We start from the raw sequence: 288,358 nt of genomic DNA, 5'->3' as shown, positions 1-288,358 counted from the left end.
GTAAACCAAATTCAGCAGCTTATTAAAAGGATTACACACCATTTCCAAGTGGGAGTTATAGTTGGAATGTAGAAATAGTTCAACATATGAAAAGAAATCAACGTATTACACTACATTAATGGAATGAAGGAAAAAAAAAATCATCATCTCAACTGATGCAGAAAAAGCATTTGACAAAACCCAACACCGTTTCATGATAGAAACACTCAACAAACTAGGAATAGAAGGAAACTAACTCAACAAAATAAAAGCCATATATAAAAAAGCTACAGCAAACATCATACTCAATGGTGAAAGACTGAAAGCTTTCCAAGATGAGGAACAAGGCAAGGATGTCCACATTCACCACTTTTTTTTTTTTTGGAGTATAATTGCTTTACAATGTTGTGTTAGTTTCTGGTGCACAACATAGTGAATCAGCTATATGTATACATATATCCCCTCCCCCTTGGACCTCCCTCCCACTCCACCCCCATCCCACTCATCCAGGTCATCACAGAGCATGGAGCTGAGCTCCCTGTGCTATACAGCAGGTTCCCACTAGCTATCTATTTTACACATGGTAGTGTATATATGTCAATCCTAATCTCCCGATTCGTCCCACCCTGCCCTTCCCCCCACCATGTCCACATGTCCATTCTCTACATCTGCATCTCTATTTCTGCCCTGGAAATAGGTTCATTTGTACCATTTTTCTGGATTCCACATATATGAGTTAATATACGATATTTGTTTTTCTCTTTCTGACTTACTTCACTCTGTATGACAGACTCTAGGTCCATCCACATCTCCAAAAATGACCCAATTTCGTTCCTTTTTATGGCTGAGTAATATTCCATTGTATATAAGTACTACATCTTCTATATCCATTCATCTGTCATTGGACACTTAGGTTGTTTCCATGTCCTGGCTATTGTAGATAGTGCTGCAATGAACATTGGAGTACATGTGTCATTTTGAATTATGGTTTTCTCAGGGTATATGCCCAGTAGTGGGATTGCTGGATCATATGGTAGTCCTATATTTACTTTTTTAAGGCACCTCCATACTGTTCTCCATAGTGGCTGTATCAATTTACGTTCTCACCAACAGTGCAAGAGGGTTCCCTTTTCTCCACACCCTCTCCAGCATTTACTGTTTGTAGATTTTTTGATGATGGCCATTCTGACTGGTGTGAGATGATACCTCATTGTAGTTTTGATTTGCATTTCTCTAATAATTTAGTGATGTTGACCATCTTTTCATGTGCCTCTTGGCCATCTGTAAGTCTCCTTTGGAGAAATGTCTATTTAGGTCTTCTGCCCAATTTTTGATTGGGTTGTTTGTTTTTTTGATATTGAGCTCCATGAGCTGTTTGTATATTTCAGAGATTAATCCTTTGTCTGTTGCTTCGTTTGCAAATATTTTTTCCCATTCTGAGGGTTGTCTTTTCGTCTTGTTTATGGTTTCCTTTGCTGTGCAAAAGCTTTTTAAGTTTAATTACGTCCCATTTGTTTATTTTTGTTTTTATTTTCATTACTCTAGGACATGGGTCAAAAAAGATCTTGCTGTGGTTTATGTCAGAGTGTTTTTCCTATGTTTTCCTCTAAGAGTTTTATAGTGTCTGGTCTATTTAGGTCTTTAATCCATTTTGAAAACTTCAGTGTATGGCATTAGGTATGGTGTTCTAATTTCATTCTTTTACATATAGCTGTCCAGTTTTCCCAGCACCAATTACTGAAGAGTCTGTCTTTTCTCCATTGTATATTCTTCCCTCCTCTGTCATAGATTAGGTGACCATAGGTGCACGGGTTTATCTCTGGGCTTTCTATCCTGTACCATTGATCTATAGTTCTGTTTTTGTGCCACTACCATACTGTCTTGATTACTGTAGCTTTGTAGTATAGTCCGAAGTCAGAGAGCCTGATTCCTCCAGCTCTGTTTTTCTTTGTCAAGATTGCTTTGGCTATTCAGGGTCTTTTGTGTTTCCATACAAATTGTAAAATTTTTTGATCTAATTCTGTGAAGAAGGCCATTGGTAATCTGATAGGGATTGCACTGAATCTGTAGATTGCTTTGGGTAGTACAGTCATTTTCACAATATTGATTATTCCAGTCCAAGAACATAGTATATTTCTCCATCTCTTTGTGTCATCTTTGATTTCTTTCTTCAGTTTTATAGTTTTCTGTGTAAAAGTCTTTTTATTCCATGTAGAATTGGAAGTTCTCACCAAGCAATTAAGCAAGAAATAGAAATAAAAGGCATCCAAATTGGAAAGGAAGAAGTAAAATTACGTCTACGTGCAGATGATATGATTTTATATGCAGAAAACCCTAAAGAATACACACATACACATACACACAGAAAACTGTTAGAATAAATGAATTCAGCAAAGTAGCAGGATACAAAAATCAACATATAAAAATCAGTGCATTTCTACACACTAACAATGAATAACCCAAAAAGGAAATTAACAACTCCATTTATAACAGCATAAAAATGAATAAAAACGGGAGTAAACTTAACCAAGGAGGTGAAAGCCTTGTACAATGAAAACTACAAAACATTGCTCAAAAAATTAAACAGACATAAATAAATGGGAATATATCCTATGTTCATGGATCATAAGACTTATTAAGACATCAATACTAACTAAAGCAATCTACAGATTCAGTGTAATCCCCATCAAAATCCCAATGACATTTTTTGCAGAAATAGAGAACCCATCCTAAAGAACATAGGGAATCTCAAGGGACCCTGAATAGCCAATACAATCTTGAAAAAGAAGAAAGAAGCTGGAGGAGTCACACTTCCTGATTTTAAAGCTCACTGCAAAGCTACAAAAATCAAAACATAGTGGTACTGGCATACAGACCAATGGAGGAGAATAAAGAGCCCAGATATAATTCCTCACATTTATTGTCAAATGATTTTCAACAAGAGTGCCAAAAATCCTTCAAAGGGGAATGGTCAGTCTCTTCCTCTTCTGGAAAAACTGTAAAAAGAATGAAGTTGGACCCTTACTTAAGACCATACACAAAAATTAACTCAAAATGGATCAAAGATCTAAATGTAAGAGCCAAAACTATAAAACTCTTAGAAGAAAACGTAGGGTAAAAGCTTCACAATCCTGGATTTGGCAATGATTTCGTGGATATGACACCAAAGGCACAGGCAACAAAAGTAAAAATAGACAAATTGGACTTCACAAAAATTTAAAACTTCTGTGCATCAAAACATATTGTCAACAGAGTGAACAGGCAATCCATGGAATGGGAGAAAATATTTGCAAATCATTTGTGATAAGGGATTAACATCCAGAATATAGAGAGAATTCCTGAAACTCAACAACAAAAATTCTGATTAAAAAATGGGCAAGGAAAAAAAAAAAAAAAATGGGCAAGGAACTTGAACTTATCTAAAGAATATATAAAAATGCCCATAAACACATGAAAAGATTTCAATATCACTACCCATTAGGTAAATGCAAATCAAAACTACAATGAGATACCACCTCATACCCATTAGGATGGCTACTATCAAAAACACAGATAGTGAGGATGTTGGTGAGTACGTGGAGAAATTGAAACCCTTGTGCACTGTTGGTAGGAATGTCAAATGGTACAGCTGCTGTGAAAAACAGCATGGTGGTTCTTCAAAAAACTAACTGTAGAATTGCCCTTATGATTCAGCAATTCTACTTCTGGGTATAGTCAAAAGAATTGAAAGCAGGGTCTTGAAGAGATATTTGTACATCCATGTTCATAGCAGCACTATTCACAATAGCTAAAGTGTGGAAGTAACCCAAGTTCAACCAAGAGATGAATGGATAAGCAAAATATGGTATATCCATGCAATGGAATATTATTCAGCCTTAAACAGGAAGGAAATGTTCACATACGCTACAACATGGATGAACTTTAAGGACATTAGCTAATCACAAAAAAACAAATGCTGTATGATTCCACTTATACAGAAAGTAGAATGGTGGTTGCCTGGGTCTTGGGGGGATGGTGAGTTATTGTTTAACGAGTGTAACGTTTCAGCTTTACAAGATGAAAAGAGTTCTGTGTGCGTCTATAGATAGAGCTAGGATACTTATATCTACCTGTCTACTGAAAGGCCTCAAACAGAGACTGACTCAGTATCCCTAGAATACAGATTATGATCTTGAAATGCTATTTCCTTCTTTAAAAAAACAGAGTTTCTTGAAGAAATGATGATTTCAGATTTGGGACAGAATTAATTTAAGATATCAGACAACAAGGAAGCTATTAAAGACTAGTAAGGTCATATCAAAAGGATAGGCTTGAATAGGCTCCCCCCAGCCGAAGATGAGACCACATGAGCTTTGATAATAATGATAATTGCAATGAACTGAAACACATAAAATGTTTAAATTCATGACCTCATACTGATATTAGATTTTTAAAAAGAATTGTCTTCAGAAGATAAAAAACCGATTCACTTTCCCCAAAATTGGTAAATAAATGGAAAGAATGAAACATTTATGCTGCCTTTCCTAAAGGAATTGTACTGCTGCATATTCAAATGATAGATAAGGGACTAATATTCCAACTAATAAGTAAAAAAGCCATGATAGAATTAGAATACCACTATTTTGCAACCTTCAATGAACAGATATAGGCATCAAGTATCAACAGGTGCTGAAAACACAAAGAGAAACAATGAGACATTCCGCACCTCCTATGGTCTTGGCAAACACCACCTAGAGAATTACCAAAGGGATTGAATCTGAGTCTGATCCAGTCTTGGATCCAGCTACCAATATACGGGAATTACCCGGGGCAGAGGAACATAATTAACTGTACATGAGTGTGCAATCTGCAAAATCCAGACTGTAGGATATACAGGTCAAATGACCCAAGTTCTTTATCAGATTAATTGTAAGGAAAAGAAAGGAATAGGGAGAAAACCTACAGATTAAAAGAGATTTTTTTTAAATTTAATGAACAAGACTACATTATAGTGAAGAATACAGATTTATGAAAAAACTTTTCTTAACACAAGGAAGCAATTACTATAAAAGTCAGAAGAATGGCTACTAATGGGAGTACACAAGTAGTTGTAATTGGGATGGAGCAAAGTCTTCACACAGCTAGCATGGTTCTTCACCCTGACCTAGGTGGTATCGTCTTTTAGTAATTCATTAAGCTACACATCTTTATGTATGTTCTTTCCTGTTTGACTTCATAATAAAAATTCATTTTTTAATTCAAAGATTTTGTTAAATAACAATAAAAGCAAAAGGAAAGGAAATACTAACTAAAAGGCTGGTACAGCCAGAATGCCTAGGTTCGAATCACGGATTCTGCCGTGCAACCAAGAAAGTACTAATCTCTCTGTGCCTCAATTTCCTTATCATAAAATGAATACAATAAAAGTACTTAGCTCATAGGTTCTTGTGAAGATTAGGAAAGTTAATATAGAAAGGACAAATAGAACAGTGCCTGGCACACAGGACAAAAGTGGTGATCAGAGTTGGTGACCAGCTATCTGTGTTATCTTAAAAAGTTATTTAACCACTCTGGGCTTCAGTTTCCTTAACTGAGTTTAAAATATCTGATAGGAGGGACTTCCCTGGCAGTCCAGTGGTTAAGACTCTGAACTTCCAATGCAGGGGCATGGGTTCGATCCCTGGTTGGGGAACTAAGATTCCCACATGCTGTGGTGGGGTGTAGCCAAAAAAAAAAAATTAAAATATCTGACAGGATTATGAGGAGGTCAAAAGGAAATATATGTATAGTATTCCACAATTAGTGGATCCTTTCCACAGTCTCTCAACATCCAGAGAGAGTTATCTGCCACATTAGACATACCTCAGTCATGGCACAATCCTCTTGTACTTTTCACCTGGTCATTCAAGTTGATCTCAATGAAATGATCACTCAGTGACTCTCATATCTGAAACTGGATCTTCATCTAAGTTTCAAAAAGATAAAGAAACCCAAATCTTAAAAAGTTCATCTCCTAGTAAGAATGGTCACGTGTTATTCCCAGAACAGGCATCCGTCGTACTGGTGGTAACCACTAAACAGAAGCTGGAACAACTGAATTAGCTAATGGCCTCCGATGCTCACCACCACGTGCCTTCACCCTTGTCTTCTTTCCCCTTATCTTTCCTGTCCCCGCTCTGTTGAAACATTCAGCTGGGAGTCCAATTCTATCATCATCTAGCATCAATTCTGATTCTGGCTTCAAAGGTAGAATAATTCTCATTGGCAGGGGTACTCTCAGATAGACAATACCACTGAACACAAAAAGCAAAGGCAGGGAGAACAACTTTCACAATTTCACCTGTGACCAAGCCCTCCTTTTCAGAAGTCCGTACTGTGAAATTAATGTGCCAATAGTTTGCAGCTGCCTTTACCCCACTACAAGCTGTAACAGGACATAGGTCTGGAACTCTGAGTCAGAAGAGACCCAATGCTTCCCAAAGCCAAAGCAGAAGGTGCAGCTTGCTTTAATCAGTGTCATAACACACCTAAAGTAAGACTGTGAGAATAGGAGTTGCAGGGTTGGAGTTCATTTGTATACGGCATAGAAAGCCAAGCGCAGAGAAGCAAAACACATTTCTATCACCTTGCACTGTCCAGGTCTCCCAAGAGTCCTTTGGTAACTTGCCCTTTATAGGTCTGAAGCCCCTGTAACATGCACCATAAATTAAAATGTAATTATTTTTCACTACAAGTGAGTCACATCAAAATGTGCAATTAGCTTTCTCAAAAGTACATATTTCACTTTTACTGCAATAAATGGAACATCCAATGCTTTCAAAGTCTCTATTGTCTATTAAGTGCAAAAGCTCTATTCCAAAAATATGCCAACATGCTGTTTAACGTTCCTAAAAAGAACTGAATCTACCGCAAATAAGGAAACGGAATTAACACTGGATCTCATCTCAACCAAATCATTCCGCCCCGCGAGAGGTTACATAAAGGGTCAGAACACGCCTCCAAGCAGAAGCTGCGGGCAAAACCCTTGTCAGCCACCTCTTCCCCAAAGTGGGGCGGGGAAGGCCCGGGTCTACTTGGCAATACCAAAAGTAAAACAACACAACACAACACAACAAAACCTCATACAGAGGACTGAAACCAACAGAGGTAATGCGTGCCCAGTGTTTTAACATTATTACGGTTAGAAAATAAAGTGGTACAAAAACCTGTTTGGTCTGCGTGATACGGGTCTCTTAGCCTTGCAATATTTTCACCTCATTGATTTTCTTAATAAAATCAAATTAGGCTCCGCATAAAAAGGCCCCTCCGATTCTGAAATGGGCCTAATAAACCGGAGAAGGAGATACCTACTCTACCCGTCAGCGTATCCCCCATCTTTTGCTACGAGCCTTCACTAGTCAAGCGACCTTCTCAGACACCTTGACAACTGCAAAGTGGAGCGGGTCGGCCCTAGTGGACGCTTGGGAATGGAGTAACTACAACCTATGCAGAATCCAGGCTGCGCCGGCAATCATTCCACGCTTCACACTTACTACCTCATTTAACCTTCAACCACCATGTAAGGCAAGAATTACCAGCTGTGTCCTACAAATGAAGAAACTGAGGCGCTGAGACGTTAAACGGGAAGCCAAAGATCACAAAGGGCGGGAAGCCAGACTTGAACCAGGTTTCTCAGGTCACCCCGCTCCCCCCGGCCTTTATACTGGGATTTTCATTGCTCCTCTCTGGGAACCCCAGCAAGGGTCAGTCTGACCACTCGCAGGGCGCAGGTGTGGTCAGTTCCCGGGGTTCCTCAGGCAGGGCCTCCAGCGGCCGCTTCTGTAGACCCCGAGAGCCGCTCACCTTACTCAACCGCCGCCGCCCTCCAGCAGCGCGCCCAATCCCGCCGGCTCAGCGGCCTCCGGCCCCGCCTCTGCGACCTTTACCACGCCGTGGGAGGCCGGCCAATCGAGCCCGAGCGCGTCGAGGGACCTGCCTATGCTCTGGCTTAAACGCCGGAGCGATTTTCTCGGACAGCCCGGGGAGGCTGGGCCTGCCCCGCGCCCTCTGGTTGGCTCCGCTTCTGGGGGCGGGGCCTACCTTTGACTTCGACCTGTGTGTACGGGGCTGGCTTTGTCGTCTGCGCCTGCGCACTTCCATTGCAGCTGAAAATAGGCTCTGGCTGAAGTTGTCTCACTTACCTGGATCCTCATTTGCCTGGAAGATTTAAGAAATTTACGTTTGAGGCTGTCGGTGAAAGTGAGGCCCGGGCCACGTGGCCGCTGCAGACTGCCCTCCATACACACACACACGCACACACGTCGTGTCTGCTAGCTCTTGCTGCGGGTCTCGTCAGCGTGTTCTCTATGTTCCAGACCTGGCTGAGCGGTGCAGCGCCTGGCATTTGGAGGACGCAGATAAGTGTTTGTTGATGACGTTTTACCCTCCCATTAAACATTTTCCAAATCAACACGAAGTGTCAGGCCATACATCGAGCTCCAAAAATGCAAAAGTGTCTGGCTGGAGATGTTCAAAATCTAGTTAGGGAGATAGGTATACACCCTGAAATTAAGGTGCAGTGTGATAGGCATGATCAGAGAAAGGTGTCTAGGGCACAGAGGGGAAAGAAAAGGATTTACCTCGGTCCCCGAGTGGGTCTCAACCCTGGCTGCACATTAGAATCACCTGGGGAGCTTTGAAAACAATGTTCAGACCCCAAGTTAAGTATATCAGAATCTGCTGGGTAGGACCCAGGCATTGGTAGTTTGTAAAGCTCCCCAGGTGATTCCAATGTGCAGCCAAGGTAGAGAACTACAAACCTAGAGTGATGCATAAGAAGAATGATTCTGAATGAAGAGTTCCCCAGCAATACAGATAGGAAAGGTATTGAAATCGCAGAAATGCGTGGAGGGAGAGGGGGTTCAAGGACCTCCTGTTCTTTATGTCTCAGCACAGAAAGAATTCATTGAGAGGCAAAGTGATAGATCAGAAGTGATTTATTAGAGTAGGACGCTTGTGAGGCTTACAAGCCGGTGGGCAAGGGAATGCCGCTCCGAGAACTTAGTGGGCTAGTTTCATAATCAAAGGAAAAGAAGACCACCTTCTTCCTCATTCTTGAGTAAATATCAAACTTCCATCATCAGTTCCACTTCCACATCAGGCGGAGGAGTTTTCTTGTCCCCACATGGTCGAACTGGGACTGTCATGGCGCAATGGAAATGAGCAAAAAGGCAGTAACATACTAAAATATGATAAATCATCTCGGGTTTCAGTATAATGTCACCTTTTCCTTATATTTTTGTTTTTAGTGTGCACAGAGAAGCATGTCCTAGGAATCATTAATTTACTGACCTCACTGGGCAGGATGTGTGTCTCATGCGGCCACTGTTTTTGGGGGGCAAGTCATGCTTCTGTTGCATGGTTTTGTTGCTAAGCAAGCCTGCTTTCTTTTTTTTAAGTTTTATTTATCTATTTTTGGCTGTGTTGGGTCCTTGTTGCTGCACGTGGGCTTTCTCTAGTTGCGGCGAGCGGGGGCTACTCTTCGTTGCGGTACGCGTGCTTCTCATTGCGGTGGCTTCTCTTTTCGGGGAGCACGGGCTCTAGGCACGCAGGCTTCAGTAGTTGCGGCACACGGGCTCAGTAGTTGTGGCTCGCGGGCTCTAGAGCGCAGGCTCAGTAGTTGTGGCACACGGGCTTAGTTGCTCCGCGGCATGTGGGATCTTCCTGGACCAGGGCTCGAACCCGTGTCACCTGCGTTGGCAGGCGGACTCCTAACCACTGTGCCACCGGGGAAGTCCCAAGCCTGCTTTCTTGAGTGATCATTAACTTACAGGGGTCTCCCATACTTTTTCCTTACAATCCCCTAGTGGAATTAACTATTTAATCACCTACTTTGGCCGTTTACTCTGTCCCTATCAGTATTTAGAGAAAACTTCATGTGCAAATTAAGATAATAACTCCAAAGCACGTTATTATAATGCCTAGTTCACAAGTGCTCAGTAAACCTTACTTTTTTTCTCTCTCTCTAATTAAACCTGGACTCCTTTGGTACAGCTCATATCTGCCCTCCCCAAAAACCTAACTCCCAAAGCACTGGCCAATACAATGGGCTTCCTGAAGAAGCTGAGGCGTATGTTGCATCATTGGAGAATCAGAGGAGGAAGGCCTTTAGCAGGCGTGCTAAGGAGCTGGGACTTTGTCCTGGAGGTGATGGGGAAACATAGATGAGTTTTCAAAAGGAGTATAAAATGAAAAGGCTTTTGTCTGGGTTTTTTCAAGCCTAACTTTCTTGCATCCTGATATATAAGTAAAAACTGTAAAAAAAAAAAAAAAAAGGAGGGGGGGAGGGCTCCACAGTGTACAAATATGATCAGTGTTCTTTTTCTCCACAAAAGGAAATCATCTCAATCCCCTCTGTAGCACTTTAATAAATTCAGAATCTACAAATAGGGCCCCTGCCCACCTTTTTCAAAAACTCACAGCAGGTTAAGCGATCCAAAAATTACCAAAGGAAAATCCAGCTGTGACACACCCGAAGGGAAGGCCTGGTGGCCTCTGTCATTGCATCTTATAGCCACACGATGTCACTGTTGACAACCTGTACTTTCCAATTGGTCAAAGGATGCAAGTCTGTAGCAAGCAGGTCCCACAATGGCCAACAGGGATCTTCCACGGAGGGCATGGTGTCTCTCACAAGGAGGTCTCAGGGTCACAGCTTTTAGGGTTCAACTTTCAGGCCCATACTCAGCCTTCTTCCAGGCAGCTGGAGCCACTGTGAGTTTGATCTCTGTGTCTGTCTGCCCCATGCAAACATGTCCTCACCCCACCGCCACCCCGTGCCCTTTCCATACTGAGCTATTCACACTAGTCTGGTTGGCAGATTTTCATTTTCAACACTTGGAACACAAAGAGTCTCACTGCTTGACTTTTCCAGGGTAATAGGGTGACTTACCCACTTTTCTGAGTGTAGCTGCCCTAATTATAGCTAGGAGGCCAAACATCATTGGTCAATTAGGATTATTTGGCCTGCAAATAGAATAGAAAATCTGACTCAAACTGTCTTCTTAAGCAATAAGGAAATTGATTATCTCACATAACAGGAAGTCCAGGGGCAAGATAGACTTTGGACTTGGTTGATGCAGTGGTTCAACAAGTTACCAAGGATAAGTTATTGGAAAGTACAGGATATCAAGTTTATCAAGTTACCAAGGAAAAGTTTACCCTCTGGGGTGGGTGCTCCTTGAGTCACATGGATTACAAGAAGGAAGCATGGCTACTTGGGTAAAATTGGAGTTCTGTAAGGATCAAGAGGAAAATGGACGCTAGATGGATGATCACCAGTATCCCTCACAATCTTCAAAGCAAAAAAGGCTGTTTATTCTCTAATTCCTAACAATAGAACCTCTCTCCCATCACTCCTGGATTTTGTATGTAGCAAGTGGAGGGGAGGAAGCTCTAGAGCACTGTCCTCCAAAGGAATTCCTTCTTCTGAACCCCTAAGGCTTTTCTAGCACCTCTCTGCTAGAAAAGGAAAGGGCCCTGCACACAAGTTCAGTCTTTAGGTCAGCATCCTGCTGCACTGGTCTCAAGAGTCTTCTATGGACCTCATCTACCCACCAGGATTCTAATGGTTCTAACACTCATTTAACATTCGTTAATTTACAAAAACTTATTAAGCACCTGTTAGGTACCACGGATTGAACTAGATACTTTCTACGGTGGTGAGTAAACTAGATGTGGTTCCTGCCCTTATGGACCTTACAGTATAGTTGGGAAGAGCAATATGGAACAAATACAAATAAGCATATAATTATAATAATTGCTATGAAGGAAGAGAATAGGGTTACATACAGGAGACCTCCCTGAGGAAGTGACATTTAAGCTGAGATCCAAAGCCTGTCTTCATTTCGTCGTACTGCTTTCCTCTGTGCTGACTTCCCAGTATAATTTTTTTAAGGTTTTATGTATGTATGTATTTAACATGGCTGCATTGGGTCTTAGTTGCAACACGTGGGATCTTTGATGCCATGTGCATGATCTTTGTTGCAGCATGCGGGATATTTTAGTTGTGGCTTGCGAACTCTTAGTTGAGGCATGTGGGATCTAGTTCCCTGACCAGGGATCAAACCCGGGCTCCCTGATTGGGAGCGCAGAGTCTTAGCCACTGGACCGTCAGGGAAGTCCCCTGCAGTGTAATTTATAGCCTACATTAGCAATTAAAACAGATCTATTTTCTAAATTTCTAAACTGATTCTCAAATTTTCTCCTGAGTATAGAACTATCAGGTGTCTCCCCACAATAAAAAGTATACCAAATATGAATGGCATTTGGTGAGGAATTCTTGCAGATTCTTTAACTCACAAGTCTTTTAGACTTAGAATCCTTTATTACACTAATACATTTGCTCTACCTCCCCTGGGGAGGAATGATCCATGGGGACATGGATCACACCTAATCTTTTTCCAGCACCTAGCTTAGTCCCTGACACATAGTAGGTGCTCAATACAGTGTGGAATTATATTGTTAAATCTGAGTCAGATTTATACAGCGGCATTCACCTTCAGTAGCCATTTTCCAGTATGAAAGACAATAAGCAAACAGCTCAGGCAAATATATTAATAACAAAGCTTAAGAATCCATACAGCATAACAATAGTTAAATGAATTGAGCCCTTAAAATGTGTCAGGCTCTGGGCTAAGCACTTTCATTTTCTAACTTGTTAATGCTTCACAACTTTAATGTAAGTACCGTTACTATCTTTGTTTTACAAATGATCAAATTAGAAAATAGAAGTTTAGAGAAATGACTTGCTAAGGTCACACTGCTAGTATGTGGCTGAGCCAGGATCCAGGATCTGAAACCAGCATTCAGGCTCCATGAACCACTTCATTAACCACTTGATCATACCACTTCTCCCAACGGGCATCTGCTCTACCGTAGGATTGGTGTAGGCACTTATTCCAACTTGCAATTATTTCATCTGTCTCTGTATTAGTTATCTATTGATGCAAAACAAATTACCCCTACTCATAGCAGCTTAAACCAAACACTTATTATCTGGAAGTTTCTGTGGGTCAGGAATACAGGAGTAGGCTAACTGTATGGTCTGGACAGACTCCTTCGTGATGGTGCACTCAACGGGTTGGCCGGGGCTAGAGTCATCTCAAGGTTCAAGTGGACTGAAGGATCCATTTCCAAGCTCATTCATGTGGTTGCTGGCTAGCCTCAGTTCATTCCTTGTCAAGTGAACCTCTCCACAGGCTGCCTGAGTGTCCACATACATAGCAGCTTCCCACAGAGGAAGTGATGAAGAGGATGTGTGAGCACCTAAGACAGAAGCTGAAGTCTTTTTTATAACCTGATTTGGATGTGATATAGCATCACTTCTGCTGTATGCTACTGATCGCACAAACCAACCTTGCTAACACTTGGACAAGGGCTATACAAGGATGTGGATACTAGGAAGTAGGGAGCTCCGGGAGCCATCGTGGAGGCAACCTACCTCAGTCCGTTTGCTAATTTTTGTGACTGTCTTCTCCACTAGAATGTAAACTTCAAGAGTGGGGAAAAGCCATCAGTGCTTCTCGTTGTCATATCCCCTTACACGCTGCCTGCCATATAACAGACTGTCAATAAATAGTGAATAAATGTAATGATGATGGTGATACTGTTACTGAATTAAGTTGTATGGACACTACTCAGGCCATAGCCCGGCCAAGGCTCTCTGCTTTGTCAGGGAGGGTTCTTTTTCCTTTTGGGTTTGAGTGAATAATGAAACCAAAGCTGAGATGAACACAGCACAGGCTTTATTCAGTGGCCAAAGAATAGAGAAGGGGGGAACTAAGTTCACAGATCATCTTCTCACCCACCTGGCAAGAGGGACTTAATGTTAAAGAGTACTGTAAAGACAAAGGGAGGAGGAGTGAGGCTAATGATAGGGAGGCATGTGCGTTACTCTACCAGGGAAGGGGCAGGGCTTTTTCCAAGGGAGTGGCGTGCCACCCCATTTTTATCCTTTTTGTTCTATAATGTTCAGTCATGGTGGCTGGTAGGGTGTGTCATTTAATATGCTAAGGTAGTTAAATCAACGTATAATGAGACTCAGGGTCTGTTGTAGGTCAGATTCATCACCATCTTGGTCCCAGCTGGTTCCATCTGGTTTTTCTTTGTTTATAGATTCCTTTCTTATCTCTGGACCCTTTAACTTAAAGATTTAGGTTAACTCGTGCTAAAGGTGTCGGGGTTGAAGGGTCGTGAGCAGAGACCAGGAGCAGCTCTGGCAACAATAGGAATTCCAAAGGGTGGCTTCCTATAATCCCATCCTGCTCTCACACAAATTCCCAGTTGCCACTTATGGTACCATGTAAATAATTTTTAAAAGCAGAACTATATCATGCCCTAAAACATGTACTCGTGTATATAATTTCTATATAACTATAGAACGTGGACTTGGAAGCAAACACACCAAATTCATGAGAATGCTGGCCTTTGGGGAGGAGAAGAAAGTAATGGTGCTGGGGATGAAAGTCAGATATGGCTTTATCTTCTACTGGGATTTTTTTTATTGAGCCAACATTTAATGATGGTCAATTCTGGGTGGTGGAAATATGCGTATTTTTCTCTGTACTTTTCCATATTTTTAAAATTTCTCAAAATGAACTAGATACAGATTTTTAGTCTTAACCAATTGGAACATGTGCCTTGGAATGCTCCTTAGGCACTTAAAAAGTGCCTTCCTTTGGCTCTTTGCTCTAATTAAGGGGGTATCTACAAACCCCACTCTCCAGATGACTCAGACCAAAACCTATTTTCTCCTGAAATTGTCAAACTTTTCTGGGTTGAAGTTCTACAAAATCACCTTGGTTTGCTGCTTCTCCACTTTCTGTGTTTTGTGTAGATGGAGCCAGAGCCTCCGTGGGCCGAAGGAGAGAGACCCAAGCAGCAGCGGCAGCCTGGCTGGCAACAGGAGGCTGTGGTTACTGGCACTGGTGCTGACATACAATCCTCTGAGGCCAGAGTCCTGGGCCCTGGGCTCGTTTGAAAAGCACTGGTGCCTCTTCCTTTAACACACAGCCAACAGTCACGCTGGACCAACACTGGAAGGGCACGTGGAAAGTTTTAAACCTGTAGGTATCAGATTATGCAACTTTTCCCTTTTATTTTGATGTCCATTCATGCTGTTTAAGTAGTAAGTTCAGAAAATCAGTCAATCCATTAACAATTTCCTTTTCCAGTGGAGGCCCGATGAAAACATGGACTATTGTGAATGAAGGCAGTTTTAGCTGCTCTCTTAAGATAAATCACTGACGTCCATGGGCAGGTTGGTGAGAGGCAGCTTAAGAGGTTAAAGCAACATTTAGGTACTTCTTGGGAAACGAGAAGACACTCTGAGAGTGGAAATAAAGTCAAAAGCAGGATCAGCCACATAAGTACGTTTCACACTCAGTTCAATACCTTTCACAGTATTTTGTTCAGACTTTCTTTCCAGGACAATCCTGTTTGATACCAAGCGACTATTCCTATCTCCAGTGTCCTGGGCCCAGGGAATGAGTAGGTAGAAAATACAGCCCAAACTGGTATGTTCCTTAATTCCAGGTATCCCAGAACCTATACCCAAGGAGGAAACAGTGGCACAGAAGAAGCCAGCGGAGAAATCAGACTGCCTCGCCTATTCTGGGGACAGACTTGGGTACACTTCATGAGTGGGCTGACCCCCACTACGTTCTGGGGCCCCTGGGCAGAGGGGTTCCCCAGGCCTCTAAGACAGGACCTATATTTCTGTTCATGCACAATTAATACTTTTCTAATAACAGGCCTTGTTAATATGAACTTTTCAAATCCCACAGGCCTGTCTCTACAACTTCTGAAGGGCTTTGGGTCTCTCTGCAAAATGGGTCTAAGTATAATCACTGGACTGTTGTGAGAACTACAGGCAATGATACACAAGGCACAAAGCAAGCATTCGATAAATTACACATCATTGGTCTTGTAAAAGATATTCTGATTCTCAAAGTTTTATAAGAAAATATGACTCTTCATTAAACAATATTTTTGAGCTGCTGCCCAACCAGGGTTTCCTGGTCCTAGCCCAACAACTCACAGCTGTTTCTCAGAAGAACTAAGGATTGGGAGAAAGGAATTAGGGAGGTATCTTCAGCTAGCCTTGTCTCATCTCTGGAAATCACCACTCTGAGGCCTTTTACCTTTGTCCCCTAATTCATTCTTTTAACAATCATTTATTGAAAACTCTCTTTTCAGGACACTAGTGCAGAAAAAAATACAAATATGAAAAGTCTTTGTCTTCAGGGAGCTTTCCATACAGGGTGGCAAACAAGAAATCAGTGCTCTCTGAGATTCAGTCTACTACTTTGCAGACAGGTTGACCTAATCAATAGATTGTTCTTTATTGTTTCTTAACTCCCCTTCTCTCACACACTTGCTTGGCATCCTCACTACCAATCCCAGAGGTGAAAGAATCCTTTTTAACGTTAACATCAAGCTGCAGGAAGAAATTACACTATGGGGCCTAGATGTCCCTGTACCTCCAAATCTTCAGAGCCCCAGGACCCCCGGAGAATCCCTTCACATGTCTCCATTTTGTTGCTGGGGCCCACTCTCCACAGGGACCACTCACTGCTCTTCTCAGATGGCCCACTCACCCACCGTCCTCCCTCCCTGCAGTGATGCTGTCTCTTCCTTAAAGTGAAAAAAATCGAGGCCACCTAAAACATTACTCAGGCCTGTTCTTCATTCATTCATTTAACAAACATTTATCAGAGCCTTGCACTGTGCAGACGTGGGAGATGCTACAGTGAGAACCGACAGCCACGGTCCCCGCCTTCTCGGACCTCGGTGTACAATTACACTGCACATTCAGCAAAGATTACAAAGAATACTTGCACACCCTGAATGGAGCTGAGGAGAATTCCAGGTGTTGCAAGCCTTAGGGGCCAGCGTAGTTTTCCTTAAGAAATGATATTTGAAGAACACTCTCAACAGCAAAATGGAGGTTAACTAAGGGAAGAGGCAGGGAGGAGCGTCCAGGCCGAGGGAAGAGCACCTGCAGAGGCCCTGGGTGAGAAGGACCTTGCAACATTTGAGGATCTAAATGAAGCCAGAGGAGGCAGGGGCAACATCAAACACAGGGCCTCGCGCCAACCCTAAGGAGTTTTGATCTTTAAAGAAATAGCCAGCAGCCTTACAGGGTTTCAAGGAGCGAATGCCACGATCGGATTTACCTGCCCCGCGGCTACAGAGCAGGTAGGGTTTGGCCCACCTGGTTTTCCCCAGCGTCCGACCAGCGCCGGCTATCCGCTGGTTCTTACCGAGGCGTCTAGGGAGGGGGCGAGAACGCAAAGCCGGCGGCTGGAGCGGCGGGCGGGGTTGGGTCGCCGCGCGGGGAGGCGGACGGCGGCCTGCGCGGGGCACCCCCCGGGGACCTGAAGCGCGACAGAGAGTCGGCGCGCTCGGGACTCGCGCCTGCCGAGCTCTCGCTTCCGCGGAGGCTGTGTCTGGTTCTCGGCGAAGGGACGAGGCCACGCGGCCTAAGTGGCCGAGTCGGCGGAACCCACCGGTCGCTGGGCCCAGAGCCCCACCGCGGCCCACAGCGCCCAGGTGAGCCCCGCGCTCCAGGTGGGGCGGCCCGGCCGGCCCGGAAGCCCCTGCCCGCAGCCCCAGGCGACCCCGCCGCGGTGCTGGCGGCCGCCATCTCCGGGCGGCGGCGGCGGCGGCTGCGGCGGCGGTGGGCGCGCCGAGCGGTGGGCGGTGTCTCCGCGGCCTGGCGACCCTGCGGTGAGGCCCGGGCCCGCACGGGGGGCGGGGAGGGGGCTCCTGGTGTCTCCCGGCGGCCGGGCCGGGGCAGGGACCGGGGCGGGCGGCGGGGCGCCCCTACCCGACCAGGCCCCGTGACCCGCGGCTCCGGCCTCTCCCCGAGTATAAATTCATACTTGTCGCCGTCGGAAAAGTGGAGCAGAAAAGCACGAGCAAGGAAGCGCAGGAGCCGAACCCCCGCTCCCGGGAGACACTCGGGTTAACATTAAGGTGTATTTCCTTCCAGTCCCCTTTTCCCTGCAAGCATGAGCGGGCTGTATTTTTGCAGAACCTGGATCATAAAGTGCCGCAGCTCGGCTTCTTTGTCTTGCTAATACATCCCACGCGTCTGCGCGCGGCTTTCGGTGTTTTTCTCCATCCTTTTCATTGGCCGCGCTAGGCTGTGTTGGGGCCGGGTTGACCGCGCCAGGCCGGGGCTTGACGCTCGCTGAGTGACAGGACTGTGATTTACTTAATGGATTATCTCTCTGATGGTGAACGTACAGGTGGTTTTCAGTTCTTAGCTATTACAAAAAGCAATTCGTTGAGCACTGTTCCGTCTGGTTTTTTGAGCACGATTATTTGTTTAGAGAGAATCCCTCGTAAGGCTTGTGGTATACGTTGCAAAAATGCACCTCGGAAAAGTTATTTACGTTTTTGTGCCTCGCATTTGGGAACACCTGGCTTAGGGAGCTTTCTGACAGACTTTGCTGGAGATCCCAGTGCTTCACAAGGGATCGGGCGGACGGTGTCAACACCTCTTTAAGTTTGACCTGCCTTGTAGCTGGCCTTACCTAGAGCTTTGCTGAAAAGGAACTGTGAGTACCTTAGTAATTTTTAAAACTGACTTAGGTTTAGCTTGGATAAACCATTACAGTCTCCAATACGACTAAACCTAAGTTAAAGCAAAATTCAAGCTGGGGTTAAATGAACAGTGGAAACTGTTTTATATTTAAGTCATACTCTCTGATACGTGGATGCTGGGTTGCTAGGGAAGGGATTTTAAAGGATTATGCTGATGGGTATATCACCAGATACTCAGAAAGCTTCCTTTGAAGACATGTAAAATTTCAAGTGAGTGAGTGACATTGTCCTTATCAGTGAAAATAAATGGAATTTGTTTTTCCATCCTTTTTATTTACATTCTTAAAACTTTGTGCTGAAATACAGGGGATTTTTCTTTGTAATGATCATTTTCCAGTTTGGTCACATGGTCGTGATAATTAAATGTATGTATGGTGGATGAATTTAGAATATGACATGTGTTTATTAAGTCCAATTTGTAGCTTAGAGATGTGTGTGAGACAGATATTTCTCATTATTCATATGAGTAAGGTAGAAATCGGGGACATGGACAGCTGTGATCATCTCTTGGTTATAGGTGTAATCATATTCCAAGAAACACTACTGGCAGGGCACCTGGGGTTTTTTTTTTAAACAGTTTTGTTGAGATATAATTCATATAGCATACACTTCACCCATTTAAAGGGTATAATTCAACGGGTTTTTTGTATATTACAGTATTAATTTTTTAAGTTGTGGTAAAATATATATGACATAAAATTTGCTGTTTTAAAATGTACAGTTCTGTGGCATAAAGTACATTCATGATGTCGTGCAACCGTCACCACTATTTCCAAAACTTCTTCAACACCTTAAACTGATACTCTGTAAATAAATGTTGAATGTATAAATGAACGTTGATAGTTGAGGGAAAAAATTTTTTTCTGTGATCTTGATTTCTAACCTTTCTAATTTGCTGTGTTGTCTTTTATACTTTATATAAAATATAATTATAATTAATATGGTACCATGCCTTATCTTAGTGTGATAATATTTGAAGTTCCTTATAATGGAAAATTGGGCAGTTCTTTCAAGTTTGCTGAATTACTGAACTTTCTAGAGTCTCTAAAAGTTGTAGAGCAAATTTTGAATGATATCCCAAAGTCTACTCTGATTTACAAAGGATGCTGATTTAAGTTTATATTATGCTGTTGGCTTACTCTATTACTATGTATTCTCTTTGCTTTGATAGTTGCAGGATACCCTCCACTTTCATAGGAGATATCCTAAGAAATTTTCATTTTAAGATTTTTTTTGATGTGGACCATTTTTGAAGTCTTTATTGAATTTGTTACAGTATTGCTTCTGTTTCATGTTTTGGTTTTTCGGCCATGAGGCATGCGGGATCTTAGCTCCCTGACCAAGGATGGATCCCGCACCCCCTGCATTGGAAGGCAAAGCCTTAACCACTGGACCACCAGGGAAGTCCCCCTAAGAAATACTTTTAAGACTAGAAAAATCCACAAATATATAAGGTGCTAAAAAAAAGAGGGATTTATTTTAGGTACAATATGTTTTGAATCTTTAGCTTTCATTCCAAAATGCTTAGCTTTTCTTTGCCTGTTGGATCGCTTTTATGGGTGCTAAGGTCTTCTTTAATATCTTTAAAATTTTTAAATTAATTATTTATTTATTTTTGGCTGTGTTGGATCTTCGTTGCTGCGCGCGGGCTTTCTCTAGATGCGGGGAGCAGGGGCTACTCTTCGTTGCGGTGAGCGGGCTTCTCATTGCGGTGGCTTCTCTTGTTGCGGAGCACGGGCTCTAGGCGCACGGGCTTCAGTAGTTGCAGCACTTGGGCTCAGTAGTTGTGGCTCACGGGCTCTAGAGCGCAGGCTCAGTAGTTGTGGCGTACGGGCTTAGTTGCTCCGCGGCATGTGGGATCTTCCCAGACCAGGGCTCGAACCTGTGTCCCCTGCGTTGGCAGGCGGATTCTTAACCACTGCGCCACCAGGGAAGCCCTTAATATCTTTTTAAAAACAATTTGTGGCTTCTGGCTGTTTCCAGACCAAAAAGATTGTCAATCTCCCGTTTTTTTACAAGGAGTGAGCACCCTTGGACATCTATACAGAAAAGGCTAGACTAGAGTAGATCTTGGGAGCAAAAAAATAGTTGAAATTATTTTTCAATAGGTTTGGCAGGGGTACAACTGTTAATCCCAAATCTTCAAATGTGGGGGGTTTCCTATGCGTGTGAGTATTATGTGTGCTTCTGATTTTAGCATTACAGCCCAGATACTGTTTAGTTAATTACACAGGAGTTCTGGACTTTAGTTTTGGCTTGGGCTCTTCTAGTGACCTGAGCAAACTACGTAACTTTTATGGATTCATTATTGGCACTAGTAAATTAAGTGGGCTTGAGTAAGTGGGCAAATTAAGTTTGCTCTTAGAAAGCAAACTGGCATATCCCTGGATGCTTCTTGCAAGCTTAACACATATACCATACATTTCACCCATTTAAAGGGTATAATTCAATAGGTTTTTTGTATATTACAGTATTAATTTTTTAAGTTGTGATAAAATATATATGACATAAAATTTGCCGTTTTAAAATATACAGTTCAGGGGGCTTCCCTGGCTTCCCTAGTTCAGTGGCATAAACTAGAGTTTATTCTCTGGTTTTAGGAAATTATAAATCCATAACAGGTAAAAATATGATTGGCTAATTTGCGTGATTTAACTTCTTTCCCTGAAAATTAGATATTGCAATTCTATTGTATGTAAACGCTGTTTCATCAGAAACTGCATGCAGTTTAAGAAATGGATTGCAGAGTTAGAAAAACTCTTTGCAAATGTCATCTTTGTTGCTCTCAGTCTTTCTTTGCTGCAATTCTCCTTTTCTCTTTCCTGGCTGCTAATTGGATTAAAGACTGTTTTGCCAACCATGGCATCTGGAGATGACAGTCCTATCTTTGAAGATGACGAAAGGTAAATGTCTTGCATTGCAATAAAACTAGCTTATGAAACTTTCAAGATGGTTTTAATCATTCAGGAGAGTTATTTATCCAGGCTACTTTTTAAAGGACACATTTTGTAATATTGCAGAACACATAGTTTTGCTTTTCTGTGATTTCGAGAAAGGGCGGTAAACACCTGGCATAGAGGTGGCCAGCGCTAATGTGGCATCCTTTTCCATAGGACCTGGATGTAAGGTCTCCAAATCCGTCTCAGCACAAAATTCTTGGCAGTCACTTCAAAATGATATAAAATCCATTTACTGTCTCTGATTTAGAGCCTACAAAGGAGATTAGAGTGAATGAAGAGCAGGATGTAGTTAAGAGAACAGACTCTGGAGCCAGAGTCCTACTAAGTTTACATCCCATCTGCCACTTACTGTCATTGTGACCTTAAACAAGCCCTTAGCCTCTCTGAGCCTCAGTTTCCTCATCTATAAATAGAGATAATGATAGTACCCACCTCATGGTGAGGATTCTTTGAGTTAATATATATAAAGCTCTTAGCACAGTGATTGACACACAGTAAGTACTAAATAACTGCTAGCTATGATCATTATTGCTGTAATAAATATTACTTCTCTCAAAGCTAAAGATCTATATCAGTATCAAAATAGTACTTACATGTTACATACGCATTATACATAACAGGTTATTCACATAGGACACACATATAATATATATTTTATATTAAAAAATTAATATAAACTATGTGTTTAAATTGTGCCAGAAACTTGACAAAACAGAATCTTTTATATTTTTAATAAGATTTCCTGTAATAATGACAAGATTACTATCTTCCATAACATTTTTATATCTATTATAGAACATTTCTTCCATGACTTCTTTTTTCCTCAGTCTTAGTATTATAAATTAGAACCTTTTTTGTTAAAATTAATCCCTGGTTATTGGTTTAAGTATAAAATGTTTTGAGAATTCTTGCTTTAGAGTGATTGGATCTGAAAAAGTAAAACCAAAATTAAATACTGTGCTTTTTAAGTGACGGGAGGGAGAAGTAGAAACTTTTTACTGACCTTTCCAAGCATTATTCTGTGGCCTAGCTTAGAATACTGTCGTGGATAAACTGACTGATTCTTAATCCTATTATATTAAGGTGACTTTGGAATTATCTGTCTATATACCCATATATAGTAATTTCATCTTAAAAGAAGAATGCATAAGAGGGAGAAGATAGTTACATGTGCTGTAAGTAGGCTTTCTTAGCTAATATCACTTTAATATTTTATAATTTCAGGGCTTTTTAAAATCTGATATTTTCACCTTGGAAGGATTAATTGGTTTTTCTATTACTGTTTTGGCCTATTATAATTGCTTAATTTTATTCCCTTAGCCCTCCTTACAGCCTGGAAAAAATGACAGATCTCGTAGCTGTTTGGGATGTTGCTTTAAGTGATGGAGTCCATAAGATTGAATTCGAACATGGGACCACATCAGGCAAACGAGTGGTATATGTAGATGGAAAGGTAGGAAAAAATGTTACTTCGTAAAATATGTGTACATACTGTGTACAGGGAAGCTTGTACAGGGAAGCTGGGTTTTGCTAATGTAGATTCTTCATATGTGAATGCAAGGCTTTTCTCTTACAGTGGTTATCTTTATATATTGGCCTGTATCATTTTGCCATACAAAGCAAACTAATAATAGTTGTGCAATTCATAGACTATAACATCTAATATTTAAACTTAAAATGACTTTATTTTCTAAAACCTTTGTATCGTGAAAATATTAAATTTTCTTCCATTTATGTGTTTTCAACTTTTATATTTTATTACTTAGGAAGAGATAAGAAAAGAATGGATGTTCAAATTAGTGGGCAAAGAAACCTTCTGTGTTGGAGCTGCAAAGATGAAAGCAACCATAAATATAGATGCTGTCAGTGGTTTTGCTTATGAATATACTCTGGAAATTAATGGGAAAAGTCTCAAGAAGTATATGGAGAACAGATCAAAAACCACCAATACTTGGGTATTACATTTGGATGGTGAGGACTTTAGAGTTGTGCTGGGTAAGTGAGAGCCGTTTCTGCAGAATTTATTGGCTTTTTATGGTGGCCATTTAATTAGTTCCTCTAACTGTCCAGACCTTTTATGGGAGCTTTGAATAGGACAGAATGTTAAGTGCAGTTGTATTTCTCATGTGTCCTGTGGAAATGAAGTATTCATTGAATCGACTGATTTATATGGAGAAATGAGAGCCAGATTTTATAGTGATGGATTCGAGGATTATAAACTTGGGTTTAAAAAAAGAAATATTGACGTAGACATTTGTTATTATTTGATATTTCTCTTTAAAAGCATGTCTAAAGGCAGTTGGAAATTAAAGATACATCAGTAAAAAGGGAATTTTTCTCTAGGTAGCAATAGGTTTAGGACTGCAGCAGATCAAAATCATCAGTCCAGATAAAGTAGATTAAAAAATAAAAAGTAAGCCATTGCTCTTTAAGCTAAGTTCTGCTATTACAGATTGCCATCTGTGTTCTCAGTTTCTGTTGGGCCTACAAAACTTGCAAGACAAATATTTACTACCTTTTCACTCTTCTGGTTACTCTTAGTATTTCCTGCTTCTCATATCACTAAGTTAAGACTATGTAGATCATCTCATTAATTCATTGATTCATTTATTTAGGTAATATTGAGAACCTCTTAAATGGCAGTTTGTGTACCAGACCTTGAGGATACATAAATGAAGAGACTTTGTCTGTGTCTTTTAAGAGTATATAGTCTAGGGCTTCCCTGGTGGCGCAGTGGTTAAGAATCTGCCTGCCAAGGCAGGGGACACGGGTTTGAGCCCTGGTCTGGGAAGATCCCACATGCCGCGGAGCAACTAAGCCTGTGCGCCACAACTACTGAGCCTGTGCTCTAGCGCCCGCGAGCCACAACTACTGAGCCCATGTGCCACAACTACTGAAGCCCTTGCGCCTAGAGCCCATGCTCCTCAACAAGAGAAGCCACCGCAATGAGAAGCCCACGCACCACAATAAAGAGTAGCCCCTGCTCGCCGCAGCTAGAGAAAGCCCGCATGCAGCAACAAAGACCTAACACAGCCAAAAATAAATAAATTTATTAAAAAAAAAAAAGAGTATATAGTCTAGTTGAATGCTAGAAAGTACCTTAAAATTTTTTTTTAAGAATGAAAAATGTTTATCAGGTAATAAATGCACATAGTTGGAAAAAAAGGAAACCAAAAAACTCCTGTATGGTTTATTTATTAAAGAAATTGGGTCAATTTTTCTTGAGGAGGATAGGAAACCACCAAATTGTCTTCCAAAGTGGCTGTACCATTTTGTGTTCCTCCCAGCAATGAGTGAGAGTTCCTATTACTACACATCTTTGCCAGCAGTGTTGCCAGTGTTTTGGATTTTGGTCATTCTATTAAGTGTGTAATGATATCTCAGTTTTAATTTGCAAGTCCCTAATAATATGTGGTGTTGAGCATCTTTTCATATGCTTATTTGCCATCTGTGTATCTTCTTTGGTGAGCTGTTTCTATAGAGCTTTTGCCCATTTTTCAATTGGGTGGTTTGTTTTCTTACTGTTGAGTTTTAAGAGTTCTTAGTATATTTTAGATAACGAGTTTAAAAAAATTGGAACCATAATCTTTAGTGCATTATGAGATTTGTTTTACGTATCATGAGAAAAAAGCAGATTAATTTTTTCAACCATTTTGGCTTCAGTTATATTTAAAAGACTGTGTCTAGGTTGCCATTTAAATACTTCCTGTCAATCAGTAATTCTAAAAATGTAACAAAGATATTTAGATACACATTCTTTATCGGATACGTTTTGCAGTTATTTTCTTCCAGCCTGTGACTTGTACTGTCATCTTTATTTCTTTTTGATTTAAAAAATTTTCCTCCTCTTCATTTTCTGTTTCTATTAAGGAATTATTATGTTTGTTTTGTGTTCCTTTTAGTTTAGTCCTCATTTCTGAAATTATTTTTATTTCTAATTCTTACTGAGTTCTATACTTCATTTCTCAGAGTTTTTCTAATCATTGTTTAGTCATTCTTTCATATCTTGTATGATTTTCTTAATTTCTTTCAGCTCATTTTGAAATAGTATTTTACAGCTTTACCTTTCACGTAAGCATGTCTTTCTGATGCTTCTATTTTCTGTAATGATGGTAGTCTGTTCTTTTTTCTTACAATTTTGTATGGATCTAGAGCTCAATACCTTTCTTTGATAATTCTTATATGATCTTAGTTTTTCTGAATTTTTAGAAGGGAGTGTGGTTTTGTGTAGCTTTTTAAATTTCAGGTTCTTGAGTTCCCTTTTCTGTCGTTTTTGGATGATGTTAAAATCATTGGGGCACACTTTCTGAGATGGCTGCTGTTTCCTTACCCCATTTTTTCTAGATTTTCTCTTTCTTTAACTCTCGTGTCCCTGGGTGCTCAGGTTGGATTGTCTTCCCACAGGTTTCTTCTCAGTGTGGGGTTTGTACTGGAAGGGAGCTTCGGCGGGTTGGTTTGAGGGTTCCTGGGGCCCAGACTGCTGTAGCCCTTTCAGACCCCTCCCGCTGCTGCCACACCCCATCCACTGTCAGAATGTAAAACCCCTTCTAGTTCAGCTGCTCTTCACACATCGCCCCTCCGAACACTCCAGTTAGAACCGGGACTGCCGTCTGGGGATTCTTAGGTCCACCAGAGGCTCTGCTGCTTCCCTCTGCTTCCTTCTGCGTGGTTGCCAATACTACAGCTACGGTCTCGTAGTTGCCCGTGGTTCCCCCACCTATTGGTATTGTAGAGTTTGTGGCGTAGATACTGTCCATGGGGTCTTTGGTTCTGTTCTGTTGCCCTGTCTGTTTTAGCAGGGGAAATTTGGAGACAGTAAAAAACTCATGCCTCTGCTGCCACTACCACCATCTTCATCATCAGCTTTCAAATTTACTTCATCCCCGGTTGAGTAAGGTGAGGCTGTGAACATATAGTTCCCCCGCCGCTCCTCTCCCACCTTCACCACCTTCAACTTCTGTCTTCTCTACCTTTTCTTTGACATCATCAGAGTAGTTAATATTTGTATTCTGTTCTGTAGCCATAACTGTGTTCTCCTGTATTTTTTCTATAGGTTGATTCTAAAATTAAAAACCAATAAATAACATTTATATTATTGTGATTTTGTAAATATTTTTGGAGTGGGCCATGGTTACATTCTTTCTCTGTATTATTGTCACACCCCCTGTGCCACTCAAAGGAAGCTGTTTTTAGTGTCAAGGTCAAGTGCGTTTTCTGTTCTATAATCTACCAGTTTCTCAAAATTATACCTCATTTTTTGTTTTCTTCACAACTGGACCTTAATTTTTTTTTTTTTAGTCTTTTGTTTTTCTGGGCTCTTCTGGTGGCTTTTCTCTTTTCTTGTTGGAAATGGAAATATATCTTCTTTGCTAATGTTCCTAATGTCTGTCTGCATTTTTTACTCGTATTATCTATTGCTTCGAAATCTTCTCATTCTTTTTTTTTTTTTTTTCTTTTAAAACTGGTGCTTAGAAACTCTATTTCACCAGAACACCATTTTAATTTTATTTATTTATTTATTTATTTATGGCTGTGTTGGGTCTTCGCCTCTGTGCGAGGGCCTTCTCCAGTTGCGGCAAGCGGGGGGCCACTCTTCACCGCGGTGCGCGGGCCTCTCACGGTCGCGGCCTCTCTTGTTGCGGAGCACAGGCTCCAGACGCGCAGGCTCAGTAGTTGTGGCTCACGGGCCCAGTTGCCCCGCGGCATGTGGGATCCTCCCAGACCAGGGCTCGAACCCGTGTCCCCTGCATTGGCAGGCAGATTCTCAAGCACCGCGCCACCAGGGAAGCCCTTCTCATCCTTAATGACAGTATTCTTGGGCGTCTGTTGACTTCCTGTTCACAACTAGATAGTTGCTTCCCAGGCCTGCTGCCCAGTGGCCGTCCTGGGCTTGCTTTCATGGAACCCTGGCTTTAGTTCCATCAGTTATTGAATCCCACAACTGCCAGTTTCACCGTTGTTTACTGGAACATATCCTTAAGTGATTTCCTAATAAAGGGTGTCTAGGAGCTAAATATTATGTGACCCTTAAACGAAGTTGATACTTTTGCTGAGTATAGAGTTCTGGCTTTAACATGTGGTGTTTTTTTTTTTTCCCCCTGAGAAATTTTGAAAGCCTTGTTCCAGTGTCTTCTATTCTCCATTGTTTTGAATGAGAAGTTCTATGCCAGTCTGAATCTCATTAGTTTCTTCTTTCTGGAAGCTTTTGGGGGCTCATCTTTATCTTCCAGAATTTTACAGTGTTGTGTTTAGAAATGTAGTGGCTCACCAGCTACTTTACTTTTAGGTGAAAGATGGTATTCCAGTATGTTTTTTATTTGCCTTTTTCAAAATTGGGTGAGGTTGAGCCTCTTTTCATGCGTTTAAGGTCCTTTTGTGTTTCTTTTCTGATAATGCCAGTATGTGTCCTTTGACTTGTTTTCTCTTGGGTTGTTGGTCTTTTTCTCCTTGATTGCTAGGAGTCCTTATATTACTAAAATTAGCTCTTTGTATTGTGAGCTTCAAGTATTTTTCCCAGTCTGTCATTTATTATACGACTTTGCTTATACGTATGCATGTATTTTTTTAATCATGAAGAAATCTTTTTTACTTTCATGTAGTCAGATTTACTTACCCCTTTTCTTTTATGGCTTCTGGATTAGCAATGTTCTTCAGAGGCATGTTAATAACTGCTATTATAGAAAATCTGAGTACACGTACACGTTCAGTTGTCCCACTAAATAAAATTCCGATTGTCACCACTGTCGTGGTTTATTTGAGCACCGTATGCTCTGATCCAGGTGGCTGAGCTGGGTTTGCCCATAACTGTGGCCGTAGATGCTTCCCACTCAGGCTGCCATTGGGCTTCCCCTCCCATACCTCCTGGGCGCCTCTGCCCTTCTCTCTCTCCCTCTAGCCCAGCTCAAAGTCCTTTCTCCACTCTCTAAGTGAGGCTCGCATCTCGAGGTGCAGGGAGAAGAGACCGTGTTCCTGGAGTAGACGGCTTGTCAGTGTCAAGGCATCTCAGCCTTGACACCCAGGCAGGTTTTTTTTTTTTTTTTAAATGTGAATAGTACTTGTTAATGATTTGAAATTTAAATGCAAACAATTACCAGAAGAAAGCATGTAATTTTTTTTTGAATTGAATTTTTAAATTTAATTTTATTTATTTTTTATACAGCAGGTTCTCATTAGTTATCTATTTTATACATATTAGTGTATATATGTCAATCCCAATCTCCCAGTTCATCCCACCACCACCCCTCCTTTCTCCCCTTAGTGTCCATATGTGTGTTCTCTACATCTGTGTCTCTATTTCTGCCTTGCAAACTGGTTCATCTGTACCATTTTTCTAGATTCCACATATATGTGTTAATATACAATACTTGTTTTTCTCTTTCTGACTTACTTCACTCTGTATGACAGTCTTTAGGTTCATCCACGTCTCTACAAATGACCCAATTTCGTTCCTTTTTATGGCTGAGTAATATTCCATTGTATATATGTACCACATCTTCTTTATCCATTCATCTGTTGATGGGCATTTAGGTTGCTTCCATGACCTGGCTATTATAAATAGCTAATAATTTATTATAATTTATTATAAATTATAAATGCTGCAGTGAACATTGGGGCCCAGGCAGGTTTTGACCCCTGGGCTCCATGTGCACACACAGGTCCCGCTTCTCTCTAGTCTTCGTAATAACACCTGAAGCTCATCTTCTGGCTGCTTAATGAGTGCAGTCCTCCCTCTTGCCACTCCCTGGGACACTGACATTCACAAGTGGCTCTAGGGATCCTCCCCCAAAATGCACATGCGTTTGTGACACGCGCACACATGTACACACCTCCCTGGAGTGAGCTGCGGCCGCTTAGCTAATGCCCAAGTGTATTGTGGCAACATTTTGCTCTACTGTGTCAGCACTGTACTCTGAACAGTCCATCAAGTACCATACCTATATTTTTTTTCTTATGATCCAGTAATTTTCCCCAAAGTGAAACCATAACAAAATGAATAGAGATTATTGTGCTATCCAATATGAAATTTAAGGCTAAATTGCTATCTGTCCTGTATGAACAGCAAGGTAGCCTTTTCTGGTGGTCTCTTTGTGCCATCATCCAGTTGGGTTAGTGAGAGGCAGGAGGAATCATCTAGTCACTGATGTTAAAGGACGTTCTGGGAGGGGTAAATAAGGAGTCTGGGATTAGCAAATACACACTACTATATATGAAATAGATAAATGACAAGGTCCTACTGTATAGCACAGGGAACTCTACTCGATATTCTGTAATAACCTATAAGGGAAAAGAATCTGAAAAAGAGTATGTGTGTGTGTGTGTGTGTGTGTGTGTGTGTGTGTGTGTAACTGAATCACTGTGCTGTACACCTGAAACTAACACAACATTGTAAATCAACTATACTCCAATAAAAAAAAGAAAGAAAAGCAATACTTGCTATAATCCAAAAAATAAAAATATAAAAGGGATAAGGTCAAATATTACATTACTTGAAGTACATAGGTTTTTAAAAAGCCAAAAGCACTCTTTAATTTGCTAAAATATATTGGTATCCTAAATGGAAACACATTGTGATCCTGGGAGTGTGTAAACCCTTCTTTGATTCACAACCAGACCTTAAAATTTTATTAAAACATTTCAGATGATATGAAAAAAAAGACATTCTGTGTGGAAAGGTCCCTCTTCGCATTCATTTGTCTGCATCCTCCTTTAAAGATTTTCTTTAACAAGTCTTCATTAATTTGTATTGGGATCATGATTTTCTCTTAAAAGATTGCTTTCATTTTTATTTTGTCTGTGAACAAAAGATAAACACAGTTTCTTCAAATTTGGAAGAATTTCAAAGCCATGAATGGAATTAATGGAGTTTTCAAAATCCAGTTTAACAAACTCTTCTTAAAATAATAAAGTGTTAACTTTAAATCACAGATTATAATTTTTTTTTTCATCTGTTACTTTTACAGAAAAAGACACTATGGATGTATGGTGCAATGGTAAAAAAATGGAGACAGCAGTAAGTTGACCTTTTGATTACTCTCACCATGTGCGTGAGTGACCATTGAAACGTTGCTGTGTTTCCTAACTATGGAGATTTTATAAGTAACGAAGGTCCTGTTGGTTAAAAACAAAAAAGAGATGAAGTAATCCTGACTCCAAAATCTGAAGACCTTTCCTGGGCAGTGCCTGGGGCAGTGAGAGTTTGGTAACAACTTATGTCCGGCACCAACCTCATACTCTACCTTTCCTCTCCTGGACCAGCCTCTACCCTGAAAAGAGTTCCGGCATTTACAAAATCCTCCCCGGGGAGGCGCAGCGCAATCTGCCGCGCTTCGGGACCGGGGTCCGGTGCTGAGAGCCCTTCGTCCTGGGTCACGGGCGCGGCTGGAGAGGTGGCCGCCCCCTCGCCCATCACGCCCGTTTCGTGGGGACCCTGGTGCTAAACCGTTCGTAGACGATCTGCTTCTGGGTCCGGGTTTCGTACCTAGCAGAGCAGCTCCCTTGCTGCAAACTATTATTGAAAGTCAGCCCTCGACACAAGGGTTTGTAAAAAAAAAAAAAAAAAAAAGTCCTCCCCAAAGGTTGCGTCCTCCTGTATTTATCCAGGTTAAAGGGGTGCTTTATACCACTGCTTCTCAAACTTACATGCATAGAATCAGTTGGGATCTTGTTAAAATGCATATTCTAACATGTCCTCAGGTGTTGCCAGAGCTGCTGGTCCACAGGTCACACTCTGAATAGGAAGGCTTTACACCATACACTCAAAGCAGATAGTACGTTTCTAAAAGCAAAGGTTGTGAAAAAGGAATGATGCACAGAATGTCAGGTGACACAAAGGCAGGTAGCTGTCTAAAGGCACTGTCACGAACCCCAGAAGACAAGTGGAATTTGTAGAGTAGCAGTGCTAAGAGGCTACCCCACCCATTGAAGCCGAGCACAATGAAATCCCCATCCAAACCCCAGTGTGTTGGGCTTTTGCTGCTTGCACTGTTAGGGCTGTGGTGGGATGAATATAGGAGTGCATCTCAAGTGGGAAGGAAATAATAGTGGTATGTACAGCAGGGGAGGAAGTGAAGCAGGGGAGGCGGTCCTGGACAGCTGGGAGTGTGGGAGCAGGAGCTGAAATCTTTGGGTGGAAATTCCCATGTGTTCTGGGGTCAGCTGGCAAGCAGGCGGTATACCAGCCCTGGTGTCCCCTTTCATGGCTTCAGACATGAACACCAGGGCTAGAGATCATGAGAAGCTCTCTTCCCCTGGCACAGTTTAGCTAGCTGCAAGTTGTGGTTGCTGCTGTTACCTCCCTTCTCTATTGTAGGTCTGGGAAGGTGAGGAGATGTGCTTGGAGGGGAGGTCTGGGATGAATTTATTCAGCAGACTAGCTGGGTCTTATAGCCAATCTGCTTCTAAGGAAGTGCCCAAGCCAGAAATCAAAAGTTACAAAGATTAATGCTTTTCTCTTTCTTAATCCTAGTTTTAATTCTTGAAGGGAAGTGTAACCAGGGCTCACTCAAAATTGATCCTCCAGAGTTTGACCCACCCTCTGGGTTAAACCTACCCATCGAGACTTTTATGCAGAGAGGCTTGGAGAGCTCTTCAGTATTTTATGTCTCCTTTTGGACCAGCTTAAGTTTCCATGCCTACTGTGTGCCCGACGCCACATCTGCTAGTCCTTCCTATTCTTTCTTTCCTACCCTGGAATTCTCTAGATGGAGAGTCTGCAGTTTGGGATCACATTCCTTCCACCCTCCAGGAATTCTCCAGTGTAAATGTAAAGAGAGATTTAAAAATGTGGTTGTAAATAAGTAGGAAGTTGAAAATAATGTCCAACCACAATGTCTTTGTTCCTCAGTAATTGACAAGAAGCCACAAGTGTTTGGACAATAGCTCTGTCTCACCCAATTGCCTCCTCATTGTAACTACAACCTAGTTTGCCGGGCAGTTTTGGCAGCTCCACATCCGGGCAGTCTTCCCCAGCACTATGTACACCTGCTCTTGCTGCCTGTGAGTTACAGCTTATTTTCTCCATTTCCTTTTCATCTCAAAGCATCGTGACCAAGACTATGTATCTGTCATATTACCAAGAAGCTACTTACAAGGATTGTATTATTCAACCCTTCCTCTGCCCTCTAAATTGATTTTTACAGAAGTATGACCTGAAGGATTTTTTCAAAGCTCAATGTGAAAAGGGGTAAAAAGAACACACTAGACTCCAGGACCAGCACCCCCAGTCCTTGTGGTCAGTACACCTCCGTGTTGGCCAGATTCTTCCCAGAGCTAAGAAAAAGCTTCCCTCTCTGATGCCTCCTGTGCTTTCTTTGGTTAGATAATGTTAGCTACGGGGCCTTGCTCTGTCTGCTTTGGCTGCCAGGAAGCTCATAGCCAGGTTGTGAGTCTGATGGTGCTTCCTTGCATAATTCATTTTTATCCTCTAAGCCTCCTGTTCTTCCTTCCTTCTCTGTACTACTTGGCCCCTATCTTTTTACTCTAGATCAGTGCTGTTCAATAGAAATATGAGCCACAGATATGAGCTTCATATATAACTTTTCTAGTAGCCAGATTTCAAAAGTTTTACAGTGAAATTCATCTTAATAAAAATTTGATTTAGATCAGTATATCAAAAATATCATTTAACATGTAATAAATATAAAAAGTTTCTACTGAGTTATTTTACATTCTTTGTTTCATACTAAGTCTTCCAAATCCAGTGTATATTTTACCCTTAACAGAGTATCTCATTTTAGACCCACCTCATTACATGCTCAGTTGCCACATGTGGCCAGTGGCTACTGTACTGGACAGAGCAAGTCTAGACTCAGTAGTGTTTGGTTTTATGTTATTTTTTATGTTATGTATTTATTGTAAGCCACCTTATACACTGGGGAATCAGATTTTCAGAGTGGTTAAGAACACTCCATCCCTTACTGACTGGGGCCTTCAGCAAGTAATTTAACCACTCTGTGCCTCAGTTTCCTCACATATCAAATGTGGATAGTAATCGTACTCCAATCAGGTTATTGTGAGGATGCAATAAAATAATGCATGTAAACCATTCTTTGTATAGAATAAATCACTAATAAATGTTTGCTATCAGGTTTATTATTTTTACTTTTGAAAATAGTCTACATTGTCTACATAGTATATGTTATAGACACATAGCCATTAGATACACTTTTTTTTTTCTCTGAAACTTAAGATTCTTAAAGATTGTAGGGGGTACAAATAAGAAACCTTCATAACAGAGACGTAAAAGCATCTAAATACAAGCTTCTAACTTTAATCTTGCAAAGTTTAACATTGAACTAATATGTACTTCATTATACCTCCCTTTTTAGGTGATGTTAATGCTCTAGACAAAGATAAATGTTTCTGGAACACTAATTCCTCCTTCTTTTGTTTGCCCAGGGTGAGTTTGTAGATGACGGGACTGAAACTCACTTCAGTATTGGGAACCATGACTGTTACATAAAGGCTGTCAGTAGTGGGAAGCGGAAAGAAGGGATTATTCATACTCTCATTGTGGATAATAGAGAAATCCCGGAGATTCCTGAATGACTTCGTGTTAATGAATTTTAATCTTAAGAAGTAAAGATCAGGACTTTTAAATTACTGTGGTGATTAAATATGTTCAGTATGTACTTTTCAGTACATCTAGTCGCCATGTTTTTATTTTTTAGTTACTTGAAACTGTAATGTTCCAAAGGTCAGGAAGAAAAAATTATGTATCATAAATATTGCAATTTATTTTGTAAATAATGTAAAATGTTTTAACGTCAAATGGAAAATAAGATATGGACCAAAAATCACTAGTGTTTTACAAGAGCAACTTTTACTATAATAAATGCTATAAAGTAAAATTGGTGCTGCTTGATTTGTGTTTCTTAAAATGGATGTCTTTGTATGTTTTTAACCTGTGCAGATAGTCTAGTTTAAAGCAGTTGGTATACAATGGTATTATTAGTTTAACTGAAATGAGAAACATTTTCTCTCTGTAAACAATGTTAAGGAGAGTCATGTAAGAATTTAATTAAAAATAGGTTTCTGAAAATGCAATTGTTTAATCAGCATGATAAGGACAAAAAAAAAAAAAAAAAAGGAAGAAGCAAACTTCTTTACACCAGACAGCATCAGTTGCATCGTCAGGCAGTGTTTAGAAAGTCAGAGTTGCACACCTGTGTGGAGGTGTTAGCGCTTTGTGACTGAAGCAGACCCACCCAGGCAGATTCACAGAGATGCCGCCTCAGTACAGGAAGTGGTCCAGATTGTGTCAGTACTCGTTTCTGAAGGTCTTTCAGGGCAGGACATGGTTTAATAGTAGAGTCTTTTAGCGGGGTATTTCATGTCCATTATCACATGGGGATCCTCCATAAGAGGGAGAATTCTCCATTTTCTAGACTTGCTCGGTCCACTACGGTAGCCATTAGTCATGTAGCTATTTAAGTTAAATTAATTAACTAAAATGAAACAAAAATTCCTCTATCACACTAGCCACACTTCAGGTCCTCAGCAGTCACATGGGGCTAGCAGCCACCACATTGGACAGTGCAGATACAGAACATTTCCATCATCATACCAAGTCTGATTGGACGGCACTGGCCTAGAGACATTGTCTCGAGCTTAGTGAGCTGTTCCGTACTGGAACAGGCAGGATTTAGACCCAGGTTTTTCTGACGCTAAAACCCATACGCTGTACTACCATCTCCCTGCCGCTCACGTATTTCTAAGACATTTGGGGCAGAACAGAGGCACAACCACGCTCTAACATCAGGCACGAGGAACTGAGGGGCAGGACAGCAGCGAGGGAACGTGGCTCAGACAGGCGGGGCCGCGGCAGGCAACATGCGTGGTGGCAGAGCATATTAAAATTAGCCTGTGACTTACCTACTCTGACATTTGTTTTATTTGAAGTCTTACGACTGGAAGGTTAGCATACCACATGTATAGGAATCATCCCCCTGCTCTCCCCATGCCACCCCCCAGCCTTCCTTCACTGCCACGGGAAGATTAGGAGATGAATGAACTAAGAGGGACTCTCCTGAGGCTTATTAAATTTATTTTTGGGTTTGCTTTCAAGTGTTTGGGTGTGGTCGTTTTCATTTCCCTTGAATAAAGGGCGTTATTTATTTATTATTTATTTATTTATTTATTTAATGGCTGTGTTGGGTCTTCGCTTCTGTGCGTGGGCTTTCTCTAGTTGCGGCGAGCAGGGGCTACTCTTCGTTGCGGTGCGCAGGCTTCTCATGGCGGTGGCTTCTCTTGTTGCAGAGCAGGGCTCTAGGCGCGCGGTCGTCAGTAGTTGAGGCACACGGGCTCAGGAGTTGTGGCTCGCAGGCTCTAGAGCACAGGCTCAGTAGTTGTGGCGCACGGGCTTAGTTGCTCCGCGGCATTTGGGATCTTCCCGCACCAGGGCTCGAACCCATGTCTTCTGCATTGGCAGGCGGATCCTTAACCGCTGCACCACCAGGGAAGCCCCTAAAGGGCGACTTTTAATGGCCATATTTTATCTGGTACAAAAAATGTTTTGTGCCATGTCCAAAAGCAAAGCAATTATTTTTAGGCACTTTATTTTGAACTCTAGCTATTAGCAGTCAGAACTGTACTTTGCAGTGTGTTATTAAGTACCTCAGCAAACACGTGGGGATACAGTTTGATTCAGTCTTTTGGAGACCAAACCTTGAGAATGTAGTTTGCCTTTGACTTGGTGAACCCATGTTTTTTGTTTTGTTAATTTAAAGCAGCTTGGGGAAATTCCCTGGCAGTCCAGTGGTTAAGACTCAGTGCTTTCACTGCGGAGGGCCCGGGTTCAATCCCTGGTCGGGGAATTAAGATACCACAAGCATTGCGGTGCAGCCAAACAAACAAAACAACCCGGCAGGGTCACGAGGAAGGTGTACAGCCTGGGTTTGAAGTTCGGCACCAAAGGTTAAGTTCTTGAGCCTCCGTTTCTCCAACCTAAAAAATAAGGCTATTTGGTTTGTTGTTTTGCTTAATGAGATATTTTAAATGTACAAAAAATAGAAAATAATATAACAAACACTTGTATTATTTAACTGGGTTTACCTATCATCCAGTTTAATAAGTAAAGCATTAAAATACAACTGAAGAGCCATATACCCTTGCTATTCCCATACCCCTCCCTTGCCAAAGTAATCACTATCGTGAACTTGATGTTTACCATTCCCATGCAAATCTGTATTCTTTAACTGTGTAGGTATATATCCCTAAAAAAATACAGTATTACTTAAAATTTTAAATGTTATAGTCTATGGATCCTTCCTGCAACTTGCTTTTTTTCCATTCAATATTGATTTTGAGATTGATCTAGGTTGGTACATGTAACTCCAGTTCCTTTTAACTCTTGCATTCAACCATACGAATTTAGCCATCCACTCGCCTCAGTAGTTTTCAGATGATCATTATACCATCAAAGCTCTAATGAACATCTTTCTGTCTCTGTGTGTGTCCCTTGAGAATATGCTCCAGTTTCTCTTGGCCTTTGCTATTTAAAGTGTGTCCCTGGACCAGCAGCAGTGACATCACTTAGGAGTTTGTTAGAAATTAAGAATCTCAGATCTTTCCAGCCTACCGAATCAGAATCTGTGTTTTAATAAGATCCCATGGTGAGTTGTATGTACATCAAGGACTGAGAAGCACTGCTTTAGGTATGCTAAGAAGTAGAACTGCTGAATGAAATAGTGCAAATCATATTAAAGATTTGCCAAATTGCTCTCAAAGATGGTTGTACCATTATAAACTTTGACCAGCAGAATTCTTTACCTCGAATCTTCAAAGCTTGATACAGTCAGGATTTCAGAGTTTTGCCAATCCAATCATTTTTTTAAAATGGTATGTCATGGGAATTCCCTGGTGGTCCAGTGGTTAGGACTCCACGCTTTCACTGCCGAGGGTGTGGGTTCAATCCCTGGTCAGGGAACTAAGATCCCGAAAGCTGTGGGGTGCGGCCTGAATAAATAAATAAATAAAATGGTATAGTGGGGTGCAGCCTAAATAAATAAATAAATAAAATGGTATATCTTTTGAATTTTCTCTGATTACTAGTTGAGTGTCTTACATGTTTATTGGCCATTCAGGCTTCCTTTTCCAAGAATTACCTTTTCATTTCTTTTGCCTATTTTTCTGTTGAGTTGTCTTCATTTTCTAATAGATATGTAGTCCTTTGACTGTAGTCTTTCCCTCGAGGCAGTACAAAATGTGCAGTAGATCAGCAAGTCTCCCAGTCATCCCTTCCATTTCACGCAATATATCCTCTAAAAAGCTCTGAGGGCAGGGACAGCATACTGCTGTATCCCCCAGGACCTAACACGCCCCTCACAGATGGCGGGCAGTGAGATTTGTATTACTGCAGCTCAGAGGAGAGGTCTGGGATGGAGATATACCTGTGAGCATCATTAACATATACAGGAGATTTCATGCAATGGAAATGAATAACATCAACTAGGAAGGTTGTAGAGAGAAAAAAAAAGGAAGGGATGGTTAAACCCTGAAGGGCTACAGCTTTTAGGCAAGGGAGATCTTCATTAAGTAAGGAAATCCTGAAGCTATCAAACAACAACCTATTTGATTATCTAGAAGTTTAAAAGTTGTATGGTAAAAGATACCATAAGCAAAGTCAATAAACAAACAATAGATATGGGGAAGACACTTATAATGTAGATGACAAGGTCCAACATATATATAAAGAGCCTTTAAAAATTGATAAGAAAAGTCAGGCTAATTGTAAAATGGATAAAGGATGTTAATAGCCTATTTACAGAAAAGGAAATCCAAATAGCCAACAAATATATCTTTTAAATGCTCAAATTAATTTATAGCTAGGGGTATTATTTTAACAATGAAAACATCAAAAAATATTTAAAAGAGCAATGACATATTACTGACTGAGATATGGAAGAAAGGGTACCCCTTCACACTTTGGTGATGAAAATAAGTAAGTTCTTAGGAAAGCAATCTGACATTTATTAAATTAAAAATTCCATTTATATAAAGCTCAAAAACAGGCAGAAACTAATATATAGTCTTAGAAGTCCATCTAATGCTCACTTTAGGGGGTAGTTAGTAACTAGGAGCATGAGAGAAATTTCTGGGATGAAGGTAATTTTCTATTTTTGATGTGTATGCCATTTACAAAGATGTATTCACTTTGTGAAAATTAATGAAGCTATATACCAATATGATTTTTACCTTTCTGTCTGTATGTTATGTTCTGTATGAATGCTTAAATTTCAGTAAAGATTTTAAAGCGTACTTATAAAGTTTTTTAAAACACAACACACACACACACACACACACACACACACACACACACCTCTCACACACCCTTCTCTTTGGGAATCTATGCCATAAAAACAAAGCCTTCGGTGTCAGCATAAGGATATTTTTACAAGGATGTTTACTGCAGCATTGTGCATAGTGGGGGGGAAAAACTGGAAATTGTGAATGCTTATCTACAGAGAAATGATTGAATAAATTATTATACACCATTAACTACAATTCACCCATTTAGAAGAATGAACTGGAGAGATTTCCATAAAGTATTTTTCAATAAAAATATTTAAAGTAAAAAAAAAAAAAAAAAAAAGCAAGTTGCAGAAAAGTGGGCATAATATAGTCCAATTGTGTAAAAAAAAAGAAAAATAGACACCTTGTATAATGTGTGTGTGTGTATATATATCTTTTTCTGTATATGATTATACAAGCATGGAGAGAAATATGAAAGGTTAGAAACAGGTGACATGAGCTACCTAATGGGGATAGAGAATGAGGCTGACAGCGGGGTGGGGATAACTAAACAAAATCCAAGAAAAAAAATAAGATTTCAACTTTAAAAAAGAAAGCTTTTATGATCACATTTATGCATTTGTTAAAAAATTTTTGTAAGAAATGTACAAAGGAAAAACAGATTGTATAGAAGAGAAAGTGTTAGAAAAACAGACTGAGGAGTGTTTTGAGACAGTGGAAAATCCTAAGGTGTACAAAGTATTACAAAACAGGAATAGTTAACTATGTCAAATTGCTGTTGAGAAGATGAGAAGCATGAGAACTGAAAAGTGTCCATTTGATTTGGCAACATCAAGGATGCTGGTGAAAAAATTAATAAAATCGGTCTCAGTGAAACGAGGAAGAAGCCATATGAAAGTGGTTGAAGAGTTAGTAGAGAAAGGAGTAAAGGTGGACAAGGTAATGCTGACAAATCTCTTACCAACAACTGAAAAATTGGTCAAAATATAAAACATATCTTCTTGAAGGCACCAGAAAGCAAAAAAGGCAGTGATGAATTTCTATGCCAAGGTGTGCAGGAGGAAACAGAAACCAGAGTAGTAATCCAGGCATTTGGATTACTAGCAATCCTGGGACTGTTTACTGATTCCGCAACAGGAGGTCAGGCATCTAAACAGCACTTTGGACAGACTTGCAAGGCTAGGGAGATGAACGTGGGGTCCAGGAATGCCAACGTTGGGAGGCTCTAGCAAAACTCCCACATTCTGGGCTGGGACCCCAAAGACCATAACTTAAGAAATAAGAGGAACTTCACTGGGGGTCCTGTGGTTAAGAATCCACCTTCCAGTGTGGGGGACATGGGTTTGATCCCTGGTCGGGAACTGAGATCCCACATGCCGTGGGGCAACTAAGCCCATGCGCTGCAACTACTGAGCACACGGGCCACAACTAGAGAGCCCGCATGCCGCAGCGGAGGATCCTACATGCTGCAACAAAGATCCCAATGAAGATCTCGTGTGCTGCAACTAAGACCTGATGCAGCCAAAAATAAATAAATAAATAAATATTTAAAAAAAAGAATAAACAGTTGATCTGTTCTTGAAATAAGAGTTACCTTGGATGTGAGTATACAGCATAAATAAATAAATGAGCAAACAAGGCAGGACAACATGAATGGGCATCAACAGAAATAACCAACAATAGAAAAAGGCCCACAGGGTCTGCAGATTAAGAATTCATTAGATGTAAAGCTTAACATAATTATGTTTAAAATGTTCAGGGTAATAAAAAGACAACTCTGAGAATTTCACAGAGAACAGAAAAATATAAAAAGACACAGCAGAATTTAAAAAGAACCAAATAGAAACTGTAGAACTGAAAAACACAATAATGAAATTAATAACTCAAAATCAGAGAAATAATAAACTGGGAAATAGGTGAAAAGAAAATATCTAGGAGAAAAATACAAAGAGATTATAGAGAAGGGAGTAATTAAAATATAGACTACATAATTAAAGGTCAAATATGTGTAAATGGAGTTCCAAAAGGACAGAGAATTATGCAAAAGCAGATTTGAAGAGAATTTTCCAAATGATGAAAGGTAGCAAGCTATAGATTCAAGATCTGCAGACACCAAGCAGGAAGAATAGAAAGAAAACCAGCCCTCAGTATATCATAGGAAAACTGCTAAAAACAAAAGACAAACAAAATCTTTAAAAGTGGCTAGTAGAAAAACAATACACATTAAAATACTGTTAACTTTTTAAAAGAAATGATATAAACAAGAGGACAATGGAAAAATCCCTTCAACATGCTGAAATAAGCAACTTCCAACCTAAATTTCTGTGCCCAGGCAAACAAAAGTTGAAGGAATTAACCAAGAGTAGAACAACTTAAAGAAATATGAAAGGGTATTCCTTGGTCTAAGAAACAAATGATCCCAAATGAAAGCTTGAAAATGCAGGAAAAAAGATAAAAAGCAATGATAAGAGTAAAAATGTATATACAGTTGACCCTTGAACAACATGGGTTGGAACTGCACAGGTCCACTTATAATAAACTTTTTTCCCAATAAATAAGTACTAAACAATTCACAGTTGACTGAATCCGTGGATATGGAACCACATATAGGGAGGGGTGACTGTAAAGTTATATTCAGATTTCTGACTGTGCAGGAGGTTGGCCCCCTCAACCCCCATGTTGTTCAAGGGTAAACTGTATATTTAAGGACAGTGACTGTATAAAACAATACTTTCTTGTGGGATTTAACACTGATATATCATTAAAATCCAACAACGATAGCATATAGGTTGGGTGAGAAATAAACAGATTTAAAGAGTTCTAAGGTTCTTGCATTGTCTGGGAAGGTGATAAAAGTACCAATAAACATTAGACTCAGATAAGTCTAATACGCAAGTTATCATCTAGTGTAATCAATAAAAGAATGGTAAAAGAGTGTATGATTTCCAAATTAATGGGAAAAGTTATTTCAGCATTCCATTAAAATGGGAAAGAAAATAACTCAAAAAAGAACACAAAGAAAGAAAATCTAGGAAAAATAAAACTACAGAGTAAGATGGTTCACTTAACCCCAAATACACAGGCAATTACATTAAATGTAAATAGACTAAATCTTTCAATTCACAGGTAAAGATTGTCAGAGTGGATTAAAATAAAACAAAACAAAACAACATCCTATTTACAAGAGAGACATTTATAATATAAGGATTCCAAAAGGTTGCAAGAAAAGAACACACCATGCAAACACTAACCAAATGAAATCTAATATAACTCTATTGATATCAGTTAAGCAGACATTAAGGCAAAACACATTATCAGAAACGGTTTAACACTTTAAAATAATTTTTTAAAATGGTTCAATTCACCAGGGATATAAATCATCTCTAAATTTGGATGCACCTAATTATATTGCTTCAAACTCTATAAGATAAAAATTGACATAACTAGAATAAGCAAATCCAAAATCATAGTGGGGTATTTTAACTTATCGCTTTCATAAATGCTAGGCAAAAATTCAGTAAAAATATATAAATTTAAACAACATAGCAGAATTGATCCAATGAACATATGTAAAACAGCTGATCAAAAGCTGCAAAATATGGATTTTTTCATGTGCACACTGAACATTTATAAAACTTGACGATACTGTGAGTCATAAAAAAAATAAGTCCCACAAATTTGAAAGAATTTAACTCATAGATAAGTTCTGTGAATGCCATCCAATCTAGAAATCAATTTAAAAAATGAGAAAATCCATCTGTATTTGGAAATTAATAAATATTTTGAAGTAACCAGCACGTCACAAAGAAACCAAAATGATAATCAGAAAATATTTTCTATTGAATGGTGATGAAAAGACTTCATATCAAAACTTATGGGATGCAGATAAAGATTGTTATTATAAAAGCTAAACTTGATCAGCTAAGCAACCATTTTATAAAGTTGTAGGAGAGGAATAACAGCAAAATAAACACAAATAAAGTAGAAGGAAGGAAATAATAAGGGTAAAAGCAGAGTAGAAAACGAACATACAACAGAGGATCAAAAAGGCCAAAAGCTTATTTTTGTAAAGACCAATACAATTGAAAAACCTCTAGTGAGACTAAAAACAGAGAAGGCACTAACCAAAACCAAGAATGAAAAGAGGACATCACTATCAATCCTGCAATGTTAATGAACTCTTAACACATGGATTACTTTATAAAAATAAATTTGAAAAGGTATATGAAATGGACACATACCTAGAAAATCACAACTCTTCAAAACAAACACAGTAAGATATAAAAATCTGAATATTCCTCTATTAAAGAAATTAAATGCATACCTCAAAGAAACATCAGGCATAAAGTCACTAGCAAAATTCTATCAAACTTTTAAGTAAGAAATAATGCCAATCTTACCTGTGTTATAAGGTCACCAAAACCTTGATAACAAAACCTGAAACAGACCTTAAAAGAAATTTATGGACCAATCCCACTGATGAAAACAGATACAAAAATCCCAAATGAATTACTGGCGAATCAAATCCAGCAATATATTTTTAAAAAGATAATACATCACAATCAAGTTGGGCTCATTCAGGAATGTAAATATTTGGGTAAATATTTGAACATCAATCAATATAACTCACCAAATGAGTAAAACCATATGATCATCTTCGTAAAATGCAGAAAATAACTTGATAAAATTCAGCATCACTTCATGATTTTTGAAACAAATCCAGTGGGAATTGAAACATGCTTCCTTAACCTAGTAAAAGATCCAGATTCCAGAGCAAACACTATACCTAATATGGAAGACTTTCCCTTTGAGATCAGCAAAAGGTAGAATACTGCTTCTATTCAACCTTTTCTTGGAATTCCTAACCAGTGCAGAAGGTCAAGAAAAAGAAATAAAATGTTGAAGGGAATGGAAAGAAAGCAAGCAAGCTACTAATCATTTGTAGATGATACATGCAAAATCAAAATAATTTCTATAAATTGTTAGGATTAATTAGAATGTTTGGTATGTCTGAGAAATAGAAATATTATTTGTGTATCTATTGATTGCTCTGAAACTTTAGTTAAAACTATTAAAATACAGGTTGCTCTATTCCATCTCCCAAGTTTCTGATTTAGTAGCTCTGGGGTGGGGGTCGAGAATTTGCATTCTAATCAGTTCCCAGGTGATGCTAATACTCCTAAGTCAGGGGACCACACTTTGAGAACAATTGCTATCTAACAGATCAACAAGAAGGAAACTTAAAATCACTTACCCAGGCAGGACAGGAACAAAGACGCAGATGTAGAGAATGGACTTGAGGACACAGGGAGGGGGAAGGGTAAACTGGGAAGAAGTGAGAGAGTGGCATGGACATATATACACTACCAAATGTAAAATAGATAGCTAGTGGGAAGCAGCCATATAGCACAGGGAGATCAGCTTGGTGCTTTGTGACCACCTACAGGGGTGGGATAGGGAGGGTGGGAGGGAGACGCAAGAGGGAGGAGATATGGGGATATATGTTTACGTATAGCTGATTCACTTTGTTATACAGCAGAAACTAACACACCATTGTAAAGCAATTATACTCCAATAAAGATGTTAAAAAAAAAAAATCACTTACCCAGGAATCTAACAAAATATAGACAAGGCTCTCCATAGAAAACTATAAATCACGGTGGATATAAACTGAAGAGGATCTAAATAAAAGATACTCCATTGTCATGGATTGTTAAGAGTCAATATTCTTAAAATGTCAATTTGACTCAACCTAATCTACAAATTAGTGCAAGTCCATTTAAAATTTCCATATTTTGGGCATCTCGACAAGCAGATTCTGAAATGTATACTGAGGCATCATTGATAACTGTGAATAAAGAGCATGGACACTTAAGACAGACTCCCTGAGTTTGAATACTGGCTCCTACTTTGTGGACAAAGTGCCTCCATTTTCTCATTTGCCAAGTGGGAAAGAACAACTGTACCTATCTCACAACACTGTTAAAAGGATTAAATATATATAGTTTAGATGCATGCCTAGCACACAATATGTACTATGCATGAGTTTAATAATTAAGTAAAATAAAATAAAATAGGGAGATGAAATCTACTGGATATCTTCTAGAGTCCAGAAGCAGACTCATGCATATATGGACAGATGGTTTATGACCAAGGGGGATATAGAACAGTGGGGAAAGAAGGATTATCTTTCCAAATAAAAGATACTAGGAAAAAACACTTCACACTATACATAAAAAGCAATTCCAGGTAGACTACAGATCTAAATGGATTAGGAAAAAAATGAAGCTTTCAGAAGGTAATCCAGGAGAATATCTTCATGACCTTGGGATAGGGAAAGATTTCTTAAATACCACATAAGGGATATTAACCACAAAGGAAAATAATAATAAATTTGACATTAAAATTAAGATCTTGTGTTATTAGAAGAAAGATAAGGCTTGTAGACAAAATATATACAGAATTTCACATAACAAAAACCAAAAAGCAAAATTAAAAAATCCTTCCTTAAAACAAAAAACCAAAATGACAGGTAACCAAATTAATAAATGGATAAAGGACTTAAGAAGGCATTTCACAGAGCAGAAAATCCAAATGGCGAAAACAAGTATGAAAAAGCAATTCAATGTCATTACTAATCAGGGAAATGCAAATTAGCTCACTATAAACACCAGAATAGCTAAAAATTTTTAAATGTTGGTTAACCGGGTGTTGGTGAGAGTGTGGAGCAACAAGAATTAAGTACCAGGAAAAAATAAATTGGTACAACTACTCATTTTAGCATTACTTGGTAAAAAAAAAGATTACATAATTCTATGACCCATCAATTTTAATCTTAAGTATATACATCCAAAGAAATATGTACATACGTGAAACAGGAGATAAATTATAATTATCACAGCAGCAGCATCTGTATGATTCTCTAGAATCAACCTGTATGTGTCCCAACAGTAGAAAGGATAGGTAAATTGTAGGGTATCCATAACATGGAATACTATACAGTGATGATAAAGAATGAACTGGAGATACATGCAACTAAATGGCTGAATCTTAAAAACATGATGTTGAGGGGAAGAATCCTGATGATTGCCATAAAAGAAGAGGTGGTGATTACCTTGGCAGAGAGGGAGTCTTCACCAGTAAGGGGAATTTGTAGGGTTCTGAGGTGCTGTCAATGTTCTTTCTTGACCTGTGTGGTGGTTACCTGAAATGGTTGCTCTATAATATGCTAATATTATTTATATGTTATTGTTTTATGTACTTTTCTGTGTGTGCCTTTTTCCACAGTAAAAAAAAAAAGGTAGAAGAGAAGAAGGTGGAGAAGATCTGAAAGGCCAGACCTCTAAGTGTTAAACCTGGGCTTTGCTAAAAGTAGAAAGGTATCAAAAATCTATTAGTTATACAGTTTCATGTAGGAATAACCCAGAAAGTGTTGTCAGACAGTTTTTCCATCACTGGAAAAGGGGACAAAACTGCTACTGCTACTGAAAGAGGAAGAAGCTCCAGGATGACATGACTGGTGTTTAGATCCTACCTGGGAAGAGATGCAGCATTCTGGTGTGGAGGAAGGGGAAGAGGCGGGTGGAAATAAGCAACTGCTGATCCTGTTAATGCCCATGAATCATGCTTTATATATGCTGTACCTTCCTGCCTAATATGCTCTTCCCATTACCTCTTCACCTAGCTCCTATCTGTCCTTGAAGACTCAGCTCAGAGGCCCACTTCTCCAGGAAACCACAGCCCCTGCTTCCTCCCTCCTAAGAGCTGTTTGTCCCCTATAGTCAGGGTCCCATGGCATGGTACCTCTCTGCTTTCCACGTCATGGACCAATCTTTCACCTTCTGCAGACAGGTGAATCCTGCATTACAGGCTGCCTGGCTAAGATCTGGCGCTGACAGTCAGGGATATGGGCTGCACAAGGCAGAACTGAGAATGCACTGGAAGACAGGAGACAAGCATAGAGCTCTGGAAGGAGTTTCCCTTCCCTGAGATTCCTCCCTTCAGGAGGGGGAAGCAGGGAAAGAAATGAGATTGCCTCTGAGTTGGGACTCAGCACACGTTCCAATCACAGTCTTAAACTAGCTTCTCCCACAGAAGTGAGTAGGGCAGTTATTACCAATCCCACTTTACAAATAGGAAGCTCAGACCCTGAGAAAGAAAATAAATACCTTACTCCAAGGTCAGGGAGGCAGAGGTGGATTGCAAATACTAGCTTCTGCAGCCCAGGGTCTTGAATATAGACATGAGGAGAATACTCAGGAATTACTTGTTCAACAAAGTCATCTTTTGCCTTCCCAGTCCAGGGTAGACACAGATGCTGTCCTCAAGTATGGAAATGTATAGAGCTCCCAAAATCTTGTTTTGGGAAATAACCAAAAGACAGGGAGCCAAGGCATTGGGTAACCAGCCCCCAGGCAAGGAACTATTCCTGCACCCCAGACCCCTAACCTGCTCTGTTGGTTGGCTATCCTCTGCCTTCCACCTCCATCTCTCTGGCTCAGGCGGAGCCCCTGAGAATCAGGGACACGCAAGTCAGCAAGTGTGTAGGGAGCACCTGGTAGGAGTGCTCAGCAGCTACTGAGGGCTATCATGCTATCTATGGGGGGTCTACAGCAGAGGTGGTTAAGAGCCATGCTGGCCTCAGGTCCAGCACTGTCTGGGCAGGTTCGTTTCCCTTTCTTACTCTTAAAGACATTCACATTCACCGATTTAGCATATATTTACCAAGGAACCTATGGGTGAGGAGACCCCTCTGGAAACAATGGTGCCCACTTCTGCCTGGCAATGCTCACCACTCTCCAAACCCCTGACCCGTAACCTGGTACATGTAATGGTGGACTGCTATCAGACAAAGATCCCTGAACAAACCTGTCCTCCTACAGTCCTATTTCTGCAACTCTCACCAAGTCTAGAGCAGCCCTGGGAATGGTCAGTTCAGAGTTCAATCCCCACCATCAGCTGAGTTATTTCCAAGAAACTGTGCTCTGAGCACCTGCCCAATGGAAGAGAGCTACAAAGTGGCTAGTCTGGCCTTGGGTACCGAGTAACTGAAGGGACATTCTTCCAGACCTCAGGATACCTCCCAAAGGCATGGAAACTCAGTGAAGACACCCTCTTGCCTCAGGCTCCCAACTAAAGTCCAAAAGGCCTCCCATACTGCTTGATGGGGTTGGGAAACAAGGAGAGAAGTCACGGAAGAGACCATGAGCCTTAGCTTACCCCTGAGGTTGGTTTGTCTATTGACTTGACCATTTCTTAAAGAGTCCCAGTGCCAAGGTCCTGTGCTGCCCATAAAGAAGAGGCCCACACATCCCAAGAGCAGCCAAAACCAGCTCACCCATTTATTTGACTGAGAACATTAAGGAAGACAACAAAATTAAACAATCTTTAATAAAATCCCTATAGAAAACTCAGTCGCAGGGCAAATACTCAGTTCTCTTTCCCATGTCATTGAGGATTGAGAGCTCCCAATAGTCTTTGGAGAATAAGCAGTAGTTTTGCTGGATGTTGCCAGTGCTCAGAAAGAGCCTCCATTTACACATTCAAACCAGTAGTTCCTATTGCACATATTAACATTTTCTGCCATCTAGCACCCTAAATATATGGTACCTCAACAAATAAATTAAAGAATTCCATGTGGCATGAAACATTTCAATTTGAACTAATATCCTTGAAAAATCACATTATTACAAGTTTTAATAAATACAGTAAGAACAGCTGGCATTTTACTAAAATACTGAATTTTAGGCCTGGAGTTTATTCCATAAATAGTTTCCTTTTCATTTGCTTTCTGTCTTGGATACATTTGCTCAAGTATTATGCTCTATGAAGTGAACTCTTTCATAGATACCATGTAAAAACTGTATTAATATGTGCCTCATTATAGAAGCAGCTGGAAGAACTGGATCACATAGTTAACTAAAAAGTAACTTAGGAAAAAGCTCTGCTTTTGTAAAACTTTAAAACACAGGCTGAAGAAAATCAAAATAACATCATTTTTATATAGAACTCCCACTAGAAATTTTATAAATATATATGCAGCATAAATTATATTTGCCTCACCAAGTAGATTTTCATCAAGTCTGGCTGGGATGATGCTATCACAGTAGATAAGTATCAACAATAGAATTAATGTTTCCACAGGTTTAAAAGATTTCTTTTGAAAAATAATCATAATTTCAAATTATATTATAATTTGTAGTTTACACAATTTAAAAAGGGAAGAAAGAAAGCTTTCTTTTAAGCCTCATTTGGAAAGTAAGAACAGCTACTAGTCCCCAGGTGTGGATAAGTTGGCTGAGTGATAACACTTGGTCACAATATGAAAAAGAAGTATTTACACCTTTCCAGAAAAGTACCAAATACTTAAAAAAAACAAAAACAAAAAACAGAAAGACAAAAAACAATCTCTAGTAGCATTCCTTGGCGTGCAAAGTCAGCAGGAAATGATTATCCATAATGTTGACAGTTTGCATGATGAATCTTGGAAGCATTCAAAAGCAGAGGGTGGTCATCAGGGATTGTTCAGATTAGGTTTCTGTGGGATGCCATTGTTTTTAATTTAACTCTGGGTTCCAGGATTTCATTCCCTTTATAACATCTCTGGCAGGGTCACGTTCAATTTAGTGCAAGTGCAAAATGAAAACTAAACGAAACCAACAAATACATTAGGAGCAAAGGCTGATCGTTAAGATCTGTAGTCTTTCCGAACTGTGTGGGCCATCCAGTTCACTTTAGTAGTCCAGCTTTCCCTGAGTGCCTCATCAAATTTTTGCTTAAATTGCTTGAGTGCTTCTTCTTCACTCTTCCCTAAGGCAAGAGAGTCCTGAAAATGAAGGAAAAAAATCTGATTTTATATATTCTCTGTAGTGAGGTGCAAATCTCAAAGTCTGCAGGAGGCTGACTTGGCCACACAGCATACCCCATGTCCTTATTCAAATACCATTTATGGGAGAGAGAATGAACACCAAGGTATGGTGATAATATGACCTCTGCCAGAGGGTTTTTGAAGATGAAATGAATTTATGATTACTGCAAGACAACTACTTAGCTGCTTGTCACTACCACTCCTGGGTAAAACTGTCTCACAGGAAATGACTTTGTTCCATTCCCTTTGAACATCTGAATGAAATAGGTAGGTACGGCTGAGCTCTATGCTCACAAAGTCCAATTTACAAAGAAAAGAGGTTTATACCTTAAGATACTGTATATCCTTGACTGATGTGAGCTCAGGAAGCCCTGCAGTCAACATCAGTGCAAAGAGAGTGATGAAGAGATTCCCATGCCGTCGTAAAATCAGATATGCATCCTCACAACACTGGCGGAACCTTTAGTTGATGCAGCAAATCACAAGAGTATGATGTTAGAACGGAAATAGAAAATTTCATAAAGGAAAATTACAGATATAGCTAGACTTTCTATAAGAGCTGGAAAATTTCTACTGAACTAAAAGTTCGTTCCTGAGTTTTACTCTTTTGAAAATTGTCCCAGGACTAAAATTTACATAAAATAAATCAAGCTCTCTAAAACCACACATATCTTTTTCAAAAACAAAATTAAATAGAAATTATATGATAAAAGGCAATTTAACACTTAATCTAGGCTTTTTAATTCTATGTGTCACAAAAATTAATTATAAAAATGTGGTGATTATAATCCATAAGGATTTCTAACCATACTTCTAGATTCTAGATTTGTGGTCTGACTCCAGAGACTTAATTTCTTTAATGTCCCCCAAATCAGTGTCAATGAATTTGCATTGTACCTTCCTGTCATCTTGCCTTCCCTCTCTCTCCTCTTCAAGTTGGTCATTCAAGATGACCACCCAATCCTATCTCCCTAATTTTGCCAAAGAGGAAAATGGATCCAGAGTTATATTCTGCAGAAACCCATGCGGAACTGGAAATGATAATAGCAATCATTTGGTAAGCATATGGATGAGTTGATCACATCATGTAACATATCTCTCATTATCAAAATATCCCTGAAATATAATTATTTTTGTCCCCATTTAAAATGAAGAAGTAAAGACGACATGACAAGTAGTGTGCTTGGAAACCTACAAATAGCAAGGAATAGATCAGAGATTACAAAGTCTTTTCCTGAACCCTGACTCTCTTACTGCACTTCATATAGAATGACAGCAAAATGCCAGTCCCTCTCAGCGTCTCACTATCAAATGTCTTAACAGTTTCAGAGAATTTTCTAATACAGGTAAAAGGTGGTATACTATTGGAATAAAACAATAATTTATTTCAAATTTCTAGCATTTTTTTCTCTTCTTTGAACCAGAACAGGATCTGACAGGCAAGTTCCCCCAAAGCCTCCTGTTAGCAGATTGACTATCTCCCCAATCTAAATATACCTCTCAGCTAAATGCTAGTCTAGCTGGTCAGTTGAGAAAACATTAGATGCATTTACGCTGACACGAGGACAATACTCACCGGCCAAACTTCTCCGTGTTTCCTGTTTTTCCTTGTTGAATCACATGAATGAAATCATAGGTAAGAATAAAAGGCACTCTCTCCCTTTTAATGCCAAATTTAGACTTGAAATTTCCAAGAATATGTCCAAAGTCAATGTGGAAGAGCTGGAAAAGAAATGGGATTTAATTTCCCCTTTTTTTCTGGTGGGTTCCAAATAAAAACGCAAGGCCTCAGCAGTCCTAGACCCCCACGCACTACATCAAATGGAGTAGTAGTAGAGACACTACACAGCCTCCTGCATCATTTGGGAAAAGAGTGCTCTGACATTCGAAGGTCTTTTATATTAAATAATAACCCTGATATTAAACTGCATATACCCAGTGGGAAAGATGAATCTTTAAAAAGAAAAATACATCCAAATAATAAACATGTTTGATTTTAAAAAATCAAATAGTTTTACACACAGAAACAAAACAAAAAGAGAGTACATCCTTGCCCCACCAGTTCCCTCACCACTTTAAGTACTACTACTTAGAGGTAACTTCTCCCCACCCTTCCACGTGTTTTTCCTGATATATGTCTTCATTTTTCTAAATAGTATGTTTATAATTATTTTTTACTTCCTAATTTTGGATTATTATGGAAGGTAAAGATTTAGTACTCCTGTGCTGATGTCATGCCTCATAATGCAACACATTATATCATAATTTCTGGTTAAATCAATATCCAGTGTTTATATTGTTCAAACTACATAAGCCATGTGGTAATAGTATACTATGATTACACTTCCTTTTTTTGCTCATCTTTTTTCTTGACAAAACTATTTTTTGTCTTAGTGTTCTATGATCTGGTCATTAATTCTTCACAAAATCTTAAAAATCTAAAAATCATTTCACAATGGTTTTCCACATGGTCAGGTAATCTGTTAGCTCTTGTCTGGGCTGGCTGTTCTCTAAGCCTGCCAAAGAACCACCACCCCGTGCTCAACCTTCACTCTCCTCCCATTTGCAGTCCCTGTTTCCTGGGTTCCACATCATTTTCTCTTTTGGTGTAGACCAGGCTTTCTCACTTTTGGCATTACTGACATTTAGGCCCTATAATTCTTTGTTGCGAGGTTCTATCTTACATACACTATAAGATGTTTGGCAGCACCCCTAGCCTCTACCCACAGATGCCTGTAGAATACCCCCTCCCCCATCCTGACAACCAGAACTGTCTTCAGGCATTGACAAATGTCCCCCAAGGGCAAAAGCACCCCAGTCGAGACCCTTATTTTTCATGGATGCCCTTATTCTGGCATCCTCCTGAAAAAAGATGCAGAAGAGATACAGCTTTTGAAACCTTATGTTTGAAAATGTCTTTGTTCTACATTCATACTGAAAGTCTAGTATAGAATTCTAGGTTAGAAATCATTTTCACTCAAAATCATGAAGGCTAATTCCCACTGTCTTAATAGTTTCCAACGTTGCTATTTAGAAGTCAAGTCTTTCTGACTCCTGAACCCTGGTAAGTAGCTTGCTGTATCTCTTGGAAGGTTTTAAGACCATCACTTTATGCCTGATGCACTGAAATGTCACGGTGAATGGCCTTAGTAAGGGTTTTTTTCATCTACTGTAAGGGAACTTTCGTGCCCTTTTGACTGGATAGTCACAAACATCAGCTTTGGGAAATGTTTTTGTATTATTTTTGGGTAAGTTCCTTCCCTTCCTCTTGTGCGCTACTTCTGTAACTTTTATTAGGCTAGATGGCGAACCTCCCTGGACTGATCTTCTATCATTTCTGGATCTTCTCTCTTCTACTTATCAGATATCTTGGTCCTTTTGGGGATATTAAAGGGCAATGTATAGCCTGGTGCCTAAAAAACAGAATCTGGGCCAAACTGCCAGGATTTAAATCCTGGTATGTCCACTCTCTGTTGTGTCAATCTTCTCACCTTTAAATGGGGTAACACTACCACTTACTCTGTACAGTTATCATAAGGATTGAAGGAGTTAACGTATATAAAGAACTTAAAGAACTGTGCTTTCCACAAGTTAAAGAGTTCAAGAAATGTTAGTTGATCTTTAGTTTATACTTCTTCTATTTAAATTTTATTTGTTCCTCTTTTTAATTTCTAAGAATTCTATTTTCTAATTTTTAAAAATAGAATCTTACTACTTCATAGATGCAATATCTTTTCTGTTTTTACTTCTTAAATCATCCTCTGTTTACTGTAGGTACTGTTTTCCCAGAGTTCTTCTTTCCCCCTCCCCCCATTTTGCTTGATTTGGTCTCTTTCATGGTGGAGGCTTTTCCACAAATGTCTGATAATCTTTGGCTGACCATTCATATTGAACAATGAGTCACTAAAAAGATGAATGAAAAATCTATGGACATGGTAGGATTGTTGATCAGTGGGCTTCCTTGCAGAGTATCTGGGGAGAGACCTCAAAAGTCAGCATCTGTAACCCTTTTCACTGGAACTGCTCAGTTTCTCTTGAGAAGAACTATCTAGTCTATTGAGAGAGTGGGAATATACACCTGGTTGCTACTGTTCTTGGAGCAAAGCAAGCAGAAATGGCTGGGAATCATACCATTTATCATGCCAACTTTCACTCCATTCCTATTTTTAATATGGCACCTTACCCTTAGCTTCCATAGAACCTGTTTGTCCTTGAGTCAGAAGAATTGGTTTCTTCAGAGGATAAATCCTCTAGCCCTTCTTGGAGTTGGGAAGGAGATATAAGCACCTAATTGCTCCATATATAAACTGCCAATCAATCCTGTTTTCAGCCTCTCCCCCTTTCCCCATCTTCAGCAGCATCTAGTGCCCCTGATTCCAGAGCTTTCCTCAGACTGACACACCCTTCCACAAGTAGCCATTTTCTCAGCTATGCCGAGTCACTGCTATTTTTCCATTTTGCTTTTGCTCATCCCCAAATCTGTTGATGTCTTTCACCCACTGTTGGCCTCTTTTCCTATTACCTTTGACTTCTTGGATTTACATATTTCTTATTCCTCAATATATTAGAAGGGCATCAAGAAAGAATGGAGAAAAACCTGTGTTTCAACCTGATTAACCAGAAGTCGGAGGGAATCCTTTTAAGTGTGAACACAAGGTTCAACTCTCAAAAGCTCAAGCCAGAACTACCCAGATCTCCAAGGAGGTGTAAAACTCTGGGTCCCACCTAGAGCCAGAGTTCACAGAGTGACTCAGAGTCTTTACTCTGGAATGCCTCTAGTGTCAGGGAATTCTAAGGGTGGCTAAACTGAAAAAGTCTCAAATTATTTCATCTGTCTTTGCTTAATATTAAAGAATTTACAGACAAAAGTCACTCTGAAGAATGAGAAAATTTTCACTTCAAAACTAAGAGCTTCTTTATATTAAATAACCTGGTCTAGTTCCCTAGCTACCCCAAAATGATATTAGTCATACTCCGTATCGCCTTACTCCCACAGATGATTATATTTGATATTCTAAAAGAAAAAATGCCTCAAGTGGGGTTTGTCTCAACTTTTTCTTTTTTTAACACTTACCTTCTTTAAAGTTAATACGTCCTGCACATTATCTGCTCCTTCTACTCTTAGGTACATATGTGTCCCAAATACAATTTCTTATATTGAAGGAATAGGTCACTTGTAAATAACCTAAATAATTTTTTAAACATTTAAATAAATGCTTATCACCTAACTTCAAGCAAACAAACCAATATATGAAGCAGATGGCATATGAAACAAGGGGTGGGAAATAAAAGGAAAGACAAAGGCATGACTGAGACTCATAAAGAATCTGAGTTTCACAAGAGATTGTGCTGCACATAAGTAACAGCATCACTGAGGCCCTTGGCACTCTGGGAAGTTGCTTACCTGGCCAGTTTTTTTGACCATGATGTTATCACTATGTCTGTCACCAATCCCAAGGACATAAGAAGCTACACAGTAGCCGGCACAGGACAGGGTAAACTCCTCAATGGCTCGGTCCAGGTCATCCCTGAATAAGAGAAAAAATAGGAGCAAGGAAGGTTTTCAGCCTCCAAATTTGTGGGACGGGGCCAATCCACACTTCTGTTTCCTTTTTAATGTGAGAACAACTGCAACACAGAGCTGCCAAAACCATATAAGGAGAAGATGCTGGATCAGCCAAGAGTGAGGATGATGACCAGAGGAGCAGGGCAGGGAGGAGTCAGCAGGCTTGCTCACAGACATCAGATAACTGGACATCAACTATTCAAACTGCTGTGTCCTGGGGCTCACATTTCCGTGGGGGTAGGTTCATATGCACAGTAATGAGAGGAGACCATCAGCTTGGCTGAATGATGCTGGGCTTTGGAACATTTTTGTAGTTTTGACTGAAGACTAGAATTCCATATTTTAAGAGTTAAGTATTGCAGTTCCAACCATTAAAGTCACTGGCTTAAATCAGAAGTAACTAATATAGACCCTTTAGGGACAAGGCCCTAAAATCAAAATTTGAAAACTAATTCTCACATACAAGTTCTTGGATTTTTTTTTATTATTATTTATTCATTTATTTATTTATTTTTGGCTGCATTGGGTCTTCACTGCTGCATGCAGGCTCTCTCTAGTTGCGGCGAGCGGGGGCTACTCTTCGTTGCGGTGCACGGGCTTCTCATTGCGGTGGCTTCTCTAATTGTGGAGCACGGGCTCTAGGAGCGTGGGCTTCAGTAGTTGCAGCACGTGAGCTCAGTAGTTGTGGCACACGGGCTTAGTTGCTCCACAGCATGTGGGATCTTCCTAGACCAGGGCTCGAACCCAAGTCCCCTGAATTGGCAGGCGGATTCTTAACCACTGCGCCACCAGGGAAGTCCAAGTTCTTGGATTTTGCCAATGATAACATTTAAGTCTGATTTCAAAATCTTCAGCCAAAAACACTTGCAGTGTTTTCCCCTCACTGTGAAATTCCTTAATTTCCTATGTATTAGGGCTTTTCCAACACAATAATTGTAAATAACACAATTACTAGCACTGTATTTTTTAGTTTGGAGAGATCAGTCTACAAACTCATTTACTTCTATTTTAAAAACCTATTGAAAATTTACTTAGGTTCATACATTCACATAATTACGGAAGTCCATGCACTTAAAAAGTTATATGTTATTTGTTAAACACTTAAATTCTTAGATTTTTAAACTACTGCCCAGCTCTGAAATTTGATCTAGATGAAGCAGAATTCAATGCTAATCTTCTGTAAGATTTTAGGAAGGCCTATTTGTCATTTTGATCTAACCTGAAATGAAGCAATAAATAACACTAATATTTCCTCTAGGACACTGATGATTCTAACTGCGAGAACAGTTATTTGTTTGGCGGTTTGTTCAGAAGAATGATAATCAAACAAAGTACACTAACCCAGAATTGTATTCTTTAAGCCAGTTCAGAAGGGCATCTTTGTTGAAGGCTGCTGCTGCAGCCACATTGCTACTGTTCAGCTGAATGTCAGCAATTGTTTCAGAGGTGCTCACAACTTCAATGAGGCCAGAGTGGTCTCCTGTTGCTAAACAGCCATAAGGCAGCATCCTGAAAAGAAAAAAAAGGGGCATAAAGAGTCACATGTGTATGTTATCCATAAAATGAAACACTGACAGAGTATGTTTTTTCTTTGATTTTTAAAAAAGTTTTATTACTATTGATACCCTTGCCATTACTGTTTCAGTCATATAGAAAAATATTAGTTCCACTTTCTATTAGAGTGTAAATATCTTGGTGAAGAGATGGAGTAATTTACTAAACTCCAGTGTGCCAGCTAAATGTATAATTTGTTATCTAATTATTCTGGTAAAATATTCTATTTGTTTGTGTAGGTGGACACAAGCACATCAGATAAAGGAAAAGTCTTTCATTTTTACCCTAAATTTTGGGGAAGGGAACCACCCTTTATGGAGCATCTAGTAGGTGCCACACAGCAGGCTAAGCACTCTACACATCACCTTGGTTAACAACAACTCCATCCTTCCAGTTGTTCAAGCCCAAGACCTTAACGTAATCTTTCACTTTTCCTCTCATGCCTAATATTTACGTACCTTGAAAATGCACAGAGTCTAAGTAGTTCTCTGTCTCCACCTTTCCTTAAGCTACCACCCTAGTCCAGGTCACCATCAACCCCTATTCAAAATTCAAGTTTCCTAATTAGTCTACCTGCTTCCACAGCATAGTCTGTTCTAAATGCAACAGCAACATAATCCATTTAAAATATACTCATATTATGTCATTCCCCTGATTGAAATTTCAGCCATGACTTCCCACCTAAGTGAAAGCCAACCCGCTTGTTGTAGCTCACAAGGCCTTCAATCTCGCCCCCCTTCACCTCTCTTCACCTCTCTTAGTATTTTCCCCTTGCTCACTTGTTCTTACTATACTGGCTCCATTGCTATTCCCCAAACATATCAGGTACAATATCCCCTCATTCCTTTATCTGTGTTATTTTCTCTGCTTGGAATATTCTTCCCCAAGACATCTACATGGTTTACTCCCTTACCACTTTGAAATCTTTGCTGAAATGTCACCGTCTCAGTAAGGGATTCCTGAATCATCCTATTTAAAATAGCAACACAGTGACATACTACCTGCTATCTCTTCCCTGCTTTATTTTCCTCTATAGCCCTCAACACTATCCAACATCCTGTACATTTTATTTATGTGTTTGTTTATTGTCTGTCTCTACCATTAGGATGTAAATTCCATCAGCCAGGAATAATTTGTTCATTGTGTATCCTCAGTACCTGAGAATGTGTTTGGGCACAAAGCAGGCACTCAATAAGTATTTCTGAATGAATTAAACAAATAATAACAAAATCCCTATAAATAGGTAAATTCCCAATTTTACAAATGAGACATAAAATTAATTTGCAAAAAAGTCATACATTTAACCAAGTGGAAGATCTAAGACTTAAAACTAGGTCTGAGTGGCTCTAAAACTATCTTTTTAACCTAACACAGTCTACAGAGTCACTGTGTAAGAGGTCTCTCAGGCTGCTTCTTGTGCCAAATAATTTTTGCTAAATCTATAGGTAGGATTTTGCTTTGCTTTGCATTTATATGATCCCTAGTGAAAATAAGCATTTTCTCAGGTCTCTTTTAGCAATTTTATGTAGAATTTCTTTTGTGAATTAGCTAATCACATACTTGGTCTATTTATTAGAGTTTTAAACATTTTCCTTAGAGATTTATATGAGTTCTTCATATATTAATATTATCCTTTTCTCATTTTGGTTGTCAACATTTTCTTCAGTTTTCTAAAAATGGTATTATCACTAGAGCAAATACAAAATGGAATAAAATACCTTGCAAAGTTCAAATAAAAGTCAGGTGACTACAGAAAATGCAATGGATGGAATTCATGGGTTCTATACAATATATGAGTGCAGCTATGTGCCAAGCATTGTGTTAGCTGCTGGTGACACAGAAATGAGCCAAAAATGCAGTCCCTGCTCTCACAGATCAAACCACAAATGCACAATGTGCATGTGATCAATGGATAAATGAGAAGTGCCAGTAGAACGTGTCAATAGTCAAGAAAGATCTCTGTGAGGAGGAAGGACATGAGGGACAGAGGAAAGTACAGGCGGAGCACAAAAGCCAGGTGAGGAGAAGAAAGAGTCAGTGTTGGAAAGATCATGCGGACATCTATCTGCCACATAAGGACTTTACCAAAGAGAAAAAATGTGTGTGTGTGTGTGTGTGTGTGTGTGCGCATGTGTGTTGGGGGAATGAATGAGTGTGGTAGTGTGTGTAATAATCAGATAAAAGAGGAGAGTTTCATTTAATAGTTCCTAAATTTCCTTCCAACCAACAATTCAATTTTATGTCTCTTTAAGCACTTCCCTAGTTCTAGCAAAATACGGTTGGAAGCAAAATTGTGAAACTTCATGCTGACAGCCTGATATACCAATAGCCTGCTTTACATCTGCATTATTAATTTATTTCTCTTTTTTAAAGTTTACGCTTCACTAGAAAAGGTAGCTATGGAGCATGAAAGTTTTTACCAATACCCCTATTCTTATCATGACACAACACATGTGAAGTAAACACGTCTGGTTAAAGTGCACTTTGGCTCACTTTCCTACATCTCCTCCTACCCTACTTGCAGCCAAACTGGGCAAAAGTCCAACAATTTCCTCTTCAAAAGCAGACAATGATGAAAGCATTTAGTGTCTTGAGGATGGAATGCTCACAATGGGAAGGAAAAAACATCCTTGTCATAGAGACAGTTTGACAGAAGTCAAGCTGGGGACAAACTCTTGGAGCCCTGACCACCTTATGGGGGCACCCTTTGCACTCAACTTCTTATAAAGGCCATGACAACGCTTAGTAATGTTTATCTTCCTTTCTCAGACTCTCTGTCCCAAGGAGCAATTTGTTATCTTTCCATTAAAGCAAGAATTGTAAAATGAGATTAATTCTACAGCAGTGGGGATGGCAGCCCCATCACCCTACTCTGAATGAGTATGTAGAAAGTTTTCTCTGGCCTTGACTCCAAGTCTCAGTGGTACCTTAGCCCATTGCTTCAAAAGGAGGCAAGTATAATTCTTTTACCTAAGGCTTGCATTGCTTCCATCTTCTTCCTTCATCCTTCTAACTACTGAAACCAGTGTCATTAGAACTGCTGTGTAGCTCTCTTAAAAGGGAAGTAAACCCCATTAGTGCAACTCAAATATAAAGTCACAGTGAAGACAACTCTCCAAAATTCAATGTCATCTGTATGGGGGGGTGGGGGGGGTGGCGGGGCATGAGACGGGACTGTCAAATCTACCAAAAAGCCAGATAGATTTACATGCAACCTATCAGACTTGACAGAAAAGTCTAATTACCTATTTGTTGACCAAAGGTCAGAGTGTTCTAACATACTGATGGCTTACAAATGTTCTAATTTGGCATGGAAGATATCAAAAGAATATTTTGAGACATCAGAGAAAAATGAAAATGAGAAATATGCACTTTCATTCATGCTAACATGGCACTTTTGCAGGTGCTAAAATATTCTGATCAAAATAGTAATGTGTAGAAGGTATTTGAAGATTTGACATTGAACTTAAAAGAGTGTGTGCTACATGAACAGGTTTAACCTGAACAGCTGGCCAAGAGAAAAACACATACAACAGGAACACTGGGGCATGTATATTTATAGAAACAGTAAAAAATGTTTGGTGGGGAAAAAAAAAGCTATTGGTTTGAAAATGAACTCAAAAGAATTGAAGTCCTGCATATTTTTTTAAACATGGGGTCAGAGTACAAAAAGTCAGCAAAGATCTCACTGAACAGACAAGTTCCTTTTTCTTGTTAGACACACATTGCTTCCCCTCAGACAGATACCAGGTTTATTTCTAGCACTCCCACATGTGGCTGCCTCCCTTTGCCTGAGGTCACAATGAACTTTATTTGATGCTAAATGTGCTTTACAGTTAAATAGAATGGGTAAAACAAAAAACTAAGAGAAAAGAACTTAGTTGAGGCTTTCAATTAGTCTGACTGAACTGAGGACAAAGTCTTTAGCTCAGCCTTTCGTAATTAACAAGACTCATATGGCCAGAATCTGCTCTTAGCAAAGGAGACCACTATGTAGCTTACGTGCTGACCTTGGAAAGAACCAACAAGTTACGAGCCTATGCTTGAAAAGTTTTCCCCATTTTTTATGGACAAATCAAGTAAAATCATTTTCATTGGGGTTTACTTTATAAGAAGGGTCAATAAACTTTTACTGGACTGAACCAGATAGTAAATATTTTAGGTGCTGTAGACTATAAGGTAACTAACTCAATTTTGCAGTTATAGCATAAAAGCAGCCATAGACAATATGTAAACAAACGGGTTGTGGCTGTGTGCCACTAAAACTAAAAGAAAAAAGAAAAAAGGTAAGCCAGACCCCTCTGGGTTTGTGTTCCCCAGGGAGAGTTTCTTACAATCACCCATTCTCCTCTTATCTACATAGTGTTTCTTATGAGTAAGTGACTGACCAAAAATTTTGCTACCTATTCAAAACTACCTATTCTATTTTTACACAGCTGTATTAGAAATTACTGCTAACTTAAAAGCAAAACTCTTTGTCATTTATGGTACTCAAAGGTCCTTTATATATGAACTATAATCTCACTTCTGTATTCCAATACTTCTGTATTCGGTATTCCTACAAGTCCCATCCAAGGAACAAAACCCACAGCAAATTGTTCTTTCTACCTCAATAGCACTAGAAAAGTTTATGCTGGAAAAAAATCTAAAGACTAAAAACCTCTTAAAAAAAAAAATCAATGGACAATTACATATTTGGGGCACCAGAATACTTTGATAAACAAATAGTTACTAGATAGGTCTTACCACAATTTTTCTCACTTACACTACCAAAATAACAAAACAACTGAAATCAAGTTTAGTGTCTGACAGACCCCAATTTGAATCTAGCTCCACCACTTATTATTTTTGTAACCTTTGACAAACTGTTTAAAGTCCCTTAAGTTTAAATTTCTCATCTAGTAAAAAGGAATAACACAACTTCATAAAGTTATAAATTACATGTCATTACACATGTGAAGAACCTAATACAAAACCTGGTTCAGTCAATAAATATCAACTGTTTTAAGTTTTTAATAAATTAAACTTAAAATGAAATCAAGAAATATTTATCATCTTACAGGGATAAAGTCAATCACAAGTGTAACTGTTTCTAGCAACCTTGTAGACAAAGTTGCTGTAGATACTAAAACACATTTAAAAATAACAGATAAAGTAAAAAAGTTTTTTAAAAGTTATGATTAATAAAGAAAAAAAGGAGACTTCTGTATCTCAGAAATATAGATTATTCATAGTAGTGGCTCAGGAAGTTACTGACTTGGTTAACATTTTAATGCCCATGAGAAAAGAGACATGGTCTTGAGTCCATGAGAGGCAGGATCTGGACTTGGCAGGAGCTGGGGCTCTAAAAGGGCTGTCAAATGTATGAAGGGAACTAGAAAAGGTCTGCTCATTGATGAGACGATATACCATGAAAGTCTGCCATCTAACCTGGGCCCTGGGTGGGCAATAAAAATGGGGGGAGGTGTTCATGAAAGTGCAAAAAAACCCCAAGCCTTCCCATATTCTTATGAGATTCAAATATAATATAAATACTTATGAAGTATGAGAGCCTGAAGGCAAAGAATTAACATAAAAACTGATTGATCGTGCATAAAGAGCTTGGGCAAAAGCACAAACTAGACCAAAATTCATTTTGGGGGGCAAATTTTCACACCCTAGGGAGGAAAGGACCCTTACAGAACACACAAAACTCACCAATAATGAATTCAAAACCAAGTATTATTAACTACACAAGGAAATGAATAAGATTAAGCAGATAAATGAAAAGGTGACACCCTAAGAGATAAAACAGAACAACAATACGAAAGAGATGCTAAAATGATGAAAGACATGAAGAGGAATAGAAAGCATAAGGAGAGTATAGTATTAAAAAAAGAACAGGTATACAAAACAAAATCAATACAACTCCTAAATAAAAAGTCATTGAAATAAACATACTACACTGATACACAAGAGATCAGACAATACTGAAGAGATAATTAGTGAAATGGAAGACAGAATAAAAGAAACTACAAAAAAATGTTGCATAAAGAAGGAGAGAAATAGGAAAGAGGTTAAGAGAAATGCAAGACAGAACAAGAAAAACCAATATACATCTATTAAAGTTGCAGGAGAAGACTGTGAGAGTGAGAGAACTGCAATGCTGAAGAATATGGATACATTCTGTAGAAACTAAAAGAGGTGATTTTCTTTGATTGAAAAGATACAATGAGAATGGGGAAGTAAAAATAAATAAAAAGAAATCCATACACAGACAAATTACAATAAAACTGCAGAAATGAAAGGCAAAGAGAAATTTTTTTCTGCAATGTCAGTTTAGACTGACAGCAGACTTTTAAAAATAATAACAGAGGTCAGAATACCATGGAATAACATCTTCAAGGTTTCTATGGAAAGCAGCTGTATAACCAGGTAATGTCAGCAAAAACAGGGAGTTAAAGGACATTTGAAAATCCACTCTTCCATAAAAACAAGAACACTGGCAAAAAATTGTCAAGAATCAACTATTTCAGTAATATGGAAATACAAAAATGGGTTGCAACAATCTGGGGAGTGTTTCTTGAAGAAAATGGTTGAGTCTCAGTTGAGTTTTACCATTACTTATTCTAATCTTGCCTACTTCCCAGTTCTGCAGTAGACCTGGCAACAAATGGCGCATAATCATTGTGACTACAGCAATCTGGTAGCCACTAGAGAGGGCAAAAATGGGGTTGGAGCTCCTTCAAAGCCTCATTTCTATGTAACTGTTATTCTTTGAACTCTCTAGTAGTTTCCAGGAAGATCCCACTCACACTGTTTCTTTGACCTGACTCAGACCTTGCCTACTGTGAACTGCCTTTTAGCTAGCGGTGTTTCTCAAAAATAATCTGAATCAATTGTTTAACACTGCAGCTGTCTTAGGGGTAAAAGTAGTTGAGGCAAACAATAAGCTAACTAAAAAACTTAAAGAATAAACTGTGGAATGAGATGTTCACAGGGGACAGTGAAAGACTACAACATGCCCATTAGGAATCTAGAAGCCATGTGCATGGCAATGGTTGTATGCATTCCTGGGGCTGTGCAAATGGACAGGAAAGAAGCTAGAAGGCCCTAGCTCTCACCTCTTACTAACTCTGAGGCTTACACAAGTTAAGGCTAAGGCACAGCTCTGAACTACCTGGCTGACTCCTGACGGAATGCCCCATCATGCACACAGAAACCCTCAGTAAAGACTGAAAGACTTAAGAATTCCAGGCATTTAAGGAAATTTGTGGTTAATCAGCTGACCAATAAACTAACCAGGCAGAGAAATCAGTGACCACACATGACAAAGAACAAAAACCTTACATAATTAGCTGAGAAGTCACGAAACAAACAACAAACAGCAACAACAAAAAATCCTGAACAAGGGAGAGAATCTGATTTGCAGGGTTGTGAAATTTAAAACCCCTATTTTAAGTATGTTCAAAGAAGTAAAAGGAACCATGTCTAAAGAACAAAAGAGAAGTACAAGAATGATGAATTACCAGAGACTATAAATAGATATCATTTAAATGAACCAAATACCATGACATTTTTCATAGAACTAGAACAAATAATCCTAAAATTTATATGGAACCACGAAAGACCCCAAATAGCAAAAGCAATCTTGAGGAAAAAAAGAACAAAGCTGGAGGTATCACACTCCTAGACTTCAGACTATACTACAATGCTACAGTAATCAAAACAACATGGTACTGGCACAAAAACAGACACATAGATCAATGGTGCAGAATAGAGAGCCCAGAAGTAAACCCATGCATGTATGGTCAATGAGCCTACGACAAAGGAAGCAGGAAAATATAATGGAGAAAAGACGGTCTCTTCAATAAGCGGTGCTGGGAAAACTGGAAGGCTACATATAAAAGAATGAAAACAGAACATTTTCTCACACCATATATAAAAACAAACTTAAAACGGATTAAAGACCTAAATATAAGACCTGAAACCATAGAACTTCTATAAGAGAATGTAGGCAGACAATTCTCAATTTCAAAACTTACTACAAAGTAATCAAGACTGTGCACAGAGATAGACATGTAGGTCAATGAAACAGAATTTAGACTCCAGGAAAAAACCCTCACATTTACAGTCAATCCATGTTTGACACAAGTGCCAAGATAATTCAATGAAGAAAGAACAGTCTTTTAAACAATGGTGCTGAGACAACTGGATACCAATACAAAAAAATGAAATTGGACTCCTACCACATACCATATAAAAATTAACTAAAAATGGATTAATGACCTCCTAGATAAGGGCTAAACTAAAATTTTCAGAAGAAAGGACAGGCATAAATCTTCATGACACTGGATTAGACAATGGTTTCTTAGACCTGACACCAAAAACACATGCAGCTAAAGAAAAAAATAGATAAATTGGACTTCATCAAAGTAAAAAATTTTGTGTATCAAAGGACACTATCAAGAAAGTGAACAGGGGTTTCCCTGGTGGCGCAGTGGTTGAGAATCTGCCTGCAAATTCAGGGGACATGGGTTCAAGCCCTGGTCTGGGAAGATTCCACATGCCACGGAGCAACTAGGCCCGTGAGCCACAACTACTGCGCCTGCGCGTCTGGAGCCTCTGCTCCCCAACAAGAGAGGCCACGATAGTGAAGAGGCCTGTGCACCGCGATGAAGAGTGGCCCCCGCTTGCCGCAACTAGAGGAAGCCCTGGCACAGAAACGAAGACCCAACATAGCCAAAAATAAATAAATTAATTAATAAATTAAAACAACAAAACAAAACAGATAGCTGTTGCATGTTGGAAAGATCTTTATTTAATATAAATAAACGCAGATTAAAAAATAATAATAATTTAAACTAGTTCAGGAGATGAAGAAATACAAATGGAAATAAAACATTTAGAACTGAATTCCATATAGTGTGATGTATTATGAAAATGCATAAATAAGTACATTTTAAAACTTACGGGATGCAGCTAAGGCAGTAGTTAGAGGAAACATGGTTTTAATTTGTATATATGAAAAAAATGGAAATTAATGTTCTACATGTTCATCTCAAAAAATCAGAACAACAGAATTAACACAAATAAAAGGAAGGAAACTATAAAGATGTAATCAATGATAAAACAGAAAATGGGGACTTCCCTGGTGGCGCAGTGGTTAACAATCCGCCAGCCAATGCAGGCGACATGGGTTTGAGCCCTGGTCCAGGAAGATCCCACATGCCACGGAGTAACTAAGCCCGTGCGCCACAACTACTGAGCCTGCACTCTAGAGCCCACGAGCCACAACTACTGAGCCCGTGTGCCACAACTACTGAAGCCTGTGTGCCTAGAGCCCGTGCTCTGCAACAAGAGAAGCCACCGCAATGAGAAGCCCACGCACGGCAATGAAGAGTAGCCCCTGCTTGCTGCAACTAGAGAAAGCCCGCGCACAGCAACGAAGACCCAACGCAGCCAAAAATAAATAAATTAATTAAAAAAAAAAAAAAAACAGAAAATGAAAACATAAAACTAGAAGGCCACTCTTTTAAAATACTAAGATGGAAACCTCTAATAAGGCTAATAAGGAAAAAATATTGCATACAAAATAATTTTACAAATGCAAAAGGAGAAAAAAGTTAAACATAGCAGAGGTTTTTAAATTACAAGAGGATGTTATAAAAAAAAGTATGGTAATAAATTCAAAAACAATGATGAACTGGACAATTCTTAGCCTCAAAGTGACTCAAGAGGGAAAACAACCCAAAGAGTCCAATAACCATTAAGGAAAATCAGTAGTCAAAAAAACCTAGATCCCAAAAAATCAACACCAGGACCAAACTTTTGCAGAGACAGAAGAGAAGAAAGCATATCAAGTTTAAAATTTGGAAAATAAAATATAAGACAGCATCTTTAAGATAACTGTACAGGGAAGGATTTTTTAAAAATAATGTAACAAAAAGCATAAACCTTGAAGTAACCTAGGTAACTTATAGCAGAGAGAAAACACAGTACTTATAAACACTGAAAAATTACTCAACCAAACAAATGCAAATTAAAATTCTATGCGATACTGTGTTATATCCATTAGATTTGCAAAAAATTAACAAGTCTGATTGGCAAGGAGATATTTCTGGGTAGAAACATAACACTGGTACAACCATTCTGGAAGCCAGTTGGGCAATGGTGGTAAGGTTGAAAATATGCACGCCTTATGACCCGGCAATTCCACTTCTGGCTATATAAGCTAAAGAACTCTTCCAAACGTAAGAAAAGTGTGTAAACTTTAGGTTTAAAAAATAAATAAAAAACAAAAACAAATAGCTTCTAATAGAGGAATGGATAAATTTTTGTATTTACTCAAAACATTAATAGAAAAGTGAAAACAACAAATTAGAACTTCACATATTAATCTTGATATATCTCAAAAAATGTAATAAAAAAAGTAAACTTCAAAAAGTTACATGTGCTAGGACAGTATTTACTGGAAGTTCAAAACATTCAATGGATACATAATATATAGTTAAAGCACAAAAACATACATATTACAGTTTAGAATAATGGTAAATCCTGAGTTGTGAGAAAGTGGAAGAGGATAAGAATGCATTAATTTTATCTGCATATTTAATTCCTTTTTTAAAGAAGTAAATATGGAAACATGTTAACATCTGTCATTTAATAGCTAAATGTATACTCAAGTCTGGGTTTAAGAACACAAAAATGTTGTCAATTATCATCTATATTTCATGTTTGAAATATTCCACAATTAAAAAAAGAATTAGGTAAAAGATGAAGTTATTCATTAATAACTAGCATAGAAAAAAATTTTTTAATTGTATGGCCCTGTATTGTATCATGAAATATGTTTAATGTTTTTTCCCCCTTGATTAAAAAAGGAGTACACCATAGAAAACTAGATAAACAGGTATACCAAAAGGGGGGACAGGGAGGAGAGATTGTATCACCTTTAATCCTACCACCCAGAAGTAATGTCTACTATACATTTTACTTTCTGTCAACATTTTAGTGTGTCATTTTTCAGGAATTTTTAACATGGTTGAAATCATTCTATAAAAATATTTTTTTGCATCTCACTTATCTCATTTGACATTTGAAGATAGTACTTTCTCCAAATTGTTAGCAATTCTCCATAAACAATACTTTTAAATACCTGAGATGTTTGGTCATATGTCATCTTTTAAACTGTTATCCTATTGAGCAAATGTTCAAAAGGTGGCCCAATGTTTCTTTTACTGTAAATAAGTCAAGGATGAATATCTCTGTGCATAAGTCTCTGTTCACATTTCTAATTTTAAATTAAATTCTGGAAATACTGGATATAGGGAATAAATAAACTTGATTCAGAGAGGTTTATATTCATCTAAAATGGTATATGACAATATTTGTGTTTTTGTTACTTCAACAGTGTTCCAGACTACATTTCACTTAACAGAATTTTTGCAAGGAAATCAAAGCTATCTAATTGTTCTTTTAATTCATACTTCTACATTAGAACTGACAGTCTTCGCATAATTATTAGTTTATTTATTTTATAACTTGAATGGCCTTTTCATATCTTCTCCCCATATATTTATTTCTATGAACTCTTTAAATATTTAGAATTATTATCCCCCTGTCCTGTTCATTATGAATATAATGCCCAGAGGCTTGACTTTTGTTTGTTGACATTCAAATCTTATATTTTTATGTGGTCTTGTTTGCAATTACCTTCATCTGCTCTTTATCTTAAAAGATTTTATAATAATTAAACTTTAAAATCCATTATGTTTCCTCTTTCTCTGTCGCCATAAATCTGTTCTGCTCATTGTCTACCCCTAACAATGGTGGCCAGCAAAAAACCCTGAAAGCCCACCTAAACACTTCCCTTTCGGGACGATTAGAAGAATCAATGTTACTAAGCTAAGTAAGAAGAGGGGCAGGCCCTTCTCTGGCTTATCACTCCCATGACCACCAGTCATCCTTCCTGAGACCACCTTCAAAACCACAGATTGGGATATGACTCTTGCTGTCACATGTATAGTTTTACACTTGATGAGGTTTCAATAAGATAATGTATTTGAGAGCACATTGTAAACTATAAAGCGTTATATAAATATAATTATGAACGACCAATAATAATAGCAGGAAGAAATCAAGAAGGTTTTATAATTTTAAAATTCTACTGTAGAAGGACTACAACATGAGATAAAAATAAATTCACTAGAAATCTCACCTAAGATCCAGACCAGCTTCTTTCCAGAGTAAATCCATTAAGCGCAGCATTTGGAGTGTCAACATATCCTGCCGTAAATCTAAGGGGAAAGAACCCTGCTATGTTATAAGTGCTTTCCACTTTATGCTTAATAACATTTATTCAAGATTAGCTAATTCAACCAGAATTAACTGGCTGGGGAAAAACACTGACAAATAATGGCTCTGTTAATTTTTCTCCAGAATTTTAATGCTGACCATATTCATTATGTTAAATACTAGGTTTGTTGGTTAGCATGTTCCTGTAACTACTTCAGAAATTAAGTTTAAAAATATTTTTAGTTGTTTACCATGTGCAAGCTATTATATTAACTGTACGGGTGCTGTAATACTGCTATAATACAGTATTGCTGTGTTACAGCATCCATACAATTCACATTGCTAATTTTTTTTCTTCTTGTTTGTCTTTAGGGATGCAGAAGAAATTCTTAAGAATCACATAAGTTAACTGTATGATGGGTTCACAAAACTGTTATCGTTGATTTTATTTATTACCATGTCCAAGGGTAATTTTTAGGTAAGAGGTAGTGAAAGTACAGACTTCCACATAGTGACATTTATACTATCAAGTGGGGTTAAATGTCTAGGAAATACTAAAACTTCTTTTAAAAATAGTTGCAAGCAAGAGGAATGGATAAAGAAGATGTGGTAATATATACCATGGAATATTACTCAGCCATAAAAAGGGACGAAATAGTGCCATTTGCAGCGATGTGGATGGACCTAGAGACTGTTGTACAGAATGAAGTCAGAAAGAGAAAAACAAACATCGTATAATATTGCTTATATGTGGAATCTAGAAAAATGGTAAACATGAACTTATCTGCAAAGCAGAAATAGAGTCACAGATGTAGAGAACAAACTTATGGTTACCAAGGGGGGAAGGTGGGGTGGGATGAACTGGGAGACTGGGATTGACATATATACACTACTATGTATAAAACAGATAACTAATGAGAACCTACTGTATACCACAGGGAACTCTACTCAGTGATGTGTGGTGACCTAACTGGGAAAGAATCTAAAAAAGAATGGATATGTGTATACGTATAACTGATTCACTTTGCTGTATACCAGAAACTAACACAGCACTACAAAGCAACTATATTCCAAAACACAAAAAACAAAAAAAAAGTGGTAAGCACATACTAAGCTAAGCACATATACTTAATGTTATCTCACTTAATTCCATTTAATAAACCCAACACAGAGATGCTATAATCCTCATGGACAAGAAGATCCTGAAGCTCAATGAATTTTATGATTTGCCTGCAATCACAAAACTAACAAGTGGTAGCAGTCATGACTGCCTTCTGGTTGGTGTGATTACTTCACAGGCATTTCCTTTATGAAGTATGGGTAAGATATTTTAATTAAAACACAAAACTATGGCAGCAATATTAAAATTGCTATCATTGAAACAGGATGTATGAATATATTATTGAAAATATTCTCTTGCATTTCAGAAGCTTTTTACCAAAGGAGTAGACAGCTTTGTATTTTGTAGGAAAAAAGGAAGGTTTATTAGAACAATGTATGTAAGTAAGCTGTAGAAATCATTCTCCAAAGCGAAAATAAAAAGGGGATTTATGACATGCCAAATTCAAATTTATGACCACTGATAGCTACCTCTTGGCTGCCATCTGTTTGTTATACATTTACACATCACCTTTCAGATAAAGCAAATGGACAGCAAATGAAAAATACTAAGGAATTTGGCACTGTAAAAACCTCCGTACATACCATCACCATTTTTAAAAATCACTCCAACTGAATCCTCACCAAACACCTTGTTGTTGTACACCAGCCACAAAGGCTTCATTTTGGAATCCATGTATTTACACTTCTCAATACTGAAAGGAAGAAAGGGGAAAATTAGCCCACTTCAATTTAAAGATACGGCAAGACTGTAACGTTGCCATGATATACTAGGCTTGGGAAAACCCCTCACCTGTTCCAGGTATACAGAAGTCAGAAAGAGAACATTTCCTCTTGTCAGAAAAGCAACCGCAATGCTAGCCTTGGCTGGCATGTAGTGACGCCAGGTGAGCTGGACTGAAAACCCAGATTTGCCCTTCTTATGGCTACATTTAAAATTCCTCCTTTTCTTCCCTTATTCTTTCTTAACTTTATGTTATTATACATAGACAATAAAAATCAGAATGTAACACTGGATTGTAAGTCCATTCTTGATTTCTTAAAGAGGGATCAATTTTGCATACTGATATACTGAACATAATTATCACTTTCCCATTATTACTTTTGTAGGAAAAGTAAAAATGAGAAATAATTTTCTAAATTCATTCAAAAATCTCATTTTGAAATAGGAAAGTTTAATTAGTAAATAATCTATGATGGCTGCCAACATTTTGCTTACATAGGATTTTCAACTCTTAGAAACCAGTAATATAGAAAACAAATTTAATTACATACAATTGAAAGGAAATGAACTTGCATTAACTTTCACTAATCCCACAGGCAAATTTAGCTAGAAGGCATACATCCTATTAACACAAGAATAACTTGAGAACTTTAACATTTTCCTTTTTTAATTATATTCCACTTACTGAGGCTAACAGCTGTCCCTACTGCTCCCCTAAGGCAGTCACTCAGAAATCCCTTCTGCATTGCTATTTAATGGGAGATTCACTAAGCACAGTACAGAAGGTCACTTACTAGAGTTCTGAGAGGATAACACATGGGTTCAGAGGTGATTGCAGGTCAGAGAGGGCTTCCCGATAAGCATTCTGTTTTAAACAAGTGTGCATTGCTTCTTTCCCTTTGGTTCTATTTAGCTTCATTGCATTCAGTTTGATTAAACTATTTAAAGTTTTTAATTTATTGAGTGCGTCAACCTGAAAAATAAGTTTCCCCACCACCAAAATTCATTTATGTTAAAAATAATATCATGTGATAATATTAATCAATACCATTCCCTCACCACCCTCCTCCCCACAATACACACGCAGGACAACCAGCTAAAGTAAAAACAGTGCTTGGTTTATGACAAAAATATTATATACAACGAAATAAATTAATTGTTACCACTTGTTACTTAAAGCACCATTTTTCAAATGTTCTTGAACCCTTTTCTTAAATAAAATCTTATAAATTAGAGAAAAGAGACATAGATTATAGGTAAGAAGATAAGCATGAAACTTTACTCAGAACTCTGCAACTGAGTAATAGAATTTGAAACACAATTAATCTGAACCACTCTAATTGGGCAACTCCATAGTACGAAAGGAAAATCTATGTACAAGTAACCCTGGGGTTGACATTCAACCTTACTATCTTTGTCATCACTCTTGTGTAACATCTTCTCAGTGTATTCTCTTTCCACTAAGAGTATAAAGTAAATTTTTGTGCAATAAAATAGATATGAATATAGACAACAGTAGCTATTGTTCAAGTCTAAATTAAGTGGTTTTTATAATGAGGTAACTCTGGCTATCAAAACTTACGCAAAAAAAAAAAAAATCATGCAAGTAGTACAAGGGGAATCAACAATGGCCAACTGAATCAAAACCATGTGTTTGGGACTTCCCTGGTGGCGCAGTGGTTAAGAATCCGCCTGCCAATGCAGGGCACACGAGTTCGAGCCCTGGTCTGGGAGGATCCCAGATGACACAGAGCAACTAAGTCCGTGCGCCACAACTACTGAGCCCGCGCTCTAGAGCCCGCAAGCCACAACTACTGAAGCCCGTGCACCCAGAGCCCCGTGCTGCACAACAAGAGAAGCCACCGCAATGAGAAGCCCGCGCACCACAACGAAGAGTAGCCCCCGCTTGCCGCAACTAGAGAAAGCCCATATGCAGCAACGAAGACCTAGTGTAACCATAAATAAATAAATAAAACCATGTGTTTAAAAGTCAACTTTACTGGGCTTCCCTAGTGGTGCAGTGGTTAAGAATCCACCTGCCAATGCAAGGGACACGGGTTCGAGCCCTAGTCCGGGAAGATCCCACATGCCGCGGAGCAACTAAGCTCGTGCGCCACAACTACTGAGCCTGCGCTCTAGAGCCTGTGAGTCACAACTACTGAGCCCATGTGCCACAACTACTGAAGCCCGCACGCCTAGAGCCCGTGCTCTGCAACAAGAAGCCACTGCAATGAGAAGCCCGCACACCGCAACAAAGAGTAGCCCCCGCTCGCCTCAACTAGAGAAAGCCCGCACACATCAACGAAGACCTGACACAGCCAAAAATAATAAATAAAATAAATAAATTTATAAAAAAAAAAGAAGGAAAGAAAAGTCAACTTTATTGTTTAGTAACTCAAGGTCTTTCCATGTAATATTATGTCAAATTCTGTAAGACCCAGCCTCAGCCAGCTATAAAACATAAAAAGGAATATTTTATTTTATCATTATGTCATTAAAACTGGAAACAACAAATGATAAAAACAGAATACATATATCAACATGTGAATTGTGTATAACAAGCATATAAAATATGTAGGCAACAAACATTATGAACACCATGGCTTGCATTTTGATGAACAGGAGATTTATTTTACACCATGTTTTCATTTTTGAACTTTGCTTCTATGCAAGGAAACCACTAAGACTCTGTAGGGAGGTGAATTCGGCATGCAGTTTCTACAGACAGGCTGAGGGCTTGCTCACAGGAAACTGGGAAGGTTCTTTGTAGCCTGATGATAAAATTGAGATTGCTGAAGCTTGCCAAGTTAGCCATCTGTCAAAACCACAGACACCCCATTTCTCAACAATTTCAGGAGCTGTACAAACACTGGTGAAAAAAAAGGGAACTCGCTGAAAAATGGGCTATGCAAACAGGAACTTTTTGAAGTATTTCAAATTTGAATTTCTTCCATGTTTGTACAGTTGTGAATTTTCAGGGCCTAACCCTAATTATGTTGATATCCATTTCCTGGAACAGCGTTCTGAATACCCACATGGCCATAAGTCAAATACTTTAAGTGTTTCAACACCTTGTCACACTATAGGTTTACAGTGATAACAAGAACTGCCATGTAAAGGGTACAATCTTCCCCTGGCTGTTCATCTGTCAAGAAAAGAGTGAGAATAATATGATCAGATATATGTCATATGTTTGCTGGTATAAAAGTCAAACTGAGGTTCCCAGAGAACCAAAAAAACGTCCAGTGTTGTCTGCTCATATGAATGAGGCCAAAGAAGTAGGGACCTCATCAAGTGGGGTCTTAATAGACTTTGTTAAAATTTGGATTTTATTCTCTATGCAATGAAAATTACTGCAGGGATTTTAAAAAGGGAATACATCTACATTTTAAAAAGATCATTTTATCTGCTGGGTAGAGAATGAAGGTACGTGTGTGTGTGTGTGTCTCTGTGTGTGTGTGCACATGTGCGTGCGTGCAGAAGAATGGAAACAAGGGGCACAATTTAGGAGGTTAATGAAGACATCCAGGTGAGAAAGGATCGTGGGTTGGACAAGGATGGTAGCCATGAACACAAGAGAAATTGATAGGTATGAGATATCTTTAAAAGGACTATAAAATTAAGGGGACTAATAGTATCTATCTCATATTCTTGTGAAGAATAAATGGCCCATAATAAGTGGTGAATAAATGTTAGCTATTATTACCATCATTAAAGGGCTTTCCAAAAAGGAGGGATCAGATACAGTTATTTTAACATGAATAAAAAACCGTAAATATTAAAATCATCTATGAAAACCTACGGTAGTTCCTCTGGCAATGCAAATGAGTTAAAAAAGTGTAGTGGAACTGGAAATTATAATACTACAGAGAGCTGATATAAAAATAGGGTGTGATACCACAGAGGTATAGGAATGAACAGAAGGTTAGGAGTGGGGAAACAAATGGCCTTCAAATGAGATAGAGAAGTTAGAAAAGGTAAAAAGGTAGGGGAGTCTTTGCCACAATTAAAAAACAATGTAGTATCAAAAAGTAAAGTCTGGGAGAGAAGATTTAATACTATAGAAAATTTCAGTTAGGTGGATTGAATATACTGATTTCAGTTTATATCAGCTAGATGAAACTACCCTGCTAATACTTACAGCTTACATACTGTAATACTTACAGTCACATACAGCTTATGGTCTATGTTTACACCATGACAATAATAAACACCTCATTTCTCTAACATGTACTCATAGGCTTAGACACACTAAAAAGTTAATAAATCCCCCAATACTTTCATCAACGCTGAATGACGCCTGTGAACTCTCCTATATCAACCATACTGAAACTGACTTTCCCCTGGCTTCCCCAAAGGGACCCATGGCCTTTTACCATAGCAAATGCACACTGGGGGAAAGGAAATAATCAGAACTTTCAGGGACTTCTGGACACTGGTTCTAAATTGACACTAATTCGAAGAGACCCAAAACATCACTGAGGTCCACCAAAGTAGGGGCTTATGGAGGCCAAGTTAACAATGGAGTTTTAGCACAAATCTGTCTCATGGTGGGCCCAGTGGGTCCCAAACCCATCTTGTGGTTATTTCTCTAGTTCTGGAATGCATAACTGAAATAGATATACTCAGGAGCTGACAGAATCCCTATGTTGTTTCCCTGACCCGTGGAGTGAGGGTTATTATGATGGGAAAGGCCAGGTGGAAGTTATTACAACTGTCCCTTCCCAAGAAAACGGTAAAAACATTCCTGGAGTAACTGTACAGATTAGTGTTATCATCGAGGACTTGAAAGATGCAAGGTGGTGATTCCCATCACATCCTCATTCATCTTGCCTATTTGGCCTGTGCAAAAGATAGATGACTCTTAGAGAATTACAGTGGATTGTTACAGCATTAACCAGGTGGTATACCAGATGTAGTTTCATTGCATAAACACACCCCCTGATACGTGGTATGCAACTACTGATCTGACAAGTGCTTTTTTTCTCCGTATGTGTCAGTATGGACCCCCATAAGCAATTTGCTTAAGTTAGCAAGGCCAACAATACACTTTCATTGTCCTAACTCAGGGGTACATCAATTCTCCAGCTCTATGTAATAGTTTAGTTTGCCGGAATCTTGATCGACTTTCCCTTCAATAAGATATCATGCTGATCCATTACAGTGATAACATTATGCTGATTGAACCTAGTGAGTAACATGTAGCAACTACTCTAGACTTAAAGAAATTTGTATGTTAGAAGGTGGGAAATAAATCCGACAAAAATTTGAGGCCTTCAATCTCAGTGAAACTTCTAGGGTTCAAGTGGTGTGGAGCATGTCAAGATATCCCTTCTAAGGTGAAGAATAATTTATTTGCTTACAACCAAAAATAAGGCACAACACCTAGTGGGCCTCTTTGGATTTTGGAGGCAACATATTCCTCATGCACTTTGGCCTATTTACTGAGTGACCCAGCACCTCAAAAGGTGCCGGTTTTGAGTGAGGCCCAGAACAAGAGAACGCTCTGCAGCAGGCCCAAACTGCCATGCACATTGTGGCCACGTGATCCAGCAGACCTAATGGTGCTTGATCTGTCAGTGACATATAGGGATGCTATTTGGAGCCTTTGGCAGGCTCCTATAGGTGAATCACAGCACAGGTCCTTAGGATTTTGGGGAAAAACAAACAAAATCTACCATGCCCTGCTGATAACTACTCTCCTTTTGAGAAACAGCTCTTAGCTTGCTTCTGGGTTTTAGTAGAGACTGAACGCTTAACCACTGGCCACGAAGTAACCATGCAACCCGAGCTGCCTGTCATGAACCAGGTGTTATCTGACCCACCACACATAAAGATGGGCAAGCACAGCAGCACTCCATCATCAAGTGAAAGTGGTTATATACGAGACTGGGCCTAATCGGGTCCTGAAGGCACAAGTGACATGAAGAAGTGGCCCAAATGTCTGTGGTTTCTCACTCCTGTTATACTACCTTCTCTTTCCTAGCCTGCAGCATGGCCTCATGGGGAGTTCCTTATGATCAGTTGACAAAGGAAGAGAAGACTTAACCATGGTTTACAGATGACTGGATTATAATATGTAGGCACCATACAAAAGTGGACAACTGTGGTACTAGAGCCCCCTTCTGGAACATTCCTGAAGGACAGTGGTGAAGGGAAATACTCCCAGTGTGAAGAACTTCGGAAAGTGCACCTGGTTGTTCACTTTGCTTGGAAGGAGAAATGGCCATATGTGCAATTATATACCACTTCACGAGCTGTGACCAACACTTAGCTGATGGTCAGAGACTTAGAAGGAACATAATTGGAAAACTAGTGACAAGGAAATTTAAGGAAGAGGTATGTGATAGACCTCTCTGAATGGACAAAAAAATAAAAGATATTTTTGTCCCACTGTATGCTCACCAAAGTTTAACCTTGGAAGATTTGTATAATTAAGTGGCTAGGATGACCCATTCCATGTATGCCAGCCAGCCTTTCCTCAGCCAACCCGGTCATCATCCAACGGAGAACAGTGGCAGGGATGGAGGTTATGTATGTGCTCAGCAACATGAACCTCCACTCACCAAAGCCCACCTGCTACGGCCACTGCTGAGTGCCTGATGTGCCAGCACCAGAGACCAACACTGAGCGCCCGATATGGCACCACTTCCTGGCGATGATCAGCCAGCTATGGAATGACAGGTTGATTACATGGGACTGCTTCCCTTTTGGAAAGGGCAGTATTTTATGCTTACTGGAACAAACACTCTGGATATGAATTTGCCTACAAACAATGTTTCTGCCAAAACTACCATCCATGGACTTATAAAACACCTTAGCCACCATCATGGCATTCCACATAGCATTGCTTCTGATCAAGGAACCCATTCCACAGCAAATAAAGTACAGCAATGGGCTCATGCTCATAAAATTCAGTAGTCTTATCATGTTCCCTACCATTTTGAAGTAGCTGCCTTGATAAAACAGTGGAATGGCCTTTTGAAGACAATTACAGTGCTGGCTAGATGTGAATACCTTGCAGGGCTGGGGCAAGGTTCTGTAGAAGGCTGTATATGCTCTGAATCAGAATCCAATAAATGATGCTGTTTCTCCAATAGCCAGGATTCACAGGTCCATGAAGGTGTGAAAATGTAAGTAGTACCCACTCACTATTACCCCTAATGACCCACTAACAAAATTTTTGCTTCCTGTTCCTGAGATCTTATGCTCTGTTGGCACAGAGGTCTTAGTTACAGAGAGAAGAATGATTCTACTGGGAGACACAACAATTCCATTGAACTGGATGGTAAGACTCCTGCCCAGCCATTTTGGGTTCCTCATGCTTCTGGATCAACAGGCAAAGAAGTACATTATGGTGCTGGCTAGAATGATTGATCCTGACTACAAAGCAGAAATTAGGGAAGAGTATGTCTAGAATATAGGTGATCTCTTAGTATTACCATGTCCTGTGATTAAGATCAATGGGAAATTAAAGTCAATCCAGGTAGGACTACTCATGGCCTAGACTCTTCAAGAATGAAGGTTTAGGTCATCCCAGCATGTAAAAACACAACCAACTGAGGTGCTTGCCGAAGACAAAGGGAATACAGGATGGGTTAGAAGATGGTAGTGATAAATACCAGATATAACCACGTGATCAGTTACAGAAAAGAGAACTGTCATGAATATCTTATTTTGTTATGAATATGGGTGTATACACACATATATACACACATATATAACAAATGTCTTTGTTTCCTTCTCACTCTTATTCCCTTAACATGTAACATAAGATACATTAACTTTATATCATTACTTAAATCTTAATATTTAAGTATTATTAATTTTACAACATACTATTTAATTTACAGGGAATTAAGGAGAAGAACAAACGCCACTCAAGGATATTATCTCCTCCTCTGAGAAAGAAGTTAATGAGTAATTGGTGGTACTCAGGGTTGCTGTATCATGTTAGGTGGAATTTTGACCTTGTTATTGGCTTTATTTAGAGATTAAGTAAGGGTTTAAGGAGCTACATATGGATGCCAAGTTGACCTGTGATGGCTAATTTTACGTATCAACTTGACTGGGCCACGGAGTGTTCAGGTATTTGGGCCAACATTATTCTAGGTGTTTCTGGATGAGATTAACAATTGATTAGGTAGACTGAATACAGCTGATTGCCGTCCCTTATGTGGGTGGGCCTCATCCAAATATTTGAATAGAACAAAAGGCAGACCCTCCTGCAAGAAAGAAGGAATTCCACCTGCCTGACTGCCTTGAGCTGGGACATTGTTCTTTTCCTGTCTTCAGACTTGAACTGAAACAATGGCTCTTCTTCGGTGTCAAGTCTGTCTGCTTTCAGACTGGTACTCATATACTATTGGCGCTCCAGGTTCTCAGGCCTTCAGACTCAGGCTGGAACTACACCACCAGCTCTCCTGGATTTCCAGCTTGCTTGACTGCAGATCTTGGGACTTCTTGGCCTCCATAATCACATGAGCCAATTCTTTATAATAAATCTCAATCTCACCCACCTGCTCCCTTCACTCTTTCTCTATATAGACACAAACACAATTGTCTCTCTGTAGAGCACTGACTACCACACTCTCCAACTAGCTAACTAGATCATCAAAACCCACAAGTGTCACCTGCACTGTGACCTCTTGCCTAATGCCCTAAGCTAGAATATGTGCCTCTTTTTTGTGCTACCATACATAATACTCCCATTAATAACACTGCCATCATAATATCACTAATTTGTATACCTACTCTGTGGAATATAAAATCCTTGATGACAGCAACATAGCTAATATGACTTCACATCACCAATAGCAACACAAACCCTAGCATATAGCAAGTTCTGAGTAAATATGTATTAAATCATTTTTAAAAATCTTCTTGTGTTATGTTAGATAATACTCAATTTAGGAAAAACTATTGCTAGAGAACAAGAGCATATCGTTGCTATCTGTCAATGAAGGATTCCAGCATGAAGAAGCTAATACAGGGCTGCTTTACCTGATGGCAGAAATGCTCTCATCTCATCCTTCAGGGGACCAAGAAGCCACCAACAAATCAAGCTTGGGCCAAGGTTATGTTTCTCATTTGCAAGAAAGCTCTTTAAAAACCATTACTATTTGTAATTACTTAGTGGTATAAGTCAGGATTATGTCCAAAATAAAATACACAAATAACTGGATACTGAGACAACTGTCAACAATAACGCCTGATGAAATTCTGTGTTCAATAAAACAGCATCATGATTCTGTTTAATGGCTTATGTTTTATTTTAGCTTCAAAGATACATTTATACTGATAAAATGACATTGTTGTCTATTTTGTAAAATGGATCTATCTTTCAGTTTTGATTTTAAAAAGAGAGGTTTTGCTAAAAAGGTTTGAAAACTCCCGGTATAATAAAAAGAGATTTAGTTTTATAGTTGGACAGAGCTAAGTCTGAAACTTACTCTTTTACTTAATAGTTGTGGGTTTTTAGGCAAGTTACTTAATCTCTTGGAGAGATTGTTTTTTCACCTTGTCAAATCCAGACAGTAACAGTAAATACTGTGGCACATTATTAGGAGAGTAAAATAGCATACTTTAAACACTTAGTATACTTCCTGGCATACAGTAAGCATTTAATATCTGACCTATTAGTATCACTAATAACTCATCACCTGAAATGATTAGAAAATGAAGGCCTAGGAAGAAAATGAGGGAATGTGGGAGAGCATCACAATTTCAGGCATGTATATATAGTTTGAAAAAGCAGCTTGAGGATTCTGAATTCTAGAAGCTGTAACACCTACAAACTTAGGTGTCAAAATATCTCAGTTTAAAACAAATGGCAGAGCATATGAATCATAAATACTATACTAACTGGAAAGAATAACTCAGGGGTATGGAAAAACAGCGTCTAAAGATTTCATAATCTTTGTTACCATTAAATCCATTGTTAAGCATGTCTAAATAGGTATTTCCTACTAAAATTTAAGGCATGGTGTTAATACTATGAGGAATCCTAATTTTTCAGATAGCATTCAATTAATAATATTCTGCTAAATTTGTTGAAACTTCATTTCTTGGCTTACATTTTGATTAAAAAATGTATTAACTGGGTTCAGTTATTGAAACTTCTATGAAATACTGTGATAGGAGAACTAGCATATGACACAATTTATCAAATACCATGTGACAAAGTGAACATGAAGATTAAAATAAGCTGATACCTGCTTGGAAAGCGCTTTCATGTGACCTACGCTTCCCCGGCAGTAAGCTTCAAGGATGACACCAAATTGTACTGAAACAGCAGGAATGTGCACTTCTGACCTGCGGAAAGTTAATATTATGAAGATTTATCAAACACTTCAGGTCACCAAATAAAAATACTGACTTCTTTATTCTATTATGAAATTAACTTATGATGCTAATCAAAGAAAGGGAGAATACATCATCTTGTACACAATCACAGATGGGATGCTCAACTTTTAATTCTTTAAACACTATAGTTCAAAAAGATATGTAATTTTATCATTAGTTAATTGTTTACTCCAAGAAATCCAAAGTTATCATGTCTTATTTGTTTTTTGGAGTGAAATGGTAATATTACCAATTTACAGACAACTCAGATGAAACACAGATCTGACTCAGATCACACAACTGACTAATCCCTCAATTAGCTTCTATGTGATTTTTTTTTTAACTTAAAGAATGGTGTACACATTTGAAAAAGGAAGGAATACCTTATTTTGTTATTCCTTGAGGGATTTAAAAATAAGAAGATTGAAATGGATGAGAAAAGAAGACAAGTTAAAAACAAGAAAGGAAAAACTATGAATAATAAAGAAATCAAGATTCAGAAATATAACTCCTAAAATTAACATCAAAATACTATACAGCTTATTTTCCTTAAGAAGCTTAGCCAAAAAGGAGAAAAGTTATTTTTTTCTGTTAATGATTAGCTTCAGTACTCTGAAGTCCAGATGGAAAAAAATCACAAATGTCCAAGTATAGAGTCAGAAATGAGGAACTGACAATCTTCCTAGGAAACAAAAGAACTTTAGTTCTCTTTCCCGATTTTACTCCTATATTAACTTGGTTTAATAAGATTCATGTATTTCTGAAAATGACCTAGTTAATAAAGAAGCTAAAAATAAAGTTGCTGTTGTTATAGGAAAACTTTAAAATCTTTATTCATGCAATAGTAGCAATGATGATACCATTACCCAATAAGTACGTTTTTAGTCCAAAAATATTAACACAATAAGTATACTTTACTGGAAAATAGCAATACATTATAATAATTATTATTAATTATAATTATCATAATAAAAATTATTAATTTCAGTTATAAATCAAGGAGGCATAAAGGGACACTTATCTCACTTACTTTGCCAAATCATGAAAATTGAGAGTCTGGGTATCAAGAAATAGGAGTAGATACCAAGAAAGCATAAATGTTATGGATGGCTCATAAACAACTAAAGCAGCTAGACTGTTTTACTACATGCCCTGTATTATGCTGGTTAATATTTACAAAAGCACGTGGTGGACTTGATTTGAAATATAAAAGACTTACCTAAGGTGCCAAAATAAAAACTGCCCTATCCTCCGATTAGCAAGTGCTCTTTCTAGTAGGAATCTAGAGAGGGCACAATCAAGAAAAGGCTCATATTTTAAAACTTGCACCAACTGTAAAAGATATTGAGAGAGTTCTTCATCACTGAAAGAAACAAAAGACAGAGTAAGTCACTCAACAATCGGTGCTGGAAAAAGACCCCTTCCTATCAAACTTATCAAATACTAACTTACTGAAACACAATGGTTCTTTTGGGTCAAGCTTGGGGAACACTTACATTCACTGTTTCACTGTTACAATAACATAAGAAAAGCTGAGAATTTCTGATGGGCAGAAGAGTGAAAAGGAGCAAAGAGCAGATATATGGGGCATTTTTATTAAGTTAACTAGGTTTATACAACTGATGATTGTATTTACAATCAGCCGAGAGTTACAATAAAATTAGGTAATAGTTTTCTGATCATGCTGAAAAAGTTACGTACTCAGTCAACCAACCAGCTTTTTAAAATACAAATTCCATCAGTACTTCAACTTATTTTCCTTTCATATCATTGGGATTAAGTAATTTTTGCTCCCAGAAAATGAATGAACAATTAAAATCTTCAAATAGTTTGAAGGATAAAGAGTGTATTTGTAAGTGAGAATGGATTCATTGAATTGACATAATATTGTAATTAAATGAGCTGAATTAATGTTCGGGCTCTCTATTTTGTATCCATCTCCAAACTATTCACATGTAAACACACTCCCACCAAAGGCAATTCCAGTAGTCAGGTAAGATATGTATCCCAAGTCCTCTACTTGGTGACTATAGTCCTGGACAATAAATGGTTAAGCAGTAGTCTAAAGCAGACCTGGGAATGAAACCTAGGATACTGACCTGGGACTGAAACCTAGGACACTATACACTAGAAAAAAACCTCATACCAGAAAATTTAACATAGGAAGACACATTAGAATTACCTATATGGAACATGGGGATCACAGCAATCTCCTCCTAGGGGTCAATATATTTAAGAAAAACACTTAGCTCAGTCCAAGGGGGGCCAGGTAGCCCCTCCCCTTCAGGTCTCCAATGCAAACAGAGAGACTGAGGAACAACTGGGAGCCTCATTTTTTAAAACTATCTATAAAACCATCTTAAGTTTATTGTAAAATCCATGCCCACTATAAAATCTATAAATAGTGTAAAAGATAGAAGTATAGAAAAGAAGAGGCTTCCTCTTTCCTTACACTTCTTATTTCACTCCCCCAAAATAACCACTGTTGAAGAGCTTGTATAATTTGTTTTGGAGATCACACAATTTAAAATATAAATGATTTATTTTAAAAAGAAGAAAAGGAAAAAAAAAAGTATCACAGTATCCTTAATTTTCTGAGAACTTTTGTTTTTCAAATAACCATACAGTATAACCCCTCATTTTGAGGCTAGTAAGAAAATGGATAAACCTGAAAATGCCCATTGTCTAAGACTGTCTCAATAATGACATTTCATCCAATAAATCCTATAGATTCTCACACATGTACTACCCTAAAGAGACTGTACAAGCATGTTCACTGTAGCATTGTTTGTTAAGAGGGGAATTTTGAGAAAATTTAAAATGTTCCTCAATAGAGAAATGGAGTAAATACGATACATCTCTATGAAAGAATATTACACAGTAGTGAAAGGAATAAACTACACTTATATGGAACAGGAGAGACTGACCTCAAAAACCTAATGTTGAATAAAAGAAAAAAACTATGTAAAACAATATATATATGGGGCTTCCCTGGTGGCACAGTGGTTGAGAGTCTGCCTGCTAATGCAGGGGACACGGGTTCGGGCCCTGGTCTGGGAGGATCCCACATGCCGCGGAGCAACTAGGCCCGTGAGCCACAACTACTGAGCCTGCGCGTCTGGAGCCTGTGCTCCGCAACAAGAGAGGCCGCAATAGTGAGAGGCCCGCGCATCACGATGAAGAGTGGTCCCCGCTTGCCGCAACTAGAGAAAGCCCTCACGCAGAAACGAAGACCCAACACAGCCAAAAATAAATAAATAAAAATAAATTTTAAAAAAACAACAACAAAAAACACAGTTCGAGTACTTCTAAAACAAAAAACAAACAAAAAACAATATATATGGCAAGACACAGTTGTGTGATTTTTAAATGTACAATATTATCCCATATCTGTATTTTATAGATATATAAATGTGGTAAAAACAGAAAATTATGGTATAGAAGAATATACACCAAATTCGTGATAACAGTTGCCTCTGGGAAGTGAAAGTAATCAGGATTGAGTAAGGAAACTATGAGGACTTTAACTGTAACGTTAATTGCTTTAAAATACAAACTTAGGGCTTCCCTGGTGGCGCAGTGGTTAAGAATCCGTCTGCCAATGCGGCGGACACAGGTTTGAGCCCTGGTCCGGGAAGATCGCACGTGCCGCGGAGCAACTAAGCCAGTGGGCAACAACTACTGAGCCTGTGCTCTAGAGCCCACGAGCCACAGCTACTGAGCCTGCATGCCACAACTACTGAAGCCTGCGTGCCTAGAGCCCGTGCTCTGCAACAAGAGAAGCCACTGTAATGAGAAGCCCGCGCACCGCAACTAGAGAAAGCCTGCGTGCAGCAACGAAGACCCAACGCAGCCAAAGAATAAAAAAAACTTTTTTTTAAAGTTTAAAAAAATAAATAAAATACAAACTTAAAAAAAGTCAAAAATATTAACATTTAAAAAAAGAAAAAATATTAACATTTCTTAATTGTGGGTAGTGGACAGAAAAGAGTTAAAAGAGGCGCAAGCCTGACTGCTATCCTTTGATAAAGCATGCTTACAAGGTTAGCCCTTGACTGGCATCTCGGAATGTAGATTTCGGAAGGCTTCCCACCACCCTAACAGATAAGAGTGGCTTACTGTGCCTAAACTGTTTTTGCAAACAGTATGTTTTATGCTCAACACCCATTTTTGTTCCGGGAGTCTATAATTTGGGAATATGCTAGGCAGAGGGTGCTTATGTGACTAGCACTGCCCTCTCTGCAAAAAAAAACCCTGGCCACCAAGTCTCTAACAAGCTTCCCTGGTAGACAGTATTCAGGGGTGCGGTCACAACTTGTTGCTGGGGGAATTAAGTGTATTCAGTGTGACTCCACTGGGAAAGAACTCTTAGAAGCATCTCCCTGGTTTCCTCCAGACTTTGTCCCATGAATTTTTTTCCTTTGCCAGTTCTGCTCTGTATACTTTTTCTGTAATAAATCTTAGCCAAGAGTGACTATATGCTGAGTCCTGTGAGTCCTCCTAGTGAGTCATGGAACCTGAGGGTGTTCTTGGGGACCACCCGATGCAGTTTTTGTTTGTTCTGTTTTATCATATAGAGTGGGGACTTGCCCCGTGGCCCAGTGGTCAGGACTCTGCGCTTTCACTGCAGGGGCGCGGGCTCGGTCCCTGGTCGGGAACTGAGATCCTGCGTGCCAGGCAGCCAGGCCAAAAAAAAAAATAGAGAGAGAGCGAGAGGGGGGGAGGATCGGAGGATATGGGGCGGGGGGTGGCGGGTGAGAAAACAGGAGAGGCTGAGAGTGGGAGAGAGTGGGAGGGAGGAGGGAACAAATGCTTTGAACTCAATCATTCCTATCCTTTTCCTTTCTTACAAGACATTCAAGCAGACATCAACTTCTCTTCCCACCCACAAGTTATTCCTTGACCCAAAAAAGCCTCCTGCAGGAGATACCTCATCTGTTGCAGACAGCCCACAGCATATTCTCGCACGTACTGATCTGGATAGTTGAAATCTAGAAGCTCCAGTGCCTCCCGGGGGGGCAGTTTAGGCCAAATCTGAAGTAGTGCCTGAAGCTGTTTAAAAATTGAAACTGGTTCAGAAATTATAGGAAAGAAAAGTAATCTATTTTTCCTTGGTACACAGGAGCAGAGATGGGTCAAAAGAAAGGAGAAGCATACTTGCAGTTACTAAGGCCTCAAAAATCCATTGCTGTTAATACAGATTAATAAAGATTGTCTCTGTTGAAAGATTCTATTGGTAAGCAAGTAAAAAAGCTATTATGTACTTACCTGGAAGTAGAATGATACACTGAATATATGAATTCTACAATCATTAGCCATTAAATAATTTTTTAAAGGAAAAACAGGTGGGGGCAGAAGGTGGGGGGGAAGGTGAGAGGAAGGGGAGAGGGGAAACAGCAGAGGGATATAATCAAGAAATACTTAAAGGTCAAATTCAAAGTACAAATATAAGCTGCAAGGTTCAAACTAATGAAAGGCAATTTACATATAAAAAGTACATTAATAACAACAGAAAATTATCTTGAGGAAGTTTACTTTTAGTTCTTAATATTTTTAAGAGTATCACTTTACAAAACTTTATTGACTATAACATGTTTAAATCTGTTAAATCACAGTACCTAGTTATTTTATATACACAAGATAAATACAGCCAGTTTCCCATTTACAGATGCCACTTAGAAATGACCTAGATATAGGATAAAAAAGAATCCCATGGGGGGATGAGCTGGGAGTACTGGTGAAGGGTGGGTTCAGGTGGACATGGTCACATCTTTGGAAACCCTAGTTCCAGAAAACCCAAATCTCTAGAAAGTATTCTCACCTGCCTCCCATCAGAACACAGTGAGACTCATCAGGTTGATTTTTTTTTTTAAGGGTCGATTTTGGAAAGAGTCCCTTCCTCCTCATGGTTTTGATATGTTTATAGCTTACATTCTTATCAGGGATGGTAAGTGGGAAGAAAAGTGGTTATGGAGGAAAGCGAAACATTTTTTGATAATTATGATTTGTGGCCCTCCAAAGCTCAACCCTATCAGACAAAATCTTATTCCTTAATATCTGATTTATATTGTTGGGTTTTCTTGGGTATCACTTATGTAGCACTGACATCAAGTCCAAGGAAGAAACACAAAATGTATGCAAGATGAGAGCTACAAGAATATGGCAAATAGATGGCAATGGTTGGAGGCTTTTCTCTCAATTGCCTGCTCAAAGTCATGTTGCAAGAGATGGCCTGCAGTACCTGCTGCCTGCCTTGTCGTTTGTCACTTGAGCATCTGTGAGAGACTTGGGCTTTGAAAATTACATAAAAATAATTTATTTTATTATTTTAATTCTCCAAATTATTCAACCTCTCATTAACTTGTCAAGTGCTCAAAAAAAGTCAATATCTAAATGAGTATCTAGCAGCTAAGTTAAAAGGTATCTTCTCATATGAAGCAAATTTAAAAGTTCTCTAATGATAATTTTTTAAAAATTAATTTTCAATTATTTTACATTAGCAGAAAAAAATAACCCTTTTGAATAATTTTTAAAAGTTGACTGCATTGCCTTTTTAGTATACATTTACATAAATTACTAACATGGATATGAAATGTGATACATTACAATTTACATAATGAATTACATCAGTTATTCAACAAATACACTGAAATGTTAGTTTTCACATTTTAACTTTTACCTTAAATTTTGGTTCAATTATTCTTAAACTTGTACTGAATAAAAAGATTGTCTTATACTTGCTCTTTTAACATATAAAGTACATATATGCATACACTACATAGGCAGACATACACTTACCTGTGGTATCAAAATCCCATGGGGATGGGGCTATTAGGGGAAAATATGTAAAAAGGGTCCTAAGGAGTGTAATAATGAACAAAAGTTTGAGCAATACTGCTTTAAAGATATGAAACACCTACATCACCCCACGTTTTATCACTGATGGGGCTCCCTGCCCACTTTCCCCAGGGCCCTAATGGACTAGCAGTCCTCCTTATGGATAAAGGGGACTGTTTCTTGAGGGTCTGAAAAGATAGTTTAAAAAAACCTCCTAGCATCCCCAGTTAACACGTGGAATACACTGCTCCACAAAGACAATACTGTAAAGGACAGATAATGTTATGTAATACCAGAGGTTCAACTATGGTATAGGTTTAAAAACAGACCTACTATTGAAAAGTTATAACTTTTTCTAGATTATTTATAATTATTAAATCAATAATATAAACATAAAATTAAATAAATTACCAAAACTCATCACTTCAGTTTGGGGAAAGCTATGGAAGCAAATAGGGAAGGGAAATCTGACTCAGCCATATAAATAGTGAAAGCAGTGCTGACTAATTAATTACCTGTCTGCTGCAGAGACTATTGAAACCCCTTCTGCAGTATGCCAACAGAATGTTTTCCTGTGGATTAATGGGAGGCTACCCTTCTATAGAATTTTCACCCGTGGCATATGCCTGCAGAATATGTGCACCAGGCTCTGACTCTCCACTTCTCTTAGGTAGTCAATTCATTGAAAATACAGTTTATATTCTCTTGTACCAGTTCAGTGTAACTGGCAATGGGATAGGGTTGGGGAAGAAGCCAAAACACATTACTTTTTATTCCGCTGATTTTCTTTTCTAGACTACTAAAAGGGGGGATTAGGATTGTGAAATTCATGCCCTCCTATACTTCCTTACACACATTTAGGTTTTTCTATAAGAATACTAAGTTACACTACAGACTTTCTTCTACCACAATGGAGGAAGTTAAGTTATATCTGAAAACAATGCTTTAGATTTACTCATGGAAATGAGACAAATATACTAAACTAAACTCCTCAGTGTAAAAATTTCTGCCCCTGGGGTTCGAATAAAGAAATATTAAGCCTGAATTGTCTCATTCCATTTTCTGACAGTTGACATACAAAACCTCCCTCTCAGATATCTTAAGAGTACAGCAAGAAACTTTTTTCTATTCTAATTATATGCAAAATAATAATATGATGCATTTCTTGGATAGGCACTTAGAACTGAATGCTATTCATTGAGAAGTAGGCAAATGTGCCAGTTAAAAAATGCTTATATTCAACCATTAGGGGGGTTCATAGAAAACTAACCTTGAATTTAAATAAATAAATGGTTAGAAGACAACTGTGTCAGAACAATTAAAATCTATCTAGATGACAAAAATAGTTCCTTTTCAGAGTAAGTAATTTTCATGTGGTCTGTGTAACCAGTTTAACCAAGGCACATCATATAATTTTGTAACATGATTCCAAAAAAATTGTTAGACCCTAGGAATAAACTCAAAAGAAATCCTTTCTAAACTTAATTTACGAAGTAAAACAATAAAATCAAAGATTTAAAAAAATATACCTGATTAAAAGAAATATACATTTCTTGACTAAATTTTTAAAGTCATTATAGATTTAATAAGACAAGAAAAAATTTTAAAAGATCAGTTGAATTCAAGTAAGGTGAATATCGTTATTTTAATATGCCAAATGTATTCATTCTGATTAAAAAATAATTCCAAGAATCTTTCTGTAGAGCACTGATGATCAAGTGAATTTAATAATGCCAGTGCTTTTCAAGTAGCTAAAATCTGGTGGTTTTTTTTGGATCAAACATTTTTTTCCCCTTTTTCTTTTCTGCTTAAAGGCAAATATTCATCAACACTGACCAACTTTAAATAAACAGTAAAATTGATCTAAATGGCTTATGATCTAAAACGTTAACTTTTACAAAAGAGGTAATTTTCAAACAATACATATTCATTTTAGGACACTCACTGCAAAGCGTCTTAAGATTAAAACCTTGGAGTTCATTGATGAAACTGTTAGAAGTAGCCCAGAACCTACCACATGCTGGTAGTAATTACAGATGATTACACCAAGACCTAAGTCTTAATTATCTTTAGTAAAAGATATAGAAAACCTACCCAGAATCTGGGATTTTGAAATCTTAAAACTTTCTGGTTTACCATTTAGACCAGAATATGTAAGAGTTTAAAACCTCAAAATTTCTCCTGCAGAAAATTAACCAACCTATGGAAACGTACCTATGTAGGAAAGGACAATTTACATGAAATCAACAAAGTAACATATACTGCTGAATGGAGTTACAGAAATGATCTTTTGTTACCTGAGCAACATCCTCAAGTTTATTCCACTTGATTGACAGCAGTAATTTTGGCAATGACTGTGGGAAATTCTCTCTGCAGTCTTGTCGCAACGTCCAAATAAGATCCATTTCATTCTCACACAGTTGAGACAAGGGATCCCTGTCCAAGATTTCTTTCAGTACAGCAAGAAACTTCTTTCCACCTCGACTCTAAGAAAGTAAAATTACTCATTACAACAGAACTGAACTGTGTAAACATCACAGGCAAACCTTGAACACAGGGGTTAGAGGCACCAACCCCCAAGCAGCAGAAAATCCCTAAATTCGTAGATCCAACCAACCACGGTTCACGTAGTACTGCAGTACGTGTTTATTGAAAAAAATCCACTTGTAAGTGGATCTGCACAGTTCAAACCCGTGTTGTTCAAGGGTTAACTACGCAATGAATTTTTCAACAATTTATGAGCTTTAAAATTTCAGATATTAACAATCTAATTCCGTAAAAAGTTGGATACCCCTTTAAAAGTTTTTCTTAAGCTGAATATTAAATTTGTAAGCTAAGGATGAAGGAAAATATTATTCTCAAACAGTTTTTTAAAAGGAAGAAAAAAGAATACTGATAAAAAATCCGTATGCAAACACTAGGTGGCAGAATTGTAATTTGGATTAAAAAGAAGTCATTATTTGAACTGAGTTTCTCATCATTTTTAATTTTTAATTTCTATAAAGAAAAAAACAAAATCAAAGATGAACCAAATTTATAAAGTTTTAAAAAAAATTAATAGGTGCCTTCTTGGCTCTGAGGCATTAAAACATTTAGAGTAAGGACTGAAACTTGGCTAAAAGTAAACATAAAAAAATACAGTTATCCCATTTTCTTTCCCAATCCTTATAAGAATATATTAAAATAAAGAAAATGGACCATACTATTTTTTGAATCCAGACTCTGAATTATACTAACATTAAAAGAAAAAGGGGGGCTTCCCTGGTGGTGCAGTGGTTAAGAATCCGCCTACCAATCCAGGTTCGAACCCTGGTCTGGGAAGATCCCACATGCCATGGAGCAACTAAACCCGTGTGCCACAACTACTGAGCCTGTGTGCCACAACTAGTGAAGCCTGCGTGCCTAGAGCCTGTGCTCCACAACAAGAGAAGCCACTGCAATGAGAAGCCTGTGCACCGCAATGAAGAGAAGCCCCTGCTTGCTGCAACTAGAGAAAGCCCGTGCGCAGCAATGAAGACCCAACGCAGCCAAAAATAAATAAATAAAATAAATTTATTAAATAAAGAAAATAAAAAGAAAAAGGTACATTTCCCCATATTTAAAGAAAAACTAAACCATTTAGGCGAAAGTATATCCTTTCCTTACCCCCCACCCCCCCAAAAAAATCTCCAGAATTATCTGACAAGATTCTGTAAGGATTTATATTCCATTAGCATATTATTTTGTACTTGAAATTATTTTAACTGGGATTTCATATAAACATTAAAATAAATAAAAGTCATATCACTAATTTTCTAAAGTAGTGAGATTCAAAATAGTATATGCATATGTTAAAATAATTAGGATGACATGATTGTCTATGTAGAAAATCTGAAAGAATCAACAAAAACACCATTGGAACTAATAAGCAATTACAGCAATTGTGGGATACAAGGTCAATATATAAAAGTAAATCCTTTTCTTATGTATTAGCAATAAATAAGTGGAATTTGAAATTTAAAACGCAATAACATTTACATTAGCACCCCAAAATAAGGAAAAAGGTATGAAATTAACAACATACGTACAAGATCTATATGAGAAAACTACAGAACTCTTATGAAAGTAATCAAGGAATTAAACAAATGGAGATATATTCCATGTTCACGGATAAGAATATTGTCAATATTCTTATCCATGAACTGACAATCACAATATTGTCAGTTCTTCCCAACTTAATATCAACAGATTCAATTCAAACCCAATTTAAATCCCAGTAAGTTATTATGTGGATATCAACAAACTGATTCTAAAATTATATGGAAAGGCAAAAGACCCAGAATAGTCAACACAGTATGGAAGAAGAAAGAACAAGGTTGAGGGACTTCCCTGGTGGCGGTTTCACATTTCCTTATTTTAAAACTTACTACAGGGACTTCCCTGGTGGTGCAGTGGTTAAGAATTCACCTGTCAATGCAGGGGACATGGGTTCGAGCCCTGGTCTGGGAAGATCTCACATGCCACGGAGCAACTAAGCCTGTGCGCCACAACTACTGAGCCTGCATCCTGGAGCCCGTGAGCCACAACTACTGAGCCCATGTGCCACAACTACTGATGCCCACACGCCTAGAGCCCATGCTCTGCAACAAGAGAAGCCACCGCAATGAGAAGCCTGTGCACTGCAAGGATGAGTAGCCCCCACTCGCCGCAACTGGAGAAAGCCCACGCACAGCAACGAAGACCCAACACAGCCAAGAATAAATAAATAAAATTTATTCTAAAAAAAACAAGGTTGAAGGACCGACACTACCTGACTTAGATAAAAATAAATGTGAAAAGCAAAACTATAAAACTCCTAGAAGAACACAGGAGAAAATCTAGATGACTTTGGGTTTAGCAATAACTTTTAACATGTAACACCAAATGCATGATCCGTCATTGAAAGAACTGATACCTTGGACTTCATTAAATCTAAAATTATCTGCTCTGCAAAAGACATTGTCAAGAGAATGAAAAGATAAGGCACAGACTGGGAGAAAATATTTGCAAAAAGACATATCTGATAAAGGACTGTTATCCAAAATATACAAAGAACTCTTACAACTCAACAACAAGAAAACCACCAGACAAAAAAATATGGATCAAAGACCTGAACAGACACCTCATCAAATAAGATATACAGTTGGCAAAAAAATATATATAAAAAGATGCTTAATATCATGTCAGCAGGGAAATGCAAATTAAAACAAAAATGAAATATGACTGCATACCTATTAGAATGGCCCAAATCCAGAACACTGACAACATCAAATGCTGCTAAGGATGTGGAGCAACTCCTATTCATTGCTAGTGGAAATGCAAAATACTACAATCCCTTAGGAAGACAATTTGGCGATTTCTTACAAAACTAAATATACTCTTACCATACGATCCAGTAATCATGCCCCTTGGCTATTTACCAAAAGGAATTGAAAACTTATGCCCACAAAAAAACTTGTAAACGGATGTTTATTTGGCTTTATTCAAAACTGCCAAAACTTGGAAGCAACCAAGATGTCCTTCAGTATGTGAATGGATAAACTGTAATACCTACAGACAATGGAATATTATTTAGCACTAAAAGAAATGAGCTATCATCCCGCAAAAAGACATGGAGGAACCTTAAATGCATATGACTAAGTGAAAGAAGCCAATCTGAAAAGCCTACATGTAAAATGATGCTGACTACAACATTCTGGAAAAAGGCTAAACTATGGAGACAATAAAAAGATCAGTGGTTGCCAGGGATAGAAGGTAGGGTGAGGGAATGAACAGGCAGAGCACAGATTTGCAAGGCAGAGAAATTACTTGGTATGATATTATAATGATGGATATATGTCATTATACATGTGCCCAAACCCACAGGATGCACAACAGCAAGAATGAAACCTAAGGTAAACTATGGACATTTGAGTGATTATGATGTATTAATGTAGATTCATCCTTAGTAATAAATGTACCATTCTGGTGAGTGATGTTGATAATGAGGGAGGCTATACATGTGCAGGGGCACGGATATATGGCAAATCTTTGTACGGTCCTCCCAATTTTGTTGTGAGTCTAAAATGCTCTTTGCAAAAATTAAGTCTTACACACACACACACTCTCTCTCTCTCTCTCTCTCTATGTATGATTACAGTTTTATACTTAGAGCCTCAATCTAAAAAGGGTATGCTGGGCTTCCCTGGTGGCACAGTGGTTGAGAATCCGCCTGCCAATGCAGGGGACACGGGTTCGAGCCCTGGTCTGGGAAGATCCCACATGCCGCGGAGCAACTGGGCCCGTGAGCCACAACTACTGAGCCTGCGCTCCGCAACAAGAAAAAGGCCGCGATAGTGAGAGGCCCGCGCACCGCGATGAAGAGTGGCCCCCGCTCACCACAACTAGAGAAAGCCCTCACACAGAAACGAAGACCCAACACAGCCAAAAATAAATAAATAAATAAATAAATAAAAATTAAAAAAAAAAAAAGAAAGAAAGAAAGAAAAGTAAGAGCTGGGGGGATAAACCCATGTAAATTAAAAAAAAAATAAAAATAAAAAAAATAAATAAAAAGGGTATGCTTTATTTTACAAACTTGACTGAGTTTCTTTTTTCTTTGCAAAATGATCAGAAGAAGTTATCAAAATTTGAAAATGTAACTCCTACATTTACATATAAAAGTGAAACCTGTTACTGCAAACAACAAAAAGTATAAATTGCTCATGCCTGAGAAAGGCAGACTGCTGTTAAGTTAAATAGCGCAAAACCTAGCAGACTACTGTAATTTCATGGATCAAAATTAGACGCTACAGACCTACTGTAAGTAAATATCCTGAAGACCTAGGAATAAATGAAGAGGGAAGAGCAGGGGGTTAGCTGTATAATTGTAGTGTGATTGTTTACTGAGCTATGAAAAGCACAGCACTGGATAAAGCCAAGGTAAAAACAAACAACTACCAGAAATGTGGCAGTAAGCCAAAAAAAACCACAGAATCTTACATCCTTTTACAAAACTCAGAACAATCAGCAATGAAAAATTACACTGTAGTGCAATTGATGAACTTACACACATGTTAAAATGCTTGCATTAAAATAATGGTAGAAAGCAATGAAAGTTAACACCTATATTCTCTGCTTTGTTTTTATGTTTAGATTTTTCATAATTATATACACATTATAATAGTGATTACTGACCAAAATAAAACACAACATATATATCTTGCCATAATCAAATGAAAAAAAGACTGTGGCTCTTTCCCGTTCCTTACTGGGGTGGTGGGGCTGGAAAACTCATCTGTCATATTCAGAGGGGCTAGAAACTCAAAACAGCGTGTTAGCCGTGTGCTTGTCAAGGATGGAATTAACTATGTGTTGGCCAGACTGACCAACACACAACCGGAGGATGAGACAGCCCATGTAGTCAGGGCTGGTGGGAAAGAGACTGAGAAGATGTTTATATGATTGGGAGACTGATTACAGAGGATTGAGCAAATAAGTAAATATGTTAAGGTTCATAGGAATCCAGATTTCTCACTGTCAGAAAAGGTAATTTAAAATATGTTAAGGCAAAAGGCTAGAAAAAAATCCTGTGGTGGTGAATCCAAATTGGAGACATTGATAAGAACTTATAGTTTTTAACAGACAAAGAAATATATCTCTGTGCTTATATATGCTCAAATATTATGCAGTCAAACACATACTACCTAGTTCTGTTTCATGAAAAGGCCTAGATGCAATTGCATGCCAAGGATAATGAGCATACCCAGTGCTCAGAACTTGGATTCTAAATACTTTTAACAAGTAAAAGGAATCAGGTCTCCTGGGAGAAATGACTGAATCCAAAGCTAGGGTAGAGAAAATACCAGATGAGCCTTGGAACACTTTGTTGCACCAGAAAGAAGGAAACGCTCAAAGAATCGTCTATAAAGACATGTCAAAAAGACTCAAGACGGAACTTGAATGGGTTGCCACTGGCCAAATCTAGGTAAAATCTGAACATCAAAATTAATGACAGTTACTAATTATAAGTCATTAAATAAAACAGAAATCACAAATCCAATAATTTTTTTTAAAGTAAGTAAATAAATGGGGGAGAAGAAAAACCTCGACCCCATGGTATAAGTCAACTAACAAATCCAAAAGGAAAATAAATTTGAAAATCAGCATATGGCAAACCATTGTAATAATACTGGTTCAGGCAAGATATATTAATAAATATTAAAACAAGTGGGTGAAAGTTAGATGTGAAACAGTATGTTTACTTAGTCTCAAAATATGCCCACAAACTACTTACTTATTAACTTTACAGTAGAAAAACCTAGTAGACACTATACTAACCAAGTGATAATAATTAACGTCAACAGTAATGGGACAGGTTGACATTGTTTGCCTTTGAGTAAAATGCAGTAAGAACAAACTACCACTTCAATCTATTTATGCTAAAAATGCGTAGCTGGAATCTGATCATGACAAAACATTAGGCAAATTCAAACTGAGTGACATTCTACAAAGTAACCGGCTTGTATTCTTAAAAAACATCAGAGTCGTTAAAGATAAGGAAAGACTGAGGAACTATTCTAGAATGAAGAAAACTAAAGACACATGTTAAAGAAATGCAACAAGTAATCCTGGGTTGGATCCTGGACCTATAAAGGACATTATTGAGACAATTGGCTAAATATGAATGGAATGTGTGAATTAGACAACAGAACTGTATCAATATTATTTTCCTGATTTTTATGAATTGATTCTGGTTAGTTATGAGAATATCCTTGTTTTTAGGAAATATACACTGAAGAATTAAAGGATAAAATGTCATGATGTATGCCACCTCATCTCAAATGATTCAGAAAGAATTGAATACACACACTCAAAATGATAAAACAAATGTGGTAAAATGTTAACCGTTAGGGAAGCTGGATGAAAGTTGTATGGGAATTCTTTGTACTCTTCTCCCAAGTTTTCAGTGAGTTTGAAATTTTTAAAAACATGTTTGCTCTTTCCTTCCCTAAAATTGAAGGCTGTAAAGACCCCAAATCATTCTACTAAGAAAACATTCTAGGTAGATCTCCAGAACCTCTGAACTAAAGGCTGAGTCATCATCTTCATTCACAAAAGCCAGCCATTAAGATTTTGTGTCTGGGTTTCTGCAATAAGAAAATAAGACAAACTTGACAACACACATTTTAAATTAGAGCAGGGTTTCTCAACCCCCATGCTATCTTGTTGTAGGAGGATGGTCCTGTACATGGTAGACAGTTTAGCAGCCCCTGAACTCTACTCACTATGTGCCAGAAACAACCTCCCATGACTTGAGATAACTAAGAAAATTTTGAGACAATGCCAAATGCCCCACTGAAGGCAAAATAGCCTCAGGTTGAGAACCACTGGATAGGAAGATCAAAAGCTGCCAATTCAATAATCATAATTCACAAAGACCACATTTTTTTCTATTCTACTGACCCATGATCCTTGACAACCACCTGCTTTAAAAAATGCCAACACTGGGACTTCCCTGCTGGTCCAGTGGTAAAGAATCCACCTTACAATGCAGGGGATGCAGGTTCAATCCCTGGTCAGGGAACTAAGATCCAACATGCCACGGGGCAACTAAAGCCCATGAGCCTCAACTAGAGGGCCTGCGTGCCGCAAACTACAGAGCCCATGTGCTCTGGAACCCTCACGCCACAACTACAGAGCCCACGTGCCCTGGAGCCTCCGTGTCACAACTAGAGAGAAGCTCGTGCACAGCAACAAAGATCCCATGTGCCGCAACTAAGACCTGATGCAGACAAAAAAAAACAAAAAAAAATTGCCAACACCTATTAGGCTTAACACCATCAAAAGAACAGAAGCGCTGGGAAGGATATGGAAAAACTGGAATCCTTTTGCAGTTGGTGGGAATGTGAAATGGTACAGCCACTGTGGAAAACACTGGCAGTTCCTCAAAAAATGAAAAATTGAATTACCATATGATCCAGCAATTCTACTTCTGGGTATATACCCAAAAGAATTGAAAGCAACATCTCAAAAATATATTGTACACTCATGTTCATAGCAGCGTTATTCACAATAGCTAAAATGTGGACGCGAACCAAGGGTCCATTGACGAATGAATGGATAAACAAAATCTGGTACATACACGCAATGGAATATTATTCAGCCTTAAAAAGGAAGGAAATTTTGACATGCTATAACATGGATGAACCTTAAAGACATTACACTAAGTGAAATAAGCCAGTCACAGGAAGATAAAATACTGTATGATTCCATTTATATGAGGTTTCTAGAATGGTCAAATTCATAGAGACAGAAAATAGAACAGTGGATGTCACGGTCTGAGGGGAAGGGAAAATGGGGAGTTGTTTAATGGATACAGAATTTCAATTTTGCAAGATTAAAAAGTTCTGGATATCAATTGCATAACAATGTTTTAAGTATATTGTGAATATACTTAACACTTGTGAACTGTACACTTGAAAATGATTAAGACGGTAAATTTTATGTGTACTTTACTACAATTAAAAAAATTTTTTTTAATTCCAAGAGCAGGCTTAAGTTCCTTTGTAAGGTGTTGGTAAATTCAAAAATAAATTGTATGTGTGTACATATTATACATATACATGTTTAATATATATCTATATACCTATAAATGTACACACTCACACAATTCAACAAGTCAACTTACCATGATCTTATTAAGGAATGTAACATGCTCTTGGCATACACATGAAGAGTGGATTAAACAGTGGAATGAGAACTTAGTTCTCTTCATTCCTTTCATTCAAAAGACCATGAAGTGCCTTAAGTATTTAAAAATACTAATCAGTGGGACTTCCCTGGTGGTCCAGTGGTTAAGAATCCACCTTCCAATGCAGGGGACGCGGGTTCGATCTCTGGTCGGGGAACTAAGATCCCACATGCCGCGGGGCAACTAAGCCTGCATGCTGCAACTACTGAGCCCACACACCACAACTAAAGAGAAGTCCACACCACAACAAGAGATCTCACATGCTGCAACAAAGATTCGCGGGCTGCAACTAAGACCTAACGCAGCCAAATAAATAAATAAAAATATAAATATAAATCAGTAACAGTTCTAGGATACAAGGGAAAATGCGTAACATAGGAATCCTTTAATGAGAGAAAGTAGATAGGATCAGGGATCAGATCTGCTGAGATTCAAGCGGTAGTGAAACACACAGTTCCAGGAGGCATTCCAGCTCAGAATCAGAGGATACAAGGGATGAGAGGAGGCCAGGGGGAATCGTCAGGGGAGTTATCACAGGATCTGCACATGGAGCAGCTGCTTTGGTCAGGCATGCCCCTTGCTCTGTTTATGCTGAGCTGAAACAGCAATGGGATCAGCCCTAGACTGAGGTGAGGAGCATGGGTACTGAGTCATAAGGAGCCACCTGATCTCAGAAGGTATGGAAATCTTCATACAGGAGACCCATTGTCAGCACAGTCTACCCTAAATCTTACAGATATTGAACACAGATTACAGTGAATAAGCAAACAACCAGGGAGTCACAAGTACAAAAGAGCTAAACTAAGAATCACCAAATATTGAGAAAAACCCATATGAAGATAGACAGATGTCAAAAGCAGAAGCAAGACCACTTCAAAAACAAGATTATTTAATTCCTCAGAGAGAACTAAGGTGACATTATAGCCATGAAAAAGGAATTAACAGAAATCTTTTAAAAGATAAATAAAATTTTAAAAAGAAAAAAGAAACAAACTCCAACCTGACTAATAATAAAAGAATGCAAGTTAAAATAATGACACCATTTTTATGTTCACAGTGTGGGTGTGTTGTAAATTTTAACTCTTTTAGGGTATGCAATTTGGCAGAATTCTTATTAAAAAGGGACATACCTTTCAATCTATAATTTCATTTCTAGGAATCCATCGTACAAAATACAAACATGTATATAAAGATGTACAAAGTATTCATTGCAACACAGCTTCAGTGGAAAATAATTAGAAATAAGCAAAACATCCATCAGTAGAGGTATGAATATTTAATAACTAATGGCTACCAATAATTAATGCCATGAAATGTAAACAAGGCTTTATAAAGAGAGCAGGGGAGCTCTTCATACAGACATGACAAGATCCATAAAATGCATTACATGAAAAAGGAAGAAACTATATATATAAAGATCTCATATATTTTAAAAATATATAGATATTTACACACAAAGCTAAACTGTTTATATAGTTATCTCTGAGCGAGAAAGGTAAGTGGCAGTTATTTTAAAAACTTTCATTTTTGGTTTCACACAATCTATTAATGTACCCACCAAAAAAGAAAAAAAAGTACATCAAACCTGGGCAAGAGGGACTTCCCTGGTGGTCCAGTGGCTAAGACTCCACACTCCCAATGCAGGGGGACCGGGTTTGATCCCTGCTCAGGGAACCAGATCCCACATGCCGCAACTAAGAGTTTGCATGCCACAACTAAAGATCCCGCATGCTGCAGCTAAAAAAGATCCCGCATTACCATAAAGAAGATCTTGCACGTGGGATTATTTAAAAAAAAAAAAAAAATCCGGGCAAGAATATTGCATCGTCAGTAAGGAGGGAACTCTCTGATTTAGGTAAGGCAGCAGTAGATCACAGCAGAAATAATAAAAATTAATTTATGCTTCTGATGTTCAAGGAGCAATATTAAGACTAATAAAAGGTAACTAAAAATAGGCATGAGAATGAAGATAGGCCTACATAACTGTTATTTCTTAAACTGTAATTATATGTTTCAGTAATTGCCAGACAAGCTGGTAAGTGTATACTTATAATAAACTTATTTCATTATAGAGAGCTACACTTGACCCTTGAACAATATGGGGATTAGGGATGCAGACCACCTGCACAGTCGAAAATCCATGTATAATTTTACAGTTGATACTCTGTACCCAAGGTTCTGCATCCATGAATTCAATCAAACTGCAGATCATGTGGTACTGTAGTACCTATTTAATGAAAAAAAATCTGCGTGTAAGAGGACCCACACAGTTCAAACCTGTGTTGTTCAAGGGTCAACTGTACTCTTAAAGTATCTGTAGTAGCAAATAACTTGCACTGAAAGGCTACTGAAATTTTTGAGAACTCTAATGGTAAAGCAGAAGACAGCCTGCGGAATAGCCAAAACAATCTTGAGAAAGAAGAATGGAACTGGAGCAATCACGCTCCCTGACTTCAGACTATGCTATAAAGCTACATTTGATTACTCAAAACAGTATGGTACTGGCACAAAAACAGACACATAGATCAATGGAACCGAACAGAAAGCTCAGGAATAAATCCGCACATTTATGGTCAATTAATCTACAACAAAGAAGGCAAGAATATACAATGGAGAAAAGACAGTCTCTTCAATAAGCTGCACTGGGGAAACTGGACAGCTACATGTAAAAGAATGAAATCAGAACATTCTCTAACACCACATACAAAAATAAACTCAAAATGGTACTATAAGATTCCTAGTGGAAAACATAGGCAAAACACTCTGACATGAATCAGAGCAATATTTTTTTGGATCTGTCCCCTAGAGTAACTGAAACAAAAGCAAAAATAAACAAATGGGACACAGTTAAACTTAAAAGCTTTTACACAAAGGAAATCGTAAACAAAATGAAAAGACAACCTACAGAATGGGAGAAAACATTTTCAAACGATGCAAGCAACAAGGGATTAATTTCCAAAATATACAAACAGCTTATACAGCTCAATATCAAAAACAAACAAACAACCCAATAGAAAGATGGGCAGAACACCTAAATAGACATTTCTCCAAAGAAGACGTACAGATGGAAACAGGCACAAGAAAAGATGATCGACATCTCTAATTATTAGAGAAATGCAAATCAAAACAACAATGAGGTACTACCTCACACCAGTCAGAATGGCCATCAACAAAAAGTCTACAATTAATAAATACTGGAAAGGGTGTAGAGAAAAGGGAACCTTACTACACTGTTGGTGGGAATGTAAACTGGTGCAGCCACACAATGGAAAACAGTGTGGAGTTTCCTTAAAAAACTAAAAATAGAGTGGCCATATGATCCAACCATTCCACTCCTGAGCATATACCCGGAAAAGATGAAAACTCTGATTTGAAAATATCCATGCACACCGATGTTCATAGCAGCACTATTTACAATAGCTGAAACATGGAAGCAAACTAAATGTCCAATGATAGACGAACGGATAAAGAAGATGTGGTATTTGCATGTACACACACACATGCCACAATGGAATATTAGTCATAAAAGAATGAAATAATTCCTATTGCATAGCACAGGGAACTACATTCAATATCCTGTGATAAACCATAATGGAAAAGAATATGTGTATATATATGTATAATTGAATCAGTTTGCTGTACAGTAGATATTAACACAACATTGTAAATCAACTATACTTCAATAAAATAAATTTTTTAAAAAATGAAATAATGCCATTTGCAGCAACATGGATGAACCTAGAGATTACCATACTAAGTGAACATACAAATGAACTTATCTACAAAACAGAAATAGAAGAGACACAGAAAACAAACATACAGTTACCAAAGGGGTAAGGTGGAAGGGATAAACTAGGAGTTTGGGATTACAGATACACACTACTATATATCAAATAGATAATCAACTTTATTCAAACTACTGAATATAGTTTCCTGTGTATAGCACAGGAAACTATATTCAATATCTTGTAATAATCTATAATGGAAAAGAATGTGAAAAAATATATATAAATATATATGAAACCGAATCAGTTTGCTGTACACCTGAAACACTGTAGATCAACTATACTTCAATTAAAAAAGAAAAAAAGAAAAGAAAAAACAGGGAAACAAACAAAAATAGAAGACAGCCTGGGCCAGATGCTTCTCCAACTAACCAACATTAAATAGTGCTTTCATTCTGTGCAAATGACAAAAGCATATACATTATCTCCATTTGTCTCCTGGCTTCTATCTAATTACCATTCTATATAGAATGGCATTACTAAAGTCACTTGAAAGTTATAAACTGGTGACATGAAAAGAAAAAAACAGATTAAAACTCAGCAAAGTCTTAAAGTGAAAGTCAAAAAATTAAATTAAAAAATACAGATGGTAGAAATATTATATATATTGTAAACTAAATAAACAAAGTAATCTATTTTGTAGTCTTTGGGCAGAAACTATGGGAATGGTGTATGTAGCAGAGACTGCTATTTGTTTCTTAATATGCATTCTCCCCTTCTTACTTTATTAACTACAATCTCTTACTCTTAGCCAAGCACACGACTGCCCAGCTAACAACTACATTTACAAGCCTCACTTATAGTTAGGTATGGCCATATGACTAAGTTATGGCTAATGAGACGTGAGCAGAAATGAAGCATATTAATGATATCCTCAAAAAGAATGGGTGCAGCCTCTAGTCTTGCTTTTCCTGTTCCTGTGGGCTGGAAAGTAGTAATGTAGGAAGCTGAAGCACCAATATTACATGAGACAAAAACTACATATTAACATGAAAGAGCACCAAGATGCAAGAAACCTGGGTCCCCAGCATTGCGAAACTTGCCTTGAATATATCTGCTCTGTTATATCAAAGAAATAAAGAAAATTACAGCCTCCTCATTCAACTGAATAATATTTAAAAAGATGGTATTGTTAATCTATGAAGTGTCATAGCATCCCTTACAGACTACCTGCTCAACCTGTGCTTGTATCAGAAAAGGGCTTACCAGCTGAACACAGACCAACCACAAACAGCTGCCATTTAACAAAATATTAGCATGTACATACTCACACACACTCAGACTGTTCTTGCATATGAGCATGGTCTCCTGTATGACATGAAGGTAACTAATAATGAACACAACTTTGTAATAAGGGCTATTTTAAAACCTTGATACTTACTGATACATTAGCACTATCACTGCTTGCAATCTCAGCTGCCTTTTCAATAATCTGTTTAAAAAAATTAAGAAAATTACAATTTGGCTCTTGTATTTGTAAAATTTTAAGTGTAAATTACTACACTTGTACATAGACTATAAGGAGCTACATATGATCTGGCATTTCTGTGGTTTATAACATAAGCATGAATTTTAAATGCAAAATGGTATTATGCAGTGATTCCCAGTCTTCAAACTCTTGACAACCAGGAAGCAATGGTATTACTATAAAGGACTGTTAACTCCCAGGGATTGTCTATAGATAAAATAAGCAGTGGCTTGTAATATGTGAACAAAATTTTAATATAGGTAAATATTTTCTGGTTAAGAAAATGCAGTTATGTAAGAGTTACGAAACAAAGAATAAGTTTCTGTCATTTGTCATGTTTTCTTCTGAATTAACAGATATCAAAAGTAGAAGTAATATCAAGGGAGAACCTAAAAATATTTTTTAAATTCATTAAGTTCAAAAGAGGCTCTGATTCTTGAAAAGATGGGAAACCCACTAGTCTATTGGGAAGGCTCAGCAGGTAAAAAAATCTGAAGATCCATGTCCAGTTACTGAGTTGACTAATTCTCCACAAATAATTTAATTGAATCCTTATGTGTAAAATGTACTGGTAATTTCCATCCTATTTCATAAGGTTGTTATGTGATAAAATGAGATTATATTTAATAAAATTAAGTAATAACCATAAAAGTTGATTTGAAAAGCAAAATGTATACAAGTACAGCAAAAAACATTAAATAAAAATACAAGGAACTTTCACTTTTTATATCTGCATTATATTTTTTAATGATCATATATAAAATTGTACAATTACAAGAAAACCAATAAATATATTATACATATTTAAAGACTAAAATCTCCATCCCAAGTAGATCTTCAAAGACAGACTCTCCAAGGGATCAGAAAGGCAAAAGGAAAGTTTAGTGGCCAGTTGTAGACGACTCTGTTGACAACAATGCTGAAACAGAACATTTTAAAGACACTGGACTTATCCTGAAATATTAGATTAAAAATACTTAAATTTTCCCAAGATATTATATTTGTAAAAACACTTCAAAAAGCAACTCATTTGATCCAAAAGAAACTATAAATGACTGTTGAACACATACCATAATTGAACACAAAAAAAGTCAGAGCTTGGACTTTTAACTGTATCACAAGTAGCTATAGTTTATGGATAAATTCCTATTCTAAGGAATAAAGCCATAGCAGAAATGTAATGGATGCATCAAAATGTACCTTCTTCTACTCAGTGTAACACTAAGGTATATGGTTCTTGACATGTGAGATTTCTACTGTTGTAATAATCACAAATTTTAATTTTGTTGTATATTACTGATCAGAAGAACATTTAAAAAAAAATGAAATGAAAAATTACTTCTAACGTGGATAAAATTCAACTAAATTGAAAATAAAGAAACATTTGAGTTACATTAATTTAATTTACACACTATATTTAAAATCTACTCTGTATAGGTCTGATAGTGCTGAATGTTAAATACAATTAAGTGTATAGGTAGATTAGTTGAAATTTTAGTATAATACCAATTTTTAAAGGCAGCTTGGTCTCACATGCATTAAGTAAATCAAATAAAATTCCTGTTTATTATGTGAGAATTTGCTCAAAGATTTCCTCACGAAAATCAGCATCAATCATACCTGAAACAAAGAGGCCAAACCTGAAGGTACAACATATGACAGCTCAGCTCTCTTAGCACGTAAATGATCATAGCCCAGTTTTCAACCCCCACCAGACACTCTCGATATCCCCAAAACATGCAGCCTATAGACTAAGGAAATGTGTTGAGAAATAGAAGCCCTTGCTATAGATTCTACAAAAATAACAGCACCTTAGGAAGTCCTACTATATTAATATTCAACATAAATAATCTGTTCTTTGAATACCAACTCTAACACAGTAGTGATTGTCTTTAATCTGAACCAACATGCTGGGCACGTTTCACTGCACGTTTCACATGTTTATTAGATTTACATATGAATGCATTTATAGCCCTTGTAATTGAAAAGGACCTCAGAGAACAATTATGATTTCCTCATTTTATAAATGAGGAATCTGAACTCCAGAGGGGCCATGTCTCACTCGGTCAGTGATAAAGCCAGTACTAAATACAGTTGGCTTCCTGCTAAGTGGTCTTTCCACTGAACCAAGATGTAAATGTATATGACGTCTTGAAAGAGAAAGATATATATCGCTTAAATGATAAACATATAGAGCCGAGAACTAATAATCCAATTATTTCATACACAGTGGCCCTTTAAATAATTAGCTTACCTTATCAAAGGGAGGATAGTAATAAGGTTGTTTTTTATTCTCTGGGAATCTGATGTGCAAAGCTGTTGCATTTTCAGTATATGGATTTGTTTGAACAGTTCCCATTGGATTCAACATTTCTTCAAGCTCATCTAAAACATGCAAATAATTTTGATTCTTAGGAAAATGTTTTTGAAACTAAAACAAAACTTTAATGGATTTCAATCCATTACTTTAAAAGTGTGTCACCTAAGGAAGTTTGGCAGACAGTATCAGTAAGCCTCTAATTTTCTTAATGCTTGGCACAAAATTTGAATATGAGTTTATATACATCTTTAAAATGAAAAACTTAACAGAAATTAATAGCTACCTCACCTCTTTCTTCAAATGTGTTCAAGTATTCTAAATCTACAAAAAAAAAAAAATTGGAACTGCTCTCGTCCCATCAAAATTAGGTGGCCCATAGGAATTTTTATTATTTCATCACTATATGTTAATTTCTTAGTCACATATGTTCTGATTTCCAGGGTCATCACAGTACCCAAACTGATATTTTGAGAGTCATTAATAACATTCCTTTTGACAAACCTAATGTTGGTAATGTTCCTCTATAATCTCATAACTGCTGATGTAGTTAAACACCTTCTCTGGTAGTTTCTCAAACATTCCATCCAAGTGGTACTTCTTTAACCTCACCAACTGTGACATTCTTCAAGGCACTCCTTCCTCATCTCTACCACCCTAAATATGTTCTATTCACAGATTGGGCATGGGAATCAGAATTTCAATGTTATCTTAAACCCTAGAGCTCATATAACTTTCTCATTTCACAGAGAAGTAAACTGTTGAAGAGACATTAAACCCTGAGAAAACAAGAGTTAGCAGTACAAACTAAAGTCTCCTCTCTGCAAACTAATTTCTCTTTTCTTATAACTGATTTTTTGCACAGTTGTTCTTTTGTACTTCCTAAGGAAATAAAAGATAAAAGTACATTCTGTCCAGGCTTAATGTCCAGGTAGTATGCACACTGAGAATTATCTCCCAAAGCTAGAAAATCTTGAAAAAGTATTGGGTGGTCCAAAAGGTTCGTTCAGTTTTTTCCGTAAGATGGCTCTAATAGCACTTAGCTGTCTTTAACTTCATTTGAAACAATTTTGTTAGATTGTGTGTGACAGCTGTCATATCAGCGTGCATTTAAAAAAAGACTTATCAAAATTGGTGAATTTCTGTGTAGACATTTTAATATTGAAGATGGAAGAAAAAAAGCAACATTTTCGGCATATTATGCTTTATTGTTTCAAGAAAGGTAAAAATGCAACTGAAACACAAAAAGATTTGTGCAGTGTATGGAGAAGGTGCTATGACTGTTCGAACGTGTCAAAAGCGGTTTGCAAAGTTTTGTGTCGGAGATTTCTTGCTGGACGATGCTCCGCGGTTGGGTGGAACAGTTGAAGTTGATAGCGATCAAATCGAGACATCAATTGAGAGCAATCAACGTTATACCACACGGGAGACAGACGACATACTCAAAATATCCAAATCAAGTGCTGAAAATTATTTGCACCAGTTTAGTTATGTGAATTGCTTTGATGTTTGGGTTCCACATAAGTTAAGCAAAAAAAAACCTTCTTAACCATATTTCCACATGCAATTCTCTACTGAAACGTAATGAAAGCATTCCGTTTTTAAAACAAATTGTGACGGGAGATGAAAAGTGGATGCTGTACAACAATGTGGAATGGGAGAAATCGCGGGGCAAGCGAAATGAACCACCACCAACCACACCAAAGGCCGGTCTTCATCCAAAGAAGGTGATGTTGTGCATATGGTGGGATTGGAAGGGAGTCATCCATTATGAGCTCCTTCCGGAAAACAAAACAATTAATTCCAACAAGTACTGCTCCCAATTAGACCAAGTGAAAGCGGCACTCGACAAAAACCGTCTGGAATTAGTCAACAGACTAATCTAAAACGTATAATCTTCCATTAGGATAATACAAGACTGCATGTTTCTTTGATGACCAGGCAAAAACTGTTACAGCTTGGCTGGAAAGTTCTGATTCATCCGGCTGTATTCCCCAGACATTGCACCTTCGGATTTCCACTGATTTTGGTCTTTACAAAATTCTCTTAGTGGAAAAAATTTCAATTCCCTGGAAGACTGTGCACCTGGAACAGTTCTTTTCTCAAAAAGATAAAAAGTTTTGGGAAGATGGAATTATGAAGTTGTCTGAAAAATGGCAGAAGGTGGTGGAACAAAAAGGTGAATATGTTGTTCAATAAAGTTCTTGGTGAAAATGAAAAATGTGTCTTTTATTTTTACTTAAAAAAACCGAAGGCACTTTTTTGACCCATCCAATATTTACAAGTTTCAGCTCCTTAATCAACCCTTTGCTTATCTTGTTTAATACTCTCACATCTCACAGATTCCATTTTGACCTGGACTGAAGGAATTCTCATAATTTATACACTTCTGAAGCTGATTTCTCAGCAAATTAATATCCTATATTTGTGCTATCTAGTAGCGTTATATTTATTAGTCCTATCAAATGCAACCTATCTAAAGTCAAGTGTAGCAATTTAGTATCATCTGCCCCAAACATATGGAGAACAGAACACTGCACAGAATATGCTATTTTATTTAAGAATAGGGAGAAAAGTAGAAATTTATATTTGTATTTTCTGCTATATACATGAAGAATTCTGGAAATACAAAAGCAACCAATAAATGTGATTATAAACCTTCTAATGATGACCTAGGTACTCTAGAAATTAGAGTATTTGTAGTTCCTGTGTTTCCGGCTTGCTCCTACTAGGATAAATGTGAATTCTAGAACCAAACATGCAGAACAAACATCTCTAACATTTTGTTAGAGATAAATTCAGGTCCATGATATACCAAGTTAATTGCAAAAAATTGTCAATTTTTCTAAAAATATCAGTTAAGTTGCTTACTGATTTTGGAGAACATGTGTGAGTCTAAATTAAGATTTGCAAAAAAGTTTACTGCTGAAATGAATAATTTTTACTCTAACTGTGAAACTACAGTTCCTCTTAAGAAGAGCACACTGCTCTCCTATATTGGGGGAATAATGTGATTAGTGAAAATTATTGGAGGTATATGCAGGAAAGGGTAGGAATAAAAGAATATATACAAATAAAATGCTAGGATGTGAGCAGTTTATAAATATGTTCATGGATAACTGATTATCCAAAAACAATTTCTCAGGTAGCAACTACTAAAATAGAACATTTTTAAATGTGTCACCCACAAAATAATTTTTAAATGCAAATAAGTGCACAATTTTACTATATATATTAACCAACTATGAAGACCAAAAAAAACCCCTCACTATTATAATGCAAAGATAACACTGAAAATTTCCCACATTTGGGAAAGCAGTAGGAACAATGGAAAGAGTCAAGCAATCTTTTGGACAAATCCTAGGTTTGAAGAACCAATTATGTAAGACTGGCTTATGGCTGAACTTCACTTTTCTCATCTATAAAATGGGACAAAGCCATCTACCTCACAGGGATACTCTGAGTAGTATTTGAGAAATACAGGCTTGTGGAAGGTGTTCCTCTTAGCTCAAATTTCAAGATAACACCAACTAAAGAGGAAGGAAGGGTCTTTACTATCCTTCCCATGTTAGTTAATGTTCCTTCTAGTGCAGAAGCAGAAATTTAGTACAACTAGGAACCACAGAGATTGTTATAAAGAAGACATTGTTCCTTAGGAGAATGTCTCAAAAACCTGTAACAATAAAACATTTAAAGTGAGAAAATCGTCATCAAAATAAATATATTCAGATACAAATCACTTTTAAGTATATTAAAATAATCTTGGGAAATCTGTTTTAGAATAAACAATAAAAATATGAAAAGATGGTTTCTTTACTGGACTGAAAAAAGAGTGAGTCATAAAAAAATGTTAACTACTCCACATGCCAAAAATTATTCTTTAACACTAAGGATTAGGATGTAAATCTTACCAGGAAATGAAGACCAGCTGTGCAATATTATATCTCCAGATCTCAACTGTCCTTTAAAGTCAAAAACCATCGTATTTACCCAGGCTACAGGATAATCCTGTTGAAAAAGATACCATTCCATAAATATGCTAAGAATAAACTTTAAGGTGTGAACACGCACATACCCTTTGCTTCAATAATGTTAGTTCTAGAAGTTTCTAGCTTTCTAGATGATTTCCCCCAAAACCATCCAATATAAAAACAAGATGTACATGGAAAGATGTTCAACATCTTTATAATGGTTAAAGAAAATCCTAAAAGCCAATTAATGTCTCAGAATAAAATACAGTATCCAAAAAGTAGAATATTTATTGTGCAGCCATTGGAAATGATGAGGAATTTTTAATGATTCAAGAAAATATGTGTGATATGTTAGATTATATGTTTTAAGATCTTTCAGTCTATATAAATCTTAATTTAGCAGAAGGCAATGTCTCTAGGTATTGTAGAATTTATTTATATTTCTAAAAAGGAAGCACCAAGCTAATAGGACTTTTATGTAGACACTCAGACTAATTAATCTGGTCACAGTCTATGAAAAAACTATAAATACTTGAACACTCTGAGTAAAATTCTCTATCGGTGGAGGAAAAAAACTAAGGAAATAACTCTTATGTGACTTTTTAGACAATAAAATTCATTTTTTAAAACACTATATGATAATAACCAGAGGAAAGGCTTATATTCTCATGTTAAGAATAAAAGGATACAAATTCATGTAGATAAATATAGTCACCAGACTTTTTAAAATGTATAAAATTCATGTCTCCATCCTCCAAAAAAAAACTTTCCATAAAGTAAGAAGAAAATTAAAAAGACTTGAATAAAAATATGAAATGGAAGATGAGAACATAAGAACATGTTCACCATCTTTTATCCACAATTTCAAAGTCCAAGATACTCTGACAACTAAAGGTTTGTTCATAACTCATATAACAGTAAAACATGACCAGAAATAACATGAAGCTAAATGACAGCCTTCATTTGTCTCATTTAGTGTGAATATTCATATATTTCACTGCTAGAAACTGATGTGTTTGATTACAGAGTTGTGTCCCAGACCCTACAAGGTGTGTTGAGTGATCTATGAGCTTTCTAAAATGCATAAAATTTTGAATTCTCAAACATATCTGGCACCTGAAACTTCAGTTAAAGGACTGTGGACCTGTAATATTTTAAATCTCTTCATTCTTTTTAAACTATTTTCTAAAAAGGATTACATTTATAATAGAACACTTACAGTATGACATACACTAAAAGTTGCCAAAAGAAAAATGAAAAGGACATAAAATGGAGACTTACTGTCTTTTTTAGAAATCAGTTCTTAGGGACAAAAGTTATATGACATAATTTCATTTATATTACTCTATTATTTCAAAGTTTTTAAATTATTCCATTATGTTATTATTAGTCCATTATAAAAAATTTTCAGAAGTTAGTATATAATTACCACTTTTCCAGATTTCCTGATGGTCTGATATTTAGAGGGATTAATAGCTTTAGTTGATTTCTTCGTTTTCACTTTATCCAAAACTGCATAAACAGCGAAACATAATCGAGCCATTCGTGGCAGGTCACAAGTATTGATATCAAATTCCAGTGGTTCATTCCAAATATGATCATTTTTCCCCGATATCTCTGAGCTTACAACGGTTTTACACAGGAGTTCGGTACCATGAAAAAGGCCAGCCCTGACATGAACCTGTAATGATGGAGACAAAAACAAATACAGAATCATGAATACTGCACCACTAAAACACCTTTATTTGGGAGAATGAAGAAACACATACTGGCAGAAGCAGACAAACTCTAGGAAAGCCTATTCGTCCACAGAACCATTAGACTATAATTCATCAGCATATAATTCACCACACTGTTAGTATAACCTATTTTTCACTTACTAAGCAGACCAGCTAAAAAATGCCAAAGGTCTCAATGGTATAAATGGGTCTAAAGAAACCAAGACCATAAATATAAAAACTACTATCATATGCTTACTTCCACTCACTTCATTTACTTGGGGCCTTGTCTTAGTTATCTGTATAGTTGGGAAAGAAGGGGTGGATAAAATGTCTCCAAGGTCTCCTTCTACTTCCAAATAATTTATGAATTGGTCAGTATAAAAGTCAACTTAAAGTTATCTAACCATATTTATGATTATCCTACACACTACTGTCTTTCATTTTTCTCCTAAAGACTCAGGTCCAGAGTGATGCAGGAAACAGGTAAAATGTCCCAGAAAATTTTGTTCAGTCATTTATATAGTTTTTTTAAAACAACACATGATTATCTCTGATTTAAAACTGAGTGGTAAAAGTAGAACTAAAAACAGTACTAAAACACAGAGACTGGGAATTCCTTGATGGTCCAGTGGTTAGGGCTCCATGCTTCCACTGCAGGGAGCATGGGTTCGATCCCTGGTCAGGGAAAGAAGATCCTGCAAGCTGTAAGGCACAGCCAAAAGAAAAAAAAACAAAAAACAAAATGAAATACTTTAAGATGAAACTTTTTTTAATCAATTAATTCAGATGTGACATCAGCACACAGTAGTACTCAATAAATATTTACGGATGAAATAAATGCATATGTGGAATTATTTAGGTTTGTCTTTCATTAGTTTAAAAAAGCTTATCAGACTTCCCTGGTGGCACAGTGGTTAAGACTCCGCCTGCCAATGCAGGGGACACAGGTTCAAGCCCTGGTCCGGGAAGATCCCACATGCTGTGGAGCAACTAAGCCCGTTCGCCACAACTACTGAGCCTGCGCTCTAGAGCCCGCGAGCCACAACTACTGAGCCCTCGTGCCACAACTACTGAAGCCCGCAAGCCTAGAGCCCATGCTCTGCAACAAGAGAAGCCACTGTAATGAGAAGCCTGCGCATCGCAACGAAGAGTAGCCCCCACTTGCCGCAACTAGAGAAAGCCCGCATGCAGCAACAAAGACCCAACGCGGCCAAACATAAATAAAATAAAATAAATAAATTTATTTTTTTAAAAAGCTTATCAATAAGAATTTTGACTTGTTAAAAGAGTTACTGTCATAATTTTGAAAAGGTAGATACCAAAAAATGTCTAGATATTAAAACATATTCTATAGTAACATAAAATTTTAAATGTTGATAATACCTTTAATTTTTAAAATTATTACAAATATTTATAATATATTACAAGTATGAGTTTTAACCTATAAAATAATTAAAATGATGCTGTACTGGCATAAATAAAACTATAGGTTAGTAGACTACACTCTTCATAATGTGACAAGGAAAGGACAGCTTACTTTAATAAATAGTACTCATTTATCTAACTCCTGCAAAATAAAGAGATGGATTAATGGTTAAATATTTTAAAATCACAGAAAAGCAAATTAAAAAGAAAAATCTTTAAAAAGCTATCAGAATAATCATTGAAGCTGGGTGATTAGTTCATGGAAGTCGATTACACTCTTCTATTTTTGTGTATGTTTGAATTTTCCTTTAAAAACATTTTTAAACTAAAGGAAGAAAACTGAAGGACTTCCCTAGTGGTCCAGGGGTTAAGACTCCGAGCTCCCAATGCAGGGGGCCCGGATTCGATCTCTGGTCAGGGAATTAAATCCTGCATGCCGCAACTAAGAGCCCGCAAGCCGCAACTAAAAGATCCTGGATGCAGAAACTAAAAAGATCCCACATGCCGCAAGGAAGATTCCCATGTGCCGCAACTAAGACCTGGTGCAGCCAAATAAATAAATAAATATTAAAACAAAAAGAAGAAAAAGAAGAAAATTGATTATTTACTCCAAATACAGATAGATTTAAAGATTAAAGTATAGGAGTTACAAAGGATTACTACAAACACTTTCAGTAAACTCTCAGGCCACCAGGAATTTTTATCTGAATACACAGCTGATTCCCCTCAACTTCACAGGAAAAGGGGTATTCCTTCTGCTCAAGGCCCCTGGTTCCATCTTGCTCCAACTTCCCAAGTACTTAGACCTTTCTCCTTTGCTCCTCTACATTGAAAAATAATCTTCCTCCCCAGGAGGCAATGAACCTATGTAAGTCTCTCCCATATCAAACTCAAAAAAACAAAGAAACAAAAACAAAAAACTTCCCTAGAACCTAACTAATCTTAATGAGAATAGCATCAACAGCTTAGACACTCTATGTCTCCTACATTCAATCCATCATGAAGCCTACACTGTATACAAGGAGGAAATGATTTATGATATAATCTTAAATGAAAAATAAAATAATAAATACTATATATACTCATTAAAAGCATATTCACATTTTGACAGTGTGCAGAGAAGAATACAAATAAAAGTAGTTTATAGTAGGATACCAAGAATATTGGTGTTTTGTCATTCTCTTAAGTGATCTTGGATTATATTTCATAATTTCATCTTTCTTTTTTCTTGGTGACTGAATGTATGGCACAGGATTTTTTTTTAATAGATCTTTACTGGAGTATAATTGCTTCACAATATTGTGTTGGTTTCTGTTGTACAACAAAGTGAATCAGCCATATGCATACATATATCCCCATATCCCCTCCCTCTTGAGCCTCCCTCCCACCCTCTTCAGGTCATCGCAAAGCACCGAGCTGATCTCCCTGTGCTATGCTGCTGCTTCCCACTAGCTATCTATTTTACATTCGGTAGTGTATTGCAGCACTATTTACAATAGCCAGGACATGGAACCAACCTAAATGTCCACTGACAGATGAACAGATAAAGAAGATGTGGCACATATATACAATGGAATATTACTCAGCCATAAAAAGAAACGAAATTGAGTTATTTGTAGTGAGGTGGATGGACCTAGAGTCTGTCATACAGAGTGAAGTAAGTCAGAAAGAAAAACAAATACCATATGCTAACACATATATATGGAATCTAAAAAAAAAAATCGTACTGATGAACTTAGTGGCAAGGCAGGAATAAAGACGTAGATGTAGAGAATGGACTTGAGGACACAGGTGGGGAGGGGGAAGCTGGGGTGAAGTGAGAGTAGCATTGACATATATACAGTATCTTTTTTTTAATTGAAATACAGTTGATTTACAATGTCATGTTAGTTTCAGGTGTACAACACAGTGATTCAGTTATATATAACTGAATATATATATTATATATGTTATAATATATATAATTCTTTTTCAGATTCTTTTCCCTTATAGGTTATTACAAAATATTGAGTACAGTTCCCTGTGCTATACAGTCCTTGCCGTTTATCTACTTTATATACAGTAGTGTGTATGTGTTAATCCCAGCCTCCTAATTTACACCCCCCTTTCCCCTAGTAACCATAAGTTTGTTTCCTATGCCTGTAAGACTCTTTCTGTTTTGTAAATAAGTTCATTTGTATCTTGGACAACCTAAATGTCCATGGACAAATGAATGGATAAAAAAGATGTGGTACATACATACACAATGGAATATTACTCAGCCATAAAGAAGAACCAAATAATGTCATTTGCAACATGGATGGACCTAGAGATTATCATACTAAGTGAAGCACGCCAGAAAGAGGAAGACAAATATGATATCACTTATATATGGAATCTATAATTTTATCTTTAAAATATTTTAAGATTAATATTCTAGAAAGTATCACATAAAATAGACAGATGCTCTAAATTTAAGATCCTAAACACCAATGTAACACCAAATGCACATGATCAATCCAAAACTCATTAAATTTAATGAAGGTATGCATGAAAATGGAAATGATTTTTTTTGGTATTACTTTTTTAAAACAACCATTCAGATTTCTCTCCTTGTTTTTAAACCACTAGTTTCAAGATTTAGTAGCCGTAGCCTTAACCAACCTTCGTTTAAGTCCATGGCTCTATACTACCTTAAATAATATTTCGTGTATCCTGAAATTAGGCAAAGAAGTCTGGGGGCTTTCATTTTTAGTTTGTGAAAAACAAAATATGGATAATTACAAAGAAGGATTTACGTAACAGTACTTTTAGGAAACCTTTGTGTCTATCTTTATGCTATCCTCAAAGTATCTAAACTATGAGAACCTGAAAAGACTACTATTTTTAACAGCCAAGACAGAATAGGAATAAGCAAAAGCACACTGAAACACAATTTCTCATTTTCATAATTACTTTATTCTGTAAAGAAAATTTTAGTTGCCTGTAAGAACTATAAAACAATGCTTTCTCCTAAGCAATTAAGAAATGGTCCCATCATGAAATGCTCAATAAATGGCATTTAGTGTTAGTAAAATTATATGAAAGGTAGGAAGAGAGAGTGCACCAAACCTGGATTTCTAAGTTTTCTATTCCTTTCTAATATACCTCAGGAAGACAGGCAATGGATGGGAGGTCTTAATTTATCAGGAGGTTAAGAAAGGTTCCACCACTGTTGTACCAAACATTATATCAAAAGGAGTTCAACAGGCAGAGAAAAAAAACGGAGAAACCTACTGTCTGTGCAAAGACAAACTCCCCTGGCATGCCTGAAGAACCAAAAAACAGCCTAGTACAGCTAGATGCACATGAGGACCGTGGCAGGTGCCCGAGTTGGAGAGGCTAGCAGCAAAGTCCGTGCCACTTAAGACCACCAAGCAGAATACAACTTAAACAGTTAAAGGACTACTTTGTCTTCAGGGGGTAGAGATGCTTGGGCATAAGGAAAGGTGTGAAAATAGAGGCAAGGAGAGCAGTGAGGAGGCTGTTGTTGTAATTCAGGGAGAGACAGTAAAGGCCTGGCTATGAAAAGGTCTGGAAGGAAAAGAGGAAGAAATACATAGTAAAGAATATTAACGAAGTAGGATCAACACTATGTGATCAATTGATTATCGATGGTAGGTAAGGGGGAAGGGCAACTCTAGCTGCCTTACCAAATATAAGAGGAACGGCAGTCTCGGGGGGAAGAGAATGAGATGGGGAAGTTAAACATAAGTTGGCTTTAAAAATGTGTATGTACCATGTGAAAACAGAGAATGGAACTGAATAGATATCTGGGCTGGAAGCAAAGGCTTGAGAACCATAAGCAAAGGTAGTATAGTTTTTTCAATTTTCTTACAAAGAAGATATTAGTTATTGTTTTCCAAGATCTGAAGAATATCAGCAAGAGGTAAACCACTAAGAGGTATTGAGGCAGGGTCCACATGCCTGAAGCAAACAATCCATCTGACCTCTAAGGACCTTGCCATCAAAATCTCCACAGTACTTTCTCTCACTCCCTTCAGCCACACAATCCACGATCACACCCTGAATTTGACTTTACCACACCCTAGCACCTCCAAATCAATAATTCCTACATCTTACTCTCCAACTATCTCACCTTCCAACTCACTCCAACACTCCCAAAGGAACACTTCCCTGCCCTCACTAAGGCCTCCATTTCAATAATCAACACCTCCCCATTTCTCCATTAGCTTTGTTTGCCTTCACCCTCACCAAAACCCTCTGCCAGTGCCTGTCTCTCCTTTGGCATACTCATCTGAGGCCCATGTCCTGGATAAACTTGATTACCTGCCTCTCCTCCATGCCAAATATTATTGGGCAGACCAGCACCATGACCGACCAAAGCCAAACGTAAAATTATTCTTTCATCACTACAAGAACTATTTCTTGCCTTTCCTTCACTGCTGAGAACTTCCACAGAGTTACTCTCCTCTGAAAGCCCTATTTAAGCTACTTGTTTTGTCAGGTTGTCTATTACTTGAAGATGACATGTTCTGAAGGATATGTCCTATCTGTCAATCTACTCTATTTAGAAGTTATGAAAAATTAGGGCAATAAAATACTAAACAACTATTATTTATAAGGAAAACAAGTAATGAGGAAGACCAAATTATGTACCGACTATAAAAATCAGAATCCAATACTTACCAACTACAGATAGATCATTGTTACTAAATTCTGAAGTCATGTGGGTGGGGCAGATTGAGGATAGGGTGTATGTTACATGAAGTAGAAGGCTTAAAGTGTATTTTCTTCCTGAAAAATGCAGGTTAATTCATAGACACCTGACACTCCACAGATCTCCATGTAAAGGTGTACGGCTGATGGGATGGGGTTGTCATCTATTCATATGTAAACCTCACGTAAGAACTTCATGTCTATAAGACTACTTTAATTCCACTCTAGGCTTTGATCTTATATACATATATCAATAATCAATATCAGATATATATATATATATATATATATATATATATATATATCTGAGCTTAAATGGCCACAACAAAGTCTCTACTGCCTAATCTTTATCCAAAACCCATTTTTGAGTAAAAATACATATACGGAACTTCCATAAAGTCATGCAATATATTTATTTCTTCGGAAAGTCCAAATATTACCATTCAACTAAATACTCACATGGTTGAGTACGGTACTTAGACTGAATTACACAGAATGACTTTGGTATCACACAGAATGATTTTTTCTGAATTGCACTGTCAATATTATATTTTAAGTCTACCCAGTGAAAGATATTATAAGAGACAGATATGTGAAACATTATTTTACCCACTCTAATGATGTTGGCAGGGATTTTGGTGCGCACTTTATCACCCACTGTGTCTCCTTCATAAGGAACTGCTAAACATCTCTCCATTTCCAACATAAGGATGAACTACAACCATATGAATAACTAGATTATTTTTATCTCAAGAGATTCTAAATATTATAACTGATCATGTTTCCTTTGCTTTGGCTACTACCTATATTGCCAGCAGAGAGTGAAATCGGTAGTCCACATCAAGCAGTTATACAGGATCCTATTATATAACTACCTACTGCAAATCTTGCTCTTGGCTTTTTCAACTATTAAATATCCTCGATTATTTTTTAAAAAGTCACACTTTGTATATTTTTTTGTGTATATATGAGAGACTGGGTGTGTGTGTGGGGGGGGACACGCAAGCGAGCTTACCTCAAACCATTTTGTGAAATGAGAGTAGATAAATCATAAATAAAACAAAACATACATAAAACTTTCGTATGATAGGATGGAAGATAGGCATTTCAGAATAAAAATGATATTCAATTCTTACTCTCAGTGACATTAAAGACTTATGAATTTATCACCTTTTGTATACAGAATATATAGTTTATCCAGAAAAATCACAAGTTTAAAAATAAATATTTTTCCACGTTTTTGTGATAAAAACAAGCTACTTAAAATAAATTGCTGAGCTTAAAAACGTTTGCGTCTCTTGGTTTTTGAGTTTTTGAGAAATAAAAACAAATGAGCCCACTACATTATAAGTACTCAATAAATGTTAATACTTAAAAAACCAAAACAAAAAATGCTGGTTATAGTTCTATCAACCAACTTCTGGCAAAATTCAGATATATGGAACACAGTAAAATTATGGATCAGTTGGATACAAAGCTCAAAAAAGCACTCAAGTATAATGACCTAGCAAAGTCCTATACTAGCTGTAAACAGCAACAGCCAAGGGTGTGGTGTGGAAAAGAATAACAATAAAGAATGAATCTAACTTGGGTGTGGTAACAATAAACAAAAATGACCCTGCACATTCTGAAGAAAACTGTTGAAATATCAATCATTCTCTAATAGTCAAAGTGTGATATACTTAAGACCAAGTCATTAGGACTATGTCTGATTGAGAAATCTCCTGGTAATTCACTAAAATAATTGAAGTTCATACATGGTTAAAAACAAACAAGAGAAGAAAAAATTATCTACATTTAAAATAAAGTGAAAAAATTTGTGTTTTCTGAGCTTAGAATTTCCCATAGTAGAAGACATTAAAAAAGGTTTTTGTTTTCAGAAAAAGCAGTAAGAAAAACCATTCTCTAAATTTATATCATGTGAAATTTTGTCAAAATTGTCACATTTCCTGATGCTTTGTCTGAATCACCTTCAGGCTCTGAAAAGTTGAGAATTTTAAAGGACCATCAAGTTTAATTACAGTCACATGTTTCACTGTCCAACTTCAGTAAGCTTCCAAAGAGACACTTTTTCACAAGTCCCAGAATACTTGGAGACGGAGAGAAGGCAGGCTTTGTTATGTAAAGGACGTTCCACAGTGCTACAGCAAGGGTGTGCCAAGCCTGCAGAGACCGCATTCCTGAACTCACCAATTAAAAATGTTGTGTTGGCCAAGATATGAAACTTTTTCCCAACATCAACACCTAATTTCCTTCTTGTTCGACGATATGGCCAAAATCCACTACATTTACCCTTCTGATATTAGAACCCAAAAAAAGATCAGTAACATGAATAGGCTGAAATTCCCAGGGTTTCATGAAGTATATCACAATAAAAAGGCAGGTTTGTTCTGGCTTAGTGGGAGGAGTCCTGTGCTACCTTTAACTAAGGATATAAAGATGTTAGAGACAGTTACATTAAAATGTATTCATTCATTGCACAAATATTTATTGAGTGTTCTAGGTACTGAAATAAGAAGACAAAAAGATTAAGATAGTTTTTTCTTTCCTGAGGTTATATCTATTTTAACAGGTTAGGAGTGGTGAGAGCCATGTAACTAGGCTTATGAGGCGTTATGATTTTTAACTAGGAAGAGCCAAGTTATGATTTTTGATATGGAATATATCTGAGCTTGGAATTCTCTGGGTTTATCATGCTTAGGGTTCGTTGGGCTTCTTAAACATGTTATATTTATGTCTTTTGCCAACTTTGGAAAGCTCCCAGTGATGATTTCTTTAGTTTAGTTTTTCTCAGCTTCATTCCTTCCCTTTTCCTTTTGAGATGCAGATTACACACGTGTTAGACCTTCTGATATTGTCATACAGGTATCTGAGACTCTGTGAAGTTTTTTCTCCTCCAACCATTTTTTTCTCCTCCAACCATTTTTCTCTCCGTTCAAACTAGAAAATTTTATTGATTAATCTTCAAGTTCACTACTCTTTCCTTTCACACTACTTCCATTATTGAGTCCATTGAGGGTTTTTTTTCCCCCAGAGTTTTTTAATTAGCTGGCCCTCCTTATCCACAGGTTCTGCAACCACAGATTAAACCAACCACTGATCAAAAATATTTCGGAAAAAAACTTCCAGAAAGTGATAAAAAGAAAAACTTGAATTTGCTGCACTCCAGTAACTATTTACGTAGCATTTACATTGTATTGGGTATTACAAGTAATCTACAGATGATTTAAAGTACAGGATGTGGGGCTTCCCTGGTGGCTCAGTGATTGGGAATCTGCCTGCCAATGCAGGGGACATGGGTTCAAGCCCTGGCCTCGGAGGATCCCACATGACGCGGAGCAACTGAGCCTGTGCGCCACAACTATTGAGCCTGTGCTCTAGAGCCCATGTGCCACAACTACTGAAGCCCGCACACCTAGAGCCCGTGTTCCGCAACAAGAAAAGCCACCTCAATGAGAAGCACACGCACCGCAACGAAGAGTAGCCCCCGCTCACCACAACTAGAGAAAGCCCACGTGCAGCAATGAAGACCCAATGCAGCCAAAAATAAAATAAGTTAATTAATTTTAAAAATAATAATAATATGGGGCTTCCCTGGTGGCACAGTGGCTGAGAATCTGCCTGCCAATGCAGGGGACACGGGTTCGAGCCCTGGTCTGGGAAGATCCCACATGCCACAGAGCAACTAGGCCCGTGAGCCACAATTTACTGAGCCTGCGCGTCTGGAGCCTGTGCTCCGCAACAAGAGAGGCCGCGATAGTGAGAGGCCCACGCACCGCGATGAAGAGTGGCCCCCGCCTGCCGCAACTAGAGAAAGCCCTCGCACAGAAATGAAGACCCAACACAGCCACAAATAAATAAATAAATAAATAAATAAATAAACCCAAAAGTTAAAAAAAAAATAATAATAATAATAATAAAGTACAGGATGTGCATAGGTTGTATAAGAATACTATGCCATTTTATATAAGGAACTTACTTGAACTTCTGTGGCTTTTGGTGTCCTCTGGGGGTCCTGGAACCAAACCCCTGCAGATACTGATGGACAACTGTATATCTTGGTTGAGACTTTCTATTTTTCCATTCCTTTTCATTGTTTGTGTTTTGCCCTTAGTTGTTAGAGCATTTGTATAATAACTACTTTAACAACTTTCTGAATAATTCCAACATCTATGTCATCTCAGCACTGATGCCTGTTGATTCTCATGGTCCATACAACTTGAGGTTTTCCTGGTTCTTTACATGCCAATTAATTTTGAAATATATCCTACACATTTTGACTATTATGTTATAAGACTCTCGGTTTTGTTTATATTCTACAGAGAATGTTGATGTTTGTTTTAGGAGACAATGGTTAGGTTCTGGCTGCAAGTTCCAACAAACCTTCTGTGAGTTGTGGTTCCAATACCAGTTCAGTTTTCAAATCCTTTGCAGGGCTATCTGGATCTGTCCTGCATGTGCACCATACACTGACTAGTCTGAGACTTGGGTGGTGGTTTAGGCCACAGTTCAGTTCTCAAAGTATATAGGCAGTTATGACGCTGATCCATATATGTACAGCTCAGGAATAAACCTAGAAGTTTCCTGAGCTCGTCCCACTCTGAAATCATCCAAGTATTTTTTTTTAATTAATTAATTTACTTATTTTATTTTTGGCTGTGTTGGGTCTTCGTTTCTGTGCAAGGGCTTTCTCCAGTTGCGGCGAGCGGGGGCCACTCTTCATCGCGGTGCGCGGGCCTCTCACTGTCGCGGCCTCTCGTTGCGGAGCACAGGCTCCAGACGCGCAGGCTCAGTAATTGTGGCTTACAGGCCCAGCTGCTCCGCGGCAAGTGGGATCTTCCCGGACCAGGGCTCAAACCCGTGTCCCCTGCATCGGCAGGCAGATTCTCAACCACTGCGCCACCAGGGAAGCCCCATCCAAGTATTTTTTGGTTGCCTGGGGCTCCCCTCCTCTTGTCACCTAGCCAGAAAACTGAGGCTTTATTCATCCACATTTCCTACAACTACTCCAAAAAGAGAAGGACAGAAAGGGAAAGGAGGGAGGCCAATCAGGATATGTCCCATTCTCTTAGGGCTACAACTCCTCTAGTCAAAGAGGAAGGTTCAACTCTGCATTTTAGGCCTGTCCCCAATACTGTTGCTTCTGCCACTGCTGCTCTGTTACTGCCGCCACAGGACTTCTTGGGAGACTAGGGCAAATGAGAACAGAGAAAAGAACAGAAAACAAAAAAGAGAGGGAAAAAATGGGGAGATCCCCACTCTCTCTGAGAGTTAGAAGAACCCATTCCAACTAGTGCTATAATTAGAGGGCTTTCTGAGTTCTCTATATCTGCACTAATACCATCTTCTAGATTTTGAGCAGCACTGATTTAAGGCTTCTCCTGAATATTAAGATGCAGACCTGAAAAGGGAAATGCCACGAGGCGGGGAAAAGATCAACCAGGAAGCTGTATACTACAGAATTCTAAGCATTTTAACAGTGAAAGACATTCAAATGCCAGCCAGGCACAGTAGTGAATCTTCACTGAACACCTAGGATTTCATTACAGACTCCAGAGAATCATGTGCCCAGTAAGACTGCCATTACAGTGGATTTCACTACAGTCCCAGTCTCTGGGACTGCCATTACAATGGATTTCACTACTGTGATTACGTTTTACTATATGACATAGGGTCCTTTAAGGAAGGGAGGGATTTCCCTGGCAGTCCAGCGGTTAAGACTCTATGCTTCCACTGCAGGGAGCGCCAGTTTGATCCCTGGTCTGGGAACTAAGTTCCCACATGCTGAGCAGCATGGCCAAAACAAAACAAAAGAAAGGGAGATTATCCTTCCTGGGCCTGACCCACTGGTGAGCCCTTAAAAGGGACCAGGATCTTCTGGCAAGAGATTCAAAGCAAAAAAAGGATTTAATGCTTAAGAAGTTCTCTGTTTCTAGAGTTGAAAATAGAGAGAGCCACAGAGCTAGGACCTGAGAGGTGCTTCTAGTGACTGAGAGCAATCCCTAGCCAAAAGCCATCAAGCAAAGGAGAACCTCAGGCCTACAACTGCAAGGAACTGAATGTGGCCAATAACTTGAATCATCCTGGACGCAGATTCTTCCCTAGAGCTTCAGGAAGGAATGTAGCCCAACTAACACCTGGATTTCAACCCTGTAAGACCATAAGCAGAAAACCCAGCCACACCATGCCTAGACTTCTGAACAACAGAAATATGAGCTAATAGATAGGTGTTGTTTTAAGCTGCTAGGTTTGTGGTAATTTGTTACACAGCAACATAAAACTAATTTGAGGGGTTATTATGAACTTAATGCCAATAAATTTATCAACTTAAACCAAATTCTTCCAAAGACAAAAATTATCAAAGCTGACACAAAAGAAACAGAAAATATGACTATCTATGTATCTATTAAAGAAATTAAATTTCTAATTAAAAACCTTCCCATAAAAAAAACTCCAGGCTCAGGTGGCTTGGAGTAAATCCTACCAAATATTTAAGGAAGAAATAATACCAATCCTACGTAAACTTGTTCAGAAAATTGAGGAGGGGAAGGTTTCTCAACTCAATTTATAAGGTCAACATTTTCCTGATTCCAAAACCAGAGGAAGACATTACACAAAAAGAAAAGTGCAGACCAATATTCCCCGTGAACACAGACATAAAAATTCATAACAAAATATTAATAAATCAAATCCAGCAATATATAAAAGGGCTACTACATCTTCAATGTGTGGTGCCTATTTCAGAAATGCAAGGTTGGTCTTAACTTTTGAAAATCAATCAAATTAACTGACCAAAATATAAAAACTACACAATCACCTCAATAAATACAGAAAAAACAGTGGACAAAGTGCAACTTTTTCTATCCCTTTCACGATAAAATCTCTTGGCTAAGTAGAAACAGAAGAGAATTTCTTGAATAAAAGGCATGTACAAAAAACCTACAGGTAATATTATACTTAAAGTTGAAAGACTAAATGCTTTTCTTTAAGAACAAAACAAAAATGTCTACTGTGATGGTTAATTTCGTTTGCCCGTTTGACTGGGCCTTGGGGCATCTAGATATTCTAGGTGTTTCTGTGAGAGTGATTCCCCCCCCCCCCCCCCCGCTAAGATTAACATTTAAATGGTAGACTGACTAAAGCAGATTACCCTCCTTAGAGTAGGTGGTGGTAATCCAATCAGTGAAAGAAATGAATAGAACAAAAACACTGGTCCTACTTAGAGTAAGAAAGAATTTTTGCCTGACTATCTAACATCAGCTCTTCCTGGGTCTTGAGCATACAGAACTTCAACAGGAACTTCATGATAGGTGCCTCCTGGTTCTCAGGCCTTCAGACTAAGACTAGAACTAAACTATTGGCTCCTCTGGATTTCTAGTTTGCCAACTAATTATGTGAGCCAATTCCTTAAATAAATCTGTGTGTGTATGTGTGTGTGTGTGTGTGTGAACACAAACATGCACGCACACACACACCCTATTATTTTTTTCCCCCCTTTGGAGAATCCTGACTAATACATCTACTCTCAGCAGTTCTATTCAACATCATACTGAAAGTCCTAGCCAGTACATTAAGAAAAGGATAAAGTTTGGAAAGAAAGAAAGAAAGTTCCCTGCTCCGCATCTACCCCTCACCTTTTTTTTTCCCCCACATTTCTCTTCAACATTGTAATGGAACTCCTAACCTGTGTAGCAATTAAAAAGAATGAGGTGTACCTACAAGAAAGTCATGCCATAATTGCATTGATTTACTTAAATTCAACTATGTAACCCCACTGGAAAGAGAAAAAGGTGGAGGAGGGGGAACTAGAGAATTAGATGGACTGGGGGGGAGGGTACTTTTAATTAAGCCCATTATTCCTATGAATATATGACCACAAACAATAGAATCAATCCACCTTGAAATAGCTGATGGAAGTTGTTAAAACCTATGGAAATAAAATGTCACTAACAAATAATCTGTCAATGACAAAAATAAAGCATAATGCTCAAGAAAAATAAAGCATGTAGTGAATGCTTCTTTGGTCTTCTTCAGGAAGAAACTAAGTAACAACAAAAGGCTGTAGAGAAATAATAACTACAAAAGCATTAAATAAGTAATAAATACAATAACCTAAAAAATGGGAAGAACAAGTAGGAATTCCCATTTTTAGAATGCAAATTATACATGTATACATACAAACTACTAAGCAAAATCATACATATATGTTTAAAAAAAACACTCCATATGACTTGAGGGTGTATTTGCCTATACGTGATTTCTGCCTTTAGAAATATAATACCCGAGGGAGGAACCAAGATGGCGGAATAGAAGGATGTGCTCTCACTCCCTCTTGTGAGAACACCAGAATCACAACTGTCTGCTGGACAATCATTGACAGGAAGACACTGGAACACACCAAAAAACATACCCCACATCCAAAGACAAAGGAGAAGCCACAATGAGACGGTAGGAGGGGCGCAATCAGACTAAAATCAAATCCCATAACTGCTGGGTGGGTGACTCACAGACTAGAGAACACTTATACCACAGAAGTCCACCCACTGGAGTGAAGTTTCTGAGCCCTACGTCAGGCTTCCCAACCTGGGGGTCTGGCAACGGGAGGAGGAATTCCTAGAGAATCAGACTTTGAAGCCTAGTGGGAATTGATTGCAGGACTTCGACAGGACTGGGGGAAACAGAGACTCCACTCTTGGAGGGCAGACACAAAGTAGTGTGCACATCGGGACCCAGGGGAAGGAGCAGTGACCCCAGGGGAGACTGAACCAGACCTACCTGCCAGTGTTGGATGGTCTCCTGCAGAGGTGGTGGGGTAGGCCTGTGGCTCACCGTGGGAACAAGGACACTGACAGCAGAAGTTCTGGGAAGTACTCCTTGGCGTAAGCCCTCCCAGAGTCTGTCATTAGCCCCTCCAAAGAGCCCAGATAGACTCCAGTGTTGGGTTGCCTCAGGCCAAACAACCAACAGGGAGGGAACCCAGCCCCACCCATCAGCAGTCAAGTGGTTTAAAGTTTTACTGAGCTCTTCCCACCAGAGCAACAGTCAGTTCTACCCACCACCAGTCCCTCCCATCAAGCCTCTTAGATAGCATCATCCACCAGAGGGCAGAGAGCAGAAGCAAGAAGAACTACAATCCTGCAGCCTGTGGAACAAAAACCACATTCACAGAAAGATAGACAAGATGAAAAGGCAGAGGGCTCTGTACCAGATGAAGGAACAAGATAAAACCCCAGAAAAACAACTAAATGAAGTGGAAATAAGCAACCTTCCAGAAAAAGAATTCAGAATAATGATAGTGAAGATGATCCAGGACCTCAGAAAAAGAATGGAGGCAAAGATTGAGAAGATGTAAGAAATGTTTAACAAAGACCTAGAAGAATTAAAGAACAAACAAACAGAGATGAACAATACAATAACTGAAATGAAAACTACACTAGAAGGAATCAATAGCAGAATAACTGAGGCAGAAGAACAGATAAGTGACCTGGAAGACAAAATGGTAGAATTCACTGCTGCGGAACAGAATAAAGAAAAAAGAATGAAAAGAAGTGAAGAGAGCCTAGGAGACCTCTGGGACAACATTAAACGCAACAACATTCGCATTATAGGGATCCCAGAAGGAGAAGAGAGAGAGAGAAAGGACCAGAGAAAATATTTGAAGAGATTATAGTTGAGAACTTCCCTAACATGGGAAAGGAAATAGCCACCCAAGTCCAGGAAGCACAGAGAGTCCCATACAGGATAAACCCAAGGAGAAATACGCCGAGACACATAGTAATCAAATTGGCAAAAATTAAAGACAAAGAAAATTTATTGAAAGCAGCAAGGGGAAAAAAAAAAATAACATACAAGGGAACTCCCATGTGGTTAACAGCTGATTTCTCAGCAGAAACTCTACAAGCCAGAAGTGAGTGGCATGATATACTTAAAGTGATGACAGGGAAGAACCTACAACCAAGATTACTCTACCTGGCAAGGATCTCATTCAGATTCGATGGAGAAATCAAAAGCTTTACAGATAAGCAAAAGCTAAGAGAATTCAGCACCACCAAACCAGCTCTACAACAAATGCTAAAGGAACTTCTCTAAGTGGGAAATACAAAAGAAGAAAAGGATCTACAAAAACAAACCCAAAACGATTAAGAAAATGGTCATAGGAACATACATATCGATAATTACCTTAAACGTGAATGGATTAAATGCTCCCACCAAAAGATACAGACTGGCTGAATGGATACAAAAACAAGACCCGTATATATGCTGTCTACAAGAGACCCACTTTAGACCTAGGGACACAGACAGACTGAAAGTGAGGGGATGGAAAAAGATATTCCATGCAAATGGAAATCAAAAGAAAGCTGGAGTAGCTATACTCATATCAGATAAAATAGACTTTAATATAAAGAATATTATAAGAGACAAGGAAGGACACTACATAATGATCAAGGGATCAATCCAAAAAGAAGATATAACAAGTATAAATATATATGCACCCAACAAAGGAGCACCTCAATACATAAGGAAACTGCTAACAGCTATAAAAGAGGAAATTGATAGTGACACAATAACAGTGGGGGACTTTAACAGCTCACTTACACCAATGGACAGATCATCCAAAATGAAAATAAATAAGGAAACAGCAGCTTTAAATGACACAATAGACCAGAGAGATCTAATTGATATTTATAGGACATTCCATCCAAAAACAGCAGATTACACTTTCCTCTCAAGTGCGCACGGAACATTCTCCAGGATAGATTACATCTTGGATCACAAATCAAGCCTCGGTAAACTTAAGAAAATTGAAATCATATCAAGCATCTTTTCTGACCACAATGCTATGAGATTAGAAATGAATTACAGGGGAAAAAACGTAAAAAACACAAACACATGGAGGCTAAACAATACGTTACTAAATAAACAAGAGATCACTGAAGAAATCAAAGAGGAAATCAAAAAATACCTAGAGACAAATGACAATGAAAACACGACAATCCAAAACCTATGGGATGCAGCAAAAGCAGTTCTAAGAGGGAAGTTTATAGCAGTACAAGCCTACCTCAAGAAACAAGAAAAATCTCAAATAAACAATCTAACCTTACACCTAAAGGAACTAGAGAAAGAAGAACAAACAAAACCCAAAGTTAGCAGAAGGAAAGAAATCATAAAGATCAGAGTAGAAACAAATGAAATAGAAACAAAGAAAACAATAGCAAAGATCAATAAAACTAAAAGCTGGTTCTTGGAGAAGATAAACAAAATTGATAAACATTTAGCCAGACTCATCGAGAAAAAGAGGGAGAGGACTCAAATCAATAAAATTAGAAATGAAAAAGGAGACGTTACAACAGACACCACAGAAATACAAAGCATCCTAAGAGACTACTACAAGCAACTCTATGCCAATAAAATAGACAACCTGGAAGAAATGGACAAATTCTTAGAAAGGTATAACCTTCCAAGACTGAACCAGGAAGAAACAGAAAATATGAATAGACCAATCACAAGTAATGAAATTGAAACTGTGATTAAAAATCTTCCAACGAAGAGAAGTCCAGGACCAGATGGCTTCACAGGTGAATTCTATCAAACATTTAGAGAAGAGCTAACACCCGTCCTTCTCAAACTCTTCCAAAAAATTGCAGAGGAAGGAACACTCCCAAACTCATTCTATGAGGCCACCATCACCCTGGTACCCAAACCACACAAAGATACTACAAAAAAGAAAATTACAGACCAATATCACTGATGAATATAGATGCAAAAATCCTCAACAAAATACTAGCAAACAGAATCCAGCAACACATTAAAAGGATCATAAACCATGATCAAGTGGGATTTATCCCAGGGATGTAAGGATTCTTCAATATATGCAAATCAATCAATGTGATACATCATATTAACAAATTGATGAATACAAACCATATGATCATCTCAATAGATGCAGAAAAAGCTTTTGACAAAATTCAACACACATTTATGATAAAAACTCTCCAAAAAGTGGGCATAGAGGGAACCTACCTCAACATAATAAAGGCCATATACGACAAACCCACAGCAAACATCATTCTCAATGGTGAAAAACTGAAAGCATTTCCTCTAAGATTAGGAACGAGACAAGGATGTCCACTCCCACCACTATTATTCAACATAGTTTTGGAAGTCCTAGCCACGGCAATCAGAGAAGAAAAAGAAATAAAAGGAATACAAACTGGAAAAGAAGAAGTAAAACTGTCACTGTTTGCAGATGACATGATACTATACATAGAGAATCCTAAAGATGCCACCAGCAAACTCCTAGAGCTAACCAATGAATTTGGTAAAGTTGCAGGATACAAAATTAATGCACAGAAATCTCTTGCATTCCTATATACTAATGATGAAAAATCTGAAAGAGAAATTATGGGAACACTCCCATTTACCATTGCAACAAAAAGAATAAAATACCTAGGAATAAACCTACCTAGGGAACCAAAGGACCTGTATGCAGAAAACTATAAGACACTGATGAAAGAAATTAAAGATGATACCAACAGATGGAGAGATATACCATATTCTTGGATTGGAAGAATCAATATTGTGAAAATGACTATACTACCCAAAGCAATCTACAGATTCAATGCAATCCCTATCAAATTACCAGTGGCATTTTTTATGGAACTAGAACAAATCAACTTAAAATCTGTATGGAGACACAAAAGACCCTGAATAGCCAAAGCAGTCTTGAGGGAAAAAAACAGAGCTGGAGGAATCAGACTCCCTGACTTCAGACTATACTACAAAGCTACAGTAATCAAGACAATATGGTACTGGCACAAAAACAGAAACACAGATCAATGGAACAAGATAGAAAGCCCAGAGATAAACCCACGCACCTATGGTCAACTCATCTATGACAAAGGAGGCAAAGATATACAATGGAGAAAAGACAGTCTCTTCAATAAGTGGTGCTGGGAAAACTGGACAGCTGCATGGAAAAGAATGAAATTAGAACACTCCCTAACACCATACACAAAAATTAACTCCAAATGGATTAAAGACCTAAATGTAAGACCAGACACTATCAAACTCTTAGAGGAAAACATAGGAAGAACACTCTTTGACATAAATCACAGCAAGATCTTTTTTGATCCACCTCCTAGAGTAATGGAAATAAAAACAAAAATAAACAAATGGGTCCTAATGAAACTTCAAAGCTTTTGCACAGCAAAGGAAACCATAAACAGATGAAAAGACAACCCTCAGAATGGGAGAAAATATTTGCAAACGAATCAACGGACAAAGGATTACTCTCCAAAATATATAAACAGCTCATGCAGCTCAATATTAAAGAAACAAACAACCCACTCCAAAAATGGGCAGAAGACCTAAACAGACATTTCTCCAAAGAAGACATACAGATGGCCAAGAAGCACATGAAAAGCTGCTCAACATCACTAATTATTAGAGAAAGCAAATCAAAAGTACAATGAGGTATCACCTCACACCAGTTAGAATGGGCATCATCAGAAAATATACAAACAACAAATGCTGGAGAGGGTGTGGAGAAAAGGGAACCCTCTTGCACTGTTGGTGGGAATGTAAATGTCTACAACCACTATGGAGAACAGTATGGAGGTTCCTTAAAAAACTAAAAATAGAATTACCATATGATCCAGCAATCCCACTACTGGGCATAACCCAGAGAAAACCATAATTCAAAAAGACACATGCACCCCAATGTTCATTGCAGCACTACTTACAATAGCCAGGTCATGGAAGCAACCTAAATGCCCATTGACAGACGAATGGACAAAGAAGTTGTGGTACATATACACAATGGAATATTACTCAGCCATAAAAAGGAACGAAATTGAGTCATTTGTTGAGACGTGGATGGATCTAGAGACTGTCATACAGAATGAAGTAAGTCAGAAAGAGAAAAACAAATATCGTATATTAACGCAGATATTTGGAACCTAGAAAAATGTTACAGATGAACTGGTTTGCAGGGCAGAAGTTGAGACACAGATGTAGAGAACAAACGTATGGACACCAAGGGGGGAAAACCGTGGTGGGGTGGGGATGGTGGTGTGCTGAATTGGACGATTGGGATAGACATGTATACACTGATGTGTATAAAACTGATGACTAATAAGAACCTGCAGTATAAAAAAACAAACAAACAAATAAACAACTAATATTAAACTTTGGTTTATTTGTATGGAAATACGTTAATATAAATGTTTCAGACATTACATGAAATTTCTAAAAATCTTATATGTTCTGGTATAATGTTATAAGTCATAATTCTAGTTATTACTTTAAAATGTATATCTCAGAAATAACTAAATTTCTTTGTCAATTGCATTATTATGAACTTTCATCAAATCTTTAACCATGGTCATTTTTAAGTCTTTTGTCAATTACAGACAGTTCTGGGTGTACTCTGATGCTTTTGCAAAAATGTTCCTATAAAAGGGTTTCATCTTCAAGGAATTCATGGAAAAGACTCTTGACAAGTACAGGTTTCTGGTAACTGACTATACTGCTGAACTGAATGAATACGCATTTTCAGAACTCTAATGGAAAACTGATGAATTCATAAAAGTGCTAACAAAAGATCAAGATAAAAAAAAAATTAATTCCATGGGACTGAGTGAACTGATGAGGATGACTATAATATTGTGACTTTGTTTGAATTAAAAAAAAAAAAAATCCCACAAGGACTCAGAGGCAAAAAATATACAAATCAATTTTCACTGCAAAGTAAAGGAGCTGTTACAGTGGAGGATTACTGGACTGAATGTCAATGTTATGACATAGTATGAGTGTGTTTCGTGTTTGGTAATTGCAATCATTGTTGCTTTTGTTGTGGTCATCCATTTACAATGCTTGGTGTCAGTTTATCTCTTGTAAAAATAAAATACAGTGTGTGTGCGTGAAAAAAATAAAATAAAATAAAATAAAAAGTCAAAAAAAAAAAAAAGAAATATAATTCCCGAGGAACTCTACTAAATATTTAATAATCCAGAGGACCATCCAAGATACAAAGTGAAGAAATCAAATTATAGAATAATATATATAACATCATCCCTTTTCTTTAAGAAACCGACCAATCAACAAAATAAACACAACAATATGTTTATATATATTTGTATAAACCATATGTGAATATATATTTGTATAAACATGGAGGTCACTCAAGGCCTGTTGACCTTGAATCCCGTATGATGGTAAAGAGATGGGGAGGAGAGATCAGCAACTTTTTTCTTAAATCATGTTTGGACTTTTTTTGCCTGTTGCAACAATCATGTTATACTTTTGCCATTGGAAAAAATTAATAAAGAAAATTTAAATTAAAGGGAAAAATTAAATTACCACTAAAATAGAAAACAAAGGCTAATTGGCCATAAGCATACTCATTAAAAATTAAAATCTAGGACTTCCCTAGTGGCGAAGTGGTTAAGAATCCGCCTGCCAATGCAGGGGACACAGGTTCGATCCCTGGTCCAGGAAGATCCCACATGCCGTGGAGCAACTAAGTCCGTGCACCACAACTACTGAGCCTGTGCTCTAGCACAGCCACAACTACAGAGCCCGCATGCCACAACTGAAGCCCGTGCGCCTAGAGCCCGTGCTCCACACCACAACGAAGAGTAGCCCCCGCTCACCGCAACTAGAGAAACTCCGCGTGCAGCAATGAAGACCCAATGCAACCAATAAATAAATAAATAAATAAAATTTAAAAAAAAATTAAAATCTAGCTAAGAATATAAGTGAAAAAAATCCCTTATTTTAATGACAGCTACCCAAAGAATCTTTAATGTCCATTTATAAAAGCAAGCCACTGGTAATCTTTGGCAAGGTGCTCCTGAATATATCCTCATGCCAGCAAACATCTCAAACTAACTGACTCTCTTTCTTGGATCACAAAACTATTCACTTAATTTCCTGCCAAGCAAAATAGAGGGAAATGTATGCTTTACACTTTCAGACAAAATGCCTTGTTAAGTCTTAACTGTAGGGGTAGTGCAATAAATCCTCATGTGTTAACAAGTTGTGGTCTACAATAGAGTCATCTATTTTATTTCAGGAAATAATATTACATTTTCTGAAAGTTTAAATGGAAAAAAAAGGGGGAGGGGGTAAGAGAGGCTATTGTGCAGCTCTAAGCAAAGCTGAGAAAGGAGAGTAAGCCTGCACAGAAACATGTGACCTATAGGTTTGGCTTAAATTTTACTTGCTGAATTCTTGATCTAAACCAATTTCTTTTCCATTATATACACTGGGAAAATGTCAATCTATCCAGTACATCTCAAACTATTCAAAGAATATTTTAAAACAAAAATTCTTAATTGTCCTATATACCATACTCTATCTCCTGTAGTTAACCAATATGGGTAAAATTCATCTCCAATGTGACTTTGACTGAGCATATCAGTGACTTATTCAAATAATGGAGCAGAAGATAAATTCAAATCTTAACAAGTACTCACTTTTACAGTTTCTTCTGTGTTAAGTTTATTTCCCTTAACCAAGACAATTTGGAAAGGGTTGTTATTTTCCCAAACATGCTGTAAAAAAATGAAATAAAGACAGAGTATTTTAATGAACGAAATGAATATTCTATGCTAGCAATGAAATAGCCTTATCAGTTCTCATTTCCATTGGTAAAATAATGAAAATACACCTCTGAACTAACAACTGAAAATCACATATATTAAATTAACCATCACAACCACTAGCACTTAGTTCTCAAGGCAAAACAGGCAGCATTCCAGTATTGCTAAGAAATTCACTAAACACCATTAAAAAATAGTATTAAAAGTTTTGCATAAATTAAGAATTGACCAATAAATTAATATAACGATAATAACTTAATCATCAAGGAATGGTTAAACATGCAATTTCTTAAGACTGAAGAACTATTTTAAAACTGTTGTGTTCTAATGAATACAAACTTAAGATTTGCTTTATACAAATATATTACATTCTAGAAAAAAATGATGCCTTTGTTACATTTAAAGTCTAAAAGTATTCAATCAGAAAGAAAGAAAACAGACAAATTATACCAAAACACTATTATAGATAAACTGACAGAAATGAGATATACCAGAAAATCAACTATCTCAGCACATCTAACTTTTCTACTAGAATGCTCAACTTGCTCTTTGAAGTCCCACATTTAGCTCTAATCTCAAAATATCTCAAATTTGAGGGCATTTATCTTTAGCATTAGCACCAAAAGATAATTGAAAACATAAATGGCCTGTTTACAATCATATGTAGCCTGAGTAAGGAAAAAGAAGGGTAGCTAAAAAGATAATTACTAATAAATGGTGATGGATCTTTGGCAAATATGCATTAATATTCTGTGGAACATTAATATTAATTCATATTAATATTAATATTCTGTGGAAAAGATGCATTTTCCACAGAAGGAGAACTAAGCAAAGAATATACGTGTGAGGCTTAAGCATACAACCTAACCAAAAAAATCACGTGCCTTTTGGGGTTACCAAAGGTTCACACGTGAAACTTACAGAAATAATTCGAGTTTTCTTTGGTGGTAAAGGAAGAGGAAGGTTAGATGAATTTCGATTTATGGCAGCCTCTATGGCAATCATTTCCTGTTCATACAGCTTCTTGATCTTGCAACATTCCACAAGTATAAAATGGGGCAAGGCTCTATTCATTACACAGTTCCGGATATACTACAGTGGCAAGAAAGAATAAGGTAAGGATTTTCAAGCAAAACTTAAATCAACGAAGAATAAAATTAAGCTGAACAACACTAGAACAAATGCACTGTGAAAGTGTATCTTAAACAACAACTCAATGTCAAGGATATGAGAAATAAAAATCACAACATAAAACTGCTACAATTAATTGAACATCTACGTACCTGAGAACTGAACTAGATACTTCTTGTACGTTAGAGCTAATCTTCATAACTCTAAAAGACAGATTTTCCCCTTTTAATAGATTAAAGAACTGAAAATCAGAAGGCTAAGTTACACAGCTAGTATCTTTAACACCTGGATTTAAATCCACCTGTCTGACTTCTTTTCTGTTTGCTAAACCTTGGAGAAATATGTGCCACAGTATAGATGTTTTGTTTTCTCTTCTCTGCACTTAATACATGACAGTATGACCAACTGGCCCACCTTTCCAGGGGCAGGACTTGATCGTCATAGACTGTGATGCCACACTGCAAGCTCTGACCAGTAAGTCAGGAAAGGTGAATACGTAGTACACCTGTGGCCATTGTTTCTAAGTCCTGAGGTGGCCACACTTCCACGGATCTCTGAGGCAGACCTGGTACCTTTGCAGCACAGGGCTCCAGGCATCCATTACTGCCTTTCCATCAAAAACTTACTGGCCATCCGAGCTTGATGCTCAGTTTCATTTCCATGAAACCAGGATGATTCTCCAGAGGCATATAAGAAGAGGGGTGGTTATTCACATTACCAAAGATTCCTAACATAATGAATAGAAATCCAATGTACTCCTCACTATAATAAATTTCCTATACAGATATAAAGTGTGACTCAGTATATTGTATTCAATTCAGAACCACTGAAAATACACTTTTGGGAAAAAACAAAAAAAAAATTCCAGACTGGCGTACAAGTGGGAGTTAACATGACAGTATGATAAATATATTCATTCAAAAACTTTTCACTATGAAAGATGTATCATTTCATTTCCTTCAGGTTCCTTCACCTTCATTGTATATTTTCTTTCTCACATGACCTTGTACAAAAAACACACACGTCTTTAGTTTTCTTTGTAATAACAAATTCCAGTTTGAGCAAAACAATATACTTTCCCCTTATTAAGGTTTAAAAAAAAGTGTTAAAGAAGCAGGAGGCTACTTAAAAGATGGCAGAACATGAAGGGAAGAAGTCAGTACTTAGATGTTACCACCAAGCACTTTTCATCTTCCTTCTTCCTCTCACAGGCTAGAGTTCAAGCACTTACTGTCAGAATGCCACAGATCCCAAAGCTGTGCACAGAGGTTATAACTGCTGCTAGACCTTCTACCTACTAAACCAAGGATTAAGGGCTACACTAAAAATTTGAAAAAAAAAAGAAGGGGAGGATACAAAATCCCCTGTTACCTGGTAATAAATCAGAGTTCCTTCTGAAACAGACATCACTTAATAACTGGCATGCCTGTATCCCTCTTGCTTAAAACAAACAACAAAAATCACAAATAAGAGTAACCACAGGTTTCCATGGTGGCAGAGTGGTTAAGAATCCGCCTGCCAATGCAGGGGACACAGGTTCAAGCCCTGGTCAGGAAAGATCCCACATGCCGCAGAGCAACTAGGCCCGCGCGCCACAACTACTGAAGTCCGTGAGCCTAGAGCCCACGAGCCACAACTACTGAGCCTGCGTGCCACAACTACTGAAGCCCTTGCGCCTAGAGCCTGTGCTCCACAACAAGAGAAGCCACGGCAATGAGAAGCCCGCACACCACAACAAAGAGTAGCCCCCGCTCGCCGCAACTAGAGAAAACCTGAGCGCAGCAATGAAGACCCAATGCAGCCAAAAATAAATAAATAAATAAAATAAATTTTTAAAGAAAGAGTAATCACATATTTTCCTAAAATTCTGTTACTATTTACCTCTAACTTGGCACTTAACCCAGCATTCTTTATGTAACGACCATTTTTTAGTCTCCAAATGTAATTTCAACAAAAATATCCTCAAGTTCCTTGAAGGCAAAGCTTCTTTAAATAGCATAACTTATGCTGGGGGAAGGGGTGTCGCAATGCACATATCTTATTTAAACTCCACTATACTCCAAAAATAACCTGAGGCACATCAATTCCCAGCATAAAACATCTACTCAAAGAATTCATGACTAAATGTAAATAAATGGTAAATTGATAGTTAAAACACATACCTGGAACTGAATTAGTGGGTGATCACCAAACACATATTCTACTCTCCCACTGACTTGCAACACATAGTCATAGGGGCTAACTTCATCTTCTTTCCCATGAATAGTCAAACGTTTTTGGATTGCCAATTCATTTATTTTGATAGGATTCATATTAGGAGATACTTGAAAGCTAAACACATCCTAAAAAGGGGGGTAGAAAAGAGAAGCAATTTTGTATTTACAATGGAAAAAAAAATCACTCTTTACATTTGTACTTATTATTAAGTACTACACTGTATACAACTATACATAATGTTTACACATGTACATCCTTTACATTTAATTTCCAGTAAATTTTCTTTCCCCCTACCAATCCTGGAAAATCATTTTTTAACCTAAATGAATACCTTGTTACAGTTCATCTCATTTTTAGTTTAGTGTTCCCACATGCTGCTTCCCAATGCTGGTTATCAGCAGTGATGGTGAAATGGCCAAATGAGAATTTTATAGAATTTGAGGGGGGGTGGGCAGGGAGATGCATGTATGATGGAGTAGGTTGCCAAACATCCTTTATTCTGAGATTCTGTCATTCCTATTTTTTGATGGTAAAATGTTTATTCACTTATGAAATAGTGTTGGCAATAAATTATGGTATGGGGTTTGGTTTTTTTTTAAAGCAATAATAGCCTAAATAAAAATCTATAAACTCGGGCTTCTTTGGTGGAGCAGTGGTTAAGAATCTGCCTGCCAATGCAGGGGACACAGGTTCGAGCCCTGGTCCAGAAAGATCCCACATGCTGCGGAGCAACTAAGCCCGTGCGCCACAACTACTGAGCCTGAGCTCTAGAGCCCGCGAGCCACAACTACTGAGCCCACGTGCCACAACTACTGAAGCCCGCGTGCCTAGAGCCCGTGATCCGCAACAAGAGAAGCCACCGCAATGAGAAGCCCGTGCACCACACCGGAGAGTAGCCCCCGCTCACCGCAACTAGAGAAAGCCTGCGCCCAGCAACGAAGACCCAACACAGCCAAAAATAAATAAATAAAATAAATAAATTTATTTTTTAAAAAAATCTATAAACTCTATGTGACTTCCTAAAATTATTTCATAACTTAAAAATTTACTATTCTGTATGATCAAAAACTCTACGAATTTTTGGTTTAATCCCTGGGAAGTATCTAGCCAGAAGAAAAGGAGACTAAGGAGACATGTGATAGCTATATTCCAATTATCTGAATATCTGGCATGTAGAATAAAGAGAGATTGAATGGATACTTATTAAATAGGAAAGTATAACCAGACGAGCAGAAGTCACAGAAAGACCATTTGAATTTAATTTTTTAAATTCAAAATTTAAATGTGTGCTTGCTCACAGTGAAAACATGCTACTTCAGTAGGCAGAGGGCTCCCATAGCAACTGGATGTATTTGGTTAGAGACACAGGATATAAAGGATGGTGAAAAGAATTATTATGTTATATAAAGAGTCTGCCTAGATGATGTCTAAACTCCTTTCACCATTAAGTTCTATGACTGCTTGAATCCAGTAAGATTTTACATCTGTATTTCTCTTCTAACTTCAAAACACTTCTTTTCACATATACTTTGTTACAATGATGTTAACATTAAAATCTGTATATCCAGTAGAGGTTTGACCCATATGTGATGAAATTCAAACTGACCTAGATGGACAAATTGCCCGGAGCAGGTATTTTCAAGTTGAATTCTAATCACCTTTTAACAGTAAAATTCCCTATTTCAGCTCTTTCAACAATGCAGAATTCCCTAAACAGTATTTTAAATTTGATCTTTACACTTTATGATATCCAATTCTTGGCTTAAATTGAACTTGAGTCTCAACATATCTCAGTATAGAGTGGCAAATTGTTTTCTTTTTTTTTTCTCTAGACAAACTTCCCTTGCAAAATGCCTGAATGTAGGATCCTTTTTTTACATCTGACCTAACAAATACTTAATAACGTGTTTTTGGAAAGGAGGCCAACTTGATAAAATGAGAAACACCTGGAAAAAATCCTGGCTCTACCACTGACCAGCTATGAAGCAGGGCACAAAAGAACTCAAACTTCTCTCCCTTTCAGTTTCTTCACTATAAAATGGGGATAAAATAACAACACTTTATTGGGTTGTTGTGAGAAGTAGAGAATATATTTCAAAAATACCTTTCATAATTCCTGGCATAGTAAAGTGCTCAATATAGAATGGCTACTGATAAAGGTTTCGTTAATTGAAGAACAAAACAAAATATCCTTGTACTCCTACCCTAATTCCAAGGCCAGAGACTAGATGATAAAATGAGCACACTTCATATAAAGGCAGTAGCATAATCTAGTTTGTAAAATTGCTATGAACATTCAGATACAGATTAACTATATATACACTCTATTATAATGCCCAATTCCGTATCGGCACTTAGTTCACATATTCACAGAACGCAAATGTAAGAAAATGGAAAAAAAGAGCTCTTTGATCAACCTTTCATTTTATAGAGAAGAGAAAAATCACATGAGAAAATAAAATTATATCTACATTAAACAACATTATCGGGGCTTCCCTGGTGGCGCAATGGTTGAGAATGTGCCTGCCAATGCAGGGGACACGGGTTCGAGCCCTGATATGGGAAGATCCCACATGCCACGGAGCAACTAGGCCCGTGAGCCACAACGACTGAGGCTGCGCGTCTGGAACCCGTGCTCCGCCACAAGAGAGGCCGCGATAGTGAGAGGCCCGCACACCGCGATGAAGAGTGGCCCCTGCTCGCCGCAACTAGGGAAAGCCCTCGCACAGAAACGAAGACCCAACACACCCAAAAATAAATAAAAATAAATAAATTTTTTTTAAAATGTTTAAAAAAAAAAAAAAACCTTTAAAAAAAAAAAAAAACATTATCTATACCAGGGGTTGGCAAACTTTTTCTCTAAAGAACTAGGCTTTGCTAACAACATATGAGTATCTGTCGCATATTCTTCTTTCTTTTCTTTTTAACATCCTTCAAAATTCTTTGAGTTTTTTACATCCCTTTAAAAATATAAAAACCAGGGGCTTCCCTGGTGGCGCAGTGGTTGAGAATCTGCCTGCCAATGCAGGGGACACGGGTTCGAGCCCTGGTCTGGGAAGATCCCACATGCCACGGAGCAACTGGGCCCGTGAGCCACAATGACTGAGGCTGCGTGTCTGGAGCCTGTGCTCCGCAACAAGAGAGGCCGCGATGGTGAGAGGCCCGCGCACTGCAATGAAGAGTGGTCCCCGCTTGCCGCAGCTAGAGAAAGCCCTCACACAGAAACGAAGACTCAACACAGTCATAAATAAATAAATAAAAAAAGAACGTGAATTTCTTTAAAAAAAAATATATATATATAAAAACCATTCAAAACCACTGCAGTTTGCGGACCCCGATCTAGACAAAAATGCATCAAAAAACCATATATGTGCAAAGGATGTGTCACTTTAGGTTGTCAGATATAATCCTAAATATATTTCCATCTTAAATCTAAAAATGCTCTTTGTCAGTGTTTACTAGGTGAGCAACAGCCTCCTCTAACATTGGTGCTGCATTCTGGTAAAATTCACAAATTTATTATAAAGTATTTCTTAAAATAATATAATACTACCTGACAATTTTCAAAATGAACAGCCACAATGAGCTTTCCTCCGTAAAGTTTATCTTCTAAATTTTCAGGAATGGATGGTTCATGCTCTGGTGGATAGGTGTGCTTTAGCCAATCCATCCAAGACAATCCCACAAGCGACTGAATCTTTTCCTCACTGAATCTGCGCATTTTTATTCGGAATTCATTCACCTCAGGATCTTTCAAGGCATCAAATTCATGCAGACCTAAACAAAAATTTTAAACGTGTCATTTTGAGCAGCTAAGAGAATACAAAATATACTCAAAAAAAGATAATTTGGATGCTTGGTTTTTATGAAGCCAACAAAACTGAGCAGGAAAATATTATGAAAGATAAAGAGAATATTATGAAAGATAAAAAGAATATTCAAGATAAAATAACGAACTTCATGTATAGAAGATGAACACACAATTAGATTTCTAAAGAATATAAACTTGAAACCTCTTAAAGAAATATAGTTGGTTACCAATTTTAAAAAGATAATCACTGAAATTCACAGTACTATTTTAAAACCACATATGAAAGAGCCACAGTTTTTCTTTACAAATCAAGTAAATCACATTTAAAATATTTAAGAAAGGCTAAGAATCTGAAAACTTTACAAATAAGCCTAAAACTCAAGTTATTACTTAACTTAAAACTCAGTAAACTTAAAATTTTATAAACTTTCAGTTTACTGTGATTTTTCAACAATGGTTATAGTATATCAATTAGTCAAAAATCTCATAAACATAAAACTATTTTTTGTTGTACTGAATTATGAACCACTTCTGCCATGAAGATAACTATATAACAGCCTGTTCATAAGCTTATAATTATTCTAATAAATAATTCTAGATATCTAAAATAATAAAAGAACATGTATAAATTTTTATATGTGCATTAGTTTTTACCTGTCAGATTGGCAAACATTTTAAAGTTGGACAAAACCTTAAGCTGGAAGGGATAGAAGAGAAATAGGCATATTTAATATTTATTAGAACTCACACTCACACACATACACACGTTTTGACCTTGGTATTCCACCAACAGGAACTGCAACCTGAGAGAATCAGGACCAACCAGTGAAAGTCAAATATGTTCCCCAAACCAACCACGTAAGATGCCCAGCTTCTCGTGAGCCCACCTTGAGCTTCCTTCCTCCTGCCAGCAACTTCCATCAGGCATACATGAAAGCCATCCACTTTCTCTACCGTAAAACTTTATCACTCCCCTGCCTGACTTTGAGTCACTGCCAAACACAAAATTCCTTTATTATAGCAAGCTCTGAGTAAAAAGTCTGTTCTCATTTGCATGATTGTTTATTTCCACAAATCTATGGAAATAATTGTACAGATAACATGATATCAGTACAAGCATGTTCACTGTAGCTTTGTTTATAATAAATAAAAAACTGGAAATAACCTAAAGATAATCATTAAGACCTGGTTAAAAAAATTAAGATACATCCATATACCATGATAGAGTGGTACAAGTGCTAAAATGAATGAAATAGATCTGTGTTGTTAGGATAAAAGTCCCAGATATATTAAATATATAAAGCAGGGACACAATGGGTCTCTCAAGATTCCTTTTATGCAAATTCAAAACAAAGAATATAGAATGCATATAAATTTTTGCCTTGAAAATTGAGATAATATTAACAGCATTTCATAGTGTTGGAGAGGGAAGCACAGTGGGGCAAGCTGTTACTTTTCATTCTGTAGGGCCAAATCAATACCATATCATTTGAATATATGCACATCAATGAGTGTTATCTTCATAGTGGACTTACCTGCATTGTCTGTTTACATCTATTAAAACAGTCATTATTTCTAAAATAAATATTAGCATCGATTTGAGGTATTAAATATAGAAAAATTAAAATGTTTAAGTTCCATAACACAACAAAGGTAAAATCTTGAGGGTAAAATATGATTTCTTGGATAGTTTTAGATCTGGAATAAAATATATTACTCTAAATCAGCTATATGAATGAACTGTAATTTAAGCAAACTACCTTAAGTATCTTAGAGCTTCTTCCTTTGCACTGTTCAAACTAATTCTATTCACAGATCATCGGTACTACAGATAAGGAAATGGAACTGAATACCTAATAATAGATACATCTAACAAAAATCAAACTCTTTATCTCCCTTTATCTACCAAAAGTCATGTCTAATCCACTTTCTAAATGTCTCTCAACTCTGTCCAGTTCTCTTAGGTCCTATAGCCATTACCTTAATCCTAGCTACCACCATCTCTCCCATGGATTAATTATTACATCAGTTTTTCATTAATTTCTCTACTCACAATCTTAATCCCTCCAATGCACTTCCATTCCCCAACCTAAATAATTTTTCTAAAATGAAAATCTGATGATGTTACTCCCCTACTAAAATCCCTTCAACAGCTTCCCAACTGCTCTTATGAATTAAATCTCTACTTTTTACATGGCCTGGATGGCTGTGCATGATCTGAAGCCAGTTGCCTCTCTGGACTTCCTGCTTATCCTAGCTGTCCCCTTAAGCAAATCATAGTCAATTTCCTTTATTCCTTGAATAGGCCATCCTTCCTATATGCCATTCCCATTTGCTTTTCCTTCTTCCATCTCCTTTCACCTACTCAACTCCTAATGAGCGCTTAAGTCGCAGTTTAGCTGTTTGTCTGCAAAGAGGAAGTCCGTGACTCACCCAGTTGATTTAAGTGATCCTCCTTGACTTATAGCAGCTTATACATTGTATTGTAACTGTCTGTTTACTGATCCATTATTTCCCACTGGATTGTGAGCTCCAAGCAGACAAAGACCATATCACCCAAGTTCAGTGCTGTGGTTCTCAAGCATAAATACTCAATATAAACTGTTGAATTGCAATTGCTATTGTTTTGGTAATTTTTTTCAATATAATATAAATAAGGGACTCTTTTCACGTAACTATGAGAGTCAGCTGAAAAGTACAGATTTCTTTCATACATCCCAGACTCACTAAATCCCAATCTCTGACAATCTGCTTTTTAAGAAACTGATGAATGGTTATCTAATCTATAACAAAGGAGGCAAGTGGACTTCCCTAGTGGTCCAGTGGCTAAGACTCCGCGCTCCCAATGCAGGGAGCCCAGGATGTGATTCCTGGTCGGGGAACTAGTTCCTGCATGCATGCCACAACTAACAGTCTGCATGCTGCAACTAAGAAGCCCGCATGCCACAACTAAGAAGTCTGCATGCCACAACTAAAGATCCCGCATGCCACAACAAATATCCCGTGTGCCACAACTAAGACACAGCACAGCCAAAATAAATAAATATTTTAAACAACAACAACAACAAAACAAAGGAGGCAAGAATATACAATGTAGACAAGACAGTCTCTTCAATAAGTGGTGCTGGGAAAACTGGACAGTTACATGTAAAAGAATGAAATTAGAACACTCCCTAACACCATACACAAAAATAAACTCAAAATGGGTTAAAGACCTAAATGTAAGGGCAGATACTGTAAAACTCTTAGAGGAAAACAGAGGCGGAACACTCTGACATAAATCAAAGCAAGATCTTTTCTGATCCACCTCCTAAAGTAATGAAGATAAAAACAAAAATAAACAAATGGGATCTAATTAAACTTAAAAGCTTTTGCACAGCAAAGGAAACCATAAACAAAAGAAAAAGATAACCCTCAGAATGGGAGAAAATATTTGCAAACAAAGCAATCAACAAGGGATTAATGTCCAAAGTATACAAACGGCTCAAGTAGCTCAAACAAAAAAACAAACAACCCAATCAAAAAATGAGAAGAAGACCTAAACAGACATTTCTCGAAAGAAGACATACAGATGGCCAAAAAGTACATGAAAAGATGCTCAACATCACTAATTATTAGAGAAATGCAATTAAAACTACAATGACATTATCACCTCACACCGGTCAGAATGGCCACCATCAAAAAATCTACAAACAATAAATGCTGGAGAGGGTGTGGAGAAAAGGGAACCATCCCACACTGTTGGTGGGAATGTAAACTGGTACAGCCACTATAAAGAACAGTATGGGGGTTCCTAAAAAAAACTAAAAATAGAACTACCATATGACCCAGCAATCCCACTACTGGGCATATATCCAGAGAAAACCATAATTTGAAAAGATACATGCACCCCAATGTTCATTGTAGCACTATTTACAATAGCCAAGACATGGAAGCAACCTAAATATCCATCGACAGAGGGACTGATAAAGAAGATGTGGAATATATGTACATTGAAATATTACTCAGCCATAAAAAAGAACGAAATAATGCCATTTGCAGCAACATGGATGGACCTAGAGATTGTCATACTGACTGAAGTAAGTCAGACACAGAAAGACAAATATCATATGATACTGTTTATATGTGGAATCTTAAAAAAAAAAAAAGGGTACAAATTACCTTATTTACAAAACAGAAGTAGAGTCACAGATGTAGAAAACTTATGGTTATCAGGGGATATGACTGGGGGAGGGATAAATTGGGAGATTAGGATTGACATATACACACTACTATATATAAAATAGATAACTAATAAGAACCTGCTGTATAGCACAGGGAACTCTACTCAATACTCAGAAATGGCCTATATGGGAAAAGAATCTAAAAAAAAAAAAAAGAGTGGATATATGTGTATGCATAACTGATTCACTCTGCTGTACACCTGAAACTAATACAACATTGTAAATCAACTATACTCCAATATAAATTAAAACAAAGAAAGGAAGGAAGGAAGGAAGGAAGAAAGAAAAAAGAAAGAAAGAAAGAAAAAGGAAGAAACGGATAAAGCCTGAATTGGGGAACTACTATAAACATCTCTTAAAAATAGAAACTTTGCCAAAAATAAAAAGTTAGGCTAAGGAATTTAATTTTAAGCCTAGTTAATTGCCTATATGTCTTGTGGTATGAAAATTTGATAGCAAAGCTTAAATTTTAAGATAAGAGTACTGTATAGTTTACAGTCAAATATAAATTTTTGATATTAAAAAAGTACTGAATGAATTATTTCTTCATATTAAAGATACTGTTAAAATCCTACAGACTATGTATTTCCTTCACTTTAAGGTATGCCACAGCTTTAGATAGGTGAGGAGAAAAAGGAAGTGTTCAAATATTTTTTTCAGGATGCTGACAAAATCCTCTGATCAAGATTTACTACTGGGTATTTGGAGAAATTAATGCAGGAGTAACAAGTACCTTCACTACAGAGAATAATCAGAACCTCAACAGTAGCTCTATAAATAATTATTGAGGATAAACAGAAAATGAAATAATTAGGCATATCGTCTTTCAGGAAAAGGTATTTTTAGACCCGTCAGGGCAGTTATGTCTGTAAAGGTTCTATTGTTTTCGCTGGGGAGGAGGAGGCAGCAAACTTGTTCCTGAAGTTAAATTGAAATAATTGTTCATTGTTTTCCCAGGAGGCATGACCTCACAGAGTCCCGGTTGTAGTCATCACATACAAATCAGCAACTGCAAAAAATGACTTGTTAGGTATTTAAAGTAAAATTTCATTCTAAAACATCAAAACAGACTTACTCAACTTCCTAAATGAATGTTAACATTTGAATTTGTGTATATGATCATAAGGCCAGCTTTCCTAAACTGCTGAGGATCTAAAGTACAATTTATAAATTTTAAGAGCTTATCAACTGTTTAATTCAATGCAATAAAAACACTCGTGGCATTTTCTTAGTCATTCAAATTGCAGGGCACATTGCATAAAAAATTTTTTGTACAATAAGCTTTATACACTAAATGAAATATGAAATATGGTACATTGTTTATATAAAGAGAAATTCAATTTCAATATACATTAGATCTCTGTGCTGTTAGTAGGGTAAAGTTAGAGTTGTCAAATTTGAAAAAAAACAAAAACAAAAAAAACCCACCGTATGTCCATTCTATTTGAATTTTAGATAAATAGTGAATGACTTTTTGGCATTAAGAGTATCCCATGGATCTACTGTATTTTTATTTGGTAAATCTGACAAGCTTAGGTACAGATAATGGTGGCTAATGATTCCATATGCTTTGGAGATCAAGACCCAAAGAGAGCACAGTGATCTAAGTTTTGAAAAGATGGTAAATCTCAAAAAGACACCTATATTCTCATAAAAGTTAACTCTCTCTGTGATGCTAACCTTTTGAACTGTCAAATATTTCAGCTTCCCTAAATATCAGCAGAAAAATACAGAAAAACAATATTTTCACAAACACGCACACAAAACTGCTTAAAAAGAACTATATCAAAATATTATCAGTGGATATTCTTGTCTTGGATAAGACTATAAGTGATTTTTTTATTCTTTCTACTTTTACATACACTATTTAATTCAAAGGAAAAATTTTTACTAATGGAGAATAATTAAAAGTTTAAAAAAATCTTTGGAGCTCTAAAAAATAGAAAGGAATGCTTTCTATTGAAGCTATTAATATATTTGTGAAAAATCTGTATGGTATACAATTACAAGCCTATTTAATGGGGGAAAAAGTCATTGCCAAACCAAACTAGCTATCATCTGAAATAATCAAACATTTTTAAATACCAGGGTGTCATTCAGTAAATAAACAAGCTGCTGTTCTAAGTACTCAAAGGGAAGAGTTTAGTCCCACTGTGTAATCATTAGCTAGCCTGAATTAACTATAGGTCAAGATCAAAGAATAGTATCTTAAAGGTACTTACTATCTTAAAGGGGATGGTACTATATTATCCTATAAGAGTGAATGTGATCAATACAGGTAGCCAATCCAGATCCAACACTCTACAGATTTTTTTGGTTTTGTACTTAAACTTAAAAGCCTCCTCCTCAGTAATCCCCTGCAGTATGCAATTCAAGTTAATACCTTGTCTTAAGGCAGGATACCATTGGCCCTTTAGACATCTAAGATTACTATAGCAAGAGAGACTGCTCCGTGTTTATTGTGTTACAATTCTCCCTGAAATTAATATGCAAAGAATAATGTGGGCATGATATAGCTTGACTTGCTATAAAAGTAACTTCTACTTAAAAGATAATTTTAGGGCTTCCCTGGTGGCACAGTGGTTAACAATCCGCCTGCCAATGCAGGGGACACGGGTTCGAGCCCTGGTCCGGGAAGATCCCACATGCCACGGAGCAACTAAGCCCGTGCGCCACAGCTACTGAGCCTGCGCTCTAGAGCCCACGCTCCCAACAAGAGAAGCCACTGCAATGAGAAGCCCACGCACCTCAACGAAGAGTAGCCCCCGCTCGCCGCAACTAGAGAAAGCCCACGCGCAGCAAGGAAGACCCAACACAGCCAAAAATAAATAAATTAATTAATTAATAATTTTTAAAAAAAGATAATTTTACTTATGGAGTAAAATTTATGGAAACATCAATCAGCTTAAAGTCTCGGTTAGCATAGAGAGTTGTGCATAAATTACGTTCATACTACAGGGGTAGTTCACAAGAAACTGAGGATGCATCTCTAAAAAAGGGCTTCTCAAAGTACCTGAGGCAAAGGAACAACTTTTTAATTTCAAATTTGCAAAAAACCAATACTTTTATAAAATAAAAATAATTCACTAGACATATAGATTGCCAACAAGCACATGAAAAGATGCTCAACATCACTATTAGAGAAATGCCAATCAAAACTACAATGAAATATCACCTCACACTGGTCAGAATGGCCATCATTAAAAAGTCTACAAATAGATGCTGGAGAGGGTGTGGAGAAAAGGGAACCCTCCTACACTGTTGGTGGGAATGTAACTTGGTTCAGCCACCGTGAAAAACAATATAGGAGGTTCCTCAGAACACTAAATATAGAGTTGCCACATGATACAGCAATCCCACTCCTGGGCATATATCCAAACAAAACTATAATTCAAAAAGATACATGAACCCCTATGTTCATAGCTGCACTATTCACAATAGCCAAGACGTGGAAACAGCCTAAATGTCCGTCGACAGATGAATGGATAAAGAAAATGTGGTATATATACACAGTGGAATACTACTCAGCCATAAAAAAATGTAATAATGCCATTTGCAGCAACATGGATGGACCAAGAGATTATCATACTAAGTGAAGTAAGTCACAAAGAGAAAGACAAACACCATATGATATCACTTATATGTGGAATCTAAAATATGACACAAATAAACTTATCTACAAAACAGAAACAGACTCACAGACATACAGAACAGACTTGTGGTTTTCAAGGGGGAGGGGAGGGGGATGGATGGAGTGGGAGTTTGGGATTAGCAGATGCAAAGTATTATATATAGGATGGATAAACAACAAGTCCTACTGTATAGTGCAGGGAACTATATATAATATCCTGTGATAAACCATAATGGAAAAGAATATGGAAAAGAATGTATATTTATGCATAATTGAATCACTTCTTTATACAGCAGAAATTAACACAACATTGTAAATCAACTATACTTCAATAAAAAAAATTAAAAAAAAATAAGTCACTGGAAAAGAAAAAGATAAAAAATACACACACCCTTGGATGTTGTGGCAATATCACATCGCTAGAGAAGTTTATTCTTGATTTCTATACTTACTTTATCTCAGACTGGTAACAATGTACAGACCAGCATTGGTCCATGGACCACACCTTGCAAAGCAACGTCTCAGATCATACTGACTACATGTCTATACAGATAGCAACAAACATGTTAAAAATTCATAATAAGAATTTTTTAAATTACCTCTTCCTATAAGGACTCCAATTTTTGAGTCTAATTTTTCCCCTGGGTCACAACTTCTTGTCACTAATTTGAGAACTGGAAGAAAAGGTCTGACGTCACAGAGTCTTCTTGTTTCATCTTCAAGCTCCTCATATACAGCAGTTTGATTCACACATGCAAACATATAGGAGTCAATTTCCATAAGGAGGTTAAACATTGGGTAATTATGAACTTGTTTCCATAACATCTGCAGGAAAAAGTAATAAGACATCTTCTGAAATGGAAATACTTGCTCAAGTGTACAAAGATATATCTACAAGGATGCTCACTGCAGCACTCTTTGGAAAACTCAAAAACTGAGGACAAGCAAAATGCTTAGCAATAAGGGATCAGTTAAGTGAATTACGGAATATTACAGAACTGTGAAAATTAAACAGAAAAACACGGTAACATGGAAAGCTATACGAGATATATTAAGGTTGGTTTCTTTTAAAAATAGCAAATTGTAAGAGACTATGAAAGGTATTTAACCCACTTTTGTAAAGTAATATAATGGTATAATGCAAAAAAATGCATTTATATAAACAAAAGTATTAAACATGAAAATCTATGAAGAATAAGAATCACTGAAGACTTCCACATTTAGCATTCTTGTGAACATAAATAATTTCTAATTAAAAAAAAGAACATTTAAAGTATGTATCATCTATCACCTCTATACAAAATTTACATTATTTTTGTCCTGAATTCTTTTCTATTCACCAGAGTTATCTCCATTAACTAGCACTGTCCTGTCAGGATGAGCAGAATCAATTTCTCATGATCTCCCCTGAAGTCTCCTGGATGAGATCATATAAAAGGTCATCACACAAACACAAGGTGGATTACATATTTTAACTGCAACCAGGACAAAAGCCAACAGCTGAGGGATAAAAATCGTGGCCAATCCTCAGATTCAGTTACATAAAACAAACAAGAGAAATTGATGCTAGGCAAAAAAAAATAACAAAAAATAGGTAAACTGGACTTCATCAAAATTAGAAACTTTTCTGTATCAAAGGACACTATCATGAAAGTGAAAAGGCAACTCACAGGAGAAATTATTCTCAAATTATATGTTTGATAAGAGATTACCATCCAGAATACATTAAAGAACTCCCATGACTCAAAAACAAAAAACAATTGAATTAAAAAAATAGGCAATGGTCTTGAACAGACAATTCTACAAATGGTCCATAAGAACATGAAAAGATGCTTGAAATCATTAGCAGTTAGGGAAATGCAAATAAAAACTAAAATGAGATACCACTTCACAGTCATAAGAATGGTTATTACTTAAAAAAAAAAAAAAGGAAAACAAGTGTTGGCTAGCATTTTGAGAAACTGGAACCCTTTTGCATTGCTGGTGGGAAAGTAAAATGGTACAGTCATTGTAAAAAAAAAAGTTTAGCAGTTTCTTAAAAAGTTAAAACAGAATTACCATATGATCCAACATATGGAGAGCAGGGATTCATACAGATACTTGTGCACCAATGTTCAGAGCAGCATTATTCACAAAAGACAAAAGATGATTATAACCAAACTGTCTATCAAAAGATGAATGAATAAACAAAATGTGGTATATTCATACAATGGAATAATATTCAGTCTTAAAAAGGAATGAAATTTAGATACCTGTAACAACATGAATGAACTTTTAAAATATTATGCTAATTGAGAAAACCAGACACAAAAGGTTGACTACGGTGTGATTCCACTTACATGAGGTAGCTCGAATAAACAAATTCATATAGACAGAAACTAGAACAGAGATTACCAGGGACTAGGAGAGGGGAAGTTTATTATTTACTAAGTACAGAGTCTGTGTTTAGGATGATGAAAAGTGCTGGAAATGGATAGTGGTGATGGATTGGGCAACACTGTAAATATACTTAATACCAAGAAACTGTGTGCCTAAAAATGACTCTTATGGTAAATTTTATGTTATACATATTTTACAACAATAAGTTTTTTTTAAAGGAGCAAGGTTTCAATGGTTAATTCAGCTTCAGCTATAGCCACAGGCATCCATACCTGTCACTTGTGACTATAAAAATAAGTGTACTATCTGCCCCTGTAGGGTGCCCAAAACAATTAAAAAGTGATCCTTTTCACTTAAGGGATTATGCAGTTCTAGAATTCTTATGTCTCCCTGATGAAGAAGCTTGGAAAAGAGTTAAAAGGCTGTCCAAAGTCAAGCGCTTTAAAAAGGTTTGTCATAAATACTTTTTCTTAAATATATCATAAACCCCAATTTCCATATTGGGTTCAGCTATTTGAAAAACATTAAAGAGAAAGTTTAGGAAAATAATTTTACTTATAAGTCATAATCTTCACAAATCAATAGTACTCACCAATTCGCTTGAAAAAAATCATCCAACAAAACATGCAAGCCTTGTTATGTGAAACAATTTGCTTTCAAATGAGGACACAGCATTCATTACTGGGGGAAAAAAATCTACTGAACAGCAGAAAACCTTTCTTTCCCCCAGAGTGACCATGAAAAATAGTGGGGATGGGGACAGAAAATGGGGATTAGAATGGGAAGGAAAAGGAGAGAAGAGACAACCAACGAAAAATCACTTGAGGAAAAACAAACGTGATAAGCTCAAAGACAATTAGTACAAAGATCTTACCTCAAAATAAAACTTTCTAGAACAATGTCAAATTCCTTTTGATAACCTGAAACAAACCTTTCAAACTAGCTAATATAAGCTAATTTGTCTTCATTCAGGTATCACACGTGGATTTTTTAAAAAATTAAAAGTGAAAAAAAAAAAATTAGAAGTGAGTGGGAGTGAGAATGAGAATGTTTTATATAGCCAATAAACAAGATCCAAGACACAGTATGGATCAAAATCTTTAACATGTAATGACTTATAAACTTCTCTCAAATTTACCATATGATTTACATTAATAACATTCTAAAATGGAGGAACATTTTCCCCTAAGTGATATAGTAAGTAAGCTATGTTTATAGAAATTCAGCCTGATAACATACCTGTTTAATATAGGAAATGGTAGCTTCCCGAGGTACCTCCAACTGGATATAAATCCCAGTGGGCAAAAGGAAATCCACGGGTATGGAGCCATCAGATGCTATCTGTGAATCCACTGCCCAGATGTCAAGGATGTCTGCCATAGCAGGAGGCATTATGAAGCGGAAGCACATTCATAACCATGGGGCTCTAGAAATCAGTAAGTAAAACTTAGTGAATTAATTAGCCAAATTTTATAGTAAAACATGATAAAGCTCACCAATCCATAATTAGTCCTTGGATTTCAATATAGCCAACAATGTAACAGGAGGCCAATTAAGTTAAGCAAGAGTAAGCCACTGTAACTTAAAAATATTTTTCGTTATCACTACATAAATTATGTATATATACCATACTGATTCAAATTCAACATAATAAGTATATGACATGTGAAAGATGAAAGGTTTAAGGAGTACAGGCTCCTGAGAAATCCAGTTAAGAACCACTCAACAGGGGATTCTCTCCAGACTTTACTTAGAGAATTGATATCTGCTTCTTCAACCAAATTTTTCTTGGCAAACTCCATGAAAAATGGCAATGAAGAGAGCCTTCCTTCAAAAATAATTTTCTATCAAGCTCACAAGAGAAACAAAATGTCATGAACTTAGTCCCATGACCCACCACCAAAGTATTAAAAAGACCAAATCCCCCAAACCAGCTGGCAAGGCCCTTTACGCTATGACTCTGGCCTGTTTCTCTTTGCTTCTCTGACTACTCCACAATCTAGGCTCTTGTGCCACAAGTGCCTTTTGCCTCCTGCTGCTAGACCTATGTTCACAGATATGTTGACACTGCCCGTACCAAACCACTATTCCAACAAATGCACCCTTCAACTGGGTCATTTAAGTCTCATCTATTCCTTAAGGGCTTCAGTCAAGAAAGCACAATGATAATCCTGGGAAGAACATGGGCACTGAAGTTAAAAAAAACAAAAAAACAAAACAAGGTTCAAATCGCATTTATTCAAAACATTCAAGTATCGTGTCAAAAGAGACAGGCGCCAACTTGAAGCATTTTGGGGCATCAAAAACAATAATGACCTCCATGGATTGAAACACATCAAATACAAATATGAGACAATAATGATAGAGAAAAACCCTTTATTGGTCAACTTCGGAGACTGATTTGAAACAACCTGGGAAAGTTAAATATGGATTAAATATCAGATAATTTTAAGGAAACTGTTCATTTTGTGAAGTATAATAATGGAATGTTATGTTTCTAAAAACCAGTCTTTATCAGTCAGAGACACATAATGAAGTATATATAGGGATAAAATGACACTATGCTTGGCATTTGCTTTAAATTATTCCATTTTTTAAAATGTGAATGGGCAGCTGATTTCAACAAAGATGTAAAGGTAATTCGATGAGAAAAAAGAAAGTCTTTTCAACAAATGGTGTTGGAATTAGTAGACATCCATATGCTAAGAAAATGAAGCTCAAGCCATATCTCACGTCAAAAATTATAAACTCAAAATGGATTGTAGGCCTAAATGTAAACACTAAAACTGTAAATCCTCTAGAAGAAAACATAGGAGAAAATCTTGTGATCTTGGATTAGGCAAAGAATTCTTAGATACAACACCATAAGCACAATTCATAAAATAAAAAATTGATATAATGAACATCACCAAAACTAAAAACTTCTGCTCTTAAGGAAGACACTGCCCATAATATAAAAAGACAAGCCACAGACAGGAGAAAATGCTTACAAATCATATAAAGAACTTGTATCCAGAATACATAAAGAACTCTCAACATACAATAATAAGAAAACAGCTCAGGGCTTCCCTGGTGGCACAGTGGCCAAGAGTCGGCCAGCCAATGCAGGGGACACGGGTTCAAGCCCTGGTCCGGGAAGATCCCACATGCCGTGGAGCAACTAAGCCCGTGCGCCACAACTACTGAGCCTGCGTGCCGCAACTACTAAAGCCCACGTGCCTAGAGCCCATGCTCTGCAACGAGAAGCCACCGCAATGAGAAGCCCACGCACCGCAACAAAGAGTAGCCCCCGCTCGCTGCAACTAGAGAAAAGCCCACGCACAGCAATGAAGATGCAACACAGCCGAAAATAAATAAATAAATAAACAAATAAAAATTAAAAAAAAAAGAACATCCTGAATTCCTAAATTTGTTTAAAAAAAAAAGAAAAACAGCTCAGTTTTTTTAAATTGGCAAAAGATTTGAACAGAGGCTATCAAAGGAGATAGATGGATAACAAAAGGGCTCAATATCATTAGTCATATAAATTAAAACAACAGTAAGACACCACTACACACCTCTTACATGGCTAAAATTAAAAAGACCAACAATACCAAGTGTAGACAAGGAAGAAGAGGAAATGGAACTCTCATACACTGCTGGTGGGAATGTTAAACAATAGAGCTACTTTGGAAAACAGTCTGGCAGTTTCTTAACATACACTTAGCATATGATCAAGTCATCCCACTTCTAAATATATACCCAAATGAAATGAAGGCATATATCCATGTAAAAACTTGTACATAATTGTTCATAGCAGCTTTATTTATAGTAGCCAAAAATTGGGAAAAATTCAAATGTCCATCAACAAGTGAATGAATTTTTTAAAAAGTGGTACACTCATACAATGGAATACACTCAAAAAAGCAAAAACAAACAAACAAAAATCCACTACAGACACATTCAACAATGTGGATGAATCTCAAAATAATTATGCTGAGTGAAAGAAGCCTGACAAAAAGAGTACATACTGTATGACTCCATTTATATAAAAGTCTAGAAAACGTAAACTCGTGTATAGTGACAGATCAGTGGTTGCCTTGTGTGGGAGAGGGCAGGGAAGCAGGAAGAGGTAAGAAGGAGGGATTACAAAGGGACACAAGGAAACTCTTGGGAGTGGTGGATATGTTTATTTACCTTGATTATGGTGATGATGGTTTCAGGGGTGTGTACATACGTCAAAATATATCAAATTATACACTTTAAATATGTGCAGTTTACTTTAAGTCAATTATCCCTCAATAAAACTGTTTTTAAAAGTGACAGAAATAGATGAAATGAGAGGCAAAATGTTGGTATTTACTGAAGCTGGGTGATGAGGAGTACACTGTATTACTCCTCTGCTTTTGTATATGTTTGCTATTTTCGTAAAAAAGGTTTTGTTAAATTCCATCTAAGAACATTCCTGGTGGCGCAGCGGTTAAGAATATGCCTGCCAATGCAGGGGACACAGGTTTGAGCCCTGGTCCGGGAAGATCCCACATGCCACGGAGCAAGTAAGCCCACGTGCCACAACTACCGAGCCTGCACTCTAGAGCCTGTGAGCCACAACTACTGAGCCCGCGAGCCACAACTACTGAAGCCCATGTGCCACAACTACAGAAGCCCACGCGCCTAGAGCCCATGCTCCGCAACAAGAGAAGCCACTGCAATGATAAGCCCACGCACTGCAACAAAGATCCAACGCAGCCCAAAATAAATAACTAAAATAAATAAATTTTTTAAAAAAAAGATTAAAAAAAAAGTCCCCTCTATACCATTTACCAGCTATGTGAATTTTGGTAAGTCACTTAAACTTCCTGAGCCTCCATTAACTAAAAAAGGGATTCATAATAAAATGCTCCTCCTGGGAACACTGTGACAAATGAAGGAGCTAATATGTGAGAGCCTGACACATTGCGAGTTCTGCTAAATGACAGCTTTCTCCCTTTACTGAACATCCTGGCCGTTACTGATTCCTCCTCCTAACTCTTACACCACATAGCCTAGATCCACCACACTGACACTGTCATAAACAAGCCTTGTTTCTGTAGGCAGAACAGAACAACGATTAAAGATTGTGTTCTCAGAGTCTAACAGCTTAGTTGTAAAACCTGGCTCCATCACTCCGCTAGCAGAGAGATCTTGGGCAAATCACATGTCTTCTTCCTACTTAAATTCCTTTATCTGTGAAATGGTGAAAACAACAGTAACTACCTCATAGCATACTTATTAACACTGAGTAAAGAATGCCTGGAATATAATAAGCCCAATGTTTGTTGCTACTTATTAATTTTTTTAATTCAAAAACTGTTAGTTCTTTTGAGCTGTGAACCACATATATTCAACTACTTTTGTTTCCCCAAAAGTGATTAGCAGATAGTAGCCATCTGTAATTGTTTAATGAACTTAAGACCAAACACTATTATCCCTACTCCAACAATTAAAAAAAAGGAAAAAAAAAAAAAAAGCTCACAGGATAATTGAATTTATAACACCTAAAGGTAAGTATTTACTATGTGTCAGCATTCTACTAAAGTCTTACATGCATTACTACATTTTATCCTTACTACTACCCTGTGGTAATACTACTACTCCTCAAGAAGCACCTGAGACTTAGAAAATCTGAGATCTCATTGATAAAAAACAGCAGTCCTCGGATTTGAAGTTGGGTCTAACTCTACAGGGTGAGCCCAACACCACACTCTACATAATAACTACTAAAGCACCATAAAAAGAGTCTGAGACATTTAACCATAATAAACCACATTACGTTGACTGTAATCTCCTTGAGGTCTTGTGCCATGCTTCTTAAAATTCTGTCTCTCACCAAAGTGTACAGAGAAATCATTATACGTAGAAATTCTAAACTGATAAACTTTCACAGACAAGAACAAAACTACACAAAGTGGGCTTCCCTGGTGGTGCAGTGGTTGAGAGTCTGCCTGCCAGTGCAGGGGACACGGGTTCGAGCCCTGGTCTGGGAAGATCCCACATACCGCGGAGCAGCTGGGCCCGTGGGCCACAACTGCTGAGCCTGCTCATCTGGAGCCTGTGCTCCGCAGCAAGGGAGGCCACGATGGTGAGAGGCCCGCGCACCGCGATGAAGAGTGGCCCCCACTTGCTGCAGCTAGAGGAAGCCCTCGCACAGAAACGAAGACCCAACACAGCCAAAAGTTAATAATAATAATAATTAATAAATTAATTAATTAAAAAAAAAAACTACACAAAGTTACTACAGATGTCATTAACTGTCGCTGATCCTAGAAAGGCTTTAGGTAAATCACTGCAGAACAGCCTTTAGAGACTGTCTTCAGTGGAGCAGCTTCTCAACTTTCCAAGTATTAGGCATTCAAGAAACATTTGAGGAATGAAAACATGCTACATCAAATTTTAAAGACCATGCTTTGCTTACCTTCAAATACCACCATGCAAAGACAAACAGGGGAAAGCCATCTCCTGAACACCAAGTATTACATATGAGTTAGGAGTTGTCAACAAAAGCTGACAGGACAAACTAAAGTTAGCACTTAAAACTGAGATGAGTTTATGAAACATCAGCCAACTGTCACAGAATTACAATCAAGATAAACCTGTATACTCCCCTGGTTTCTTCAGCATAGATTTTTGGCAAGATTCTCACAACTGAAGCCAAATCACCTGATGAATACCCATAGTAATACAGGAGCACGAAACTATAAAAACAAAAACTCTGAGACCTCACCCTTACCAGACAACTGGAAATGATGAGACTTCCTGAGCCTCGGGAGCCCAGAGCAGCAACCTTTTCAAGGAGACATACTGCACCTCACTACCCAACAGCATCAACTCCCCAGATTCAAATTCTAAACTTCGCGGGTATTAGAGGCAAAACCACTATGGCAGATTTAAGAATTTCCTGATGAAGTAGTCATACCTAAAATGAATTACAAGAATGAATTCATGGGCCCCTGCCTTCCTTACTTTCTAGATCTGTCATTCAACATTCCCACACATACTATCTTTAATCTGGCCTTGCTGAACTGCTGATACTTGCCAGCATTTCCCATACTCTCTCCTGCCTCCTACCTTAAACCTATCATCCCTCTCCCTAGGTTGTCCTCAGCTACATATGTCCTGACCAACTCTTAGTCTTCTAGACTCTTGGAATCCACCCCTAATACTCCTCTGTGCACCCAAGCACCAGGGCATAGCTGTGTCAAAGCAGGAGCACACTATATTGAAGCTTGTTGCTTAGTGAGAACTTCCCAACCTCCTACTATTTCTGGCTCAATAAATATTTACTTCTGGCTGAATGAATTCGAATTCTACAGAAATCGCTAGAACAATTATATTAGATCATTAAAAAAGTGATTTTTTTTTTTTTTGTTCTTTTGGCCGCGCTGCGCAGCATGCGGGATCTTAGTTCCCGACCAGGGATCGAACCCGCACCCCCTGCAGTGGAAGCACAGAGCATTAACCACTGGACCGCCAGGGAAGTCCCCCTTAAAAATGTGATTTAGGGACTTTCCAAGTGGTCCAGTGGTTAAGAATCCGCCTTCCAATGCAGGGGATGCGGGTTCGATCCCTGGTCGGAGAACTAAGATCCCACGTGCCACAACTACAGAGCCCACCACACGCTCTGGAGCCCACGTGCCACAACTAGAGAGACACCCGCAGGCTGCAACAAAGACCCGACGCGGCTAAAAATAAATAAATAAATAGCATTAGGAACTGGCAAAGTAAATTGCAAGTGTCAAGTATTTCTCTCCTGCCATCTCAAAATGCATCGTAAAGTTTAATCCTTTAGCTTTACAGTTAACCATGCTCTTTGCTTACTGAAGCAATATCACACCAATCTCCAAAATCAATTCCCCTACCTTTAATTTTTTTTAAAAAAGTTATTTTATTGAAGTATAGTTGATTTACAATGTTGTGTAAATTTCTACCGTACAGCAAAGTGATTCAGTTATACATATACGTACATTCTTTTTCATACTCTTTTCCTTTATGGTTTATCATAGGATATCGAATATAGTTCCCTGTGCTATACAGTAGGACCTTGTTGTTTATCCCTCTAGCTTCTATTTCAAGGACAAAATTCTCATATTGAAAATATCAACTTTTTGACATAAAATCATCAGAAGGATTCTAATGATTCATCAAAATATTGATGATGCTTGAAAAGCAATACTGTGTTTAAATGAGAACTAGAAATGTTTTTCTCAAAAAGGAGTGAATTATCAAAGGGAATACAGTAGGCCCTCTGTATCCACGGCTTTCACATCCGCAGATTCAACCAACCATGTATAAAAATTTCACAGATACAGTATAATGACTGTATTCATTATACTAAACCATTTTATATGAGGGACTTGAGCATCAGCAGATTTTGGTATCTGTGAGGGCTCCTGGAACCAAACCTCTGTAGATACTGAAAGTGAACTGTAATGAAAGGTTACGTCCAGGTACATAAATTTCTACCTTGATATTATCATATTAATAAGTTACTAATAACTGAGTTAGAATGGTTGTCAGACTTTATAAACACTACAGATAGACATATACCATGTAATTACAGCCTAACATATAGGCTGTACTTGTGTGTCACTTTAATAAAAGCACTTTTATTAGACCACTTCTCAAGGTTTTCAAAGTACTTTAAGTTAAATACTACCTAAGAGACTGGTTTTCAATCTTCATATTCAATATTCTTTCTCAATAAGTATTTTACAAATACTTTAAAAATCTGAAATGAAATTATTCATATAATTTACATACATATATAGCCAATTTCAAAATATACTCATATAATGTCCTAATTATAATATAAAGGGAAAATAAAAGAAAATAAGACTGTATATTTCAGTATGTGAATACTTGGACATAACCATACCCCTACACAATGAAGTAGTCAGAGGTTTGAATCTATACATAGAATCACCATGGATGTGACAACTACAAATGCAGACTGATCAAATGCCATAAAAGCCACTGGTGCCATTGATTTTACAAATCTTTACCTTCCAAGTTTATATCTTCCAAAATTAATGTATTAAAATCATGTAAAAAATGATGTGTATTATATTTTTATGTAAATAAATAAAGTTCAGATCTAGACTCAGATAATAATAAGACTTTTAGCCATTACATAATAGTAGCACCTCCCCCAATCACTGTATCAGCAACAGGTACAACAATATCACCCCCTACAAATTTCAAAAGCATCTTACAGGGGGGGATTTCACACTGTCCAGTTTCAGAACCCCTGCTCTAGGACAATTCCTACTATTTCTCAAAGGATTAATGGGGTCTCACAATTCATCTAGACCTAACTGTAGTCTGTATTTAAAACAATAATGAACATAATTTCCCATACATTTCTACTTGACAATCAATAGTGTTTCTTGTATTTGGCTATGTTGTCTTTGGCTAATTCTTGAAGGGTAAAAGAAGCTCTAAGTCAAGAAAACTTTAGCCCCCTAACCAATCAGAGGAATGTAAGGCCAGTATAATTGGCTCTTAGTTTTCAAGACCCTTACTAAACATACTGATGGGGTAGTCTAACTAAAACTACAGGGGAGTGTACGGCTGATTCATTTTGTTATGAAGTGGAGGCTAACACAACAGTGTAAAGCAACCATACTCCAATAAAAATTAATTAAAAAAAAAAAAAAGAACATAAGCCATCTATTACCCAGCAGAAAAGTCAAAGAAGGATCTTTTTTCTCCTGTATCTCCCAGCTTGGAGTGTGCAGAAAGGAACTGATGGCTACAATTCACTTTTATTTCTGTCTGATACAGGAGAATAATGGTTCTCTTCTCAATTCCTCCTAGTTCCTTTCTAATCAGTAGAGAAAGAGAGGTGCACCAGTTCTAACATTTTAGAAAGAAAAAATGGCCCCCCAAGTTAAGAGACACCTCATTCCTCTATGTCTTGATGATTTATAGTTTTAAAAAAATAATTGATAGAATTGTTTTTAGAGCAGTTTTAGGTTTATGGAAAAACAGAGCAGAAAGTAAGATAGTTCTCCCCCACAGCTTCCTCTATCATTACCTCACATTAGTGCAACACATTTGTTACAACTGATGAACCAATGTACTATTATTAAATGAAGTCCATAGTTTTTTAAAAAAACAAAACAAAACGGGGCTTCCCTAGTGGCACAGTGGTTAAGAATCCGCCTGCCAATGCAGGGGACCTGGGTTCGAGCCCTGCTCTGGGAAGATCCCACATGCCGTGGAGCAACTACGCCTGTGCGCCACAACTACTGAAGTCTGCGCGCCTAGAGCCCATGCTCCGCAACAAGAGAAGCCACTGCAATGAGAAGCCCACTCACCGCAACGAAGAGTAGCCCCCACTCGCCGCAACTAGAGAAAGCCCGCGCGCAGCAACGAAGACCCAACTCAGGCAAAAATTAATTAATTAATTAATTTTAAAATTCCTTTAAAAAACAAAACAAAACAAAACAAAAAACTACAGGGTAACTCGTAGCACTTAAGAGCTTCTTGCATAACACTTTTTAAAAAATTTTTATTGGAGTGTAGTTGCTTTACATGTTGTGTTAGTTTCTACTGTACAGCAAAGTGAATCAGCTATACGTATACATATACATTTTTTTTCTTTTTTTTAACCTTTATTTTTTTAAATAGTAGTTTATTTACAATATAATGTTTCAGGTGTGCAACATAGTGATTCAATGTTTTTATATATTATACTCAATTACACTCCATTTGAAGTTATTACAAAATAATGGCTGTATTTCTCTGTACTGTACAATATTTTCTTTTTTTTTAATAGATCTTTATTGGAGTATAATTGCTTCACAATACTGGTAGTTTCTGTTGTACACCACAGTGAATCAGCCATATGTATACATATGTTCCCATATCCCCTCCCCCTTGAGCCTCCCTCCTGAGCCTCACTCCCATCCTCCCTATCCCATCCCTATACACATAACTTTTAAGGTAAGTATTGAGAGAGGGGGCATACTCACAAAATGTGCTGTGCTGAAATTAAAAATAGTATGTCCTTTATCTGATCTAAAACTGACACTGTTGCTAAACAAATAAGGTAACAAACCAAGTGGCAACAGATAAATCTTTTATAAAGATATTCTGAAGAAAATGAAATTACTGCTACATAATTGAAAATAAATATATTCTGGTTCCTATTTCCCTTAGTCACCCTTAGTTTATAGGGAGCATCACACACAAGAGTCCAGCCCGAGAAGTAACTTAGAATTTCAGGTTGGAAGGTACCTTAGGAGTGACAGACCCTTCCTATTTTAAAGATGAGGAAACTAGGGCCCAGATAAATCAAGTAAATTACCCAGGTGACACAAAAACAGAGCCAGGACAGAAGTAAGATTTTTTTCCAAGCAATTAACATACTTTACAATTATTTTTTCTTTACCTTTTTTTTTTTTTCCTTCTTTAAAGGAAATGTTCTTCACAGGGTTGCCTTAGCACAACAATCCTTCACATGGTGACTCTAGCACAGGGTTAACCTAGTACAGCAAGCACAAGACCGTACCTCAGTCTGGTATCACTCTTTTGTTTGAGCATTAAGCAAATGATCAAAGGCTGAGGACAAGCATGAAACTACTTATGAAAACAACTTTTCAAGGAAGCTATCAGAGGGCACAGGAACTTCAGTAGTGACAATTAGCTCAACTAAACACTTAGACTGTAATTACAAACCCATATCCTGTCAATTGTTCACTAGCAGAAAGAGAGGAAAGGGTTTAGACATTCTCAGCTTCCCTAGCAATGTGCCAGCAGAACTACAGGATTTTACTTCTTTCAGTCAAGTGATAAGTAGAAACCAACATAAACTTGCTAGACAGATGAACAAGTAGTTCACACTAAAACTTCTTTGGAAAATCATGGGAAAAAAAAATTGAGAGATTGAAAGTGAATTTTTTAAAAATATTAAATGCAATAGTATTTACCTAGTATTTATTTCTTTACTATTATAAGATATAGGTAGAAGACAGGTTAATGTTCATAAAAGAACTGGAAGGGGCAGTGCACTTATCATGAACACCACATTTATTATCTCAACCTTCAGGTTTCAATCACAGACAGTTTAAGTGACGGGATTTTGATTTATCTGGGTTTCTGTCCTTCCCCTCCCCCCACTTCTACTGTTCAAAGACAACAAATCAGCCTTGTTTGCTGATTTGTTTACAATGAAGTATGCATTATACTGAACACTGAAAAACTGAACAGTATAGAACTCCATTTGTTAAAGATGGTTATTTTATCTGAATCACTGTAATTCCATGTAAAAGATCTCTCTAAAGTAATTCTACAAATTATTAAAGAATAACTGCTAAAACAGTACTGTATACCTTATCATTTATATTGAAATAACATTCAAATTTATCCTCTTAAAATAGAAGGTGGGGGCTTCCCCGGTGATCCAGTAGTTTCGAATCCCTGCTTCCACTGCAGAGGGCATGGTTTTGATCCCTGGTCGGGGAACTAAGATCCTGCATGCCGCGTGGTGCGGCAAAAAAAAAAAAAAAAAAGAAGAAGAAGAAGAAGGTGGCACTCTAAATAGCCTTTAGAAAATATTTGCAAGTATGCACTGAGCCTTGAAAACTTTTTAAACCTACTAACCCAGTAATTTACCTATTTAAAAACTTGAATTCAGGAAAATTTTCATACACAAAGCAAAAACATACAAACGTGACAAACTTGCAAATAACCTAACGGTCCAAATATCAAGAAATAGTTAGACAAACAATGATATATCCATTTGATGGCATATTAAGCAGCTATTTATACTGAAGTTTGTCATATGTGTACAATACTATGGACATGTTTATAGATGATATGGATAGAGTAAAATGTAAAGCAGTACAAAAAGTATAATTAGAATTCTGTTAACTGTAAAAAGGAAAAAATCATAAGTACAATCTAATGCATGGAAATTTAGGCTGGAAAACCAGAAGCTGGGAGGGGGAAAGGGAGGAAGGGGGAATTAGATGAAGTTAGTCAAAAGTATAACCTCCCAGTTATAAGATGAATAAGTACTAGAGATGTAATGTACAACATGATGAAAATAACTAACACTAGTATACATTATACATGAAAGTTGTTAAGAGAGTAAATCCTAAGAGTTCTCATAAGGAAAAAATGTATATTTTTTCTATTTCTTTAATATTGTGTCAATATGAGATAACAGATTTTCATTAAATCTACTGTGGGTAATCATTCCATGATGTATGTAAGTCAAATCATCATGTTGTATGACTTAAACTTATACAGTGCTGGATGTCAATTATATCTCAACAAAACTGAAAGAACAAAAGAAAGAAAGAAATTAAAGATGGAAGGAAATATACTAATATAGTTCAAAAGTAACTATAAATAAATATTTGCTTTTTTCCATGTTTTATTAATGAGAGCATACATATTATATACTTTTTTAAAAAGTTCTATTATTCAAGACACTTAGAATAGTCCAAAGGAAGAACTCAGGTTAGAGCTAGGCTAGCTATTCTTAATATGTTGGTGTTCATCAGTACTTCCAAACGTCAGATTTTCATCCTTAGTAGTTAATGTTAATATAAACAGAATACATTTGTAAATACTTAATATGTCTCTGTAAAACAAGCATATTTCTTATAAGCCAGATTTATTTCAATGTCTATGAATGCAGAGCAATTTTTTAAAACCACAACACTTAATATACCAAGACGGCTTCTCTGTCTAACCTAGACACTGACAAGACTAACTCCCGTCTTGCTTAAGCAATTCCTCTCTTTTAAAACTTTCCCCAACAAGCAACCTATAATGCACAAACAGCTGGTAATCACAGTAAATATCCTGAAGAGGAAAGTATATATCTAAACCTGAAATAGTACAGGGAATTCCCTGTCAGTCCAGTGGTTAGGACACCACACTTCCACTGCAGGGGGCCCGGGTTCGATCACTGGCTGGGGAACTAAGGTCCCACAAGCCGCGTGGCATGGCAAAAATAAAAATTTTTTTAAATTTTAAAATCGTACAAATTTAAATAAAATACATAATATTACTAAATTCCCCTCCAAAAACCAGATTACTATCCTAAGATCTTAAAAGACATAGCTCCAAAGTATAAATTTCAAATTCAGTAAAGGAATCATTTCATAAAATTATCTAGTACGTAAATGTTACTTTTTCTATTTTGAATATTTAAAATAGAGTCTAATCTTAAGTCACTGAACCAGTCATTCTGTCACTCTCTTTATCTAGTATGAAGTTCATTAATATCCAGATCCACAAAGATTTATTATTGAAACACTAAGTAGTCCTTTTTGTAATACTGTTTCACCAACGTGTTTTTTGTATAGCTTGGATTTCATAACCTTGGACAACTAATTTATGAATAAGAACTTTCCACCCTGCAAAGTTAAAGGATTAAATAAAACAGCACATACAGAAAAGAACTTTGCATAGCACTTCACATAAAAAAGCACTCAAGGGGGGCTTCCCTGGTGGTGCAGTGGTTGAGAATCTGCCTGCCAATGCAGGGGACACGGGTTTGAGCCCTGGTCTGGGAAGATCCCACATGCCGCGGAGCAACTAGGCCCGTGAGCCACAATTACTGAGCCTGCGCGTCTGGAGCCTGTGCTCCGCAACAAGAGAGGCCATGATAGTGAGAGGCCCGCGCACCGCGATGAAGAGTGGCCACAGCTCGCCACAACTAGAGAAAGCCCTTGCACAGAAACGAAGACCCAACACAGCTAAAAATAAATAAATAAATATTTAAAAAAAAAAAAAAAAAAGCACTCAAGGGACTTCCCTGGCAGTCCAGTGGTTAAGATGTTGCACTTCCACTGCAGGGGACATGGGTGTGATCCCTGGTTGGGGAACTAGGATCCCGCATGCCGTGTGGCAAAAAACAAAAACAAAAACAAACAACAACAACAAAATACAAAATCTCAATAATTGATGACATATTAATTTACAGTGAGACCAGTTTCTTTCCAACAAAAGGAACAGCGATGCCTCCTAGTCACAGCATAAATCATCAGTCTTGTTTGCTTGATGTGAAAGAAATTAAAACAGTATTTCTTAAAAGGTGGTCTCTAGTGACCTACAGGTGGTTTGCTCACATACATTTCCCCAAATTAATTACATTTTCTACAAAAATCCCACAACACAACTCTATGCTAGCAGAGCTGTGTTGTTCAATTTCCCTTGGGTAACAGTTAATGGGATGCTTCCAAATCTTAGCAAATATATTTTTACTTCACTTCTGCTACAGCATTTACTTTTGTTAAGTATTTATTGTTAGTATTATGTTGTATCATTCACCTTAGGATCAGTGGCTCAAAACTAATTCAAAGAGACCAAAATCAGAGGGGCAAAAATTAAACTTACATTCCTTGTAACAAAACAAACACAATTTCACAACTGCAAAAAAAAAAAAAGGTTCCAATGATAACGTTAATGACAATACTCAGAGAGAAAGCAGAACGAGCTACTGCAAAATTCCTTCACCAAGAGGGGAGAGAGCAGAAGCAAGAAGAACTACAGTCCTAAAGCCTGTGGAACAAAAACCACATTCACAGAAATATAGACAAGATGAAAAGGCAGAGGGCTATGTACCAGATGAAGGAACAAGATAAAACCCCTGAAAAACATCTAAATGAAGTGGAGATAGGAAACCGTCCAGAAAAAGAATACAGAATAATGATAGTGAAGATGATCCAGGACCTCGGAAAAGAATGGAGGCAAAGATCAAGAAGATGCAAGAAATGTTTAACAAAGACCTAGAAGAAATAAAGAAAAACAGAGATGAACAATACAATAACTGAAATGAAAAATACAACAGAAGGAATCAATAGCAGAATAACTGAGACAGAAGAACGGAGAAGTGACCTGGAAGACAGAATGGTGGAATTCACTGCCACGGAACAGAATAAAGAAAAAAGAATGAAAAGAAATGAAGACAGCCTAAGAGAACTCTGGGACAACATTAAACGCACCAACATTCACATTATAGGGGTCCCAGAAGGAGAAGAGAGAGAGAAAGGACCCAAGAAAATATCTTCAAAAGAAAGCTGGAGTAGCAATACTCATATCAGATAAAATAGACTTTAATATAAAGAATGTTACAAGAGACAAAGAAGGACACTACATAATGACCAAGGGATCAATCCAAGAAGATATAACAATTATAAATATATATGCACCCAACATAGGAGCACCTCAATACATAAGGAAACTGCTAACAGCTATAAAAGAGGAAATTGACAGTGACACAATAATAGTGGGGAACTTTAACAGCTCACTTACACCAATGGACAGATCATCCAAACAGAAAATTAATATGGAAACACACGCTTTAAATGACACAACAGACCAGATAGATTTAATTGATATTTATAGGCCATTCCATCCAAAAACAGCAGATTACACTTTCTCCTCAAGTGCACACAGAACATTCTCCAGGATAGATCACATCTTCGGTCACAAATCAAGCCTCAGTAAATTTAAGAAAACTGAAATCATATCAAGCATCTTTTCTGACCACAATGCTATGAGATTAGAAATGAATTACAGGGAAAAAAATGTAAAAAACACAAACACATGGAGGCTAAACAATATGTTACTAAATAACCAAGAGATCACTGAAAAAATCAAAGAGGAAATCAAAAAATATCTAGGGACAAATGACAACGAAAACACAATCCAAAACCTATGGGATGCAGCAAAAGCAGTTCTAAGAGGGAAGTTTATAACAATACAAGCCTACCTCAAGAAATAAGAAAAATCTCAAATAAACAATCTAACCTTACACCTAAAGGAACTAGAGAAAGAAGAACAAACAAAACCCAAAGTTAGCAGAAGGAAAGAAATCATAAAGATCAGAGCAGAAATAAATGAAATAGAAACAAAGAAAACAATAGCAAAGATCAATAAAACTAAAAGCTGGTTCTTGGAGAAGATAAACAAAATTGATAAACATTTAGCCAGACTCATCTAGAAAAAGAGGGAGAGGACTTAAATCAATAAAATGAGACATGAAAAAGGAGAAATTACAACAGACACTGCAGACATATAAAGCATCCTAAAAGACTACTATAAGCAACTCCATACCAATCAAATGGACAATCTGGAAGAAATGGACAAATTCTTAGAAAGGTATAACCTTCCAAGACTGAACCAGAAAGAAATAGAAAATATGAACAGACCAATCACAAGTAATGAAATTGAAACTGTGATTAAAAATCTTCCAACAAACAAAAGTCTAGGACCAGATGGCTTCACAAGTGAATTCTATCATACATTTAAAGAAGAGCTAACACCCATCCTTCTCAAACTCTTCCAAAAAACTGCAGAGGAAGGAACACTCCCAAACTCATTCTATGAGGCCACCATCACCCTGATACCCAAACCACACAAAGATACTACAAAAAAAGAAAACTACAGACCAATATCACTGATGAATATAGATGCAAAAATCCTCAACAAAATACCAGCAAACAGAATCCAACAGCACATTAAAAGGATCATACGCCATGATCCAGTGGGATTTATCCCAGGGATGCAAGGATTCTTCAATATACGCAAATCAATCAATGTGATACACCAAATTAACAAATTGAAGAAGAAAAACCATATGATCATCTCAATAGATGCAGAAAAAGCTTTTGACAAAATTCAACACACATTTATGATAAAAACTCTCCAGGAAGTGGGCACAGAAGGAACCTACCTCAACATAATAAAGGCCATATACGACAAACCCACAGCAAACTTCATTCTCAATGGTGAAAAATGGAAAGCACTTCCTCTAAGATCAGGAACAAGACAAGGATGTCCACTCTCGCCACTATTATTCAACATAGTTTTGGAAGTCCTAGCCACGGCAATCAGAGAAGAAAAAGAATTAAAAGGAATACAAATCAGAAAAGAAGAAGTAAAACTGCACTGTCTGCAGATAACATGACACTATACACAGAGAATCCTAAAGATGCCACCAGAAAACTACTAGAGCTAATCAATGAATTTGGTAAAGTTGCAGGATACAAAATTAATGCACAGAATTCTCTTGCATTCCTATATACTAATGATGAAAAAATCTGAAAGAGAAATTAAGGAAACATTCCCATTTACCACTGCAACAAAAAGAATAAAATATCTAGGAATAAACCTACCTAGGGAGACAAAAGACCTGTATGCAGAAAACTGTAAGACACTGATGAAAGAAATTAAAAATGATACCAACAGATGGAGAGATATACCATGTTCTTGGATTAGAAGAATCAATATTGTGAAAATGACTACACTACCAAAGCAATCTTCAGATTCAATGCAATCCCTATCAAATTACCAATGGCATTTTTTACAGAACTAGAACAAAAAATCTTAAAATTTGTATGGAGACACAAAAGACCCTGAATAGCCAAAGCAGTCTTGAGGAAAAAAAAACAGAGTTGGAGGACTCAGACTCCCTGACTTCAGACTACACTACAAAGCTACAGTAATCAAGACAATATGGTACTGGCACAAAAACAGAAATATAGATCAATGGAACAGGATAGAAAGCCCAGAGATAAACCCAGACACCTACGGTCAACTAATCTATGACAAAGGAGGCAAGGATATACAATGGAGAAAAGACAATCTCTTCAATAAGTGGTGCTGGGATAACTGGACAGCTACATGTAAAAGAATGAAATTAGAACACTCCCTAACACCACACACAAAAATAAACTCAAAATGGATTCGAGACCTAAATGTAAGACCAGACACTATAAAAGTCTTAGAGGAAAACATAGGAAGAACACTCTTTGACATAAATCACAGCAAGATCTTTTTTGATCCACCTACTAGAGTAATGGAAATAAAAACAAAAGTAAACAAATGGGACCTAATGAAACTTAAAAACTTTTGCAAAGCAAAGGAAAGCACAAACAAGATGAAAAGACAACCCGCAGAATGGGAGAAAATATTTGCAGATGAATCAACAGACAAATGATTAATCTCCAAAATATATAAACAGCTCATACAGCTCAATATTAAAAACAAACAAACAACCCAATCAAAAAATGGGCAGAAGACATAAACAGACATTTCTCCAAAGAAGACACACAGATGGCCAAGAAGCACATGAAAAGCTGCTCAACATCACTATTAGGAAATGCAAATCAAAACTACAATGAGGGCTTCCCTGGTGGCACAGTGGTTGAGAATCTGCCTGCCAATGCAGGGGACACGGGTTCGAGCCCTGGTCTGGGAAGATCCCATGTGCCATGGAGCAGCTGGGCCCGTGAGCCACAATTACTGAGCCTGCGCGTCTGGAGCCTGTGCTCCGCAACAAGAGAGGCCATGATAGTGAGAGGCCCGCGCACCGCAATGAAGAGTGGCCCCCGCTTGCCACAACTAGAGAAAGCCCTCGCACAGAAACGAAGACCCAACACAGTCATAAATAAAGAAAAAAGAAAAAAAAAAAAACTTCGGCAGGATGTCACTCCATTTCTGACTTCCTCCGATGTCATTTAAAAAAAAAAAAAAAAACTACAATGAGGTATCACCTCACATCAGTTAGAATGGGCATCATCAGAAAATCTACAAACAACAAATACTGGAGAGAGTGTGGAGAAAAGGGAACCCTCTTGCACTGTTGGTGGGAATGTAAATGGCTATAGCCACTGTGGAGAACAGTACGGAGGTTCCTTAAAAAACTAAAAATAGAATTACCATATGACCCAGCAATCCCACTACTGGGCACATACCCAGAGCAAAACCATAATTCAAAAAGACACATGCACCCCAACGTTCAATGCGGCACTATTTACAATAGGCAGGTCATGGAAGCGACCTAAATGCCCATCGACAGACGAATGGTAAAAGAAGATGTGGTACATATATGCAATGGAATATTACTCAGCCATAAAAAGGAATGAAATTGGGTCATTTGTAGAGACGTGGATGGATCTAGAGACTGTCATACAGAGTGAAGTAAGTCAGAAAGAGAAAAACAAATATTGTATATTAAAGCATATAATGTGGAACCTAGAAAAATGGCACAGATGAACTGGTTTGCAGGGCAGAAATAGAGACACAGAAGTAGAGAACAAACATATGGACACCAAGGGGGGAAAGTGGCGGGGGCGGGGGTGGTGGGATGAACTGGGAGATTGGGATTGACATATATACACTCATATGTATAAAATGGATAACTAATAAGAACCTGCTGTATAAAATAATAAAATTCAAAACAAGAAAAAATTGCTTCATCAAACTACACACTGGGTGCTGCATAATATCAATGGCATAGAACATGACAGAGCAATTCCTACCTCGTGTGTACATTAGTAGACATTTTGCTTTATGAAGCCCAAAACCCCTGGAGTATCTATCACGGCTCCTGAGAGAGAAGTGTTCAGTGACTTTTTGTTCTGTTTGTGAATGAAAAGCCATGCAACCAGAGTAAGAATTTTTCATTTGGTTCGTTATTTTGTGAGCCATGATGTAGAACAAAAATAGCAGCTGCATGTACTTCTCATGGATTTAAGTTACCAACACAACATCCCTGTGTCAGTCTTTACTTGTAGTCAATGCATTCACAAGTGATCTAACTACAGATACAAGAATCTGACTATGGTCTACTACAGTTGTACCTGAGGGTTCATATATTTTTTAGCATGTAAATAGCACACTATTTTTTATCACAAATGAACTTCCTTTATATTAAAGTTAAAGCATATTTTTCTTATGCGTGTAAGTAGATTATATTACCTATAAATTTCTTTTCAGTATAGTAAAACAAGTATTATAAAACATACTACAAAAAGGGGGTTGGGTCTAACAGGGTTTAGAATCTTTATTATAAACTTCTTTAAGATTCTTTATACATATAGCAAAACTTCCTAGAAAGGTACTTTCAAGAAAGGTTTTACCAATTTGTATCCCCACTACATTAATGGATGTACACAGTATCCCTTAACAGAACTGTAATAAAGCTTTTTAATCTTAGCCAATTATTTAAAGTTATCTGAGTTAATCTGCATTTCTGATTACTTGTAAAATCAAAATTTTTTTAAAGACTACAAGAAATCCACGGGGACGGAGAGAACAGGCAGAGTGTAGGAGGGTAAGACACCATTCCCAAAGAACTGTCTTACAAAAGACTTTTGAGTTGAGGCCTTGCTCTTTGCCTTGCTGCTGTTGATGTATTCCAGTATACAATAACACAGCAGGGTTTCCCTGGTGGCGCAGTGGTTAAAGAATCTGCCTGCCAATGCAGGGGACACAGGTTCCATCCCTGGTCCGGGAAGATCCCACATGCTGCGGAGCTACAAAGCCCATGCACCACAACTACTGAGCCTGCACTCTAGAGCCCGTGAGCCACAACTACTGAGCCCGCGTGCTGCAACTACTGATGCCTGAGTGCCTAGAGCCTATGCTCCGCAACAAGAGAAGCCACCACAATGAGAAGCCTGCATGCTGCAACGAAGAGTAGCCCCTGCTCACCACAACGAAGAGTAGCCCTGCTCGCCACAACTAGAGAAAGCCCTCACACAGCAAGGAAGACCCAACGCAGCCAAAAATTTTAAAAAATAATAATAATAACACAGCAGACTGAGCCCAGTACTGTAGGGGTGAGTGGACAGATAACATAAGGGCTGCCCCACAGCTCTTCTGGAGAAAAAAGGAGACCCAAGAGAAGCATTACTTGGGACCGCCCACAACATCGTGCCTTCCTCTTCTTCTCCCAAGTCCTTATACACTCAAAGCAGTGGGCAACTGCTGAAAAGAGAAGAGGGTTATTTTCAATCTCTCCATATTTTGGTTTTAGGCATGTGCCTTATAAATAAAATTTGCCTGAGATGTTAAAAAAAAAAAATCAAAAAGTTTTTATATTTACTAGAATTTGTATTTCTGTATATGTTTGATCACACTGATGTAATTTATGTTAGAGGTCATTTCACTTCAACATTGTCTTTTTGCATTTCATAGTGAATGATACCACATGAAAATGTTAGAACTGAGTTGTGATTTTATTGACTTGTTGCTTGCTTACCTTAGGCTTTGAAACTTTTCATATATTAAAGTCTACTATCCAAATAAACTGAATACTTCGGTATCTTAGAGATTATTTGCTTTGAGAATAATTCTTACTGTGATAAAATAGAGCACCCCACAATAAAACCCTGTTTTCCAAGGGAAAAAAAATTTCAAATACATTCCAATTCCAAATAATCATCTGCAGTAAATTTAAATTAAACTACAGTTTATCAGGTAATGTAATGCCCTTAGTGGACTTCACAGAATGCTGACATATCTATTTGTCATTCATGTTATATTAAAAAATTATTAGGAACTACATTTTTTCCATTTTAATTGTATTATTGTTATTTTTTCCTTAAAAAATTCCATTCTCAGCATACTCTGTGTACTAACATAATGTATTCAGTATTCAAATAAAAGACATTCTGTTTTTAAAATAAATTAAATCAAATTAAACCAACTTTTGTCACCCATGGCCCATTTTGGAGTGTCAGTGTTTTTCATTTCTAACTGGTATGGTATCTTTCTCTATTGAGGATTTTTATGTGGTAAGAATTTAGGCCTCTCCAAAATCAGTCAAGGCTAATCCCAGAAGCCTATCGTCTGAGAACTTACAATCTTGAAGGTCACACAGAGCAGCAGAGTCTGAGCAGTAGTCTATGCTTTAAGACAGGTTTAGAAATGCAGTGAATCTCAAAATGCATGTGGAACATCAAACCACAGCGTGCTCTACAATTCATACTTTTTACCCTACCTTTTTCTTGCTCCTTCCACTCATAATCTCTGAACAAATAATAAGGTTTGAAACAAGTCATATAAATTAGAATTATTTAAAAGATAGTAGAGAATTTTAAATAACTCCCACATTCCCAACAACTTTTTAAGTCATTATTGTCAGATAAAAGTATAAATAGAAATTTAGATACATAATTCATAACAATGACTCCAATGGGGAGTGGAGACAGGACATTATTGGTATTATTTCTTCAGACCAAATGGGCTAATGAAAAAATTTAATTCAGCAGATTCCCAGGTCTAAAGAATGTTAACAATCTTCCTACAAAGATTATAAAAAAAAAAAGTCACATCACCCCACTATTCCAATAGATTGTATACTGCTAACCTCTTTAAGATACTCAATTTAAAATTATTTAAGTGGTTTTGATTCAAATATTTAATTTTTATTAAATAATGCTAATTAATTTTTTTCAGTGTTCCTAGTTTTCAGTCTGCTCTCCTGTATTCTAAACTAAATGTTCAATCATACTTACCAACAAGAAATAATAAATTATTCTAATTGGATACATATTACCAAGAAAGATATATTTCAGCCCCACAATGTTCTCCCTTCACCCTGTCCCTTCTCTTCCACTTCCAAATGAATAGTATTTGGGGCATGGGAACTAACTGTTAAACCTACTTCAATCACTGGTAGACAGTTACCATGTTTTAGGTTGATTATTTTCCTAAATATATCATATTAATAGGACAAAGACTTACTACTAATATCTACTATAAAATATGGTGACCTTCTGTAGCCATTGAAGATACAGCTGAGGGAATTCTCCTACATGATGGGCAAGTACTTTCTATTTTAAAATATTTTTCTTGTTTAAAATAATATATAAACAGAAAAGTAACAAACGAATTCCTGTAAAACAAACCACCAGCCAGGTCAAGAATTAGAACACTGCCAGCACCTCAGAGATTCCTTGGATGTTTGTTCCAGATACCAACCCCCTCCCTCATCTCTCAGGAATTCTGACTTCTGTGTAGCCCATTTTTGCATTTTAATCATTTTAGGTAATGGCACTAAAGTGAAGCAAATAATTCTGGCTTACTGGATACAATTTTGTACCTATCATGGGATACATATTTTAGAGAAAAGTTTCATAGTCTGGACAACTGCTTCTGTTTTTCAATCCAGTAGCAATGGAACCAACAGACTAATTAGGGTGGGGTTTTTTTGGGGGTTTTTTTTTGTTTTTTTTAAATGACAACAAACCTTTATTCAAGACATGGTATTCAATCAATCCTGGTACTTGTTTATAACAGGTGACATCAAATAATCAGCAATGACTGTATAGCAAAGGGTACCCACATATAAGTGCTGTGAGAGTGAGTCATGAGCCAGACTGTACAAGTGTGTAGTGATGCTGGTGAGTAACTAAACCAACATCTAGGAACTGATCCAGTGCCAGAAAGCCATCTGAATGGCAAACAGTAACATGAGAAGAATGTTAAATAGCTTACAGCTGTAGAAAAAGCACTATCCCAGGCTCTGAACCTTTTAGTTATTTCCGTCTGCTGTCATTTTGAACATAAGTTGTACAACGTAAAAATTAAAAGAGAGTCCTAAAATGCTAGCATTTCTCCCAAGCCATCTCAGGATTACTCTTCTGCACACTGGTGTAAGTTTGGTCTATGCAGGTACTTGTTTGTCTGTTTTAAAACTCTTCCTTGGAGACCAATTTTCCTCGTGAACTATCCAGCCATGAATGACAAAATGCTTCTGTGTGTAGTTTTCACAGCCCCTTTACTACCAACACTAAACAGGGAATACAAAAAAAAAACCTAGGAAAAATTGAAGAGATATCTGTCCCTGGTACCAACTTTTCTTTCACTGCCTATTCTCTCTACAGAACATATCAGGAGAGGCAGGCTGATAGTGTCATCTCAGTGCTAGGCCTCAATCAAGAGAGAAGAGAGCAAAAATGATTGGAATGCAAGTTAACAAATATTTACTCACTACTCGTTCTATTTAAGATGCCATATCACACACTTGACTGGGGGAGGAGGGGATCAAAAAAATAAAACGGAGAAGTTTGCAACCCAGTGTGTACCAGAGCACTGAGGTCTGCTGAGAGAGACTAGTGGGAGGAGGTACGTGTTCTGTTTCATTCAGAAGGTGCTCCTTCTCAGACTGCTGGGGAATGTAAAATAAAGACAGATACTGAAGCTTACATGACTGCTTTCAGTGTTTTCCACCTCAACCCACAGAGAATCTCAACCACAAGAGATGAGGATGGCATATTGAAAAGGGGAGGTATGGAGTACCTGCTTAAACTTCACAAAGTGGTACAGAAAGTAGTATTAGCTGGGGATCAGTAGACCTCACCTGAAATGGTGAGGTAGCACCACAGTTATCACGGTCATGAAACCCCTTCATTGCCTTACTGGGAGTTACGTGGCTTGGAGGATAATAATTCATCATAGGTCACTATTTCTAGGTTCCAAAGAAATCTGAAATCTTCATCTATTTATGCTTCAAACTCGGCTTTTGGATACTGTGCTGTATTTAATTTACAAGACTACATTGTAGGTAATCTAATAAATCACATTTTGTTTCAAAAACGTCAAACAGCATTATTTCTAAAATGGCATTATTTTTTTTCTCGTGATGAGAACTTTTAAGATCTACTCTCTTAACTTTCAAATGTACGACAGTATTATTTACTATAGTCACCATGCTGTACATTACATCCCCATAACTTATTTATTTTATAATGAGAAGTTTGTACTTTTTGATCCCCTTCACCCATTCTGCCCATCCCCCACCACTCCCCTGCCTCTGGCAACCAACAACCAACCTGTTCTCCATATCTATGAGTTTGGGGTTTTTTGATTGTTTGTTTGCTTATTTTATATTTCACATATAAGTGAGATCAAACAGTACTTCTCTTTCTCTGTCTGAATTATTTCACATAGCACAATGCCTTCAAGGGCCGTCCAGGTTGTCACAAAAGGCAAGATTTCCTTTGTTTATGGCTGAATAATTTTCCTTTGTGTGTGTATCTATATCTATCTATAGATAGATATAGATACACCACAATTTCTTTATCTATTTATCCATCAATGGACACTTAGGTTGTTTCCATGTATTGGCTATTGTAAATAATGCTACAATAAACATGGGGACGCATATATCTTTTAGTGTTTTTGTTTCCTTCAGACAAATACACAGAAGAAATTCTGAATCATATGATAGATCTATTTTTAATTTTTTGAGGAACCTCCAACTATTTTCATAGCGACTACAACAATGTACATTCCCACCACTGCAAAAGGGTTCCCTTTTTTCCACATACAACACTCGTTCTGCATTTAGGATTTTCTCCCATTTGCTAAGTTGCCTTTTCTTTTTGTTGATGGTTTCCTTTGTTGTGCAGCTTTTTATTTTTTATTTTATTATTATTATTATTGGCCATGCCATGTGGCTTGTGGGATCTCAGTTCCCCAACCAGGGACTGAACGTGGGCCACAGCAGTAAAGTGCCAAATCCTAACCACTAGACCACCAGGGAACTCCCTGAAGAAAGTTTTTAATTTGATGTAGTCCCACTTGTTTATTTTTGCTTTTGTTCCGTTTGCTTTTGATGTTAAATACAAAAAGTCATCACCAAGACCAACAACAATGAGGTTAAAGCCTATGTTTTCTTCTAGGAGTTTATAGTTCCAGGTCTAAAACATTTAAGTCTTCAATCCATTTTCAGTTTATTTTGTGTATGGTGTAAGACGGTGGTCCAGTTTCGTTCTCTTGCATGTGGCTGTCCAGTTTTCCCAACACCTTTTACTGAAGAGGCTGTCATGTTCCATTGTATATTCTTGGCTCCTCTGTCATAAATTAATTGACCATACATGCATGGATTTATTTCTGGGCTCTCTATTATTTTCCATCGGTCTATATGTCTGTTTTTAATGCCAATACCATACTATTATGATATCTATAACCTTGTGACATAGTTTGAAATCAGGAAGTATAATGTCTCCAGCTTTGTTCTTTCTCAAGAATGCTTTGAAAAAAAAAAAAAAAAAGAATGCTTTGGCTATTTGCGGCCTTTTGTGGTTCCACAGAAATTTTAGGGTTCTTTGTTCTATTTCTGTGAAAAATGTCATTTGAATTTTGATAAGGATTGCATTGAATCTGTAGATTGCTTTGGACAGAATGGATATTTTAACAACATTAATTCTTCCAAATCATGAGCATGGAATATCTTTCCGTTTATTTGTGTCTTCTTCACTTTCTTTCATCAATGTCTTAAAGTTTTCCGTCTTTGACCTCCTTGGTTAAATTTATTCCTAGATATTTTACTCTATTTCTTGCAATTGTAAATGCGATTGTTTTCTTAATTTTTCTTTCTAATAGTTCATTGTTAGCATATAGAAATGCAACAGATTTTTGTATATTGGTTTTTGTATCTGCCAACTTTACTAGATTCATTTATCAGCTCTAACATATTTTTGGTGAAGTCTTTAGGGTTTTCTATATACAATATAGAATATCATGTCATCTGTAAATAGGGACAGTTTTACTTCTTTTCCAATTTGGATGCCTTTTTTTTTTTCTCGCCTAATTACTCTGACTAGGACTTCCAGACTATGTTGAATAAAAATGGCAAGAGTGGGCATCTTTGGTCCCTGATCTTGAAGGAAAAGCTTTCAGCTTTTTCTTTTCACCAGTGAGTATGATGTTAGCTGTGGGCTTGTCCTATGTGGCCGTTATTATGTTGAGGTACGTTCCCTAAATACACAGTTTGTTGAGTTTTTATCATAAATGGATGTTAAATTTTGTCAAATTTCTCCACCTATTAAGATGATCACATGATTTCCATCCTTCATTTTGTCTGTGTGGTGTTATCACATTGACTGATTTACAAATGTTGACCATCTTGCATACCTGAAATACATCCCACTTGATCATGGTGCATGATTCTTTTAACGTACTCCTGAATTTGATTTGTTAATATTTCGTTGAGGACTTCTGCATCTATGTTCATCAGGGATATTGGCCTGTAATTTTCCTTTGTTGTGGTGTCCTTGTCTGGTTTTGGTATCAGGGTAATGCTGACCTCATAATATGAGTTTGGAAGTGTTCCTCCTCTTCTATTTTTTGGAAGAATTTGAGAAAGACTGGTAATTCTTCTTTATATGTTTGGTAGAATTCACCAGTGAAGCTACCTGGTCCTGAACTTTTGTTTGTTGAGAGGTTTTTGTTACAGATCAATCTCTTTACTAGTAATCAGTCTGTTTAGATTTTCTATTTCTTCATCATTCAGTCTTGGAAGGTTGTATGTTTCTGGAAATTTATCCATTTATTTTAGGCTGTCTAATTTTTAAGTAAAAGCTACCATTAGAGGTCCATTTGACATCACTTCTCAGCTTCAAAACTGAAATCATGTGGAAACTGAGTGAATACTCTCAAGGAATTTTAAAATGTATTGGTTAAAACATTCGCAATGAAAGAGAGCTTTAAGAACAAATTATCTAACAGAGCATGGAAAACTAGCTCAAAAAGACTTATAATTACATGATAAGGAGTTCTGCCTAATGACCTGGAATGAATTTAAAACAAGCCCCCAAATTCTTTTACCTTCCTCCTATTAAGAAGTGAGGGCTATGTTCCCTCCCCTTGAATCTGAATTTGGTGACTGCTTGACCAATTAAATAAAGCAGAGGTAATACACTAGTAGACCCAGGTTTAAGAAACTGGCAGCTTCCACTTGTTATCTATTCCAACACTTGTTTGTGAGATGCTCATTTTAAGAGCCATATATAGGTGCTTTGACCAACCCCAAATGACTGCCAGCACCAACAGCCAGACTTATTAGTGACTAGGCCTTTACAACTCCGACCCTCAGACTGTGAGTTTCTCCATCTAAGGCCCAGACATGATGAACCAGAGACAAGCTTACCCTGCTGTGCCTTGTTCAAGTTCTTGACCACAGTGCAAAGGAATAACAAAATGGATGTTTTACAGCACTAAGTTTTGTGATAGTTTGTTACAGCAATAGATAATTGGATATACTAGGTTAAGAGAATAAATTATATTACAGCCAAGAATTGATTCATTTGTTTCTTTTTTTTTTTTTAAATAAATTTATTTATTTTTTTTGGCTGTGTTGGGTCTTCGCTGCTGCCTGCAGGCATTCTCTAGTTGCGGTGCACGGGCTTCTCATTGTGGTGGCTTCTCTTGTTGCAGAGCATGGGCTCTAGGCGCATGGGCTTCAGCAGTTGTGCCTCATGGGCTCTAGAGCGCAGGCTCAGTAGTTGTGGCGCACGGGCTTAGTTGCTCCACGGCATGTGGGATCTTCCCTGACCAGGGCTCAAATCTGTGTCCCCTGCGTTGGCAGGTGGATTCTTAACCACTGTGCCACCAGGGAAGCCCTCATTTGTTTCTTGAAACACACACACACACACACACACACACACACACACACACACACACACACACACACTTCCTTAAATACATATTTTTCTCAACGGCATTTCTCATAAGAGATCTTTTCTACCTATATACAAATAGCTTCATTATATTAGCAAATAAGTTAACCTCTGAAATTATAATCACTCAGACCAAAATCCTATTGATATTTAAATGGAACTGAGAAATAAAAGCTAAAATTAAATTACCAGTTATAATCTTGTCTAGTAATCTAGTGTCATTTCCCTCAAAAAAGGAGGTATATTTCCATTACTCAACTTTGATCTATCAAACGTCAGTTACAAAAACTATGAAGACAATTTTCTTGAAATCATAACTACTGAAAAGTAGAATCCAAATTTATGAACAAATTGATACAAGCTCTAGTCAGCTTCCTTAATTAGATGTTTGTATGTAAAATTCTTATGTTTTCCAAAGAAAATATAAAATATTTAAACAAGTTCTTAATTTAATATTTCAAAACCAAATAATATATTTGTCTACAACTTGGCACAAATACATAACCTCAGAATTATTTCATCTCCCATAATAAGCTTCCATTCACTATAGGACCATGATGAGGTTTGTACCCAGGACCTGGATAAAGTTACAGAACTATAAGCAGCCTGGCTGTGATAACAAGGAACCAACAGTGATGAAAAGTAGCTTTATCACCTCATATTCCTTAAAATTTGCATAAGAAGGTGAATGTAGGGACTTCCCTGGTGGCGCAGTGGATAAGACTCCACGCTCCCAATGCAGGGGGCCTGGGTTCAATCCCTGGTCACGGAACTAACTAGATCCCACATGCATGCTGCAACCAGGAGTTCGAATGCCACAACTAAGAAGCCAGCAAGCCACTTAAACTAAGGAGCCTGCCTGCCACAACTAAGGAGCTGGTGAGCCACAACTAAGAGGCCCTGGAGCCGCAACTAAGGAGCCCGCCTGCCACAACTAAGACCCGGTGCAACTAAATAAATAAGGAAGGTGAATGGAGACACAATGGAAACACTTTCCTTGTGCCTTTTAATGTGAATCACTACGGAAGTAGGATGTGTGTGTTATAAATCTTCTGAGTACAGATCTTTTATTTTATACATTAAGAACTAAGACCTACAGAAATAAGATGACTTTCTGAAGACCACTGTGGCAGAGACTGCTTATCTCCTTCCACAGTTATGGGACTGTGGCTGTGCACTTGGCACACTAGATATTCCAACCTCCTGTGCAGTAAGAATGATCGTATACTAAGTTCTCTCCAGTGGAATGTTGAGTGGAAATGACCTGTGTCACTTCAGGTTAGGGCATTTCAGAAAGTTTGTATGCCACCTATACCTTCTCTTTCCTCTTCCACTGGTCACAAAGGAAGAAAGAGTCATGAGATGAAAGAAACCACCTGGAATAGAGCCACCTACCAAAGAGGACCATCCACTTTGGACTGTTCCATGAGTAAGAAATAAACATCTATTATGTTTGAGATATTATTCATTTTCAGTCTGTTATAGCAATTTGGACTTCACTAATTTAGTCAAACACATAGTTTAGGTAGCTGCAAGGCCATGATTAAAAATCACATATGAACACAAAAGACCGCAAATAGCCAAAACAATCTTGAGGAAGAACAAAGCTGGAGGTATCATGCCCCCTGAAATAAAACTACATATACTATAAAGCTACAGTAATCAAAACAGTATGGGGCGGGGGGGGGGAACCTCCCTCATGGTCCAATGGCTAAGTGGCCCCAATGCAGGGGGCCGGGTCCAATCCCTGGTCAGGGAACTAGATCCCACATGCCACAACTAAGAGTTGGCATGCCTCAACTAAAGATCCCGCATGCCACAGTAAAGATCCCACACGCCGCAACGAAGATCAGGCACGTCACAGCTAAGATCCAGCACAGCCAAATAAATAAATAAATATTTTTATGAAAGAAAAAACCAGTATGGGGGAATTCATGGCCGTCCAGTGGTTAGAACTCCACATTTTCACTGCCAAGGGCCCCAGTTTGATCCCTGGATGGGGAACTAAGATCCCACTAGCCATACAGCATGGCCAAAACAAAACAAACAAAAAAACAGTATGGTACTAGCACAAAAACAGACACACAGATCAAAGGAACAGAATAGAGAATCCAGAAATGAACCCACGCTTATACATCAATTAATCTACGACAAAGGAAGTAAGGATGTACAATGGAGAAAAGAGAGCCTCTTCAATAAATGTTGTTCAGCAAACTGGACAGCTACATGAAAAAGAATCAAACTGAACTACTTTCTTACATAGTATACAAAAATAAACTCAAAATGGATTAAAGACTTAAATGTCTGAAACCATAAAACTCATATAAGAAAACACATGCTGCACGCTCTTTGACATAGGTCTTGGCAATATTTTGGGGGGTATGTCTCCTCAGACAAGGGAAACAAAACCAAAAATAAACAAGTGGGACTACGTCAAACTAAAAAGGTTTTGCAAAGCAAAGGAAACTATCAACAAAATGAAAAGGCAGCCCACTGAATGGGAGAAGATATCTAGAAACAAGATATCCAATAAGGGGTTAACACCCAAAATATAAACTCATACAACTCAACATCAAAAAACAAACAATCCAATTACAAAATGGGCAGAGAACCTGAACATATGTTTTTCCAAAGAAGACATACTGATGGCCAACAGACACATTAAAAAGATGCTCAACATCACTAATCATCAGGGAAATGTAAACCAAAACTACAATGAGATACCACCTCCACCTGTCAGAATGGCTATCATCAAACAAAAAACCAAGTAACAAGTGTTGGCGAGGATGTGGAGAAAAGGGAACACTGTGCATTGTTGGTGGGATTGTAAACTGGTGCAGCCATTATTGGAAAACAGTATGGAGACTCCTCAAAAAATTAAAAATAGAACTGCCATATGAGCCAGCAATTTCACTTCTGGGTAATCTGTCCGAAAATAATCAAAATATTAATTCAAAAAGATATATGCACTCCAATGTCTACTGCAGTATTATTTACAACAGTCAAGATACGGAAGCCACCTGAGTGTCCATCAATAGACAAATCGATAAAGAAGATGTAATATCTATATCTATAGTGGAATATTACTCAGCCATAAAGGGGGTAGGGGATCTTGCCATTTTCGACATGACTGGATCTAGAGGGCATTGTGCTAAGTAAAATAAGTCAGACGAAACAACAAATGCTGCATGATCTCAGTCACGAGTGGAATCTAAAAACCAAGCAGGGCTTCCCTGGTGGCGCAGTGGTTAAGAATCTGCCTGCCAGTGCAGGGGACATGGGTTCGATCCCTGCTCCGGGAAGATCCCACATGCCGCGGAGCAACTAAGCCCGTGTGCCACAACTACTGAGCCTGTGCTCTAGAGCCCGTGAGCCACAACTACTGAGCCCGCGTGCCACAACTACCGAAGCCCACGTGCCTAGAGCCCATGCTCCACAATGAGAGAAGCCACTGCAATGAGAAGCCCGCGCACCGCAACGAAGAGTAGCCCCCGCTCGCCGCAACTAGAGAAAGCCCGCGTGCAGCAACGAAGACTCAACACAGCCAAAAATAAATTAATTAAAAAAAAAAAAAATTTAAAAAAAAAAATAAATAAATAAAAACCAAACAAATAAAACAAAATGAAAACAGACTCATAGATACAGAGAGCAAACAGGTGTTTGCCAGAAGAAAGGGGGATGAGGAATGGGCAAAATAAGTGAAGGGGATTACAAGGTACAAACCTGCAGTTATATAATAAATAAGTCACCGGTATATAATATACAGCATAAGGAATAGGGTCAATAATAACTTTGTATAGGGATAGATGCTTATTAGACTTATCTTGGTGATCATTTCATAATGTATGCATATTTCAAATCACTATGTGGTACACCTGAAACTAACATAATATTGTACATCAACTGTTCCAATTAAAAAAAGAAAAAAAAAAAAACCTCATATATGCTCCCTCAGTTACATTCAGTCCAATGCTCTGTGTACTCTACCACTGTGTTTTCCTTATCACCCTTCTCCAACCAAACAGAAAACGGAATTATGAAGAGGAGTGGGCAACAACATTGATGAGGCTAACATTATGATGTCCCCAAATCATTCACTATTTAAACTCAACAGCTTTAATCCTTGTTTATCACTTTACACATACATTTTTTAATCCCCTGGTAGAAATGAACATGTTGACAGCTCTTTCTCCTCCTGACTAGTCATCTGACTAAAATTACTTTATTTTTCAGAAGTAAGTGTAGAGACACAAAGTATGCTGAATTTGAGGCAAGTAGAGCCAAGAGCGCTTTCCAAGAGAAGGGGATATTTTAACACAAACTTGAAGAGGAAATTGGCTAGGCAAAGGGAAAAAGAACATATGCAAAGACCTAAGAAACCTTAAGTATTTGAGGAATTCAAAGATTACCCTTTGGAACAGAGAGATGGAAAACAGAGGCAGAATGGTAGTGGAGGGGTTGGCCAAATCTCCATTCTGGTAGGCCACATTAAGGTATTGCTCTTCATCCAAAAAACAAGAGGAGACTCAATGAAGAATGTTAAACAAGTGAATAAAAATTGATCGAATAAATTAATTTTTATACACTACAGTGAGAAAATGAATAGGCAAAGAACACAAACCCAACAGAAAAATGGGCAAAATAATTAAATAGAAATTTCACAGGAGCCAAAAGTCCCATAAACATATGGGGCGGGGGTGGAATATTCAACCTCATTAGTCACCAAAGAAATGTAAATTAAAACCACAATGAGATACCATTTCATAGATCACTGCTGGAGGGAGAATGAATTGATTCAACCTCTTCCAAGAAGTTTGGCATCAAAAATTCCATTGGTGGACTTCCCTGGTGGCAGAGTGGTTAAGAATCCTCCTGCCAATGCAGGGGACACGGGTTCCATCCCTGGTCCGGGAAGATCCTACATGTCGTGGAGCAACTAAGCCCAGTGCCACAACTACTGAGCGTGTGCTCCACAACAAGAGAAGCCACAGCAATGAGAAGCCTATGCACCGCAATGAAGAGTAGCCCCTGCTCACCGCAACTAGAGAAAGCCCGCAAAAAGCAACAAAGACACAACGCAGCCAAAAATAAATAAAATTAGAAAAAAAAAAATTCCATTACTAGGTATACATCCTAGAAAAACTCTTATCCAAGGTTGTCACACGTACATGGGTATTCAATGTAAAATTTTTCACAGTATCCAAAAACTAAACACAACCTAAATGTGCATTAATAGAATGGATCAATAAATTATATACTTTACAATACAGGAAATTAATACAGCTATACACATCACCATGAATGAACCGTACTAACAATGTAAAATCAAAAAAGAATATTTGATTCCATAAAGTCAAATATTGTTCAGAGATGCAAACAGAGATGGTAAAGTTATAAAGAAAAGCTTAAAAAAATAACAAAAATTTCAGCAAAGTATAGCTTGGGGAGAGGGAGGGAGATATGATCGAAGAAGGCACTCATTACTGATCTGGCTGTTATGCAGAGTTGTTCATTTTTCATCATTCTTTAAACTATAAATTTAAGTTCTCATGTGCTCTTCTGTATAGATGCTAAATTTCACACTTTTTTAAAATGGATTAACAGCAATAACAGATGTAAAGCCCCTCGGCAGCATCTGGTGTGGAGAATCCATTTGATGGGAACCCACTCCCCATTTTACTGTGACTATGACCTCAGTGTTAATGATAAACCTAAGTTCTAGATTTTTGCTATCACCCATAGTTGCTTCTTCTCCTCTATTCCTACCTAAGAATCCTGACCACCCTTATGCCCCTAACTACTTCTCCTTATCACCTTTGTCTTTAACTCTAGATTCTAGGAGGGAAGTGACATTAGCATCTACAGCAAGGAATTGTGATCCTGCTCATCTCCATTCCTGCCACCCTTGCTGAAACCTAGATAGTGAGTTCCTGAATGACAGGTATAAGCTCTTTCATCTTTGCGGTTCTTTCTGCACAGTGCTTGATACAGGACCTCAGTAACTATTTGCTGATTGATGAATAAATAAATACATTACAGAGCTAAGCTACTAGTGAAAATAAGATTAAAGTTTAAAATCAGACTGGTGCTTCCTCATGTTCTCTAAGCCCTTTCACAGTTTTAAAGACTCTCTTGGTTGCTCAGGAACAACAGAAAGACAATTCCAAAGTTGCTTTAAAAATCTCTGCCCACAAAAATAGTAGATGTGTAGTCATCAGCTGTATATAATAATCTCCATTCATTAATAATCCTTAAAACTCTGAATAAAAAATTTAGATCCTTCTTCAAAGTAACATAAATGATTTTCCATTTCAATTTTTACAATTATAATTTACTATTATTTTATTTTAAAAATTACATTTAAAATGTACTCTGTGTATAATGCATAAAACTAGTTCATCCTCTACATAAACAAAATGATGATATTTGATAACATGTGACTGTTTAGCAAGCTCTTATATTGGAAAACTGTACTGAGATCAACAAGGCAGCCATTTATATCGCCTTTTATATACTACTTCCCCTGTCATGTGGCAGTCAAAAGGCTAAGTGAGATGCTTACAGCAAAGAAAACAGTTTTGAAAGGTCATGCTACACAGATAGCCAGAATTTCTTTCACAATATCCTTACTGTCTGTGGTAGACTATATGACAATCTAACCACAGTTATTTTCTGAGAAAAAGCAAAAAGCATGCTATCAAAGAACCAGAAACAGTAGGCACTCAACAATATAATCTTTATGAACATTTTTCTAACGCAGAAACATCCAGTGCATATTAAGGAAAAAGAATCCTGAATCAAAGACAAAGAACTGGGGGAAGAGGAACTAGTAAAAACTGGAAGGCAAGTTTAAACCACTCAGTTTATTCATAATATTCATGTAACATGATAAGAAGCTTCTAAAGTAAACTTTTTCAAATTAAAACGTGATTTACCAAGGAAAAGCATAACTATAACAATATTGAAGCATGAATATCATCTATTTCAAAATTTCCAAATCTTAATGACAATTGCAAACAAGGTACAAAGCTTCAAAATCCTCTCTGCAGGAGCTGTAATCCCATCAGCACTTTTTTTTTCCCTTAATAACTTTTATCAGTCTAGTATCCATCTGAACAAGGAACGTCTTTTCCTAACTGTTACACTGACACTGACTGTGTCAGTCAACAGCATGATGAAAATTTCTCCACCTCCTTATAAAATTTCCAATTTTCAAGTGTATCCTTTGGGGGAAAAAAGCATTCTAACTCATTTAATCATCTTGTCCAATCCTGGGAGATCATAGTTATTCCTGCCCAGTAATCAAAACACATAGCTTTCTCCTAAGCCAAGTGAAGGTACTTGGTACATTAAACACCACAGCCAGGTTACATAGACAGAATAACCATAAGTTTTTGGCAATGAATTCTTTTCAAGGGTCCATAATTTTAATTCCTGTGAGGATCTCTCACTAAAATTTAACCAGGTGACAACTTTCTTTACCAGTTCCGACCTTATAGCAGAGCATGAGGATGTGTTACTTCTAAACCTACTAGAAAATGATCTAAGATAAACCTTCTTTTAAGGAAATAAATATACTTAAAACATTCCACTGTTCAAAACCAAAAACAAACTATAAACCAAATCCAGGCAAAGATGTGGAGAAATTGTAACCCTTGTATATTACTGGTGGGAATGTAAAATGGTGCAACCACTGTGGAAGAAAATACAGCAGTTCTTAAAATATTTAAACAAAATTACCATGTGATCCAGCAATTCTACTTCTGGGTATATATCCAAAAGAATTAAAAGCAGGGAGGAAGTCACACAGATATTTGTACACCCATGTTCATAGCAGTATTATTAACAATAGCCATAAGGTGGAAACAACTCAAATTTCCCTCAACAGATGGGCAGATAAACAAAATATGGTATGTACATACAATGGAATATTATTCAGCCTTAAAAAGGACACTGTGATACACGCTACAACACAGATGAACCTTGAGGACATTATGCTAAGTGAAATAAACCAGCCATGAAAGAACAAATATTGTATGATTCCATTTATACGAGCTACCCAGAATAGGCAAATTCACAGAAACAGAAAGTAGAATAATGGTTATCAGGGATTGGGCTGATAAAAAAGTTGCAGAGAGGGATAGTGGTGATGGTTGCACAACACTGTGAATATATTTCTGCCAGGGAATTGTACATTTAAAAACCGTGAGGGACTTCCCTGGAGCAGTGGTTAAAGAGTCTGCCTGCCAATGCAGGGGACATGGGTTTGATCCCTGGTCCGGGAAGATCCCACATGCTGCAGAGCAATTAAGCCTGTGCGCCACAACTACTGAGCCTGCGCTCCACAACTACTGACCCTGTGCCCTAGAGCCCGCGAACCACAACTACTAAGCCCGCGTGCTGCAACTACTGAAGCCCGCGTGCCTAGAGCCCGTGCTCTGCAACGAGAAGCCACCGCAATGAGAAGAAGCCTGCATACCACAGCAAAGAGTAGCCCCTGCTCGCCACAACTAGAGAAAGCCTGTGCACAGCAACAAAGACCCAACGCAGCCAAAAAATTAAAATAAAAATAAGAATTAAAAATAAGTAAAGAAAATTAAAATAGAAACAGTTAAAACTGTCAATGTTCAGGAAGAACACATTGAGCTCTTTCCAAATGCCCACATTTGTACATATCCCAAATTTAATGATTCCTTCATTTATGAAATTTATAAAATTCCTTCATTACTTATTTCAGAAGGAAGTTACTGATAGTATGAAATATGATGATAAAATAAGAACAATAAAGTCACATAGAGTTGTAGATGCTTAACATTGATTTAAGCTCACTCACGCTGAGTACTTGTCATGATGCACTAGTAATAAATGCCATTTTACTGGGACACAATTTGGAATCATGTGTTTTGGAGATCACAGAGGATCTCTGAATATGTTAAATCTGAAAATGTCAAGGGTGAGGCTAATGTATTTTTACTTCATTAGCTTCAGGCAGCTAAGGAGCACTGGATTTAGAGACAATGTGGAGTTCTATAGCTGTGGGGTTTTCTTTCTTAGTATTCAATGTCAATGAGCAAAGTAACCAGACCTCTTCCTTCAATTTAGAGGAAAAAGTCTTTATTTTATTTTCTGGCTGCACTACGTGGCTTGCGGGATCTTAGTTCCCCCACCAGGGATTGAACCTGGGCCCTCGGCAGTGAAAGCTCGGAGTCCTAACCACTGGACTGCCAGGGAATTTCCAGGGAAAGGTCTTTAACTGATCATGAGTGTTGCTTCTGTACTTCTGACACCATCTCTCAATCAATCATGATGTGATTTGGAAATCCCCTTTTTATTAAGGTTTTTTAAAAGGGAGTACTCTTGGGTATTTCATTTCTCAATTTACAGATAGAAGCAACAGCAAGAGAAGGCCCCCTTGACAATGTGAAATGAGCCAACTTATTCTTTCAATCCATCTCAGTCCCTATATCTGCTTTGAGTAAAGAAAAGTGAGCAATACTGTGCAGATGAAACTGAACATTCAGATGCTTTGTACACATGAAGAAGCTTACCTAATTCATGTATAGCAAGTGTTAACTTATCATAAAAAAAAAAAAAAAAGTCAAACTGGTCAATTTTGTTATGCACATTTTACAATTTTAAAAAACCCAAATCCAGGGACTTCCCTGATGGTCCAGTGGTTAAGACTCCACGCTCCAAATGCAGGGGGCCAGGGTTCGATCCCTGATCAGGGAACTAGATCCCTCATGCTGCAAGTAAAAGATCCCGCATGCTGCAACTAAGATCCGGCACAGCCAGATAGATAGATAGATAGATAGATAGATAGATAGATAGATAGATAGATAGATATTTTAAAAAATTAATTAATTAATTTTAAAAACCCAAATCAAAATAAACTTATTCATCAGGAACTACAAGGCCTTCATGCATCCAATCCACCTTTCTCTACTCTTCCTACTTCCCTGTGGGATTAAAAAAATCTGTTTTATTGTACATCCCCTTCTCTTATCATTACCTCAGACACTTCAAACATCTGGCCTCACGGTTAGCCACAAGCTACACTGCTCAGCCATAGCCTTGCCTTTCACCCCTCCTGTATCCTCACCCCTGGATCTGCATCTCCACCATCAAAAAGAAGAAAACCCAAAGTCTACAACCTGACTCTAGCTCTTCTACCTTCACAATGTCAGCTTCTACTTCCTCCTGCCTCACTTACTCCATTCCAGTCACACTGGCCCTCTTACTGCTCCTAGAACACATCAAGTACAGTCCACCCTCAGCTCCCCCACCCCTAACCCATGTATCTACCTGGTCTGCTCCCTTAACTTCACTTAGAGCTGTGAGCCCAAATGTCACCTAATTAGAGAGGGCTTCCCTAACCACACCTTATAAAACAGTAAGCCTACCCTTCCGCCGTCAATATCTACCTTTCCCTAATACATTTCCCTAATATATTTTTAATGGTACTCATTACCATCTAACACAGTATATATTTACTTACTGTTTATCTTCCCCACCCTCATTAGAACATCAATTCCATGGGAAAGGAGCCTCTGTTTTTGTTGACTGTTATAACCCCAGCAGCTAGCACAATTCTTGGTATATTAGGAGGTGAATATATTATTCAATAAATATGTGTTGAACCAATCATGGCCTCCAGTCCCTTGTGCATTACCTTTTACCAAGCCTATATCTCCATAGACGGTTATTCCAACCACCAATGCCAAATTTCTCATTTCCATCTTAAAGGTTATGCTAGCTAAATTCACACTGCCTGCCATGTCAAGTTGTTTATGCTGAACTGAGCCTTTATGATTGGTCAACAATCCTTTCTATCCTATCCTGGTGATCATATTAAGTTCCTCCACCATGGTCTCTGGCCTGGTCAATTCCAACAGTCTCTTAACTGATCTCCTTGCTTCCCCTGTACTCCTATAGTCCATCTTTAATAAAGCAGCCAGAGGAATCTTTAAAACATATATCATATCATGACACTTTTCTGTGTAAAACCTTTCCTTAAAAGATTTCCTTGAGTCTAAACTCTTTACCATGACCATAGGAACCAACATGGCCTGGCCCTGCCTACTTCTTTAACTTCATCTCATGACTCTATGGTCCTCATCCACTCTGTTCCAGAACACTGGCTTTCTTTCCATTCCTCAAATACATCAAGCTCATTTCTACCTTGAGATTTTTATGCTAGCTTTATTTTCAGGTGACTGAATCCTTGTCTTTCATACCTTACCTTAAAGTCACCTCCTCAGAAGTAGCCAATAAGTCACTTTATCAACTGCCCTCCTCAGATCACATTACAATTTGGTATTTTTATTGTTCGTTTCAACGATCGGCTTCATAAGAAAACTTATCGGGACTTCCCTGGTGGCACAGTGGTTAAGACTCCACGCTCCCAATGCAGGCGGCCCGGCTTCAATCCCTGGTCCGGGAACTAGATCCCACATGCATGCCACAACTAAGAGTTCACATGCCACAACTAAGGAGCCAGCGAGCTGCAACTAAGACCCGACGCAACAAAATAAATAAATAAAAACACACCTGGCACAAAGCAGGTGTCCAATGAATATCTGCTGAAGTTGGAAATTACTCTACAACATTTTTCCTAAATGTTTTCTCCTTCCAGAATCCCAATCCCACCACTGATTATTCGCCTTGTAGATAACCTCAATCCCCATCTTATTTTGAAAAGCAGGATAAGAAATTCTACAGTTTTCTTCCTCTTTGCCTACAAACTCCTTGATTCATCCTCTCTTCCCTTCCTCTGGTTTCTAAGCAGAATGGCTGCTACTCTTTTGTAAGAGTTAAGCCCTTTGCCCAGGTCCTTGATCTCAAACCTTCTTACCTCCTTCAGGCAATTAATCACTCTAATATTTAAACTATTCTACATATTTAAACTACTCTGATGGATCATTCCCTTTCACCTAAAATATACCAAGTGCTAATGCTAAAATATCTTCTATGTGGCTAACTCTTCAAAATGATCACTGTCTCATTTCCTGCACAAACTTCTTGAAAAACATTCTATTTTATACTTCATGCTTTTCTGTATTTTGTAAAACCATTTACTTAACCTCTTATAATTCATCCTGGTCTACTCAATCTGTTCTCTCAGTTATCAAGAACCTCTTAATAATTATCTTATTTTATTACATAATGAACCTAATAATTATTAATTATTAGGTTATATTAATGCCCTAGAGGGGTTCTTGAATTTAATTAAATTTAATGCCCTTCTAGGGTATTAAAATCCTTAATCTTTCTAAGCATCTCATCCCTCTCAAGAACCTCTCCTTGAAATTCTTCATTATGCTTCAAAGAAAGACACAATACCTTCATACCTTTCCTCTTATTTTTCCTTTACTGATTCTTTTTAAAAACATTTAAAGTTCTGTACTTTACCTTTTTCTCTCTGCTAGGATACTGGAAATGTTATCTACTTCCACAGCTTAAATTCTATGTGAATTGCTCCAAAATCTGTATCTTTGGGCCCTAAATTATCTTTTTTCTAAATTTTAGTCTCATGTTTCCACATTTAAGGAGATATTCTGAAAGTTCTACCTGTACCTCCAAAATCAAAATGTGTCTCACAGAATTCATATGTTATAGTCCCATCCACTTGCCCCCTAATAACCAGTCTTTCCTTGTGGTTTCCTTACTTATGTTATGGTACCATCATACTTGTAGCCACTCAAAATCTTAGATTCATATATATGATTTCTTTCTTCCATATTCCCTGCCAAATCTGCCTTTGAAATCTATCCTGCCAAATGAACTCACAGACCACCAGCTTCCACTCCCACCACTCATTCAGGTAGTCATTATTTCACTTTTGCATCACTTATCACAGTGACAAGTGCTAAGCACGTAACTTGCCTGCTAGACTATCAGCCCAGTCTAACACACAAGTTAACATTCCCCAGGCAGAGAATATCTGCCCTCGTTAACAGTATAACTAGGGTAGATCATGTAATTTATCACACAGAAGACAAGAGTAAAAAATGGCATAAGATAGTTCAGCAATTACACAATGTTGTATGTCAATTATATCTAAATAAAGTTGGAGAAAAAATATTTGGGCATTAAATTATCTACAAGAGGCTTAAACAAAGATATATATTGTCACACTAGAACTCCAGTGCTTGGGGAAATGACTGCTGCATCCCAAGTACATACCATATATTGGTTCAATAAATCACTTAAGTGCTAAAATATTCACTTTATCACCTTCTCTTCACTCTTTACTGCAAACTTATTTTCAGCCACATTGTCCTGAAATGGCCTCTGCTGGGGTCAGCAATGACCTCCTAACTGCCAAATCCAAAAGGCTCTCAGTTTTCAATTAACCTCTCTAAAAAGCTTTAAACACTACTGACCCCTCCTCTCTCCTTCATAAAGTTGGGTTTAATCTGTGGTAAACATAATCCTAAGTACCTGACTATCTTAAAACAAGGCCTAGGACTTCCTTCCCATCCCCACCCCAGAATAACTAAAAGATTTAGGATCTAAGCAAGATTCACATCTTCCTTCTTTACTTAACTTCTGAAAAAATAATATAAGTAATTAAAGATACGAAATTGGATACTTACCTTGAAATGATAGCCCCCATTTCAGTCTTTTAGGAAAACAGATGGCATTACTTATTTGTTAAAAGTGAAGTTTTCATGGAAGACTTTTTCAGATTAGAAGATATGCTGCCAAAAAGGGTGAAGATAAAAGATATTAACACCTAAATGGACTAAATTAAAAGTAATTTTACTACTTATATGACATAATTGCTTATAACTGTATTTTTAAATATGGGGAAAATACAGAAAACACATGAACCACAATATTTAAGTTACAGAACGTTACAGCTGTAAGGGAGTTGTGGACATCCTGTGCAACTATCTGAATTATCTTATGTAGATTACCTCCTCTTTCTTGAAACCTCTTTTCTGTAATATGCTAGTTTCCTTTCTATTTCCCAATCTATTCCTCCATCTGGATCATAAGCTGCTAACCATGAGTAACTTATTTCATTTTTCCCCTTTTCTTCTTTAATGTAATATTTGACACACACAAAATATATGGAAAGATGAATGTAAGCAAGCATTAAGATGAACACTGTAAATTGTAAATCACCACGCCACATAAGAACATCAGTAACATTACCTACATGCTCCTCTCCTCCCAACCTTTATCCTAAATATTATTCCACTACTTTTTAAAACATGCTTTGTCACATATGTATTATGTCCTTAAACAATATTTTGTTTAGTTCTGTGTCCCCTGCTCCCTTTTTCAGCTTGATAACTTGGTATGCTAAGTTATCATAGCATACCAAGTCTCCGGGGACTTGAATTTTTTCACTCAATATATTTCTAAATATGAATGAAGTCTTCAGCGACTTGAATTTTTTCACTCAATATTTTTCTGAGCTTTATCCATGTTACATTTTCATTGCTCTATATGGTATTTCACTGTATAAATATGCCACGGTGTATTTATCTACTCTGTTGACAAACATTTGTATGGTTTAGTTTTTTGCTTTTATCAACATTACTATACAAGTCTCCAGGTACACTTACAGAAGAATTTCTTTAGGGTTAGGCTTTAAACCTAGAAGCGGAAAATTGGTGAGTCATACATAGGACATCCAAATTCCCAAGTTTACCAAAAATGCCAACATGTCTTCAACTGAATCACCTTACCAATTCTCCAGCAGTATATGAATCGCTAACACATCTTCTCCAATACCTGGTAGAGTCAGATTTCTTAATTTGTAGCAATACAGAATACATAAAATGGTATCACACTGTAATCTGTTTGTACTTGATTAGGCTGAAGATCTAATAAGGTTGAAGGCCTTTTCACAAGTTTATTAATGATCTATGTTCCTTTCTGCATTCCTTTGTTCAGAGTTTTTAGACAATTTTATTGGATTGTCTTTTTCTTATGAAATAATATGCTGTGTATATTCAGGACCAGGACTGGCTACATAATTTGCAGTGCCCAGTACAAAATAAAAAAGCAGGGCCACTTATTCAAAAATTAATTTCAAGACAGTAACAGCTTAGCATTAAAATAAGTGTGGGGCCCTGTGTGACTGCACAGGTTGTACATCCATAAAGGTGGCCCTGTTCAGGACACTAATTCTCTATTACATATATTACAATTTTCCTCCCAAGTTTGTGGTTTATCTTTTCATCTTCCTTATGGTGTTTTTAGAGGGACATTAATTTTAATGTAGTGAAAAATATCAATCATTTTTTGAGTCACTTTTCTGGCTCACTGAGAAAATCCTATAGACTTCATAAAACTTTATGGCTTTGCCTTTTCATCTGAGCTCTAATTCATGAGTGCTTTCCAAGGATCAGTGAGCTCACAGCTCTCTCCTCTCAGCCATTATGTCCCATTCTTCACAAACAACATTTCAGGACTTTATGACCTTTGTGACAGTAGCGTCCTAATCATTATCATTGAATTCATTTCTGGGCAAGCCCACTCAGATTGGATTGGAGGGACTTCCCTGGTGGTACAGTGGTTAAGAATCCGCCTTTCCAATGCAGGGGACGCAGGTTCGATCCCTGGTCAGGGAACTAAGATCCCACATGCGGAAGGGCAACTAAGCCGACACGCCGCAACTACTGAGCCCGCATGCTCTGGTGCCCGTTCACCACAACAAAGAGCCCACACACCGCAAGGAACATCCCACGTGCCGCAACTAAGACCAACGCAGCCAAACAAATTAATTAATTAATTAATTTTTAAAAACCAAATTGGACTGGAACTTGCGCCACATGCCAAGTCTGGAATTGTCTATATTTGTCAGTAATACTCCAAGTCAGAAATTTTAATAAAAAATTTCAACCATCTGGTTAGAACATTTTATGTTTAAAAAAAAGGGAGAAAAGGCTGAAAAATCTTCAAGTTTCATTAAATTAGCAGGAATCAAAGGAGAGCATGATTGCTGTTATTAAAGTTGAAAATCTTTTTCATTTGGAATCTTCAAAATAAAATTTGGCTAGGAAGCAAATAATTTTATTCTAGTCTTGGCTTCTTTTGAAATAAGGTCAATAATATGCTTTTTAAAGTGAAAGGAAAGTTATAAAACAAATTTTAGAATGATGTCAAAATGTATCAAACTGTTTACTTTCCCAAAAGTAAAGGAATTAGTCAACTCAAAAATAACCAGGGGCTTCCCTGGTGGCGCAGTGGTTGAGAGTCTGCCTGCCAATGCAGGGGACACGGGTTCGAGCCCTGGTCTGGGAAGATCCCACATGCCGCGGAGCGACTGGGCCCGTGAGCCACAATTGCTGAGCCTGCGCGTCTGAAGCCTGTGCTCCGCAACGGGAGAGGCCACGATAGTGAGAGGCCCGCGCACCGCGATGAAGAGTGGCCCCCACTTGCCGCAACTGGAGAAAGCCCTCGCACGGAAACGAAGACCCAACACAGCAATCAATCAATCAATCAATCAATCAATAAAATTAAAAAAAATAATAATAACCAAATTTCTGGTGCAGGATGTTGACAGCTGAGGAGGCTGTGGGGGGGGGGGGCTGGGATAAATGGGAACTCTATGTGCTTCCTGTTCCATTTTACTGTAAAACTAAAACTGCTCTAAAAAAATAATGTCTATTTAAAAGGGAAAAGAGAAAAGGAAAGCAAAAAATAATAACCAATTTGACACAATACAGGTTAATAATGAATGTAAGTATACTGCTTAGTCTTCTTGGACAGTAAACAAAATTACTCTGATTTCTTCAAACACAGAATTCAATAAACTTTATTCTTAAAGTTCCTAATAATCCTTTAGGTAAAAACAATGTTATTAACAACCTTACCATGAAGATCCACTCACAACTTCACTGTGAAAAGAAATCAAGCAGCATTTACTAGAAGAAAAAAGTTCTGGACAAATATTCATTAAACTTTAAAGGGGTCGGGGGAGAGTTTCAAAAGCTCATCCAACCACTGAGAACAGCACATGATGAAACCAAAACCCCTACACAGGTTCTATCTCTGGTCCCTGTTCAAGCAAAAGTACTCTTCTAGGGCTTCCCTAGTGGTGCAGTGGTTAAGAATCCACCTGCCAATGCAGGGGACACAGGTTCGAGCCCTGGTCCAGGAAGATCCCACATGCCGCGGAGCAGCTAAGCCCGTGCACCACAACTACTGAGCCTGTGCTCTAGAGCCCGTGAGCCACAACTACTGAGCCCATGTGCTACAAATACTGAAACCCACGCGCCTAGAGCCTGTGCTTCACAACAAGAGAAGCCACCGCAATGAGAAGCCCGCACACCGCAACAAAGAGTAGCCCCCGCTTACCGCAACTAGAGAAAACCTGTGTGCAGCAATGAAGACCCAACAAAGCCAAAAATTAAATAAATAAATAAATAGTTGTTTAAAGGGGGGGGGGCTTCCCTGGTGGCACAGTGGTTAAGAATCCGCCTGCCAATGCAGGGGACACAGGTTCGAGCCCTGGTCCGGGAAGATCCCACATGCCACAGAGCAACTAAGCCCGTGTGCCACAACTACTGAGCCTGAGCTCTAGAGCCCGTGAGCCACAACTACTGAGCCCGCGCACCACAACTACTGAAGCCCATGCGCCTAGAGCCCGTGTTCCGCAACAAGTGAAGCCACCGCAATGAGAAGCCCGCGCACCTCAAGGAAGAGTAGCCCCTGCTCGCCACAATTAGAGAAAGCCCGCACACAGCAATGAAGACCCAACACAGCCAAAAATAAAAATTTTTTTAAAAATTTTAAAAAAGAAACCGACTCATAGATATAGAGAACAAACTAGTGGCTACCAGTGGGGGAATGAGGGGTGTGACTGAAGTAGGGGATTAAGAGGTACAAACTACTACGTATAAAGTAAATAAACTACAAATATATATTGTATAGCACAGGGAATATAGCCAATATTTTACAATAACTATAAATGGAGTATAATTCATAAAAATTTTGAATCACTATGTTGTACCTACACCTGAAACTACTATAAATATTCTAAATCAACTATATCTCAATAAAATAAAATAAACAAACCAGTAACAATGTTGCTATTTTAAAAATAATATTATTAAAAAATAAATTCCAAAAATCACTTCGTAGTAGAGGTGCTCATCTCTCTCCTTTTCCTACTGAACCCACAGTACTCTTCACATACTACCACAAAGTCCTAGCCCTACATCAAAGAAATGCAATTTCTATTCCAACATTTATGTTTATAAAATGCAATTAGAACACTCAAAAATATTCTTTGAGGGACTTCCCTGGCGGTCCAGTGGTTATGACTCCACACTTCCACTGCAGGGGGCACGGGTTTGATCCCTGGTCGGGGAACTAAGATCCCACAGGCCATGCATGCACGGCATGGCCAAAATAAATAAATAAATAATTTTTTAGAAAAATTCTTTGACGACTTCCCTGGCCGTCAAGTGGTTAAGACTGTAATTCCACTGCAGGGGGCGCCGGTTCAATCCCTGGTTGGGGAATTAGGATCCCACACACGGCACAGCCAAAAAGAAAAAAGAAAAAAATCTTTGATACCCATGAAATCAAATATTTCTCCATTACCCAAGAAATGACCAGATTAAAACTACTAGTGGGGCTTCCCTGGTGGCACAGTGGTTAAGAATCCGCCTGCCAATGCACGGAACACGGGCTCAAGTCCTGGTCCGGGAAGATCCCACATGCTGCGGAACAACTAAGCCCGTGCGCCACAACTACTGAGCCTGCACTCTAGAGCCTGTGAGCCACAACTACTGAAGCCCGCACACGTAGAGCCCATGCTCCGCAACAAGAGAAGCCACCGCAATGAGAAGCCCACACACTGCAACGAAGAGTAGCCCCCACTCGCTGCAACTAGAGAAAGCCCACGCACAGCAACAAAGACCCAACGCAGCCAAAAATAAATAAAAATAAAATAAATAAATTTATTAAAAAAAAAAAAAAGACTGCTAGTGTATGAGTCTGTTAGTCTGTTTTTCTTTCTTTTTGTTTAACAAATGGAGATTATATATTCTGGCTTTTTTAAAAATACAGTTTCTCAAAAGACCAATATAGCCAGTAAACATAGGGGGGAATAAAAGCAATCTCACTGGTACTCCGGAAAATAAAAACTAAAAGCACAATAAGATACCACTGTGTACCCACCAGGATAGATAAAAATTAAAGAAACTAATAATACCCAGGCTTGTTGAAAATGGAGAGCAATGGAAATTTACATTCCTTATGACATAGGAATTCCACCCTAGATATAAATCCAAAAGAAATGTGTACACGTTTCACCAAAAGATATTTACTAGAATGTTCACAACAGCATTACTCAGACTAGCCAAAAAGTATAAACCCAAAACAGAATGGATAAATTATGATACATTAGCACAATACTATATTGCAATGAAAATGAATTTAGTACCTTAGAGCTTTATAAACACAGTCTGATACATAAAAATATGCAAGCTGTTAAGCAAAAAAAAAAAAAAAAAGAAGCACAGGATAGTTGCTATGATGTGTCTTTGGCAAAGGGATAAAGATGTAAAGAAATAAAAATCTATATTCATATTTGCTTCTAAGTATAAGAGGCACTGGAAGATTACACAGATACTAGTAATATTAGTTTCCTGGGCAGAGTGAAATGTTAGGGAATTGGGGTAGACATGAACTGGGTAGCTGGGAAAAGGGTGGGAAACTGTTTACTTTTTTTATACTTTTTAATCTTTGAACCACAGTAATCTATTACATATTACAAATATAAATAATCCAGAAAAAGGATTCAAAAACCACTTTTTTAAATCTATTTAGATATGAGCATCTGAATTAAAAAAGATATTTCAGCAATAAAAATAATTTGCAAACGCCTCAAAAAAATAAAAACCAGAAGTGTGCCTCAAACATACACAAATAATGGGAACCACTCTTTTACACACTGTAAGAATGAGAATATACCTTTGTTCATCTTACTAAGCTACACGGAGCAACTCACAACTACACATAACATGGATAAATCTCATGAACACATTGGGGTTTTTTGCTTTTTTTGCGGGGTGGGTGGGGAGGGTTGACTTAAACAACAAACATCAGTTCTGGAGCTTGGAAGTCTGAGATCAGGGTGCCAGCATGGTCAGGTTCTTTGTGAGGGACTTCTCTCTGGTTTACAGACCACCATCTTCTCATTGTATCCTCACATGGTGGAGAACAGAGAGAGATACCTGCTTGATTCCATGTATATAACATTCAAAAAATGGGCATAACTAATTCTAGGGTGTTAGCTGTCAGAATAGTGACTACCCTTGGGAAAGAAGCAAGCAGAAGTGAGTGGGGTGGGAGGTGGTACACATAAGGAGAGTTTCTGGTCTCCTGGCAGTGTTCTACTTCTTGGTGATGGTTACATGGATCTGTTTACTTTGTGATAAATCATGATACTATATATTGATTATTTTTTGCCATTTACTGCATGTGTTATACTTCACTGAAAAAAGTTAAAAGAAAAAAAACACAGTGAACCACTATATCGCATCTGCTAGACTGACAAAAAGATCTGACAGTATCAACTGTTTGAGATTATATGGAATAACCAAAACATTTTACCTTCCTGGTGACAGTATAAATTAGTATGACCTCTAAGGAAACCAATCTAGCATTATCTAACATATTTCATTATTTTTAAGATGAAGTGTTTTCTACATTTTAACACCTTTGATATAGAAATGCATCTTACAGTCACCATCAGGTAGCAGGAATGCCTCATGTGAACTTGATTCTTTTTCCTCATGTCCTAATAAGACAACTACAACCTTTAATATTTTAGTACACAAACCATGTAAGGACCATTTGAAAAAAGAATATATATCCTGGCTGTAGTCTGAAATCTTTGTTGACATCTTTTGGTAAAAATCACCAAAAAACATCCAGAATGAGTGTCAGAGGCTTATAAAAATCCACCTCACTACACCCTTAAGATTTATATACTCTGCTGTACATATGTTACACTTGAATTAGAAAAAAAAAGTATAAATAAGGATAACAATTTCTGCTTCAAAAACCCCGTGAAATAGTTAAGTTCACAGAACATGGGGGGGGGGGGAGTCTTAAAAATATGGACAGACTCCCGACCTCACTCATTAGAAAAATGCAAATTAAAACTATACAATTTTCAACCTGTTTGCCATGGTACATTGTTGGCAAGGCTGTGAAGAAATACACATCATCCGGCATAACAACAACATAATGGTAAGTATGTGAATTATGTAACCTTATTGTGGTAAATATTTTGCAATATATACCTGTATCAAATCATTACATTGTACACCTTAAATTTACACGATGTTATATGTCAATTAAGTCTCAATAAAGCTGGGGAAGGGGGGAGAGAAACACACATTATCCCTTTTCATTGGTGGGAGAGTCAGGGTCCAAACATAAAGGCAATTTAGCAATATCTATCAAAATTACAAAGATACATGGCCTTTTATTAGTAATACCACATCTGAATTTATTCCATAATTATATACTTGCATATGGGCAAAATGCCATATGTACAAGGTAGTTCACTGCAATACTGTTACAATAATAAAAAATCAGAAACAAGCCAAACGTCTACCAACAGGGAATTGGTTAAATAAATTATCCAAAGGGAAATCATACAAGTTAAAAAACAAAACAAAACGATATACTCTATGGAAAGATCTTTGGTAAAGATCTCCACTGTTAAGTAAAACACACAATGTACAAAGGGGAGGGTAAGAAGACCAATCTGCAGAACAACAGGTATAATACGCTACCTTCGGAGTTGGTGAGTTTTTTGGATAGAAAAAAGTGCCTGTACTTTTATTGCCTTTATTTATGTAAAGAAACTCTAGAAGAATACATAAGAGTCTAATAAATAGTTTCCGGGACAGAGTGGAGTGTTGGAGGAATGCAGTAAATAGGAACAGGGTGGCTGAGGGCTAGAGGTGGGAGAGTTTCTACTGTTCAACTTTCTTATATTGAAAAGGTTTTTAATCCCATGGGAATCTATTACTATTATACATAGATTAGTAAATTAATAAACCAAAATAGGGTCCAAATACTATCAACATACACACACGATGACGAAAACTATTCTTTTACTGTCTCCGTAACTGAGGCAACAACATTATCCATCTCACTGAAGTCTGTAGTGTGAACACATCTATCTGGCCTAAGTCATCAGCCCAAGATCTCTAATACTAGTTTCCTTGAGAAAGCATGTTTCCTCCAAAATTCCATTTTGCTTCTCTCAGAGTCAGGGTCAACCTCCTCTCCCCTAGTTATATAAAGCCTCATGTCTCTTCTGAACAAAAGCTTCACCTAAGGATTCTCGCACTCTCACTTGTAAGTCCAGGGGTTAGTCTTTTGTACTCACCAGTAATTCACCCTAACAACTAAATCATGGTCTAATAAATAAGGGAATGTACAAAAGGGAGGCATCTAGTGTTTGCCGCCAATAGTATCTCCTCCTTAAACTAAAACAATGAGATAATTCCTATACTGAATTGTCCTCCATACTGAATTATATCATCCATCTCTCATTTACCTAAAATGCAAGACACTATTTGACTAAATTCTGGTAACAACAAGATTAAGTATGAGAGAGTCTGGGGTGCAAGCCTTGGTGCAGATGCTGCTGTCTGTCCATCAGGCCAGCTCCTATGCACCTACACCAGTTCAGGTGGCATTTTCTCTAGAGCCCTTTCTGATCCCCCAAGGCTTACTCCCATGGGATCCTGCTGTGACTTGTACGTAACTCATTTATTACAGTGCATTACAAATATTAGTTTGCTTATCTCCCCTACAGGACTGTGGATCCCTCAGAGCAAGTAGAGAGTCATTCATATTTACAATCCAAGTACCTGCAAAATGCCTTTGATTAGGGCAGGTAATCAAAAATGTTCACTGAATGAATTAAAGAAACTATACGTGTAGCTAAAATCCCACTTAACGTTCTGCTTAACCCCAAAGGCATTTTACTTCATTCAGTCCCTGTTTTGAAGAAAACAGCAACTCTAATAACACTTTTCCTTACTGAAATATATCAGTATCTTAGATGTAAAGCTTTCATACATATAAAATCACTGAAAATATTAAGAAAACATCTCAGTCACTTTAGAAGTGTTACATAAAACTATGTAAAAAGTTAAGTATGTCTACTAAAAGTTAATAAAGGGACTTCCCCGGCAGTCCAGTGGTTAAGAATCCATGCTTCCATTGCAGGGAGCACAGGTTTGATCCCTGGTCGGGGAACTAGGATCCTACATGTCACGTGACATGACCCCCCCCAAAAAAATGGTAATTAAGTAGAAAAACAGCTGATGTTGGAGTGCTAAATTTTTATGAACTTTTGTTCATTTTTTGTTTTAAAGAAATTACGAGATATAATGATAACAAGAAATAAGTATATATAACATTTTCTAAGAAGGTAGATAGCGTTATAGGGACCAAGCATTTCTCCCAGAGTCTCAAACACTAACTGATACAGACATTCCAATATGGGCTGTCCCACGTGGCTTGAGGAAAAGGAAGCAGAAAACAGAATAATCAAGTATTCAAATACACCTAAGAATTGTGCGACAGACAGGTATTTACAATTCAAAACGGGCTTTCAAATTTTATCAAATACTGGCAAAAGCTGGGAAACAAGGAGAAAAGCAAACTTTAAGGATGCCTTTTAAATACATCCTAGTTAATCTAGTCAACATAAAAGATAGTTATTCTTTTGTACTCTGCTTTTTTTCTTTAACAATCCTGGAAATTACTTTGTATCAGTTCATAGAGATCTTCCTGATTCTTTTTTTACATCTGGACTGTACTTCACTGTGTAGATATACCACTGTTTATGGGTATTTAGATTGTTTCCAATATTTTAACAGTGTAAACTATTGATATCCTCCTGTTCTGCTCCCCCTCAAACAACATCTCAGACAAAAAAACAAAAAAAACTGGCTCTACCAGCCAAAACATACCAAACTCAACCAACACTCCCACTGTCCCTGACATAGCCTCAGTCTAAGCCAGGGGTCCCCAACCCCCAGGCCATGGACCGGTACCAGTCCATACTCTGTTAGGAACCGGGCTACACAGTGGCAGGCGGGCAAGCAAGCAAAGCTTCATCTGTATTTAGAGCTGCTCCCCATCGCTCACATTACCGCATGAGCTCCGCCTCCTGTCAGATTAGCAGCAGCATTAGATTCTCATAGGAGAGCAAACCCTACTGTGAACTGTGCATGCAAGGGATGTAGGTTGCACGCTCCTTATGAGAATCTAATGCCTGATGATCTGAGGTGGAGCCGAGGCAGTGATGCTAGTGCTGTGGAGCGGCTGCAAATACAGATTATCATTAGCAGAGAGGTTTGACTGCACAGAGACCGTAATAAATCAATTGCTTGCAGACTCATACCAAAACCCTATCAGTGAGTGGCAAGTGAAAACAAGCTCAGGGCTCCCACTGATTCTGCATTATGGTGAGTTGTATAATTATTTCATTATATATTACAATGTAAAAATAATAGAAATAAAGTGCACAATAGATGTAATGCGCTTGAATCAACCTGAAACCACCCCCTTCCCCAACCCTCCGTGGAAAAATTGTCTTCCACGTAACCAGTCCCTGGTGCCAAAAAGGTTGGGGACCGTTGGTCTAAGCCACTATCAGCATTTCTGGGCTGTTCTGCTTCAACAACCTCCTAATCAGTCTCTCTGCCTCCACTCTAGCTGCTCTACAGTTTGTCTGTGTCAGAGTAACTACAATGTACCTCACAGAGCAGAAATTAGATTACTCCAATTGTTTGCTTAAAACCTTCCAAAACTTCCCATTGTAACCCTACCTGAGTTGCAACTATGCACTACAAAGACCTTTTATGATCTGGTACTTGTCTACCTCTGACTTCATCTTCCATTCTTCCTCATTGACTTCTTTCTAGTCATAATGATTTGCTTTTTGTTCCTCTCACACTTACTTTGTTCCTAACTTAGTGCTTTTGTACTTGCTATTCTTTCAGTTTAGAATGTTCTGCCCCAGGTTATCTGCCACCTTCTAACACCCATGTCTCAATTCAAAAGTTACCTCTTCTAAGAAGTTTCCTGTGTACCACAACAATTAAGATTGTAACCTGGTTCATTCCCTACCACTCTACTACCTTCATAATACTTAATAGTACTTGCAATTCTCATTTATTATTTACATGTTTTTTTCTTCCACAGGAAAATATGAAAAGTCTTGAGGATAGCTTGTAATCCATATAACTTTAACTCTCTATCATTTTTTAAACTTTTCTATTAAGTCTGAAATTGTTTCAAATATTTCTCCATGGAATTGCCTATTCTGGACATTTTATATAAATGGAATCATACAATACACAGTCTTCTGTGACTGGCTTCTTTGACTTAGCATAATGTTTTCAAGGAACATCCATACTGCAGCATGTATAAGAATTGCATTCCTTTTTAAGACTGAATACTATTCCACTGTATGTATAAAATGCATTTTGCTTATCCATTCATTAGCTGTGGACATTTGGGTTGTTTCCACTTTTTGGCTATTATGAATAAGACTGCTCTGAACACTCATGTACAAGTTTTTGTATGAACATGTGTTTCAATTCTCTTGGCTATAAACCTAGCAGTGGAATTGCCGTGTCATATGGTAATTCTGTTTAACTTTTTAAGGAACTGACAAAGTGCTTTCCCAAAACAGATGCACTACTTTACAATCCAACCAGCAATGTATGAGGATTCCAAATCCACATGCAACATCTGTTATTGTCTACCTTTTGATTATAGCCATACTTGTAATGTGAAGCGCATCTCATTATGGTTTCAATTAACATTTCCCTAATGACTGATAATGTTGAGCAATTGTTCATGTGCTTATTAGCCATTTTTATATCTTCCTTGGAAAAACATTTATTCAAACCAGTTTATTTGCCCATTTTTAAGTTGGATTATTTAAATTTTTATTATTGAGTTGTAAATGTTCTTTATATTATTATATATATTCCTTATCAGATATATGCTTTTCTAATATTTTCTCATTGGTCCTCTATTTGAACATTAGGCTCTGAGTTTTCTTATTAACTTAATCTCTAGGTTCAGAAGAAAGTGTCAGTATTAACTTACAACCATAACTGACATATTAAAAACAGTTTACAAGAATTTGGTATCACTGACAAATGGTTACCTGAAACCCACATTTTATAGGAAATACAATAATTTCTTTAAGGACTTGAAGTCACAGATTATTCATCTGTTGTCAATGTTGAATAGTATTGTAAGCAAAGAACAGCCTTGATATACAAAATGCTGACAGCCAATTTAGCAAATAAAATCAAAAACACAATCTTCTAACCTCCTTATATTTAAAAATACATATATAGTAAAATAGCTTCCAATAGCACTTCATATGTAAGGTTAGAAATTAACATATTTTAGAAACTATTATTTCTGATTATGGGAGAGGAAACAAACTTCTCAGTCTGTCATACAAGGCCTTTTGTGATCCACCTCTTCCTACCTATCTTCTGAAACTCCCTCCCTCTTTACATTACAGCTGGCAGTTTTTTAAACACCTGTGACTAAGCCCTGGTATCACCTTCCACAGGAATATTTCCTTGCCCACCTCTCTCCTGAGGACCAGTTTAGAAATTTCTATTCCAGTGGTTCTTAAACTTTTTGGTTTCAGCTTCCCTTCACACTCTTAAAAATTACTGAGGACTCAAAAGCTCTTGTCTATGTAGGTTATATCTATCAATATTTACTGAATTTGAAATTAAAACCAAGGATTTTAAATTTTTATTCATGTAAAAAATAGTAAATCTATTAAATGTTTACTTAAAAACATTTTATTTTTAAACATATTTTAGTTTTAAAAACCATATTTTTCAAAGAAAACCTTTAGTGAGAAGAGTGATACAATTTTACACTTCTGCAAATCTCCTTAACGTCTGCCTTAATAGAAGACAGCTAGATTCTCATCTCTGCTTTGCACCCAATCTACTGAGATATCACAATTTATATTGCCTCTGGCAAACTCCATTGTATATTCGTAAACAAATAAGGGCAAAAGAAAAGCAAATAATGTCTTAAGTTATGAAAATAGTTTTGACCTTGCAGATCTCTGAGAAAGAGCTCGGGGACCTCCAGAGGTCCCCAGACTGTACTTTGAGAACCACTGCCTCCCACAATACCCTGAAGAGGCTCTATCATTTGCACGTAACACACAGTATTAGAATTATCTGTTCATTTGTCTGCCTCTCTTAAAGTTCCTTCAAGCCATGAGCTTTCTTCAACTTTGCATCCCCAGTGCCTCATACAGCATAGAGCATATATCTTCTCAATAAACATTCCATGAATAAATGGTAAATATAGGAAAATATTCACACACTGTAATAGATAAAGGTATATGTGAATGAAGCAGATTTTCCATGGCCAACTCTTCAGCTAACAGAAATGTATAAAAGAAAAATCTTATGATAAATTGACAGCAATGCTAAAAGTAGAATAAAGGATACATTCAGACCTAGCATAATCATCCCAGATTAGAACTTTACAAAGTTCAGCCCTGAGGGAAAAAGAACACCCTAAAATGCATCTTAGACTATAAACAAACACCCACTGCTCCAGCATTCTGACTAAATAAAAGTATCACCTCTGCAACAAGACAATTAAACCACTGTTTTAAAAAAAAATGGGGGAGGGGGGGTTGTGTCAAGGGAGGGAGAGTGCCAGTGATGGATGACTAAGGATCAAACAGGTATTCTCAGCTTATGAATTTCTTAAAATTTTGTCAACCCAATTAGAATATGAAAAACATATTTCCTGTCTTTATTTGCATTGTTTGATTTCAAATCAATGCCTCCTTACATTTCTATGAATGAACATCACCCTCCCGATCCAATTAAACAACAACATCATAACATCCCTGAAGATAGGACACATATTTGCCTCTCTCACTTATACCTAGCCCAATACCTCAATGCTCAACCAATATCTCTAGGTTTGTTCATTAACTGGGTATCTGAAGAAGTACTTGTGCCAGGGAAAAAGAAATCCTTTTACAGTAAGGCCTGGGATGGGGTTAGGGTGGGATGTCACACTAACCAAGTCGATGAGAAAAGCTCTTGGAACAATTCTCAAGCATGAAGGGTAAATTCAATGCAGAGCTAAAGGAGCCTGTGGCCCTAGGGAAGCCACTGCCTGCACACCCTAGAGGTGGTGACCTCCTTCTCTAGGTCTCCATTCTCAACTGTAAAATAAAGCTCTAAAATGCAGAGGCTCTCTGCCATAATTTTCAGGAAGTCTCTACCTTGCGTGCCTAGGAAAGCCCCAACCTCTTGGAAGAACAAATCTGACATTCCAAAGGTCTGAATTTTGACCAGAGTCAGCTCACTAGTATTCCACATCATATTAGCAAAGCATTCAATTACTGTTAAATCACTTACAACACAGGTTAATACTGTTACATTTTCTAGACAAATTACTTGACCTCTTAAAGAGAAAAAGCCATGTGAATATTTTAGAAAATAGTCATTAAAATAATTTCCCAGTTCCTATTATGTTTTATAAAAGCAGATCACTTAAACTTTTAGTAGTTAAAATCATGACATATTTTTCACTGGCACCACAACCTGTAAATATGGTACCACACAAAGACATTCACTTTGGCATACTCTTAGAACAAGATTCACAGAACAATAATAATGGCATAGTTTAGAAAACAGACTTTTCCGGGAGTTCCCTGGTGATCCAGTGGTTAGGACTCAGCGCTTTCACTGCCATGGCCTGGGTTCAATCGCTGGCTGGGGAACTAAGATCCCGCAAGCCACGTGGCATGGCCAAAAAAAAAAAGAAAAAAAAAAAAAAAAAAACAGGCTTTTTTTGTGAAGGGGAGAGAAACTATTATCCATTATGTTCACTACAATTTCACTATATTCTCATTTTTATTTATTTTCTATGTGACCTATTCAAAAAGCCTCAGGGACTTCCCTGGCGGTTCAGTGGTTAAGACTCTGAGCTCCCAATGCAGGGGGCATGGGTTCAATCCCTGGTCGGGGAACTAAGATCCCGCTTGCCACCTGACGCGCCCTCCCCCCGCAAAAAGAAAAGCCTCATATGGCCTTTTTTTTTTTTTTAATTTTTTTGAAGTATTTATTTATTTATTTATGGCTGTGTTGGGTCTTCGTTTCTGTGCGAGGGCTTTCTCTAGTTGTGGCAAGCGGGGGCCACTCTTCATCGCGGTGCGCGGGCCTCTCACTATCGCGGCCTCCCTTGTTGCGGAGCACAGGCTCCAGACGCGGGTTCAAGCCCTGGCCTGGGAGGATCCCACATACCGCGGAGCGGCTGGGCCCGTGAGCCACAATTGCTGAGCCTGCGTGTCTGGAGCCCGTGCTCCGCAACAAGGGAGGCCGCGATAGTGAGAGGCCCGCGCACCGCGATGAAGAGTGGTCCCCGCTTGCCGCAACTAGAGAAAGCCCTCGCACAGAAACGAAGACCCAACACAGCCATAAATAAATAAAATAGATAAATAAAATTAAAAAGAAAACTCAGTAAGTATTAAAATCAGCATTAGGAAGTCCACTTCCCATTTCAAAAGGATTCTTCCCCTTACAAAAAGAATCAGGATTTCCTTAATTCGATCAGCAGGGCAACAGTTTCTACATAGACTAAGAGATAGATATGTTAACACACAATTACAAGCACATCACTGGCTTGTTTATAAAATCTTCAGTGATTTTCAGACTTAAAAAGAAACATTCAGAGGACTATCACTGTTTCATTCATTCAGCCACATGATAACTATACATGCTCAGCAGAAAGAGGCACCCCAGGAATGAATGAGTTGACACATTACATTAAGTAGAGGTACATTAAGTGTGGGGCCAGAAGCAATGTGCAGAACAATGTTTAGAGAACGCTATGTTTTTGTTTCTTTAAAAAGAGGAAGGGGAATATATAAATACAAATATATTTGCTTATACAGCACTTAGGAAAAATGCATTTGTAATCACTGGTTGCTTTAAGGAATGCAAATTGGGTAGCTGGGAGACAGGCAGAAAGGAGACTTCACTGTATGCTCTTTGTTTCCTTTTGAATTTTGAATCATAGGAGTGTACTACTTGTTCAAAAACAATAAATTTTTTTTAAAAACCACAAAATCCAGCATCTTGAGGCATCTAATTCCTATACTTGAGGCATATGATTCCTGCCAAGTACAGGAAAGGGAATTTTCAATCCCCTCTACCAATCGGATCTTTCACCTCTGAATGCAAAAACACACACCTCACATGTCTCCTTTCTTTCCTTCCATCCTTTTTCTCCTTTCCTCATCAGCCAAGATTATCTCCATCTGTCTTTCCCCCCTAGCTCCCTTACTGCCTACAATCTACATTTTGTCCCACCCCTCAATTAAGAAAGTTTTATCGCCAAGTCCTTCAAGACCAAATTCAAGTCTGGCTTCCAGGATGCCTTCCCTTACTAGTCTAGCTCACATTGACCTTGGTCCCCTCAGAATTTTAGGGTTTTTTAAAACACAACTAAACATTACCCTATATGTTGTCTCTCTTTTTTTTTTTTTTTTAATAAATTTATTTATTTATTTTTGGCTGCGTTGGGTCTTCGTTGCTGTGCGCGGGCTTTCTCTAGTTGCAGGGGCTACTCTTCGTTGCAGTGCGTGGGCTTCTCATTGCAGTGGCTTCTCTTGTGGAGCACGGGCTCTAGGCACGCAGGCTTCAGTAGCTGTGGTGCGTGGGCTCAGTAGTTGTGGCTCACGGGCTCCAGAGCGCAGGCTCAGTAGTTGTGGCCACGGGCTTAGTTGCTCCGCGGCATGTGGGATCTTCCTGGACCAGGGATCGAACCCGTGTCCCCTGCATTGGCAGGAGGATTCCTAACCACTGCGCCACCAGGGAAGGCCCTATATGTTGTCTCTTAATGTTGATTTTTACTGTATATGTCTTGTACCCTCAATCAGAGTAACAGCTGGGAAAAGATGAGATTTATTTTCTCCATATGACATATGGTATTTCAATTCTGAAATTATTGGAACTTTTTATTCACCTCTAAAGTTCTAAAATTTCATTTCACCATTTCTAACCATGAAACTTAAGACTGACATCTATATCCCATCCAAAAAATTAAAGGGAGAAAGAAAAAGCCAAAATATATTACTTATTCAACTAGTAAAAATCTCTCACTTAAAAGAAGCTCAGGGACTTCCCTGGTGGCGCAGTGGGTAAGACTCTGTGCTCCCAATGCAGGAGACCCAGGTTCGATCCCTGGTCAGGGAACTAGATCCCACATGCATGCCGCAACTAAGAGTTCACGTGCTACAACTAAGGAGCCCGCCTGCCACCACTAAGACCCGGTGCAACCAAATAAATAAGTAAATAAAAATACTTTAAAAAAAAAAAAAAAAGAAGCTCAAAAAGCTATTTCTGATGTAAAATGCAAAACTATGAAACTTCCAGGAGAAAATCTACATGACCTTGGGTTTCACTATGAGTTTTCCAGCCAACATCAAAAGCAGGATCCAGGGACTTCCTTGGCGGTACAGTGGTTAGAACTCTGTGCTTCCAATGCAGGGGGCACGGGTTCGATACCGGGTTGGGGAACTAGGATCCCACGTGCTGCATGGCATGGCCAGAAAATTTTTAAAAAGGAAAAAAAGAAAAAAAAAGTACGATCCATTGGGGCGAAAATGGTAAGCTGGACTAATTAAAATTAAAAACTTCTGTTCTGTGAAAGACACTGTTAACAAAACCAAAAGCCAGGTTACTTACCATTGCAGTGGGACAGTTAAGCAACAAGAAGCTGGGATGGTTTAGAGTTGGAAACATTAGTAGAAACTCATGTTTAGTTTAACATGGAATGAGATGGTTAAAAATAAAAATATTTATTAAAAATTTTTTTAAATTTTAAATAACTAAAAAATTTTAAAACAAGGGACTTCCCTGGTGGTCAAGTGGTTAAGATTCCACACTTCCACTGCAGGGGGCATGGGTTTGATCCCTGATCAGGGAACTAAGACCCCGCATGCCACGCAGCATGGCCAAAAAATTAAAAATAAACAAAATAAAAGAAATATCTATAGAAATTATATATTCACAGGTTCAGATATTCACATATTTCCTTGCTCTGTCAGCCAAGAAGGCCTAGGAGCAACGATACCCTAGTAGTAATAAGCACACAATGCTCAGATCTTAGTTTCTAAATACCATCCTCCAATGAAAGGAACCAGGGCCCCTTGGAGAAATGACTGATCCTAGGAGTGAAGAAGGAAATAAACAAGATAAGCCCTGAACATTTTGTGGTACAAGAAAGTAAGAAAGTGCTAAAACAACAACAACAACAATGTCAAAAGGACACAGAAGCCAACTGAAAAAGTTCCCAGTGGCCAAGCTGTAACAGTTTGAACAACAAAATTAAGTAGTATTGAATTGTAACCTAAAGTATAAAAATCCACAAGTCCACACTAATATAAATAACTAAACAAACAAATAAATGGGAGTTGGGAAGGAGATGTATATCCCATGCAGAAGAATTTCAAGTAATTTATGTAAATACGCACCCCCCTCAAAGAGATGGAGCACAACGCCCCTCTCCTTAAGTGTGGGCTGCACATAGTGCTTTTCATTCAAAGAGCATAAGATGAAAAGGGGAAGAAAACAATAACTTTTACAATGGAGAAACCTGACAAACACCATATCAGCCAGGTGATCACCCTCAACATCAACAATGTAAGTCATGTTGATAGTATGTGATGAAAATGCACTTTATCTCTGTAGTCTTCCTCCCAAAAAGTCACAACTACAGTCTAATCATTTTTAAAAAATCATCAGAGAGATCCAATTGAAGGATACTGCGCAAAAACACCTGAACAGTATTCCTCAGAACTGGCAAGGTCTTCAAAAATAAAGAACGTCTGAGAAACTGTCAGCTAAGAGGACCTTTAAGGAAATAGAGCAACTCAATGCAATGTGGTATCCTGGACAAAATGCGAAAACAGAAAAAAGACATTAGGTAAAAACCAAAGAAATCTGAATAAAGTATGGACTTCAGTTAATAACAATTTATCAACACTGGTTTGTTAAATGTAACAAATGTACCACGGTAATGTTGATAACAGGAAAAACTGGATGCAGAGTATATGGGAACTCTGGACAATCTCTGTAATTTTTCTGTAAACCTAACATTGTCCTGAAAAAACTTTTTTAAACTACCTCTGCCTTCAGATTCTCAAACATGCTTTTATCATTCTGTAATTCACGATCCAATCTTAACTTCTCAAGAATTACCCCTTGGGGGCTTCCCTGGTGGCGCAGTGGTTGAGAGTCTGCCTGCCAATGCAGGGGACACGGGTTCAAGCCCTGGTCTGGGAAGATCCCACATGCCGCGGAGCGACTAAGCCCGTGAGCCACAATTGCTGAGCCTGCGCGTCTGGAGCCTGTGCTCCGCAACAGGAGAGGCCACGATAGTGAGAGGCCTACGCACCGCGATGAAGGGTGGCCCCCGCTTGCCGCAACTAGAGAAAGCCCTCACACAGAAACGAAGACCCAACACAGCCATAAATAAATAAATAAATAAATAAATAAATAAATAAAATTAAAAAAAAAAAAAGAATTACCCCTTGGGCTTCCCTGGTGGCGCAGTGGTTAAGAATCCGCCTGGCAATGCAGGGGACACGGGTTCAAGCCCTGGTCCAGGAAGATCCCACACGCCGTGGAGCAACTAAGCCCGTGTGCCACAACTACTGAGCCTGCGCTCTAGAGCCCGCAAGCCACAACTACTGAAGCCCACGTGCTACAACTACTGAAGCCCACGCGCCTAGAGCCCATGCTCCACAACAAGAAAAGCCACTGCAATGGGAAGCCCACGCACTGCAACGAAGAGCAGCCCCCACTTGCTGCAACTAGAGAAGCCTGCATGCAGCAACAAAGATCCAACGCAGCCAAAAATAAATAAATAAAACTTAAAAATTAAAAAATAAAAGAATTACCCCTTACTGTAACATTTTTCTCTTAAAAATTATACTCTTGGGGAGGGTTTAAATTTATTATCCTTTTCTATACGATTTACCCCTTGCCTTTTTAGGCTTGCTTTTATATTATTAACATATATATAAGAAAGAATTGTTTTTTCTTCTTTGTTAACTGGATGCTGAAGTGGAAGTTAGCTTTGCCTTTTTGTTGGCCTTTAAATGTTTATCACCGTTTTGCAACCATGATAATAATAATTCAGGTACAAAAAAAAAACCTCAAGGGATGCTAACACTGGTGAAAGTTTGATGAGAAACAGGGTCTTTACTTGGACTCAAAGTATCCTCCCATGAAAATGCTTATCAATGACGAAAGCAAAAATTAATAACTTTAAATGGAGAAATCAGGCTGACATCACTTTAATCAAGTAATCAAAGTTAAAATGACCAACAATGGAATGAACTGCCATCATGCATATGCTGAGGGATATACAATATCATTTCCATGTTTCTCCTGACAAAAATGAATAATCTGGATCTAACCATGAAGAACAACAAACCCAAAAAAGGGACATTCTACAACATAAACTGACCTGTATTTTCCAAATATATCAAAGTTATTAGAGACAAAAAAAAGGAATTGTTCCATGTTAAAGAAAATTACAGAGACCTGACAATCATACTCATAATGTGATACTGGGCTGGGCAACGGTGGCAATAGTATAAAGAGTATAATTAATACAACTGGTATAACTGGAATATGGATTATAGATAATAATATTTTATCAATGTTATATTTCCTAAATTTGATAACTATACTATGGCTATATAAGAGAATGTCTACTGATAATGCGCAATAACTTGGATGGATCTTCAGGGCATTATGCTGAATGAAAAAAAGCCGATCTCAAAGGTCACATACCTTTGAGAGAATTTATATAGCATTCTTTTTTTTTTTTTTTTTGGCCACACCACTTGGCTTATGGGATCTTAGTTCCACAAACAGGGAGATCGAACCTGGGCCCCCAGCGGTGAAAGTGCTGGGTCCTAACCACTGCACCGCCAGGGAATTCCTTACGTAGCATTCTTAAAAATGACAAAATCATAGAGATGGAGAACAGATTATTGGTTGCCAGAGGTTAAAAAGGGTGGGAGGGATGGAGGTAGCATGGGAGAGTCTTGTGATGTAACTGTTGTATCTTGACTGTGGTGGTGATCACACAAATCTATACATGTGATGAAAATGCACAGAACTAAATACATACATAAATAAGTACATGTAAAACTGGTGAGCTGTGAATAAGGTGGATGGACTGTATCAAAGTCAATTTCCTGGCTTTGATTTTTTTCTACAGTTATGCAAGATGTTACCACTGGGGAAATATGAGTAAAAGGTAACCAAGATTCTTCCATATTATTTCTTACAACAACATGTGAATCTACAATTATCTCAAAATTTAAAAAAAATTAAATGGTGCCTACCATTTTTTTTCAAAATGCTAAAATTTTATTTACAAAGCTTCTTTGTTGTGCAGAAAAAAATGCTGTTACAATCTCACTGTAACTGGTAGATGGTAGACTCACCAATCACACCTATCCACGCTCCAGCAAGAGTCTTACACAAAAACCTACCAATGCTTACAATTTCATTTGGGTGAAGTCCCCACAGAATTGAACTTCATTCCTTTTTGGGATGACTACAATGTGCATAACAATGTTTAGAGTATGTTATTGTTTTACTTTTAAAAAGGGGAAATATATAAATATGTGTGTAGGTATATATATATATTTGTTTATATAAACCGAGGAAAAACGGTTGCCTCAGGGAATGAAAACTGGGCGGCTGGGGAAAGGGTGGAAAGATTAGCACTTCTCTAGGTTCAATGTTCCTAAGGCCCAAGGCTTTCTTCAGTTTAGGTCAAACATTATCAAGTGCCTACTATATGCCAGGCACTGTGCTAAGTATTTTAGTGGTGGTTGCAGGGTGAAACCAAATTATACAAGACACTACAAAAGATGGTTCCCCACCCTCAGACAGGGGTAAATAATTAGATATGGGAATTTCAAAGGAATGAGGTGAAATCTAAGACAAAGGTACAGGATACAGAAGTGGGGCTCTTGGTGCAACCTAGATGGTTTTGGAGAGGAGTACACTTGAGCTATAAAAGGCTGAATAAGAGCAAAGCTGGGGGTGGAGGGAGCAGAAAGCTTTCTCAATGTGGATGGATGCTGTAACAAGAGCTGTATGTGTTATTAACATATGATGAGGTGTTATTATCCCATTTTGCAAATGAGGAAATGGAGGCACAGAGAGAACAGATAACTTGCCCAAGATCACATGGCTAATAACTTGGAACCATCTGGTTCCAAGACAGTAATAGAAAGGTTGAGTCTGGTTTTAGTATCTGCCTTGGAAAGTCCTGGGCTATTTCACTCCTATTCTTTATTCCTCTCTGCTTCACTTTTTCTCTTCCTTCATTCTCCTAGCTCTCTAGATTTTCTCCTACTCATCCTCCTCCCTTGTCTCAATCATTATAATGGCCCTTCTCTCTCTCTGTGCCCACACATACCTTGCAAACCTTGATTTCAAATCTGGCCACTTCAAAACTAGTCAAAACTATAGCAAAAGATTAGAAACAATTTCAATGTCAATTCATATACAAATAGAGAAAATTTATGTTATATTGATACAACAGAATACTAAGAAACCATGAAAAAGAATAAAGCAGTTCTGAAACTACAGATCCATAATATCAAATATCTTTTTAAGTAATAAAAAAAGACACAAAGAACAATGAGTATGCCACTCTACCATTTGTGAGGGCGGGGGTTTACACATGTGTATATTCATAAAGGCATAGGTTATCTAAGGAACAACACACAAAAACTTAAGAGTGATTTCCTCCTGAATATGAGGAGAGGCAGAAGACTTACATTTCACTGTATTTGTTTTAAATTTTACATGATATGTATGTATCAACTATTAAAAATAAATATGTACCTAAATAAAATAGTTAAATAGAAATAGAACTACCACACGACCCAGAAATTCCAATCCTAGGTATACATCAGAAAAAAACAAAAACATTAATTTGAAAAGATACACACACCCAATGTTCCTAGCAGCATTATTTACAATTGCCAAGATATGGAAGCAACCTAACACACACAATGGAACACTATTCAGCCATGAAAAAGAATGAAATCTTGATATTTGCAACAACATGGATGGACTTGAAGGGCATTATGTTAAGTGAAATAAGTCAGACAGAGAAAGACAAATATTGTATGATATCACCTATAAGTGGAATCTAAAAAATACAACAAACTAATGAATGTAATGAAAAAGAAATAGACTCAGATATAGAGAACAAACTAGCAGTTTCCAGTGTGGAGATGGAAGTAGGGAGGGGCAAGATAGGGGTAGGGGATTAAAAGGTACAAACTACCATGTATAAAATAAGCTACAAGGATACATTGTACAACACAGGGAATACAGCCAATATTTTATAGTAACTATAAATGGAATATAATCTTTAAAAATTATGAATCACTATATTATACACCTATAACTTACATAATATTGTATATTGACTATACTTTAACAAATTTTTTTAAAAATTAAAAAAATAGGGACTTCCCTGGTGGCACAGTGATTAAGAATCAGCCTGCCAATGCAGGGGACATGGGTTCGATCCCTGATCCGGGAAGATCCCACGTGCCACGGGGCAACTAAGTCCATGCACCACAACTACAGAGCCTGCACGCCACAACTACTGAGCCCGCCTGCCACAACTACTGAAGGCCGCGTGCCTAGAACCTGTGCTCTGCAACAAGAGAAGCCACCGCAATGAGAAGCCCACACACTGCAACAAAGAGTAGCCCCTGCTGACCGCAACTAGAGAAAGTCCACGCACAGCAACAAAGACCCAACGCAGATGAAAATAAAAATAAATAAAACGTTAATTAAAATATAAATAAAAGTTAAAGGGCGGAAGGTGGTTGTCTCCTTGGAGACTATTACTTACTTGCTTAGTAACAATGGGCCTGCACTCACTCTGAGTCACGAAATAATACCAGGGATTCTTGAGAGCTTATTCACCCAACCTGGGTGAGCACATAATGCCACCAGTGAAGGACCAAAACATGGCTAATACTAAAGAGAATTAAGTACACATAAACTCTTTTTTAAAAATAATCTTCTGGGGAATTCCCTGGCGGTCCAGGGGTTAGGACTCCACGCTTTCACTGCCAAGGGCCCGGGTTCAATCCCTGGTCGGGGAACTATGATCCCACAAGCCACGCGGTGCAGCCAAATAAATAAATTTAAAAAAATAAAAATAATCTTCTGAACAAGATCTCAACCACAGAGTTCCTATTTCCTGATTTTCAGTATTATTTTAAAGTACAGTTGCTAGAGAAGAGCTTTGCTATAGAGAACATGAACTAATCTTTGCAGGTAACCATTAGTCTATTGAACCAAAATATATAACCAGGTAAAAAGTCAATGCAGGAAGATGAAATGAAGATTCTAGTAAGCTGGTGGCCCAATTTATATCCTGATGCTGGGGGAACATAAGTGTAAAACTCATTACTTAAAAATAAATTATTGAGCCAGCATGTATGGGAAGTAAAAGCAGAGGGCATACTATCTAGAAGGGGAGACAAGCACACTAACACACAAAACTATTAAATAACTGAGCATAAGTCAAGATCGAACTCGTACTTAGTGATTCTATTTAACCAAAGGATAAAATCACGGGCCTGACTTCGCGGATGCTCATTCCCCACTACCTCCAGCCTGCACAGAGCCATCCAGCCATCTCCTCCATCTTGGAATTCTCTTGCTCAAAACCTGAAATGCTCCCAAACTAATGAACTAACACCATCAAGTTCAAGCTCCTGCTCATCTGTTAATTGTTTTACCTTGGGAAGGTTCCCTTCACTTTCATTTTCTTATTTGTAAAATGGGATGGTTAAATTACATGATCTTTAAAGTCCATTTCAGATATAATTTCGCTTGGTCAAACAACTCTATACCTCAACACCTCAGCTTTTGTTCTAGTCAAACAAATCTCCAAGCTTCTTCCTACAAGGTCCAACACAGACTCTACCTCCCTCTTGAATTCATCCTATACATCCCTTATTCTACACATCTCTCCCTTTCCCTCTCCTCTCAAGCTATATATGGCCTCCTTTTCCATTTCTCCAAGATGCCAGGCTCCCTGCTACCAAACTTTTCCCCTGTGCTACACACCACCACATCCCACCTATCCTCGGGTTCTCAGTCACGTCAGATCCAGTGCTCCCTTTTTTTAAAATAACAATTATTTCATAATATCCCTTTATCATTCTGAAACATAATTTACAGATAATGCAAATTAAACATAATTTTAAATATGTATAGGTTAGGAAGAGTCCTAAGTATTATAAAGTAGAAATAAAAGGAACATAATTCAGTACCAAATAATATATATATGTTAATGGTAAATGTTCTGGTACAATTACTTTAGATGGGAGTGAGGCAGCAGAATGCTATTTTTTGTTTGTTTGTTTTTGTTTGTCTTTTGTGAAGTTATACTTTTATTAATGTTATTGCTTGCAATGTGCCACTGATGACAATTTAGACACAAGTTTTAAATCAACTGGACAGGACTGTATCATTACTTTCAAACACTGTTTGGATACTGTATAGACCCTCAAAAAATGCTATTGTTTTTGATAACAAACCTTGGAGGACTATTTGATCCTTCAAACCATACATATGAAAGTATAACTGATTTATAAAGACAACAAAAACTAGGTATCAAGAATCCTGAGTTCCAGGGACTTCCCTGGTGGCCTAGTAGGTAAGCCTCCACTCTCCCAATGCAGGGGGCCCGAGTTCAATCCCTCATCAGGGAACTAGATCCCACACGCATGCTGCAACTAAGAAGCCCACATGCTGCAACTAAAGATACCGCATGCAGCAACTAAGACGCGGTGCAGCCAAAATAAATAAATAAATACGTATTTTTAAAATAATAATAATAAAAATAAAACTTTAAAAAAAAAAAGAAAGAAACCTGAGTTTCAATACCAGTTTTGCCAGTAACAAGCCTAAAATCACTTCTGAATTTTTTTTTTAATTCTTTAAAGTCACTTCACCTGTCCAGCTCTGAGTTCCAGCCTGGGAGAAGACAGCAGACAAGGCTGGCACAGTCCCTGAGTGGTGATCAAGCAGGTGGAACTCTAAGCTTACTTCAACCAGAACAGCAGCTCAGCTAGGATTTGTTTATATATTGCAGCTAGCATCTGTTTAGAGAAGGCTTCTCTGTTAGTTCTTGTATGATAAAAGGGACTGTGGCGGTTTCTTATAAAAAGCTAAACATGCATTTATGATACAATTCAGCAACTGCACTCTTGGGCATTTATCCCAGAGAAATGAAAACTTATGTTCGCACAAAAAACAAATGTTCATACTCGCTTTATTTTTAACAGGCAAAAACTGGAAACAATCCAAACCTTTCAACAGGTGAATGGTTAAACAAACTGTGGTTCAGCCATATCATGGACTTCTACTCAGCAATAAAAAGGAACAAACTACTAATACATGCAACACTTGGATGAATCTTCAGGGAATTATGCCAGGTGAAAAAAGCCAATCTCAAAAGGTTACATACTGAATGATTCCATTTACATAAAGAACCACAGTGGGGAGTGGAGGTGGGCAGGGTGGGTGCTAGAGGTAGATGTGGTTATAAACATGCAACACAAGGGATCCTTATGGCGTTGGAACTGTTAGGTTCCTTCACTGTGATGGTGCACACAAAAACCTACACAGGTGATAAAATTGTGTAGAACTTATTACACACACGTACGAGTAAAACTGGAGAAATCTGAATAATGTTAGTAGATTGTATAAATGTCAATATTCTGGTTATGATACTATACTATAGTTCTACAAATGTCACCACTGGGGGAAACCTGGTCAAGTATACAAAGACCTCTATTACTTCTTACAACTGCATATGAATCTACAATTATCTCAATTAAAATTTCAATTAAAAATAAAATCCTGAAAAAAAATAAAATAAAATAAAATCCTGAAGACCTAAATCCACGTAACCAGGGGCTCCCTGAAAGCTGGAGCCTAGACATTTGACAGTTCCTTGTGCTTTTCAAACTGTCAGTAGTAATGAACTAGTGGGGTTCCCCCGCAATTGAAGCAATCCAATACTTTCCTAAAATACAATAAAAAGAACTAATAGAAAAATGAAGATAAAATACAAACCCACATTTTCTTATTATTAACTTTTGATTTCTGAAGGCTATAACAGTGGGCATGGCAATGGGCACTGGGATCACACTTTTGAGCAGTGATGCAGCAAGACAACTAAGCCTACTCATGAGTTTTTACCACAACAGTTCCATCTCCTGAAAATTCAACAGAGACATCATCTGGCTAAAGAGATGCTTCTCATGTTCTTGAAAAAGATCTTAAAATACTTATGTGGGGGGAAAAAAAAACCTCCTGTCTATTCATGAAAAAGCCCATCAGAGCCAAAAAAAAAACCAAAAACAAAACACTTCAGGAACCAATCTCTTTACAAAAAATAACATATGTTAAATGTTCTTTGATGCCTGATAGATTAACTCGGAAATCATTATTTAAAATATTGGGAATTCCCTGGCGGTCCAATGGTTAGGACTTCCAGCTTTCACTGCTGAGGGCGCAGGTTCAATCCCTGGTCGGGAAACTAAGATCCCGCAAGCCATGCGGGGGGTGGGGGAGTGGGGGGAACACCACAAAATACCTGAGATTAAGTTAAGGCAACTCAAGGTGTTCTGTGAAACTCTTTACGGGAGACTAGTCTGGACTGGGTTTCACAATAGGAGTGCTCCAGATATGAAACTGTCTCTTTTCCAACACTCTTATTCTACATCTGACTATCTTCCACCTTAATTTAAGTTCAAGTGGAGATATTATAGACAGTATTTATTAGCTCAAGTAAATAATAAATAAATTTATTAAATAATAAATAATAGAAGAGACACTGCTTTGGAAAAGACCCCCAGTGTTCTCCTTATTTGTGCAAGTAATAAATCCTTCTCCTGAGAAAAATAAACAAATACTAGGGGTTGTGGGAAAAAACATGAAAAATTAAATCTAAGAGTAATTCCCAAGTTTCACACTCCTTTTAAAATAAAACGCTTGCCAATAATATTAACAAGCAGCCCACTCTTTTCCCTCGCTTTGCCGATACTATTAGAGATTTACCAATACACAGCAAAATGTTAACAACTAGGTGATACACAGAAGGAAAACCTAGGGCATGGATACTCCTGATTAACAGCCCTAATACTTAGCAAAACACATTTATTAGTGAAACTGAAAAAGGAAACAGAATTATTCAGCAATTAAAAGGAAGTACTGATACCACAGTATGGATGAACCTTGAAAACATGATAAAGAAGCCATTCACAATGACCTCATATTATATGATTCCATTTATATGACATATCCAGAATAGGCAAATCTATACAGACATAAATTATTCATTGCATAGGGCTAGGAGCAAGGATGGGATTGGAAAATGACAGCTAAAAGGTTCCTTTTTTAGGTGATAAAATTTTTCCAAAATTGATTTTGGTAGGTTTGCACAACTCTGAATATACAAAAAAATTGAAATGTACAATTGAAATGGATAAACTGTATTATATGCAAATTATATATCAATAAAGCCGCTGCCAAAAATATGGGGGGAAAAAGGAAACAGCAGTAGACTCCACCGATAGTAGACAGTAACTGCTTACTAAATATATAACAAAAAATAAAGAAATGAAGTGAGGGGATTTCCCTGGCAGTCCAGCACTTAACAGACTCTTGAGATTCCACTGCAGGGGGCACAGGTTCCATCCCTGGTCAGGGAACTAAGATCCCGCATGCTGCACGGTGCAGCCAAAAAGTAAAATTAAAAAAAAAAAAAGAAATGAAGTGAAAGGATTAAATGCTTATATAGAAAAAAGAAAAAAGTACAGAATTTTTTCACATATACTTAGTGACAGAAATGCAGAAGCAAAACTGAATCAAGTCTACTGAGTACAGAAATGGATGAAGGAAGTAATAACTGGTCTTAGAATACCTTATACAGATCAACTAAAGAGCTATGCATATTATCTCTGTAGGTCAAGGCTAGCTATCATTCATGGTACAATATACATCAGTTTCCCTTTCCCTCCGTAATTCCAACCTCTACTAATTATTTATGTAATTTAAAAGAAGGGAATATGATATTTACATAAACAGTGTGTGGAAGAGTAGAATACATATACATGTATATACTGGAAAAAGCAAAATCTCCCTGAAGGGCATATGAGAAACTGATGGCTTTGGTTGCCTGTAGGGAAGAGAGGAAGGGTGTTTTTAGTACTTTCAAATTTTGAAAGTAGTATCTATCATGTAACCAAAAAAGTTAATAATTTGAAGAAAAAATATCTTTCAGTGAGTCTGATAGCCCTCCAGCTTGACACAGATCCACTAAGCAACTACTCTATAGCTGCTTGGTTAAAAAACATGCCTAAAACCATGCAATGGTACTATCATCCATTCTTCTATCTCCATCTTCTCACCAGAGTTCCAGAGAGTGAAACTCTACGTAAGTGGAAACACAGAACACTGGAGATAGTCCTCCTGAACAGTAAACTCAAGAGACCCAGTTTCCTAGTCTAGCAACTAAGTGATTCCTAAGTCTTCTCTTAAATTCTGAGAACCTATGAGATTAAATGATATTTCGCCAACCACATTTGTGTATGGTGTGAGGGAGTGTTCTAATTTCATTATTTTACATGTAGCTGTCCAGTTTTCCCAGCACCACTTATTGAAGAGGCTGTCTTTTCTCCATTGTATATTTTTGCCTCCTTTATCAAAGATAAGGTGACCATATGTGTGTGGGTTTATCTCTGGGCTTTCTATCCTGTTCCTTTGATATATATTTCTGTTTTTGTGCCAGTACCATACTGTCTTCATTACTGTAGATTTGTAGTATAGTCTGAAGTCAGGGAGCCTGATTCCTCCAGCTCCGTTTTTCTTTCTCAAGACTGCTTTGGCTATTCGGGGTCTTTTATGTTTCCATACAAATTGTGACATTTTTTTGTTATAGTTCTGTGAAAAATGCCATTGGTAGTTTGATAGGGATTGCACTGAATCTGTAGATTGCTTTGGATAGTATAGTCATTTTCACAATGTTGATTCTTCCAATCCAAGAGCCAACCACATTTGTGTCTCTAGGTTTCCCCTGTTCACATATCCCCTCCCCAATTTGAAGAGATGTCAAAGAATCTCTTTAAGGAAAAAGTCTGTGTAGCATAAATCTGAAAACATAAATAGGTGTTAGAAAAATATGTGGGGACTTCCCTGGTGGCACAGTGGTTAAGGATCCGCCTGCCAATGCAGAAGGACACGGGTTAGATCCCTAGTCCGGGAAGATCCCACATGCCGTGGAGCAATTAAGCCCATGTGCCACGACTACTGAGCCTGCACTCTAGAGCTCACGAGCCACAACTACTGAACCCACGAGCCACAACTACTGAAGCCCGCATGCCTAGAGCCCATGCTCTGCAACAAGAGAAGCCACTGCAATGAGAAGCCCACACATCACAACGAAGAGTAGGCCCCTCTCGCCGCAACTAGAGAAAGCCTGCATGCAGCAACGAAGACCCAACGCAGCCAAAGAATAATTTTAAAAAATAATAAACTGGAAAAATACGTGTTAAAGTCAAAAATGATAACTGCCTTGGTAAACTTCAATCAAATATAAAAGAGATACTTATAGAAAATGTAAAATGATCCTATTTAAAATAAATTATATATCTGTAATATGTTACTCTTTGTATAAGAAAGAAGAGGAATTAAGAAAATATACATGTATCTACTACTTTGTGCCAAAGAAATAAAGGAAAGATAACCCAGAAAAACACATAGATAAATAGATAGATAGATAATATATATGAAAATGTACAGAGAAAGGAATGCAGGCTATATGCCTGAGTATAACAATAATTATCTCTTATCATCTCACACCAGTCAGAATGGCCATCATCAAAAAATCTACAAACAATAAATGCTGGAGAGGGTGTGGAGAAAAGGGAACCCTCTTGCACTGCTAGTGGGAATGTAAATTGATACAGCCACTATGAAGAACAGTATGGAGGTTCCTTAAAAAACTAAAAATTAGAACTACCATACGACCCAGCAATCCCACTACTGGGCATATACCCTGAGAAAACCATAATTCAAAAAGAGTCATGTACCAAAATGTTCATTGCAGCTCTATTTACAATAGCCAGGACATGGAAGCAACCTAAGTCTCCATCGACAGATGAATGGATAAAGAAGATGTGGCACATATATACAATGGAATATTACTCAGCCATAAAAAGGAACGAAACTGAGTTATTTGTAGTGAGGTGGATGGACCTAGAGACTGTCATACAGTGAAGTAAGTCAGAAAGAGAAAAACAAATACCGTATGCTAACACATATATATAGAATCTAAAAAAAAAAAAAGAAAAAGAAAAAAAAATGGTCAGAAGAACCTAGGGGCAAGACGGGAATAAAGATGCAGACCTACTAGAGAATGGACTTGAGGATACGGGGAGGGGGAAGGGTAAGCTGGGACAAAGTGAGAGAGTGGCATGGACATATATACACTACCAAATGTAAAATAGATAGCTAGTGGGAAGCAGCCACATAGCACAGGGAGATCAGCTCGGTGCTTTGTGACCACCTAGAAGGGTGGGATAGGGAGGGTGGGAGGGAGGGAGATGCAAGAGGGAAGAGATATGGGGACATATGTATATGTATAACTGATTCACTTTGTTATAAAGCAGAAAGTAACACACCATTGTAAAGCAATTATACACCGATAAAGATGTTAAAAAAAACAACAACAATAATTATCTCTGAGGAGGGCAATGGGAATGGGGAGAACAGAGGAGGTTGGAATAGAAAGGTCTGAAAGGGGACTTTCACTTTCTCTTGTATTTTCCTTCTTTATTTGAATTTTTTACAACTAGCATATGGTTACTGAATAACTAGGGACATCTCAGGAAAGGTGAAATGTACCTAAAAGCTAATTCCCATTAACTTTATTTTTTTAATAAAACCTGAAAGTAGCAGGAGTGTTATCTTTTTCTAAAAGCATTACTTTTCCTAACAGAAGAAATTACCCAAAACGTGAATCTCTTACACACCACACACATATATGTACCTAAACACAGTCCTGTTAAACAAAATTAAGGAAACTTTCCTGTTCCTCCTGATGTTTCTATTCCTTCTAGAAACCCAGTAACTTGCAAAATGTTCAATATTGGGACTTCCCTGGTGGTCCAGTGGTGGAGAATCTGCCTTACAATGAATGCAGAGGATGCGGGTTCAATCCCTAGTCAGGGAACTAAGATCCCACGTGTCGCCGAGCAACTAATCCCGCATGCCACAACTACTGAGTTCACGCACCTCAACTAGAGCCCACGTGCTGCAAACTACAGAGCCCACGTACTCTGGAAACCACACGCCACAACCACAGAGCCCGTGCCCTGGAGTCTGTGCGCTACAACTAGAGAAGTGAAAACCTGCATGCCACAACTAAAGAGAAGCCCACGCAACACAACGAAGATCCCTCATGCCGCGGCTAAGACCCAATGCAGCCAAAAATACATTAAATAAATATATAATAAATAAATAAATCTTAAAAAAAAATGTTCAATATCTCTCTAATGCAAATTTCCCCTTCTCAAACCCACTGTCATAGTTAAGCATCCCTCACTGCTCTTCTGGACTGCATATTGTAATACCTCCCCTCCCTGTCTCCCTACCTCTGAAGGGAATCCTTCCAAGTCCGCCCTCAGATCACAGAAGTATAGTTTATAATTCTACTCCAAGGATCTTGGGCTACTTGTACAAAGGCAATCAAGGGACAGTTGAGCAATTCTCCAAATAATATGATGATTAGAGGTAACCAAATTAATCTATTTTTTAAATTTCAGACAAATTTTAATAGCTGCTAAAGCAGTCTGATAAAAAGATTGAAGCGTTTGGAGTAGAAACTATTGACTAAAATAATTATCCTGCTCATCCTGGATCAATCTGTTATCTCCTTCAAAGAGACAGTAATAGCTTTGGATCCTGGTGTGTAGAAAAATGTGAATACATCTGAGAACTGCCACCAGTGAGGATTTGATATTAAAATTACTTTTTTTAAAACTAATTAATTAATTTATTTCTGGCTGCGTTGGGTCTTCGTTGCTGCATGCGGGCTTTCTCTAGTTGTGGCGAGGGGGGGCTACTCTTCGTTGAGGCGTGCAGGCTTCTCATTGTGGTAGCTTCTCTTGGTACGGAGCACAGGCTCTAGGTGCGTGGGCTTCAGTAGTTGTGGGACGTGGGCTCAGCAGTTGTGGCTCGCAAGCTCTAGAGTGCAGGCTCAGTAGTGTGGCACACAGGCTTAGTTGCTCCATGGCATGTGGGATCTTCCCGGAGGGCTCAAACCCGTGTCCCCTGAATTGGCAGGCAGATTCTTAACCACTGCCCCACCAGGGAAGCCCTAAAATTGCTTTTGACAACTCAATATAGGAAAGAGGTAACAACTGAAATGAAAAATTAATATTCTTGATAATAGCCTTTCCCTCAGAGGGAAAGCAGCAAACAAGCAATGCCACCATAAAGGATTTAGCAAAGTGCCTGCTATATTGTAAGCATTCCATAAACTTTGGCTATCATTATTAATATGCCTAACACAGGGTTAGACCTCCATCTTACCCACCTATGCATTAATTGTACAGGTATAATACAAGTCAATGTAGAAGACAGAATAAATACAATTTTCTTAAGCTTTAATGATACTTAAACTAAACATTATAGTGTCCATTGTGTTTAATTTTGTAATACCTTACAAGATTACCTTTTTAATCATCAAAATAGCTGAATTTCTCTACTTTGTAGTTACATGCATTGATTACATAAATTCAAAATTCAAAATCACAAAAAGAAATTCAAAGGCACATAATTCAAAAGCACAAAAGGATATACAAAATAAAGTCTCCCTACCACAAATGTCTCTCAGCATCCGAGGTTACACTCCCCAGAGGCAACCAACGTATAGCAGTTTTTCGGTATCCTTTCAGAAAGGCTGCATCTAGGGAGTTGCCTTGTGGCTTAGTAGTTAGGATTATGGGCTTTCACTACCGTGGCCTGGGTTCAATCCCTGGCTGGGGAACCGAGATCCTGCAAGCCACACGGCATAGCCAAAATATAAATAAATAAATAAATAAATAATAAAAAGGATAAAATTATATGTTTATGTACCAATTATCTTCAGAAAAGTAAGCCAGAAAAAGTTGATGTTATTCATTAGGTTTTTGTTTTTGTTTTTTTTTATAAATTTATTTATTTTATTTTTGGCTGTGTTGGGTCTTCATTGCTGTATGCGGGCTTTTCTCTAGTTGCGGCGCGCAGGCTTCTCATTGCGGTGGCCTCTCCCGTTGTAGAGCACGGGCTCTAGGTGCGAGGGCCTCAGCAGCTATGGCATGTGGGCTCAGCAGCTGTGGCTCGCAGGCCCCAGAGCGCAGGCTCAGCAGTTGTGGCGCACGGGCCCAGCTGCTCCGCGGCATGTGGGATTCTCCCAGACCAGGGTTCGAACCCGTGTCCCCTGCATTGGCAGGCGGATTCTTAACCACTGTGCCACCAGGGAAGCCCTATTCATTAGTTTTTAACTGAATGGAGCAGCTCCTTATAATATCAACTGCATAGTTAGGAAATAAAACACTAACTTAATGTGTATTCAGTTTAAATTGGTATGTATTTTTACATTCCTGAAAAAAATAAACTTTGTACATTAAAAAATAAAGAATTTTTCCATTTTAAATAATAATGCAGGGAATTCCCTGGTGGTCCAGTTAGGACTCTACGCTTTTCACTGCCGAGGGCGCTGGTTTGATCCCTGGTCCTGAAACTAAGATCCCGCAACCTGCGTGGCACGGCCAAAAATAAAAAAAAATTTTTTTAGGGCTTCCCTGGTGGTGCAGTGTTTAAGAATCTGCCTGCCAATGCAGGGGACATGGGTTCAAGCCCTGGTCCGGGAAGATCCCACATGTTGTGGAGCAACTAAGCCCATGTGCCACGACTACTGAGCCTGCACTCTAGAGCCCGTGGGCCACGACTACTGAGCCTGCACTCTAGAGCCCGTGGGCCACAACTACTGAGCCCACGTGCCACAACTACTGAAGCCCACGTGCCTAGAGCCTGTGCTCCACAACAAGAGAAGCCACCACAATGAGAAGCCCGCGCACCACAACAAAGAGTAGCCCCCGCTTGCCACAACTAGAGAAAGCCTGCGTGCAGCAACAAAGACCCAATGCAGCCAAAAATAAAATTAATTTAAAAAATAAAATAAAATGACCTCAGCAATTTTCTAAAAAAAGAAATTGCTACCTTTTAAGATTACATTTTAAGGCAAACATTATTGACACTGTCAATAATATATCAAGACTTCAAAAAGGATTGTATTCCTTAAAAATATTTTCCTTTACTAAAATCAGATCCCAACCTTAGCATCCAACTAACTAGATGTAGTCAGTCCAAAACTTCTCTTAAGTTACTAAATAGTTCATTTTCAAAATGGATAATACATCGGTGGCTTTAGGTCTCCACACCCACTCAGGAATGACGAAAGAATACCTGTAATTTTGTAACTACACAGTTCTCATCTATAGAAACCATTGCTTATAAATGAATTCAAAATAGTGATTAGCTCAAAATAATTATTATGGAATTTATAAGGTAGGATTTTCCTGTTCTAAGTGCTTGCTTTTTTTTTTTTTTTTTAAACTTTGGGTTTATTTATTTTATTTATTTATTTATTTTTGGGTGTGTTGGGTCTTCGTTTCTGTGCGAGGGCTTTCTCCAGTTGTGGCAAGTGGGGGCCACTCTTCATCGCGGTGCGCGGGCCTCTTCACTATCGCGGCCTCTCTTGTTGCGGAGCACAGGCTCCAGACGCGCAGGCTCAGTAATTGTGGCTCACGGGCCTAGTTGCTCCGCGGCATGTGGGATCCTCCCAGACCAGGGCTCGAACCCGCGTCCCCTGCACCGGCAGGCAGACTCTCAACCACTGCGCCACCAGGGAAGCCCCTAAGTGCTTGCTTTTTATTTTGTAAAATAACACACAGTTTGGGAAATAATGTTAAAGGCGAACTAGGTAACTAAAATAACATTTGTGAGTCACTGAGATTACTGTCAACAGAAAAAAGTTCAGACTTCTAAGAGGGAAAAGTGACCCACCTGCCCCAATTTGAGCCCACTCACGGCTTGTCTATGGCAAGAGGCATACTCAGTAAGAGCTCAACTCTTCAGCAGTAAAGAAAATAATCACAAATCCCCCATTTGCAGATTGGACGTGCTGTCAAAATGGCTTATAATGGCATCACAACCAGAAACTTGACTGAAACAAGTTAACTGGGCTCCAGAGCTAGAAAGAAAACCTCCATTGTGTCCTATGCATCTCCTTCTATGTGTCTGAGTACTACTAATGGTAGATGTAATGTTAATGCTCACATTCCTTTCTCATGTGAATATGAAAAAAAAGGCCAAAGTATTAATGCTTCTCAATTCACTATTTTTTTAAGTTAAGGTATTAACAACTGTAGTCTATTGGTTCATTTATTCAAAAGTAAATTTATGAAAAAAAAAAAGTAAATTTATGTCTAACTTCTTCTATTCCCAATAATTTAGGATCAAGCTTAGCAACATGTTTTAATATACCACCCAAACAAATTACCTAAGCAGAAGAGAAAAAAAAAACTTGGTATTTTCTTATTTAAAAACTCTGTAAAGATGATCTACACAAGCGGACTAGGACCTCTAACTATACGAAGTCATACATTAAGTATTTTTGTTACTTACACATATATGACAAACCACAAAACCACAGTCCAATTGTAAAGCCAAGGGAAAAGGAAAAGCTCATCTTACATTCAAAACAAAGGTATGGGACTTCCCTGGTGGTCCAGTGGGTAAGACTCCGCCATCCCAATGCAGCGGGCCGGGGTTTGATCCCTGGTCAGGGAACTAGATCCCGCATGCCTGCCACAACTAAGAGTTCACATGACGCAACTAAGAAGCCCACATGCCCCAACTAAAGATCCCGCATGCCGCAACTAAGATCCGGTGCAACCAAAATAAATAAATAAATATTTTTAAAAAAATAAAAAAGGTACACTATATCACATAACTAATTCATTGTTTAACTCTTAACTCTAATCCATAAAACAGGACTATACACATAAAAACTTGTTTAAGAGTAGTGAATGAAAGTTAATGGTTAAATGATTAGAAAATTGCTTCCTGATTTCAAATACCCAGGTACTGTAAAATGAAGCTGGTGATTATTACACTAAAAAACAACACTTTAAACTTATATAGTCTCGGGCTTCCCTGGTGGCACAGTGGTTAAGAATCTGCCTGCCAATGCAGGGGACACGGGTTTGAGCCCTGGTCTGGGAAGATCTCACATGCCGTGGAGCAACTAAGCCCATGCGCCACAACTATTGAGCCTGCGCTCTAGAGCCCGCGAGCCACAACTACTGAAGCCCACACGCCTAGAGCCCATGCTCCGCAACAAGAGAAGCCACCACAATGAGAAGCCCGCTCACTGCAATGAAGAGTAGCCCCTGCTCACCAAAACTAGAGAAAGCCCGCGCACAGCAACGAAGACCCAACACAGCCAAAAATAAATAAATAAAATAAATTAAAAAAATAAAAAAGGAAAGAGCCCTCTTAAAAAAAGAAAAAGAAAAAAAAAAATATATATAGTCTCTTTCAACCTTCCTCCGAAGGACCTAACAAATAAAAAAACTATTGACGCAATCAGTTATAAGCATTAATTCTAACCCAGTGTTCACAGCAACATTATTTACAATAGCCAAGATATGGAAGCAACCTAAGTGTCCATCAACAGATGAATGGATACAGAAGAGTGGTGTATATATATATACAATGGATTACTACTCTGCCATAAATAAAAAGAACAAAATTTTGCCATTTGTAACAACATGGATGGATATGGAGGATATTATGCAAAGTGAAATAAGTCAGAAAGAGAAAGACAAATACTGTATGATAACACTTATATGTGGAATATAAAAATTAAAACAAACTAGTGCATATAAGAAAAAAGACTTACAGATATAGAGAACAAACTAGTGGTTACCAGTAGGGAGAAAGAAGGGGGGAGGAGCAAGATGGGGTAGGGCAGTGGTCCCCAACCTTTTTGGCACCAGGGACCAGTTTCGTGGAAGACAATTTTTCCACGGCCAGGGGAGGGACGGGGCGGGGCGGGGTGGGGTGGGGGGGCAGGGGGCGGTTCAGATCATAATGCAAAAGATGGTTCAGGCAGTAATGCAAGCCATGGGGAGCAGCAGATGAAGCTTCGCTCGCTCACCTGCCACTCATCTCCTGCGGTGCGGCCCAGTTCCTAACAGGCCTTGGACCACTACCGGTCTGTGGCCTGGGGGTTGGGGACTCCTGGGGTAGGGTATTAAGAGGTACAAACTACTATGTATAAAATAAATAAGCTACAAGAGTATATTGTACAAGACAGGGAATATTTTATAATAACTATAAATGGAGTATAACCTTTAAAAATTGTGAATCACTATGTTGTACACCTGAAACTTATATAATATTGTAAATCAACTATTCCTCAATAAAAAATAAATTTAAAAATAAATAAATAAGCAAAAGCATAAATTCTAGAGTCATACAGACCTGAGTTTGAAACCTGACTCTCCCACTTAAAAGCTGTGTGCCACCTGGCATGTTAACTTCCCAAAGCTTCAGTTTCCTCATTTCTTAAATGAGAATATCATTAGTACCTTCATTACAAGTTTCTTATGAAGATAAAATGAATAATGCACAAAGAGGAGTTAGCATAACCTGACACATAGGTGAGCATTCAATAATGTTAACTTTGGTTATAGTTTAATCCTATACAGTAAATCACACAGAGGAGTTTTTCTAATAGGCTATATTGACAGTCACAGCTTTAAATGACAAAAGAACATATTGATAAAAGGAAGCAGGTAACAACAGAATGCATAGAATTAAAGAAGTCACTGATTAAAAAATAATTGCCTGGCTCTCAAGGAGAAGATAGTACATTCTTCATAAGTTAAAGGTAAAACAATTGTTACTCGTTGGTACAGCATATATAGTTCTCTGTAACACACACACACACACACACACACACACACACACAGTAGACATTCCTTGTAGGTAGAATGAGAATCTAAAACCCAGAAGCCTCTCAGTTAGGGAAAATTTTAATAATCTAATAATGGAATGGTGGGTGAAGTACATCAAGAGTTAAGACAACTAATGATTTCCAATGAAAATGTGAAATTTCCACAGCCATCAAAAGAACAAAAATAAAATAACTATAATTGATCATAACATTGTCCAAAATCAACAACCATCTTCTATGGATGTTTCCTTAGGCTCACAGTGCAAAAAACAAGCATGTTAAGAGAACTCCAGTTGGTTTTCCCCAGGACATGCCTCTAATAATTAACTACAATGAATCTCATTGGAGGAATGATGTCCATGTAGCTGATAAACATGGAACCTAACTTTTGAAAATATACAACTGCAGAAATAAGTTTTAAATAAATTTGTGTCCAGATAACATAAGGGCAGCAATTTGTAATGATTTATAAAGTCAGAGGAAAACACTGATTTTAATAGTATGATATCTAAATACAAGAGCTACACTAAATCAGTAGTTCAAGAATAAGCAATTTTAAATGACCATATTTCAACTATTTAATAGAAATTAGTTACTGTGTAACTACATGTAAGTAACATGTCAGAGGTAGTAAATAGTGGCCTGGCTACAAGAAATGAGCACCTCTATTTCAAACAGCAGGTCTTCATTTTAATTCCTATGAAAATGTTTAACAGGTTAAGTGATTAAATAAACATTAAAGAGAACTTCAAATTGCAGTAAATTTATAATTCTGACAATCTGCAATACTCATTTAAATCACAAAAGCTCAATCATTTAAGCTAGTAAAGTACAAATGGCTCAAAACGGAGTTTGGCCTCTTGTTGACAGTCACCTCAAATTTCTTCCAGTGGCTCAGCAGGTAAGGAATTCATGGAATTCAGGGCTTCAAGGTCTAGTAAGCATTACTAAACCTTACTGGTTAAACCATCCAGTCAACACCAAGTTATGTGGGGCAATACCTGTAGATTATCTAACTCCTTTGTCCCTTCCCACATCTTCTCTACTTCATAACTACCATTACTTCTAAACGGTACAAAGAGGTAAACATGAAATTGGTAAATATTATAAATTAGTTATTAGAAATGCAAAGAAAAACTATGGTCAGGAATGTGGTTAAACTGCAGTTTAAATAAAGCTTCTGGATTACCCATGGATTTCTTTTAATCCACATAATCCTCCTCCTGAAGGCATGGATAATCAGGTTGCTCATTTCGCAAATGAGCATTTGCCTGGTGGTCTCCCAAGTAGTCAGAGCAGCAGGAGACAAGCTACAGGGTCAGGGATGCAGCAGTCCCTCCGGGGTTTGCGGTAGGGGACTGTGAGCTGCTGACCTGTGCTCTAACAATACCACAACACAGGGAACTGCCAGATTAACTTTCTTTATTTTGGCGGTAAATTTCCCCTATTAAAGGCTCAACAGATAATAATAACCTCAGGTGACCTACTTTAAATTAAATAATCAAGAAAATAAGGAAATATACATTCTTGGTGAAGAAGTGGGGGCAAGACAGATCATGGAGCCAGGACTCGGGAAGGATGTGTAAATTTTTTGAGGAAATGAGGGAATTTCTAAATTATTGACTGCTTTAGGCTGGAAACAAGTTAAACAAATAATGGAAAGCTACCTTTGCAATACACCATAGCTATAAAGATAGCACATCTTTCCCTCAAACCCTAGAAGAGTTGAATACCTGAAACAACTAAGTGCTGGAATAAAATGGATAGGCTAGCAGAGGTGACAATGCTAGAGAGAGAGAAGAGAGAAAAGCTGAGACTTCATAACATAATCCTTGGCAAAATTAATCTCCAGTTTACCCTAGCTTACCCTGCAATTGCAGTAAATGGGATTCTGGGTTTATCACACATGAGAAGATATGTTATGCCATCCTTTATGATTTTATCACAGACTTAGCCTCCAAATTTCTTTGTTAGATGCTCCCTATTGTAACTTGACTTTATGGGATTTGCCTCACTTGACAGGTTCCAGAAGTTATACAATAATTTTTTTTTTAATTTAAAGCCTGTTAAACATTCCTCCATCTACAAAGTTTATTATTTTACTGCATGTAAACCCGTTACGTTGAACACTGAAATTCTTTTATTTATATTTCTAAAATAAAACCAACAATTAGGTTGATCAATTAACCACTTATTCCAAGTTCTAACATATTCTATGCATGAGAGACCTTCCCTTTAAAAAAGCAAATAAATCCAGGGAATTCGCTGGTGGTCCAGTGGTTAGGACTCTGCGCTTTCACTGCCAAGGGCCTGGGTTCAACCCCTGGTCAGGGAACTAAGACCCTACAAGCCACGTGGTGGCCAAAAAAATAAAAAAATAATTCCAAGTGTTAAAAATGAAGGGGGGCTTCCCTGGTGGCGCAGTGGTTGGGAGTCTGCCTGCTGATGCGGGGGACGCGGGTTCGAGCCCTGGTCTGGGAGGATCCCACATGCCGCGGAGCGACTGGGCCCGCGAGCCACAACTGCTGAGCCTGCGCGTTTGGAGCCTGTGCTCTGCAACGAGAGGCCGCGACAGTGAGAGGCCCGCGCACCGCGATGAAGAGTGGCCCCCGCTCGCCGCAACTGGAGAAAGCCCTCGCGCGGAAACGAAGACCCAACACAGCCAAAAATAAATTAATTAATTAAAAAATGAAGGGAGGCTGACAGTAAAAGGGGTAACATGAGGGAATTCTTTGGGGTGTTGGAATTATTCTGTACACTGTTAGCGGTGGTGATAGTTACAAGAATCTAGGCATGTGTTAAAACTCATAGGACCGTACATGAAAAAGTTTTTGTAAAATTTTAAAATTCAATGTCACTCTTTTAGAAATGTCTTTTTTATTAAAAAAAAAAAAAAAACTATCAACTCAGAAAAAGAAAGGTCTAAATTAGAGATACGCAACCTGCGTTATCAGAGCAACTGGTAGGTAACACACTATACACACCCAACCATACATCTAATACCTTTCATTTTTCCTCTCTCAACTGGAAGCTTGTGACTCAGGATTATTTAACCTAGAGATGATAACATAAAGGTTACCATGGAATATATGAGAGAACAACTTAAAAAGGAAGTACACCAGTTTAGAGTCACTCCAAAGGGTAAAGCTGGACCGACCCAGTGGCTGGAAAATCCAGGAAGTCAGACTTTGATTATGAGAAAGCAGAAAGGCCTCTTCAAGAAAGGATAGTATCCTTTCACACAAGATGTCCCTGCAGACATCAGACTACCAAAGGCACATAGGCACTCCTTAGAAAAACAGCCCATACAAATCAGGGAGTGGAGAGAAGGCAGAGGGAAAAAAAAAAAAAGTGTCAAAATTTGGAGAGGGAGATGAGAAGGCAAAAGGAGTGAGAAGCAAAGTTGCCCCACACAAGCCTGAAAATCTATAATATTGTCCTTTATCTTCCTTTTCTTCTTCTTTTCTACTAAATTTCCAGTATTATTCTTCTAGTCTAGGATTTCCTTCTCCAACGTATCTTTTCCCTATTATCTACTCTGACAATGGAATTCTACACCTTGATTTTTCCATACCCTTCTTTCTTCACAAACCTACTAGGTAGTCTTTGGGGCTTCAGTCTCGGGGGAAATCCTAAATTATTTGCCTCTTTCTACAACATGACAAAGCTTGCAAGTGAGCAGTTAACAGAAGCCAAATGACAGGGACTTATCTCTCCAAGATATGGTAAGATATGATAACTGAATCAAATGGTTCAGAGGATATTTACATAAATGCACACAAGCTGGGGTGGGGGGCCTCAGATTTTAAAAAAATAGTGTAATTGAAATAAATAAAAACACCTGTTCTCTGTAAAAATTGCAACTGCTACCCTATAGGATTTGGTATGCAGTACTGGATTAAACTACCACATTCTATAGAACCAGTCCTCTCCAGTCAAGACCAAAATTCAACGCTTCTAAAGAACAAGACAAGGCTGGAAAACTTGTATGGTTTCTTATCCGCAAAAATACTAATGATCCAGTATACAATGAACGAAATCCGCATTTGTTTTTGTTATTAACGGCTTGACGTCTAAATGCTTAGCCTTTTCAGGAGGTACAGTACCTTAATGAAGACTGAGAAAGTAAGGATACCTAATAGAATAACTCTAGGCCCTGTGATCACTTCCTCATTTGCACAAATCTGGGACCAAAAAAGGGTCAAGTGTGTTCAGTACATGTTATACTTGGAATCGGAAGATTTTATAATGTATTTCATTCACACATTCATTCATTCAACATTAGTTAAATTTTCCAGACACTGTTCTGGTTACTGAGAATACCCCAGGGAAGACCAAGTCCCTTCCATCAGAGAGATTATAATATGCTGGAGGGAAAAGACCATAAACAAATAAACAAGAAAATAAGCAAGATAATTAGCTGATAATGCAGGTAGAGTTTGGACTTACTTTTTAGTGCAATAAGAAGCCCCTGGAGCAGGAGAGTAAGTAAAGATCACTCTGACTGCTGTCTGAAAATGGACTGTAGGAGAGCAAGGCCAGAGGCAAGGAGACTAGTTAGGAAGCTACTACCTAGGAACAACTGGGGTGGTGACAATAAAAATAAAGTGAAGTAGGGACTTCCCTGGTGGTCCAGTGGTTAAGAATCCATCTTGCAATGCAGGGGACGCCGGTTCAACCCGTGGTCAGAGGAACTAAGATCCCACATGCCACGGGGCAGCTAAGCCCACGCTCTGCAGCTATTGAGCCCCTGTGCCGCAACTAAGACCCGATACAGCCAAAAAATAAATAAATATTTTTTAAAAATAAAAAATAAAGTGAAGTAAATATATTCGGGATACATTTTGGAGGCAAAATCAACAGGGTTTGCTGAAGGACTGGTTGTGTGAGGCAGTGGGGGAGCAGTGAGGCAAAGTGATGAATTAAGGATGACCACCAGATTTTTCACTTAAGTAGGTGGAAGAGGGGGGTAGAGGGGTGCTCTTATGAAATGCAGACTGCTGGGGAAGGAACAGGTTGAAGAATGGAAATCAAGAGCTCACTTTGAACATGTCAAGTTTAAGATAGACAAATGAAGTGAAGATATGTAGGCAGATAGAAGAAATGTGAAGTTCAGAACTGGAGATAAAAATCTGAGAGTAAACAGCATGGTGATAGTATTTAAACCACAGGACTTGATGAGATCACTAAGAGAGAATACAGGTAGAAAAAAGTAGAGGGACGGGCTTGGACACCCTGAGGCATTAAGATGTTTTGAATTCATGAAGAGAAGGAAAAGTCAACAAAAGAGATAGAGAAACAGAGTGAAGAGAAGAAAAACCATAAAAGTGGAGTATCCTGGAAGGTTCCTTTATATAATATGATACTCTAATCCACCACCACCCTCCCATCCTGCTGGCCACATACTCTCAAATTCTATAAACAAACAAAAAAAAAAAACTGAGGCCCAGGAAGACTGGGTGACATCCCCAAAGTCCCACTATCTGGGACCCAGGACCAGGCCTAAGAGCCAAGATGTGACTTCTGACCCCTAGCCTTTTCACAGTGGATAGCAGTGCTTCTACTATTGGGTTCACCAGTGAGACAACAGGGAAGGTTATAATTTAGGAAGAACACAATTAGACTACAAGGAAGAAGATAATTTAGATTACAAGGTTAATTTTTAACTTTTTTCTATGTATTTTGTTTACATTCACAAAGCAAGTTGGATCAAAAGCCTTTATGGATGAGTCCCTAAGAAAAGCAAAAAATACAGACAAGAGGTGAAAAAAGGCAATAAATCAAAACCCAACTCGATTTTCTCCACTTCTAAAAAACACTCTGGGTATTCCCCGGTGGCGCAGTGGTTAAGAATCCACCTGCCAATGCAGGCGACATGGGTTCAAGCCCTGGTCCGGGAAGATCCCACATGCCGCGGAGCAACTAAGCCCGTGGGCCACAACCACTGAGCCTCCACTCTAGAGCCCGCGAGCCACAACTACTGAGCCCGCCCGCCACAACTGCTGAAGCCCATGCGCCTAGAGCCTGAGCTTCGCAACAAGAGAAGCCACCACAACAATGAGAAGGCCGCGCACCGCAACGAAGAGCAACCCCCGCTCGCGGCAACTAGAGAAAGCCCGCACACAGCAACGAAGACCCAACGCAGCCAAAAATAAATAAATTTAAAAAAAAAAAAAAAAAAACCCACTCTGAAGGTAAAAGACCCTCATTAGGATGTGAATCAGGGGTTGTACAAAAAAGTTTTTTGATTTCAGTCATTTTTGCTTTAGTGAATACAATCCCAGTTTTAAAGCTTAAGATTTTTACTTTGTTCCACACTTGCCTTCTGGAACTAGGTTAAGATCTTTATCCTGACCACCCTTTCCTATGCTACTTTATCATGACTTAAGCAGTTCTGCTTTTACCATAAAAATCTTACAGTGTAACCTAAAAATCCCCAAATGATTAATGAACTGCTGAGAATTCTGACTCGTTGGAGATGATTTTATTAGGAATCATATTTCCAAACACCCATTCAGTGCTTCAAAATAAGTACTCATCTAATTTAACTATGATGACTTCACCAGACAGTAACACTGCCCACGATGATGTTTTCAAAAGCACTTGTCACTCCCTTCGTATGTAGCAATGCAAAAAAAGGAGTCTGTTTTCATATTTTTCTCTGTTTATACTCTGTAACAAGTGACAGTTTAAGTGTCACTTAAGATTATTTAAACAGCAAAGCACTTCAAGTTTACTGTATCCCACCACCTTGCATCTGAAGCGAATCCTAAACTCGCTGTTTTATTTAAACAGCAATTCCCACTCGGTACCTGAGACAGGTATTCCAAGGCAGCCTTAGCAAAAAAAAAGAGACTCCAGCATTCTAGGATGAGGCTATAGGATTCGTATTTTGGCCACTGTTAAGATAACAGGCTCCTGTATTAAGCAACTCCAGTGGAGGTTACTGCAACATCAAAGCGCTTCGGAAATAAATGTGCCCCCCAAAAGTACACCCGCAGCCAGGAATCAGCAATAGCTAACAAGGGAAGATGCTGCAACAGAGTTACTCCTAACAGCCTACCACTGACCGAGCAGTCGCTCTTCGGTCATGTACATCATCCTGTCCTAGCTTCACAACAACCCTGTGAAGTACGTATAATTATTCCCACTAACAAATCCGGATACTCTGGCCCAAGGCCCCAGGGCTGCTCAGTGGCGGCGCCGGGATTTGAAAACACGACCCTATCCCAACAGTCCAGGATCCCCGCCCCTAAAATACACCCTGCGCAAAAAGGCATCTGAGGATCAGGAGCTCGCGGGTGTCCGCACAGACACAGGGGGCGAGGACGCCGCCTCTCCCCAGACGCCCCTCAGGAACGCGACCCAAAGGGCCGCGTCCCTGCCGCCCGGAGGCCGGGGAGAGCCGCTCACCTTGCAGAGCCCCGGGAGGGCCTCAGGCGAGCAAGGCACCCCCGCGGGCCGGCGTCCTCGGCGCCGGCAGGAAGCGCAGAGCGGCCACTCAGTCGCCGGCGCCGCAAGCTGTGGCGGGCAAGAGCGCGCGGCCGGCCCGCGCGGGGGCACCTCAGAGGCCCGCCGCGACCGCGCCGCCCCTCAGCCGCGCCGCATCCGGGTCCCGCTCCACTGCACTCACCTGCCCGGCGCTCCGCCGCCGCCGCCGCTGCCGCCGGCTCTAGGCTCCAGGTGCGCGGTTAGCAGCTCAGGCCACCGCGACCGTCCAGCTGCGGCGCTCCCATGCCCGTCTCTCTCAGTCGCCACCCGCCTGCCCCGCGCGGCGTTACACCAGCCCGTCGCCCACGGCCATGGCCAGCTCCGCCGCCGCCGCACCGACCGACGAAGCACGCGCGCGCCGCCGCCGTGCCCGCGCGCGCGCGCGCGCGCGCGCGCCCGCCTCACGGGCCCACCTCCCAGCAGCCCTCGCCCCGCCCCGTGAGCCGCTCCGGCCAATCCCAGGTCTGCGGGCTGGGCGGGGCAGAGCTGGTCCCCGCTGGGAGGGAAACCGCCGCCTAGTCTTTTCCGTTGGTGCCTGCTGGGAGGCTGAACCGCTGTCTAGTTTTCTCCGGCTGCCCGCCCAGCAGCGGCGCTGCTGTGCGGCAGTTCTGCTCCTCTTTGAGGCTCCCGGAGGACTCGGAATCGGGAATCCCCGGCAAGCCGCTTTCAGGAGAGACCCACCACCTGCCCCGGCCTTCGTAGCCGCCTCCGAGAGATTTCTCTGTTCCTAGTTTCCTTGCCGGCCTTCTCTTCCCAGTCACTCTCCCCAGTTCTGCGACTCTGAACTGATATCTCGGTTCCTGGGCCCTACACTTTGCTTTTCCCTCTCCCCCTGTGTCACTCCTCTTCTGGGGGTGAGGCCGCTAGGTCGGCTGCCCCACAGCTGGCCCTTCAATCCCTGCACTGGTCATAAAGCAAAAGTCCAGCATTCCAAGCCCAAGATTCTTTTTCTGTGTGTTCATTTTTGCGATAACTAACATTTATCTGCAGAGGCTTACAGTTTACCCAGCCCTGTTCGCATACCTTACCTCCTGTTATCTTTTGACCTCAACCGGGAAATCTCATGGTCCTCTTTCTTAATGGCACACTTCAGTTTCACTTACTGAAAACCAAAAATTTAACTTATTGTAAAGCTACTATATTGTAAGGTTATTGTAACTTATTGCTACTGTAATAACTCAGGCAAATAGTTTAGTCTGGGATGGAATCTCAAGTAAACCTAATATAAAGCAAAGGTGGCAAACAAGCCTGTGATAAAAGAATACTTTATTTGATCAATGATCCTGATTTAATTGACTTCATAATAAATTTAGAGCCATACCATATTCAAAAATATGTTCCAGAAGAGTTAAAGACCTAAAAATATACAAAACAAAGACTTAGAGGAAATTTTTTAAAGAATAGTAATATAACTTTAAGCAAGACAGGAAGCTCAGAATCATCAAAGAAAAAAAATTTTCTACCTAAATATTTTGAAAGTTTTGCATAACATCACACTAAGACAAGTTAAAACAAAAAACAATAGACGGAATAGAACTGCACAAAACATATGGCAAACACATTATATCTCTAACATAAAAGAGTCTCTATAAATGGATTTTTAAAAAGCCAAATAGGGGCTTCCCTGGTGGTGCAGTGGTTGAGAATCCGCCTGCCAATGCGGGGGACACGGGTTCGAGCCCTGGTCTGGGAAGATCCCACATGCCGCAGAGCAGCTGGGCCCGTGAGCCACAATTACTGAGCCTGCGTGTCTGGAGCCTGTGCTCCGCAACGAGAGGCTGCGATAGTGAGAGGTCCGCGCGCCGCGATGAAGAGTAGCCCCCACTCGCCGCAACTAGAGAAAGCCCTGGCACAGAAACGAAGACCCAACACAGCCAAAAATAAATAAATAAATAAATAAAAAAGAATGCAGCATGTCTTTAAAAAAAAAAAAAGCCAAATAGTTCAATGTTTTTAAAATACAGGCAACGTCTACGAGCAGGCGATTAATGGAAGAGAAAATCCAAATGGTTCATTAAAAAGACGCTTATTTCACTAACAGTCATGGGAAAGCAAATTAAAACAGTAATCCATTTCTCACTCATTAGACTGGCAAACATTAGCAAGAGCAATCAATGATACATAGGAAACAAGCTCTGATGGGAGTGTAAATTGCCACAAACTTTCTAGGAGTAATCTGGAAATACCTATTTAAATTTAAAATACATATACCTATCCATTGACCCAAAAATGCATTAACTCTGCCCTATAGAAAAACTAAAGAAAATACTAATTGTAAGGATGGACCCAAGGATGCTGTGGTGGGTTGAATGTTGGCCCTCCAAAAGAAGTCCACCTGGAACCTGTGAGCATAGCCTTATTTGGGAAAAGGATCTTTACAGATGTAATTAAGTTAAGGATCTTGAAATGAGATCATCCTAGATTTGGGGTGGGCCCTAAATCCAACGACAGGCATCCTTTCAAGAGAAAGGCAGAGAAAGATTTGAGATGGAGACACAGAGATAAAGGGGATGTGAAGAATGAGGCAGAGTTGGGAATGATGCAGGTACAAGCTAAAGAATGCCGAGGATTGCTGGCAGCTACCAGAAGCTTCAAGGGGGCCACAGAACAGGTTTGCAGAGCCTGCTAACACATTGATTTCAGACTTGGAACTCCAAATCCGGGAAAGAATCAATTTCTGTTATTTTAAGCCACTCAGTTTGTGGTAATTGTTAAAGTTGCCACAGGAAACTAACACAGATGCTTATTGTGTTACGTGAAGTGCAAAACAAACACAAACTAGGAACAATGTGATTGTCCATAGGTAATGGAATATATGAATCAATTGTACTCCCTCCATACTCTGCAATATTATACACTGATCAATGATGAAAATTAGTTGGACCTATCTGTATTGACCCAGAGGGATGTCCTTGATATATTGCTAAAGTGGAAAAGCAAATTGAAGAGAAATAAAGAGTGGTATGATCCTGTTAGTATATTGCTGACCATTTATAGATATATCCATGGGGGCATAGAGAAAGGGATTGAAGAATTTACACTAGGCTGATCACATTGCATAGCTCAGAGGGCTGAAATGTCTTTATAGATATTTGATATCTTACTGTTAAAACCATTGTTTGGGGGATATCAGGATATATGTATACATATAGCTGATTCACTTTGTTGTACAGCAGAAAGTAACACAACATTGTAAAGCAATTATACTCCAATAACGATGTGAAAAAAAAATTGGGGCTCCCCTGGTGGAGCAGTGGTTGAGAATCTGCCTGCCAATGCAGGGGACATGGGTTCGAGCCCTGGTCTGGGAGGATCCCACATGCCGTGGAGCAACTAGGCCCGTGAGCCACAATTGCTGAGCCTGCGCATCTGGAGCCTGTGCTCCGCAACAAGAGAGGCCGCGATAGTGAGAGGCCTGCGCACCGCGATGAAGAGTGGCCCCCACTTGCCGCAACTAGAGAAAGCCCTCGCACAGAAACGAAGACCCAACACAGCCATAAATAAATAAAAAATTAAAACAAAAACAAAAACAAAAAACAAAAAAACCAAAACTTAAAAAAAAATTGTATTATCTTATGCCTTTAATAAATACAGCTTTAAAGAAAAAAAAAAACTTGTGACTAGTTTTTAAATCATGATTAAAGTGGTGAACATAAAGAAAAGGTTCTATCTGTTCAATTTTAGAAGACTCAAATGTTCTCTACTTCCCCACTACTGAGTTCTGAGTTATATATTCAATGCATAATCTTTTGGTGTTTTTTAGGGGGTGTTTTCCCCCTATTTTCCTTCTTCTTACTTATGAGTACTTCCTTACTTCTGAGTATTTCCTAGGCTCACAAACATTTTTTATTTTTCCTTTTTAGACTTTGAGTGCTTCCTCTTCATTTTGTAAGTAATAAATATGCATGGTTTGAAATCCAAAATGTACAACTGAACGTTCAGTAAAAGTCTCTCTCTCAGCTACTACTCGCTCTTCACAGACAACCAACGTTGTCAGTTTCTTGAGCATCTTTCCAGAAGTATTGTATACATATATAAGCAAGTACAGGTATATTTCTCCATTTTTTAACACATATGGAAGTGTTTGATTCATGCTTGGTTTTTTTTTCACATAATATCTATCAGGTTGTTTGATATCAGTGCTTATAGAGTTTATGTATTCTTTTACATTGTTACTGCTACGCAGAATAGAAAAAACTGCCCACATCATAAATTTTCACAAACGGAACACACCTGTGTAATTACTTCTCAAATCAATAGAGGACATGACAAATATCTCAGAACCCACTTCTGATCCCTTTCAGTCACTGCCCTGCCCCCAGGGATAGCCACAATCCAGCTTCTATCACTAGAGATTCCTTCTTCCTGTTTTTGAACTTTAATTAAATAGATTCATACAGTGTGTGCTCTTTTTGAGTATGGCTTCTTTTGCCCTACATTTCCTCTACACTGTTTTGATATTCATACACTACTGCATATAACTGTATTTTGTTCATTCTCATTGTGATACAGTATTTCATTGTATCTGCATTCTATTTTCTGGCTGTATAATGTTCCATTGCAAGGATATATCAATACTATATCTCGTCCCTTACTGATGAATATTTTTAGACTATTTCCAATTTTTTGATATACAAACAATGCTGCAATGAACAACCCTGAATTTATATCATTTTGTGCATACGCAAGTGTAACCACAGAATAAATCCTTAGAAGTAGAATTATTTGGTCAATATGTATAGGTATTTGTAATTTTGAAGGATATTGCCAAATTGCCCTCTCTCTGGAATGTATCCTTTACACTCCCACCAGCGGAATACTTGAGAGCTTATTTTCTTAGAATTTTAGAGCTTGGAGCTTGGAGACTTAGAAATTACATTGTATAGCCTACTCATCTTACACTGGGAGAAATCTAAGCCCTTAAAGGTGAAAAGAGTTGCACAAAGTCCTAGAACAAATTACTTACCATCCCCAAACTCTGAAGAAGGAGGCCTGGATGCTCGTCTCCATATCAGAGAGAGCCAACAAAGCCTCAAACATCCTGTCCTGCCACAGCTATTGGCATGCTGCCTCTCTCTCCCCTCCTCTTCCCCAACTGCCTTCAAAGACCACTTCAAAAAGGCCCAGACACACACACACACACACACACACACACACACATGCACACACATGCGCACACACACACATCAAGGCCATGAACCTTGGGAGAAAGGAGACAGAAAGTGAAAGGCAGTGGAGGACAGAGGGGACTCAGGGGGAACCAGACACATTCTCCTGGAAAGCAAAGTAAGATATATATAAGGCTTTGAAGGGAAATTCAATAAAACAATTACACACACAGGTGAGCACACACATACATACAAACGGGTCATAAGTGAATTATATGACTGTATACAACTGTAAAAATAATGAGGCAGGGGCTTCCCTGGTGGCGCAGTGGTTAAGAATCCGCCTGCCAACGCAGGGGACACGGGTTCGAGCCCTGGTTCGGGAAGATCCCACATGCCGGGGAGCAACTAAGCCCGTGCACCACAACTACTGAGCCTGCGCTCTAGAGCCTGTGAGCCACAACTGCTGAAGCCTGCGCACCGCAACAAGAGAAGCCATCGCAATGAGAAGCTCACACACCGCAACAAAGAGTAGCCCCCGCTCGCTGCAACTAGAGAAAGCCCGCGCACAGCAACAAAGACCCAACGCAGCCAAAAATAAATAAAATAAATAAATTTATTTTAAAAATAATAATAATAATGAGGTGTTTCTATATGAACTGATCTGGAACAATCTCCAAAATATTATTTAATGAAATAGGCAAGATGCAGAACAGTAAAGTCAGCTACGATTTGTATATGCATAGATTATTATCAGAAAGACAGAAGAAACTATCAGTGATTGCCTGGGAAAAGGAGAACTAGAGGTTGGGAAACAAGAGTGGAAGGGGGAATTAATTTTTATGGTTATTGTCTTTTATGCTATTTGAAATTTTATCATGCTCACATATTACCTATTATATAAATATATATAGATAAATATATGTATAGAGAAAGCATATAAAAGAGTTGTAATTTAGCCAGAAGTTTGACCATCATTGAGTAAGGAGAGGCAAAAAACAAGAAAGGAAGGGGTGGAGCCCTAGTAAGGGAGCCAGTGAGTCAGTGGGTACATTAGAAGGACAGGAAGGCCACTCAAGGACGAGCCTTGCAAATTGAGAATCCTGATCACACTGTATGTTAAGCGCAAATTGTCTTCAGCCTCATTAACTTGCAAGTCTAGAATGGTGTCATTCACTAAAGAAATATAAGTTGAATGTTGAAAAATAATAAATCAGGCACTTTTAAAACCAATTAGCTCTGGTATGCAGGGTTAGCTGGATCAAAGATTGTAGCCCTGGTTCCCAAGGGGTTTGGGTGTGACTCTGCCTTGTGGAATGTGAGCTCTTTATCAACAAAGGCTCTGCCCTGTTTGTTGTTGTGGACAAGCCACCTGAAACTGCAGTTTAACCTGTTTCTATAAAAAAGGATGCAATGTAATTAAATTAACATATTAAATAACCTGCTACCTTGAAGAGCTGGAATCCAGAAATTTCTGGCCCATTAAGAAGGCATCAGAGGCAGAAATGTCTCAAACTGGCCAGTGGCCTATTTGCAGTTTCACCCTGATTCACCCACTACTGAAATTTTATTGGAGAGCCTATACTCAGCTCCTCTGGTAGCTCACAGAGCCTTATATTTGCAAAATAAAGCCCTTCAAAGGGAATTCCTTTAGCTAAAAAATGAGCTTCATCAGAGCCTTTTTTCCTTTAAGCAAACACCAAACCAAAGAGTTGACTTTACTTCTGCTTCTTAATCAAGTCTATATTTCAAAATGTAAGTAGAAGAGACAGTTTGATTTTTTGTAGCAACTTTTTAAAAAATATTTAATTATTTATTTACTTATTTTGGCTGCTCTGGGTCTTAGCTGCGGCACATGGGATCTTTGTTGCAGCATGGGGGATCTAGTTCCCCGACCAGGAATGGAACCCGGGCCCCTACATTGGGAGCGCAGAGTCTTACCCACTGGACCACCCGGGAAGTCCCTGTAGCAAATTTTGATACTTCAATCAAGCCGAGCTCACATGTCTAGAGCAGTCTTGAAATGCCTATGCAAATGAATGGGGAAAATAGCAGGTACAGGATGGCTCTGGAAAACAGAAACCTGGATTGTTCAATCTGAAAGACTGGGGACAAGAGCAAAATGTGAAATGACTCCTCTAGTCCTCAATCCCCCAGATTGGTCAAGGGTTGGATAAATGTTCCTCTTACAAGGATCAAGATTTACACATTCTGGGGACTTCCCTGGTGGCACAGTGGTTAAGAATCCGCCTGCCAAAGCAGGGGACATGGGTTCGAGCCCTGTCCGGAAAGATCCCACATGCCACAGAGCAACTAAGCCAGCGAGCCACAACTACTGAGCCTGCATGCCACAACTACTGAAGCCCTAACTCCTAAAGCCCGTGCTCCGCAACAAGAGAAGCCACTGCAATGAGAAGCCCACTCACCACAACAAAGAGTAGCCCGCCGCTCACCACAACTAGAGTAAGCCCGTGCACAGCAACGAAGACCCAACGCAGCCAAAAATAAATAAATAAATTTATTTTTTAAAAAAAAGATTTACATATTCAGAGAGTTCAGGGATGTTCCATCCGGACAGAACTTCCACAATGAAATCAGCAAGTTTTTGTCAAGTGTCTCCTTAACAGATACCGAGAGAAATTCATAGAAGACAGTGTTTTTAAATTCCAATAATATACAGACTGGAGGGTTAAAAAAAAAAAAAAAATTGTCCCAGACTCTTGAGAATATTCACTTCTTCATTCACCAGCAACAGTCCCAGGCACTGGATAAATGGGGGTGATATGGGGGTGCGCAAAACGACATGATTCCTACAGCATCTGCTGCAAAGGAAGAAACAGTTATTAATGAAGTCATCTCATGATTAACTGCAAATTACAGCTAAGTGCCATAAGGTGGGGGGCACCTGACACTTTGAAAGTAAGTAATAACGGAGGAATTCACTGAGAGGAGAAAGCGAGTTTCTCTAAGGAAGGGAAAACTTGCCTCAGTCTGAAGGAAGATGAGACCAGGCAAAGAGTGGGGGCCCAGAGTATCGCAATCAGAAAAAACAGCCAAGGCGAGGGTCCTGTGCACGGCCACTTGAAAAACCAAAAAGACCAGCTGGAGGGCAGGAAGCATGGTATTCTTGCCAAATTGGTCCACTGAACCTGCGCCAGGGTCCTAACCCAGGCCGAGACCCCTTGTCTCAGACAGGGAGGTTCTTTTTCCAACCAGATTCCCACAACCAATAACGAAACCTATACTGAGACTAGAAGAGCACAAACTTTATTCAACAGCCAGAAAATGGAGAAGCAGGAACCTAGTTCACAAATCAACTTCTCATTCCAATTCTGGTGGAGACACCAAATATATTGGAGGGTCAAAGTAAAAGGGAGGGATTTGGAAAGAGTAGGAGGAATATTCATGAGTTATCCTAGAACAGGGGTGTGGTTTGGACCTGGAACTGATGCAGATCTCCTTTTCAGTCCTTGTATGGGCTTTTCTGGTTGTTGTCATGGTAATTGTCAACTGTCATGGCCTGGTGGCTGTGTCATTGAGCATGCTAATGCATCACATTGAGCATATAATGAGGCTCAAGATCTACTGGAAGTCGAATCTTACACCATCTTAGGCCTAACCAGTTCTTGTTTTTTTCACTTTGCAGCTCCCTCCTGAAACCTAGATAAGACTAATTGGTTTGCATTTGAGGGAGGGGCAGGAGTATGATTCTGGGGCAACAGCCTTGGTAACAGTATGAGACCCTCAGGAGAGATTACTACCACTTGCTAATACTTCCAGTTCTCTTCGCCTGCAGAGCGCTTGGGGGGGACTGTACTTCCCTGCTCCCTTGAAGTTAGATGGAATCCTTACAGTTGAGCAGAGCCATAAGGCTTGCTTTGGCCAATGAAATGTGAGCAGAAGTGGCATCTACTACCTCTTAATGGAAGCATTTAAGAGACAGAGTGTGAGGGAATTCCCTGGCAGTCCAGTGGTTAGGACTCTACACTCTCACTGCTGAAGGCCCGAGTTCAATCCCTGGTGAGGGAACTAAAATCCCATAAGCTGCAGCATGGTCGGGAAAAAAAAAAAAGGAGAGAGAGCAATGGAGTGTGTTTTTCTCCAGATCCTCTTTCCCACATGCTGATGTAAAGGCACCACAGGAAAGGATCAGTGCTGTGGATCTTGGAGACAACACATGAAGGATGGCTACCCTGGAGAGCTGACAGGAGCCAACTGAGTGTGAACTAGAAATAAACCTTCACCATATTCAACCACCGAGATTTAGGAGTTGTTTGTAATTGCAGCAAACCTATATCTTACTGATGTAGACCCAAATTTGAGAAACTCTACAGAGGAAACACATAACTCAAAGGAAAACCGTTAAAATAATTCAGAATTTACATACTTTCTTTCATCTACAACTATATCTACATCTCATCTGCTTTCACAGACCTTTATTCAGTTACGAATTTCCATATCTAGCTTTTCAGAACTGCACCTGATTTGCAGCATCTGATTTTCTATATGATGTCATAAACATTGAAGACTGTTTTCTTCATTTTATAAAGCTGAATAGAAAACATTTATCACGTGCCTCTCTACTGTCTATTAACACCAAGCTAAGTATCTGAATTTGTTCATTTCACGTTCCTAATACACCGAATGAAGGTCTATTATGATATGAATTTTCCAGATGAGAAAACTAAGGCTCAGTTGTACTTGTATCTCCTACCAGATTGTATATTCCTCGGAGACAGTGGATGGTATAGTGTTTATTTCTATACTTCCCACGGTTGACACAGGGCCTTGCTCTGAATGAGTCTTTAGCAAATGCGTACTAGATCCCTTCACCCGAATCTACATAGCAAGTCCTGAAATAGGGATTCAAGCCCAATCTGTTCAGGACAATAGCCCCAGTTCCTTCCACACCATACTCACACCACCCCAGTCTCCCTGAGTTCTACTCCTCCAGGATCTTAATTAATTCAGTGATTTCTAGGAATATGCAGTTTATGGCCCAACCATATGTGGCAGCAAGAAAAAGTTTTTTTAAATTTTGTATTCAACTTTGAAAACCATTAAGTCATCTGTTATTTGAAAAAGAAAGAATAGAGAAAACACACTTAACTGTACATACGATTAAATGGCCTTGAGGATGTAACACAAGCCAACCAAAGCACAGAAACCCAGAGTTCACCCTACAAGAGCATCCTGAAATTGTATCTCTACTTCCACTCTGGGTTTTTGAATGAGAATGAGCTTCCCATGTGTTATTTTCCAGTGATGACATGACAACATCTGGAGCTCTGGGTTGATCTGAACAGGAAAGATACTATCTTATCACACTTCAGTCCAAGCAGCTTCATGCAAGTCTCCCAAAACTTTTTGACCCACCCTCTAGTAAAAGAAGCATTTTACTGCAACCCAGTAAGTAATACATAAGGAGGTGTGTGTATGTGTGTGTGTATTTATATTATACGCTGAAATAAAACTGTGATGGAATAACACCCTTATCATGTGTGATGCACTCTGATGTTTTCTAGGCCATTTCTATTTTCTATGCTATACTGTTTCATGTTTTAAAAATTGTAGTTGCAATCCACCAAGTTAATTTCACCATCCATTTAGTCTTGCAATTTGAAAAACACTGGTCTAAGTTAGAATGGGCATCATCAGAAAATCTACAAACGACAAATGCTGGAGAGGATGTGGAGAAAGGGGACCCTCTTGCACTGTTGGTGGGAATGTAAACTGATACAGCCACTATGGAGAACAGTATGGAGGTTCCTTAAAAAACTAAAAATAGAGGGGCTTCCCTGGTGGCGCAGTGGTTGAGAATCTGCCTGCTAATGCAGGGGACACGGGTTCGAGCCCTGGTCTGGGAAGATCCCACATGCCACAGAGCAACTGGGCCCGTGAGCCACAATTACTGAGCCTGCGCGTCTGGAGCCTGTGCTCCACAACAAGAGAGGCCGCGATGGTGAGAGGCCCGCGCACCGCGATGAAGAGTGGTCCCCACTTGCCGCAACTAGAGAAAGCCGTCGCACAGAAACGAAGACTCAACACAGTTATACATAAATAAATAAATAAATAAATAAAAGAACGTGAATTTCTAAAAAAAAAAAAAAAAAAACTAAAAATAGAATTACCATATGACCCAGCAATCCCACTACTGGGCACATACCCAGAAAAAACCCATAATTCAAAAAGACACATGCACCCCAACGTTCATTGCGGCACTATTTACAATAGCCAGGTCATGGAAGCAACCTAAATGCCCATCGACAGAAGAATGCATAAAGAAGATGTGGTACATATATACAATGGAATATTACTCAGCCATAAAAAGGAACGAAATTGGGTCATTTGTAGAGACTGTCATGCAGAGTGAAGTAAGTCAGAAAAAGAAAAACAAATATCGTATATTAACACATATATGTGGAACCTAGAAAAATAGTACAGATGAACCAGTTTGCAGGGCAGAAATAGAGACACAGATGTAGAGAACAAACGTATGGACACCAAGGGGGGAAAGTGGCAGGGGGTGGGGTGGGATGAACTGGGAGATTGGGATTGACATATATACACTAATATGTATAAAATAGATAACTAATAAGAACCTGCCATATAAAAAAATAAATAAAATTAAATTAAAAAAAAAAACGAAAAAAACAAAAAGAAAAACACTGGTCTAATGCAAATATAGAAGTTGCTACTCCTTGAGTCAGGGATACATATATCTTATTTACCTGAATCTTTAGCACTTATCACACACCCCCTTTTATTTATTTATTTATTTCTGAATAAATGAAGGAGTGAATACCTACCATGTGCAACTGAACCAGGAGCTAGGAATGCAATCATGAGCAAAACTAAGAGCCAAAGCTGAGGGAATCCTTGCCTTGGTGGAGCTTACTGAGGGAGACAGACTTTCAACCAAAATGAAATGAAATTAAAAATAATCTTTTAGGGACTTCTCTGGTGGTCCAGTGGTAAAGAATCTGCCTTCCAATGCAGGCGACGCGGGTTTGATGCTTGGCCAGGGAACTAAGATCCTACATGCCGTGGGGCATCTAAGCCCACGCACCACACTTACAGAGCCCATGTGCCCTGGCGCCTGTGCACCACAACTAGAGAAGAGAAAACCCGCACTTCATAACTAGAGAGAAACCCGTGTGCTGCAGAGAAGAGCCTGTGTGCTACAACAAAAAAAGATTCCACGTGCCTCAACGAAGATCCTGCGTGCTGCAACTAAGACCCAATGCAGCCAAAAATAAATAAAATAAATAAATAATAAATTAAAAAAAAAAAAAAAGCCAACATCGGGTATAGTGCCTTCCATGAAGTGGGTGTTCAATACTCAGAGTCAGAGTCTTACAGATAAAAAGGACCTTTAATAATAATTTTTTTAAAAATTGCTATGAGAATGTCAGTCAGATATAGGTAACAATGTATGGGGTCAGGGGCAGCATCTTTTGGAGTGACATTTAAGCTGAGACCTAAAGTCCATGTAGAAGTTAGGTACACAGGATGTGAGTGGGAAGAGCATTCCAGGCAGAGGAAAGAGCACTCATGTCAATGAACAGAGGCAAGAAAGAGTTGGGCACATGTAAAATCCCTCCCCATACCCCCTCTGCAAAAAGGGGCCTGGACCTGTGTTGTTTGTGTCCCAGCTTCTCCTTTGGAAGCCCTGACCGATTATTCTACATGGGCCTGGTAGGACTGCTTTGTGGGAGTTTTGCGCTTATCCCACACGCATGAGTTGGGGCCCAGCCAATCAGAGCTCTGCACCTTCCTGACAACAGTGATGAATGTGATTAGTTCAGGGAGGAGCAGGTGACTTTATTTTATTTTTTTATTTTTAATTTTTTAATATATGTATTTATTTATGGCTGCGTTGGGTCTTCGTTGCTACACGCAGTCTTTCTCTAGTTGCAGTGAACGAACAGGAGTTACTCTTCGTTGCGGTACGTGGACTTATTGCAGTGGCTTCTCCTGTTGCAGAGCATGGGGTCTAGGCACGTGGGCTTCAGTAGTTGCAGCGCATGGTCTCAGTAGTTGTGGCTTGCGGGCTCTAGAGCACAGGCTCAGTAGTTGTGGTGCACGTGCTTAGTTGCTCTGCGGCATGTGGGATCTTCCTGGACCAGGGCTCGAACCCGTGTCCCCTGCATTGGCAGGCAGATTCTTAACCACTGCGCCACCAGGGAAGTCTGAGCAGGTGACTCTAACTGGACCAATCGAGGTCACCTTTATAATTGGCATGTGGAAAGGGTCTCTTTTTCTCTGTAAGATCAAGTAAAGCCAGAGCTCTATGTCATTGTGTGAAGAGAGTGGGTTAAAAAAAATGAAACCGACATACAGAAGAAGAGAGTGCTAAAAGCAGGAGCAATAGAGGGAGAAAGAACATCAAGTGAAACTCTGGGTCCAGACTGGCCTCAAGCCAGCAGACCAGCAACACTTCAAAATTGTTTGAGCTATTAACTCCATTCTTTCCTATTGCTGGTTTTAGTTGGTTCTCTGCTATTTGCAACTGACTGCAAGTGTGAAAGGAAGGGTAGAAAGCCAATTAATTTCTTTTTTAAAAGAAGAACAGAAATGTTTGTGGGGTCACAGACACAGTACTTCCACGAATGGGAAATCTGCCTGGAATATGCCAGGTTTCAAGAGTTCCAGATTTATGAGGTTGGTCATTTTCTCCTCTCCCTCCCTCCCTCCCTCTCTTCCTTCCTACCTTCCTTTCTTCCTTCCTTCCTTCCTTCTCTCTCTCTCTCTCAACCTCCATCTCTCTCTCTATCATTACTGTATCAGCTGAGTGAAGAAAGTTTACAGGAGTTGTTAGAGAAAGCTGGGAAGCTATGATATATTCCCAGCTACAAAAATATCTAGCTAGAGTGGCTTAGATGAAGGTGTGGTGCCAGTAATAGAGATCAAGAGAAGCAAATTTAAGAACAGTTTTGGTAGAGCTGCTAGTACTTGGTCATGGATTAGACATAAGGGGCTGAACTGTCAAGACAAATGAATAAAATGGATAAATTAACACATGCTGAGTTAAACAGTCACAGAGCAGCTGGAATGTCTTAGACTCTGTGGTAGAAGCTAGGAGAGCAGAGATGAAAACAGTCCCTGCCTTCAAGGAGTTTACAGCAGAGGGGCCCTTAACATTCAGAAAAGAAACTAAAAACGAACAACAACAAGAGCAAAACCAGGGGGCTTCCCTGGTGGCGCAGTGGTTAAGAATCCACCTGCCAATGCAGGGGACACGGGTTCGAGCCCTGGTCCGGGAATATCCCACATGCCGCGGAGCAACTAAGCCCGTGCGCCACAGCTACTGAGCCCGCGCTCTAGAGCCCGTGCTCCGCAACAAGAGAAGCCACTGCAGTGAGAAGCCCGTGCACCACAACGAAGAGAAGCCCCCGTTCGCCACAGCTAGAGAAAGGCCGTGCGCAGCAACGAAGACCCAACACAGCCAAAAATAAATAAATAAATATATTTTAAAAAACCAAAACAAAACCAAAGAGGAAAGGGACTTTCTCCCTCAGGAGTCAAGAGCTGAAACCAGGAAGGGAAGAGGGGCAACCAGAGTCTTCCAATGGGTGCTCTGGGGCTCCAGTAGCCAAAGGTGTGATAGGGAAGCAGCTGGAATAAGTGGAGTAGCTTAGCATCCAACCCAGACAGGCAGGATGGTTGACACGCAAACTTGTAGCAAGTGGGTTTTCCCTGGGACTCTAAGAAGGGAGAATTCAGGGAAGAGGTGAGAGGAAGCAGGGCCAGGTCCAGCCTAGCCCAGCCCAGCCCAGCCTTCCATCAAGTGAATAAAGAGCAGCTCATACTAGGATTCCCCAGGTTTCTTGCAAATCTGTAACTTCCTTAAAGTTAGTTATTTTTGTTATTCCTTATTTCCCTGCAGCTTAACTAGTAAAATGAATAGGGTTTAAGCAACGAAAGGAGGAAGTGCAATGGGGGGTTGGCTACTTATTTAAAAGCTGGCCTGGGGAGCTGAGAACAGCCCCAGATGGGGTAGCGGGGGGTGGGCTGGCTGTGAATGGACAGCACCCAGGGAGCCTATTGGGGAGAGAGGAAAACGGGTCCATCCCAGTGGAGGTGTGAACGCTGGCTGGGGCGTGGGTGGGGCGTGAGAGCTCAGACCCCGACCGCTCAGCTAGCCCCTCAGGGCATACTTGGGCTTTTTCAGACCACTTTGCTTTGTAGTCAGAGGTGCAGGACTGACTGCTGGGGGATGGGGGAAGGGGGAAGGGTGGGAAGCAGTTCTACCCCCTCCCTCCAGGCTCCCGCCATTCGCTCGGCTGCCTCTTCCATCACTGTTACACTCATTGTGTGCTCTCTGTAGGTCTCCCCACCAGACCGTGAGCGTCCCGGGAGGGAGCAGGCACTGTGTCCGATTCACCTCTTTCTGCCTCACAATGTGGCCCAGCGTGGGGCCTGACACTTGGAAGTTTCTCAAAGAGTTACTTGTTGAATGAATGAACAAATGAATGCTTTCTCCAAACCACACTGAGCTTCTAGATGGGGTTACAAAGAAGGAAATTACGCACTTACCCTGTGCCTCCAGGATTCAAGGAGGTAGTGAGCCCCTAATGTTTGGTTTCTGTGTTTACATGTATTTTCCTGGGGATATGATCCTCTATCGTTCATCTCAAAGGGGTGTGTGTCCCCCCAGAAGGATAAGAATAATCACTTGAGAATGTAGTCCAAGACGGAGATTGTATATAAATTTTCTCCGCATCGATTTCCCTGAACCAAATTACTTTTTCTTCCTAACACTACTGTTTTCTTCCTGCATATAGTCTCTTGGCATTTATTTTGTAATGTCACAATCTCCCGTTCATCTGAGGAAATCGTAATAAGACGCTGACAGGGTTCAGGACACGCAACCCCAAAATATGGCACCTTGGCATATTAAATATTTTAAGCTGAAGGAATTTTAAAAAGTGGCAGGAGCAGGAGGGTCACTCTGTGACCTCCCTGCCCTTCTTCCCTGAAACAGGTCATAAAACTCCCATGTGAAAAGTACCCTCCCTGTACTAGGAGGAAGGAGGACTTTCTTGTCACCAGGGACAGGGAATTTGGGACCGATTCTGTATAAACAAACTGCGTTAAACTAACCCTTATCTTCCTAGTTACTTCTTCACCATTTACTACTCCTAGCCCAAACCCCTTTGTGTTGTTAATTCTTCACACATTTATTATTTGTCTAAGAGATATAAAAGCTTCCTGCTCTGGTCACTTCTTCAGGTCTTCATTCTCTTGTGAAGAATTTAATAAAAATTTAATAAAAGTTGTATGCTGTTCTCTTGTTAATCTGTCTTTGTCAGTTTAATTTTCATACCCAGCCAGGAGCCCTAAGAGGGAAACTTTTTCCTCCTCTCCACTGCCTCAGCCAAGGCCCCCTTATTCATTTCTCCCACACTCCTGGCTCCTTTGTTCCTGGTTTTGCAGGTGGTAAGACAGCGTGGAGCGGGTGTGGGGCTCGTTGGAAGCAGGGGCAGAGGCAGAACCCCGAAGACAGCTGCTGAGTTACCCTGTTACCTAATCCAATTCTCCGCCCCCGTTCAGCCACCTCCTCTCCCTCTGCATAACAATGGAAGGAAAGAGGAAGTGGGAAAGAATAAGGTCATCTAATTGAGTTAGAAGGGTAATTACCAGGACCCTGGAGCAGAGGTAAAGTAGCTCCCAGAAAGAAGGGCTAAAGGCAGCCCACAAAAGAGTGGGGAAATTAGTAACAAATATTCACTTGTGCAGGGAAGCAAAAAAGTAAAAAACCTCAGCGGTGAATTGCACAGGCACTGGGGAAAGCTGAGGTAGGCAGCCAGGTCTGAGCCCAGGCAGGATCGGGAGAGGAAGAGAGAAAGCTACAAGCCAGGCCGGTATTTCACGGCGGCTGCCGTGGCCTAGTATTGAGTATCGGTGCTGCAAGGGAAGGATGAGTCAGTGCCACCAGATTCAAGTTTAGGGCAAAAGCCACTGGGAAGGCACTGGGCAAACACCTTTCCTGTGAGAGGGCTCGCTGGCTATCCAGTGAGGAACCCCAGTCAGATGCAGGAAACTAGGGGGGCCCTGGACCTTGCGGAAGAGCTCCTTCTCAGGGAGAGTGAGAGTGAGGTGCCCTGTTAATCCCCCTTCACTTCCTCTGCAGGAGGTTTCAGCCAGGAATGCCACCCGTCGGTTTCACAGAGCTGTCTAAAGCCAGGGTTGGCATAGCGCAGAGGGCAAAGTGGTGAGTAACAGATGATGTGGTGACTGTCACATCTTGCTGCAGGAGGCAAGGAAGCATGCTCTGAAACCAAAGAACATTCTTGGTCATGGGCATGGCTGTAAGTGCAGTGTGTGCCTCACGGGAGAGAGTGAGGAACGGTGGGTGTGGGGATCGGCCAACTGGCATCTGGTTCCTTTGAGGAAGGTAAGTTCCACCACCCCATCCTGACATTCAGAGCTGTTGAAAGGATGGCAGGACCAGGTTGCATCACTCAGCCGAGGTCTGCAGGGAAAGACAGAAAGTAATCCTGGGCGGATATTGGCCCACTGTAAGAGCTGTTCACAGTGGCTGAGGAACCAATTGTATTGCATGTTAGGGAAAGATTACCATCTTTGGAGGAAGTTTGTGATAGGTGACTTTGCTTATATGGTTTTGGGGCAGGCGGTTGTTTTGTTTCTTTGTGGGTTTTTTTTTTGTCCATGCCTTGCGGTTTGTGGGATCTTAGTTCTCGCACCAGGGATCGAACCCGTGCCCCCTGCAGTAGGAGCTCAGAATCCTAACCACTGGACAGCCAGGGAATTCCACTAAATGTGCCATTTTAACTAACCATTTTTAAAAAATATTTATTTATTTTGTTTATTTATTTTCCTTTTTTTTTTTTGGCTGCATTGGGTCTTAGCTGCAGCACACAGGATCTTCGTTGAGGCATGCGGGATCTTTTGTTACGGTGCACGGTCTCTTCGTTGCAGCACTCGGGCTTCTCTCTAGTTGCTGCACTCTGGCTTCTCTCTAGTTGTGGCACACGGGCCCCAGGGCGGTGGGCTCTGTAGTTTGCGGCATGTGGGCTCTCTGGTTGAGGCGTGTGAGTTCAGTAGTTGTGGCGCACACGGGCTTAGTTGCCCCGAGGCATGTGGGATCTTAGTTCCCTGATGAGGGATCGAACTGGAGTCCCCTGCATTGGAAGGCGGATTCTTTACCACGGACCACCAGGGAAATCCCTTAACTAACCATTTTTAAGTTATACAATTCAGTGACATTAATTACATTAACAATACTGTACAACCGTCACCACTATCTATCTCCAAGACTTTTTCATCACTCTAAACAGAACCTCTGTACTCATTTGTGTGTGTGCTTGTTTTTCCTCTAGAATATATTGGTCTCTGTGCGACAGAGTCGTGCCTGGTAAGTCATGCCTAGTCAAGAGGTCTCCTCACCTGAGTTTCTTTCATCACAGGATTGCTGTGAGTTCTTTCTGTGTAAACAGCACTGTACTTTTTTCCTCCATATGCACACCTATTTCAACAAAGCAGATATTATATCAAACCACCCCAAAACTTGCTGCTTATTACTACAACCCTTTCACTTGTTCACAATTCTGTGAGTCATCAATTTGAGCAGAGCTCAGCTGGGCGTTTCTTCTGCTATTATCAACTAGGGTCATTCATGCCACTGCAGTCTTCTGTTGGCTCAACTAGAGCTGGGTGCTGTATAATATGGCCTCATTCAATGAATGAGACATTCAATGTCTGGCGCTGGCTACGGGCTGGGTGGTATATTTCCAGCATGCTACCTGGGCAGCTGGGTTCCAAAAGCAGCAAGGGAGAGAGGTCAAGACCCACTGTGCAAACATTTTTCAAGCTGCTGCCAGAATCATCTTTGCTCATGTCCCATCATCCACAACAGGTCACATGGTGAAGCCCAGAGTCAGTGTGAGAGGAGACTTAAAGAAAATACAGATACAGGTAGGCATGGTTCATTGGGGTCATTACTGTAACAATCAACCACACCTACATACTATCTTGCATTTTAAAAATATTTATTTATTTATTTGGCTGTGCCAGGTCTTAGTTGCAGCAGGCGGGATCTTTTAGTTGCTGCATGTGGGATCTAGTTCCCTGACCAGGAATCAAACCCGGGCCCCTTGCATTGGGATCACGGAGTCTTAACCACTGTACCATCAGGGAAGTCCCCTGTTTTGCATTTTGATTTCTCCCTTAACAGTATATTTATTTTCCAAGTTGATATAGGTCTTATAATTACATTTGTAATGACTACACAATAGCCAATCAAAGGATTGCCAAAATGTACTTAATCATTATTACTTAATCATTATTACTCTATTTTTACATTTGTTTTAATTTTCACTATTATAAATAATTCATTAGTTAAACAGGTATTTATGAGTACCTACTATGTGTAAGGAGTTATTCAAGGGCGCTAGGGACACAGTTTGCTTTGATTCTTTGGGAGGGGTGGGGAGGAAACACAGACAAACACATGAATATATAATATGTACTATGAAGAGAAGCAGGGAAAGGAGATTAGAGCCTGGCGGATGGGGGTGGAGGGCTGGGGTTTGCTATTTTAAGTCTTTAAAAAAATGCTTTGGGATTATGTTCTAAGAATAAAGAATTATTTCTTTTGCATCACATCCCTGTTGTGAGAAGTGAGATCACTAGGACATAGGGTAGGCATATTGTTAAAGCTTTCAAGATGGATGGCCCAATGCTCTCCCAAGAGCTTTCCCAGTTTATATCACCACCAGCAGGAGTTTGCTAAATGAGCTGCTTTGACCATAGTAACACTGAGCATTCTTATTAAAAAAAAAACCTTTGCCAATTTAATAGGTGAGTCTGGATACCTTTCATCAAGGTAGAATGTTATATCGCCATTTATCTTGACCACCTTTTGGACTTTGTAAACTTCTGAGATGTAATTGCCATTTTCTGTTGCTCTGGTGTGTGTGTGTGTGTGTGTGTGTGTGTGTGTGTGAGAGAGAGAGAGAGAGAGAGAGAGAGAGAAAGAGGGAGAGAGAGGTTAAGTGGCAAAAAAAATTTTTTTTTGATATGACCACACTTTGACATATACATGTTTCCTGTTGTGAAAAAAACTGGAGATAAAATATCTGGAATCATAAAGAGCCAAATACAGAGGAAACCAAATATTTTTAATCAGAGGGCTTAGGTAGGTTTTTTTTTTTTTAATTTTTTAAAATTTATTTATTTTTGGCTGCGTTGGGTCTTTGCTGCTGCGCGAGGGCTTTCTCTAGTCGTGGCGAGCGGGGGCTACTCTTCATTGTGGTGCGTGGGCTTCTCATTGCGGTGGCTTCTCTTGTAGCGGAGCACGGGCTCTAGGTGCGTGGTCTTCAGTAGTTGCAGCATGCGAGCTCAGTAGTTGTGGCTCGTGGGCTCTAGAGCACAGGCTCAGTAGCTGTGGCGCACGGGCTTAGTTGCTCTGCAGCATGTGGGATCTTCCCGGACCAGGGCTCGAACCCGTGTCATTGGCAGGCGGATTCTTAACCACTGCGCCACCAGGGAAGCCCGGGTAGGTATTTCTTGAAGTGGCAGCCTAATCTTGGCCCTTAGTAGTGATAAAAGGTTCCTTGGTGGGCGCCCATCTGGGCGTTTATGGCTCTGACCCTGTGCTATGTACTCTGCTTGCCTGGGCACACTCTTAGGCACTGACCAGGAGATGGGGCTGCTTGTGGTCCTCACAGGACGGGCCCCAGTCTCGGGCTCATTGTGCTCATTGTGTCTATCTCTACCTTCTTTCTTCTTCTTCTTCTTCTTTTTTTTTTTTTAAGTGATAAGAAGTTTATTCTGTACTTCTCGAAGCATCAGGTAGGGGATAAAACTGGAGAGGGCCTGCTTTGGAGGTGTAGGGGCTCTGGTAGGCTTTCTTCCTGTGCCGGGGAGGGCACCAGGGATGGCTTTAGGCTGTTCCCCTGGGAGGGCTACCGAGGAGCTTCACTGGGCTGGGGGTGCTGGGGCGGTGGCATTTGCAGTAGGGGGCCATCGGGTGAAACAGATTAGGAAGGGCCCCAGACAGACAGGGATTCTTCTGAGGGGTGAGGTAGGGTGCTTCCTTCAGCCAGCCCGGGCGGAGAACAAGGGCAGAGAGTGGCCACAGGAGTCCAGTCGGGAGCGGAAGAGCTCATTCTGCACAGTTTGGCCCAGCGAGCACAGGGGATTCTTCACCACCAGCTCCGCGTACAGCTCACTGTTGATGTGGTGCAGCACATCTCGGATGGGTCCCACGCCCAAGTCAGTATTCATGACAACGCTGATCCCAGCGGGCATCTCGTACTAATGGAGTTTGTAACGTCTAGTTTGGAAGGCCAGGAAGCCGTGCTTCATGTCTAGCGGGGACATCTTGCTGACAAAGGAAAGGACAGAGAAGAGCATCCCGTACATCAGCTTGTACTCCTCCTACTTGGGGATCTCCGCTTGCTTCTTGCGGTGCCACTCGCAGTAATGCAGACACACTCCGTTCCGGTCAAACAGGTACAGGTTGTGGACAGCCGTGGGGACTGCTCCGAGTGCCTGTCACTCCATAGTTCCTATCTCTACGTTCTAGGTATGTCAGCGTCCATGACCCATACATAGTATGCCTGTCTGCCCCATGAGAAAGTGTTTCATTCATTAATTAATGCATGTATTTATGCACTTATTTACCCAATAATTGATCCATCTATTCGTTTGGGCATGTATTCGTACATTAGCACAGTCGTTTATTCAGTACACATTGACTATAAGAGTTGTGACTTAAAAAAAAAAGAGTTATGACTCTTTACTTTGATGCCAGAAGGATTGATGATAATTAGAGACCCGAGTGTGTGCCCAGGGAAAAGTCCCAGGCTCCAGACCTACAGTCCTGTTGTTGGCATTATGTAAATGGAGATCACGGCGGTGCGCTGGCCAGCCGTTCTTGGTCCACTAACTTTGACCAAATAAATTCTTGTTTTACTAAACCCAAAGCAAAATGTGCTGACTAAGCCTTCTTTACCAGTAAAACTGTATTACATTTCTCTTTGTGATAGGAAAGGTTAGAACAACAATATGTGACCTTAACAACTCTGGGCACTGAATCTGCATTATGTCACCTGTGAAAAAAACAGATGCCCCTTCGTTCAAGTCACAGACTTTATTTGGCAAGTTATGTACCTTTGTGCTAAGAGATGAGGGACATTTTTTTCTTTTTAAGCAAAATTGACACTCCCCATCCTTAAAGAGCTTATAATCCAGTTGGAGAAATAAGGCCCGTCCACCTAGAATTATAGATGATAGAACTAAGGAATGTTTTATGTTGAAATCTGCTTAAAGACCCATCTGGTCTGAAATTCCCTACCAAGGTGGAACTCCCCATACAAAGTACTCTGCAAATAGTCTTTTCAGCTTTGTACCAACACTCCTCTGGTGAGAAAACTACTATTAATTTTTTTAATTAGAAAAGCTGTATGTGCTTAATGTAACACATTGAAAAAATACGGCAGAGTATCAAAGTAAAAAGTCAAGCCTCACCTCAAATCCCCCACCTCCCTACCATTTGTTACAGGATGCTAAGAATGGCTATTTTCTATACTTGTACAAACACATATATGGACATTTTCACCCCATACTTTCAATTGTAATCTATTTTTAAAATTAGATAACATATACAATATAAAAATCAAAGGGTATGAAAGAATATACAATGAAAAGAAAGTCTCTTCTATCCCTCTCCCTCTAGCACCTCAGTTCTTCTCCCCAGAGGCAGCCATTGTTACTACTTTTGTATGTATCCTTCCAGGGATAGTCTGTGCGTTTTACAAGCATATATGTTATTATTATTTTTTTTTTTTTTTTTTTTGACCACACTGCATGGCATATGGGTTCTTAGTTCCCTGACCAGGGATCAAACCCACGCCCCCTGCAGTGGAAGCGAAGAGTTTTAACCACTGGATCACCAGGGAAGTCCCTCTTTTTTTTTCTTTTCTTTTCTCTTTTTTTTTTTTTAACACAAGTGTTAGCAGATTAAATACAATGTTTCCCCCTTAATTACATATCTTAGAAATTATTCCATACTTAGAGCAAGCTGCTTTATTCCTTTTAACAGGTGCATAGCATTTCATTGTATGGATATGTCATAATTTAATAAATCAATCTATTTATGACTATTTTGGGGTTCCTGCCCTTTTGCTATTACAGACAAGGCTGCAATGAATAACTTTGACTATACTACATCTTTTTTCACGTGCACACAAGGTTGTGGGATAAATATCTAAAAGTAGAATTGTTGGATCAAATTGTTGGATCAAAATAACAAATAACATTTGTTATTTTGATAGATATTGCCAGTTGCTCTCAGTAGATGTTGTATCAATTTGTATTCCATTCATCAACTATGAGAGTTGGCATTATGTAATGCCCATGCTATTACTAGGATATTAATTACTTTTCTTTTTAACTTATGCCAACTTGGTAGGTTAAAAATAGTTACCTTTAGCTGTTTTCATTTGCACTTCTCTTATGAATGAAGTTGAGCATCTTTCATATATGTGAGAGTCATTGTGTTTATTTTCTGTGTGCCGTCTGTTCATATCCCTTACCTGTTTTTCTATTTTTTTCTCCTTGTTGCTTTTCTTGTAAATATTAGGCTTTATATATACATATGTTTTTTTAAATAAGAACAATTTAAATTGAAAATTTTTTCCAGTTTGTTATTTCTCTTATGACTTTCTTTTTCCATGCAGGAATTAAAAAAAAATTTTTTTAAATTTTTTAATTGTTCAATTCAGTGAATGTAAATGAAATAAGCCAGACAAAGAAAGACCAATATTGCATGATCTCACTTATATGTGGAATCTAAAAGAATGGACCTCATAGTAACAGAGTAGGATGCTCTTTACTGGAAGCTGGGGGTGGGGGAAATGGAGAGATGTTGGTCAAAGGGTACAACTTTTCAGTTATAAGATGAATAACTTTTGGAGACCTAATGTATAGCATGGTGACTAGAGTTAATAATAATGTATTGTATACTTGAAATCAACTAACATTGTAGATCTCAAGGGTTCTTACCACCATCACCAAAAAAAAAAAAGGTAACTTGGTGAGGTGATGGATTTGTTAATTAGCTTGATTTTGGTAATCATTTCACAATGTATATCCAAACATCATGTTGTATACCTTAGATATATACAATTTCACTTTCCAATCGTATCTCAGTAAAACTGGGGGGAAAAAAGCTGAAACTTATTAGTATTTTCTTTTACAGCATCTTGTTTTATCTATTTATTTTAGTGTTTGTTTTACCATACTGAGCAAAGCTTGTCTATAGCAAGATTCAAAAATTCTACCACGTTCTCTTCTAGTACATTTGTTCTTTCACTTTTCACATTCCAACCTTTCCTCCATCTGGAATTTATTTTCCTTTAGACTATAAAGTAGTGATCCAATTGTATTTCTTTTCCAGATTGCTCTTCAGTTTCCTAACACCTTCTATTGAATAACCCATTTTTGGGAATTCCCTGGCAGTCCAGTGGTTAGGGCTCTGTGCTTCCACCACAGGGGGCACGTGTTCAATCCCTGGTTGCGGAACAAAGATCCCACAAACCACCCGGCACAGCCAAAAAAAAAAAAATCCATTTTTATTTAATTTATTTTTTTGGCCACACTGTGTGGCTTGCAGGATCTTAATTCCCTGACCAGGGATTGAACCCGGGCCAAGGCAGCGAAAGCAGCAAGTCCTAACCACTGGACAGCCAGGGAATTCCCTGAATAATCTATTTTTAGAATACTATCTTTATAATAAACTAAATTTATATATACAAATTATATATAAAATTTTACACATACATATGTTTCTGGGCTTTTAATTTTGTTTCATTGATCTATCTGCCTAGTGTTTTTTGTTTGTTTGTTTGTTTTTTGTTTCGGCTGCATTGGGTCATCGTTGCTGGGCGCAGGCTTTCTCTAGTTGCGCTGACCGGGGGCTACTCTTCGTTGCGGGCTTCAGTAGTTGTGGCTCATGGGCTTAGTTGCTCTGCGGCATGTGGGATCTTCCCGGAGCAGGGCTGGAACCCGTGTACCCTACATTGGCAGGCGGATTCTTAACCACTGTACCACCAGGGAAGTCCCCTGCCTAGTGTTTAAAAAACAAAATTCAACCAAGTAAATTTGAAGATCTAATTGGCTTTATTAGGCGATTCATGATTTGGGTGGAATCTCATCTAGCAACTAGAAGAGCCTCCAAGGAGTTGTACAATATGGAAGGTTTTTATAGGAAGAAGGGTGGGGAAAGGGAGCTATTAGCAAAAGAAAAGAAAAGATTATTTTTAGGCTAGGGCATCTTTTTTTAGAGGAAGGGAACAGCAATGGTTTTGTCATGCAGATTGGCTCTTCTTGGTTGGGGAAGGCGGGGTGGAAAGGGAGAGGGCCCATGTGACAGATTACCTTACTGGTGCTTGATCGGAAAATTCCAGACTGGTTGGTTAAGATTACATTTCTGGGAGAGGTTGAAACTGCAATTAGATCAGGTATTAAATCTAGGTTTGGTGTCATGGGCTTTTAACATGAGTGATGCCATTTTGGGACTGTGGTTTTCTTTTTAACTTTCCTCATGTCCCTTACCATACTGTTTTTATTATTCTGTGTTTAATATGTTTAATACCTAGAAGAGATGGTCATCTTTTTTTCCCCAGAATTTTCCCAGATATCCTTAGAATATAAATTTAAAAATTGTGTAGTTAAAAAAAACTTGATGTTTTAATCCTGGTTATGTTAAATGTGTAGACTAATTTATTGTGAATTGACATCTTTATAATATTGAGTCTTCCTACCCAATATATGTATTTTCCTCTTCCTATCAGACTATTTTTTGAGGCAACACATTCTATCATTGGATGATTCTGATAGTTTTTAAAGTTCCCCTTGTTTTGAGGTATATCTCTTTCTCTATATTTTCTAGGCAATAGTTCTAATTTTGTCGTTTGAGACTATACAGGCGTTAACATTTAAAGTGTTAAACATGATCTACAAAAAGCTACATCAGTGCTTCCCAACCTTCTACATCATGGAACACAAAGGAAATTGTAAATGTGCACTGAACACTGGGGTAAGTAGATGAACTTTTTGCAGTCCAAGGTGATGGTGTTGGTAAGGAGGGAATCAGGCTGCTCCAGGCCCTATTTCTGCTGACTTGCTGAGGGAGCTACAGCTGGGACCCTGTGAAACCCCCTAGGGCACATCATCTGGGAGGCTCTTCACTAGAAGGTCCACTCCTTGCACCTCTCCACCCCATTTCTGCTCCCCAGACCTGCTTTTCTTTCTAGACCTTAATATACCAAGCACATTCTCTCTCTCTTTTTTTAAAAAATTTATTTATTTTATTTATTTTTGGCTGCGTTGGGTCTTCATTGCTGCGCATGGGCTTTCTCTAGTTGCGGCGAGCGGGGGCTACTCTTCGTTGCAGTGCGCGGGCTTCTCGCTGCAGTGGCTTCTCTTGTTGTGGAGCACGCGGGCTTCTCGCTGCAGTGGCTTCTCTTGTTGTGGAGCACGGGCTCTAGGTGTCCGGGCTTCAGTAGTTGTGGTTCGCGGGCTCAGTAGTTGTGGCTCACAGGCTCTAGAGCTCAGGCTCAGTAGTTGTGGCGCATGGGCTTAGTTGCTCCACGGCATGTGGGATCTTCCTGGACCAGGGCTCGGACCCTTGTCCCCTGCATTGGCAGGTGGATTCTTAACCACTGTGCCACCAGGGAAGCCCCGCACGTTCTCTTTTCGGGACCTTTGCCTTTGCTCTTCCCTCCGCCTAGCTGGCTATGGCCCCAGAAGTTCACACAGCTGACTACTCATTCTCTAGCTCACTGGGCAATCATACCTAAAGGAGCACCCCTCTCCTGCCCCAAGTCATGCTACTTTCTTGGTATCACATCAGTTTTAGAAATTTCCAGATGATTTGTGTGTTTGTAGTCTCTCTCCCCACCACTAGAATATAAGCTCCAAAAAGGCAGAAGTCATGTCTGTTTTGTTCACTTCTATCCCCAGAGCCTTACACAGTGCCCTGCCCATGCACTCAGTTTGCTCTGTGAATGAGTGAAAGGGCTTCCTACTCTAGATTTTGGAGGATATTTTTCATGACCACTTCAGTTCTTATTCCCAGCTTGACCTCTCTGTACCCACCTACTTCCCACAACCAAACTTCTTGGTCTGATCAAAGGGCTTCTGGAGGAACTGTCCAGCCAGTTATGACTCCTGCTATCTACACTGTCTCCCCACTGTTTTGGCCATCCTGGCCACAGAGACACCACAGGACCTTATCGTCCCCCTGGCAGAACCCAGATAATACTGTGTCTGCAGTATTCTTGGAATCCGTTCAGTTTAGCAACCCTATCAAAAACGGAAATGAGGTTAACTTGGCAGGAAATGAGGTCAGTTTGGCAACTGTTGGTGAAACATTGTACAATGTAAGAGTTAACAGTCTGAGTTAACAATGCAAGCTATGTCATACAGCAGTGCAATAGGAAGATCAAATGGACCATGAGCCGTGCAGGGCAATTTGGGCTCAGAGAGGGAATATCCCAGTAAACTGATGATTGATCGCTTTCTATGTACCTTGGACAGGTGAATGAGTGTATAGTGGAGCACTGCTGAGTCCTCCCAACCTGGGATAAAGATCTCTCAGGGCATTGTAGGAGAATGGCTTTGGTTAAAATCAATAAGCACCATTTATTAAGCCTCCCATACCCTGTGCTAAGCATCTGTTATCTCTACTCCTCCCAATATCCCTAAATTGGTGATGTTAACCATTTCAGAGAGAATGAAAAGGAAATTTAAATGACTAAAGGACCTACCCAAGGTCACAGGGTGTGTGATAAGGCAGGGAGTCAATCCAGCCCACACTCCCACCCCAATTTGCTCCCCCCTTTTTATCCTACGCTAAATGAGGAGGAAAATACAAATATAGGGCTCTAATCTATATATATTATTTATTTATTTATTTATTATTTATTTATTTATTTATTTTTGTCTGTGTTGATTCTTTGTTTCTGTGCGAGGGCTTTCTCTAGTTGCGGCAAGCGGGGGCCACTCTTCATCGTGGTGCGCGGGCCTCTCACTGTCGCGGGCCTCTCACTGTCGCGGCCTCTCTTGTTGCGGAGCACAGGCTCCAGACATGCAGGCTCAGTAGTTGTGGCTCACGGGCCTAGTTGCTCCACGGCATGTGGGATCTTCCCAGACCAGGGCTCGAACCCGTGTCCCCTGCATTGGCAGGCAGATTCTCAACCACTTCGCCGCCAGGGAAGCCCTCTAATCTATATTTTTAATTGAAGTATAGTTGATTTACAATGTTGTGCTTCATTTCTGCTATACAGCAATGTGACTCAGTTATACACATATATACATTTTTTAAAATATTCTTTTCCATAATGGTTTATCCCAGGAGATTGGGTATAGTTCCCTTTGCTATACAGTATAATGAATTCTTGTGCAAGCAAACATCGGTTTGAATCTACCTACTGGGATATAACATGCTTGATCAATTCTGAAATGTTATATTTAAGTCTTTGGAATCATTCTTGTTAATGGGCCACATACAGAAATAGAAGTTGAGTCAATATAGAAAGAAAATCTACAGAAAAGTCTAGGATGGTTATCAGAGGTGATCAGCACGCTCACATTTCCATACGTCACAGTCCGTCAAAGCTAATAGGCATAAAAGCTAATCAACAGAATAGACCCATAAATGAAAATAATGATGCTGTTAATGTAGATGAGGGATACAGCTGAGCTGATTAACTTCCTGTTTCAGCCACTTCTTTCCTGAACTTGTGGAGACAATGATGCAATTATAACCAGAAAGAACAGAGGCTTATTAGAATGATAACTCCATGTGGAGGACATTTAATGTTTTCATTGCAGGCTCATATCTCCCCATTTCTCCTGGATAATTATCACCACTGGCTGCCTCCCCCTCCCTCACTGCTAACGACACACACACACACACACACACACACACACACACTCTGGCACTACACCAGGATGTTTGAACTGGCACTAGGGGAAGGTGTAACATTCTTCTTGGGTGGGAGGTGCAGTCTGAAAACTGCCAACAGCTATTGTTCCATTCACTTGTAGAAACTTGACTGAGACAAAGTGGTTGACCTACAGAGAGATGCCCAGACAAGAAAAGGAAGGGGAGAAAGAGAGAGTCAGTCTTACTTGCCATTGCCCTTGAGGCTGTTTCTGTGGTCGTCTAAGCTAGTAGAGCTGGGTTTCTTTCACTTGGCAGGCTAACCGTTAACCGTTTTCATTCCAAGCACCTCAACCGTCAGCTTTCTATTGGCTGTTTGAGGTTCATCCCCTCTGATGGGGGAGAATTCTGTTTTGTGTGTATTGGTGTGTGTACGTGTGGCCTCACCCATTCTTTCCTGGGAAATCTCCCTTCCAGTCTCCACCCCTACCAGCCATGTGTTCTCAGGGACTGTACATAAGTTTTAATACTCACTTGAAATAAAGTTAATTCTACTTTTTAAGTCAGCCTCATCTGTTTAAAAAGAATCTGTTTGGTGTTTTTCTTTCATTTTACCCCTAAAACTAGATGTGGGCAAGCCTTGGCGTAAGCTGTGGAATAGAAGATAAAGCACTAGAATGGACTCAGGGGCCTGGATCCTCGCCTGGCTGTGTGACCTTGAGCAAGTTTCCTGAAAGTTTTTTTTTTTTTTATAAGTTTATTTATTTTATTTATCTTTGGCTGCATTGGGTCTTCGTTGCTGCGTGTGGGCCTCCCCTAGCTGCGGCGAGTGGGGGCCACTCTTCGTTGTGGTGCATGGGCTTCTCATTGTGGCGGCTTCTCCCATTGCGGAGCACGGGCTCTAGGCGCGCAGGCCTCAGTAGTTGTGGCACGCGGGCTCAGTAGTTGTGGCTCGCGGGCTCCAGAGCACAGGCTCAGCAGCTGTGGCGCACGGGCTTAGCTGCTCCGCGGCGTGCGGGATCCTCCCGGACCAGGGCTTGAACCCATGTCCCCTGCATTGGCAGGCGGACTCTCAACCACTGCGCCACCAGGGAAGCCCATCTTGAAAGTTTTTGAATCTGTCTTCGTCTGTTAAATGAAATGAGTATGTGCAAACATCTAGTACAATGCCTGGTACACATTGCATGCTCAGTAAGTGTTTGTAAAATGAATAATTTAACGAGGGAATTGAATCCTAGTGTCCCTTTTTGAGTTTACTATATGGACAGTAAATTCCTTTTGGTCTTTAGAGCTCTACCCCACTCTTAGTCCACTGAGACCAAAGGTTATACCCCTCCTCTCCTTTTTGTTGAAATATCAAAGCCCTGGGAGACAGCATTTGATTGGCAGAGCTTCTGTCACATGCCCCAAGGGGGCAGTGAGAGGAACTTCCTATTGAAAGAATCTTCTAGGGACACTTGCAGCTTCCTAGTAATTAATTTATGCTCAGGAACTATTAGTAAAGTGAATACTAAGGCGAACTTATCATAAAATTATCACATTATACTTCAAAATCAAATATATTCATGGAGTCAATTATTTGTGCCTTTTTCCCACTCCTTCGGGAGAATAATCAGATTTGTCTACTGAAACTCAACAGCTTTGCCATCAACCAAAAACATTTATGAAGCTTCAGACTATGGTAAAAGAGCAGGGGATGTAAAGAGGTGGCAGGTCCAAACCTTAATCATGAAGACCTTGGCCATTGCAAAGACAATATTACTGCCGTAGTGTTCATTTATAAATCAGCAAGTATGTTTGCTATAGGAACTTCTAAAATATTCTAGGGTCTAGATTGTGACAGCAGAGGACCAGAGGATTTTTTTTGGGGGGGGGGCCATGTTGGCCGGCTGGCGGATTTTAGTTCCCGGACCAGGGATTGAACCCATATCCTCGTCAGTGAAAGTGCGGAGTCCTAACCATTGGACCACCAGGGAATTCCCAAAGAGGATTTTATTTTTTATTTTTTCCCAGTTTTGCTGAGCTATAACTGACATAACATTGTATTATATTAAGGTATACAACATAATGATTTGATATATGAAGCTATTGCAAAATGATTACTGTTAAGGGATTTTGAACCAATCTCGGTAACTTTCATTTTTGGTTCTGTAATGGATTTTCATCTCCTTATTGACTCTTGTATACTAAATGTTTATTTCCTCTGATTATAAATTTATCCATGGATTCTTATCCCATAGTGTACAAGATCACTATTATGTAAAGTTCAGATGCTAGCGTAACTGGTGGCTCCTTCTCCAGACGTCAGGGCCCGCTCACCCGGGGGCAGGTTCTGCTCACCCCAGCAGATGCAGTCCTGCGCAGGCGCAGCTGGAACCCCTAAGGAGTAGTTTTCTGGCTAAGACTCTGACCGAAGCTTGGCCTGCTCCTCCTGCGGTTAAGTTTAAAGGAGTGTTTTCCAAGGGTCTTTTCTAAACCAGAAATGTAGATTTGCCCTTGTGGTCTAGGTAAACACTTTCCTTCCTGAATTAGGCTCAAGTGTTAAGGAATCCCTGACTGCCAGAGCTCATGGTGCAGTAAACGCCCTTATTCCGGTTCACACCACCTTGCAACCCGATTAAAGGGAGCAAAGTTTAGACTCTGTGGGGTCCTGATCCTGGCAGAAGCAGTGACCAGTCTCACCTGGGGATACTTCTTTTACTAATTGTTGTCTTTTGAGTAGTTCTTTTCAATAATCAAAGTCAGCCACAGCCAGGGGTCCTCAGTCCCCTTTTCTGATCCTCAAGCCCAATCAGTCCTGCACATTGGAATGCCTTTTCTTCCTGCTTGCCCCAGAGCAGTCTGAAGATAGCGACTCCTGCTGGGCCATTCCTGTGCCCTGGGGCTAGGATCTGGAGTTTAAAGTCGTCAGCAAGGGAGAGTCCTTCCTGAGCTAGTGGCCTTGTCTTTCACCCAAAGGCAGAGCTTGAATGAAGATAGTGACTTCAAAGGAAGAGGGAGAATTCCAGACTAGAGATAAGCTCCAGAGAAAGTTAAAGAAAGAAGGATAAACAGAATTTGAATACCATTCAGTCTGTCAAATAGGTTAAAAAATTAGTCATACATAAAAAAGGAGCTGAAAAGATTAACATTGAAATGTTGACAGATTTTTCTTTTTAAAATTTTTTAAAAATTGATTTATTTTATTTACTTTTGGCTGCGTTGGTGCGCGGGCTTTCTCTAGTTGCGGTGACGGGGTGGGGGGGGGTGGGGTGGAGGGGGGGTGGAGGGGGGGTGGGCGGCTACTCTTCATTGCGGTGCGCTGGCTTCTCATTGCGGTGGCTTCTCTTGTTGCGGAGCACGGGCTCTAGGCGCGCGGGCTCAGTGGTTGTGGCACACAGGCTTAGTTGCTCCGCAGCATGTGGGATCTTCCCCGACCAGGGCTCGAACCTGTGTCCCCTGCATTGGCAGGCAGATTCTTAACAACTGTGCCACCAGGGAAGCCCCAGATTTTTCATTTAATATGAGATTACAGCTGATTTTTCTTCTTTTTTAAAAATAATTATTCTTTTTTATTGACATATCATGGATTTACAATATTGTGTTAATTTCTGCTGTACAGAGCAAAGTGATTCAGTTTTCTTTATATCCTTTCTACCAGTAGGTGTTACCTTTTCCATTTATTTATAGCTGCATCGGGTCTTCGTTGTTGCCCGCGGGCTTTCTCTAGTTGCGGTGAGCGGTGGGGGGGAGGGTTATCTTGTTGCGGAGCACTGGCTTTAGGTGCGTGGGCTCAGTAGTTGTGGCGCACGGGCTTTGTTGTTCTGTGGCATGTGGGATTGGCATGTGGGATCTTCCCGGACCAGGGCTCGAACCCATGTCCCCCGCAATGGCAGGCAGATTCTTAACCACTGAGCCACCAGGGAAGTCCCTACCTTTTCCTTTTTTAAGTTGTTTTTTAAATCACAAAAGTAATGTAGGCTCAGTGTAAAATTTTCATATCACACAGACAACTACATATAAAAGTGAAAGGATCACTTCACCTAAGGGCCAGTCAATACCAGTTCCCTCCCAAGTTTATAACCACTGTTAAAATCTATTGTATTTGTAGACATGCATGGGTACATATATTTAAACATATGATCAAGCTTTTTTCTCTTAACACTGTGTATTGAAGACTTAATGTCCGGTCTATCACTTTTAAATTGCTGTTTAATTTTGTATCATGAATGTATTGTAATTTGACTAAATGTTCTCATTAATGGATGTTTAGGTCATTTCAAAAAGTTTTTTTTCAATTACAAACTCTACTGCATTCAATATAATTGCATGTACTAACTTGTGTACATGTGTATTTCTTTAGGATCAATTTAGAGAAGCAGAATTTAAGGGCTAAAGATCTATCCACTTAAATTCTGGATAGAACTTGCTAAACTGCCCTTCCAAAAGACTTCACCAATTTATTTTCTGCTCAGCAATAAAATACAGCACCCATTTTTCCATAGCTTTGCCAGTAATGTATATTATCGGATGTTTAAATTGTTGATAATTCTGCCCTCCTCCCCCCAAATTGTATTATGTTGTCTTAATTCACATTTCTCAGATTACTAGGAAGGTTGAGTAACTTTTCGTATCTTTGTTGGATGTTTATATCTCTTGTATAAATTACACATTTATTATCTTTTACAATTTGTGACTGTCTCTTCTTTATTGGTTGAATATCCTGTGTATTAGTGATTTGGACAATTATATGATTTTCCCAGTTTATCACTTGTCTTTTGTATTTATAAATTTATTTATTTATTTATTTATTTTTGGGTGTGTTGGGTCTTCGTTTCTGTGTGAGGGCTTTCTCTAGTTGCGGCAAGCGGGGGCCACTCTTCATCGCGGTGCGCGGGCCTCTCACTGTCGCGGCCTCTCTTGTTGCGGAGCACAGGCTCCAGACGTGCAGGCTCAGTAGTTGTGGCTCACGGGCCTAGTTGCTCCGCGGCATATGGGATCTTCCCAGACCAGGGCTCGAACCTGTGTCCCCTGCATTGGCAGGCAGATTCTCAACCACTGCGCCACCAGGGAAGCCCCTATCACTTGTCTTTTAATCTTGTTTTTTATTTTGTGTGTGTGTCTGTGTTTAGTTGCATAGAAGATTTTAAAATGTATGCAATAAAAACTGCCAAATTTTCCTTTCATGTTTTCTGTGTTTCATTTCATACTTAGGAAAACCTTCCATTATAAATTGAGTTTATGGTAATACTTTCTTATTTTCCTATAATACTTTTATGGGTTTTTATATTGTGCTCTTAAATCTGTCTGGAATTTTTATTAGTATAGCGTGTGAGGTAGAATATATCTTAATTTCCAAATATTCAGTTGCCCAGTACCAGGCACTGAATACTCATTCCAATTCATTGATTTGAAAGTGCTATCTTGGGACCTCCCTGGTGGCGCAGTGGTTAGGACTCCATGCTCCCAATGCAGGGGGCCCGGGTTCAATCCCTGGTCAGGGGACTATTGATCCCACATGCATGCCTTAACTAGGAGTTCTCATGCCACAACTAAGGAGCCCATGTGCTGCAACTACAGAGCTGGTAAGCTGCAACTAAGACCTGGTACAACCAAATAAATAAATAAATATTTTTTTAAAAAAAAGAAAGTGTCATCTTTATTATAAACTAAATGTATTTTCATATATACACAGGGTCTGTTTTGGATATTCTATGATACCATATTGTGTTAATTACTATTGCCTTTTACTGTGATTTGCTATCTGATAAGGCAGCTCTCCTCACTGATCATTTTTTAAAATGTTCTTTTCTGTGCTCATGCATTTTCAATCTGAACAATCCTGAGACTCAGATAAGCTTGAGGATGACCATATTGTCATTCCAATAGATGTCAAAAGAGCATTCGATAAAATTGAACATCCACAATATGAAATATTATGCAGTTGTCTAAAAAAAGGAGAGAGAGAGCAAGAAAGAGAGCTATTTGTACCTTAATGGAAAGATCTCCAATACAAGTGAAGAAAACAACAGAACAATGTATAGCTTATGAATCTCTTGAATTAAAAAAAGAAAAGTTATATACGTATATGCCCATGTATGAAAATAGATATGAATTCAAAAACCCGGTTCTGGAGGGATACACCTTTAACTGTCATGGCTTTTGTTTCCGGGGAAGGGAGCAAGAGGGTAGGGGTGTCCTGGATACTGCGTAGTGTCATCCAGATGCACCTTCTTAAGACCAAGGCACTTCACCCATTTGCCAGGAATGTTTCCTGCTGACAACTTATGCAGAGTGCCTCTCCAGACATTGCCCTCAGCTGCTCGTAGCTGTGTTGCCAAGTTTAAGCCCTTCCCTGGGGACAGATTGCATCCAGTGACTGGTTCTTATGCAGTACAAATGCGTGTCTTCTTTGCTTCAGTTTGGGACAGTTATGAAGGGCAATCCTAGCTTCAGAGCTCCCCCAGGGATTGCTGCAGCCTCTGTTGCAACCTGCTACTACTTGGCAACCTAACTTCTCTCTTGGCCGCGTCTCGCTTCTCTCATTCCCTCACAGATGTTTCTGAAAGTACTTCCCAATAACCCACCCGCACACAAGTTTGTCTGACAGTCTATTTCCTGGGCTACCCAGCCTACTGCCATAGGCAATAAATTATTGAGTGGTGGAGTGTAGGTGGGTGGGTTTTTCACATTCTGCTCCCTTACATAAACTGGAATAATTTATTTATAAGACTTGTATAATTTTTAATTTGTGTTTAAATATTACTGTTAAATAGAAGCTATAACAACAAGGTTGAGCTAACTTTTAAAAAAGAAACTCTCATGCCCCCATAACTCTCCCCCTTCCCACCCAGTAGTCTCACTACTGTAGCACAAGTCATTTCATTTCTATGTACTTCCCTGAGCAGGGATCACACATGGTCATATTTTTGCCTGGCTTTCTGTGGTGGAAGGAACCACATAGTAAGTAATGCAGATTTCTCACAAAGGTGGACTTTTCACTGCTCTATATGAATGATAAAAGAGCAAGGCGCACTTGAACCAGAACAGGCATTCAGAGCATTCTGAGAGCCATTGTCTCCCCCTTGGGTCCAGAGCGGGTGAGTGAGTTGTATTCCATGAAAAAGGAAATTCCTGGAGGAACTTTACTTCATATCACACAGCCTCTGAGCCAAAGTAGCAGAACTGAAATCCAGGGTTCTGAGCTGCAGATTCTCAGTGCAGCTTTCTTTCCACCGAAGAAAGTCTCCATTTTCTTTTTCTTTCTTTTGGGGGGGGCGGTCCACGCCATGCGGCTTGTGGGATGACCTGGGATTGAACCCGTGCCACCTGCACTGGAAGTGGATTCCTAACCACGGGGCCACCAGGGAGTTCATTCCATTTTCTAAAGGCTGAATATTCTCTGATTAGGATCCTCCTCTAGATGAACACAGCAGGTGTCTACTCTCTGACAAGGGCAGAGGAACTCTTGTCCTTGGAATGGAAGGGAATAGAGAAACCTGTTCAAAGGACCTGCTAATTTCTGGTCACCCTGAGGAAGTAGCTGTGGTCCTCAGCTGCTCAGGAGTCACTTCCTCCCCCAACTTTTCTCCAGAGTTGTATTCTCAGGTTTCTCTGGGGACTGATCTCCAGAAGCTGCGGGGAAACACTCTCCCACTAGTTATTGTCACACATCCATGAAACTCCCCATTTAGGAGTCAATAGCTCAGGTTGGCCAATGAACAATTAACCACAAATGGGGTGGTTGGAGACTTCCCTCAAAAATGAGGAATTTCGGGCTTCCCTGGTGGCGCAGTGGTTGAGAACCTGCCTGCCAATGCAGGGGACACGGGTTCGAGCCCTGGTCTGGGAAGATCCCACATGCCGCGGAGCAGCTGGGCCCGTGAGCCACAACTACTGAGCCTGCGCGTCTGGAGCCTGTGCTCCGCAATGGGAGAGGCCGCGATAGTGAGAGGCCCGCGCACCGCGATGAAGAGTGGCCCCCGTTTGCCACAACTAGAGAAAGCCCTTGCACAGAAACAAAGACCCAACACAGCCATAAAAATAAATAAATTAATTAATTAAATTTTTTAAAAAATGAGGAATTTCAAAATTGTCTATGTTTGTTGATCCAGGACAGTTGTGCTTTATAACAAGTGTTGATGAGGATATGGAGAAATTGGAAGCTTTGTGCATTGTTGGTAGGAATGTAAAATGTTACAGCCTCTGTGGAAAACATTATGGCAGTTCCTCAAAAAATTAAAACTAGAATTACCATATGATCCAGCAAACTCACTTCTGGAAGTATGTATGTATCTGGAAGAATTGAAAACAAGGTCTCAAAGAGATATTTTCACACCCATGTTTATAGTGGCATTATTCACAATAGGTAAAATGTGGAAGCAAGCCAAGTGTCAACTAATTAGTGAATGGATAAACAAAGTGCTATATACATACAATGGAAGATTATTCAGCCTTAAAGAGGAAGAAATCCTGATACATGCTACAACATGGATGAATTTTGAGGATATCATGCTATGTGAAATAAGCCAGTCACAAAAAGACAAATGCCGTATGTATGATTTCACCTATATGAGGTATCTAAATTAGTTAAATTAATAGAGACGGAAAGTTGAATGGTGGTTGCCAGGGGGAGGGGAATGCGGGGAGTTGTTGTTTAATGGGCATAAAGTTTCAGTTTTGCAAGATGGAAAAGTTCTGGAGATTGGTTGCAAAACAACGTGAATACACTTAACATTACTGAAGTGTACGCTAACAAATGGTTAAGATGATAAATTTTAAGTTATGTGTTTTTACAATTAAAAAATATAAAACACCAAATGAACAGGTCAAAAAGCAAATTAGATATAACTGAAGAGGGAATTAATAAACTAGAAGATACAGCTGCAGAAATTATTCAGAATGCAAAACAGAGAAACAAAGAGATGTTAGGAAACATGAATGATGCAATGAGAGGTCTAACACATAGACAACTGGGCTCCAGAAGAAAAGAATATAGAAAATAGAAAAGAGATATTATTCGAACACAAAATGCCTGAGAAATTTTCCAGAATTGGTGAAAAATATGAACTCTCTGGTTCAGAAATCAGAATGAATCTCAAGAATAAAAATAAATAAAAATAAATCTAAACTTACAGTCTTTTTTTTTTTTTTTTTTTTTTTTTGCTGTGCTGCATGGCTTGTAGGATCTTAGTTCCCCAACCAGGAGTTGAACTCGGGCCACTGCAGTGAAAGCTCCAAGTCCTAACCACTGGACCGCCAGGGAATTCCCCAAACCTACAGTCTTTTTAGGGAAACTGCAGAAGATTGAAGACAGGGAGACTATATTAATAGCATCTTGAGAGCAACACAGATGCATGATCAACTACTGAAGGCTGTAGGTAAATGGGTAAGTAGGCAATGGTACATCACACAATGTGTACATTGTACATTCATACATGGAATAGTCAGTGCTAAAAGAAATAAGCTATCAAGTTGTAAAAAGATATGGAGGAAACTTAAATGCATATTACTAAGTGAAAAAAGCCAATCCTAAAAGGCTACATACTGTATGATTCCAAGTATATGACATTCCAGAAGAATGCAAAAAAGTTTTGCAAAACCATTGAGATGGTAAAGAGATGAGTGGTTGGCAGGGGTTATTGGGGAGGGAGGGATGAATAGGTGAAGCACAGGATTTTTAGGGCAGTGAAACTATTCTGTATGATAATATAATGGTGGATACCTAGCATTATACATTTGTCCAAACTCATAGAATGTACAACACCAAGAGTGAAACCTGATGTAAACTATAAACTTGGAGTGATAATGATGTGTTAATGTAGGTTCATCGATTGTAACAAATGTACCTACCACTCTGGTGACTGATGTTGATAGTAAAGACAGTCTGTGTGTGTGTAGAGGTCTGGGTTAAATAGGAACTCGTTGTACTTTCCACTCAATTTTGCTGTGAGTCTAAAACTCTGAAAATGTCTATTAAAAAAAAATCCAAGAGATTGAAAGAACACCCAAGCATCCAGAAAGAAAAACAAGTAACCAACAATAAAAGGACAATTATGTTGACAGCAAATAACTTAAAACAAAACAATAATTTAAAAAAATTTTTTTAACGAACAGACTTGTGGTTGCCAAGGAGGAGGGGGAGTTGGGGAGAGGTTGGATTGGGAGTTTGGGATTAGCAGATGCAAACTATTATACATAGAATAGATAAACAAAAGGGTCCTATTGTATAGCACTGGGAACTATATTCAATATCTTATGATAAACCATAATGGAAAAGAATATGAAAAAGAATGTACATATATGTATAACTAAATCACTTTGCTGTACAGCAGAAATTAACACAACATTGTCAATCAACAATACTTCAATAAAATACATTTTAAAAAAAAAAGAAGCAAATCCAAATAAATTCCAGAAGCTGCAAAAAAAAATTTTTTTTAAAAATACACATAACAGGGACTTCCCTGGAGACGCATTGGTTAAGAGTCCGCTTGCCAACTCAGGGGACACGGGTTCGATCCCTGGGCTGGGAGGCTCCCGCATGCAGCAGAGCAGCTGGGCCTGTGTGCCACAACTACTGAGCCTGTGCTCTGGAGCCCGTGCGCCACAACTACTGGGCCCGTGCGCTTAGAGCCTGTGCTCTGCAACAGGAGAGACCACTGCAGTGAGGAGCCCGGGCAACGCGATGAAGAGTAGCCCCCGCTCGCTGTAACTAGAGAAAGCCTGTGCGCAGCAAAGAAGACCCAATCCAGACAAAAATAAAAAATTAAAATAAAATAAAATACACATAACAAGAAATTTAAGGTTGGTTATTGCTAGGTATGGTCATGCTTTATTCCCTACTCCCTTACCCCTACCCTCTGTTTGTCCTCATTAATGTGGATGGTAGCTTTTATTTTCTAAGTAGGAGAAGGGATAGGCCAAGGTGAAGGAAGAGAGGAGAAAGTTTATTGAGGGCGGAAAGGGTGTTTGGTTTTAAATAGTGATATTGACCTTGTGAGAGAAGAGATCTAGAAAGGCCATTGGTCCATTTCCATTTTAGGGGGGTAAGGTTATTCCTACATCAGTCTCTATGGGCAGGGGACCACTGCAGACACTTTCACTGATGGTGCCCATTGTATAGGAGCTTAGAACTCTAGATACATGATCTCATTCAGTCTCTGAGAGAAGTTGCTCACCAACTCTGTTAGACAATGCCAACCACATTTCTAGATATCTTGGTTGGTGTTATGCTTCCTGCTATTTGTTGGTTGAAATTCTGCAGTTTCCCTCTGATTCCAACATTTCTTTTTGCTTATGAGCAGAGTAAGGCAGGATAAGGTTTTGAAAATTTTTATCTCCAGCCTGAACCTTTCTCAGGAACTCCAGGTTGCTAACTGAATATTGCCACTGGAATGTCTAAATAAGCATCTCAAATTTAATATGTCCAAAAATCAAGCTCTTGATTTAGTTCTTTCAACTTGCTTGTCTTGCTCTTTTTCCTCTCTCAGAAAATGGCAACACCACCCTTTTAGATGCTTAGGCCCAAAACCTGGAAGCATCTTTCTCTTCTTTTGTCTCTTGTACCTCATGTCCAATCCATCAGGGAATCCTGTTGGCTCTATCTTTCAAAATATATCCAGAATCCAACCACCTCTCATCACCTCCACTACTACCATACTGGTCCAAGTCTCCATCATCTCTTTTTTCTTTTTTTTGTTTTTTTAATTAATTAATTTATTTTTGGCTGTGTTGGGTCTTTGTTTCTGTGTGAGGGCTTTCTCTAGTTGTGGCAAGCGGGTGCCACTCTTCATCGCGGTGCTCAGGCCTCTCACTGTCGCGGCCTCTCTTGTTGCAGAGCACAGGCTCCAGATGCACAAGCTCAGCAGCTGTGGCTCACGGACTTTGTTGCTCTGCGGCATGTGGGATCTTCCCAGACCAGGGCTTGAACCCGTGTCCCCTGCATTGGCAGGCAGACTCTCAACCACTGTGCCACCAAGGAAGCCCTCCATCATCTCTTACTTGGATTACTGCAATAACCTCCTTAACAGTCACCCATGGTAGGACGTCAATAAATAATTGTTGAATGAATAAATGAAGCAATTCCCAGGTATGAGTTATCTTTGGCTGTTTGATGGCTCATGGTTAATCTTGAGACCCTTTACCATATTTTGGAGAGAGAGTGGGAAGAAGTAGTATTTGGGCAGCAAGTACTGTGGGCCCATGGAGGAGACAATGGGGTGGAAAGTTGAAGCAAACTTGAAAAATACAGGAGAGAGGAATCAGTTGAATTGGGACTCTGAGTGGGAATCAACAAAGACAATCCAGGTCACTGAGTGTCCTTGTCCCTGCTGTTGTGATTGCCTATCCTTTGCCTGTATAGAGAGCCTGGCTGGATACCCTGTTTCCCTCTGTTGACCCGTCCAACCTGGGGTCCTGTGAGGTGATTTCCATGAAGCCTGGAGGTGAATGACCCTCACTGAAGACCAGGTGAAGAGCAGTTTCCTTCTGAGCCTCAGAGATGCCTCCAACGAGGGAGGGAATTGAGTGGACCAGGCAAGCTCCTGGAACTCGGGCTGGAGAGGGAAGTTAAGGAAGGCATCTAGGTGTGGCTTGGCCTGAGATTGCTTCCTCTGCTGGTGGGCAGCCCCATGTCCCCTTCTCCTCCCTCTCCCCATAGGAGACCCAGCAGCTGCTTCCAACAGTCTGGGTCTTCTGCCTATATTAAGAGTCCTTCCAGAAATTCATCCTTCTTTCCCCTGACTCTTCTTAGCCATTCTTCCAGTAGGCACCTAAGGCCTGGTCCCCTTCTCTTGGTCACTCAGGGACTCTTCTGCAGACTAGCTAATGGAATCCAGTTTGGGGAAAGTGCTTGGCTGGGTCCCCTACATGTTGAGTTCAGTTTCCTCCTCTGGGTGTGTTTTAGCTTCCAACTGGGATCTTTGCCATAGTAATTATAATAACCACACTCTGCATGGAGGATCTCAAAGCTATATAGGCAAACAAACAGAAAGGAGCTCTTAAGGAAAGTCAAGTAGTTATCAGAATCTCCAACCCCACCAGACCCGGAAGCTCTATACTCGCCTCCCCATAACTTAGTGAACATTGTTTAAGCAGCTTGAAATTCTTTCTACAACCACATTGAAATTGGATATCCTGAGGGAAAGGGAAGTTTCCCCACCCCAACCCTGCTCCTCCCCAAGCCCTCCCCTTCCAGCCAGTAGCAGTGTTATTCACCTGACTTCTTGAGAGAAAAAACTAGAAGTTCACCTTCATTTTTCCTTATCCCTCACCTCTCATCCTGTGTATCAACAAGGCCTATTGTATATGCAACTAGAGATTATCATACTAAGTGAAGTAAGTCAGAAAGAGAAAGACAAATACCATATGACATCACTTACATGTGGAATCTAAAATATGACACAAATGAACCTATGAAACAGAAACAGAATCATGGACATAGAGAACAGACTGGTGGTTGCCAAGGGGGAGGGAGTTGGGGGAGGGATGGAGTGGGAGGTTGGGGTTAGCAGAGGTGAGCTTTTATATACAGAATGAATGAACAACAAGGTCCTTTTATAGCACAGAGAACTATATTCAATATCCTATGATAAACCATAATGGAAAAGAATGTTTAAAAAAAGAAGGTATAGGGACTTCCCTGGTCACACAGTGGTTAAGAATCTGCCTGCTGGATGTGGGTCCAGTGCGACTGCACTGTCTGATTTTTCAAGAGAGGCCAGAAAATGGGTTTTTATATAAAATCTCCTGAATCTGAAGTGTTGACAACTAATTCAACTGAAAAATAATTATAACTGGGGGTGCTTCTGGACTGTTGGCCATGTTCTTGCCTTGACCTGGGTGATATGGCAAGGGTGTTTATTTTATACCTAGTTGTTAAGTTGAACATGTAAGTTTTAAATAATTCTCTGTGTGTATGATATGTTTCATAATAAAAAAAAATGTTTTGAAAAGGAAAAAAAAAAAGAGAATCTGCTTGCCAATGCAGGGACATGGGTTCGACCCCTGGTTCGGGAAGATCCCACATGCCACAGAGCAGCTAAGCCCGTGAGCCACAACTATTGAGCCCATGCGCCACAACTACTGAAGCCCATGTGCCTAGAGCCCGTGCTCCACAACAAAGACAAGCTACTGCAATGAGAAGCCCGCGCACCACAATGAGGAGTAGCCCCCACTTGCTGCAACTAGAGAAAGTCCGTGCGCAGCAACGAAGACCCAACACAGTCAAAAATAAATAAATAAATAAATAAATAATTTAATCAAAAATTTAAAAATTAAAAAAATAAAAAAGAAGGTATATGTGTGTGTGTGTATATATATAACTGAATCACTTTGCTGTATAGCAGATATTAACACTACTTTGTAAATCAACTATATTTTTAAAAAAAAATTCATTAAAAACAAAAGAACAAGGCCTGTTGTGTCTACAGAATGTGCCCAGAATCTATTTTCTTCTCTTCACCGCTTAGTGACCGTTGTGTTCGTGTTGAACAACTGCAGTGATGGGCTAACTGGTCTTCCTTTTTTTTTTTTTTTTTTTTTTTAAACATCTTTATTGAAGTATAATTGCCTTACAATAGTGTGTTAGCTTCTGCTTTATAACAAAGTGAATCAGTTATACATATACAATATGTTCCCATTTCTCTTCCCTCTTGCATCTCCCTCCCTCCCACCCTCCCCATCCCACCCCTCTAGGTGGTCACAAAGCACCGAGCTGATCTCCCTGTGCTATGCGGCTGCTTCCCACTAGCTATCTATTTTACATTTGGTAGTGTATATATGTCCATGACACTCTCTTACCCTGTCACATCTCACCCCTCCCCCTCCCCATATCCTCAAGTCCATTCTCTAGTAGGTCTGTGTCTTTATTCCCGTCTTGCCACTAGGTTCTTCATGGCCTTTTTTTTTTTTTTTTCCTTAGATTCCGTATATATGTGTTAGCATACTGTATTTGTTTTTCTCTTTCTGACTTACTTCACTCTGTATGACAGACTCTAACTCCATCCACCTCATTACAAATACCTCCATTTCATTTCTTTTTACGGCTGAGTAATATTCCATTGTATATATGTGCCACATCTTCTTTATCCATTCATCTGTCGATGGACATTTAGGTTGCTTCCATGTCCTGGCTATTGTAAATAGAGCTGCAATGAACATTGTGGTACATGACACTTTTTGACCTATGGTTTTCTCAGGGTATATGCCCAGTAGTGGGATTGCTGGGTCGTATGGTAGTTCTATTTGTAGTTTTTTAAGGAACCTCCATACTGTTCTCCATAGTGGCTGTATCAATTTACATTCCCACCAACAGTGCAAGAGTGTTCCCTTTCCTCCACACCCTCTCCAGCATTTATTGTTTCTAGATTTTTTGATGATGGCCATTCTGACCGGTGTGAGATGATATCTCATTGTAGTTTTGATTTGCATTTCTCTAATGATTAATGATGTTGAGCATTCTTTCATGTGTCTGTAGGCCATCTGTATATCTTCTTTGGAGAAATGTCTATTTAGGTCTTCTGCCCATTTTTGGATTGGGTTGTTCGTTTTTTTGTTATTGAGCTGCATGAGCTGCTTGTAAATCTTGGAGATTAATCCTTTGTCAGTTGCTTCATTTGCAAATATTTTCTCCCATTCTAAGGGTTGTCTTTTGGTCTTGTTTATGGTTTCTGGTCTTCCTGATTCTACTCTTGTCCTGCTGTAGATCACTCTCCCCAGAGCAGCCAGAGCCATCTTTCAGGGACAAGCCAATCCCACTATTGTTCTGCTCATAACCCTCCAAAAGCTCCCACAGAACTTCTGATATATTTCAGACTTCTTACCACAGTGCACGAGGCTCTGCATGATATGGCTCCAGCCTTCCTCTCCAGCCACACGTCTTATTACTCTCCCTCTCAGCCACATGGCCTCACCTGCTCCTTCAGTGTGCCGAGTTTGTTCCTGCCTTAGAGCCATGGGATTTGTTGCTAGCAATGCTTAAAATGCTTTGTGAAGATTTCTTCATGACTGGCTCCTTAGTATTTAGAACTTAACTCAGTACTATCACTCCCTAATGAAACACCCCCAAACTCAGTGGCTTCAGAACAGCAGTTATCTATTTTGCTTATTATCTGTCTGTAATATGGGTAGGGCTTGATGAGGAAGATGCATTTTTGTTCCACATGGCAACAGCTGGGGCAAATCAACCGAGATCTTAGGATCTGCTTCAAAGATGGCTCACTTCCATGGCTGGCACACTGGGGCTAGCAGTCGTCTGTTAGTTAAACCAGGGTTGAAGGCAAGGGACCTTGGTTGTTCAAGGGGTCCCAAGAGAGTCAGGTGGAAGCTGTGATGTCTTTTATGACCCAGCCTAAGAAGTCACATAGCATCGCTTCTATTGTACTTTATTAATTTTGCAAGTCGAAACATCTGTCCAGGGACTTCCCTGGTGGTCCAGCAGTTAAGACTCCGGGCTTCCACTGCAGGGAGCGCAGGTTCCATCCCTGGTCAGGGAACTAAGATCCCACGCGATGCGCGGCCAAAAAGTAAATAAATAAATAAATATTTTTTAAAAACCCAAACAAAAAGAAACACCTGTGCAAGTTCAAGTGGAGGAAACACAGGCTCTACCACTTGAAGGGGGAGTGGCAGGGTTCTGCAACAGCACACAGAAATAGGAATATTGCTTTTCTGGATGATTCTCTCTGCCACAGCTACCTCCTCAGTGCAGCCTTCCCTGACAGCCCGATATAAATTCGCTTCTCCTCCTCACCCCAAAGAGTCATTCTTTACCATTTCAGTCTCTGGCTTATTCACAGCAAGTTAAGTTGTCTTGCCCATTTATTTGCTCACTTGCCACCTGTTGCAAGAATATAGTCCCACCTCCCGCCCGCTCCTCCAAGAGCAGGATCCTTGCATGAAGGGAGGCCAGACCACAGTCTGTTGCACTAGGTTCTGGCAGTTGCAGTGGGAGAGGTGAAGGTTATTTAGCGATATGTAAAGGTGGAGACACTGGTATTTGTGACTGACTGGCTGTGTGGGGTGAAGGGGGAAGGGAGGACCCTGGATTGCTGGTCCATCTCAGAGCGAGGAATACCATGGCAATGAAGGTGTGCATGGCTTAGGAGTGCCTGGCAGAGGCCACGCTGAGCGCTG

The 288,358-nt window shown here is 38.7% G+C and overlaps 3 protein-coding genes, 2 long non-coding RNA genes and 1 pseudogene across 24 annotated transcripts in view; 2 read left to right on the top strand and 4 right to left on the bottom strand.

Annotated features, from left to right (window-relative positions):
• Positions 1–7,939, bottom strand: part of CEP70 (centrosomal protein 70) — a 78,611-nt gene extending 70,672 nt beyond the window's left edge. For 4 of the 5 annotated variants that reach the window (XM_082393694.1, XM_082393698.1, XM_082393697.1 and 1 more), the window contains exons 1-2: positions 7,801–7,939; positions 5,821–5,923 (exon numbers count right to left, since the gene is read on the bottom strand). In XM_082393694.1, the coding sequence (XP_082249820.1) occupies positions 5,821–5,829 (9 nt within the window). In that variant the 5' untranslated portion in view covers positions 5,830–5,923; positions 7,801–7,939. The other variant, XM_082393695.1, reaches the window with a different exon arrangement.
• Positions 7,940–16,739: 8,800 nt separating this feature from the next.
• FAIM (Fas apoptotic inhibitory molecule) lies at positions 16,740–39,215 on the top strand. Of its 8 annotated transcripts, XR_014245118.1 has the most exons (7): positions 17,424–17,550; positions 21,454–21,512; positions 22,890–23,022; positions 23,336–23,564; positions 30,530–30,579; positions 33,966–35,718; positions 37,927–39,215. XR_014245118.1 is itself a non-coding variant. In XM_082393710.1 (6 exons), exons 2-6 carry the CDS (start codon positions 21,469–21,471, stop codon positions 34,113–34,115), a joined length of 606 nt encoding a protein of 201 aa, XP_082249836.1. In that variant the 5' UTR covers positions 17,424–17,550; positions 21,454–21,468; the 3' UTR covers positions 34,116–39,215. The 8 variants fall into 8 exon arrangements, 7 of the variants coding, with proteins under 7 accessions (XP_082249837.1, XP_082249841.1, XP_082249836.1 ...); XM_082393710.1 differs by having other exon boundaries at positions 33,966–39,215; XM_082393711.1 differs by lacking the exons at positions 17,424–17,550; positions 21,454–21,512 and adding an exon at positions 16,740–17,196 and having other exon boundaries at positions 33,966–39,215.
• An 8,967-nt stretch (positions 39,216–48,182) lies between these two features.
• PIK3CB (phosphatidylinositol-4,5-bisphosphate 3-kinase catalytic subunit beta) lies at positions 48,183–242,596 on the bottom strand. Of its 7 annotated transcripts, none has more exons than XM_082393690.1 (24): positions 242,358–242,596; positions 195,073–195,177; positions 153,477–153,663; positions 150,458–150,683; positions 141,747–141,970; positions 138,139–138,318; positions 135,767–135,937; positions 134,720–134,797; positions 111,827–112,078; positions 110,338–110,434; positions 106,364–106,494; positions 104,023–104,073; positions 90,404–90,592; positions 86,200–86,321; positions 82,489–82,632; positions 81,140–81,239; positions 71,720–71,898; positions 70,826–70,896; positions 69,006–69,084; positions 56,594–56,761; positions 55,091–55,214; positions 51,263–51,408; positions 50,014–50,146; positions 48,183–49,644 (listed from the first exon to the last, which is right to left on the bottom strand). In XM_082393690.1, the coding sequence occupies exons 3-24, from the start codon at positions 153,645–153,647 to the stop codon at positions 49,507–49,509; spliced, it is 3,174 nt and encodes a 1,057-aa protein (XP_082249816.1). In that variant the 5' UTR covers positions 153,648–153,663; positions 195,073–195,177; positions 242,358–242,596; the 3' UTR covers positions 48,183–49,506. The 7 variants fall into 7 exon arrangements, with proteins under 7 accessions (XP_082249816.1, XP_082249813.1, XP_082249814.1 ...); XM_082393687.1 differs by having other exon boundaries at positions 70,787–70,896; positions 242,358–242,595; XM_082393688.1 differs by lacking the exon at positions 242,358–242,596 and adding an exon at positions 242,138–242,282 and having other exon boundaries at positions 70,787–70,896.
• A 4,682-nt stretch (positions 242,597–247,278) lies between these two features.
• LOC309629589 lies at positions 247,279–259,155 on the bottom strand. Its single transcript, XR_014245122.1, has 2 exons — positions 259,087–259,155; positions 247,279–250,145 (listed from the first exon to the last, which is right to left on the bottom strand). It is a non-coding gene; the product is annotated as an uncharacterized lncRNA (long non-coding RNA).
• Positions 254,578–286,355, top strand: LOC309629587. Of its 2 annotated transcripts, XR_014245119.1 has the most exons (5): positions 254,578–258,984; positions 259,460–259,540; positions 268,247–268,393; positions 271,871–282,892; positions 283,208–286,355. It is a non-coding gene; the product is annotated as an uncharacterized lncRNA (long non-coding RNA). The 2 variants fall into 2 exon arrangements; XR_014245120.1 differs by lacking the exons at positions 254,578–258,984; positions 259,460–259,540; positions 268,247–268,393 and having other exon boundaries at positions 270,399–282,892.
• LOC309628996 (trafficking protein particle complex subunit 1 pseudogene) lies at positions 262,297–263,992 on the bottom strand (annotated as a pseudogene). Its single transcript has 2 exons — positions 263,977–263,992; positions 262,297–263,831 (listed from the first exon to the last, which is right to left on the bottom strand). The product of its transcript is annotated as a trafficking protein particle complex subunit 1 pseudogene (transcript).
• Positions 286,356–288,358: the final 2,003 nt, after the last annotated feature.

Source organism: Balaenoptera borealis (assembly GCF_965194805.1).
Source record: "Balaenoptera borealis genome assembly, chromosome: 5".
Classification (NCBI taxonomy): Eukaryota; Metazoa; Chordata; class Mammalia; order Artiodactyla; family Balaenopteridae; genus Balaenoptera; species Balaenoptera borealis.
Note: the sequence above shows the minus strand (reverse complement) of the source record. Positions and strands in the feature narration are given on the sequence as shown.

What these genes read in the sequence shown, in the direction of transcription:
- PIK3CB (XM_082393687.1), bottom strand. Translation starts at nt 153,647, where the DNA reads ATGTGCTTCCGCTTCATAATGCCTCCTGCTATGGCAGACATCCTTGAC. An exon ending in TGGAGTCCTTATAGGAAGAG is followed by an intron (nt 141,971 to 150,457) that starts GTAATTTAAAAA and finishes ATTTTTGTTTAG; the next exon opens with GTCTGCATGAATTTGATGCC. An exon ending in TGGTCAAAAAAACTGGCCAG is followed by an intron (nt 51,409 to 55,090) that starts GTAAGCAACTTC and finishes TTTCTTTTCCAG; the next exon opens with CTCTTCCACATTGACTTTGG.
- FAIM (XM_082393710.1), top strand. Translation starts at nt 21,469, where the DNA reads ATGGCATCTGGAGATGACAGTCCTATCTTTGAAGATGACGAAAG. An exon ending in GGACTTTAGAGTTGTGCTGG is followed by an intron (nt 23,565 to 30,529) that starts GTAAGTGAGAGC and finishes TTACTTTTACAG; the next exon opens with AAAAAGACACTATGGATGTA. An exon ending in GTAAAAAAATGGAGACAGCA is followed by an intron (nt 30,580 to 33,965) that starts GTAAGTTGACCT and finishes TTGTTTGCCCAG; the next exon opens with GGTGAGTTTGTAGATGACGG.